The following is a 254,176-nucleotide window of genomic DNA, read 5'->3' on the forward strand; positions in this document are numbered from 1 at the left end:
GTGTCTGCGTGGGTTTCCTCCGGGTACTCCGGTTTCCTCCCACAGTCCAAAGACATGCACGTTAGGCTGATTGGAGAGTCTAAATTGCCCGTAGGTATGAGTGTGTGAGTGAATGGTGTGTGTGCCCTGCGATAGACTGGCGACCTGTCCAGGGTGTATTCCTGCCTTTCGCCCAATGTATGCTGGGATAGGCTCCAGCCCCCTGCGACCCTGATCAGGATAAGCGGGTTAAGATAATGGATGGATGGATGGATGTTCCTAGTAAGCTTCCAGGAAGATGGCACTTTTAAAAGGTGCTACCCTGAAACTAAAGATGACATGGATCTTATAATAAACAATGGCGGAGCTATGAAACGTTGCATTCATTCCATTTAAATAGGCTATGTAGCCTATGACCAAATCGGCACCTCATAATTAAGAGGATATCAAAATATAGTCCTCTAATATTTAGTTTGGTTTCTTTTCTGTGATGTTACTAACATGGTTTGCTCATTCATCTCATTGGGTTTGTTCTTGGTGGGCTGGGGCCCTGCGGTGAACTGAGTGCTTTCTGCTGCGTGGCCCGGCCGTGTGCGCGGGGATCGTGTCTGTCGTATACATTCACCCAGAGTCATCGTGTCTGTCGTATACATTCACCCAGAGTCATCGTGTCTGTCGTATACATTCACCCAGAGTCATCGTGTCTGTCGTATACATTCACCCAGAGTCATCGTGTCTGTCGTATACATTCACCCAGAGTCATCGTGTCTGTCGTATACATTCACCCAGAGTCATCGTGTCTGTCGTATACATTCACCCAGAGTCATCGTGTCTGTCGTATACATTCACCCAGAGTCATCGTGTCTGTCGTATACATTCACCCAGAGTCATCGTGTCTGTCGTATACATTCACCCAGAGTCATCGTGTCTGTCGTATACATTCACCCAGAGTCATCGTGTCTGTCGTATACATTCACCCAGAGTCATCGTGTCTGTCGTATACATTCACCCAGAGTCATCGTGTCTGTCGTATACATTCACCCAGAGTCATCGTGTCTGTCGTATACATTCACCCAGAGTCATCGTGTCTGTCATATACATTCACCCAGAGTCATCGTGTCTGTCGTATACATTCACCCAGAGTCATCGTGTCTGTCGTATACATTCACCCAGAGTCATCGTGTCTGTCGTATACATTCACCCAGAGTCATCGTGTCTGTCGTATACATTCACCCAGAGTCATTGTGTCTGTCGTATACATTCACCCAGAGTCATCGTGTCTGTCGTATACATTCACCCAGAGTCATCGTGTCTGTCGTATACATTCACCCAGAGTCATCGTGTCTGTCGTATACATTCACCCAGAGTCATCGTGTCTGTCGTATACATTCACCCAGAGTCATCGTGTCTGTCGTATACATTCACCCAGAGTCATCGTGTCTGTCGTATACATTCACCCAGAGTCGTCTCCGCTTACAGCCGTCCCAAGGGAAGCCACAAGCAGGCCACTCACATTTAGTAAATGCTGTCTGAAGGTGCCATCTCTGTCCAGTAATGTGATCCCTGCCGCACTACTGTAGGGAATGATAGCTGTTGGCCCCTCTACCTGTCTCCTGTTAGCAATGCCGTGTGATTTCAAGACTTTGCAATACTGCCAATTCTTTGCAGTACTTAATATGATTGCATACATGTTATGAGAACTCTCTCAGTGCTTCAGCTCCTTCTCCATCCTTTCTTGGCAGGCAGTTAAAATACTTTAAAGGTACAATAGGTAAGATTTTTGTGTTAAAACGTTGTTACTAGACCATTGTAAATCCCTTCCTACTATTGAAAAAGGCTCCCTGACATGTTGACTTACCCTCTGCCTGTGTTAATAGTCCTTAAAATCGGGTTACAAAATATACAGCCCAACACTCTAACAAAACATTGTATAGCTGTACAATAATTTGAGCTCATTGGTTGAAAATTGGTTCTAATTGCCACAGCCAATGGTGTTTCAACGTCAGCGCGTTCACAGAGAAGGGGGAGGGATAAACAGTTTTGTGGTTTGTTGCTGCTATTCCTCTCTTGACTGTTAGAAGTCAGAAATTAACTATTGCACCTTTAGTAAACTGGTTTTTCTTAAGTGTGATCTTAAGAAAGTAGCCTCTACAGTGTTTTTTCATTCCTTGTTTCATTCTGAGAACTGGGTTAGTCTTGGCCTTTTGTCACAAAGAATGCCTTCATTTGGACATATTCCATTAAACTCTGAATGTCGACTTTGCTAAACTATAGCGCAATGTCAACAGCTATATTTTCTTCACACATGCATCTGTTATTTTTGGCTTATTGCACACAATAAGTGAGTTTAATTTCTCTACACTGAGCCCTTCCATGCGTTTGGAAACTGTAGATTAAGATGTTGTGATCTCTGTTGTGGTCTTTATTGTGGGTGTGAACATCTCAAGGTGTGAACATTTATGGGTGTCCTCTTAGTCAAGCAAAGATTAGGTTACGCGGGTCATTATGTTCCCATTGTCTTTTGATTCCGGCACCGAAGCATCTTCTCACACAGAGAAGGTAACATGGGGTTACAGTAACACCACAAAGCAGTCGTACAATGTACGTTCAAAGTTGATGTACGGAATGCACTAAAACACGTCTTTTTTTTTTTTTTTGTATTTCTGTGGATATTGGATTTAATTGGTAGTACATTTGCAGGTAATGTTTCTCCCTCTTCCCCCCCTTAGTTTTCCCAGGTGGAATATGCTTGCATTTGGACATGGCAACCCCCCTGCCCCATACGAAGGCATCATTGCTGGCCACTTGAGGCATTGCCGGCTCCATGTCATTAAAAATGAAAAGCCATCTCATTGGTTGTTCAAATGTTTTGCTGCGAAGTGTTGGAATTCTGTGAAAAACAAATGTCAATTCACATCGGATTAAAGTTGCTCAAGGTGATTGACAAAACGGTAGGGTCCTTTGCCTAGAAAGCATGCTGGGGACATTGGGTAAAATTATTGAAAATGAAAACGGACCTGAGAAAATTGCTTGTCTCTTTTTTAAAAAAAAAACCCAAAAAAAACCTTGCAAGCCCACGTCATTCTTCCATGTCATTTTCACCCTGGAATTGGCCGCAGACAGACATTGATACGCTTACTTGGGTCAAAATGAAAAATGACTATCTGACAAGCCAAGACTGAATAGATCATTTTTGTTTCAGCAATTGTTTGCTTTCTGCCAAATGTTTGTCTGATCTTTGTCAGTCACCACTTGGTGAGTGCACTCAAAATAAATATGTCATACTAAACAATGCTAATTTACCAAATGACAAAAAGATTAAAGGCAGCTCATTGAGAATTTACTCAAAATGTATTTAAGTACTACGTTTAATTTGTAAATATCAACCTTTATCAACAAAGTGTTCTTATTCTGGATTGGTCCATCACAGAGCCGTAGCTGAGATAGCTGTACCAGTTATGACGAGCTCAACAGCAGGAATGACGAACCGTCCACAGCATCAGAGAGAAATGACTGAACCGTCCACACCATCAGAGAGAATCCGGGATGGTGTGTTAGTCAGGATTCTTCCAAGAGCATGGCTTCACATCGTCCTATGCCCAGTCTTCCAATGAAGATTTTTGATGGTTCGCTTGGACCAGTACGTTTCAAAAATGGAAACTATAGATTATTTGTTTTACATATCCTAACCTTCCCTCAGAAATCAGCTGTGAATAACATTAAGCCAGCGTGTTGGGATATGTAGCTTTGCTGCACTCAGAAGAACAGGTGCGAGAGCTAGAAGAGTGTGGCATTGTGGAGCATGTCACAGATCAGCAAGATCTGTCCAGTCAGGAATACTGAAGCTCCAGCAGTATGACTTGGGTCATATTGTCTTTATTTTATTATCATATTCTCAAGCTACAATAGTCCCATTTGCTGTGATGTCCTATTTAAGTGGTAGAGAAATGTACTGATCAGTTCTGGGCCAGTGGTTACAGCAGTGCTGCCAGAGGCTGTCTGCTGAGCTCTGAAGGTAAGAGGACTGCTTCTCTGTCCTGTCCAACACTCCACTGTCCCTGTCTGACAAATATATCATAATTAAGTTAAGATTTTCATATTAAACCTTATAATCGTTGATAGGCTGGGGGCAGTTTACATGGCCTTGAGTTTCCAACAGTGACCGACCAGGGTTAATGTTCATACTGCTGCAGCAGGGACTTTATTCACTGTTTGTGATGTAGAGGACAGTAATCATAGGAGTCATGAAAGGGGGATAAACATTTTGTTTCCTTCTAGTGATTTTTGAGCAAAAAAAAAAAAAAGAATCTACAAAGTTGCAGCGCTCTCCTCTGAAGGGCCTCAGCTTGCGTATCACAGAGGCTTTCAAACGGCCGACACAGGGCGTACACAGGGTGTACACAGGGCCAACACAGGGCGTACGCAGAGCGTACGCAGGGCGTGCACAGAGCATACACAGGGCCGACACAGGGCGTACACAGGGCGTACACAGAGTGTACACAGAGCGTGCACAGAGCGTACACAGGGCGTGCACAGGGCGTACACAGAGCGTGCACAGAGCGTGCACAGGGCGTGCACAGGGCGTACACAGGGCCGACACAGGGCCGCCGCAGGGCGTACACAGGGCGTACACAGAACGTACACAGGGCGTGCACAGGGCGTACACAGAGCGTACACAGGGCGGGCCCAGAAATAATGCCCATGAACCCACTCTACTCATTTCTTGCTTTTTCCATTTTAGCTGGATTCAGATGTCATTTGTCTTTTCTTATTTTAGTATTGACTCATCACCAGAAATTAGGCTCTACATTTTTTCCCGACCGCTCGCTTTCATTGTAGATTGTACTTTCATTAAATTAATTGTTGAGCAAACATTTTTCGCTGAAAGGTCTTAACTGCCACAAGAGAAAATGATTTCATCCCTAATGGTAACCACATTTGCACCACATACGAAATGGGAGTCTTGGCATGGTTGATATTCAGATATATAAGCACCATCAATAGGTCTCTGGTGGACCAGCCATGCAGTCTTTGTGAATATGGTGAAGACTGTGTCGCTTGTGGTCTCCCATATTGTGATCTATGACCTTTTATAAACCGCTTGCCAGGATAAGAATTGTGGCCTGTGAACTCTCAACAGGTAAATAACATGCCAGCGCCTTGCTTCATGAAAAGCTGTGAATACTTTACCTGTTTTGTTTGACTTAATGGTGTAGTAAAATAGAAATATGGTAATGCCAGTGTCCTTTTCACGGCAAGCGTCCAGCGGACCAAATGCATAATAGTTTCCATTTACTTAGTTTCTCTGGAGGAATTATCATTGCTGTCAGTTTTGCTGTTGCATAATTATCTAAATTTTGTATTGGCGTTCAATACATCATGAGCTCACGTACAAGCTTCTGTAACTTTGTTTTAGTAATATTTGGAGTAATTCTGACTCTGGGAAAACAAACCCCAAAGGGTTACCTTTCAGAAGAGACCAGGTTTATGCCTGTAGTCAAAAGGGTTCAAGAATAGTAACCATTTTATTTGGGGTATGTCAATTTCAGGCTTGTGTCAAGAAAAGGGGTGATATTTAAGGGGTAAATATCCAACATTTCTGTCATTTTTTTCCACTGTATTTTTGTGCAGGAGACTTGCATGAATAAAATGTGGTTTTCTCAATTTATTCATCTAAATCTAGATCTTTGGTTAAAGGATCAAATTCACCCCGCTTAGCTAATTCAACCTGTGTGTTTTACATAACCTATAGATTCATATTCACGTTATTGTATGTAGCTGCCATGTTTATAAAGCAATTCACCTTTTAATCTGTAATTGTTTGTGTTGTACAATAATTATTTTAATATGACTGACTGAATTCATGACTAGTTTACAGTTCTGGACATCTTCACGTTTCATTGTGGCCATTCAAAATGTTCTTGGGTTTATCACATGGTCCAAAGTATAACCTGGCTGTTGGCCTGACTGGCATCGTGCCTTGGCTGTACTGTGTGACCAGGTCATGAGATGCGTCCTGGGGAGGGTGTGGTTGTTTTAATATACACCATGTATTTTTCTACTTTGAATAAATCATAGTCTCATGCTGACGGGGCTCTCTAGGTTGAAATTCAGCACTTAAAATGCAGTGGTTCTTCTTAGTTGAAGACAGAAGGTTGCAGGACACACTATCTAATGATCCCTTTATAGATGTAGTAGAATATCTGGTATGAACTGTTGGTGAGGGCTCCTAAGTATTGTTATAATTTTTTTGTTTTTGTTTTTTCACAGAGCAAAAAGGCCCACGTGCCATACAGGGACAGCAAGCTGACTCGGCTGCTGAAAGATTCGCTGGGAGGAAACTGCCGAACCATCATGATTGCCAACGTTAGCCCGTCGTCCCTGTCTTACGACGACACCTACAACACCCTGAAATATGCAAACCGGGCCAAAGAGATCAAGTCTGCTGTAAGCACAACTAAAAAAATCTATATATATACATATAATGTTTTAATTCATGTTCATCTCTTGCCTCTTGCATTGACTAAGTGGCTGTTTCCTTCATATGTGTATCAATAATTGTGGCAAATTTAAGTTCAGGTTTAATTTAACAGTATTTAACATAATTATTTTTTTCTCTAGCTGAAGAGCAATGTGGTCAGTCTCGACAGTCACATCAGTCAGTATGCGGTGATATGTGAGAAGCAACGAGCAGAGGTAATGTTTCAAGGTCTTCATTTCATTTTTCATATAATATGCACTCCTCAGACAATGATGAGTGGTGGTTTATGATGAGTGGTGGTTTATGATGCAAGTTTCTGATTCGGGGCATTGTGCTTTTTCAAGAGGTTATTGGAATTTCGGGAACACTCAAATTAATTTCTTGTTTATACATTTATTTGTTCACGACAGGATGTGAACAAATGAGTGTAACCATTACATTTGACGTATGAAATGAGAAATTCTAATATAATGGGGAGTGCTTCCTTTTCCAATGAAATGGGCAATTTTGAATTTAATCATTAATTCCCAACAGACCTCTTCATTATGATTTTCGACTTCCTGTTCACATAAGATTTCCAGAGTCCAGGAGTGATATGATTGGATTTCTTTACTGTTGGCACATTCACTACCCACGGGATGGAGATTTTATATTTAACATAATTTTGCTTCTTGTCACGATCGATGCAAGTGAGACTTTCACCCGCTTTGTAAAATGCTTTGTGTGAAAGGGAATATCGGTCCTGTGCCACTGATGTGAAGTGATACGTTTCAGTCTTAGATTCGTAGCTCCATCAGTGGTTTTAGAAAAGCCCACTCTGCTGCAGTCTCTGAATGTTGCTCTTTACTATCGTCTGGCTGAACATTCACTCAGTGAATTACATGAAAGTGGTCACTCTCATTTGTTGCTCAGTTTTTAGAGCGACTGCTGGTTTTCAGCAGTCCTGCCCATGTAAAGATGATTACAACTTGAGCACTGAGCTCCACTCCTCTGTACCGATCCTGTCTGTGATGCTCCGCTTTGTGCCGATCCTGTCTGTGATGCTCCGCTTTGTACCGATCCTGTCTGTGATGCTCCGCTTTGTACCGATCCTGTCTGTGATGCTCCGCTTTGTACCGATCCTGTCTGTGATGCTCCGCTTTGTACCGATCCTGTCTGTGATGCTCCGCTCTGTACCGATCCTGTCTGTGATGCCCCGCTCTGTACCGATCCTGTCTGTGATGCTCATGCAAGTTGCATGGCTATGTGTTTGACTTATTTCAGTAAGTATGGCAGAATTGAAATTATGACTTGATGCTGTTTAATAAAAACATCCATACTGTTGCCATGTTCTAATTCGGTTTCACACCGGTTTCCAGTCGTGTGCACTAGTGGAGAATGACAAGGACAGATTCCCCCCCGCCTCGCCCAAAACACCTCTTCTAGGGGCCCCCAGGACCGGCTCATGCCTGGGAACGCCTTCCTTGTTATACCCCCTCAGTCGCACCCCAAATGTGAACAGGACTTTTAGCTTTTAGTCATGTCAACACCCACAGCGGCAGCTGTGTTGCTCAAGGACATGGTAATCATGTATTTTTCTGTATGGACAATGTGAGTCAGGCCAAATGATGATTGTGTTTAAATAGATACTTGTGGTCCTGAATAAAATATCTTCTGGATCCCTTAAATCCCTTAAGGCGTGTTAAGCTGGGGACAGGCGTGTTAAGGCGTGTTGAGCTGGGGGCAGGCGTGTTGAGCTGGGGGCAGGCGTGTTAAGGCGTGTTGAGCTGGGGGCAGGCGTGTTGAGCTGGGGGCAGGCGTGTTGAGCTGGGGGCAGGCGTGTTGAGCTGGGGGCAGGCGTGTTGAGCTGGGGGCAGGCGTGTTAAGCTGGGGACAGGTGTGTTAAGGTGTGTTAAGCTGGGGACAGGCGTGTTAAGGCGTGTTGAGCTGGGGACAGACGTGTTAAGCTGGGGACAGGCGTGTTAAGGCGTGTTGAACTGGGGACAGGCGTGTTAAGCTGGGGACAGGCGTGTTGAGCTGGGGACATGCGTGTTAAGGCGTGTTGAGCTGGGGACAGGCGTGTCGAGCTGGGGATAGGCGTGTTAAGGCGTGTTGAGCTGGGGGCAGGCGTGGTAAGGCGTGTTGAGCTGGGGACAGGCGTGTTAAGGCGTGTTGAGCTTGGGACAGGCATGTTAAGGCGTGTTAAACTGGGGACAGGCGTGTTGAGCTGGGGACAGGCGTGTTAAGGTGTGTTAAACGGGGGACAGGCGTGTTAAGCTGGGGACAGGCGTGTCGAGCTGGGGATAGGCGTGTTAAGGCGTGTTGAGCTGGGGACAGGTGTGTTAAGGCGTGTTGAGCTGGGGACAGGCGTGTTAAGGCATGTTGAGCTGGGGACCGGCATGTTAAACTGGGGACAGGCGTGTTAAGCTGGGGACAGGCTTGTTGAGCTGGGGACAGGCGTGTTGAGCTGGGGACAGGCGTGTTAAAGTGGGGTCAGGCGTATTGAGCTGGGGACAGGCGTGTTAAGGTGTGTTAAGGTGGGGACAGGCGTGTTGGGCTGGGGACAGGCGTGTTAAGGTATGTTAAACGGGGGACAGGCGTGTTAAACTGAGGACAGGCGTGTTAAGGTGTGTTGAGCTGGGGACAGGCGTGTCGAGCTGGGGATAGGCGTGTTAAGGCGTGTTGAGCTGGGGGCAGGCGTGTTAAGGCGTGTTGAGCTGGGGACAGGCGTGTTAAGGCGTGTTGAGCTTGGGACAGGCATGTTAAGGCGTGTTAAACTGGGGACAGGCGTGTTGAGCTGGGGACAGGCGTGTTAAGGTGTGTTAAACTGGGGACAGGCGTGTTAAGCTGGGGACAGGCGTGTTAAGGCGTGTTGAGCTGGGGACAGGTGTGTTAAGGCATGTTGAGCTGGGGACCGGCATGTTAAACTGGGGACAGGCGTGTTAAGCTGGGGACAGGCGTGTTAAGGCGTGTTGAGCTGGGGACAGGCGTGTTAAGGCATGTTGAGCTGGGGACCGGCATGTTAAACTGGGGACAGGCGTGTTAAGCTGGGGTCAGGCGTGTTGAGCTGGGGACAGGCGTGTTGAGCTGGGGACAGGCGTGTTGAGCTGGGGACAGGCGTATTAAAGTGGGGACAGGCGTGTTAAAGTGGGGACAGGCGTGTTGAGCTGGGGACAGGTGTGTTAAGGTGTTAAACGGGGGACAGGCGTGTTAAGGTGGGGACAGGCGTGTTAAACTGGGGACAGGTGTGTTAAGGCGTGTTGAGCTGGGGACAGGCGTGTGCTACATTTTAGGCTGAGCCCTTTTTATCCTCCACAGTAAAAATATTTGATCAGCTTTTTTTCCCCCATTTTTTTTCAATCTTGGAGTTAAATCACTGCTTTTGTTCAAATATTCTGCCTTGTAATACAATACCGTGATCATCATGTTTCAGACCTATTGATGAGATTATGGTGATTTTTGTTTTGTTCAGATAATGGCTCTGAAACAGAAGTTGAAAGGGTATGAGGACAGAGAGACTGAAGCTCCAGACACGCACGCAAAGCCTGCTTCTGCTTCCGCCAAGACGCAAGCTGACTTTGAGAGGTGAGTCATCCCGCTCCCTTGCCAGAATGGCAGAAGGGTGATTCGTAATGTGGCCATTAAAACGCACATAGCTGTAATTAACATACTGGTCAATGCAGTTTTATTGCAATTATAATCATATAGATATTTCTTAGCTCACATAAAATGCAAAATAAACAATGATTTTGTCACCACTGGTCCTTTGAGACCAGTGTGTTTAAATAAGGAAGACTCCAATCCAGTCTCGTTTTAGGCACTAGAAAATAAAGGTAAGGGGGAGGGCATTAAAAGCACATTAAAAATCCTTCCAACAACCATGATGAAGAAGCAGGAATTGTCTAAGCCTGTGATCAAAGTAGTCTTGGAGTGTGACTTCACGCTGTGAGGGGGCCTGGTTACGCTGCTCTCAGCTTTACAGGACCGGATTTGATTTTGAGCAAAAATGAGATGATTGCAGGTCTGGAATGTTGAAATATTCACCTCTCCTTTAAAGCCATTACAGGTCACAACTTTAAATGTAAAAGATATTATATATATATATATATATATATATATATATATATATATATATATATGAAGTCTAGCCGAGTCGGTTTCCATGCTGGTGTGGGGCGTTCTTCCTTTCGGCCATTACGGCTCTGCCATGACGTTCAGACGTGTGAAACTGTAAGTTATTGCAGCACTGAGTGCAATACCCTCCACCTTCCACTTTACTTAAATATCTTACCTTAAAATAACCGTGTTCTTAAAAACCTACAAAATTGACACCTGTAAAGAAATATAGGCAGTTTGTGCCATTTTCAAGTGAGAATGAGTAGGTTACGCTATTCGGCAACCAAATGACCAACACATAGAAACCAGTTGTGTGCTAAAAGCATGTGATTGAGTTGATGAGGTGGGTAGCCTACACAGCTTCATAAGATATCAGGAGCAGAAATACAGCGGCTGTTTTGAAGCAGGGACGAGGACATACCGGTGACACAGGCTGCTGCTACAGTTGAGGGCACTGAGTGGTTCCCTGCTGCTGCACTCTTTGGGGAGAACCCTGTAAAACGTTTAGATTCAGAAAATGTGCACAGCTCCACAGAACCACAGTGGCCCTCCAGGTCCTGAGGCCTGAACGTGCCCTAGCGCACTGTGTCTTGTGCCATTACCTTGTGCCAAACCAAAAACCAAGTTGAGCTGGATTAATAGGAATGCATCTCAAGTCAGCATTCTGCTGTTGAATTGGTGTGTATTGTTTTGTTTCTGTCTGAAGTATGGCAAGATGAACTGTGGAATGAATGGCTTTTTCTTTGTCTCCTTTTTTATTTTTTTAATCTGACCATTTTCATTCACTGGTAATCCCCAATTTATCTGAAACAGCATCCCCAAAAGCTTCCCACCATTATCATTAGTCAAAATAGTCCAATAAAAATGTACATTTTAAAGATGGTAAAAGCTTAACTGGTCTGGTGCGCACACAGCTTTGTGTGGCTCATCTCATTCTGAATAGGTTGGTGCTCAGTTAATATTTGGAAGTGGGTGGACGCTGAAAGAGAACTCGCTTCCACTTGAACGGGGAGTCAATCCTCTTGCCTGTTGACTTGAAATAGAATTTGATCTCAGTCCCTGTTGAAAGGATGTTCTCGTGAAGCTGCTTATTTTATCAATATATTTGCACGTCTGTCACATTTCTTCCCATGCCCAAAGTTCAAAGGTCAGATTCATTGCAGTCGTAGCCTTTGTCGTATTGTAAGGAGCTAAACCTTTCATTTAAAAATTTTTTTTAAATGCTGCTTACCTGACTGAAGAGATTTTGAAAAGCTGCATTTATGGAGAATAACAGGAGGCGAGCGCTCTAGTCAGCTTTCATTGGGAATGAAATGGCACTTGTTCTGGACAGATCTGCAAGGGCAGCTGTGACTCTGTGCAGCTGAATGGCTCTTCCTCCCACGCCATTCATTCACCCACCTCAGAATTCACAACTCGGGCGGGCGGGTGGGGGCCGGGGGCTCCTCCCATTGCTAAAACCTCAGACACCTGCCACTGCCGCGGCCTCTAGGAGCACGTCTCCCGCCCGCGTGACTGAGCCGGCCGCTAGCACGATAGCACGATTTACAGGCTGCGTGCTGTGCGTCATTCATCATAATTACACCCGTGCACTTTCCTTTCACTGAATTACAGGCTACATGATACGTTGACCAGGGTGGAAATATGACAGTGATTAAGAAATAATAATCTTGTGTGCAGTGTCCAAATAACCTAAGACAAAAAAAAAAAAAAAAGGCCATTAGCATTTCTGCTTGTAAAGGTGTCAATTTGGATGTTTGCATTAATTTGGTTGTAATAGCCTGTGTCTATAATGACTTCAGTGCTGTACACAATGGCAATTGCCCATTAAATGGCTCTATTAAAATGCCTGCGTGAGCCGCGGTGGCGCAACAGGCTAAGACACAGTGGACTTGCGGTTGCAGTTTGCTGCAGTTGCACACCGGGGACCGGGGTTCGATTCTCGGTCCTGCCAAAAGCCAAGTTTGGCCGGCTCACGTGGGGCAGCAATAATTGGCTCGCTGCTCCAGAGGGAGGGACTTGGCAGGGTTATTAGATCGCCGCACAATAAGCACCTTGGGCGCCTCGGAATCACGGCAACGGGCACGAGACGAGACGGCTTGAAGAAGGTGTGTCGCTCTCATTCGGGCCGCCGAGGGACGGGGTACGGGCGGTACATCTAATACGACTACCTCCAATTGAATCAGACGAGGTACAATTGGCTACCAAATTGGGAGAAAAAGGGAAAAATCTGGAAAAAATTTAAAAGAAAAAAATGCCTGCCCATTGCTTAACAAGTGTATGTCTTCGGTTTATCATGGGTTTAAAGAAAATGGATCTGGTGTTGTCGATGCATGATCTACATATCTACCTGTACGTGATATTCCCGGTCTCAAACTGAGGCTGAAAAGGAACATCTTTTGAATTGAAAATACAATTACAAAATTTAAGATGCAATTGTATTGTCAATAAAAATACAATAAAAAAATGTATAATTGAAATTAAGTGACCAGCTGTCCAACTGTGTCCTGACAAATGTGTCTGGGACTTATTACCAGTGACAGTCAGATTTTTGGTATGATTTCAAAACCTTAAAGAGCTGTAGCTGCCAGTCAGGATGAAGTTTTGCACCGGTTCATGTTTCGCGTGGTTACCGTAGGTTACCGTACCGGTTGAGTGCTGATGGTTAATTTTGAGAGTGACCAGCAGCCCTTTGTGTATAACCGAATGTGGATAACTCAGTGGAAGCATCTCCACGTTGACAGGATGGAAGAGGTCCTCCAGCGCTTGTTTGCGAGCCGGGCGCAGATCCGGAAGGAGCAGCTGATTCTGGAGCGGCAGCTGAAGGAGAACGCCCTGCGGCAGGCCCACAGGGAGGAGTGCCACCGTCAGATCCAGCTGCTCTGCGCCCAAGACAAGGCCGTGAAGGTGGGGTGCGGCAGCACCGCAGAGCGGGGAGTTCATCTTTCCGCAACCTAGCTAAACCAGTAAAATCCGGCTTCGACCTGCGCTTTTCACCATACTTCAGTTCCACTGGGAATGACACTGAAGTGCGTGTACATGCATTCAAAATAAAACCCTTGACTGAGAAGTTACATTAAAGAATCTTTTTGGCCCACTAGCTGACTTAAGTAACTAGCTACCATGCATTAAGCATTTATGATTTAAAAGTATAGTAAGTTATCGTCATTGTTTTCCATATCAACAGTAATTCCGCTTTCTGAAATGCATTTCTTCAGTAAAATCTTCAGGAGACGCCAGTTGTCTACCATCAACACGTCATTGGCATATATTATCTTGCTCGTAAGATTCCACATTCTCTCATGCCGAAATATAAATATTAATATCCCTTGTCAGCCAGTCAGCTAACTAGCAAGGTACCTCACAAAAACTACTTTGAAAAGCCTAACTATAGGCTAGCTAGTTAACTAGCTGGTATTAATACTGCCTTTTTTGTTCAGTGAGTATCTGTGTGCTATGTAATGTCATCTAGCTACTACCTACACGCATTAACGTCGCTGACTGTGATAGTCTCTTGTTTATTGAGAATTTAGATTAGCCTCATTCATGTTAGCCTTGTTAATCTATGGACAATTCATTGTCGAAATCTTGATTTTTGAGGTCCAATGAAATTAAACAGTCATGAAATTATAAAAGGCACCTATATATCTGAATTCCCGACAGAATGAGTGGTCTTTGGTTGGGATCAGTTTAAATTGAGTTATTTTTTAGAAGTTGTGATTGTAGTTAGTGATTTTTCACTAATCAGTCGTTGGTGACCCCATTGCCATTGTAGTCGCTGCCATCACAATGGCATTGAGATTGGATTGGTGTAGAACAAGTGGGATATTGAGGTTAAACTGTTGCTATTTTCAATGGAAGACCAACGCAAACATGGTGCTTTCAGGTTTGAGCCAGAGGACCATGGATCGGAGTCGTTGGCTTCACAGACCTGAAGATAAATGAACCTTTCTGTGAATCTGCTTGTGTTGCTCATTCATTACCCTATTTTCACTCCAGTGCTTTTTACTGCATTACAGCATTGCGCTCAGTTGAATGAAGGCAGCTTTGCTTCTATTTATAGGCTACGACTAGCTGTAGGCTAGCTATGCTGGCAGTCTACCTAGATGTCTTGTTTGGCGCACATTGGGGGTTATCTCACTAAGCAGGGTTACTGAGTTAGCTGGATACGTTTACAGAGTAATCAGTCCATGTTCCAGTTCTGGACGGGTTCTTCTGCACTTCTCCCGCTGACTCAATAACACTGCTTTGTGATATACCCCCAGGTGGTTCTCTCTTTCCACATTCATTATGTATTATGCGTTTGTTTAAGCGTCATTACGCAATGGCTGCTACCTACTGTACTTGGTGCGGTATTGGTTTTGGCAAGTTGCATTAGCTGACAGCTCTAGACAACATAAGAAACATTAACTTGATCAGTGCAGCTTACTACAATTTTTCATTTGAACGAGGTGACCTATTCTGATTTTTAAAATTCCCTCGCTGCCAGGATGCTGTTGGGAATATTTTCCCATTAGACCCGGTGAAGCGACAGACTGACCTTCACTGCTCAGTTGAGCGGCTTTATTATATTATTTATTATAACGCGCAGGAAGTTTCACGAGCGGCAGGTCCAACGAGCCTTCAGTACGAATCTCACACTTGTGGTCAGCTTATTAAGGGTTTAAGTAGCCAGTTCAGAACAGTCGTGAGTAAACTTTCCCAGGAAGGAATATGCATCCCAGACTTCCAGGGGCCCTCTGCTGGTGTGAACCCCTTTGATCTGTGGCTCCTGTAAAAACAGTAAGCGATTGCATATTTTAGGGCTTATTTCTTGCCTTTATGTCAATGAAATTATACTTAAACATTGAGAATCATAAACTTAGTCCATTTGGTGGGTGTAGTTCAATGTTTAGAAAATATCTGCTGACCATTTCACGTGTTTGTATGCATGTTATTTTTGCTTCGAAAGCAAAAGTGGGTCTGACGGCTCCGTGTGTGTGTGTGTCAGCAGGCCACCTGCAAACGCGAGCGGAGACTGGCCTCCCTGCTCGCCCACAAGCAGCACCTCCGGAGAAGGCTGTCGGAAGTGGGGCAGCACTTCCTGGAGAACGAGGGCTGGCTGCACCGCGTGGAGAACGAGATGAGGCTCCTGTGTCAGGATGGGAAGGTGCCGCAGGTAGGGGAGCGCGGGAGGGACACGGGCTGGCTCAGAGCGCGGGAGGGACACGGGGCTCAGAGTGCAGGAGGGACACGGGGCTCAGAGCACAGGAGGGACACGGGGCTCAGAGCGCGGGAGGGACACAGGGCTCAGAGCGCGGGAGGGACACAGGGCTCAGAGCGCGGGAGGGATACGGGGCTCAGAGCGCAGGAGAGACACAGGGCTCAGAGCATGGGAGGGACACAGGGCTCAGAGCATGGGAGGGACACGGGGCTCAGAGTGCGGGAGGGACACGGGGCTCAGAGTGCGGGAGGGACACAGGGCTCAGAGCGCGGGAGGGACACGGGGCTCAGAGCGCGGGAGGGACACAGGGCTCAGAGCGCGGGAGGGACACAGGCTGGCTCAGAGCACGGGAGGGATACGGGGCTCAGAGCGCAGGAGAGACACGGGGCTCAGAGCACAGGAGGGACACGGGGCTCAGAGCATGGGAGGGACACGGGGCTCAGAGCATGGGAGGGACACGGGGCTCAGAGCGCGGGAGGGACACGGGGCTCAGAGCGCGGGAGGGACACAGGGCTCAGAGTGCGGGAGGGACACGGGGCTCAGAGTGCGGGAGAGACACGGGGCTCAGAGTGCGGGAGGGACACAGGGCTCAGAGCGCGGGAGGGACACAGGCTGGCTCAGAGCACGGGAGGGATACGGGGCTCAGAGCGCAGGAGAGACACGGGGCTCAGAGCGCGGGAGGGACACAGGGCTCAGAGCGCGGGAGGGACACGGGGCTCAGAGTGCGGGAGGGACACAGGGCTCAGAGCGCGGGAGGGACACAGGCTGGCTCAGAGCGCGGGAGGGACACGGGGCTCAGAGCGCAGGAGGGACACGGGGCTCAGAGCGCGGGAGGGACACAGGGCTCAGAGTGCGGGAGGGACACGGGGCTCAGAGTGCGGGAGAGACACGGGGCTCAGAGTGCGGGAGGGACACAGGGCTCAGAGTGCGGGAGGGACACGGGGCTCAGAGTGCGGGAGAGACACGGGGCTCAGAGTGCGGGAGGGACACGGGGCTCAGAGCGCGGGAGGGACACGGGGCTCAGAGCGCGGGAGGGACACGGGGCTCAGAGCGCGGGAGGGACACGGGGCTCAGAGTGCGGGAGGGACACAGGGCTCAGAGCGCGGGAGGGACACAGGGCTCAGAGCATGGGAGGGACACGGGGCTCAGAGTGCGGGAGGGACACGGGGCTCAGAGTGCGGGAGGGACACAGGCTGGCTCAGAGCGCGGGAGGGACACGGGGCTCAGAGCGCAGGAGGGACACAGGGCTCAGAGCGCGGGAGGGACACGGGGCTCAGAGTGCGGGAGGGACACAGGGCTCAGAGCGCGGGAGGGACACGGGCTGGCTCAGAGCGCGGGAGGGACACAGGGCTCAGAGCACGGGAGGGACACGGGGCTCAGAGCGCAGGAGGGACACAGGGCTCAGAGCGCAGGAGGGACACGGGGCTCAGAGCGCGGGAGGGACACGGGGCTCAGAGTGCGGGAGGGACACAGGGCTCAGAGCGCGGGAGGGACACGGGCTGGCTCAGAGCGCGGGAGGGACACAGGGCTCAGAGCACGGGAGGGACACGGGGCTCAGAGCGCAGGAGGGACACAGGCTGGCTCAGAGCGCGGGAGGGACACGGGGCTCAGAGCGCAGGAGGGACACAGGGCTCAGAGCGCGGGAGGGACACGGGGCTCAGAGCGCGGGAGGGACACAGGCTGGCTCAGAGCGCGGGAGGGACACGGGGCTCAGAGTGCGGGAGGGACACGGGGCTCAGAGCGCGGGAGGGACACGGGCTGGCTCAGAGCGCGGGAGGGACACAGGGCTCAGAGCGCGGGAGGGACACGGGGCTCAGAGCGCGGGAGGGACACAGGGCTCAGAGCGCGGGAGGGACACAGGGCTCAGAGCGCGGGAGGGACACGGGGCTCAGAGCGCGGGAGGGACACAGGGCTCAGAGTGCAGGAGGGACACAGGGCTCAGAGTGCGGGAGGGACACGGGGCTCAGAGCGCCGGACGCTTCTCCCCGGCCGCTTCTCCTTTAATTGGCGTCACACTCCTTTCTTTTCTCCTTTTTGTTTTCCTTTTCCCTTCTGTGGATGACTTAAGGGAAATCAATGGTCTTTACTCATCTCTCACACAGCGAGTTACCTGAAGCAATGTCGATTTTCTGTTCTAGGAAGTCACACAGAACAGTGACGCACTCGCGTCAGATGTTCCCAGCTCTGTTGTTCTGGGCTCCTGCGTCAGACAGGCTATGCTTTTCATTACAGAGTGGTACATAGTAAGTCTGAAGGGGCTGGTCTCTCATACTTGTTTCCACTTGTCTCTCCTTAGGTTCTGGAGAGAGAGCTGCAGTGCCACAAACTACAGACACACGTAGAGGATCTTAAACAACACATCCAGCATATGACTCATCTCATTATTCTGCAGGACCAGGATAATAAACACACTCAGAAGTAGGCAGTTTCCCATTTGCATTATTAAATGTATCGTCTTGATTATATCTTATAGCATAAATCTTTGTGTTTTTTTTTGTTTTTTGTGTGTGTGTCTGTGTGTTTGTAATAATTAATGGGCAAAAAATCTATGAAAAATGAAAGTGGTTTGGCAGGATTGCATTTATCTTATTAAACAACTGCAGTAAAAATCCTCCAAGAAAATAACCAAATTAATAATTAAAAACTTCAATATAGTTAACAATGAAATAAGACCACTGCATTAAATTCGTTTGTATTTCAATATCTGTCTGGGCACACCCATGTAGTCAATACAACCTACATTTTCAGCCAGTAATTGCGGGTTTTGTAAATTGAGCTTTTCTCTGAAAGTGCATTGAGCTAATACAGGTTTTTTCCTGCATAGAGTATTCCGAGGCGGACGCCTCAATCAAATTTTCTGCTGCCTCCACAAAATTGTGACCGATGTCGGCACGAAAAAAAACATTAGAAATGCAAGCTTTGTACTCGGTGTATTCCTATCATTTGTAACTGCGATGGCAGCAGGGCGTTCTGTCAGGTAGCCTAACACCTCTTTTCTTTTGCACTGAAGGTTGTCCAATATTTTCCTAAATTACTGTTAGTATCATTTTAATGTTTTCAGCTTTGCAGATATGGCCTGTCATTCACGAGAAGGAGCTGGGGTAAAGAACATCATTTGATCATTACTTTCGATCATTATACAAAAAGTAGAATTTTACAAAAATCACATGTAATATTTACAAGATTGGTGCAGTGATACCAAGGCCCAGACTGTAATGTTGGATGCAGCCTGCAAAGGCTGTGTGTGTCTGCTGTGTGAACGTATCCTGAAGAGGGAAAAAAATCTTACCAAGAAGGTGGAATATTGCACTTAATGAAGACCTTCTGTCCGTATCCATCGTATTTAAGTATTTATGCAATAGTTTTAAACGTGACAGTTCTCATGTTTGTTAGTTATAAAATGCCGTGGTAGAATTTATGTGTTTTGACACTATTATGGAAAACACCATGAACATTAAATGGTCTGCCAACTGTTGAGCTAACATGCATTGAATTCAGTTCAGAGTTTGATCACGCTGGCCGCCAAGTTATCCGTCTGACCTTGCTAGCTTGCCATGTCATGAAATACCTGAGAGCAGTGCCCAACACAAAAAAACACCATGTTCAATATGCAGCTGAATCTTCCTGCATTGCATAGTGTGAGCTAATGGGAACTGCAATTATTAGGGCAGTCTAGTTCTTTCAGGGGAAGTTCTGATCTGGCTAAAGAGGACGATGATCTTGCTATTCTCTTAAAAACTTTGTCAACTCATGTCAACTAAAGAAACCATGATAGAATGGTGTCTAACATGTTTTTGTCAATACATTAAAACAAACATTGTTGTCTGTGTTTATGTGATGGATGGAGCGATGGTGATGAAAGTGGTCCCCTCAAATGTATATATTTTTTATTACCTCATGTAGTCACACCCATCAGCGTATGACATTTACTGAGCACTTTATTAGGAACACTGTACTAATACTGGGTAAGGCCTCCCTTTGCTCTCAAAACCTCAGTTCTTTGAGATTCTGTTCCATATTGTCATGATTGCATCACAATATTTCTGCAGATTTGTCCGCTGCACATTCATGCTGCAAATCCCAAAGGTGTTGGATTCAGATCTGGTGACCTCAAAGGCCACTGAAGAACATTGAACTCATTGTCATGTTCACCAAACCAGTTTGTGATAACTTTTGCTTTGTGACATGGTGCATTGTCGTGCTGGAAGTAGCCATTAGAAGATGGGTACATTCTGGCCATGAAGGGATGCAGTTGGTCTGCAACAATACTCAATTAGCCTGTGGCATTCAGGCAATGGTTGTTATTAATGATTGGTATTAAAGGGCCTACAGTGTGGCAAGAAAGCACTCCATTACACCACCACCACCAGCCTGGACTGTTGACAGAAGGCTGGTTGGGTCCATGGATTCATGCTGTTGGCGCCAAATTCTGACCCTACCATTGGTATGCCTCAGCAGAAATCAAGATTCAACAGACCAGGCTACATTTTTCCAGTCTTCAACTGTCCAGTTTTGAGCCTGTGCCCACTGCAGCCTCAGCTTTCTGTTCTTGGCAGACAGAAGTGGAACCCGACGTGGTCTTCTGTTGTTGTGGCCCATTTGCCCGAAGGCTTGACGTGTTGTGCATTCTGAGATGCTTTTCTGTTCACCACAATTGTACAAAGTGGTTATCGGAATTACCATAGCCTTTCTGTCAGCTCGAACCAGTCTGGCCATTCTCTGTTGACCTCTCTCATTAACCAGGTGTTTCTGTCCACTCACTGGATGTTTTTTGTTTTTCGCACCATTCTGAGTAAACTATAGACTGTTGTGTGTGAAAATCCCAGGAGATCAGCAGTTACAGAAATACTCAGACCAGCCCATCTGACAACAACAATCATGCTACAGTCTAAATCACTTGGATAACATTTTTTCTCCATTTTGATGGTTGATGTGAACATTAACCGAAGCTCCTTACCCATGTCTGCATTATTTTAACACAATTGGTTGATTAGGTAATCCCATGAATAAGTAGGTGTCCTGGTGTCCCTAATAAAATGCTCAGTGAGTGTATATTGATTAGTGAATGAGTGAGTCATTACACCGTTTTTTATTTTTATTATTCAGGTATGGTAGCTGCATTTTAAGGAACCCTTATTTGTGAAGGAAACCATACAGATGAAATAATCATAGAGAGAGCACTCCTGAGCGAATGGCCTGAGAGTTTCTCACATGTGATGGTGTAGTCATTTACTGTTGGGTCTCATAATAATTTGTTTTTTGGTGCTGCCTGTCTGAAACGGTGCGGGTGTAAAGGTGCCTGGAATTGAGGGTTTTTATTTCAGTTAAGAATTCATTGTTACATTATATTCAGGTGTATCAAATGATATGCAAAACAGCTTTTGTAAGGGCATAAATAAATGAGCAGTGGGGATGAGGTATCGTGGGGGGTGGGGCGGCGGGTTTGGGACTCGGGGTGGTGAGGTCAGAACGCTTGGGTCACCATGGTCTCCGCGGTGCGTGCCGCTTGGTTTCAGGATGGTGAGCGCCATGCTAACGACGCTACGCAGCCAGTACAGCGCGCTGAAGAGCTCCGGCCTGGCCACCTCCTCCCAGGACTCCCAGTACCATGACCTGGAGCAGCTGGTTCTGCGGGAGCGGGGCGTGGTGTGGGCCGACCAGCGCCAGGCAGAGGGCTGCACGGACACACAGCCCAGCCAGTCAGAACTTGCGTCCATCCTGAGTTTCTCACACCTCGTCTCCCACAAGAGCACTCCCTGCAGTAAGTGATATCACCTGAGCCGCCTGCACCCTCCCCTCCCCTCCCCTCCCCTCCCCTCCCCACCCAGCCCTTTCATCACAACCGAGAGCCAGCGAGACAATGCCGCTTGAGTCTCAAACTGTCCATCACTTGTCAACTACCTGCACCTTGCACCTGTTATAGTGAGCTTGTATCCTTGTTATGTCTTTGTGTTGTCTCTGTTAAACCTGCACTTGTAGTTCTATGATACCCTGTAATTTGAAGATACACCTCCCCGCACCCTCCCCCAAATGCAGAGGCACTCATTCACCTCCCAGAATCTTTAACTTTCCACCTTCAAAAGGTTCCTCACTCCCAGGTGTTTTATTTCCCCTTTCATAAATTTTACTTCAGGGTGAAATATGTCAGCGGTCTTCCCCTTTCCAGTTGCGTGTACTTCTCAGAAAGTTAATGCTGACGAGGGATTTTCTCCCATATTGTTGCTTAAATTCAACATGTCATTGCAGTCGCATGGGGGGGATCTAATTTTTATATATTGTGACTTCTGGGTTTTATGCGTTGTCTCTCGGTTTTCTTTTGCCTCAGTTTTTCGACGAGCCAAATTGTTCTTGTTGATGTCTCTTGTGAATGTCCAGTTTTAATGGTTTATGATGTCTGTTGCGCAGGTGCTGATAAATTAAGGAAGAAATCTGCCCAGAGCAAACAACTGTCTTCATTAACAGGAGGTAAACTTTCCATCCTTCCATGTATGGTTCAGGCAGCTACCAAAATTACATTTGTTCAATTAATTGTAACATTTCAATCCAGTGTCAAGAAATGGACTAATGTTCATTTTTTCAAGAGTAAATTTATTTTGCATATATATATATAATTGTGACTTATATTTTCTGGAACAATTTCTTACTGCGAAATGGAACTTATGATTGACCAATTTCACATTTTTACAGTGGTTTCGTGTTTCATTTGACGTTTTGCCTCTGTGGCAAGAATGGCGCTACTTGGTAGCAATGCGAGGTTCTGCCAGTAGGGGGCAGCTGCACTGCATTTCCGCCTGTAACAGGCAGAGCAGCCGTGATAACCCGTAACCGATTGCGGTTGAGTGTTTGTTTTTCACACGACCACCACTAGGTGGCACATGTGAGCACTCTACTCCTCAGCTGTTGTGAGCCCACCCTTGCCGGTGTGATGGACTTAATTTGCCTGAGCCTACTATCTCTATCCTTTTCTTGAAATATCTTGTTTTCGGTTAAATTATCATCAGTTTATAAGCACAGTAGCTAACCTACAATGTGACTTGAGTGTTAACCATATTTTTTATGCACAGATTTGCGAAATCGGAAAATACACGACAGCTGCGTTCTGTTCAGAGTCGTCAGAGTTTCCCAGTTTAAACTTCAAACTTCCGACCTCCGAGCGTTCCAGGTGCACGACACAAAAAGCAAACAGTGTGGCAATTGCAGCTATAACCACTGGAGCTGTCCGCATTCTGCACTGACCCAGTGACAAGTATGCCAGTAACATTACTGCTCCCGTCTAGGTCTTTAAAGTGTAATAAAGGTCTCGCCAAATCGGTAGCTAATCTGCAAAATTCAGTAACTGTTGGTTGGCTATATTTCCGAATGTTTTCATGTTTTTTGGGGGTTTTTAACCTTCCCAAATAACTTTTGTGCAGCACCTTATACCTACTGTTGAATATGGAGATGTTTTGCGGTCAGTGGTCCAGGGGCACTGTTTAAGATCACTGGCATTACGGTTTCAGAAAAGTACTGTGACATGGTTGCCTCTGCTAGGAAGCTGAGACTTGGTCATAGGTAGATTCTACCTGTCTGTCTCCAAACATTCATCAACATCCACGTGGTTAAGTAAAAACACCATGAATGATTCTGAGAGGTGGTGCTTGGAGGAACAGCAGGCAAGCGGCCTCTCACCAGCAGGATCAGCTCTCTCGCAGGAACAGAGCCTATCCTTTTGAGGTTGGAAATTTCTGATAACTGCTCATAAACAGTGCATTTGTCTGTTTTTACCAAGGACTTTAGTCCATCTCTACTATTGCTTGTGGGTTCTACCTCATACTTAATAACAGTATTTATCTTGTACCAAATAATAGATTCATCCCTATTATTGTTGCATGTTATTGTATAACATGTGTAGATGTTTTCCCATGTTAGATTAGTGTGGAGTTTTAGTGTGGAGTTGCCAAGTAGTTGCTGCCAAGTCCCAAAATAATGTTGGTAAAACTGTTTATTGGCATTTCAAAAGCTAATATTGGCAACAGTGGAAATTTTGCCCATGATTTTATAATAAATTGCAAAACAATTGACTAAAAACAATTCCTAGAAACAATTGACATTGAAATAAGATGTGTTGTCTTTATTTTTTCATTTGAGTGGACTGAACTGCCAGTGGACCAGTGCAGTTACAGATGCAAGTAAAATTGTTTCACTGTCCAGTAGATGACTTGTATATTTAATTAAATGCTTAGCATAAAATACATGGTTGAATAAACATGCCTGTATTTTAAGAATACACCATCCTTTTTCTGTTCAGTTGAATGCACTCTGCTTCTATGATTATTGCTTGCAGAATCGAGCCCTTGCTCCCTATGCTAGCTTCACAGCAGGTTGTGCCATGCTTCAGTTCTGCTCATTTTGTTCAGCTAGCTACCTTCAAGGTAACAGGCACCTTTATTTATTTTTAATGAATTTGCGTCAAATGTCCATGCTGTGCAACCTGGCTGCTTGTTCCGGCAGCTCGACGCCAATCAGGAGCATTTTACTTCAGCCACACGATGATCTAACCCCCAGACATAATTAAGACTAAACTGTCTGAGCATTTTTACCTAGCACACGCATTCCCACCCTTCCACTGAACGAGCATGTTTTTCTTGCTCAGTGCATATGTAATTTATGACATTCAGATGCCGGTCCACCCGTACGTCTGGCCTGGTTGGGCCTCACACACTCCAGCAGGGAGCAGAGAGTGCAGGTTTTGTTTTTCTCTTGGCTCGGTGAAGTTTGAAAATTGGTTGAGCGGCTAAAAATCTTTAAGATTGTGTTAATGTTTAAAAAAAAAAAAAAAAAATGTAATACTATATTGCAGTGCAAGTGTGTGTGTAGTCATCGTTGCTTATGTGGTTGCGGTCCAGTTCATACATTTTCATTGATTCCTAGCAAATGTAGATTTTCCGCCATGGGGTAAAATGAAATGCAGACCACCTGTGCAGCTGTTCATTACTCCTAGTTATAAGTTCCATATTTCATATGACTGCCTTTTTGGTTCCTGTCCCAAAAGATTTTTCCTCCCCAACTTTTCCCGTTTCCCTTCTTGTTCAGGGAATACATTGATTCATGCATTGTTTAGTGGTCTTCCTGGGTAAATGTTCCCTGCCCAGGAAAACCTTGTGTTAGTCCTCTGACACGTTTGTCTTTTTTGACTGCCTAAAAAAAATTATAAAACATTACCGCAAAAGAGAGGTTAATTAGACTACTGTATCTATTCATGTGTACAATTACTATTAAGCTCCAACACTTGGCACTAAAATAAAGTCCTAAGAGAACACATTTTTCATAGAGAAGGTAATATTTTCCCAGTTTTTCTTGGCAGCAATGAATTGGCAGTTTCTCCTCTCTCAAGAGTCGCCACTCGGCCACCTGTATCCATGTGTGGCAGCCTGCACTGACCCCCACACGCCTGCAGGTGGCGCTGTGGCAACCTGCACTCACCCCCACACGCCCACAGGGGGCCTGTTCCTGCTCTCACACGCCTGCTACAGGCCTCCTACAGGGGGCGTGTTCCTGCTCTCACACGCCTCCTACAGGCCTCCTACAGGCCTCCTACAGGGGGCGTGTTCCTGCTCTCACACGCCTCCTACAGGCCTCCTACAGGGGGCCTGTTCCTGCTCTCACACGCCTCCTACAGGCCTCCTACAGGCCTCCTACAGGGGGCGTGTTCCTGCTCTCACACACCTCCTACAGGCCTCCTACTGTTCCTGCTCTCACACGCCTCCTACAGGCCTCCTACAGGGGGCCTGTACCTGCTCTCACACGCCTCCTACAGGCCTCCTACAGGCCTCCTACAGGGGGCCTGTTCCTGCTCTCACACGCCTGCTACAGGCCTCCTACAGGGGGCCTGTTCCTGCTCTCACACGCCTGCTACAGGCCTCCTACAGGGGGCCTGTTCCTGCTCTCACACGCCTGCTACAGGCCTCCTACAGGGGGCCTGTTCCTGCTCTCACACGCCTGCTACAGGCCTCCTACAGGCCTCCTACAGGGGGCCTGTTCCTGCTCTCACACGCCTGCTACAGGCCTCCTACAGGGGGTCTGTTCCTGCTCTCACACGCCTGCTACAGGCCTCCTACAGGCCTCCTACAGGGGGCCTGTTCCTGCTCTCACACGCCTGCTACAGGCCTCCTACAGGGGGCCTGTTCCTGCTCTCACACGCCTGCTACAGGCCTCCTACAGGCCTCCTACAGGGGCCGTGTTCCTGCTCTCACACGCCTCCTACAGGCCTCCTACTGTTCCTGCTCTCACACGCCTCCTACAGGCCTCCTACAGGGGGCGTGTTCCTGCTCTCACACGCCTGCTACAGGCCTCCTACAGGGGGCCTGTTCCTGCTCTCACACGCCTCCTACAGGCCTCCTACAGGGGGCCTGTTCCTGCTCTCACACGCCTCCTACAGGCCTCCTACAGGGGGCCTGTTCCTGCTCTCACACGCCTCCTACAGGCCTCCTACAGGGGGCCTGTTCCTGCTCTCACACGCCTCCTACAGGCCTCCTACAGGGGGCCTGTTCCTGCTCTCACACGCCTCCTACAGGCCTCCTACAGGGGGCGTGTTCCTGCTCTCACACGCCTCCTACAGGCCTCCTACAGGGGGCGTGTTCCTGCTCTCACACGCCTCCTACAGGCTGCATAGCAGCGGGTCGTCTCACTGGTGCCTCTCTTACAGGCAATCTTAACCCTACTAACTGGCAGACATGAACCCACCCCCGCCCCTGATGAGACAAAGCAAACTCAAACGCCATGTCCAGCTGTCCATTTCGCCTGGAAGACGACCTGTAAACAAACATGCACGTCTTTAGAGTCGTTTTGTGGATCTGCCGGCTTTTTGCCTTTAAAAAGCACTTAAAAATGTTGCTAGTTTCTTCAGTAGAAAGAAGAGGCTAACTACAAACCTGATGAAAGTGCATCTTTCTTACTGTTGTCTGGTGCTTCTGACGTATTGACATGATTACAGGTTGACATTGGACCACTCGTCGCAAATTTGGCAAAGTCTCTCCAACATTTTTTGTAATTTAAATAGCTGCAGTAGCTTACACCAGCTTGGGCTAAATGGCCTGACGTGGGTAAGCCCACCACATTGCGACAATGTCAATTTTACAGAAGAAAACAAACGCTGGGGATCTGTTCATAGCCAACAATGGGATAGCGGTGGATTCTAATTCCTGAAGTGCTTCTCTATCATACCCATATTGTTGAACGGAAAGTAATAAAATATGAAACAAATCACAAAATACCACTAAATTTATGTTGAACATTTATTTCACATTTACTATAAATTTATGAATTTTTTTTTTATTGCAACACTTTACGGCCCCAATGTTAAGGCCAAAGAGTTTGGTCAATCTTGTTAAGGACACCTAATTTTGCAGCTCTGAATCTGGACTTTAGTTTCATGTGATAAAATAAAAAATGCTAATTTTGCGAATGTGCTCCTCAAACGTGAACATTTTAAAATTCTTGGTTTGTTTGCCAAAAACACACTATACATATTGCACTCTAAACTTGCCAATCGAGGTCAAAGGCAAAATGGATATACCTCATAATCTCCCGTAATAGGCTGTGTCAGCTTGCTGCAATAGGCTGGACCACAGCATGACACTGGCAAGGGGTGATTTCATGAAAACGTTTCATAAACACCAATACCAAGATATTCAGCAATAGGCTATGAAAATGTAACTCCTAGCCACGGTCCGCAATCGCAAAATCCTATCCGGTTGTTTGGACTTGAAGCTAACAATACCACTTGTCGAACTGAACTTGTCGAACACTTGAAGTGTCATTTCTCATTGTCATTTTTCTGTTAAAACCTGTCTCATGCTGTTTTTCCATTTCATTTTGGCAATAAAAATGTACCGTTTCTGATTCTAATCTGATCTTAGAAGAGCAAGTGACAAGAAAGTAACGGTCCAGGCAGCAGGAAGGTGGGATTTTATCTTCCCAACTTTATTTTAGTCTGTTCATCTCAACCTGTGCTGTAATGCTCTGGTGCAATGGTATATTCTAGCTGTAACAATTCCATGAGGTCAAGAAAGCCTTTATTTAGCTTAACAAAAGGCTACATGTCCTTAGTAATTCTACAATTGTGGCATGCTTCCTTGTTGAATCGCTCTTCGTTGAACTTATGTTTAGTGGATCGCTATGGTTTTCCTTCATCTAGGAAGTCATAGATGTGTCTTGGTGCTTTTGGTTGCACATTATATCACACAGTTGTTGAACCAAAATTTGATGCAACGTATTTACACTGATTACCCTCTTCAAAAGGATAAACCTACTCTGCTGCGTTTTCAAGTCGGTGGTGCTGCTATCCACGGTGGTGGCTACCCACAGCTCCAATCAAAATATAGTAACGTCTTAAAAACTTTTTTATAAACTTTGGAAAAATATATAATTATAATAATTATAGCTACGCTTCTAATGCAGGATTTAAAGAAAGTTAACTGGTTAGGACATGGCTGTTTCGGTAAGGGCGGATGTAGCATAGTGGTCAAGGTAAATGACTGGGACACGCAAGGTCGGGGACGATTGTCTCCTGCTTAGTCTAATCAACTGTACGTCGCTCTGGATAAGAGTGTCTGCCAATAATGTAATGTAATGGTTAACCAGTTAAGACATTGGCCATTTTGTTCAAGTAATCAACAAAATGGCCCATCCTTAACCATTGCTTAACATTCCTGCCTGGTTGGGCTGTTGGGCGCCTGTTAAGTCCCACTGCCTCTGATCGAATCCAGACTGGCGCGTTGTGGCTGTGGCCGGTAGCTCCATAGGTTGTTGTGGCTGTGGCCGGTAGCTCCTTACAGCTTTGTGGCTATGACTGTGGCTAGTAGCTCCATACGGCATTGTTACTGTGACTAGCCGGTAGCTCAATACGGCGTTGTGGTTGTGGCTGTGGCTGTGGCTGTGGCCGGTAGCTCCATACAGCGTTGTAGCTATTACTGTCGCCGGTAGCTCCGTACGGCGTTGTGGCTGTGGCCGGTAGCTCCATAAGGCGTTGTGGCTATTACTGTGGCCGGTAGCTCCATACGGCGTTGTGGCTGTGCCTGTGGCTGTGGCCGGTAGCTCCATAAGGCGTTGTGGCTATTACTGTCGCCGGTAGCTCCATACGGTGTTGTGGCTGTGGCTGTGGCTGTGGCCAGTAGCTCCATACAGCGTTGTGGCTATTACTGTCGCCGGTAGCTCCATACAGCGTTGTGGCTATTACTGTCGCCGGTAGCTCCATAGGCGTTGTGGCTGTGGCCGGTAGCTCCATAAGGCGTTGTGGCTGTGACTGTAGCCGGTAGCTCCATACAGTGTTGTGGCTGTGACTGTAGCCGGTAGCTCCATATGGTGTTGTGGCTATGGCTGTGACTGTAGCTGGTAGCTCCATACGGCGTTGTGGCTGTGACTGTAGCCGGTAGCTCCACTCTGTGAAAGCCGCACGTGACAGGTCTTCCTCCAAGTCCAAAACAAATACAAATAAAGTTTAAATGTTCAATTAAAGTAAAAAATCATTCCTGTCTGATAATTGTTATTTTCACTGCATTGTAATGGAAAAACATTAGAATGCTAACTGCACACTCCACAAATGTGTTCATGACAAAGGCATGGGTTTATTTAAGCTCACTTACTGACAAGTACAAAATAAAGAAAGTTGAGGCGCCCACCTTTTACATTACATTAATGGCATTTGGCAGACGCTCTTATCCAGAGCGACATACAACAAAGTGCATACCCATAACCAGGGATAAGTGCGCTGAAAGACCCTAGAGGGAAGTACAATTTCAACTGCTACCAGTACAACAAAGATAAGGACCAGGGCCAATTTGAATTTTCTTTTTTACAGAAAAACAAACGAACAACGCAAAAATATGACCAAACCCCTTCTCTGCTTTGTGCTCCTGAGCACTTTGTTTTTGTATTGTTTGCCACTAAAGCCGTCTGTGCAGTGAAGACTGGTGTGTGTGCGTGCGCGCAGTGAAGCCTTGTGTGTGTGTGTGTGTGTGTGTGTGTGTGTGTGTGTGTGCGCAGTGAAGCCTCGTGTGTGTGTGTGTGTGTGTGTGTGTGTGTGTGTGTGTGCGCGCGTGTGCGCGCGTGTGTGCTCGTGTGCGCGCGTGTGCGTGCTCGTGCGTGCTCGTGCGTGCTCGTGTGTGCTCGTGTGTGTGCGCGTGTGTGTGCAGTGAAGCCTCGTGTCTGTGTGTGCGCGTGCAGTGAAGCCTTGTGTGTGTGTGTGTGTGTGTGTGTGTGTGTGTGTGTGTGTGTGTGTGTGTGCTGTTGGCATTCTGATTTTTTTTCTTTATTATTGCCTCTGCCCAGCTGCAGTGTACCTTTCTGACTGAGTGCATTGTAATAAACGCCACTTGCTCGTCAGCGATCTGTGCCGAGTTGTGAACGGTACTTTCTATGCTGCACCATTTCACAAGCTCCCTGAAGGCGTAGGCAGGGCAGATGGAGATGCGGCTCCATGTTTGCACCAGGATCCGGGCTGACCTTTTCAGCAGGTGGTGCGCCGTGGCAGTAAGACGCCTCCTGGATGGAGAATCGCACCCTGCCTTTTGCTCGCAACTCATTCATAAAATTCCGATAAGAACGTCACAGCCGGGTTTGTCATAAGCGTTCCCTCTTCTCTCAGGCCTCAGCGGAACAGGAGAGGCATCACCCAGGGGACCTATTTTTAATTCTGCGTAGTCTCCAGAAATAGCACTTCATGCATATATTAATACACTGCCAAAAATATGTGATTGAAACAACTTTATGCCATTTATTCCTCGTCTAGTTCTTGGTTAGAAGCAGTGACATTCATCACTGTCTCCTTGTCATGGAGGCTGCTTCTGAGCTATGACTCAGATTTGCTAAATATTGCATTCTGCCTTTCACATTAATATATAGATCCATAAATCTAGTTTCTCCGCATGCCCTAAGCCTTGCCTTTTGACAAATTTGGTTCTGTGACTAAAGTGTAGGTCCACTGCAATTTGCTGTAAGTACTAGAACGTTCCACCAGTGCATTTGAATGATGTACAGTGCTGTGAAAAGCACATTTCCTGCATATGTTTCACACGGAATGGTTTCAGATCTTATGACAAAATGTAATTTTAGACTGATGGAGCCCGAGTAAATGCTAAACTCTTAACTTATTTTTGCTAATAATAAGAAATCAAGCATCCCTGTGAAAAAGCCCTCTTAAGCTGAATAACTGGTTTCACCACCTTCAGCAGCAATAATTGCAACTAAACACTTATTTTAATTTGATATCAGTCTTTCACATCGCTGTGGAAGACATGTAACCCTTCTGCATGAAGTGCTTTTTCCAGATTCTGCCACAGCATCTGTCAAATCAGGACTTTGACAAGACCACTCCTGAACTTTTTTTTTCAGTCAGTTAGATGTGGACATGCTTTTGTGTTGCTGTATTGTTACGTAACTTTTAATTATTACAATTTCATTTTCAATTATTCTTCAGCTTCAGCTCACAGGCAGACATTGCAAAGGATCCACACAGCATCAAACTAACTTCACCATGTTTCACATAATCTGCCCATAGAACACTATCTCAGCAAGCTCAGGTCGCCCAGGTGCTTTTCTACAATCGGCAGATGAGCATTCATGTTTCTCCTGGTCAGCAGGGCTTCAGCCTCACCACTCTCTCATGGATCCCTGCATCGCCCAGAGTCTCTTTCTCACTGTAGAGTCATGAACACTGATATACGTAGCTGAGGCTACGGAGGCCTGCAGGTCTCTGGATGTTCTGCGATCGTGTGTGACTCTGGATCAGCTGTAACTGTGCCCTTGGTGGGATTTCAGCAGCCTGGCTCTGCAGGGAGTAGTCACTGCTGAATATTCACCGCTGTTCCAGTCTCAGACTGAGCTGTTCATGGCATACCAAACCTATTAATTTGTCTGAATTACCAGGAGTGATTTTGGTGTTTTTCATAATAGAAATTGTGGGAAAAAAAGTTTACTCTAATGTTCCGTTTCTCTAATGTTCCGTTTCTCTAATGTTCAGTTTCTCTAATGTTCAGTTTCTCTAACGTTCCGTTTCTCTAATGTTCCGTTTCTCTAGTGTTCAGTTTCTCTAATGTTCAGTTTCTCTAACGTTCCGTTTCTCTAACGTTCCGTTTCTCTAATATTCCGTTTCTCATGGCTTTTTTTGTCACATTTTCGGTGATGTTTTAAATGTATTTTTCACCACTGGCTGATTTTATTCCACTATTTTATGTATTGGTTTGTGTATTATGTATAACTTGTATAACATAACCTCTTGCCTTTGTATGTCTTTATCCTACATTTTCGTCATTGTGTGGAAAGTAGGGCCAATGGTAACGTCCACCATGTAGGCATTTATAGATTTAGTGTGTTTCTCAGCTGAAGATTTTTTATGAGAGCGTGATTGAAAGGATAAAAGCCTTGTTGATTGTCATGAGATAAGAGCTGTAAACTATAGCTGCTGTGTTCCCGACAGTAATAACAGTGCTGGTGAGTCATGCTTGTATGCTGTTTGTATTCAACAGATTCAACAGTTTCCCACCATTTTGAAATGTAAACTACATTTAGTGTACTGGAATGAGGTTCAGATGGAAACCTACAGGCTGTGCTTAAACTGGAATACAAAGGAAAGTGGGAGGAAATGTTTCCTAATTTATGTGGCTTTGGGGGTGGTAGTTCAGTTTAACTATAGTTTTAGATTGGCACAGTCCGTTATATGCAGTGAAGAAGATCTTTGATGCGAGCAGAGATGTGTGATGATGTGCTGACTGGCTGCTTTGGGGGCATTGTGGGGTTTGTGGTCTAATGCAGTAGAATACTCAGTGACTCCTGAGCGTCTTGCACAGCAGTGTGTTTTCAGCGGCTGAATGTATGAGCCCATTATATTTATTCATTCACAATTGTAAACACACGTACAAGCGTATATCTTGTGCTGGCTCTTTCCTTGAGTGTAATATTTAAGACATTTTTGGAGGAGTAACCGGGTGATATATGCGTTGCAGCCTCTGGAGACATCACACCGCTGTGCTCGCTGCTCTGTAATAACCTGGAATGCATTTTCTTGCTGTAGACCACAAGTATGTGGGTGCCCCTGCAGCGATTGTAAAGCTGGCACATCATCAGAAACTCCTGTAAATATCTGAAATATCCATTGCACTCAAAGAGCAGTCTGGGCCAATTGAAAACACACTGAAACCAAAATCATAGTGAAAAGCCTCTACTGTCACCGCGGGACTGTCAGATTTGTGCTCCTGTGTTGGTACGCAATGAGCTGAAGCCCTGCCAGTCCGCACTGAACGGACCTTCAGCCACTGTCTGCCTGACGCTGCTTAGAGAGGGGTGCCGTATACACTCACTGAGCACTTTATTAGGTAGCCCTGTACACCAGCTTGTTCATGCAAATGTTTAATCAGCCAATCATGTAGCAGCAACTAAATTACGTGGTCAAGAGGTTCAGCTGTTTTTCAGACCAAATGTCAGGATGTGGAAGAAATGTGATCTAAGTGCCATTGACCGTGGAATGATTGTTGGTGGCAGGCAGGGTGGTTTGAAACACTCAACAGTCTTTAGAGTTTGTAGAGAGTGGTGTGAAAAACAAAAAACATTCAGTGAGCAGCAGTTCTGCTAAGTCTAATAAATATCTAATAAAGTGTTCACTGAGTGTACAGCGTCTAACAGCAGTGTATCTGGCCGTGGAAAAGACCTGGTGCTGCGGCAGGTTTAGAGGAGTGGGTGGTGGGAACGCCGTGGTTTTCCTTCAGTTTATGAATATCTGCAGTGAGACGCGCGCAGAGAGATGGTCAGACGCACAGAAAGGGTGGTTGTCCCAGTGTGAGACACAGAGAGAGACGCAGAGACAGAGAGACGCAGAGAGAGACGCAGAGAGAGACGCAGAGAGAGACGCAGAGAGAGACGCAGAGAGAGACGCAGTGTGACACGCAGTGACACGCAGTGTGAGGCGCAGTGAGAGACGCAGTGAGGCGCAGTGTGAGACGCAGTGACAGACGCAGTGACAGACGCAGTGACAGACGCAGAGTGAGACGCAGTGTGAGACGCGCAGAGAGACGCAGGTTGTCCCTCCTGGTGCAGCACTCACTAGGCCTGTCCTGTGGAGAGTTCAGCGGTTCATGCCCCCCCCTCGCCACACCGTCCCCCCCTCCCCCCTCGCCACACCGCCCCCCCCTCCCCCCTCGCCACACCGTCCCCCCCTCCCCCCTCGCCACACCGTCCCCCCCTCACCACAACCGTCCCCCCCTCCCCCCTCGCCACACCGTCCCCCCCTCACCACACCGTCCCCCCCTCCCCCCTCACCACACCGTCCCCCCCTCGCCACACCGTCCCCCCCCTCACCACACTGTCCCCCCCTCCCCCCTCATCACACCGTCCCCCCCTCCCCCCTCACCACACTGTCCCCCCTTCACCACACTGTCCCCCCTCAGCGAGGCTCACGGCTGGGCTACCAATGGCTGTTGAAACTCAATTTAGAAACACAATGGTGTCCACGTCCTCGTAAGTTTCACTTTTCTGATTGGCAGTGGCAGTGGCAAAAGGTTGTGGGGTTTGGCGTCTGTAGCGCACTTTGGCTGTACATCTGCACCTTTTCTTCTTCTGTTCTGCAGTCCTTGTGTTGCCAATCGATGAGTAATGAAATTGCTTGGGACATGAGCGTCTTCCTGTGTCTTTAATGAAATTCATCTCTACTCGAATGTGGGTTTCTGATTGTGGCTGCAATATCGAGTATAATTCTTGCAGAAAGGTCCACAATGACGCAGGCTATTGAAATGCATCAATGCGCAAATAAATAATTTATCTTGCAAAAAGTACATTAAATATTTAACCTGATGTCACAGAAGTCTATAAGAATGAATTTCTCCAACCACTAGCAGAATGGTAAGGAGTTATGTGAGACTGACAAGTTTGCATCCCCTTTTCTGTAAACGATGATTATTGTTTGAGTAAATTGCAAGACTCAAGCGGCTCTCTGTGTCACTGCTGCAGAATTTGTGCAGAAATTAACAATGTTGTGAATAAATATTTGTTATGGTGGATACCTTGTCTTTGAAAATATGACAAATGTAAGACAGAGAAGGTTTGTTTTGGTACCGTTTATTTTATGGTCTGTACGATGTCAGATTGTTATAAAGTGGCCTGTTCTCAGTGCCTGTTTCTGTACTCCCTCTCCAAACATCCAAGGAGATCTCAGCTCTTTAGTTCCAGGCCCCTGCACCCCATTATACAGTAGCTTTATTGGTTTGAGGTTAAAATGCACAGTCTGTGACAATCACTTCCAGAAGGTATTTAAGGCCTGACAGATTTACATTTATATTTCCAGGCCATAGCCAGGGAAGAGAGGAGGTCCTGTGGCTGGCCCTACACACATTAGCAAAATGATGCCCGAGAGTGTAGATTTCATAACTTCGTTGACTAAATGATCAATTTCAAATATCAACTCAACTGTTGACTGTATTTCCCATTTTGTTAGAGGCAATCAACTGCTTTGCTGAATGACCGCCTAACCAATTAATGTTTGGTCTTAAAAAGGGCCTAACACAACACATCTTTGGATAATAATATTATGGAGTTTTGCTTTGCTTTCAACTTGGGGTTACCTGTACTAATTTTTTAGATAACCCAGTCCTTGCCAAGAATGAATCCAAACAACCCCACCGCATGGCCCAATCAGGCTCCACATCCTCGGCCCCTGCAGGGCCACGTATTTATGACTGCTGAGGGGAAGGTCAGGCGGTGTTATCTTGTTCCATTCTGCTGCTCAGCCGGTGATGACGTTTGTGGCTTTTGCAGGGTTAGCAGACCAGGAAAACAAGGAGAAACCCCAGGCGTTGCCTGCGGAAGTCCAGCCCAGGAAGCCCACCAGGAGGAAGCTGACGGTGTCCCCCCCGCATCCCGATGCACCCGGCCTGGCCCTGCCTCTGTGTCCGCAAGGCCTCCAGGACGCTTTCAGACAAGAGGGCATCTTCCCTCTGCAGTATACCCCCGAGGCCTGCCACACCCTGTCCCCCAAACTCGCCCCAGACTCTCAGGCCTTTCCCATCGACCTCAATGCCACCTTTGATGTAGTGAACAGCGCGGAGGCCGGCTCGGGCGACTCCACCATCATCATCTCTACAGGCACCAGCAAACACCACACAACGGGAAGTGACAGCAGGAACACATCCCTCAACAGGTACACTGCGTTTATCCTTCTCCTGGCCTCTGTTATCTGTGTCTTTCTTTAACGTCTCCGTTTGCCGATGCCCAGGAGTTTTCATTGCGTATCGAGCTGCCTGGTGTCATTCGGTTAAGTTGTAAATCAATCCTTTCTGGAGAGAGTGCCGACCTATTACTCCAGATTAGTCTGTCCTCAGCTGTGATGTATGCATTTTTCTTCAGTCAATCCCCCCTCCTTATAGACATGAAATAATATTGGGGAAATTAAAGCACGCTGTGTAATCAAATCTGTCGAGCGTTACCCAGCTCTTTGGAAATGTGAGTTTATGGCAAGAAGCACAAAAATGTCTGCCACCCCGCCTACAGAGAAGCATTACAAAAACTGCTAAATAGATTATTTATGACACGGCTGTCACAGTAATTAATAGTGAAATGCCGGCAGTTCGCTACTTCTACGTGTGCATTTCCCATTTTCAAATGGCATGAATGAGTTCTGCAGGCCGTGTTCTCTGATCCTGTGTTTCACCCGTTCTCCGTGTTTCACCCGTTCTCCGTGTTTCACCCGTTCTCCGTGTGTCACCCGTTCTCCGTGTTTCTGGCGCTGCTGTTAAAACAGGCATGGCACGTCATTTGGCATGTGATGGTGTCAAATATTGAATAACATTACTTATCCTTAATATGCAACTTAAAAGCGGGGAAAATATCATTGCAAATGCAATATCAAGGGAGTCGTGCTGTATATTCATACTCACTGTCATTGGTATCCTGCATTGTGCTTAAATTATGCTGCTCTCAGAATCAACACACATGTTTTTTATTTGCTATAAATTGAATCATTGTACACACATGTAAAGTAACATACAGGAATTTCATTTAAAAAAACTTAAGCTATTTTACATGCAAACATTTGTCTTTGTTTTCTATGACATGTCCAAGCAGAAGATACTATTTTTGTTTTGGTGCATATTGCTTGGAGTAATTAATCAATTTACCATTTAATGACACTCTTTAGCATGCAAACACATGGGCACCACTTGTCCAATAACCCGTGTCCCTTCCCCGGTTCTGATGTTGTGTTCAGGTCAGTGATCCCGTCTCTGCTGGACGACAAGCGTGCCAAACCCTCATACATGGCCATGACCTCCGCCGCCCAGAGGAAGCGTAAACACACAGGGTGCGTACAAGCGCCATTTCCTCACCGCGACAGTGAGAACACGTCTTAAGTCTGTTAATGTTGATTGAGCGTCTGCCTTTTAGCACTGTAGTAGCAACACTGAGTGCCATTCCTTGTGGATTTTCAGTGTTTAACATTGGATGGATGCGATGTATACACCTTGAAGTAATTGATTTTATTCATACATTTTTTAATGAAGGGAATTTCTTCCGATTGAAATCCTCCTGGAATTATATCCTTTCATTCCAATTAAAAAGTCTTATAACAGATCACAGCTGAGTCGAAATGTCTCGTCAACAAACAGAGAGGACATGGAAGGTAACAGGTTGTCATATCCTTGTCATCTAGGTACCAATTCCACAGTGGTAAAGACTGCACACAAGTCCCGATTGGGCCCAAGCGCGTGAAACAGGACACAGCACCGATGATCAGACCCATAAGAGTGAGGCGGTACGGAGGTACGCTGAACACTTCTCTCACCTGAGGTGCACTGAACACTTCTCTCACCTGAGGTGCGCTGAACACTTCTCTCACCTGAGGTGCTCTTCATATCGGCAGGCATGTGCATCTGCACCATCAAGGCCCTTTAGCAATGCTGTGAAACGGTTAATACACTGCAGTTTGGCAAGAACATGTCGCACTATGTAGAGCAGCCAACTCCACCCTTATACAAGTCTCCCCTCTGTGCGGGTTATTCCCTCCTCTGACACATTCTGTACTATGCCTCTTTTATTTCACCTGCCTGAATAAAGTGGAAAAAACTGTCCTCAAAAACACAGCTGACCTTAATCACTGGGCTTATGATGGAGCAGAACTCCACGTGTCCGTGTCTGAGCTCTGTCATGCAGAGGGAATGTAACGCACGTCTTGTTCCAGGGTCTGAGGAGGGCGTTCCTGACCGGAGGCTGGCGAGAAGTGTTTCCGAGGGCAACCTTGAGCTCATCAGTGTTCAGAAGCCCAAGTCCACGTTTCTGAGAACACAGCAACTGTTTAAGAGAGTGACCAAGAGGCTGTGATTGCTTTTCATCGCTGAGAAACTATTGGTCTTCTCTATTTTAATTTTTTAACATTTTATATTGTAAAGTACATTAAGTCTTAAGTTTGTGTACTGAGAATCATTTGAAAAGACCTCTTTCCTTGTTCCTCTATTGTCATTAAAATTATCTAATTAAAATGTTAATCCTATGCATTGTCCTTTCTTGTCAACATGGCATATGTATATAAATTCTGATTCATCTTCACTTTCCCGTTGTAAAATTTTTTTGTTCATTTTATTTTATTTTAAGTATTAGATAAACATTTTTAGCTATAGCAAGCAATTTGCCTCGTTAATATGTCTCTACCTTTATTCGAATGATGGCACATCCTGGTACCAAGGAGGGGAGAACAAAAAAAAAAACTGTTCTATGATTATGTATGTTTTTTTTGTTTGTTTTTTAAGGGATGAAAAACAATCGAGTATGAGTGGGGGAATAAACTTGTACATGTTATTAACAAAATGTACTGGTGGTTAGCTTTACTGCAGTACATGGTGTGCATATCTCCAACTTTTTTGGGGAGGGTTTCTGTAGCTAGCTAGCCATTTCGCTACAAAAAAGCCTTTGGCTTCGTTTATGAAGGTGAATGTTTTACTGTATCAGTAAGCTACAACTGATATCAAAGCTACTTATCTACCCCCCACCCCTTTAAGTTTTATGATATATTATGATATGTTATTGATCCTTCCTCCATTGGATGTTTTCTATGAGTTGTGGTTATCTGTATATCTTGTTATGTCTGAAACACGCCTGTTTGACGATGCTGTTGTCAGTTCATTGGCACTCGACTCCTTGCACTCATCAGTTTGTGTGGATGGGACGTGGGCGTCCCAGGGCATATCATAAATCATCTGAGTAATAAATGATACCTTCACCTTGCTTTTCTCATTGCATTTGTCTTATTTGATTAAAACAATGGAAGAAATTGACCAGTGATTTGGCTGGTAACTTGCTTGCTAACAAAATATGTCATCAAAATGTTACCATTGACTTGCTTTGAAAGGGGTGGCTGGCACACCTATATTTGAGCCTACCGCAGTGGCGAATGAAGCGAATGGCGAATGAAGAGCGTGGCCACAGCTGGAGAGACCATGAAGAGCGTGGCCACAGCTGGAGAGACCATGAGGGTGGCCACAGCTGGAGAGACCATGAAGACCGTGGCCACAGCTGGAGAGACCATGAAGAGCATGGCCACAGCTGGAGAGACCATGAAGAGCGTGGCCACAGCTGGAGAGACCATGAAGAGCATGGCCACAGCTGGAGAGACCATGAAGAGCATGGCCACAGCTGGAGAGACCATGAAGAGCATGGCCACAGCTGGAGAGACCATGAAGAGCATGGCCACAGCTGGAGAGACCATGAAGACCGTGGCCACAGCTGGAGAGACCATGAAGAGCATGGCCACAGCTGGAGAGACCATGAAGAGCGTGGCCACAGCTGGAGAGACCATGAAGAGCGTGGCCACAGCTGGAGAGACCATGAAGAGCGTGGCCACAGCTGGAGACCGGATGGAGGAGGCATTTGAGAGGAAGAGGGCCAAGTATGAGGAGCTGGCAGGCAAATGCCGAAGCAGGGGGTGGAAGATCCGATGTAACCCCATGGAGGTCGGGTGCAGAGGCTTGCGGGCCAGTCCCTCTTCAGGGCACTCAAGATGCTGAGGATCAAGGGACTGCACAGCAGCAGAGCCATCATAAGATCACTGATGCCGCCGAGAAGGCATCAAGATGGCTGTGGATCAAGCGGGCCGATCCGTGGACCACACCAGCTACTGAGCCTGGGGCCTGATCACCCCCGGGGTCGCCTGGGCGAGGGTGTCTGACGTAGAAACACCTGAAACACCGGATGACGCAAGATTACATCACTGATGATGTTGCATCATGAGGTGTGTGTTAAAACCAGAAATACCTTACAATAGAAAGTCTATGGGACCATGTCTCCAATTTCTTCTCTGAGGCCTGGAAGAATAAAATGTGTAATGAAAAGAGTTGCACGCTGCCAAATTAACAAACACAATTTCATCTTAGCTTTATAACGATTTAGCTGATTTGCCAAGATAGACTGCATTCACTGCACAGCCTATAGCTTGTTAGCTAAAAAGCTACATTATCGATCAACTGCCACTTATATATAACAAAATATTTTTGTTCTGCTCAGTTAGTTTATGCAGTTAGTTATTCAGTTGTACGTGGTATACAAATGCATTGTTGTTAGCTGGCTAACACTCCCATCTACTCCCCCTTTCGCAGAGGTACCTATATAGCCAGTGCCTTTCACAAAGGTACCTATAGAGCCAGTGCCTTTCGCAAAGGTACCTATATAGCCAATGCCTTTCACACAGATACCTATAGAGCGAGTGCCTTTCACACAGGTACCTATATAGCCAATGCCTTTCACACAGGTACCTATAGAGCCAGTGCCTTTCACAAAGGTACCTATAGAGCGAGTGCCTTTCACACAGGTACCTATAGAGCCAATGCCTTTCACACAGGTACCTATAGAGCCAATGCCTTTCACACAGGTACCTATAGAGCCAGTGCCTTTCACACAGGTACCTATAGAGCCAGTGCCTTTCACAAAGGTACCTATAGAGCCAATGCCTTTCACACAGGTACCTATAGAGCCAATGCCTTTCACACAGGTACCTATATAGACAATGCCTTTCACACAGGTACCTATAGAGCCAATGCCTTTCACACAGGTACCTATATAGCCAATGCCTTTCACACAGGTACCTATAGAGCCAATGCAATGAAATAGGCCTATCACGTGAAGAGTGAAAAATCTATGTCAATGTATGCAAGTGAACACCCCATCTCCACCCCTCTTCTTGATTGATGGGTCAGTATTGCAGTGGCTTCAGAAAATATTCAGACCTCTTCACTTGTAGATGTAATTCTAAATGCATTGTTGCCCATCAATCTGCACTCAATAACGCATAATGACAAAGTGAAAATCTAAAATGTTAATCTCTCATTTAAAGAAGTATTCAGATCCTTTGCTGTGGCACTCCAAATTGCTGTGGCACTTTTAATATCCTTGAGTTGTGTCTAGAACTTGATTGGGGCCCACTTGTAGCAAATTGAATTGATTGGATATAGCTTAGAAAGGCACACGTGTTTATAAGGTCCCGCAATTCACATTGCGTGTCAGGATAAAAACAAACCATGAAGTCCCAGGAACTCTGTAGTCCTCTGCAATAAAATTGTGGCGAGGCATAGATCAGGTCAAGGGTATGAAACCATTTCTAAAGCTTTGAGTATTTCCAGAGCCTCAATAATTATGAAATGGAAAAAGCTTGGAACCACCAGGACTCTTCCAAGAGTTGGCCAAACTGAGTAATCAAGCAAGAAGGGCCTTGGTCAGGTGGTCAGTAGCACTCTAGCACTCCATCAGTCAGGCCTTCATGGTAGAGTGGCTGGACAGAAGCCACTCAAGTAAAACACATATGACAGCCCACTTGGAGTTTGCCAAGTATTTAAAGGACTCTTGAGAGGATGAGGAAAAAGATTATCTGGTCTGATGAGACAAAAACTCTTCGGGTAGAACACCAAGCACTATGTCTGGTGAACACCAGGCACTGCTCATCACCTGGCTCATACCGTCCCTGCAGTGAAGCGGGTAGTAGCAGCATCATGCTATGGGGGTGCTTCTCAGTGGCAGGGACAGGGAGACTGATCAGAATTGAGGGAAGGATGAATGCAACCAAATTCAGAGGTCCTTGAAGAAAACCTGCACATGACCTCAGACTGGGGCAACGGTTCACCTTTCAGCATGACAATGACCCGAAGCATACAGCCAGGACAATGCTGGAGTGGGTTTTGGACAAGTCTCGGACTGTTCTTGAGTGGCCCAGCCAAAGCCCAGACTTAAACCCCACAGAACATCTGCGGAGAGACCTGAAGATGGCAATTCACTGACATTCCCCATCCAATCTGATGGAGCTTGAGAGGATCTGCCAGGAAGAATGCAGGAGTGCAAAGCTTGTAGAGACTTAACTAAGGAGACTAAAAGAATGAATACTTACATCTTTAAATGAGAGATTTCAGTTTTTGATTTGTAATAAATTTGCTAAAATTAAAAATAAAAATAAAAGGTTTTCACTGATCATTACGGGTTATTATGTCTTGATTGATCAACAAAAATTGCAATTTTATCTATTTCAAATTAAATCAATAAATTGTGTCTGCTTGTGACTCGTTTTTGTAACCGTGATATTAGTCTTATAATTCTAGTCCTTTCCAATTTTACCCAAATTCTCAATCTGTCAACCCTAATCTCCCATCCTAGTTGTAATGTCGCATCTCCCTGATATCTTCCTGTCCCTCAAATCTCCCTGAACTCAGTTCTGCAAACTTGAGATGTCTGTATTTTTTTCAATTTGGGCAAGTATGACAAGTCCGAGTGTTTTCTCATTTTTGCCGAGATAGCGAGCGTTGCGCATGTTGTGTCCAGTCCATGGCTGTCAGATGGCCTGTTATCAAAGAGTGATGCTGCTACCATCGTGTCTCAGAGCTGGATGTTCAAAGCACCCTCAAGGCCTCCTGAACCTCCCCTCACTCTTACCTCCATCTCTATCCTGGCTTCCATCACCTCCTCTTCAGACTCCTCTTCAGGTCTCTCGATGCTATGACTTGCACATCTTTCCCTCTCCTCCATCACCTACTCTCTTTGCTCTCTCATATTTCTCCTTCCAAGCTGCTATTATATCTGTCTCACAGCAGGAGCAGTTATGATCGTGATCCAAAGAACTTTGTTCTCTCAGTTCACTCAGTTGTTGAAAGCTACATTTTACAAAGATACTTAACATCAATCTTGTATGAAGGGGAGTGGCTTTTAAATGTCTCCAATTTTCAGTTGTAAAATTTTCATGATTTTATGCATCTTTGAATTGCTTAATATTCAGCTAATATTCTAAATTTTAAAAAATGGAAACGGCCTCGGTTTCCATGTTAGCATACCATGTTAGCTTAGCATAAAGACTTGAAGCCTATAGGAGTCAGTTGCCTACCTCCTTCAAAGTGAAGAAATTCTCCTTACAGCCACTCTGAAGCTGTCTTACATGTGGTATTGTGTGTATTTGAAATACACATGCTGGGAAAAAAAATTGTATTGTGTAAAACTAGAGACATTGTTTTCGGAGAAGTTAGACAGTTGGAACTATAACCACTGAACACACATGTATCCTTCTGTCTTCTGCTGGTTGAGCGCAGTGATCCGCGCACCTTCTGAAGGTATGGTAAAGACAAAAGGATACATGTGTTTAAAAAAAAAAAAAAATCCCACACGTGTATTTCAAATTCACGATACCTTGTGTAAAAAAGACTGCTTTGGAGTTGCTGTAAGGTGTATTTCTTCACTTCAAAGGAGGTAGGCTACTGACTCCTAAGCTAAGCTAACACGTAATGCTAACATGGAAACCCAGCCAGTGGATGCATGAAAATGAGAATTGAACATCTCGTCTAAGTCTGGGTAAGTCAGAAAAAAGGTATATTTCCCAAAATATTAGTGTATTTATTTAACTTTCATAGGAGTAGGCCTAGGAACAGGGTCTCCATGCTTGCTGTTGGAGAGGCAATGCCAGAAGGGCCTGAAGGCAGTGGTGTTGGCAGTTCCTCTACAAGATCAACATGAAGGGAGGGTATGGCATTGTCTGCATCATCTGCATTACTGGACAACATGAGCCTACATTTAATTTGGTTAAGTTTGTCTTAACCAAACCAAAGTTTTGCCCAGTTTCCTCCTCTTTGTGATTCACAGTGGTGGACAGTAAACAGGCTCAAAACCGCAATGGCACCCTGAGACTGGAGGAATCCCTCGCCCACCACCTCCTTCCACTTGATCCTTGCTCGGCTAACAAAGATGGCCATTGCAGAACATGGATGTTTTTACTTAATTTTATTTATGTGTAGATTTTGATGTATATTTGGAGTCATTGTCCTGCTGGACAATCTACCTACGACCAAGACTCAGCCTCCTAGCAGAGGCGACCAGATTTTCTGACAAAATTTTAATTGTTGAAATAATTGTGCCATTGATCTGAAATAGTGCCTGTGGACCACTGGCAGCAAAACATCAATGACCCACCTCAGTAGGTATGAGGTTAATTCATTAATGAACTAATTTGTTATTTAGCAGACACTTTTATCAAAAGCGACTTACAGTTCATTAAGCTAGGCAGGGGACAATATCCCTTGGAGAAATGTGGGGTTAAGGGCCAGCAGTGCGGATGTTTTCATGGCTACACCGGGAATTGAACCACCAACTTTGCAGGTCCTTGTCATGTACACTAACCACTATGCTTTTTCTCATCTGGCCACAGCAGTCTCTTCTAGTCATAATTCCAATGAGGTTTGGCAAACTCCAGATTCTTGGTTTTGTTTATTGTGCTCAGTCTTCCTGCCAGCCATCCAAAGAGTTTATTGGTATGGAGGTGCCATTTTATGGTTCTTTTCGAGACTTGGTGATCCCAAAATGCAACCGATCTCTGCAATTCTTAAACTGTGACCCTTGGGTTACTTATGGTCTCCTTCACCATCTTCCTCACTGTGTTTGGGGATAATATATTTTTATGTCCTCTTCCTGGCAAGCTTGCACCCATTCCATACCTTTTATGCTTTTATTATTGCCCTTACAGTGCTAAGGGGTATGTTTAACTGTTTATTTATGTTTCTATACCCATTAGCAGACTTGTGATGGTCAATTACCATCTATGTCTTTTAAATTATTTGGCTTTTCCCATGCTGATGGTTGACAAGGGGATTTTGCATGCTTGTTACTTCATTGTTATACTCTTGTAAGTAAAATTGTATTGCCAATTTCAGTTTGTTTGAAATGATTTACAATAATCATTAGGGGTGCTAATCATTTTTACATTTCAGAAATAAAATTTAAAAAATACTCAATAAAAAACATTGAAACATGAGAGTAAATGGGTTGAAATAAAAGTATATAGTTTTCCCATACGTTTGAACATAACATAGTATAGATCATTATCCACGTTGTTCTATGCAGCCTTTTTTCTACATTTTTTTAAGGGTGCCAATAATTCTAGAGCCCCCTGTAGGCTCATGTTTTCTTCTCATGTAGCCAATAACTTGCACAGTATTTTCAGAACTGTTTAATTTGCACATGCCAGCAATATTTTTATTAATCACAGAACTGTATATGGATACATGCACAAGTGTGATCAGAAGACTCATGGTGTTGTGCAGGTATGAACAGTCAATAAAACATTTTGAATTTTAATCAGGGGTCTTTGCTATTTTACCTTTGACCCTTCATGAAGGATGTTAAAAACCTGTCTGTGACATAGTTTATGCCCTTGGGAAACAGTCGAGAAAACATTTACTGTATGTCAAAAGATTTAAAGTGAGGAGCCGCGGTGGCGCAACAGGCTAAGACGCAGCAGACTTGCGGTTGCAGTTTGCTGCAGTTGCACACTGGGGACCGGGGTTCGATTCTTGGTCCTGCCGGCTGGCCGGCCAGCTCACGTGGGGCAGCAATAATTGGCTCGCTGCTCCAGAGGGAGGGACTTGGCAGGGTTATTAGATCGCCGCACAATAAGCACCTCGGGCGCCTCGGGCACCTCGGAATCACGGCAACGGGCACGAGACGAGACAGCTTGAAGAAGGCGTGTCGCTCTCATTTGGGCCGCCGAGGGACGGGGTACGGGCGGTACATCTAAAACGACTACCTCCAATAGAATCAGACGAGGTACAATTGGCTACCAAATTGGGAGAAAAAGGGAAAAATCTGAAAAAAATTTATAGAAAAAAAAAAAAAGATTTAAAGTGACCTTGAACTGCACCTTCAAAAATCAATACTGTTCTAGAGTACAGTGAGGATAACATTAATCAATTCTGAAGGTTTATTCACAGTCCTCATGTGAAGGTCCTGTACCAGGATGTGGATGTGATCCAGTCCAGACCATGGCAAGGCTGACTGAGTTCACAGTCCTCATGTGAAGGTCCTGTACCAGGATGTGGATGTGATCCAGTCCAGACCATGGCAAGGCTGACTGAGTTCACAGTCCTCATGTGAAGGTCCTGTACCAGGATGTGGATGTGATCCAGTCCAGACCATGGCGAGGCTGACTGTATTCACAGTCCTCATGTGAAGGTCCTGTACCAGGATGTGGATGTGATCCAGTCCAGACCACAGCAAGACTGACTGTGCCCAACACCTCGGGCTGTCGCATTGCGCTCAAATATCTAATTTGCAACAGTAGTTTCAAACATGAATGGGGAAATTTGAATGTAAAAAAAAAAGGACATTGTCATTACGATTTAGATTTATTTACCCAGTTGTATGAAGCAGAAGTAAAGAAACGTAAAAGCATTTTGGAAATGGAGGGTGCTGCAGCCAGCAATCCTGACCATCAAAAGCCCTGCAATGAGAAACAGCCCTGACTGCAACAGGACTGCAACAGGAGAAACATACATGAACAAGGGAGGAATCTGTAAAATGTTAATAAATATAACACTTTCTTTGTGTATATTTGTGTGTATTTGTGTATATTTGTGTATATTTGTGTGTATTTGTGTGTATTTGTGTATATTTGTGTGTATTTGTGTATATTTGTGTGTATTTGTATTTGATGGGTGAGAGACTTTGTGGGACGTGATCAGCCCTTCATAATGTTAGAGAAACTGCCCCCTGCCCCTTCTCCCCCAAACTGCCCCCTGCCCCTTCTGCCCCAAACTGCCCCCTGCCCCTTCTCCCCCAAACTGCCTTCTGCCCCAAACTGCCCCCTGCCCCTTCTGCCCCAAACTACCCCTGCCCCTTCTGCCCCAAACTGCCCCCTGCCCCATCTCCCCCAAACTGCCCCCTGCCCCTTCTCCCCTAAACTGCCCCCTGCCCCAAACTGCCTTCTGCCCCAAACTGCCCCCTGCCCCTTCTCCCCCAAACTGCCTTCTACCCCAAACTGCCCCCTGCCCCTTCTCCCCCAAACTGCCTTCTACCCCAAACTGCCCCCTGCCCCTTCTGCCCCAAATTGCTGAAATATTGAAGACAAACTCTCATCACTTTTACTTTCCGACAACCAAATCTGAACACAAGAAAAGTAAGAATTAATATCCAAGCCGTTAATTAAGTATATACCATAAATTCAACAAACATTTCAGCTTCATGGTTACTCACTTTAAAAAAAAATGTACAGCAGCCTCTGAACAAATAGACGATATCAAACAGGCAGAGAGTGTATTGCCAGCACCATTGATGACAATATGTGGTGCTTTCTTTGAAAGCAGTATTGTCTTTTGTTCTGTAAATATTGTTGGGGAACATTCCTGTTTAGGCTACACTACCATTCAAAAGCTTGGAATCATTTTTTGTTGCTGGAAGAAATTGATATTTCTATTCACCAAAGTAACATTCAGTTGATCAAAAATATAGCCACAGCATTGATACAAATCACTACAAGTCAATGTTACAAATCACAATTATTGTTTGAAAGAACTGTTTTTACTTTACCACTTTACACATGATTGCAAAGGGCAATTTTCAGCAGCCATTAGTACAGTGTACTAATAACATGCTGTGTTCCCTAATCCTTAAATAAACATCTCTCAAAACAATCATTTACTGACCAGTTTCTATAGAAAGCTGTTTAAAAACTATACTAAATAGTTTAGCAACTGAAATAACAAATCACAAAACAATTGTTTTCCGCTGTGGGTAACATTCAGTGGGCTCCAGAATTATTGGCACCCTTAATAGAAATTTAGAAAAAAGATTTTTAAAACTTTATAAACGACATGGATAATGATCTATATTTTATGTACAAACATAAATATACATAAATAGTAATCAATTTTTTCCTGAAAACCACAGGTGCCAAAATTATTGCCACCCCTAATAATTTACTTAATCTCAGTCTAAAGGAACTATATTGTGTCATTCCATCAATTCCATCACCACATAAAAATGAGGTAACAAGCATGCAAAATCACTTTGTCAACCATCAGCATGGGAAAAGCCACAGAACTGTCAATTTAGAAGACACACGTGGTAATTGACCATCACAAGTTGGGTAATGGGTATACAAAATACTTAAATGGTTAATTATAAAATGGGAAGGACAAATCTTTTAATCTGATTGGTCTGAGTTTGCCAAACAACATTTAAAGGACTCTGAGAGCATGAGGAAAAAGATTGTCTGGTTGGGTAGAATGCCAAGCACTTTGTACTTTGTCTGGTGAACACCAGGCACTGATCATGGGGGTGCTTCTCGGTGGCAGGGACAGGTCGGCTGGTCAGAATTGAGGGAAGGGTGAATGCAGATGCAGGTCCTTGAAGAAAGCCTGCTCCAGAGTGCACACTACATCAAACTGGAGAAACCCAAAGCATACAGCCAAAACAGTGCTGGAGTGGCTTCTGGACTGGAGTGGCCTGGTCTAAGCCCAGACTTAAACCTCATAGAACATCTGTGGAGGGACCTGAAGATGGCAGTTCACTGATGCTTCCCATCCAATCTGATGGAGCTTGAGAGGATCTGCCAGGAAGAATGGGGTAAACTGCCCAAATCCAGGAGTGCAAAGCTTGTGGAGACTTACCCAAGAAGACTCAAAGCTGTAATTGCTGCTGAAGGGGCTTCTACTGAATTAAGGGTTTGAATACTTTATTAGGTATTTATTAAACTTTTTTTTTTGACTTATTAAGTCTTATGCTGCTGTAGCCTATCCACTAAGAGGTTTGACGCGTTGTGTGTTCAGAGATGCTCTTCTTCATACCACTGTTGTAATGTGTGGTTATTTGCGTTACTGTCAGCTTCAACCAGTCTGGCCCTTCTCCACTGACCTCTCTCATTAACAAGGCGTTTCTGTCTGCAGAACTGCTGCTCACTGAATGTTCTCTGCAAACTCTAGAGACTGTTGTGCTTGAAAATCTCAGGAGATGAGCAGTTTCTGAGATACTCAAACCTCCCTGTAAGGCACCAACAATCATTCCACATTCTGAGACCACATTTCTTCCCCCTTTGGTCTGAAAAACAGCTGAACCTCTTGACCATGTCTGCTTGCTTTTATACATTTAGTTGCTGCCACATGATTGGCTGATTAAATATTTACATTAACAAGCTGGTGTACAGGTCTACCTCATAAAGTGCTCGTTGAGTGTATATCACATATAATTTTGGGCTTGATGTTATTATTTTATCCTTGTTCTAAGACAGGCAGCAGAACTGACTCACACAGCAAGGTTTCAAATAAAAATAGATTGTTCAGGGCCGGCACTCTGGGGTGAAAGACGGTGACGGTTCTGAGGCCCACAGCTTGAGGGGGTCCACAAAAATTCTGTTTGTTTTATTAAAAAAGTGGGGCCCAGACCAATATTCTTTCAGGGGGCCAGAGTTACTAGCTACACCCTTGTGTGGTGTTGATCAGGCATCCTCTGAGTCTGCAGACAATCTGCATACAGTGGGCTATGGGAGAATGTGGCTGATTTTTTACTCTGGTGGGACAAGACCAGAATTAATCCTCTGCTTGATTTGTTCTCTGAGTTCACCTATTTTTAGACTGTTCCCAAGGAATTTTGTCTGAATAGTAACCAAAGCATGTTTTAGCATGGTGTATTTTCCAAATAATAGATTGAGGATAAATGTACACATAATTTGCATCATTCTTTCCTTTGTCACCCTTAATTTAAGCTGAAGAGGGAATAAAAGACAGCAGTACAGTCTGTGTCTTCCTTGCTGCTTCACATTTAGTCTTCCAGCTTCCAGATGAACTCTTTTCAATGTGATCTTTATTTTTAGTAAAGCTGCTATATTCATAAATCAAATTCTACTGTGCTAGCAGAGTCCAACACCCTCTCCATCTCATTCACAACAATCATTTCATTGTGTTTTTTTTTCCTCCTGAGAGGCAGGCCTTGACTAAAGTTTAATAACTTCACTTTAGCCAATAAGGTTACCCCTTTGCTGTGCCCGCCAACCAATGAGGTGTGGAGGGAGGTTGGAAGAGGATGTTACTTAGCAACTGCAGGTAGAAACTCACATCACGGTGAAGTCATTTTTTATTTTACCTCCCAAAGAGACCTTGCACGTGTTGTTTTGCGATTTATGAAATAAATCTTTCAGTGTAGATGCCCTAAAGGGATGTTAAGCTTTTTTTGTCTCTTTTCATCGGTATACAAAACTAAATCTTTCCTTTTTCTCACACATACCTATTTTATACCAAGGAATCCTAATCAATTATGTCACACAAACAGATTGTGTTTTTGGCACATGCATTATTTCTCTGATCAGCAACCAAACCAAATATAAATGAATCACAAAAAAAAAAATGTTTTAAGTGAATTGTTCGCATTTGCTCAAAGCCTCAAAAGACAGGAAATAAAATGTATCAGCTCGAACGTTCACATCAGCCTGTTCTTCAAGGTATTAGCACAGATCTGGTACAGCCATGCATAATGCCTACTCTATGTCAAACAACATGTGCTCACCACTGGGCAGATTGTGAATTCTTTGGGAGGGTTGAATCTTGAACAATCTTTTGCAGTGTCGCTCTAGATAAAAGCATAGAATCAGATATACAGCCTACAGTATGTATGTATATGGGCTTATACATAATTATTAATATTTTTGCAAAAGTAATTGACCAATTAAACAAAGTCATGGCTAAGTATTGTGCATTCACAGTCACTCAATGACAGTGTCACCCACAAATCACTTTTACTCTCACTGGAGGAATAAATGTTACAATGTTGTTGTATTACAATTAATTTTGTATCTGTTGCATTGATAAAAATAATAACATGCTCTCATATTAATGCTATGCAATTAATTTGGTACTTGTGCAAAATTTCTGTCTATAGAGCATGTTGTAGCATGTTGTCAAATATCTGTGCTGATACCTTTATTGAGAGCAGGCTGATGTCAGTGTTAGGGCTGTGAGACGGGTGCGTGGGGGTTGGACCCAAAATGCACGACTCAGAAACAATAATAATATAAAGACCCCTCAGGGCTTTATTCGGGACGAATCCCAGGAGAGTAGTCAACACAAGCAAAGTCCATACACGTAGATCCAGCCAAACAAATACAAAACAAACAAAAAGCACGGTGCCGAGGGAAGAGGCAATCTCGTAGTCGGTAGGCGTGCAGGGAGGTCCGGTAGCAGGAGAGCAGTCAGCGGGGCAGATGAACAGGCGGACAGCAGGCAGAGGCGTAGTCGTGGGCGAAGCGGGAGTCGAAACCATGAAACAATCAGCGGGGCAAAAGTACATAAACGGTAGGCGGGGACGTAGTCGAAAAACAAAACGAAGGTCACAAAACAGAAATCAATGGTCGATGGTCAGTAACAGGCGTGGATCGTAACGTGTAATCAAGACAGTAGTAATGCTCAAGAGTTGCGTGAAAAGACAGAGGCAGACAATTTCGCAGTGAACAGTTGCGCGACTGGGCTATAAATGCAGGTGTAGACAGGTGTAGACAATTAGTAAGAGCGTAGCAAGGAAATGGAAAACAGGTGCGATGGATGACAAGTTTAACAAGGAGATTAGTAATCGTTAGTAATAAACCTATCCTGCCCTAGCATTAGTAAATTAGTAAATGACATGCACGAGAAACGTAAGGTAACATGAACACATGATTAGTCTTGTTAGTTTCTACCCAATCCTGATCTAGCGTTAGTAGTTTTAGTAAATAGACAAATAGAACATAAGGGGAGTGAAGGACAGAACGAGAGAGAGAGAGAGAGAGAGAAGGCGGAACGCAAGGTTAGCGGAAAAACATGTAAAAGTGTATGCATAACAATGACCAGTTAACTAAACAATAAACATGCATCGAAACATAACACAACGCGAAACTAAGACGATAATCACTCAACATAACCAGGTAATAAAATCGTACGATAACATAACTAAACATGACAAGAAAATAAATCGTAACGAAACATAACTAAACAACATGACGAACCTAGACAACATAATACATGATAAAACACTACGTGACTAAGACAACATGAATAAACATAAATCAACATAAAACATGGTGAGACAGACCTGAAACGTGACAGGCTGATCAATATCATTTTCTGTCTTTTGAAGATTTCCGCAAATGCAAACATTTCACTTAAAATGTTGTTTTTTGTGATTAATTTCCTTCGCTTTTACACCCGGAGTTGTGAAAATTCAGTCTCCCAAGATGAGCGTGTGTCATGGAGATAGCTATGGTAACAAATAACAATCTGTGGAAAGTGGGGGCATGGTCTGTGAATCATAGCTAATTGACTTGAATTAGTTCTAATTATCTATAGTGGGGAATTCAGAATTGAGAAAATATGAATTTACTGAATAATATGCACATTTGTTTTGTTGTTGCCCAAAGACGACTGGCAAGTATCACATTCAATCACCATGTTACTCCATAAGGTTGTGCAGTATGCATGAAATGGACCAAAGTGATCAAAGTGACCAAAGTGATCAAAGTGAACATCTAGTCCTGCAAGCCCTTCCTCCCCATTCATTGAATGATTAATTCTTGGCTGAATTCAGAGTTCTCAACCAAAGGTTTTGTTTTTCTAGCTAGCATGCATAACGATGCATGATTTAAAAGTATAGCTAGTTAGTGTCATTCTTTTCCATTTCAACAATTTCTTCAGTCAAATCTTAAGGAGATACTAACTGCATGCAATCAACACGGTATTTGCATATTAAGTTCCATCTCTTACCAGATTGCATATTCTCTCATTTTTAATGAGAAATATTCAATTTCAGCTAGTCAGCAAGCTAGCTAGCAAGGTATAGCTACTTTTAAAAGCCTAACTATAGACCAGCCTAATAAACTAGCTAAAATAGCTGGCGATTTAGCTGTAAGTTGTCTGTTGATGTACACCGACCAGGCTGGTCTCTTTTTGGCCAGCATTGCTTAATATATCTCACACGTTTTCACAAACTCAGTGCTTTAGACGACAGTGAAACTGGCTGCTGTGTGTCATCTAGCCCTGGCCAGCATGCAGTGCCGCTGCTGAACAGAACATTAGCATCATGAAGTTAGCATTGCCTCACTGCGCTCGCTCGGGCAGACAGTGAACGGAGCGGGCGAGAGGAAGCATGTTTGGTGATGATGATGATGATGATGATGATGGGTGAGTGGTTATACATGAACAGACTCCCCAATACAAGCGTGAACAAATATATGCAGTTACTCCCACTGCACAGCAGTCTCCCAGAGCCTAACGCATCACAGATGTGCTTCATTTATTCCACTGCTAATTACAGGAACTGTAACTATAAGACTTATCTTTATTTTCTGTGCTTCACCTTTTGTGTTGCCAAATGTTCTTGTCCTTGTCATTCTGTTCTTTTCATTACAAGCTGGGCTATTGTCTTCATGGGCTTTGAAATGTTTCTTAACTTCAGGTCCCTGGCAACTTGATTATCACTTGGCACTTCATGTGACTTTCCATGGTTATACGTCAAACTTTTGTTTGTTCTGACATTCATCTAATTTATGAATTCATATGGAAATCAGAGTTACATAAGGCAATTAATTTAGATTTAAGGAAATGTTTTTGTTTTTTTATCAACATTTTAAATGTTTTGACCGTACAATCACAGTTTATATATGTATGTATTTTTACATTCTGTGATTATGAAAAACTGTTGAATATAAAACCATTTCCTCAGCATTTACTAAAAAAAAAAAAAAAAAAGATTATCTCATTTGCTTGCATCTCATCAAATATCAAGAAAATCCAAAACATATGCAAAGAGGTGTTTCTGGGGAAACACATTCTTCCTCGTTCACAAAATCTTTCTTAAATTCTTCTTACTTTTGCTCCCACAAAAATCCAATGTGGGATTGATGAAACATGCACAGACCTTAGTTTCCATGAATATCCCAGGTGTATCAGATGATGATTGCTGATTGTTTAATAACTTCACTTTAACCATTTGCCCATTTGCTGTACCAGCCAACCAATCAGATGTGGAGGGAGGTTGGTAGAGTATGTTACTTAGCAACTGCACATCACTGTAGAAACTCACATCACGGTGTAGTCATTTTTTTAAAGATTTTGAGTGAGGTATGTGCTTTTAAATGTGAACCATAAGGTTGTGCAGTATGCATGAAATGGGCCAAAGTGATCAAAGTGATTGATTGAGTGATTGAGAACATCTAGTCCTGCAAGCCCTTCCTCCTCATTTCTTATATGCAAATGCCATCTACTGCAAAAAGTGGTATTTGTCATTCATTGAATGATACATTTTTGGCTGAATTCAGAGTTCTCAACCAAAGGTTTTGGTTTTCTAACTATCATGCATAATGATGCATGATTTAAAATGATAGCTAGTCAAACGTGAAGGAGATGCCAACTGTATGCCATCAACACGATAACACTTAGTTTCTGTGAATACCGGGTGTATCAGATGATGATTGCTGACGTCTGTAATGTACCTGTTCATGTGAGGAGCCTAAGGATGGAGGAACACTACAGCAAAACCACAAGTGTTACAATTTACGAGCAGGTGTTGAATAGCCAGTGTTGATGTTGCTTAGCTTGTCGTGCATTAGTGTGCAAAAATTTGGGCACCCCTGGTCAAAAAGCCTTTTACAATTAAAATCTAAGTGAACAGAAGCGAACCTGACCTCTAAATGATACAATGTAACTCCTCTTTGGGCGACTATAACAGCTTGTAAACGTTTCTGTAGCTAGCTAAGAGTCTTTCAATTTAATTCCAAAACCATCTGTCTGGAGGCTCCCCCTCTATAGACAGCACTGTCTGTCTGGAGGCTCCCCCTCTATAGACAGCACTGTCTGCCTGGAGGCTCCCCCTCTATAGACAGCACTGTCTGGAGGCTCCCCCTCTATAGACAGCACTGTCTGTCTGGAGGCTCCCCCTCTATAGACAGCCCTGTCTGTCTGGAGGCTCCCCCTCTATAGACAGCACTGTCTGTCTGGAGGCTCCCCCTCTATAGACAGCCCTGTCTGGAGGCTCCCCCTCTATAGACAGCACTGTCTGCCTGGAGGCTCCCCCTCTATAGACAGCCCTGTCTGGAGGCTCCCCCTCTATAGACAGCACTGTCTGCCTGGAGGCTCCCCCTCTATAGACAGCACTGTCTGTCTGGAGGCTCCCCCTCTATAGACAGCACTGTCTGTCTGGAGGCTCCCCCTCTATAGACAGCACTGTCTGTCTGGAGGCTCCCCCTCTATAGACAGCACTGTCTGCCTGGAGGCTCCCCCTCTATTGACAGCACTGTCTGTCTGGAGGCTCCCCCTCTATAGACAGCCCTGTCTGGAGGCTCCCCCTCTATAGACAGCACTGTCTGTCTGGAGGCTCCCCCTCTATAGACAGCACTGTCTGTCTGGAGGCTCCCCCTCTATAGACAGCACTGTCTGCCTGGAGGCTCCCCCTCTATAGACAGCCCTGTCTGGAGGCTCCCCCTCTATAGACAGCACTGTCTGGAGGCTCCCCCTCTATAGACAGCACTGTCTGTCTGGAGGCTCCCCCTCTATAGACAGCACTGTCTGTCTGGAGGCTCCCCCTCTATAGACAGCACTGTCTGTCTGGAGGCTCCCCCTCTATAGACAGCACTGTCTGCCTGGAGGCTCCCCCTCTATAGACAGCCCTGTCTGGAGGCTCCCCCTCTATAGACAGCACTGTCTGTCTGGAGGCTCCCCCTCTATAGACAGCCCTGTCTGGAGGCTCCCCCTCTATAGACAGCACTGTCTGGAGGCTCCCCCTCTATAGACAGCACTGTCTGCCTGGAGGCTCCCCCTCTATAGACAGCACTGTCTGGAGGCTCCCCCTCTATAGACAGCACTGTCTGTCTGGAGGCTCCCCCTCTATAGACAGCACTGTCTGCCTGGAGGCTCCCCCTCTATAGACAGCCCTGTCTGGAGGCTCCCCCTCTATAGACAGCACTGTCTGGAGGCTCCCCCTCTATAGACAGCACTGTCTGCCTGGAGGCTCCCCCTCTATAGACAGCACTGTCTGTCTGGAGGCTCCCCCTCTATAGACAGCACTGTCTGCCTGGAGGCTCCCCCTCTATAGACAGCCCTGTCTGGAGGCTCCCCCTCTATAGACAGCACTGTCTGCCTGGAGGCTCCCCCTCTATAGACAGCACTGCCTGGAGGCTCCCCCTCTATAGACAGCACTGTCTGTCTGGAGGCTCCCCCTCTATAGACAACACTGTCTGTCTGGAGGCTCCCCCTCTATAGACAGCACTGTCTGTCTGGAGGCTCCCCCTCTATAGACAACACTGTCTGTCTGGAGGCTCCCCCTCTATAGACAGCACTGTCTGTCTGGAGGCTCCCCCTCTATATACAGCACTGTCTGCCTGGAGGCTCCCCCTCTATAGACAGCACTGTCTGCCTGGAGGCTCCCCCTCTATAGACAGCACTGTCTGCCTGGAGGCTCCCCCTCTATAGACAGCACTGTCTGGAGGCTCCCCCTCTATAGACAGCACTGTCTGTCTGGAGGCTCCCCCTCTATAGACAGCACTGTCTGGAGGCTCCCCCTCTATAGACAGCACTGTCTGGAGGCTCCCCCTCTATAGACAGCACTGTCTGCCTGGAGGCTCCCCCTCTATAGACAGCACTGTCTGCCTGGAGGCTCCCCCTCTGTAGCAGGTATCTATTGGGGTGTTTTTTCCCGGCCCGGTGGTTATGGGCCAGCTATGTCATGGTTCTTGACTGGACTCAAAATTATTTTCCAGACACTACCTTTGTCGCATTCCTGCGTATTTGGTAATTAATTCCACTTTGGCAATGATTGGCGATTAGGTAATCAAGGCCCTCGTGCTGACGACTGATTCCAATTGTCTGCCCTGTGTGGGTTGATTGCATCAAGATCAGCTGCGTGCCTCTCTATTTAAGCCCTGTTTCTCTTTGAATCAGGGCTAGTTTGTTGCATTCCCCATAGTATGTTATTTTATTTTTCATTTGTGCATTATGTGAGGTGTGACTGGCGACTCTTAATGACCTGTTATGACGCAGTCTATGGGAGCTGAACACAGCCATTCTCCGTCACCTTAGGGTATGAGGACAGTCTGACACTCCTTCACTATCACGTTCTGTTTTGGTGCACGAATGTTAAACACCGTGGGAAGATGAGACCCTGTTCGCAGCTTCTTATGGTCTAGGCCAAGTGTCAGAGTTTGTAGTTTATTGCCCCCTTGTTCCGCACACTTTCTCTCATTGGCTGTTCATCCACATAGTTTCTGTAAAAGCTTCCTTTAGGAAGGAAGGAGCTTTAGGCTGAGTTAGTGGACTGTACAGGGTACTGGAGGGTACTGAGACCCTCTGCTAATTAAGACTGGCTCAGACTCCCTCCCTACAGAGGGTAATGAACTCACAGAATAAATCAGCCAAAGCGGTACAAACGTACAAACAAGCGTACAAACAATATATAAAAAATAAGAAATACATTGAAAATCTACCAATTACAGATGGTGCAGGAGGGAAAAAAATCGAGGGTCACAGTTGGAATAAGCACCAGCTCCAATAAAAGTTCTGTCTTTTAGCAAATGCTAAAACGCTTTAGCAAACGCTAAAAGACAGAACTGTTATTGGAACTGGATGTTATTGTCAGATGGCCCGGCACAGCTTTTCTGACCAACTGTGGTGGGTTTGTTAGGGAGAAGCACGGTTATGTTGAAAAGAACATTCCTACTTACATGGTGGTGGACTGTTGTTGTTATTTGGGTTATTTGCAAAAGCTGGTCTGGAGGCTCTTCTTAAGGTCAATGAACACCAGCAAATACCAGTACACACTAAACCTGCTATCCCCCCGCCAGGCCTCACAGCATGTTTACTGTAGGTGACGATGTAATGCCTGTACCTGCTACTCCCTTGGCACACTGTCCCAGGTGCACAGGGTAATCTCAGATCACTGTTGTTAATTAATTCATTAATTGGAAATAGGGGAGTAATTTTGAATACTACAAAACTCAACAAAATCAAAGAAATACATTTCATTTTAAAATTTAATTTGCAGGATTGACTGAAAAACATCAAAGTAACAAAGCAAACATTCTCCAGGAGGTGTAAAAGCAGAGAATTGATTGTGAAACACTGAAAAGTTCAAACAGACACAGAACGCTGAGTCGGATTATATCCACACTTTGAGGCTCACAGCACATTTGGACCTCAGCCTACCTGTGCCACGGGATTGTTTTGCAAGGAGTTGTAACATTTAGTCGCACAAAAGAAAACACACAACAGCCAACCCTTTCATGTGTTTCTTGCACTTTTCAGCGTACTTTGAAGCTGCAAAGTCAACAGTTCTGTACAAGCAGGTGGCAATCCTATACACGCATCAATTCAGCACCATCCCAGTCTATTGTTCCATAACATCTTGATGGTATTCATGTCTCTGTAATGTCTTTCAACACTGTGGTTATCTGGGCTAAATGTTAAAAGGAAAATGATAAGAATACTCCCGTCCTTATATTTTTGACTGCTCTCAAACAGATGCACCACAACTTTGATATGGCAATTGCTGCACCTGCCAAACAAGCAAAGCCTTCTCCACAACATCTGATATACATTTAAGAGTTTAAAATGCTCAGCAAGGTTCTACTTTACATTTTATTTGACATCTTTTTTAATTCAGAGGGCATATCTCAGATCACATTTGTCAGAAGGCACTCTTCATATAGGCATGTAAGAACTGATAATGTAACAATGACCCATAATGGAGTAACCCGTCGACAATCTAATAAAACTGCTCAGCAAATAACATAATGACTTTTTGCGCATATTAACTTATTACATTATAAAGTTGGAAAATTTTGTTTTAGTTAATAGTGTAATATTGTTATTACATTATAAAGCACATAAATAAATTATTGATTAAAAGAGTAACTGCTTGTAATAATGCAATTTTAATGGTTTTGAATCTAGAGGAGGCTGGGGCTGATTGGTACATGGCTACTTTCTTGTCCTTTCATGATCATAGACATAAAAATGTATCAAAAATATTTCTCATCTATTATGTTAAAACAAATGAAAAATCACTCACTTTTTTGCAAGGTGAACATTTTAATTTTGTAAAAACAAATCAATAAAAAAAAAGAAGGTCTTCACACTAAACGTATCATAAAACTATTATATTAGAAATGCATTACTTCCATCCATATTTATTGAGGTTTAATGTAAATGCAAATTTTGGCATCAAGGCTTTGCCCTGTTGCAAGCCAGCCAAAACAGGGCTTGACAACAACCAGGCTGTCAAGCTTAGCTTGGTTGCATCAAAACTGACGTATTCTCACCCATACCAGGAAGAACCAACCTTATAGAACAGCAATCATCAAATCTGGACCTCAAATCCAATTTCTTTTCTCCCTGGTAATTAGCTAAACAATTAGTCCTACTGATTGGCAAGACTGTCTTCACACCTGACTCCTGGGTAAAGGGTTCTCGGAGGGTCGTGATTTGATGATCCCTGTTATGGAACACCACATACATGCCCCTGTTAAATGTGTGCTCTTGTCCGCAGTAGGTGGCTGAGATCGGGGACCATGAACAAGAGAGCAGTGTTCGAGAGAGACAGAACAAAGCAAGTTCCGGTTTGATTTCTTTTGCCTTTATAATTTTATTTTATTGTTTTTACCCAGATCCTGTGAGGGTGACAGGCAAAGATTTTGTGATTCTCGTCATTCAAAACAACCAATTAGAACTAATTCCACCATGCTCCAACTGCAAACTCCCTATCACAGTGGAAAAACTCAATGATAGAGTTTTTAAAGAATAATTAAAGATTAACTACAGTAATTTTCTTTTTTTTCCTGTATTGTGAACATATCCTATGAAAATGCCAAAACCAATAATGTTTCTGTCCAACTCTCAATTAATTTATCTGAGAAACAATTGTTGTCCATCTAGCCAAAGCTTGAGAAATATTTAAACAAGTCAAAAAAACACAGGGCTACATTCGTCGAATAACCTGCAGTACTTCCATGTTCAAGCAATAGTCAATATCACCCACTCAGCGTTAAACTAAAGTTAATCCGGCTTTGCATCTTGGTAAATTAAACCAATGACATTTTTGTCTTTGGCAAGTAAGATGTGATTGAAAATTTCACTCTGTTCTCCAGCAACTTTGCATCCTGCAGTGTAGCCTCCATAGATCCTTTGGTGAGGTCTTCTGCTGAGAGTAGTCCCTGACACATCTCTGCACTGAGAGTAGTCCTGACACATCTCTGCACTGAGAGTAGTCCTGACACATCCCTGCACTGAGAGTAGTCCCTGACACATCTCTGCATGCTTCCTGAAGAATGTTTCTGATATGTGACACACAGGTGTTTGAGGTATTTTCTTCTTTATTGTGAGAATTATTTGGTCATCAACTGTAAACTGTAGAGGTCTTTGTTGGCCTACAATTTACTTGCAATTACTGAGCTCACCAGTGCTTAATTATGTTCCAAACAGTTATTTTGGTAAGCCTATGGTTTAGCTGATGTTTTTTAAAATTATTTATCAGCATCATAATGGCTTCCTTGACTGTCACTGGCATCACATTGACAAACAACAATAACAATAACAGACTCCAAAGGCAATCAAAAGTTGAAAATAGAGATTAGATACTGAACACTTCCTTACACTTATACTTCTTACATTATATAATTCCTACTCTGATCAACCAATATGGATGTAAATATCATTTATGTGACTGTAAATTGGCTGGATAAAGTTGAAATAACCATAAATTATCACAGAGGGATGTATCCACTACACATCCACCATATATCTATTAAAAGTAATGTAGATAACTATAATAACACACATTTCAATAGTTTAGTCATAAATTGAAGTTAACCAATTTCATCCCCACATAGGAATAAATGTTTATATAATTAAACCTGCAAGCAGGGTTGAAGGGGGCCAAGTAGTCCAGCAAGGCAGGATCTTTCTGCACATCCTCAGGAAGGAGTCCTGAGTCAATATACCAAGTTACCACATCAAAGCGTTGCTGAGATATGCCCTCAATTCCTGTTTGGCCACCGATTTCGATTGGCTGTATTGAACAAATCAATCTGATAACTTATATGAGGCCTGGTCCGAATATCCTCTGTGCCAAATTTGGGGAAGATTAGGCACATTGTGTGGCCTGTGAATTAAAAAGAACTTTTCAATGAAATCCAATATGGCGGCCACATAAATAGGTTAACGGTATTACCAGACATTTTTATTCACAGAGGTTTTTTTTTGGTTTTTTTTAACCAAATACATCACCAGTTATTACCCATTTTCGCTTACTGCAGTGGCCACCCAGTGGTCAAATGATGGAATCTTTGGTACTTCGGAAAATCGGGTCCAGAGTCCATGTAACAAGTTTGGTTTTGATAGATCAAAGCATTGCCAGCATTTTTGATTGACTGTAATGTGATTGGCTGTGACAGACTAACGCTTTCAAAATCAGAGGCTTGGTCTGAACATAATCCTTGACAAATTTGGTGAAGATTGGACAAAAGTTGTGGCCTGTGGAAATGTTTTAAACTTTTTCAGAAAATCCAATATGGCAGAAAATCCAATATCAAATTTGGTAGAAATTGACGTCAATGGGTTGAACTCGGCTTGATCCAAGGAATTCAACGGTACCTTCTTGAAAATCGGTCTTACCAATTTTCGGTTCATGCGTAAACATACCTCCTTTGACCCGTTCGTGGCAATACAGCGCTCGAGGTGGAAACATGAATCTTGGTGCAAATCAACGGATTATCCCCAATTAGTGCGCAAAATTTCAAAACTTCAAAAATGTATTTGATTTCTCTAATTCTGCTGATGCTTAATACATGCCATAATAACCCCACACAATAGTAGTCTGAATACATTCACAGATTTACCTTTACAATCACTTTAAATGAAAGGAAACTAACCTCATATGCATCGTTTCATTTCAAATCCAATGTGCTGGGTTTCAGAGCCAAAAGAACAGAAATTGCATTGTATGTCAAAAATACTGGACAAATAAATCCACATTCAAGATGATTATAACATTTCCAACAATAATACACATTTGATTTGTAGGTATGTAAAAATGCCTGGCAAGAAGTAGTCCAAGTACCTGTGAGGGCTCTGGACAGCCTGACAGAGAAACCGGTTATCAGTGTTCTCAAAACTGTTCTGGAAAAATACAACATTCAAACATGCATAGCTCCAAATATTTACTCAGTCTCATATTTACTCTTTTTACATTAATATGTCCCAAACATTATGGCGCCCTCAGATGGGGTGGAGTATGTGTGTGTGTGTGTGTGTGTGAGAGAGGAGGGGATTTAAATGTGCTGTTAGTTCTACATAGAGAAACCAAAGTGTTTTAAAATTATCCTTAAATACAAGCTAAGGATGTGCACTTTGGCCATAATTGCTTGATCTAAAAGTGTTGATTTAAAATATTATGGAGCTCACTGTATATCTGCATTGCCTCCAACCTTCACTATCGATTCTGGAAAGTGCAAACAAGTATGTGCCAGTCATCACATTGCTGTTTGCATGTAGGGCTAGATACTTTGCATGTAGAAATAGCTACCTTCATTTTCAGTTGTATGGCTAACTGGCATATAGGTCCCAGACTGCATCCGGTTTTATATTGACAGTATTTTTATCGACTGGCCACTTATGGTGGGGCATACTATCACACTATATGTATATAATGGAGGAAATTATTATAATTTCCTTGTGGCCCGAAGGTTTGGGACCGCAGGTTTACAGTGTCAGGGCAATCCTGTCTTTAAAGTTGGAATTTTACTGCCTCCAGTCCTTAAAAATATGGTTAATAATGTTTAAATATGTTCACCTAGTTTTTCAAATACCACCTGCTGACCTAATTTGTCTCCATAAGTTTTCATCATATTTCCTCATTGGAAATGTTGAATGCCATCTCATAGCTGCCATCTCATACCTCTTCCCTATTTTAATTCATCTATTTCCTTTCCATCCTGTACTGAAAAATACTTAAAAAATACGTACTATTCAAACATACACTTTTCCCCTGCTTTCCACTACAACGTGACATACATGCAACTGTAAATGGTGCCCTGTTTTGATATTATGATGATGTTTTTAAAATACATCCAGATTCATATTGGGATTGTGCGGACAGGAAAGGGTTGTGGCGGCCCTGCTTCTCCATCCCGTGCGAACTAATGGAAATATTCAAATGGCAAATATGAAAATCTCAGGATGTGCTTGACTTTGGTTTTGTAATGTAAAGCAGAACGATCGAGTTGTGATTCATAGCTGCTGAGCTTCTCTGGTCTGCACAGATTTATATTTTTAACGGGAAATCATTCGGGCCATCGACACGCATCATCTTTCTGGACTGGGTGCTGTGTAGAGGAGCCCGCCCCGCAGTTATTTACACTGCACCTTGAATGTTAAGGTAAGATTCCTGTTAAATCATACAATTCAAAAAGGATTTGACTACTTTAATGTTAGCTTTATGCCAACATAATATCTCAGATCAGAAAAATGAACCAATGCTCACAAAAGGTCAAAAAGGTAAATGTGGCCTTCAAACAATGTACTTATAGCTCATTTTCTAAAGTTGTACTACACAGTGACTGTGAGCTATACTTTTAGCTGGATCCTGACGGACTACAGAGGTTTGATTTGCCTTCTCTACCATACACTATCATGGCTGAACACCTGTGAGTGTGAAGTTTAGTTGAGATAATGTGAGGACAATCCAAACAGAGCGATGGTTTGAGGAGCCCTGTCATTTTCTGATCACACCAAACTACTCATTATCTAAAGATAATAGGGATGATTCCATATGTTGAATTATTATTTCCTACGGAATAAACTCAAATCAAATTTCTACATTGACACATAAAATTCAATTTGAAAGCATAAAATAGCTTGAAATAGTCTTATCTTTTGTTGAAAAGTCTGCTGTTAATTAAGCATAAGATTCACATAGTCATAGGTACTATAGAATACAGGTATACATAGTCATAGGTACTATAGTATACAGGTATACATAGTCATAGGTACTATAGTATACAGGTACACATAGTCATAGGTACTATAGTATACAGGATTTTATTTAATTTGTTGAATAACAATGGCAGGAAAGAAAAACAAACAATTATTAATTTTAATTTTAATTAATTATTAATTTTCAGCCTTTTCTGAACAGAAGGATATATTTTTTTAACAATTAAAAAATGTATATAACATTATACATATATGCTACTCCTCAACTACTATTATTTCAACTGGTAAATTATTTTGATATTTGTAAACCTCTGATGTGTATGTCTTGATGGGTGTACAATGTAGTGGAATTTTATTACATTGTAAGCATTGCTGCTTCCCTCTTTACTATTCAGCCATGCTGCCAATGTACTCTCCAAACGTATAGGAGTTCTGCATGACTCACCAGTGGTCTGACTCTTATTATGAAGGTGCTGAATGCTGGTTGGTGTGTTACCATGGTATTGAAGCAAAGGCTTAACTACACTCTGATACAGGGGATGAACCTCAAGTTGTCACTGCCTTTTGCGACAAGCTGCAGGTTAAAAAAGAACATGAATGTCAGTGAATGACCCCAGTGAGGGTGATTGTTCAAGCAAAAATGTCATATGAAAGCCCTCTTTATGCACCACAGTATAATAGCTTTAGCAGTTTTTGCTTTCGGTATTAATAAATTATCTCCATCACCAGAATCTGTCATTTGCGGTGATTCAACTTTTAACTCACAACATTGGCATCTTTGTCATTGAAACACGATAGGGGGAAACATACTCTTCGCATCTCATACATTTTTTCTAGTTTTCCTAAAATAGCTTTTGAATAATAAGAACAATATCTAGTTTATATCTGAAAGTTAGTGAGACACCCACACTCATTTGCAGTGAAAGGAAAATGACCCCACAGATGACTCATAGCATTTCTTAAAGACTCCTTTAAAACACAGTGAATCCTGTCGCATTTCTGTATCTAAACACTTACGTTGAAAATACAAGGAAATGTCTGCTGCTATTCAGTTCAGATTGCCCCTACTGCTCTCCATTTTGCCCTCTGAATAAAAGCCCTTCCGTTCGGTTATTGTAGTTAAAAGCACAGATATGCTGTGAGGGGTAACCAGAATCTCTTCTGCTTAAGAATCTCTGTGGCTCATGAATCCACCCTCCACTTTGTAGCTGAAGACTGCAAAGGCCATGAATATTTATACAGCCTCTGTTGCTAAGCCAGGGCAGCAAAGCTGTCATTCATCGCCATCGAGGCACAGATTTGGACTTAAGTCATTCAGATTCACACTAGTGGACCAGAGCAGCACATACCTGCATCTTTTTCTCCAGAGACAAATGTTTTGTATTTGTTTTGCTGTTTTAAAGTTAGGTGGAGGTCTATATTGTCTACATTGAGCCAATTGCTACCTTTTTTGATTCTCAAAAGGTTGCAAAGCAATGTAAGCGAAAGCACCCAGAAGATAAGAAGGAGTGATGCGCTGAAGATTAAAACCTGTGAAAATAAGTGCATTCCAACTCACCTGCCGAAAGATCTAGGTGGACAAATGATTTCCATGCCGCTGGGTGTATATGTTGCATTGTTTCTTGTGTGTTGTGATATGTGTGTTGTGATATGGTGCCGTAACACAGCCTTGTGCCCTTCTCTTCCCTGCATTGTGAGTATCAGGGACTGCTCCTCTGCCATGCCATGCAACACATGGATTGTGAGCTGAGCTAGTCAGTAACCTTTCATGTTTCTGTGGAGGGTTAGCCTTGCTGTGTTTTATCTCAGCCTGCACATTAAATATTTGTCAGACGTGTATGTCCTGGGTTTGTCTCAGCATTCATACCAACATGAACCAGGTTGAGTCTTAGAGACCAGTCATTACCGTAATTAGAGAAGTCCATCCCCCTCTGTATCCTACCTGACACATCTGTGAACCTTAGGTTTCACCAAGCTATCTATCTTCATTGTGCCTCGGTGTCTATCCTGCCTGTGGCGTAGTGATCATCAGTTTCCCACTCTGTGGTTTTGTGTGGCTAAGCCCCAATGAGTCCCCCATTATTTAATAATTATATAATGTATATAAAGTCCAGAATTATTAGCTCCATTAATAAAAAGGAAGAAAAAAGGCTGCACATAACACACAATGCAGTGTTATGTTCAAACCTGTGAAACTATATACTTTTATTTCAAAACATTTACTCTCTTTTTTTACTCTTTTTATTAACCCTTAAGTTTTTTTATCATCACCGCTTTTCTTAACACCAGCTTGGAAATGACAACCCCAAAAAGAAATGCCTCCTATTCTTGAACCCTTTTGACTACATTGACATAATCTGTAAGGTCTTCTGTAAGGTGAACCTTTGTTTGTTTTCCAATAGTCGGAATTAGTCTAAGTATTAATAAATCCTAAAGTTACAGAAGCTCAAACACAGTGGAAGTGTAGGATTTTTTTTTCTCACTGAAACGATTTTCTGTTTTTGAGTGGATGCAGATTATTGTGGTGGTGCCTGGCACGCTTAGAAACACAATGGAGCCACAGCCAAAACACAGGACAAATCCCCTTTCAAATATGATGACAATATCACCAAAAATTAGCATTCTTCATCGTTTTTTCTAAGCAGTTTTCCAAAAATGACATTTGGAGACTCCAGAAGGACACATGGAAATGAAATGAAATTATATTATGTGTCTTATGACATGTAAAATACTGTATTTTGCTTACTAAAGTAAACAACACTTTTTATTCTGCCTGTCACCCTTCCCCTACCTCTCCCTCTCCTTGCTCTCTCCTCAGATAGCAACAGGTCGAGAAGATGAAAAATAAAGTTCAGTAATCACAATAATAACATCTTATATACTGCTTATATACTTTATTCATTGAGGTCCATTGATTGACATTTTTGCCAAAAACGCAACCCCCATCAGCAACAGCAAGTTCACATGCTATTTATTATTCAAATGCAGCCTTGCTAGTTATAAGCAAGCTGAATAATACTACAGTATTTTCAGAATATATTTAGATGATCACTGAAATAAAATGGGGTCACGACGATGAAAATGCAGGCAAAAGCTGTTTTCACGTCTTCCTCATAAATATTCACTCAACAATACTCGAGAGGCTAGAAAGACAGGGATTCCTTGGAAGTTCCCCAAAGGAAGTCCCCTATTTAGACGTAGGAATCGCGAATTGTGTTGTGAAACGTCAGCCATAAAATCTGAAGAACAGTTTTGCCGAAGCGTAACAGTCTCAGCATGCGTATTGAAAATGCTACTCTTTCGTTACGCAGGCAGAAACTACTGTCATAATGGCTAAAATGCTTCTCAGTCATTACTTCAATACCATACCACTAGCTGGTTCTAAGTTCAGCTGAAGTTATACTGTATTTGTTATACTTGTATCCATTAGTGCAAACCCAAAGATATCAATGATTCTGAAAAGTTCTGCCAGGAGGAATGGTCAAAAATCCCTCCAAATGTGTTCTCTAGCCTTATCTAGCCAAATTATAGGAAAAGGCCCATAGCTGTCATTTTTGCCTGGGGTGCACAAAGTATTTAACCAGGGGTGCCAATAATTGTGAATCCAGTTTTTTTGGGGAAGCTATTGCTGATTCCATTGAATCAATAATAAAACATGTTAGAGAATGTTAGAGAATAAAGCTTGTCATTCACCCTTATAATTTATGCATTTTGTGCATATTTATCTATAATTCTGCAGCTCACTGTATAACCATATGGAATGATATGTTAGGTATGTATTTGTCCTTTTCATATGTAAGAGGAACAATGTGGATTTAATCAGTGGGTCCTGAAATTAGATTAATAGACAATGTTAAACAATACCTCAAACAATATTGTCGCTTTCTTAGTGGATTACCTTATTGTCCTTAGTTAGTCACCTGTGATTATGAGTATGACAACTTTGTTATTGTTAACATGAATCAGCTACTTAGATGGTCTCAGTCATTTATTCTGAGAATTTGACACTGACTTTTGGGCATTATGGCTGTGCCTGAGTCTATAGCAAGTGTTAACAGACTCTCCCTCCCATCTGGCTGCATCAGCTCTGCTTTGTAAAAAAGTGGGGCTAGAAGTTGTAATTGGATCCTACAACTGGGAGGAAAAGCCTGTGAATGAGTGTAATATTATACGTCTGGTTTGGAACGGCAGACAAAGCAGCACATCTAACCGTCAGAGTGAGGCATGTCATCTAAATTGTAAAGTCTTTTTTGCAGCGTATTACATCCAAAGGCTTTGTATCTCTGAATTTAGATGGTAGAATACACAAAGAAAGCAGTTTGTTCACTCCTGACAAGCCTTTGATGTACAGAGAACTTGGCTAGATTTCCCTCACAGACAAACATAGGAGAAATCCCACTCCCATTCATTATCCTATACAATTCCCCAGCATTCATGGGCAAAGCTTTTATTCACTTTAAAAACATAACTTTATAGCTGCCTTCTGTTACAAGGGTCCGGCGAAGAATTTGAATCCTGTTTGTAAGTTGGGGGTAGGCTGAGAAAGCGTGTTCGGAATCGTTTGAAATAGCAACAGAAAAAAACGGCATCAATTGAGGGCTTAAATATACATTTTCTCTTGTTTGCTAAACCTTACATTCTTTATTCTTGTTGAAAGGGAATGTCTGTGTAGTTACTGTTTTAAATTCAGTGTTTGTTAGTCTGCCAAGACTGCACCTGTTAGATTTAATGGTTGTTCCAAATTCTGGGGGACATCAATAAGTTATTGCCAGTACTGATGAAACAAGCATAAAAGTATTCAACATTAAAATACAAAAATGTTGAGCTATATGTTCATATATTTCTTGCTTGAAAGGTACAGAAGACAGAATTTGGAAATAAATGTTAACAATTTGGGAGCTGTCAGTTAATATGCAACATCAAGCCATTCAGGGAGCATTAGATCAAGAGTCACACAATAATTCTACAATAGCATTAATATTACTTACAAGCTCAATGCCACAAACAACATTGGAATTTTTATTTTTCTCACTTACCCGTACACTTTTCACTTAAAGGTGCATTCCAGATTAGTCCCAGCTTGATGGACAGGACTGACAGCATGGCAGAAGGCATTGGTGCAATTGGATGCATGACTGGACCAGCACATGAGAGTCAGATATCCAACAGATAATAGCTGTTACTCATGATAAGAGACACTTTCTATTACCAGGTAGTGTCATATGAGTAGTCATGTAGCTGGGAGGTGGTGGAGACTGGCACTGACTGCGCACACCAGAGACCAGCCCCTCCCCAGGATAATCCATTAGATTCAGAGCTGTTGATTCATGGTGCATTGGTGCCAAGACTGCCCACTGACCTCAGAGATCAGACCACGACCTCAGCCGCGATGTCGTCAGTTACACCATGACACCACACTGAGCCTGGCTCTCTGCTTCAGCTGTAATGCTGTCAGTTACACTGTGACACCACACTGAGCCTGGCTCTCTGCTTCAGCTGTAATGCTGTCAGTTACACTGTGACACCACACTGAGCCTGGCTCTCTGCTTCAGCCGCGATGTCGTCAGTTACACTGTGACACCACGCTGAGCCTGGCTCTCTGCTTCAGCTGTAATGCTGTCAGTTACACTGTGACACCACGCTGAGCCTGACTCTCTGCTTCAGCTGTAATGCTGTCAGTTACACTGTGACACCACACTGAGCCTGGCTCTCTGCTTCAGCTGTAATGCTGTCAGTTACACTGTGACACCACACTGAGCCTGGCTCTCTGCTTCAGCTGTAATGCTGTCAGTTACACTGTGACACCACACTGAGCCTGGCTCTCTGCTTCAGCTGTAATGCTGTCAGTTACACTGTGACACCACGCTGAGCCTGGCTCTCTGCTTCAGCTGTAATGCTGTCAGTTACACTGTGACACCACGCTGAGCCTGGCTCTCTGCTTCAGCTGTAATGCTGTCAGTTACACTGTGACACCACACTGAGCCTGGCTCTCTGCTTCAGCTGTAATGCTGTCAGTTACACTGTGACACCACGCTGAGCCTGGCTCTCTGCTTCAGCTGTAATGCTGTCAGTTACACTGTGACACCACGCTGAGCCTGGCTCTCTGCTTCAGCTGTAATGCTGTCAGTTACACTGTGACACCACGCTGAGCCTGGCTCTCTGCTTCAGCTGTAATGTCATCAGTTACTGTGGGTGTCGCAGCCAGGGCTGTGGGTGGGGCTGTGGGTGGGATTATCGGGCTGCGGGTGGGGCAGTGGGTGGGGCAGTGGGCTGTGGGTGGTGCTGTGGGTGGGGCTGTGGGCTGTGGGTGGTGCTGTGGGTGGGGCTGTGGGCTGTGGGTGGGGCTGTGGGTGGGGCTGTGGGCTGTGGGTGGTGCTATGGGCTGTGGGCTGTGGGTGGGGCTGTGGGCTGTGGTTGGTGCTGTGGGTGGGGCTGTGGGCTGCGGGTGGGGCTGTGGGCTGTGGTTGGTGCTGTGGGTGGGGCTGTGGGCTGTGGTTGGTGCTGTGGGTGGGGCTGTGGGCTGCGGGTGGGGCTGTGGGCTGTGGTTGGTGCTGTGGGTGGGGCTGTGGGATGCGGGTGGGGCTGTGGGCTGTGGGTGGGGCTGCGTGCTCTTCCAGGACGGCTCGCGGTTTCTACAGGCCAGATTGTGAGTGTGGTACTGGGGGACCCGTCTCAGAGACTGCAGGGAGGAGAGGCAGCTGTAATTCTTGGACAGCATATTTACAAACAGCAGGCCATGCATCCGTGTATGACAATACGGCGGAACAGTAAATCAAGTCTTCTGGAGCAAGTGATACCAAATTCATTTCCAACGACTGTTTACAACGTGTCCAGGGAATCAGAAGCACAGCAGGGCTGGACAAGAAATAGAAAGGGTAGGAGTGAAAATTAAGCAATTCCTATAAACCACGTTCTGTTTTAGAAAAATGCAATATCTCTTAATTAAACAACCAACCACCATATTACTGAATCCTATAGGCTTTGCATTTACACAGTGAGAGCAGCGCATAACCTCCTATAAAGCTGTGTCGTCACAGCATGAAACCCAGTGACGTTGCCTAGCAACTATTCCCTTACTCAAAAACAGCAGCACACTGCCGTGCCTCCCTGTACCTCTCTATTTAAACATTTTCTTGGAAATAATTGATATTGTAGCAAAATCACTTGTCCAGGAGAGTGAGGTACTACATCATTAAGATGTGGAATGTTGAACCAGCTCACAGCGATGCCCAGCAAAACTGGCACCTTCCCCCTTTAATCCTTACAGCACGTTAATCCTGTACTTCCACACCTAAAGCAATCAAATTCATCAGCTGGATCTCTGTCGTGAGCATCTGAATGGAGAGATTATGATCAATTTCTCTTGAAATGCACTGTCCCTTGGACAATGGAGTCTGCAAAATAAATAAATCATAAAATAAATAAATCATGAAATGATAAGAAGAATAATAAAACCCACTTTGCAATTAAATCTGCAGTTTTGCAGCTACAGCCTACACAAGAAACCCTGGTTCAATGGCTTGAGAAGTGGGAAAGAGGTATTTACCAATCGTGAATCAGCCAGAAGTTTTGGGGGTGTGAGGAGGAGAGACAGTCTGTGAGTCAAAGAGACTTTTTCTCTGAGGAGGAGTTGGGGCTCCCGCGTTCTCAGAAACTTATTTAGTGAATTGGTATTTTTTCCAAATGAATAAGGCAGAATGTTAGCTGGACTAATAGCAGCGTATTTCAGTGGGTAGCATTCCTGATAAATGTCCCTTGCTTCAGAAAGGAGCACCTAATCTTTACATTAGCGAACTAATATTGTGTGGTAAAATATTGTTTATTTAATCATTATTAAATCATGTTGCTCAAGGCTATGTACAAATGAGCATGTTTGTCATGTGTCTCCAGTTCCGTTTCCATTCAAGACAACTTCAGACAGCTTCCCATCGCAGGCCTCCAGTACTGCTGGGAAACGCCCTCAGTGGGAGGAGCCTATTTAATGAGGATTACTTGGAAATCTTAGGAATCTTACTCCTCTTTCTCCAGTTTCTGATTCATCAAGTGTATTCAATTGCGTCCTTATTGCAAGTATACAAATTGGGATTTGTCAACATGAGGACCAGAGTTGTGCTAATGACAGTCGAGGAAGCCGTTATGAGGCTGAGAAATAAAAAAAAACTGCCTGAGATATAGGCTAAACAATAGGCTTACCAAAACAAACTGTTTGGAAGATCATTAAGAAGAAAGATCGAACTTGTGAGCTCAGTCATTGCAAAGAGGCTGGTAAGCCAAAGAAGACCTCAACAGTTGATGACCAAAGAATTCTCACCAAAATGAAGAAAAACCCCCAAACACCTGTCCAACTGGTCAGAAACAGGCCTACTTCATTTCAAATGACTGTTTATCACAGAATGTCATTACCACCCCTGGCCAAGAAGAAGTCAATTTGGGCAGTGGTACAATTTCTGTTATTTTGCCTCTCTACTCCAGCACATTGGATTTAAAATTAAACAATCAATATAAGGTTAAAGTGCCCTTTAATTTGAGGGTATTTACATATTGAGTGATCTGTGTAGGAATATCATCCCTTTTTATGTGTAATCCCTTAATTTTAGGGGACCAAAAGTAATTGGACAGTTAATTTATCAAATGTTTCGGATTAGTCTGGTGTATTCAATCGCTTCCATAGTTCAGGTATAAGAAATCTTTCAATATCTATCAAACAATTTGCTTGCCAATACAAATAATTTGAATTTAGTCTGTCCATCAACATAGTGAATATGAGAGAACATGCAAATTAAATTAGACAAAAGTTAATCTGTTCAACTTCATAAATCAGGTGGTGGCTTAAAAAATTTGCCCCACATATTAGGATAGTTTGAGGAACGGGGAGTGTCAGCCCCCCCACTGTGAGGAACAGGGAGTGTACTTAATTTAAGAGAACCTCCTTAGGACACATGCTATTTTGGATTCTATCAAGTACCACATGATTTTAGACCAAAATCTGTCAGTCTCTGCCAGGAAGTTAAAATCCTATGATCTAAAAAAAACAAAAACGACAATGGCAATAATTGTGGAGTTACAGTGTTTTATCTCAATAACTAGTGAATGCAGGATAAGAGTCTCTACATTCGTACTTGCAAATATAAAGGCAATACTGCACATTCACACAGATTACAGACGCACAAAACAACATCCTGTGCTAGAGTATGTGCAATTACTATGTAAGACATTCCATTTCTCCTTTTTTCATTGTGAGAGTATTTATTATTCCTGATAAAACTAAAACAGAAAGTCTCAGTATCCCCTGAGATGAGGACTTTTGTAAAAGCTTTTTCTTGATTCAGTATTTGATGAGCAGTATTTGCAGTATTTGCAGTATTTGCAGTATTTGCTGTATTTGCTGTATTTGCAGTATTTGCAGTATTTGCTGATCAATATTTAGTTTTCATGAACCAGATTTAATTACATGCATTTTTACTGAAATGTTGAGCCAGAGGAAAAATGCATGTGATTAATCTGGTCTGGTCTCGGGTTATTTTGGTTATTTTTAAGAGGAAACAACATGGAACATCATACAATGACACTTGAGCAGACATAATGCCAATTTAGTGTACAATAAATACAGAAATATCTTGGGATAGGGGGCTACAACTAGCAAATTAGCTGATGTGACTGTTTTAAAAACACTGCGACTTCTCCCATTTGCAGTGCCCACTCACTGGAAATTCTCAGTAATAAAATGGCCTGCTGTAACATTTTGAGAGCGATTTGTTTATTCCAGTTTATCTAAATCCTTATGATTGGGCAACCTTAATTTAAGACTTGAAAACACTGTAGTCCCATATGCAAATGCACACCATAGTTCAGACTGTACTCTGCTTCTGGGCAAGCCAAAGAACAGAATGCAAATGTGTTTATTCAAATACAGTGCTCTCTACACAAAGACTGCATGGGCCATTTCTGTGCCGCCTATATAGCTCCTGATCATTTATTATTGCACTCAGTCAAGAAATGTAAACAATATAGCATGTAGAGACGTGTAACCAACCGGTGCTTTAATCCTTAGTCTCACGTTGTTACTGTTACTTCTGTTACTTCTGTTACTTCTCCACTCTCTATAGAAACTATTAGACAGCACAGGTGCATCAACATTTACACTATCATTAAGGACTACATAGAAACAGCTTGTCAGCAAAAGTTGCAAAACATGGATACACCAAGCATATTTATACAAATAATATTAGAAAGAGAGTCAAACAGTGTCAATATGATTCATTACATGCCACACCTAAAAGTCCAAATCTAAAATATGGAGTTTCACAAAGGTTTGCCCATTTGCCCATTATTGCCCATGAAGGAAAAGTTAAGGAAAATGTTATTTACTATTATTATTTCTTTGGCACACAGAACATCTGTTAAGCTGCCTTTTTAAAAAGAGGATTGCCATGCTAAATGATCATGGATTAGTATGACTGTACAGTCCCCTCCAAAAGTATTGGAACAGCAAGGTCAAAAGATGTTCATGAGATGACAGATCTGAATTTCAGCTTTTATATCCTGGTATTTTTATCTAGATTTGTTAAACAACTTTGAACATATCACTTTGTACCAGACCACCCAATATTTAGGTGAGAAAAAGTATTCGAACATATGACAGGTGTTTCTTTTTGGAAATGGAAACTGGACTGGATGCGACCCAGGTTGTAAATGATAGCTATGATTGAAGTGAAGGTGCTGTGGCTAGCGTAAAACCATTTGTTGACATTTAATTTCAATTGAGTGACATTATGGCGAAAAGATTAACTCACTCAGTCCTCACTATGCATATTAGAGGAAGGATAAGTTATTTGAAACCCCATCTAGCGCCCACAAGAAGAAAGGCAATCCCAACCGAAATACCAATTCACCAACCGAGAGCACGAGGCTGCCTCTCTAGCTTCTCTCGATTTAGCCTCCACCTCCATGAGTGGATGCCATGTTCACTCACAACCTGTGTCTTTCTGCAAGTAGTGTGATGAGCGTCTGGAGACGCCGTGGTGAACGTTATGCTGCCTGTAACATCATCCAGCATGACCGGTTTGGCGGTGGGTCAGTGATGGTCTGAGGAGGCAGATCCTTGGAGGGTTGCACAGATCTCCATGTCATAGCCAATGGTACCCTGACTGCTGTTAGGTACTGGAATGAAATCCTCCAGACCGATTGTCAGACCTTAAGCTGGTGCAGTGGGCCCTGGGTTCCTCCTGGTGCAGGACAATGCCCGGCTGCATGTGGCCATAGTGTGTAGGCAGTTCTTGGATGAGGAAGGCATTGATGCCATTGACTGGCCCTCACGTTCCCCTGACCTAAATCCAATTGAGCACCTATGGGGTATCGGTGCATCCGACTCCACCAAGTACTGCCACAGACTGTCCAGGAGTTCACTGATGCCCTGATCCAGGTCTGGGAGGAGATCCCCCAGGACACCATCCACCGACTCATCAGGAGCATGCCCAGACATTATCAGGAGTGCGTACAGGCACACGGGGGCCATACACACTACTGAGTCACATTATGAGTTGCTGTGATAAAATTCACACAAGTTGGATCAGCTTTTGATTAAAATTTTTTACTTGTGATTTTGAATCCAGCCCTCAATGGGTTGATGATTTTGGTTTCCTTTGACCGTTGTTACGTCATTTTGTTTTCAACAAATGATACAATGTACATCAGTAAAGATTTTCAACTTGAATAAATCGTTCATCAAAATCTGATGTGTCCCTTAAGCGTTCCCTTCATTTTTTTGAGCAGTGTATGTTCATACATACACATATACCCTAAAATATTAACGAGTGGCAGGTTGTAATGGATGCAGCCCTCCGTATGGGTGCGTGAGGATCACAGCACTAATTACAGGTAGAAGTTGTAGTAAAACTAAGTGATAGAGAATTCCTAAGCCATGTCCCTGTTGTATTGATACACAATCTTTACATATGCAAATGCATTTCTGAGATCTTTGCAGAAAAAGGGACTTGTGGTTCATTACCTATTCTCACTGATTCACAAGAAAAGCTGCCATTCATTTATCAAATAGCTAGTGGCTTACATAAAACCAGCGCAATTTGGAGAGAAATCTTTCACCACGGCAGTGGAACTGGTGAAAATGAGCTGCGGTCTTGTGTACATGAGGGTAATCTGCCAGTGCAGCCAGTGCATGAGAAGCGGTGGAGGAGACCTGCTCTGCACTCTCCTGGATCCTTGCAGGATGTTCCAGTCTAACTGGATATCCCAAATTCAGATGAAGTGAAAGGGGAGAGGAGGGGGAAAGGTTTCTCTGAAGTTCCACTCTACCGCAGCGAGAAGAGAAGTAATTCAGTGTTTCGGGTGTGTCCATTGCCAGCGCTGGTCTTCAGTGTTCATCTTCTCTTTCAGGGGTCAGGAATGTGGAACAAAGGATGCTATCTCTGATATTTATAAGGTAGTCTTTTTGTTAATTGCTAGCAGCACTAATCATGTAGGTTGACATACAGATGCAAAAATTAAGGCAAAAGGCAGTGTAAATCCATCATCATTCCAGCCAAGGGCTTTGTGAAAGGGTAAAGAGTTAATTGGAGTACTCTTGAAATGGTGAAATGGTTTGCTTGTGTGTTGTACAATCGTAACATGTTGAGGAAGAAAAGAATTAAGCTGCCTGTTGCATTTATTTGTTTATGTGTAATATATAATAAACCAATTACATGAATTACTTCATTTATTGACATAAATAACAATAAATGTTAATAAATGTTTCGACACAAATAATCCTCTTTTTAAAGAATATCAGGCAGCACATTCAATTCAGAATTTTATATTGTGTATTTTTATATTGTATAAATGGGAGGTTTTACCTGACAGTCTCAGCTATTTATTGAGCATCAGTACGAGAATAAATAATTTTATTTTTGAAATTTTCTCTGATGCTTTCAAGTCACAATTTATTAGGGACATATTAAATTTAATTAACTATTTTGCCTGGAAAATAGGAGAGGGATGTTGTCCAATCTATTTTCAGGTGATGTATGATAGGAATGGAGATTTGGCGTAAAGCCTGAGGCTGATGACCTGGCTCTGCTCGTGAGCGTGCCCACCACCTGCAGGGCGGAGGAGCGGGGGCTGGGATACAGAGCGGCAGCACAAAGAATAGACAACTTCATGTTTTTTTCATATTTCGAGCGCTGTCTCTCCCTCCCGTATCCTGTACGCTCGTACATTCTGTGCTATCGGATGCGCTGGCGAGCCGGTGATTTGATTGACTTCCCCGACGTGCTCACATCGGAGATGTTTAAGAGATGGAGTATCTGAGGGAATGACAAATGGAACCAACTGGAGCAAAGAGGCTTTGAAACCATTAGCATGGAGACTATTTTTAGTTGTAGGTACTAGTAATTCATGACGTGGGAACCTCATTACTGGTATTTATGGAACGGGGATTGAAATAGAAAGAGGATCCTGGCTCCCTGTGGACCCATTCACCCCTTCAGTAGTTGTGGGTAAAGCGAGCCCAGGAAAGGGAAATATGCTGACTGATGGATTTTTTGTTGTAGTGCTTTACATCTAATAATGATTTTGGAGACTAAGCTAACCCCAAATGTAATTAGGCATAAGCTAGGAAGCTCGAGTGGACAACAAATCCTGGTGATCTTGTCTGTTAGTAAACAATCATACATCTCGATTACTAATTATTTCACATAATTATTTATAGCCTGTCTGTGCCCTGGGCCCTAGCCCAGCAGGTATGTGTAAAATACGGTGATGTTTTGATGCAAGTCTCACATTTCTCACAAAGCTGTGGTACATCCAAAGGAAGACTTGTCCATGTGGCAGGTTCCTTCTTTCACAGTTGTATCAGTCATTTAGGAGGCTGCCAGCTAATTGTACAAGCTCCTACCGGCAGAATGTATGTACTCTAGCAATCAATTGCTGGCCAGTTCAACCCAGAATGGATTAAAGTGCTTGTACTAATGGGAAGCATATGATTAAGTTTGAAATATCATTGTCTAGTAATCTGTAGTGGAGTGCGCATTTCAGACCAAGGCATTCTGTGTGTCTGCAAAACCACCTCAAAATCATACACAACCACATCACCATTATGCAACAAAAAACCAACCAAACCAACCCCCAGACCAACCCCCAAACCAGCCACCACACCAGCCCCCGAACCAGCCACCAATCCAACCCCCAGACCAACCCCCAGACCAACCCCCAAACCAGCCACCAAACCAGCCCCCAAACCAGCCCCCAGACCAACCCCCAAACCAGCCACTAAACCAGCCCCCAAACCAGCCCCCAGACCAACCCCCAGACCAACCCCCAAACCAACCACCAAACCAGCCCCCAAACCAGCCCCCAGACCAACCCCCAAACCAGCCACTAAACCAGCCCCCAAACCAGCCCCCAGACCAACCCCCAGACCAACCCCCAAACCAACCACCAAACCAGTCTCCAAACCAGCCTCCAAACCAACCCCCAAACCAGCCTCCAAACCAGCCTCCAAACCAACCACCAAACCAGCCTTCAAACCAGCCACCAAGCACACAAAGGAAAGCTCTTTGGATGCTATCAGCACCATGTGTCCAACACAAGCAATAGCATGTAGTAGCACGTAGCAGCACGTAGTAGCATCATCCTGTGTCTTTACTTCATTACGAATATTCATTGTAACCACCAGCTATGCAAACACACCCCAGCTGGGTCTATTACTCATTTGTTCTCTCAACAAAAAGCAATAAAGCAAGCAGGCTGCAGTGGAAAAAATACAATGAACTCACCAGTGCTGTTCATCCAAACATCCATCAAAATCCATCCTGGTTTTCCGTGTTCATGCGCTGGGCAGTGATGTGGTCGTACAGAGTCTGCTCGGGTACTCCCCTCTGGGCCTCCGCCTTTAGCTGTCTTCACTTACGGCCGCTAGCTAGCTACAGCTACGTACAGTTCAAGTCTGCGCCACCAACCCACTGCCTTCACTCTGTCGCTCACACAGGCCGAATTCGGCCCCTACGCCGCCGCAGAAAGCCAATGCATGTGGCGTTGAAGCTACGAAACTGTGTTAGGGCTGGATTGGGCTTCTGTATTTGTTTCATTTTTTAAAAAGCTGCATCTAAAACCTTTTCGGCATTTCAAGAGAGATAATATGTGCATAAGAGGGCCAACCTGATATGAACTTTTGAACAATCAAATATTATTATCAATTGAGCTTAATATATCAGCAACAGGTTAGAATACAAATGCAACAAATGGCTCTCTGTAGCCGCTGTCAAGGGCAGGTAAGTTATATCTATATGCAGTGCTGTGATTGGCATTTGTGTGGTATATTTTAACTCAAGTGCCCAAGTGCTGAAAATGCCTGTAATTCATCCAGGTCAATTCACATGTCATGATCAGCGGTTAAGAGGCAGCAGTAGCTGTGCTTTCGTTCCCAGCGCGGTGACTCAAAGCAGCCATAGTATGGGATCTTTCTCCTTCACTCTGAAGTGAAACTGGCCCAGCGTCTGTTCCCACGGTATGATACAAATTGTTTTTGCATTAACACCACTATTTCAGGTGCATTTTGAGATCATTAAGATACTAAAATATCCTACATTTTCACTTGTCCACAACCCCAGCAACCCCCCGTCACACCCACCCAGCTGAAAGGCAAGGAAAAAGCATTTATGAAAACAGAAAGAGAAATTACTTTTTTCCATTGTAAAACCAGTGTTGCAAATGAAATAATATCCAGAAGTGTGATTGTTTTAGAGTTTGGAGGCTGAATGGTACAGGGTCCCACTCCGCGTCTTCTTCTGGGCTGCAAGCTCGCTAGAGCCCGAGCTAGTTAGCCAATCAAGTCTATTATGCCTGCAGTTTTGCTTTAGTTTTCTGCTAATTAATAAAATAATAATGTTATTACAATTGCCTAATTTATTGATAATGATCTGATAATGATATTCTGAACTTCATGCAGCTTCACGCTGAATGTTTGCTGGTTTTTTTATTTATATGGTGGACCTTAAATATCTTGGGCATCTGTATAATTCAATAAGACCATGAAATTCTTCTTGCAAGTGGAACTTGCAGTTATTCATAACACATGGGTTGTATTTCACTGCACCACCCAATCTGTCTAAACATGTGAAAGCATTTTTAAAAGGATAAAAATAGCCAGCCTTGTCACAAATAGCATTGTTTGCAGTAGCTGTTTGTGCAAAATAGGTCCCTGATTGTTTCCAGCTGTTATATTATGTGAATGACATAAAAACATACAACAAATACATTATTATAAATACATATTATAATGACTATTATTATTAGAAATACTAGTAGTAGCAGTAGTAATAGTAGCTTTATATTTGCTCATTTGATATTATGTGCAAAAGTTCAAGTCATTTATTTGGTTGTATTTAATGTTTTCATTGGGTTTTTTTTCATTGCTCTCTTGTTTTTAAATACTTTCCACGTGGGTTTCCTCTCAAGAATATACCTACCCATATATATTTGAATGTTCAATGAGCACTTTTTTGTATGCATGCTTATGTGCTAGTGTGTGTGTGTGTGCGTGTGTGTGTGTGTATGTTTGTGTGTGTGTGTGTGTGTGGGGTGGGGGGTGGGGGGGGGGGGTGGAATTAGTGTGTGAATGTGGAGTACGTGTGATGCAGGTGAAAAAGTGGTCTGCACCTCCCACTGAAAGGATCTGCTATTCATAAGACTGTAACTATTATTTACTGTCCAATGTAATAAATAGAATGCTGACACGCTTTGACTGTTTTCCTCAGAGCATGGTCAAGATAATGCTCTGTCTGATGTTTCACCAGTGACGACAACAGTCCACTTCAAACTGCATACAATGCAGGATTTTTACCTTGAGAACATAAAATAACCATGCTCAGTCACATCTGTGAGGCTCTGGCAGGCTTTGTCTTTGCACACATTTGCAAAATGAATCTGTGCTGCTCTGGCCCATTCTTCTCAGATGTGTCCGGGTTAGTTCTTCTCAGATGTGTCCGGGTTAGTTCTTCTCAGATGTGTCCGGGTTGGTTCTTCTCAGATGTGTCCGGGTTGGTTCTTCTCAGATGTGTCCGGGTTGGTTCTTCTCAGATGTGTCCGGGTTGGTTCTTCTCAGATGTGTCCGGGTTGGTTCTTCTCAGATGTGTCCGGGTTAGTTCTTCTCAGATGTGTCCGGGTTGGTTCTTCTCAGATGTGTCCGGGTTAGTTCTTCTCAGATGTGTCCGGGTTGGTTCTTCTCAGATGTGTCCGGGTTGGTTCTTCTCAGATGTGTCCAGGTTAGTTCTTCTCAGATGTATCCGGGTTGGTTCTTCTCAGATGTGTCCGGGTTAGTTCTTCTCAGATGTGTCCGGGTTAGTTCTTCTCAGATGTGTCCGGGTTAGTTCTTCTCAGATGTGTCCGGGTTAGTTCTTCTCAGATGTGTCCAAGTTAGTTCTTCTCAGATGTGTCCGGGTTAGTTCTTCGCAGATGTGTCTGGGTTGGTTCTTCTCAGATGTGTCCGTGTTGGTTCTTCTCAGATGTGTCCGGGTTAGTTCTTCTCAGATGTGTCCGGGTTGGTTCTTCTCAGATGTGTCCGGGTTAGTTCTTCTCAGATGTGTCCGGGTTGGTTCTTCTCAGATGTGTCTGGGTTAGTTCTTCTCAGATGTGTCCGGGTTGGTTCTTCTCAGATGTGTCCAGGTTAGTTCTTCTCAGATGTGTCCGGGACATTTCTGCGCATCACTCTTTTCTTTGGGGGGTTTCTGGGGTGGGATCACGTTTCAGCGGAGCGCCTCCTGCTAATGGAGGAGTGCCTGTACCTCCTGCTAATGGAGGAGCGTACAGCAATGCTAACCTCCAGTCGTACAGTCGTGGAGAATGTTGGCATAGCGTCCCTGGTGGACAGACTGATTTAGCTTTTTTAAATGTATTCTCTCCACATAAGAGGCACCAAAACGACAAGCAGACAAAATCAGATGTGTCCTACAGGATGATCGGCCGTACCCTCATCCAGGAATAGAGGTGCCATCTGGGCATGAAGTGTAGTCGACCTGACTGCTGAGCAGCTCAAGTGAACCACCAGAGTGAGACTAGGTGGTGGCTGAAGGCAAGTGCTTCAGAAGACGTGTGTCAGTGTACATGCAGTGTACATGCAGTGTGCATGCAGTTCACAGAGACCACTGCAATGATTTGACAGGCCCACAAATGAGGAAGAAGTGAAACATAGGGCGCGGGGCCACCACCAGGGATTTTGGGGCCCATGAAAAGATCATGCAATGTACCCCATCACCCCAGAAAACACTTTTAGTGGGCCCCTGTCATCCTCTTCCCACACCAAAATACTTATTTTGAGGTAGTTAACTCCTTCATACAAGCTCCATAGTGGCTATGCTGCTCCTCAACTCAAAGATCCAGTGTTCCTGCATCCAGACTCAGAGTGGAAGCAACACTCTGTATAGTAGCATTATTACCAGACAATACAGAGTTTCTACATAAGTGCCATAATACCACCCACGCATTTAAAGCCATTTTAACTCTGTTGGTGTAATTCTGGTTTGATGGATACATGTTTTATCCAGTAGAGAACAGTATACACTGTTCAGTGGTGTATGTATGATTTTAAGCCAGTAATGAGGATTGAAAGCCCAGTGTAGCAGAGGGAATGTTTTCTTCATTAGTTTTGCACGGTCAACTATTAGTTGTGCAGTATTATCCCTTGTTGAGACATTATTGTGGTTTTCCTCCAGCTATTGGAAGATTTTACTTATTTTGTCAAGACAGAACAAAACAGAACGTTTGAACAAAACAGACCGTATGAACAAAACAGAACGTATGAACAACACAGACCGTATGAACAAAACAGGCCGTATGAACAAAACAGAACGTATGAACAAAACAGACCGTATGAACAAAACAGAATGTATGAACAAAACAGACCGTATGAACAAAACAGAACGTATGAACAACACAGACCGTATGAACAAAACAGACCGTATGAACAAAACAGAACTTATGAACATGGCAACGATGTGCGCATTTTGTGCAGATATTACTGCTTGTAACAAAGCTATTTATGTTGTGATTGTTATATTACATTAGTCATTATAGACTACTTTTAGTCTTTGCTAATAATCCCCAGCATATTATTGTGGGCTACTAGCTAGCTGTTATGTTCATATGGGAGCATTGTTAATGTACTCGTGTGCTGATATGTGCTTGGTGAATGGAAAATTTCCCTTGGATTGATTGGAAATGTAACATTTGTAAAATCTCATCTCATCCCTATGCAACAAAAGACTACATACGTTTGAGTTCCAGAGTGAATCAGTACAGGTATGTGCATCGCAGTGTGTCACCCTGAGTTTCATTAGTCAAAACAGTTGATTTATAGTAAACATATGTGAATATTATTATGATTCACAGCAATGTACAATTCAGCCATTTTGGAGACATTAGGGGACACTAATGCTATTGTAAATGAGACAAGTGTCTTGCTTCATTTCAGGCATTTTCCATGCATCGTTGATGCTTCCATCTGGAGCTACGTATAAGGCCTTAACACTACATTAATGGGGGAGAATTGGCAGAATTGGCATCTGTGAGACAGGGCTAAGACAGAGGTAAAGTGTGAACAACCTCAAAGAGAGAATCCATTACAGCTCGCCTTGATTGAGAGGAACTAAGGATCTGAAAGTTTAAAGATATACTGACCTGAAGAGGCAGTTGTGTTTTACAGTTTTATCTTCAGACCAGCTGTAATACAAGGTTGTAAACAGCCAGATTTAGTGAATGGGATAATATAAGTGTAAAATAATTAGTCATTAGAGATAATTCAGTTGAAATAAAGGAGTCCCAAGTTGCAGATGCATTTGGGGAAGGAGCAAGTTGAAATGCAAAATATCTAAATCTCCCAAGATATTGAGAAGGGTTTTCCTGTCTTTCAATGGGCTCAATACAAACTCCTTGCTAGGTAGCCTGGTAAATTCATGCCTATAGTGAGAGACTCCATACTTCATTAGTATATCTGAGTCAGGCGATTCATATCACAATTCAAGGTTAATGTTAGCAATTACATTATATGCATCACCAATGCTATTATCAAGCTATTGCCGAATATTAACTAGTGTGAATTTTCCACCCTGATGGTAAATTCAAGCAGTGACAGCCATAGCCTATCCGATCAAAATGTCATGGAAAACTAAAATGAGATTTTTCTATAAGTTGGAAATGGCCACATCTTTCTTACGCAAAAAGTTTTTCAATGTACCTATTCTCTCAAATTCAAAGTGAACTGTATCCAACCCTGTCGCCACCTAACACACCAATTTGCATTCCCTCTAAATTTGAGTGAAATACAGACCTCGTGTATTCTAGTTGCTGCACGAAACACGGATGTGTGTGTGTGCAATAGAAATTATAAATAATTGTTGCATTGTGTGTACAATTTTACAATTTTCTGGTGAAAAAGGCTATCAACAGCACAAAGGGACATAGAGTAGATTTGAGTAAGTGTCCATTTTAAGAAGGACAGAACAGCTTAAATGGATCCTGGCATCATACTGTATACTGTAAAACATTAAGATTAAATTTCTGTGGATTACCAGGTGAGACACATCACTTTCTCTCAGGAAAGCTCAGTGTTTTTGCTAAAGTACTGACGGGTAATAGACTAAACTCCCTTTCGAATAAAAATAAAAGAAAATAGGGTCCAGAAACAGCCTCTTGTGTTGGTTGGCTGTGCTTGGATTTGCATGGGTTCCACACTCTTTCAGCCTTATGCTCACCTGTTTGCTGTTTGCTGTTTCTAAAAAACAGCCGCAGCAGTATAATTGAAGATAGTGGAACCTCGGCCACTTAGTTATTTCTCTCATGATGGTATCTGCTTTTCGTCCTGCTGGTCTGCGAGCTTTCATGCTATGTGAGACCTGACCTCTGCTTTTTTATCCAACAACTTTTTTGTGCTCAGTATTTTGTTTTTATTTATTTATTTTTGATCCCTTCTAACCATTGAGACATTCGATTGCTCAGTGACCATGATTCTGGTCTGTAAAGATCATGATTCTGGTCTTTAAAGAGGTTCACAGCAGTGAGATTATCAGCCTCTGCCATTGCAGGAATGCTTTCAATGTATACAGTGAAAGGCAGCCAGTTCAGAGCAGTGAGATTCATGACCCAGTCTCTGACACTTAAGTCAGTTTAGCTGGTCCACTGTGTGTTGTGTGTATTTTTTACTTTGCTTTAATATCTTTTTTGTGCTTGATATTAAGGTTAATGATATTTACAGTCATATATTCAATAATAGTCAAGCTATTGGGGGGGGGGGGTATCCAGGTAATGCTGTTAATGGAAATGTATCTATTCCAGTTTTATTTGTTCAAGTACTGCTGTTTGAAGTAGACTTATTTTATTCCAGCTAAGGGGGTCTGGGTCTGTGAGTGCAGTTGTATTATTAGTCAGAAGTCATCGTGATCATGTGGTGTATTCTAGTTGGGCTACGAATGTAAAGTGCAACCTTGCGCATCACGTTGAGCAGTCTTTGCAAGCTTTCAAAGCAACGTAAAATAGTGCATCTTAAAAACCTTCGTAGAAAGTTGAATGTGCAGCAAAAAGAAATCACAAGATCACCAGAGGACCATAAAAAATATCATCATCAAAAATCATTCTGTTCTAAAGTATCTAAATCAGCATGACACACTGCATTGTGACAACTTTAAAAGAGCTTCATTTTTTTCTTATTTGAGATGAGTGAATGTTTGCACACAGGAAACATAAGCCTGCAAGCGATCAATACAATATTTGAATTACAGTCGATTGCAACATTTTCCAAGGATGACATTGCTTCTCTCATTTCAATGACTACTGCAATTAATTTAAGCCCATAATATATTTTATGTTTTTTACAATAAAGTGCAGTATATGTCAAATACCCTTTTCACTACAATGTGAGACTTAATGCTTGGGAGTTAGAAGTCTTCCAGCAGCTAGCAATATTATTAAGGTATATAAATTAAAGTGAATGACGCAACATGCATTTAACATTTATGTTTAATCCATTGCTAGGATTATTACAAAAATGCTATATTATATTAGTTATATTGTTATATTGTCTTGAAAGTACAGTCGGCAGTCTGAAGAAGATGGGCCCTGATGTGAAAACATGCATGATAAAAATGCAGGTCATATGTTGTTACTCGCTACGTTCAATATGGGGCTTTTTTCACAGAAGGAGAAAAATAATCATTCAACACCATCGCTATCTAGTTATTGATATAACTGTAGAAAGGGGAAACATTAGTTACTTTTACCAAGATAACCTTTAGCAAAAAACTACGTATTATTACGTATTACATTGTGCACATCAGTCCTGGGTCAAATACATAATTATTTTGGATTCAAATATCTTTCTGTGCTCAATTGATCTTGCCTGGTGCAATTGATCCAACCAGAAGGGAGCAGAAGGCAGAGCTGCACTTTCTGAGAGTATTTATGTTCCAATACACCAACAAGCTCAGTAAAACAAATAAAAGTATTTGAATGCAAAACAATAAGGTCTGGTGTACATATAGAAATGAATGTAAAGTATGAGTTGCATGTTTGTTGCTGGATGTAAAACTCGGACAGGAACCACCTCTTCCGAGCTGATCTTTTGGGAGCTAAACACGTTTGTATAACATTTTCATAAAGTGTACATTTCACTGGGGTACAGAAAATCATCAAGAAAACACATTTTGGAAATGTTCAAATTCACCCAAAAAAAATCAGGAAAACATTTGGAATATTCTTGTGTTCATTTACCCAGCATCGTTACATTTCATTTCAAGAAAATGTTTCTTTAATCCTCCCAATTTGACCCCATTTTGCGTTTGACATGTCTTAAAAATCAGTTAACCTTGTTTCATATTGATGCTGTACGATTTTTCTAATTTTCTAATCTGGTGGGATTAAATGGTAAACATGCTATAAATATACTGCTATGCTAAATCCTGTACCAACTTTGCATAAAAATGTGGGTTTCTTTCGACCCTGAACTGTATAAAATGTCAGAAAATATACAGCCATTTTTATCTACAAAATATACAATGATTTTCTTGGGAATGATACTGGTGGCACTTTCACTTACTGTACCTTAGGTTCTAAAATGATTGTTTCTCACAGATTTTTCATATTTATGGATAAAAGCCTTGTAATTTGGGAGACAATAAAATGGCTACAACCAAAGTGTCAAAATATTTCAATTACAATAATTGTGTGTTTATTTAAACTGGTGGGCTCAATTAGACTCCATATAAAAACATGCAAGTGGTCATAAAAGCTTAGCATAATCGGAGGGTTAAAAGAAAAGGATCAAACTCTTTCCTTCCATTCATGCACATGTAAACAAGAGGTCCACAGAAGCTCCAGGAGATGAACATTATCTGCAGAGACACATTTGATGGGTTCAGTAACAACACTGTTCACTGGGACCAAACTTCAGAATAAATATCTGAAAACCAGACAATACTTCCATCCCAAATCAGTCCCCGAACATAATGGAATACTATGCATATTCCAGGATTTCCAGGACAGCTCACAGATTTGCATGTTTTCCAGCACTGGTCTGGAAAATGTAAATGAAGAAATGAAGTGCCCTGTGATCCTTTCAGCATCCTCAGTGTTACTGTAGAAGACTGCTGTTACACTCCTCTGTGTACTAAGCTAGGCTAACTCAGTGTTACTGTAGAAGACTGCTGTTACACTCCACTGTGTACTAAGCTAGGCTAACTCAGTGTTACTGTAGAAGACTGCTGTTACACTCCACTGTGTACTAAGCTAGGCTAACTCAGTGTTACTGTAGAAGACTGCTGTTACACTCCACTGTGTACTAAGCTAGGCTAACTCAGTGTTACTGTAGAAGACTGCTGTTACACTCCACTGTGTACTAAGCTAGGCTAACTCAGTGTTACTGTAGAAGACTGCTGTTACACTCCATTGTGTACTAAGCTAGGCTAACTCAGTTTTGGCTTCCTTATTCTCTTCCACTGTGTCTGCCAAGTCAAATACTTTGCAACACTTTTACATTGTATTAGTATTATATATGCACAGTATAGACCGCATCGTGATGCTCATTTAAAAATATCTCACTGTATTTATATTTTCCTTACTCTCTCTGCCTCTCTTCCTACATTTTATATATTCATAAGACAGGCATGTATACATGTGGGAGTCTTTATGAATGTGTGTGCATGGTGTGCGTGTATGTGTGTCTGTATATATGCGTGTACTGTATGTGTTTGTGTGTGTGGGGGGGTGGGGGGTTGGGGGGGGCTTGCTGTGAGCTGTGAGTTATTAATACCATACTGTTTCACTTCTTTTACAACCTCCCAGATAGAGCGAATCCAAGCCATGAGACTGGTAAATATCATCTATTACTCATGTTACTTACCAGTACATTTGTAGCACACATGCATTTATAGCGCTTCGTCACTGAATAACAATTAGATGGCTGAGTGTTCAGCAAGCAACTGATGGAATTTTACAGAAAACAGACACTGCGGTTGTACTTGGAATTTGTGATTCTATGTTTACTATAGACCTGCTTCCAAATATCAGGCGCAAAACAGAAACATCGTCTTTAGAAGTTAAGGGTTTACTTGAAGATAAACGCGGAGTCGTCAGTGGGTTTTCATCTAGGCACATATTTTCAAACGAAGCACTAAAACTGTGTTTTAAAAATGTAAGTATTGCTATTTAAATCATTTTATTTTGTTTGAAAACATTGCAGTTTGCCTTTAAACCAGCAACAAGTCCCTTGAGAACTTCATATTACTTCAAAATGGCCAGAAAAAAGAGATATCTGTGAAATCTGTTTTCTTACCTGATATTGGGCTGTTGGTGTAAAGTTCAAACCTAAGTTCCCGCTTAGCTTAATTAAAAACAGATATACACATAAGCACTCCGTGGAGAAATATTCCTTATCTTAACTTTTCTTCAAGCTTTAAAATTTTAATAAACGTTACCAAATGATGGTGATGTAGTCTACTGAATGGTCAATTTTGATCCTTCTTTAACTTGGCTCACATCGTTTATTACAATCACGTAAGAACCCACAAAAAGCGCTCGCTAGAGCGGAGGCAGTGCGTAAATCTATAGGTTTAAATCGCAGCTGGTTGCTGTCTATCCTGTCACCAGAGCCACCAAGGTGTTGGCGAGTTTAAGCACGAGGATATTGCAAAGGGTTATTAGATTCATAAGTCACCGAAGTGGTGGGCGATATACTGAGCACAGCAGAAGTTCTCATATGATGACTTCAAACAAGACACATTACCTACCAGCATCTGTTGGAGTGAGTGGATTTTAAGACACTTCTATCTCCAGGACTGCTTAGGGGAAAATGGTGAGTATCTTGGGAACAAAGCAAGAATAACTAACAAAAATGATCACGATTAAAAACAAGAATGAAAATACATTTTTTTGGACGGTGGACTATAACCTTTTCGAGCTCTTTAAGGTCTGCGTTTAGTGTGGGAAATAATGTTGCCATGTAAAACTTTACATTTGAGCATTTTGGATCAAAATTAAGCGGTGAATAGAATACAGGTACATTCATGGATCTGAAGGAACGTTGTAATTGTGATAAGGTTCTTCGGGGTGCATTGAGTATTGTGTTTCTGTGAGGTTTATGTCATATACTGAATATTTTTTCAAGTGCGATGCCAATGAAATGCAACATGTGTAGACATGTTGGTCTCTGCCCTAAATGACTCTAACAGCGCAACAAAACAGAATAGCAGTGGAACTGTTTCGGTGTTATTTAGGAGCTGTGGCGCCTTAGTGGATGTCCCATTTAGAGGAATATGACGGCCTTTTTAGTAAATGTTGCCTTTGTTAGGAAACGGTCCGGCCAACATGTGATCAAATATTAACAGGACGGGCTTGGCAAGGAAATATTCACGTGACAAGGCGTGGGGAAGCAATAGAGTAAAGCAATATCAAGTGGCACTTAACGAAAGTATAGATTTTTTTGCCCCCCTGTAACCCTAGCTGTGGTATGTTTTCAGCACGCTGGACAGAGGCATCGGAGTCGTTGAACGCAGCGGACTAAATCGCCAAGTGGACATCAACTTTTAAGTCTTGCAGTTCTTTGCCAAAGCTAGGGATTTTTTTAATTTTTAATTTTTTGGCTCTTTTTGGTAAGCACTTTCTGTGGAAGCCCGGTGATGTAAAAAGACTAAGAATAAGAATAGAGAACAAAGCCTGGTTGCTTTGCACGTGGAGTTTTGTCGCCGCTTAGAGCATGTGAAAGTTGAAATCTTAGAGGCACTGTGCGTTGTGCGTTCTTTGTAAGCTCCACTTGATATACAGCGTTAACTTTGGGAAATGCAAGTGTTGGTCTTGGAGATCTAACCACTGATAGTGGTTGTCAGCTGTTAAAAAGGTAAGACAATTCAATATTTTAATCAATCGCTGCCGCTGTTTCAGACATTCATCATGTCTTCCTTATCATGGTTTTGGCTGTGTATTTTTAGTATTCTCACAGTATGCTAGTTTGATTTCTGCTTTTTAAAATGCCATCCTGCTTTTAAGAATAGGTAAACGAGCCATGCACTATATGGCCACTGCAAGTAAGCGAGATAAGAAGACTACGTGAATTCTAAAACAAATCGTAAACTTGACATTTGTTTTCTGCATCTATATAACTAGGCCCGCAATAGTACGGTTTTATATTAGTCATCAGAATAGATCGGTTACTTGGCCTAACTATAAGAAGTATTTAAATGCCTGTAAAGTTATATTGTATTTATAGATCTGTAGGCTGTGATTCATTATGCAAACAATTAGCCCATAATACGGAGAATACATTTGTTCGTGTATGTAATATTTCGCTATTCAGATGGAACGCGTTCATTCATCGTGTCTAGTGGGTTAACTGCGAAAGGGATTCCTGTAGCCTGGTTGTAAATGGAACTTTCGTATGCGCAATAGCAATTCCTCTTCCCTGGCAGCATAATATGGTGCACGTCTTTAATAAAATATAAGCCTTAGCAACACAAGCTACAGCCCCTGCTACTTCGTGCGGCACATAGTGAGCATAAAGAAAAGGTGGAAACTTAAATATATTTCGAATTAAATGAATCATGGATTTCAGCAGTAAATTCATCCATGTCTATCTATCTATCTATCTATCTATCTATCTATCTATCTATCTATCTATCCAGCTATCTATCTATCTATCTATCTATCTATCTATCTATCTATCTATCTATCTATCTATCTATCTATCTATCTATCTATCTATCTATCTGTCTGTCTGTCTGTCTGTCTGTCTGCCTGCCTGTCTATTTATATATCAATCTTTGCATTGTATTGTCGACATTACTTAAACTTAAAATATTCCATTCCATAATCGCTGCATCGATCCGCTGTGTGTTAAGTGATGCAAACACTCAAATCTGTTTAACCGTGGCTGTGGCGTCTCCCCACCCTCTGTCATCCCGTTGATGTCTCTCTTGTGTTTTACTACGGGCGCTTCTGGGTTTCATTCATACTGCGCTTTTACTCGAGCGCTGGTATCACCTGCTCCGCTTCTTTGTCCCCGTGCTGTGCTACACACGAAAAAAAAACTCGCAGGGCACTTCCAGTGAAATGCATGCCCCAGAACAACATTTCACACTGTAATAGCCTATATATTGCCTATATGACCCACACAATTATTGCGGAAAAACTACTTGTTCTCCCACAGCCTATTTGGACATATGGGTAAAGGTAGATAGGCGTGGCCAGACACTGACAGCTCTATGGCGGGGTTAGATGGAGGCTGCGATAAGAATGCAGGATAAGGCATAGGCTCAGAACAGATGGGCATTGGAGATGGAGAACCGGGTGTGCAAGCAAAACAAGCAAAACAGGCAAATGCTAAATTCGGCCGCATTTTGATAAGACCCCATGATTATTTTCTGACTTCAAAGCCGGCAGAAATCCGCCTTGGAAGTCTGGAAGAAACGGTGGATATTGCCGGTGTCCGCTTTTCCTTTGTGTTCCGCGTCTGCTACAAGAATCTGATTTCAGGGCAAACTGATTAAATGTCAAACATACAGCTGCAAGAAAACCCCAAGATATCAACGCCTACAGGCACTCGGCAATGTTTTAATCCAGAACCTGTCGTGCGGAATTCATTTCAGGCTGCTCTTTGCTCATTATTTAAAATAAACTTGCCGATTCATTAAGTTCGATTTCATTAAGTTCGACTCGTTTTACGAGTTCTTAATGATTACTTATTTGGATTTTAATAAAAATTGTTAAGTATTTAAATAACGTCTTCGGAAGAACAACTGTAATAATGGTAATAATAGGCAATATTTATCTTTACATTTTGGGGTCGTGAGAACTGATCAGACAAATAATAGTATTAACTAACCAAAACTATCTCTCATTTCATTTTAAGAGGTTTATGGCAGATCTGTGTAAACTTGGAATCATGTGTAAAAATCTTGCACGTCGTTGTTAATTGCACGTCTACGCTATTATCCACATTAGTAATGTAGTCGTTTTTTATTTTCCCTTTTTTTGCCTGGGATATCATATTTTGTCACAGGAGAGTCAGAGCGAGACGTGGGTTGATGGTGTGGGTGTGGGCGTGTGGGGGGAGGGGAGAACGGGGGCGGGTGGGGGGAGGGGGGGTAGGGGGGTGGCACGACACACTTTGTATGTATGAAGGGTTTTTTATAGAACTTTCTGCAATGTACGTCATCGGATCAGTCCATAAATGGGGTTGTGTTATCTTACCGAGAATCTCCCTCGCCGCCCCCCCCTTCCCCACTCTTAGCGCTGCAGAGTTGGGGTGGGCGTCAATAACAAATCTGAAAATGGTAGGTTTCATTCCAGATAACATGATATGTTATATTGATATAGAAATGTACAGTTAATACGTTTTTTTTATTCTTGAGGAATTATTCAGGAGGTGGAAAATGATGAAAATCATTAAACAATCGCTCCGTTTACCGGTCAAGTCTTTAGCTTTCTTTCATGAAGTTTTGAAAGAGGTTGACTTATCGTTACGTATTTCAGTTGCAGTCGCATTTTATTATCCGCAATGGTGTGCAGTATGATTTAAGTCATAATTCACCAAACTCCCGTGGGAAATGTGGATGTCTGTACTATCGCTACTGTCATGCAGCCTACGTGTGTGTTTTCCATAAAATATTCGTGATAGTGGCAATATCCTTTGGTTGCGTAAATTGAAAGTACTTAATTGTTCAGCCTATTAATAACCAACAGCAATAATGGTGATACTGAAATTATAAAAAATATCTAGAAGTGTAACCAGTATAAATGGATCACGAATCATTTTCATCTGGTTTATATTTCCGATTTAGAAAAATCCAGTGAGTCTTTTAAAACGCGCAGAAATTAATGAACTAACGTAGATCTACCGGTAAAAGAGGCGATAAGTTTATTATATAGAATTTTCAAGAAACGCGATTTGCTGTTGGGATGCGGGCAGTTTGAGATTTCTCACAACATAGCAACTTGATTGAATATCATTATGACTCACTCTCTCTTTGTTGAAGTATGTACATAGAATTACTCGGGGACGCAGTAGCAGGTAACAAATGATGCCAGACCGGAAAGTGCGACACTGTTCGTTGTTGTTTTTCGCTTTACATGTATGTACTGGTTTATAAATTGCTAATCAAATTATTGGAATATGTTGAAAATGCTGTGTGAATTGTTTGTGTTTGTTTGTGTATGTGTCTGTAAGTGTGTGTGTGTGTGTGTGTGTGTGTGTGTGCGCGCGCGCGCGTGTGTCTGCCTGTGTGTGCATGCGTGCGTGCGCGTGTACCGGTTGTGTGTGCATGCCTTCATCTGTCTGCATATCTCACTCTCACCCACTACCTTTGACCCTCACGGTCTGGGCAGGGTCTCCGGAGGAGGTGTAATGCTCAGCTCAGCTTTGTTAGCTGTCCGCCCACTTGCAGGTGTTTTGCATAGCATATAAAAACAAGCAGTGTTCTCAGAAATGTGGGAAAACCACCGGTCCCCACATCCTGAATGACGAAGAGTTTGCAGAACCAAGCATCTCTGGCGGTGCTTGGCAACAAGAGCTCTGCCAAGACTCCTTTCAGTCCTTTTGCATGACACTTTGGTATGTATGTGCAACCTTGTGTCCTAAGTGTGTCCTAAGTGTGTTTGTCAGCACATGGAATGTTTGTATTATTTCTGCCTGTGGGTTTTCTAAAGATAGTTCATCCTTAACCCATCATTGTACATAGAGTATTGTTCTTACTATATACACTGCAAATAATGCAGGGGAAATGCATCAATATTTGCCAATACATTCAGTGTATTATGTCCATATGCAATGTATTGCTCAACTAAACAAAATTATTTTTTGGATTTATAACAAGGTACACAGCCCTGTCAGTCTGGTTTTCTATATGGAGTCCACGTATGTGTATGTAAGCATGGTTCCGTCTTTTTGCTGGGTGTTTTTGCCTACGAGCTGATGGAAATTTACTGTTTTTACTGTCATCTTGATTGGTTGGTAGCACATTTTGATGAAATGAAAAATCAATGATTAAATCGTGGGAAAAGAGCAGGTTGTTCAAGGGTACTAGATCTTCATCATCAGCATAGCCAGCAATGGAGCAATGCTAGGTCTAATTAAGACATCTCTGTATGAGCTGTCCAGAGCAACTGAGAATGTGCTTAAACTACAATAACTCATAATATCCAGACCCCAGTGTACATGTTCTCTTGAATAAGCAACTTGGTCAACTTTGGCCTTTGCCAGTGGATGATGCACTTTAAGGCAGTCAATAAGCAGGGCTGTTACAAGACTAGGGTCTAGACCAACTGGTGAATGGAAGAAGAGAGCATGCGATTGTTGGACTTGTAGTGACAGGTGGTGACAGACAGAATACCCTGGACATGTTTGTGGTAATGGTTGTATTCTGTAACTGAACTTGATTAAGTGTGTTATTCTGAACTGTTTGTCAGGTCATCAATCCATTTGGCATTTGACCTAACATAAAAAAACCTTGATTCCTATTCAGGTATAGCATTTTACATTCTGAAGCAATGGGATTTGCTTTCAGCTGTATGTTTGAAGTATGCCTCTCATATATATATATGTATATATATATATATATATATATATATATATATATATATATATATATATATATATATATATATATATATATCCATGAATTTGTACTTTTCTCACTATTTGATTCATGAACATATGGTCTAGTGTTCTTCACTGGGCACCCACATCGTGTCACAGGCTTTGGCTAAAGGGTACTTTTCAGCCATCGAGTAGAAAGAATAATGCACATTGTTGGATAATGAGCTACCATTTCCATTTAGGCATGTTTACTAAAATTCTAATAATCATACACATGTAACATTCTTTATGCATCCTTAAAGGTGAGACGACTGATTTGAGGCATGGCTGTGAATTATGATTCAATTGCAGAGCATTCAGTGAAGGGACAGTGAGCAGTGAGCAGTGAGCAGTGAAGGGGCAGTGAGAGCAGTGAGAGCAGTGAGAGCAGTGAGCAGTGAGCAGTGAGCAGTGAGAGCAGTGAAGGGACAGTGAGAGCAGTGAGCAGTGAGCAGTGAGAGCAGTGAAGGGACAGTGAGAGCAGTGAGAGCAGTGAGAGCAGTGAAGGGACAGTGAGAGCAGTGAGAGCAGTGAGCAGTGAGCAGTGAGAGCAGTGAAGGGACAGTGAGAGCAGTGAGCAGTGAGCAGTGAAGGGACAGTGAGCAGTGAGAGCAGTGAGAGCAGTGAGAGCAGTGAAGGGACAGTGAGAGCAGTGAGTAGTGAGAGCAGTGAAGGGACAGTGAGCAGTGAGAGCAGTGAGAGCAGTGAAGGGACAGTGAGAGCAGTGAGCAGAGAGCAGTGAGAGCAGTGAAGGGACAGTGAGCAGTGAGAGCAGTGAGAGCAGTGTGAGCAGTGAAGGGACAGTGAGAGCAGTGAGAGCAGTGAAGGGGCAGTGAGAGCAGTGAAGGAGCAGTGAGCAGTGAGAGCAGTGAAGGAGCAGTGAGCAGTGAGCAGTGTGAGCAGTGAAGGAGCAGTGAAGGAGCAGTGAAGGAGCAGTGAGCAGTGAGAGCAGTGAAGGGACAGTGAGAGCAGTGAAGGAGCAGTGAGCATTGTGAGCAGTGAAGGAGCAGTGAGCAGTTAGCAGTAAGAGCAGTGAAGGGGTGTTAGAGCCGCTGCTCACTGTTCCAGAGACTTTTCAGCACACGAGACGGAAGTGCGATAATTTGCACCCGTTATTTTTTAATGGCAAGTATATGGCTCACGGATATGAATTTGACACAGGACCTACATTGTTATGAGTCACACAACTGCCTTCTGTGTGACTGCAGATGTTCAGAGGGCTGAGACTTGTTCAGAACTCTAACAATAGATGCGCTGCAGATTCCCAGAAGGCATGCAGATGGCAAGCATCATCTTCTCTGTGACCTCTGTTAATCCCCTCGTTCTCCCTCAATCAGATAATTTGCATGGAATGAACAACTCATATCTAGAATCAGCACTAAACCCTCACATCCGCCTTATAACCACCAATATCACCCCCCCCCCCCCCACCTCCACCATCATCACCACCACTACCACCATCACCAGTGGGGCGAGCGTCATGCATCCAGGATTGAACTTGGTTTATAAATACATAGACCCACTCACAGACTGTGAGGGAGATTCTCACAAGGCAAACATGACAAGAAGAGGGGGCATGCTTGGAACCTGGACGGCTGACAGATTTCTACATCACTGTATAAACCTGATATGGCATGCAGAGCCCAAGATCTAAGCAAAAAATACCAGCAGAAGACAACCGTGCAGGACAACCTCTAAAAATAGGACCATTCAGTAATCAGCCGTTATTAATGTTACACCAGCCACAGATTCAAATCAAATTGATAGACCTGAACTAATATGAAATCACTCATTGGAGGTAAAATGAAATGTTTAAATCACAGCACTGAAGAATAGGTTGGATGATTATTATTCCAATACGAACTGCAACAGTGCGGTACAGCAGAATGCCACCAGGTAATGCCACCAGGTGAGTGAGCAGAATGCCACCAGGTGAGTGCAGCTCACTGGCTGTATGGCCAGTGGCAGTGCCTTCCTGTCAGGCGTTCTTGGTGCCGTCCCTTTGAACAGCCTTGTGGTCGCATGAATAATGATTATGTAACGCTCAGATCTTTTAACTTCTGATGTTGCACTAGCACATTCTAAGCCACAGGAAGCTTCCATTTCACCTTTGCTCCGGGACATGTGTATTTTGGGTGATTTGAGAACTAAGAAGTGATCACAATCAGACAGCCAGTCTTTCGTACAGATGGGCCTTTAGCCCACTATGCCAAAAGATCCTGATCTGGAGTACATTAGCTGACTTCAGCACTCAGGCACAGACTAAAATAGCCATCCTATACATAAATGAACACTTTTACAGCTGAGTGTTATCAGATCTCAGACATCAGGACTCCGCGAGACTCACTACCGGCACTGATGTCCTCAGTGACGTGGGTGCCAGATCGGACATGGCCACTACCCGTCTGATGGAGAGCTTTAAAATACAGATCAACCCCAAGGTAATCCACCAGCGATGGGGAATTTGAGAGTTTCTGGTGAAACGGAGGAAGACAGCGATGAAATCTGTCAGCTGGTCTGGTGCTAATGCAGGCCGGGGCTGGTCATCAGCGCAGGGGTGGCTCCCCCTCCTCTCGCTGGGCTGGTCACTGAGCAGAGCGCCTGGAGGAAGGGGCAGCTCCAGGCTTTGATAAATGTCATTGTCGTTTGTGCGAGGGAGACGCGCGACTACAGTAGATCTGAACGCCAGCCAGATGACACACTCATAAAAGAATGCTCGTGATCCTAGCAATTACGTGCCGCCGTTTCCAAGTTCTCTGGAATCTCATTTGTCTTGTGTCTACAGAGGATGTACAGGAAGTGATGCGGAATTGGTAAGACCAGAACTCATAGGGCTGCCGGAGACACTCATTTGCATGTTCATGGATAATTTATGAGAAGCCTAGATTAGGAAACTGCAGAAATGATACAGGATATTAAAACAAGTAGACCACACCCATTCACAGAGAGTTACACATTCCCATCTGGTCACGGCGGGTGATAGGAATGTTTTAAGGTTTCAGCTGAAGTTCTATAATATGTCAATAGATAATGAGGCAAGATATTATTTGTTTCATACAAATGTCAATGTTTATTTAATAATTTATCAGATGTACGCAGCGATAGAGGCATGCAAATATCAATATTCCACATCCCATATAAATTTTATGTATACATTTGAGATAATTTGTCTTCAAAGTATAGTCAGATGCTGTCATATAAAAGTATCATTCATGTGTACATAAACTTATAACTAGCAAAAATACAGATTAGAGCACATCCAAATCTAATAAAGCATAAGCCTGAGATAGGATACATCCACCAGTTGGCATTGCCAGTCTTAAGTAGCTATATAATTTGCTCGCATCAGAAATCATGTCAATTTCGATTTTAAACAGTTAAAGCTAAATCAAGTTATTAAGTAAAGTTCATCAGGCATGTAATCCTTTTAATGGTTGGCTGCTACATGCCCTCAAATATTTGAATATATATTTAATTATGTCAACTTAAAACATGCGAGTAGTTATAAGCAAACATTAGCATCACATTGAGTGCTGAAGTCACTGCTTGCTATGCATTATTGATTGTAATATAAATGCTATATATGGTATATTTACGTACTTCATATAAAATGTTATGAATAATTTAGTGCATACTAATTTGCTAAAAATCTTCATAAACACAAACATAAACACAGATCTAGTATCCGCCCCACAGTATCTGCATGCCTTTCACAACAAGTTTGTCCTTCTGACCAGCATGCAGCTCATTTTAAATCTCCAATTTTGTTAATTTCTTAATGGGGTGCAAAATGATATATTTCTGAATTACCTGGCTGGGACAGCAGAGTGTGTTGTCTGCAGGTTTCTGGGAGTCATGTCGTTCAGTATTTGCTGATCCAGAGTCTCCCCTCCCCTCCTGTGATCCTGTGGGAGAGCTGCTTTCATTTCAGCACATCCCATGGCTGGGTCTGACTCACTGAGCAGGTGTGAGCAGAGGCACCATCAAGCTGAGATCAGCCCAGTCCAGCCTCTCCACTTCATTAGCTCTGCAAAAGAAAAATTATAATAGCTACAACAAATACGGCACAATAAATCTTTAATTACGGGGGTTCTGAGATTGGAACTGAGCCAGATTACTACATTAGCCCCTCCCCCTCCCAACCAAACCCCTCCCCTCCCCATCTGCATTGCTGACAACATGGAAGCACAATCATGAGCACAATCATGAGCACAATCATGAGTGTCATTGCCACCATTGGAGATTACGCTGTCCAGCTAAATTGAGCATGAGCTACAGGCTGTTTTTTTGTGAATGGGCACCAGATGGGGATTGCCTACACTCATCTACCCCATAAAAGCATATATATAGCTAATGTTGGTTTCTAAAATGTCAACATATGTAAGTATTGTGGCAAGGTATTTTGGGTAATCTGCCCAACAGAAATGTAATTATTTGATAATTATATATTATCTTCCTTATTTAAACAAATTAAACTGAAATAAAATAATTTGACGATGAAGCTTTGATGGGCGAAACGGAATCTTAGGAAGGTCATTAAAAAGCCATGAAGCCCACCTTTAATATGCTTCACACTTCAACACTTCAAATGGCAGCAGCCATTCTGTAAATATGAATCAATCTTTGATTGTTTCCACTTTCAACCTTCTTTAAGCATCACAGTTCTGAAAAATCATCCCATTGGGGATATAATTATATAGTTTGGTTCCAGTTAAATTGGGCTGTACTCTATCATATTCTACAGCTATTCTAGCACCTGAGGCAGAAGTTAAACCTGGAGGCAGGGCTGTGCACAGCACAGTTAAAGCTCATTCTTAAAACACAGCTGAATCTTACAGACCTGGACATACAGGAGCACTGGAGGAGCTGAAGCTAAGCCTCTGTGGTGGGTTCACTGCTGGTTTAAACCAGGAGTGGATAAATCTGTGCTTCCTGTAGTCTTTATTCAATTAGATGCACTGGAAATTATACAACCACCTTGGATTGGATGTTAATTTATCCTGCCCAGTTTCTTTATTAGGGGTCAATTCCCAAAGGAGCCTTCTCTTCTTGTAATTGCTCAGATCATTTCCTGCTCATATTTTAGTGCAATTTACTCATAAACTAATCCTTAAAAGGGAATAAAACTATGATATATAACAGCAATCCCAGATTCCTAACCAAAATGGAAAAAAAGTCAAAATTCTTAATATAACATTGTGGCATTTTGGAATACATACTAGTATAGAATGAGATATATGTGCATTTTAGCATGCGATTTGGCTACGCAGTTGGTTTAGATTGTAAAATGCCCCACACTTCTAATCTGCCTGTTCCAAACCCTGGCCTGAAACCGTAGATATGTCACATGCTTTCAAATGAATGTCAACATGATCACACCGAGCTGCACGTCTGGCTGAATGAAGTGTAACTGTTTTTACAACAATATTATTCCTTTATGATTAACTTATTCAGCAACATAATTTCTATAAATGTTTATAGTAAATCAATTATGGGGCACGGTCAAACCTTTAGATCATTCAGAAGAGTTAAACAGTAGAGTGAAGAAAGTTTTTTCTTGCCAAGTTCTTCCGAAAAAGAACTCGTTAAAACAGCTGAGCTCAATTTTCAAGAATTTTATAATCCTGATTATCCAAATGTGCTGCCATTGGCCAAAGCAAAGATAACTTCACCCACTGGATAACTTTGCCAATCGGAGATTTGGCTGTTTTTGGTTCACTTTACAGTGTGGGTATGAACAGTATGGGTATGAACAGTGTGGGGTATTTGGCTGTTTTTGGGTATGAACTTGAAACTGTGAAATGGGAAAATAAGCCACTGTCTTCAAGTGATATTTTAGGTTTTGCCATTGTTCCATTGTTTATCACGGCAAAATAATGAAGACGAGAAAGTTCTAGATTCTGGAACCTTACAGGCACTGGCTGTGCGAAGTCAGAGCCCCCAGTTGCACAGGAATATGTTTTGTTAAATCAATATGAACTGCTTGTGAAATTACGCATACTATATGTGCACGGTGCCTTCCAAATACATTAAAACTGAACGTTAACATTTCGCTTTTGTTTCAAATTAACCGGTGTTCATTTGAAATGTTATGGCTCCAGGAGAGTGAGGAACGATGTTGGGCTGCGGCGGAGCAGTTCCACAATTCTTTGGAACCAGCCAGGAGCTGGAATCACGTGAAAACCACGGTGGATCGGCAGTCAAAAAAACACGGAGCACTGTCATGCTTAGATCCAATGTCAGCGTCTGCTTTACAAACTTGCGTGTGCGGTGTTTTCCCTTTTGTAAATTGCCTGATTTTGTTCGGTCTTTTGCATCTCTGGCCAAGAGGCCAGTTGTGATACATTAAGCTACTTCTCTCGACGATTCAATGTGCTTGTGGTCAGTCAGCCAGTGGCGGAGTCACATGCTGCAACGTCATGATGTAGTTAGTTACTGTAGTTGCGAGGAATGAAACCTTCATTCAAAGCTACCGAAGTCTCTCAACGCGCAATACCGTATGTGCTAGCATCCAATCTTCTTGTCTCTACCGATCTCCAATGGAACCGCTCAGTCATGGGAGTCCATTACCTCAACCATGCAATTTCCACCATCAATAATTTAATCTATTTGCTCCAAAGCTGAAAAGACAACTTCAAATTCCCGGAGAGGAGAAGGAAAATATAGCTTTAAAATTACATAGGGAGTATTCCAAATCCTTCCAAATGAAACTGTCCTTTTGATGGTCTCCTTTACGACTAGGCAGTAAAAGGTAGGTTTACACTTCTTTGTTTAAAGACTTTATGGGGTTTTTTTTTTTCAGCACTCGTAGGGGGAAAGTCTACAAAAGTAATCAAGTGCGGGATCCTACAAATTCAGCCCCTAGCCTACGTTGCTTGCTTGAAAGGCGGTAGTGTAATCCTATCGCCTAGTTCATTAATAAGAAACGGTGTTATTATCTTGATTGAATTTCTAATAGGGAACGAGAAGGGAGAGGGGTCATCGTTTTTTTGTGTTTTCTAATTCAAAGCAGTGTTTTCTAAATTGGCACTTTCTGACCCATTTTCTAAATTGTGGGAAGAACAATTTTGTAAACAGTGAATGTTCATGTAGAAAAAAAAGAATGGAGTATCTCATGTTGTATTGGAGTATCTTTATTGTGTTATAGGCGACATAGTTATTTGTTTACATAAATGTGTTTATGGGAAAAGACATGACAGGTGAAATACATCACATCAATAATAACTCATTTTAAGAGCTCCCTCGTTTCCTCTTACAGTTGTCATGATGGAAGGAATAAGCTGTAGTTGCAATACTGTTATTAAATGTGTTTTTGGGTATATTGACAGTACTGGGTTTCCAGCCTAATGTGAGAACAGTCAAAATACCAAGTGATTTTAGAATAGGTCTTAAAACAGACAGGCTGCTTGGCAAATACAAAGTTTGATGCGCTCATTAAGACTTTATAAGAAACTTGAGACCTTATGCTTAGGTTTACCCTGGTGTAAAGGCTAGCTCTCCCTCAAACCGGTTAACCTCACAAGTCGAGGATGAATTTACGGATTAAAAACGTTCCACAATTGGTGCCTTCGTGCAGCTAGAGGAAATTACTTGAAATGCCTTGGAAGAAATAATATTTTATGCTTTAAAACAAGGATCAAGGTGTGATCTGCTGATCTTGCTGCCACTTACCAAGTAAAGCTGAACAAGGTTAGATATTTTTCCGCAATACATTTCATGCCATACAACTTAAGCTCTGTCGCTCGAGAAAGCGATTGCTCTGTGATGGTTATAGACTACGTATCTGCTGAACTTTCCCTAAGAACGAAGATCATTCAAGATTACTCTGAAAGTTTGATAGATTTAGACTATGTCAAATCAACGTTAGAACAATATGTACCGTTAAAGCTCTCTAGCATTTATTTCGCTAGAAAACAGTGTACAGTTAATCACTTTATGTTTGAAATATTGTATATTGTGTATCTTAGTTCGTTGACGTGAGAGGCTAAACTTGATGCGCTCTGCCTGTCTGTCTGTCTGTCTATTCAGATTGTATTACCGTTCTTGGGATTTCAGATATATCAGTGGACAAATGCACCATCTAGCGTTCATATTAGGGAAGTACTTGTATGACTCATTCTGATGAAAGTATCGTTAAATCCTAGCACTGGAAGATGTTATTCCACTTGACTGCTTGGCTATTTAAAAAGAGAATCTCAAGAATTTCAAATATTTAGGCAATGTTGGCATATTGGCCTACATAACGACTTTAGTGAAATGCAGGAACGCCGGTTGTTTATTAATACTGTCTATTCATATATCACAGTAACGCAACACAAATTGTTGATGTTCCCTATAATTCTTTACATGTAGACAATGCGGAAGCAATGTATCCCAGCGAGAAAAGGCATGTAATGTGCAGATTCTCTCCGTGTAACCCTTAACTAAACTGTGGTTTCGGACGTAAAATTAGACAATAATGGAAATATCACATCCTGTTCTCATTAACGGGAGAATTGAAACCTATACATTAATAATCAGAACATAAGTAGTTAATCTGTGGAGTGCCTTCCTCTTTACTGCATCCACTGAGCGCTGACAGATTAAGTGGTGTGTTCTGGCTACAGTGCGCACAATTTACAGTAAACGTAATTAAATCTGTAACTGCCGGATTTGATTGAGGTTTACAATTGTTTTTACAACAGTACCGAGCTGTAATTGACTGCGCAGACGTGCTGGGTGGAATGTTCATAGAGAATGTTTCGCGTGTTTGTGTGAGCACTTTCTTGGAAAAATGCCTTTACTTAATTTTCCTAAAAAAGCTATTGTGCCTAATGGATTCAGACAAGGCTTGATATAAGGCAGAATCTGGACTGTGAAGAGCAAAATTAAATAAATGGAAAAAATTAAAATATATAAAGTTTTCCAGCTAGGTTGCCAGCTATGTGTCATTGCATCATAGCTCATCACTTCATTAGATTGACTGTTAACAAGATATGCAATCCTCTAAATGACAGTAGAATCTGACAACAATGCATTTAAGTATTCCCATTTTTCTATTTAAGGGATTTCTGTGGAGGTGATGATGTTTCATCCCTGACAGTGGGATATATACGAGCTGTTCTGAAAGTGCTTGGGTTTCTATGAAGCACATTTTGTACCAAATAGAAACCAAAGTGGGATAGATCGACTAAAAGAACAGGCACTATGCCAGATATGGAAACATTCTAATTGCTCATGGCTAATATTTCACACGGATTAATTCAACCCATAATGTGGAATTTTGAGGATATACCAGTAAAAATCTTAATTAATTATTCTCACAGGAGTCCAGACTGGTTGGCTGGTTATAGCATAAAGTATTTATCTTGGATTTATTCTTTGATTGGCCTTGGTTTGTGCATGTTGTCTAAACATCAACTGTTTACCAGGCAGACAGTGACAGCAGCTCAGTGTATATCACACTCTTTGTTTGTGGTGAGGTTCATGGCCTTTGCCTCTGCTGTGACTGAAATAAAACACCTCTCTAAATGGCTTAAAATATCAATACCAGGGTCTTAAGTAGCATGTCTCAGATGTAATTGTGTTTTTTGGCAAATTGGCTTTTTAGTGATTTCTAGGTTAGGAGCCTTTAGGAAAGTCCATGTTTTGAACAGGAAGGATTGAGAATAAGTCATATGGAGTTTCAGTATGGAATCACATGGGTCTGTCGTTATTCATTCTTTCATTTTTCAGTTGATTTTGATATTATAAACATTTACTTAATTACTCTACCACCTTTTTATGTTACACGTTGAGGAAACAATAACTCACAAGTCTTGTTGAAGTTTGATCTTGTTGTTTTTGCTCAATAGGCTCCAGCAGACGGGGTCCCTGAGTGTTTGGTAGCTGGATCGACTCCAGTGGAGCTCCAGAACGTTCTGTGTGCGATATGCCTGGACAATAAAGCACCTGGCACAGTTAAGCCACTAATGACGGGTGGGGTCTAAATCCCAAAAACAGTGCTGTACAAATTTGGCAATAAACTATTATACATCAGATCCCTATCTTTGACAAGGCTACATATGGGAGAACATTAAATTGGATTCAATGTACAGTGGCATCAAATAATAATTATATATAATACTATCTTAATGAGAATAAATAATACTACTCACATATACCGCCCCGCTTATGTGTAATGGAGGGAAGAAAAAGGCCAAGAATACACTTTCAACATCCATAACGCATTTTTATTGCAGGCCCAACCTGTTTTTGTCTGCGTCAAGTCCTTTTAAAGATGACAAGGAACAGGAATGCACTCAAGCATACCATTTAAGACATGTAGCTCTTAAGGGGTCAGCCCGTGAATGTCTGCATTGGCAAGAGGGGAAACAGAAGTCTTATTTAACCGCACTCCAGCTGGCAACAGTGTCTGCACCAGCATGGAATGTAAACAACTGGAGTGTCATATCCAGACGTTTACAACAGTGTAACCGTACCTAAGGCAGGATGGAGGGCCCGGGTTCTCTTCGATGGGATCAGAAGTATAAGGTAATGATAATAGATATTTGTCGTTGATGCATGGCCCATCGTGCCCATGTCTGAAGGGCGTGTAGGCCGCGGTCGCTCCCGCTGCGTTCGCTTCAGAACAGAAAAGGGTCTGCTGTGATCCTCGCACTGCGTTGGATGAGTGGAGGATTTGCCTCAGATTTGGTTTTGGCAAAAGACCGCAGAGAACACAGGAGAGGAAAACCCACTCTCCCGGCTGCTCTCAGAACAGTACCCTGAGCAGCTGCTGTCTCTCAGAGCTGCTGCTGTCTCTCAGAGCTGCTGCTGTCTCTCAGAGCTGCTGCTGTCTCTCAGAGCTGCTGCTGTCTCTCAGAGCTGCTGCTGTCTCTCAGAGCTGCTGCTGTCTCTCAGAGCTGCTGCTGTCTCTCAGAGCTGCTGCTGTCTCTCAGAGCTGCTGCTGTCTCTCAGAGCTGCTGCTGTCTCTCAGAGCTGCTGCTGTCTCTCAGAGCTGCTGCTGTCTCTCAGAGCTGCTGCTGTCTCTCAGAGCTGCTGCTCTCCATTCCTCTGTCTCCAGCCCCACTCAGCGCAACAGGTCTGTGTGCCAGGGCCGCCATCGCAGTGCGCTCACCATGCACTTCTGAATGCAGATGCATTCACTGTATGAGAGTATTTTATATATGACCTCATTGGCCTTAATACACACATTCCTGAAAGACTGGCAAGAAGCTATCAATTGGTGTTGAATCATGACAGTGAATAGAAATGAATGTAACTCACTCAGTGTGTAACTTCAGGCTCCTGAACTGCATGTGGTACACACTGCAGCAAAAATAAACCTCTCCAATATCTTCATTAAACTGCACACATTTTGCACAAAGATTGGAGTCCCACTCGCTAGTGCCAAATCCATAAGGAGCTAAACTTAAATACATCAAAGAAACCACGGTGTTGTTATACAAATAACTTTATGCAACAAATAATCATTGGTTCACTTAAATGGGCACTTAAAGTGATAACTTGTGTGACTGCCAGTGTAATACAACTGTCTGTGTAATTTCCTGCGCTAATCCAATGCATCTGTACACAGAATTTACAGTGTTTGCACAATAAGGGATTATTATATGCATAGTTGACAAAGATATGAAAACCAAAGAAGCAGAATAATTTGCACAGCCATTTATGGATATAGTAAATAGTCGTATAGTATGCTTGATTTAAAAATGTAGCTTTTAAAAATGTAGCTTTAAAATGTTTCAGCTTATTGTTCTGTATAATTTTATATACTGAGATATTAATAAACATACAGACATTATGTTAAATACTCCTTTCTCTCTCTACCCTTTCATTCACACACAGATACGTATATAATTGTACACATTTACCAGGAAAGCGTTATTGTGCCTTTGAAATCCAATTCAGAGCTGAAGATGCACTTATTTTTAATATATTAAATGAGAGGAAATTCAGTCGCTGTGGGAGATTGTTTTCCTTTGTTCTGAATTAGATTGGAGGCTGCGATTATTCCGAGCAGTCCCACAGCAATAAAATGATTCATTGGTTTGATTGTTGTTTAACAGGATGCTGATTGGGAGTATGAGCCATATTGATTCTCCTGATGGAAACCGGAAATTGCCGAGTTAGAAAAAAAAGAAGTCGTTCCCGTAGAGAAAAAGCTCAGAGGAACGGAGAGAAATTGTGCAGCGCTGAGTAACAGCAATTCCCTTTCTGTCTTCACCAAGAGACCTGGGGCTGTGACGTCCGTCCTCTGGCTTGTGTTTGTTGTGAAATGGTGCCTCATCCCTGCTGCTCTCACTGTGGCTTGGCCCTCAAAGTCTGTCAGGAGAGAAAAAAGAAAAAGAAAACGGTGGCTATCTCTGCCTAAACATTAAGGGAACGTCAACGATTCAAGCCCCGGCAGTGTCTGAGCCAGCGCCCTCTAGTGACGGATGCTGTGTACTGCGTCCTGCTCCTCTCCATTTAAAGAGACATGTCTCATGCATCTGCGCTGTCTTTCCAAACAAATGAGATATGCTGCAGAGTTTTCCGTGTGAATAAAACTTTTACTGCGGTTCAGTTGGTTTGTGTATCTTGAAAAATTATTCTTGCCGTTTTATAGAAATTCCCTGCCAGTATGCCCAATATGACTTATATGTTTATCTAGTATGATGAAATAGAATAAATAGCATTTTGAAAAGCTAATGCGCTGCCGTTATTTATATATTAGTACAGATACCGCACTGCAAGGTTGAAAAGGAGTTAAAGTGTGCGTCTCTGCGTGTTTAAATGCATGTGTGTACGCCCGTACGTGTGTGTTTGGAAAGGCATGTCATTGAGCGGGATGCAGACGGCTCGGCAGCTCATTAAGGGGAAGGATGGAATAGTCTGAATTGAGACTATGGGACTCCCAACCCGCCTATTTATAGCCAGAGTATCTCCATGGTAGTCCTTGCAGCACCGGCAAATCATAACTACAGCCCCTGACACCAATTAAGAATGAAACAAATGCTTTTAAATGGGCGTTTTCTTTCCTCGCCTTTCCGTGATGTTCCTGCGCTGCCTTTCCGTGTTCCGTGCTGCCCGTTCATACTCAATGCATTCGGGTTCAGCCAGGTGGAGGACCTGCCAGAACTACACCATCCCGGCTATTTTTAAATGGCTCCACTAAAAACGAGAGCGGGAGCGGTGTGAGCTTCTGAGATGTCCACAAATTCACCAGAATTTCAGAATTTTTGTGACTCAGAGGACTGTGCAAGGTAAGAAACAGTTTCTGTGTCTGCTTAAGGTTGCGCGTGGGGAACGAGCATATTTATACCCTGTTCAAGACTTCACTTCTGCAACAGGAAGTCATATTACATCGAAGTCATATTACGTGGTAAAACACGTTTAATTATGAAGTATAAGTATATTATAGAAGTATAGTTATGAGTGTAGTGCACATATTACAGTATGGGATATTTTGATGTTGTTATTTTTATATAATATAAAAATTAGATTATATGTTACGATGTACTTTTTTAAATCAGAGTTATGCCTTTATAATATTTGCATAATATTTGTTATAATATTGGTTTCCCAATATTTGTGTCAGTTGCCACAATATACTAGCAACAAGATAAAAATGTATCAGTACATTGTGAGTGTGACAAACTGGAAAAGCCACCTTTAGGCTGATAAATCATGTGGAAAAACATTATAATGCAGAAGAAACAATTATTGAACATCAACAACTGTGGCTGATATTGTGGCCCAAAGTGCAAAGCAGATGATTGCATGTCAACTGATGCAGACGTATCAGGTATCACATTCATTCACTGGTTTAATCCTGAAAGTTATTGCAGAAAGCAAATAAGCTTTTATCAAGTGATTTTAACCAACCAATATTTAGGGAAAAAAATTATTTACTTAGCACACACCATTAGTATCAGTGTTCACATGCAATATAAAGTACCAAGTGACCCATTTAAATAATTTGTTTTTGCTGAATCAATTGGTGTGGAATTACTTGGCCCAAGGGCACGGCATTGGTCTTGTACCAGGAACTTGAACCCATAATTCTCAGGCGTAGAGTCCTGAATTATATCTGATCCACTGTATAAAATTTTGGACACTACAATAAGTTAACAAATTGGGTTGCACTTATGCATTTAGAAAACTGTGTGCTTCATGTACCGTGCTGGAGACACATTAACACAAGAAATACCTTTTTTCATGCCTTGGGCTGCCAAGGTGCTCGTCCAGCATTGCAGCATTCGTTTCTGCATGTGACCCAATTTAGCAGAGCATCTGAAACCAACTATTTTCTTGAAACAGTGGACACAACTGAATCAATTTGAACATTTTGATTTGTAAATGACAGCAGTTTTGTTATATAGGCTAAGGGGAGAAATGTGAGAAGGCAGAGGCTACTACAGGCATGCAGAGAAAGCACTCGGCTGCTGAACAGTTTGTTGGTGGAGAGCGACACGTTCACACAGGGGCACCAGGACCTGCCTGTAGGCTGAAAATGGAACAAACTGCCTATATTTCTTTATGGATTTTTTTATTTATTTCAAAAAGTTATTTTGAGCTGAAACATTGAGGAAAAGACATGGAAGGTGGAGCATATTGAATTTACAGTGTTGGAGTAATCTTAAAGTCCAAATTCCAGATTCCATGGGCCTTTCTAGTGTTAAAGAGCAACTCTAGAGCAACTGACTCAAGGGCACGACCAAATCAGGTCTGTTCCCATTCTGTGTGTGAAACATTAGACAGCAAAGTCAAATGCAATCTAATATGAATTTATTCAATGTATCATTCATTGATTCAAAAACTGACTGTTTAATGACACGAGGTGTTTCAAGTGTAACATAGGCGTGAAATAATACCCATTCTGTGAAACGTTATATCTATAATCGTATAATTAAGTTATTTAACACCAGACCAGGAATAACAGGATCAAAGTGATGCTTTGGTCAGGACAGTGTGAATTTCTATACCTGGCCAGGTTAATTTTGAGTTAGCTATGAAGCAAGTTTAAGATCTTGGATATATGCTTGTGATAATGAGCCTGGATCAAATTTGGCCTGAATTAATGAAGTCAAGCACATTGTAGATATTCTTTATATGGAAAGATAAAGTTAGTTTTTACCTTTTCAGAAAAAAAAAAAAAACATTATGTCAATCTCCAGTTTGGAACCTGACGAAATTATAATAATGGTTGATAATAAGGATCATTCTTCATTGCTACTCTCTTGAAGCAACCATTTTGTCTTTTTCTTTTCAACATGTTTTTCTTTTTTGCTAATGCCAAAGAAATAGACCATTTCAGAAGTGTTACAGGTGAAAAGAAGGCTTTTAAGCGTTGCTTGTTGGCCACACCTTGCACAGGTTGCCTGGAGAGAACGTTAATCCCTCCCTCGTGCGTAAATCAGACCGAGTTCTACGAGCACAGCGGTGTGGCCAATGGGATGTGAGGGGGGGTGAATGTTAATGAGGAGGCGGGGCTGTGTTGGACTGGCGGGTCAATGGCCTAGTTTGAGCTGCAGGGGGGACTGCCACACACATCCTCTAATGAAGCCTCAGGTGCTTCTGTATTTAGCTTCTTGTGGGGAAGTGACAGACATGCTGCATGACTAATGACATCCCAAAGGTAGCTCTGAGAAAACAGCTCAGAGACCTGATCCAGGAACAGTGCGATGGCAGGACTGTGCGTCCTTATGAAACAGTGTAACCTGATCCAGGAACAGTGAGATGGCAGAACTGTGCATTCATATGAAACAGTGTAACCTGATCCAGGAACAGTGAGATGGCAGAACTGTGCGTCCGTATGAAACAGTGTAACCTGATCCAGGAACAGTGCGATGGCAGGACTGTGCGTCCGTATGAAACAGTGTAACCTGATCCAGGAACAGTGCGATGGCAGGACTGTGCGTCCGTATGAAACAGTGTAACCTGATCCAGGAACAGTGTAACCTGATCCAGGAACAGTGCGATGGCAGGACTGTGCGTCCGTATGAAACAGTGTAACCTGATCCAGGAACAGTGCGATGGCAGGACTGTGCGTCCTTATGAAACAGTGAAAGGAACAAAGCTGTCGCAGAGCTTGTGCCAGACACGGTCCGCTGAATTCCAGACCTCCTTATTTGACGTTGCGGCTCTTAAATGAATTCTAACGGTTCCTCTTTTCTCTCCCTTCCCCTCTGCTCAGTTCCACCAGGTGAGAAGAGTGATGACCATCCTGTTCCTGACTATGGTAATTTCGTACTTCAGTTGCATGAAAGCTGCTCCCATGCGCGATGCGGGCGGGATGCGGGGGCACCGGGCGGAGGGCTACCTGGGCGCCACGGCGGCGCAGACCCACGGGACTCTGGAGAGCGGGGGCGGGGCGCAGCGCCGGGGGCTGGCCTCCCTGTCGGACACGTTCGAGCAGGTGATCGAGGAGCTGCTGGAGGTGGAGGGCGAGGCGCAGCTGGCCGGCAGCGGGCCCGGAGACCAGAGCCAGGGGGACGTCGTGGCCGAGTCCAAAGACGTGGACCTGTACGCGTCGCGCGTGATGATCAGCAACCAAGTGCCTTTGGAGCCCCCACTTCTCTTTCTCTTGGAGGAATACAAAAACTACCTGGATGCGGCGAACATGTCCATGAGGGTGCGGCGGCACTCCGACCCGTCGCGGCGCGGGGAGCTGAGCGTGTGCGACAGTATTAGCCAGTGGGTCACGGCCGTGGATAAAAAGACGGCTATAGACATGTCTGGGCAGACTGTCACGGTTCTGGAGAAAGTCCCGGTGCCCAATGGCCAACTGAAGCAATACTTTTATGAGACCAAATGCAACCCCATGGGATACACAAAAGATGGCTGCCGGGGAATAGACAAGCGTCACTACAACTCGCAATGTCGGACAACCCAGTCGTTTGTGCGGGCACTCACCATGGATAGCAAAAAGAAGATCGGTTGGAGATTTATAAGGATAGACACTTCCTGTGTATGCACATTGACCATTAAAAGGGGAAGATAGTGAATGAAATGTATAGATTTTATTGAGAGTAAGAAAAAAAGAAAAGAGAAAATATCTATTTGTATATATACTTAACAGGGTAAATTATTCCGTCAAATGAAAAATTTTATGGACTGCATGTAAAAAAGATGAAGTTTATACAGTAAAAGTGATACTACAGTCTATTTATTGAACATATTCATGACCTTGTAAACAATTAAAAAAAGATCTAATCAGTCATTTGCGCACAACTTAAATTACTATATTACATTCCTCAAGACATTGTGGTTCGTTTACGTTGCCAAGAATTTGAGAAAAAAGGAAATGGAAGGTGAGGAAATAAAAAAACCTGCATGCTGCTTCAGTGGTGAATGAGAAACTGTCCACTTTGGGAAAAAAAGGATACAGTTCTGACCAAAACATTCCGTTTACATTTTCAACAGGTCTTTCCTCCTCTTAGTACTTATCTGTTTACTGCTCTAAACTTCTCAAGGTAATGTCGGAATTACATACTATGTCAAGGTGCTGTTGTCAAAGCTTTGCTGTTTATTTTTTTATCCCCACAAGTTGAAAAAAAAGATAAAGATATAAAATTGAATCATTGACATATGTTCTGGATTAATATAATTCATTTTGTATGTTGTGAAGTTGTTTGCAATATTAAATTGAAATATTTGAAGAAATAAAATGACTATAGGCAACTGAAAACAAACCAATAAAGTTTCAGCTCTCCCTTTCCAGGTATATGTTTAGCAAACGGAACCAGTAGAGGTGCACTCTGCTGTGTTTTCTCCTGGCTCGTTATGTGCTAATACAAATGGTGGGCAAAGAGTCCCACTCCATTAGCGTGTCCCATTAGCGTGTTCCATTAGCGTGTCCTATTGTAAGGGTCTCAAGATAACCTTGAAAGCGGCAAAAACAAGAATTTGCCTCTATTAATAGACAAATAAGTATATAAACGGAATCACTTCCCATCTTTTCAATCTTATTCACATCTTATTCAATAGCCAATTTAATTATTGAAAATAATATATAAAAATACCAGTGCTAATTTCAGCACAATTTTCTTCTTTTCTAGTAATGTCTGAACATCTTAGTTTTTCTGTTTTACCAAGATCAGGTAATGATGGCTCCCAAACCCACACATTTCTGGGAAATGTAGTTTGCATTCCACAAAGCTCTTTTGATTGCTTTTGTGAAATGTAAGAAAACTTAAGTCTCATTCAGTCAGTGAATGATAAACAAAAGGACCTATTCTAAATTAGAAAGCATTTTATAGTCCACTGTCAGGAGTCATGTATGTTATCTTCACATGTATTATTTTACTGTATGTTATCTTCACATGTATTATCACAACATGACAATGTGGCTAACTCAAGGACCAAATTTAAAAAAGGATTAATAGTCAGGTGAGTTCATTGACATCCATAAATAAATCCACACAAATATAAATCCAAACACAGCATTTGCTTCCAATGTACATGTAATCCTTCAATAAAGTCCTTATTTAATTGAACAATGGCAATGCACTCAACAACTCGACGCCTGTACATAGCATGAATCAACCATTGAGCAGGTCCTGAGCCCAGCTCCTGAGCGCCCATTCATCGACAGGGTCCCATGTTTCTACATCATTAATCCCAGTGTTTTCTGCAGCTTCACACTGTTTTCATTTGTTGACACACTTCATTTTCAGATAATTAGTACACATTTGCAAATGAAACAGGTTGTTTTGCAGAGCAGATAAACATCAAGTAAAAATAATTTCCCTTTATCTGGAGAATTCAGATAAACATACCTTGGTTTCCATGGGTGGAGGCTAATACATGTTTAATGATCAGTCCTAGTATTCTGTGACCATTCTCTCAGAGTTTAGACTTATTTAGACAGCTATACATGCCATCAACACACTGAAGAATACAATGATGAGAACAATCGCAGCTCAGTCTACCCAGGCTGACCAGCACTGTCTACCCACTCTCACATTCCTCAAACAGAAAACGAGGGTTTCCATTCTGACAGAACTCCACATTGTCCAATGAAAAATGTGCTTATTAGGGGAAAGGCCATACACCAGGCATAAAGAACCAACAAATGGCGTATTTGTCGATGGCAACCAGACAATTCCTACTCGTGCAGAGAAAAATGCTTTAAAATAGTGTGCTTTGATTTGTTATTTGCAAGGCTGTAGTCTGAAATTAAACTTCAAATCAAGCAACAAGGTGGGAAATCAGTGGCCTGAAGATATCGATCATGGATATATAGCAAACAGTAAATTCAACAAAAACATTGACACCAAACTGGACTAACGCATGCTTATCCACAGTGCAAGATTCAAATATGGGATATTCTGCGACAATTATACTGCCTTTATAAACTAGTCTGACTCTGGTCAGGTCAGATGGTTTTGCACACATTTTGACATAAACTGCATTTTAAAGTATACAGCATGAGAAGATTACATTACATTAATTGCATTTGGCAGATGCTCTTATCTAGAGTGACATACAGTTAATTAGACTAAGAGGAGACAATCCTCCCCTGGGGCAATGCAGGGTTAAGGGCCTTGCTCAAGGGCCCAACAGCTGTGCAGATCTTATTGTGGCTACACCAGGGATCGAACCGCCGACCTTGTGGGTCCCAGTCATGTACCTCAACCACTACACCGCAGGCTGCCCTTGTCACAGTTTGAAGACACGTTATAAAAAATTCCTATCGTAAAAGGAATAGTAAATCCATGTGTCTTTAGATTCGTCCTCAATCTACAACCACATCCACATCACGATCCACATGTGTTTTCTACAATCATCATGGCTATGACTATTTTTTTGGAGAACTCTGTTGTATGAACATTCCAAAGAAAATAGAATAATTGAGGAAAAAACACCTGCAATTCCATTTAACGTGATAGTGCTACTGCCAGTCAATCAAATAATCAGCAAAAGAGTACATATCTAGATCTGCTTCCACTGCCTTACATAATGTATAATTCTTCAAACACACACACACAGACACACACACACACACAAACCCACACACACGCACACACACAAACCCACACACACGCGCACACACACACACACACACACACACAAACCCACACACACGCACACACACACACACAAACCCACACACATGCACACACACACAAACCCACACACACGTCAGTGATACACTGGTTAGTTGATTGTCTCACTGCCTCTCACCTTGTCATCAAGCCCTTGTCAGCTACAGTTTTTTTCTCTGTACGTAAAACCTCCATTGGAAACTGGGTCCCAAATAGTGGCCAGATCTCTAATTAAAATCAGGGAGCACTGTGTGTGAATGCAAATACAATCTGGTGTCCAATTAATGCTGGGTAGCAGTTACCACATACAGATCTATGATGCCATAATCTCCTAAAACCTGGCCATTCATTGTAGTCCCCTGCAGGAGACATGAGTCTCTGATCTTAATCTCAAGAACCACTTGTTTTCCAATGCTGAAACGAAATCACTCATCGAGCGCTTTATTAGGTATTTATTTTTTGGACTGTAGCCTATCCACTTAGAGTTATGGTGTGTTGTGTGTTCAGAGATGCTTTTCTGGATACCACTGTTTTAATGTGTGGTTATTTGCATTACTGTCACCTTCCTGTCTCCTGGTGACATGGCTCAGGCAGTAAGAGCAGTAGTCTGGCAGTCGGTGGGTTGCTGGTTCGATCCCCCGCCCGGGCTGTGTCAAAGTGTCCCTGAGCAAGACACCTAACCCCCAAATGCTCCTGATGAGCTGGTCAGCGCCCTGCATGCCAGCCAATCACCGTCAGTGTGTGAGTGTGTGTATGAATGGGTGAATGAGAAGCATCAATTGTACAGCGCTTTGGATAAAGGTGTGATATAAATGCCAACCATTTACCATTTGACCAGTCTGGCCATTCTCTTCTAATGTTGTTTATGTAACAAGGTGTTTCTGTCTGCAGAACAGCTACTCACTGGATTTATTTTTGTTTTTGCACCATTCCTTGCAAACTCTAGATACTAGTGTATGTGAAAATCCCAGGAGATCAGCAGTTTCTGAGATACTGAAACCACCCTGTCTGCCACCAACAATCATTCCATGGTCAAAGTCACTTAGATCAAATTTTTTCCCCCTTGATTGATGTAATGATTAACTGAAGCTCCTAACCCATATCTTTATGATTGTATGCATTGCACTGCTGCCACACAATTGGCTAATTAGATAATCACATGAATAAATAGGTGTAATGAAGTAAAAATGTTCCTAATAAAGTGCTCGGTGAGTGTATAAATGGTAAATGGTAGCAATTTATCCAAAAGCGCTGTAAAATTGATGCCTCTCATTCACTCATGCATACACACACACCGTCCCCGGACCAACAGCGCTTGGCTGCCATGCAAGACCAACCAGCTCATCAGGAGCTTTTGGGGGTTAGGTATCTTGCTCAGGGACACTTCGACACACCCAGGGCGGGATAGAACCGGCAACCCTCCGACTGCCAGACCACTGCTCTTACTGCCTGAGCCAGTGCCGCCAAGTATACTCATTGTGCACTTTATTAGGAACACCATACTAATACTGGGTCGGGTCTTTTTTTGCTCTCAAAACAGCCTCAATTCTTTGTGGCATGGATTCCACAAGATGTTGAAAACATTCCTTTGAGATTCTGTTTCATGTTGACATGATTGCATCACGCAATTTCTGCAGATCTCCTGCTCTACCACATCCCAAAGGTGTGGGAGGTGAGGTGTGGGCAGTGTGGGAGGTGTGGGTGGTGTTGGAGGTGAGGTGTCGGAGGTGTGGGCAGTGTGGGAGGGGTGGGAGGTGTGGGCGGTGTGGGAGGTGAGGTATGGGAGGTGAGGTGTGGGCAGTGTGGGAGGTGTGGGTGGTGTGGGAGGTGTGGGTGGTGTTGGAGGTGAGGTGTGGGTGGTGTGGGAGGGGTGGGAAGTGTGGGCGGTGTGGGAGGTGAGGTATGGGAGGTGAGGTGTGGGAAGTGTGGGCAGTGTGGGAGGTGTGGGCGGTGTGGGAGGTGAGGTGTGGGAGGTGTGGGCAGTGTGGGAGGTGAGGTATGGGAGGTGTGGGAGATATGGGAGGTGTGGGAGGTGAGGTATGGGAGGTGTGGGAGATATGGGAGGTGTGGGAGGTGAGGTATGGGCAGTGTGGGAGGTGTGGGTGGTGTAGGAGATGAGGTGTGGGTTGTGTGGGCAGTGTGGGAGGTGAGGTATGGGAGGTGTGGGCAGTGTGGGAGGTGAGGTGTGGGAGGTGTGGGTGGTGTAGGAGGTGAGATATGGGAGGTGTGGGCAGTGTGGGAGGTGAGGTGTGGGAGGTGAGGTTTGGGCAGTATGTGAGGTGTGGGAGCTGTGGGAGGTGAGGTGTGGGAGGTGTGGGCAGTGTGGGAGGTGTAGGAGGTGAAGAAGGTGTGGGAGGGGAGGTGTGGGAGGAGTGGGAAGGTGTAGGAGGTGAAGGAGGTGTTGGAGGTGAGGTGTGGGCAGTGTAGGAGGTGTGGGAGGTGAGGTGTGGGAGGTATGGGAAGTGTGGGCGGTGAGGTGTGGGCGGTGTGGGAGGTGAGGTGTGGGCGGTGTGGGAGGAGTGGGGAGGTATAGGAGGTGAAGGAGGTATGGGAGGTGAGGTGTGGGAGGAGTGGGGAGGTGTAGGAGGTGTGGGAGGTGAGGTGTGGGCAGTGTGGGAGGAGTGGGCAGTGTGGGAGGAGTGGGCAGTGTAGGAGGTGTGGGCGGTGAGGTGTGGGCGGTGTAGGAGGTGTGGGCGGTGTGGGAGGTGAGGTGAGGAGTGGGAGGTGTGGGAGGAGTGGGAGGTGTGGGCGGTATGGGGAGGTGTGGGAGGAGTGGGGAGGTGTAGGAGGTGTGGGAGGTGTGGGAGGAGTGGGGAGGTGTGGGAGGTATAGGAGGTGTGGGAGGTGTGGGCGGTGAGGTGTGGGAGGTGTAGGAGGTGTGGGAGGAGTGGGAGATGTAGGAGGTGTGGGAGGAGTGGGGAGGTGTGGGAGGTGTAGGAGGTGTAGGAGGTGTGGGCGGTGTGGGAGGTGTGGGAGGAGTGGGGAGGTGTGGGAGGTGTAGGAGGTGTGGGAGGAGTGGGGAGGTGTGGGAGGTATAGGAGGTGTGGGCGGTGAGGTGTGGGAGGTGTGGGCGGTGTGGGAGGTGTGGGGAGGTGTGGGAGGTGTAGGAGGTGTGGGCGGTAAGGTGTGGGAGGTGTGGGAGGAGTGGGGAGGTGTGGGAGGTGTAGGAGGTGTAGGAGGTGTGGGCGGTGAGGTGTGGGAGGTGTGGGCGGTGTGGGAGGTGTGGGAGGAGTGGGGAGGTGTGGGAGGTGTAGGAGGTGTAGGAGATGTAGGAGGAGTGGGGAGGTGTGGGAGGTATAGGAGGTGTGGGCGGTGAGGTGTGGGAGGTGTGGGCGGTGTGGGAGGTGTGGGGAGGTGTGGGAGGTGTAGGAGGTGTGGGCGGTAAGGTGTGGGAGGTGTGGGAGGAGTGGGGAGGTGTGGGAGGTGTAGGAGGTGTAGGAGGTGTGGGCGGTGAGGTGTGGGAGGTGTGGGCGGTGTGGGAGGTATGGGAGGAGTGGGGAGGTGTGGGAGCTGTGGGAGGTGTGGGAGGTTTTTCTCCATACTTTCCTCTTTCCATCGCTCTGTTACATGTTAATCTATGTCTTGTCTGTGCACAATACTTTGTTCCGGAACTCTTGGGGCTCTTTTAGGTGCTTTTTAGCAAAGCCTTTCTATTCTACAGGCTTATCAGTAGTTTGCATCTTGTAGTGTGCCCTCTGTAGTCCTGCTGGTGTCTTCTACACATGGTAGACTTTGACACATCTACACCTGCATCCATCAGAGTGTTTTTGATCTGCTGGGCTGGTGGCATGGAGGCTTTCTTCACCATAGAGAGTATTCTTCGGCCGTCCACTACGGTGGTCTTCCTCTGTCTACCAGGCGTTTTAAGATAATTTAGTTCACTAGTTGTTTTTTTTCTTGTTAATAACAAACCAAACTGTTGACTTGGGCATGCCCAGGATTTTTGCAGTGTTCCTGATTGATTAATTTTCATTTCTGAGCCTTATGACAGCCAGCTTAATTTGCATCAACACTGCTGTCTTCTTCAAGTTGTCACACCCCAACAGCAATCTCAAAGGCAATTGCAAAGTCTAGAATGAAGACTAGACATCAACATCTCTTATGCATCCACTCATGACACAAATTAATACACCTGCCTAATGAAACACATCTGTGAAGCCAATTCAACAAATACTTGTCGTACCTCAAAATGGGAGGACTGTAATTTCTAAACGGTTCATCCGATATGGATGGAAATACCCTGAAATTAAAGCTGACAGTCTGCACTTCAACCTCACTGTCATTATGTCTTTTCAAAGTGTTAGAGTACAGAACCAACATAACAAAAGTATTGTCACTGTCCAGTGAATTATGGTGCTTATTGTATTTCTATTGGCCACATAAAGATAACACAGTCATGTGTTATGGTGAATAGTACACAATATCTGCATTTGCAGGATATACATTGCACGCCAACCTATATTGGATTTGTGTACATAGTTACACGATTCTTTTAAAAATATAGTAAAAATAATAATAATAATAGTAATAATAATAGTAATAATAATAATAATAATAATAATAATAATAATAATAATAACTTCCTTGGATTGGTGTAAACAGCTAGCTAGCTGTCTTTTTGACACATTGGCTAGCCAGCGCGTTGCTTGTTAACTGCACTGCATTACATTACTTCTGCCTGCAAAGTAGTATGTGGACATAATCTGTGGGTGGCTGAGCTGAGCCTGCTGCCTGCTAAGCATCACAGAGGGAAGGACCGTACCACGGGCTCATCAGCCAGGCTGTTCTTCATGACATAGCAACAGCACCTGATGGAGAGTATTTAGAATTAGCGCTCATTATGCATATTGCCTACTTGACTTCATTTTATTGTGCACAGCAGGTTATATACATTTTCCCTTTCTTCTTCTGAGACATTCACTACTGTAGTGTTAAGCTGACCTGTTTCTGCCATGTCCCAAGGGGTGATCACCTGACAAGCATGATTGTTTCAATGTGCCGTTTTAGTCTGATGGACAGCCAAAATTGTTTAAAAAAACAAAAACAAATTCTACTGACACATCAGTCACACTGTGGATCAAACACAATGTTGACTCATCCTTCCAGTCTGCTGTTTGGCACCTAAGATATCTATGTTCCACATTTTCACACTTTCATTCGGTGATCAATTATATTAGTGATTGCTTATAGATGCCTTCATGAACAAAATAATTCCAAAATGTTGAGGAAATTCTGAAATGTTCTCTCTCATGTGCCAAGGTTTCTCAAATTCGACAAGCAAAATGCCTGCCAACCCACCCCGTTGCTGCAATTTCTAATTCCTCGGGCAATTGGCACTCCAACCAGTAGAGGGAAGTACGCTGTAAAAGCAGAATCCGTCGTCGACATACGATGAGGTGTGAACGCCGTGGGAACAAAATAACGTTAGCCTATCTTTAGTTGGAGGCAGGGTGGATTTCACTAGAAAAAGATTTCTGTTTTGAGCTTTTCCCAGGCGGAGATAGTGGACATTACGGTGAAAATGGCTTCGTTGGCTGAACCTGTCAGACTGGAAAGAGGTAATTTAAAACACATAAATATCAACTTTACCATGGGAGAATAAGCTCTATGTTAGCATTCCGGTCTCACAATCCTAACATTTTTTTGTGGCTGAATATCTAGCTATGTTATCATTTTCCAAATAAAGTGTCGGGTCAGCTTCATAACTTCGGTTGCCGTTTTGTGATTTTTAAAAAAATCTATATTTTTAGTCTGCCCCAGTCTAACATTAGCTAACCTTAGTAATGTTGATATAGCGTTAACTTGCCCAACGAGTTGTTGTAGTTGTTAGGCTCGCAAGATATCAAGTTAGTTAGCCTAACCTTATTCTACCTAGCTAACGTGGGATAATGCTGGGTAGGCTGTCTTGCACTTGCAGAAATATGTCAGTTGTGTCTAAAAAAACAACTAACGTAACGTCGGCTGTGTTGCGAACAGAACACAGGGAAGTGGCCGCTTCCACCAGAAGTTAACGTGAATTCAGCGGTAGTATTTCTACTGAGGAATGTGATTTGTATTTATGGTTGATTATTGCCTATCACAGACATTAACAAACTTTGATTGATATGAATTGGACCAATGATTATAGACAAAACGACAAACTACACAACTTCCATGTGTTCGGAAGACAGTGTTGGCTTATGATGTTCCGATCAGCTCCAGTTAACAAACTTTATAATATATTGGTAATAAATCATTTGTGCATCAGGCACTCATGAGAAGAAATTTTAGGAGGGCACAACACTGCTTGTCGAAAGTAATGCGAAAAGCGATAGATTCCACATGTCGAGGCAGAATGTAAACCAGTTGCTAGCTAGGGATTCTTCACGGTCAGAATTTTACCTAACAACAACGTTACCTAACCGTGTCTTTTGTGCAAATCCCTGCTAGCTGTGTACGTAATTTATGCGTTAGCTAGTGATAATGGGTCGCAGAGGAGGGGAGTCGCCTCGTCTATGGTCTTAGTTGCGTATCCAATTTCCCAGAGAATGAACTGCTATTTAAATGTACAAAAAAACTGATCTAAAGAGAACAAAAACAAGGAACGTAATCTTACCCATTTAGATGGTTGCTTTAGTCTGAATTCGAGACACGTACAGTGCAAAGTCATGGAGCAAAGTCCCATTATTTATTGGATTTGCCTCTGTACTCCAAAATCTGAGATTTGTAATAAAAATAATAATAATAATCACATGTGGTTAAAGTGCACATTGACTTTAATACATTTTTGTTTCACCATGTAGAAATTACAGCAGTGTTTATACATAGTCCCTGCAGTTCAGGGCACCATAATGTTTGGGATTCGGTAATGTTATGTAAAATCCTTTGCATGCAATGCCTGCTTGAAGTCTGTGACTCATGGTCATCATGACTTTGGAGTCTTTTATTGCCATTTGTCAACATGAGGAGAGAGAGGGAGAGAGAGAGAGCCACAGAAGCCATCAGGCCGAGAAATGACAGAAAGCAAAGGCCATACAGCAGGCTTACCAAAATGAAAGCCATGTGAAAGGATCTTTGTTTTATATTTTGAAGCCATTGGTCAATGGCTAATGTGTTGTTCATCTCATTGGGTCATGCTGTTCTGCCTGTTGCGGTGTCTGGCTCCACTGACGTGCGCCATGATGAGTATGCCGAGGGAAAGGCGGATCAGGCAGGGCCGTTTGGTGGTGAAGTCATGGTGAAAAGTCCATATTATAAATGGCTGAGTTTCTACCCAGTAACACACAACATATCATTTCCAGAAGAAAGCGCGACTACTGTAAAATCCCTGCAACAGACAGACAGATGGACAAGTGGGTAGATGGGCAGGATTGTTGACTGGAAGCCTTGACTGGGTAGCATGGAAAAGGGGAGAGAAGAAAAAAGAAATAAAATAAAGAGAGGGAAATATCGATAATACTAAATACAGAAAAAAAGAACAATAATAAAAGGAAAATGTGCATGATTGTGGATGGGCTGGATTTGGATCTGGTATTGCCCAACTGCCCTTCAAAACATCAGTGTTTCAAAGAGTTTGCCAGAAAGTAAGCAGTGATCTGGCCTAGAGACCCACCCAACAAACGCTCAACAATGCTCAACAGATGCTCAGTCTATGTGGGGTAGGATGTGTAGCTGTGTGTCTGAATGTCAGAGGATCTGCTGATAGGCAGAACGTTGGCTGATACAGTCCTCATCAATCGCTCTGCGGGCTGGACGAACTGGGCTGGAAGGACTGGGCTGGAAGGACCAGGCTGGAAGGACCAGGCTGGAAGGACCGGGCTGGAAGGACTGGGCTGGAAGGACTGGGCTGGAAGGACCAGGCTGGAAGGACCGGGCTGGAAGGACCGGGCTGGAAGGACTGGGCTGGAAGGACTGGGCTGGAAGAACTGGGCTGGAAGAACTGGGCTGAGCTGTAAAATCACAACACGTCCATGGTGCATCCTCCATTGGGGCTCCTTGGGAGGCACGTCCTCTGTTTCGGCTGAATTTGGGGACAAGGTCTTCCGGAAAAACTGTCGCACTTCTGCCCTCCCATATTCGTCCCTGTTGCATGAGTGATGTGCATCGGCTTGCATGTAACACTTCATTTTGACTTGAACGACTGCTTCGCCATGGAGTGATAATTTGAAATAGAACTGTAAACAATCAGTCATAGCAGAGGTATATCATTGTTTTATCACTGCTATGAACTGATCAGATTCCCAGAGTTCTCCTGCCCGTTTCATAATACTGTATCAAATAGACTGTGCGTTTCCCTGAAGTGTACCATTTGTAAAGCAGAGTGCTGATCTTTAGTGATGTGGGGCTTTGTGTCGTTTTGCAGACATCTCCCGGGCCATCGAGCTGCTGGACAAGCTCCAGAGGACAGGGGAGGTCCCGCCCCAGAAGCTGCAGGCCCTGCAGAGGGTCCTCCAGAGCGAGTTCTGCAACGCTGTGCGAGAGGTGGGCCAGGCAGCCATGCCAACGCACGCTTCTACACTTCACTGTGTGCTTCTATACTTCACTGCGTGCTTCTACACTTCACTGTGTGTCTCTATACTTCACTGTGTGTTTCTATACTTCACTGCATGCTTCTACACTTCACTGTGTGTCTCTATACTTCACTGTGTGTTTCTATACTTCACTGCATGCTTCTACACTTCACTGTGTGTCTCTATACTTCACTGTGTGCTTCTGTACTTCACTGTGTGTCTCTACATTTCATTGCGTGCTTCTATACTTCACTGTGTGTCTCTATACTTCACTGTGTGCTTCTACACTTCACTGTGTGTCTCTATACTTCACTGTGTGCTTCTACACTTCACTGTGTGTCTCTACACTTCACTGTGTGCTTCTATACTTCACTGCATGCTTCTACACTTCACTGTGTGTCTCTATACTTCACTGTGTGCTTCTATACTTCACTGCATGCTTCTACACTTCACTGTGCTTCTGGTGCACATAGCTCATTTCAGATATTTCTGTAAAATAATAATAACAATAGATTTATATTTCTCTATTTGTGGCATTTTTATGATGCCAAGGGTAATGTTACAATGTGATCACATGTTTTTCATATGGATTCATTTGGGCAAAACATCTCGGCTATGTTGACAATAGGCATTACAGTAAATGTTGTCTATTCAAAACAGGCCCTAAACCTTGCTCATCATTCTCACAGATAAGCTACAGAACCAACCGTGTCTGTGTGAATGAATAGGCTAGCTAGGTAGAACGTGTCTTTTACTTTAAAAATACAACTAGCTTCTGTACAGTCATTCATGGACAACGCGATATTGTTAAAATGTGATATAGCTAAAATGCATATGCCTATAGAAATAACCCACAGCACCCCGCAAATTTGGCTTCTGTCCCTTAATTAGCCCATAACAAAAACACAATACTTTAGAAATGAGAATGTAGCATACGATTTCATAATCTTTGTCATTATGGGTGCTGCATTTAAAGCACTTTCAGCTATATTGTATGTATAAAATGTGCTATATAAATAAATCTTATAATTATTAGATTAAAAAACCGCCAGTGTTGTGCTGTATTCAATGGAAAAGGAATCGCTGGTTTAACTCACACTCAGTATATAAACAAAAACATTACCTTGTGTTCTTTATTGTAGCTTCTTTATCTTCCTTGTGTAATTGCTTGTTGAGTGCACGATCTGGCATTCTAGCATTTAAATGTAGAAATGTATATATATTTTTTTATTACTTTGTGTGCGCCTTGATACACAGCTCCAGGGTGACGTTGCCCTTACGTGCAGATCTAGCATCAGATTCCCGACCCCAAACTTTAACCATTGTAGCTTAATGCTAGCTGATCCAAACATCATTATTTGTGAAATGACAGTTATCGCACAGAACAAAGTTATGAATATTTTTAGTTTGCTTTATCTTTAGATAGTTTTGGAGGAGTTTGTGGACTCGTATTGATGCATAGGCCTATATTAGAAATAGGACACTGCTGCCCCCTACTGTCATTGCAAGTTTTTCAGACGGCTCTGAATTAGAGTGCTCACATTTGCCACCTGGTGGTGGCTGTGCAAATGACAAGTAGTTACTGTGGGAAAAAAACAACAACAAAAAAAAGCACATTCCCAGCAGATTTCCCGAGGCAGAAGCGTCAAATGACGCCACTGTAGTTCAGTTGTATCTCTTTAAACTCAAGAGGTAATGGATCCATCCCTACTGGCTTTTTTAGTCCCTCTGTAGATCAGTTTGAGAAGTCCAGAAATCTATGTCTGCCTCTCGAAGAGTGTTTCTGATCTGGACAGGCATTTGGGGGCTTTTCTTCCTTATTCAGTATTTCACTCCTGTTCTAATACTTACAGACCTCACCGCATGTATAAAAAGGGTTGTAATTCCAACACTGATCAGCAGATATAGCTGTAAATACACTTAAATTAAAGGTGATGGTCTGTACTTTTTATTTTTACATTTCAAATGAAACCGAGACAAACGAACAGACTGACAAATCGACAACTGTACCACTGTCCAAATATTAACAGACTGCACTGTATCTCCGACAAAATATAGAAGGCAGATTTTCTGAAAACCACATCCGTCAGGTGGTAATTGCACAAGCCATTAGGTCCAAAACCACATTCATTCAGACGCTAATTGAAAGAGCCATTGGGTCCAAAACCACATCCGTCAGACACTAATTTAACGAGCCATTAGGTCCAAAACCACATCCGTCAGACGCAAATTTAACGAGCCATTAGGTCCAAAACCACATCCGTCAGACGCTAATTTAACGAGCCATTGGGTCCAAAACCACATCCGTCAGACGCTAATTTAACGAGCCATTAGGTCCAAAACCACATCCGTCAGACGCTAATTTAACGAGCCATTAGGTCCAAAACCACATCCATCAGACGCTAATTGAACGAGCCATTGGGTCCAAAACCACATCCGTCAGATACTAATTTAACGAACCATTAGGTCCAAAACCACATCCGTCAGATGCTAATTTAACGAGTCATTGGGTCCAAAGTGGATCAGTCAGTCACAACAAGTGATGGCTCATTTTGGAGCTCTGGTCAAATTAACTCGTCAACTTTACCACATTCTGTCACAAATACCCTTTGTAGTCCTGCTTCAATGGCAGGGAAGCGCTCTTCCTCACTTCATAGGGCTGAGAATGAGCCTTGAGTCATGAGCGAGCACACATTTGTTCATGAAAATCTAAGTGCAGGTGTGTTGGGGGATGGCGCTTCCATACAGGGGCCTATTTCAGTGACCCAAAAAGAGCCTCATTAGCACAATCGCAGCTACAGCAGCACAAAGGCAAACGCTTATTTTGCCACAGAACATAGTTGTGCAGTTTTGTTTGTGCCAGGGTTTGTTTTTTGGGAGGGCTGGGAATTTTGTACCAACACATTTCAAGGGTCTGATAATTCCACCGCTAAAGACCTGGGGCCTCATTTATAAAACTGTGCTTAGGATTCACGTCAAAAGGTTGCGTAAGCATGAAACCTAGGACGTGCGTACGCAAAACAATATTCTGATTTATAAAACAGTGCATACGCGCACGTCCCACGCCAATTTTCCTTTATAAATCACAATCAACTCTAAATGTGGCGCAGCTTTGCCGGCTTCATGTCCCGCCCACAGTTGCCTATAAATAGGCAGTGAAACGCCCCTAATGAATATGCATTTCACGAAGACGACAATGGCAAACGCTGAAAAGAAGGCCAAGAAAAGGGATTTCAGCCATTTGATTACCTCTGAAAAGCTACAGGTGTGGGAATTATCCTGTAAATGACGAACAGTTCTGCACAACGAATGTGATGATGACGATGATAATAATAATAATAATACACGTCATTTGTCTAGCACCATTGAAAACACAGTTACAAAATTAAGAGATAAAACGAACAAAAATTTATAACAATAAACACATTATAAAACGTAATGTATGAATATGGTAACAATATATGAAACTATGCTCGTATCTGCCCGACTGACACATTGTAAACGGCATCAGTGCAGCGCAATTTGTCCGACTGTTCACCATATTATTTATGAGAATACATTTAATAACATGAAGTATTGTTTAACAATTCGTCTACATATTTGAGGGATTATTTTACAACAACATCTCCGTTTATATTTATCATCCTAAATCATATTTTTTGGGCACTCCAGGGAGCATCAATCAAACAGCTCTTCGTATATGATACGTGAGAGGTAATACGTGAGAGGTAATATTTCATTACATTACATTACATTACATTACATTACATTACATTGCCTGGCATTTAGCAGACGCTCTTATCCAGAGCGACGTACAACAAAGTGCAAATTAAACACAAGAACAAGTGCAAATAGGACCTGAGAGGGCAGTATAGTTCCGAGTCCTAGTGTAAACATGCAGAAAATCAGAATCCTTTAAGAGTACAATCAATAACAATCAATTTCGATTTATTTTACACAGTGGTATCTGTTGTATATCATTTTCGACTTCTCTCGTTGTGTTGCACTTAGGAAGGAAGATAACCCGTATAGCGAGATTCAACAACACAACACTTTAATAAGTATAACAGGGACGAAGCACGTCCTTACAGCAGCCATACCCAGCCACAACTCCCGGCAAATCTTTATACCTTTTTAAATCCTGTTTCACTTCCCGTTTTCCTGGCATAACGTCACAAGCATTAAAGGAACAGTTTCTCATTTCTCCAGTTAATGTGCGTACGCATGGGTCAGAGTGTCCATGGAGGACCGCACATTCTTTTGTGCCTACGCAACGTTTATAAATGAGGCCCCTGGTTTTAAGCACAACCGTAAACACACCCTGTTTATACCCCTGTCCTGAGGCGTCCACACACAGATGCAACTGCTGTAACAAAATTCATGTTGTAATTTTATGTTTTTCATTCACTCAAGTGAACAGGCATCCTACCTATGCAAGAATTGCAAGATTTCATATGCCTTGCATTTTGAGATAATAATGCTGAGATAATTGAGGTTGAAGTTGAAAAGTGAAGTTCTCCACACAATGTTGCACTTTGTTTCTCCAATTCTAATTCTTATTTCGTTATGACAAACTAATAGGATTTTGTTGCTGATATTACTGCTTCTGCTTTTAGTTGCAATAATCAGTGATCTTATTCAGTAATCTTATTGTTCCAGGTATATGAACATGTCTATGAGACGGTGGACATTAATAGCAGCCCAGAGGTCAGAGCCAATGCTACTGCCAAGGTAAAAACATATTTTATATTTCATTTATTTAATTGTATTTTTTGTTTGCTCTCCTTTGCCACATTTTATTGTGTAGCATGCATGGCATTCTAGCCTAGTATTGGGCAGAGAGAATGTAGAAGTTACACCAAGGTATCTACATGTTCTTTAGACTGGCCAGTCTATGTATGGGGTTAATGTTAGTATCTGGCCAGTCTAAACGATAAGGGGTTAATGTTCGTATCTGGCCAGTCAAAACGATAAGGGGTTAATGTGCGTATCTTGCCAGTCTAAACGATTAGGGGTTGATGTTCGTATCTGGCCAGTCTAAACGATAAGGGGTTAATGTTTGCATCTGGCCAGTCTAAACGATAAGGGGTTAATGTTCGTATCTGGCCAGTCTAAACGATAAGGGGTTAATGTTCGTATCTGGCCAGTCTAAACGATAAGGGGTTAATGTTCGTATCTGGCCAGTCTAAACGATAAGGGGTTAATGATGAGGGGTTAATGTTCGTATCTGGTCAGTCTAAAGAACATGTTAGATACCAAAGTTCACCCCTTATTGGCAGATGCTTCCTGCGCATTACAGATGGATGTGACGTCAACGTTGTATTTGATCATATGACCGTTTTTCAGGACACATGACTGAAATGCGTTGTGATTCCTAGGCCTTACTATAGGTTTTCTATAGAGCACCTCCATTTGTCCATAATGGGTGAAGAACATTATGAAACTGCTATTCACTCGTATAAATCGAGCTTATTAGACCTAATTTCTGATTTCTAGCTAAACCATTAATGGTGTATTGACTGTGCAGTACATGAAGGTAGGCACTCATCTCCATGGCAGCATCTCCACCTGTGTCCAATATCTCTGAGTTTGAGTTAATCTCTGTCTAGGCTCTCAGCAGCTAGCTAAAGTCGTTAGCCTAGACCTGCCTCGCTAAATAACGGAAGTCCGATGAAGAGCTTGTTTCAATTGCGACATTTGCGACATCACTCCATGTGTTTTCCATTGCACTAAATGGAATTAGATCTGAACATGTGAAATTAACCTGTTTTCCATTAGCGTTGTTGCTATGTGGCCTCCCGAGTAAATTCTTGATAATGAAGTTGCTAAACAAGCTGCCTCCAGCTACATCGTCCTGTTGGACAAGGACGCTTTTTAGAGTGCAGGATATGAAATGCTCGTCAAACAAAGATCAGAGCCCCGGACTGGTAAAGGGCAAATCATAAATAAATAAATGGGAAAAGCTCACCAAATATACCAAAGTTAATTCGCTGGTTAAACATGTCAGAACCAAACGATTATACCTCCCAAACACTGTGAAGTCCACAGAACCGATACCCCATACAATATCATCCATACAAGTACACTCACTGACCACTATAATAGGAACACTACTAATACTAGGTAGGGCCTCCCTTTGCTCTCAAAACAGCCTCAATTCTTCGTGGCATGGATTCCACAAGATGTTGAAAACATTCCTTTGAGATTCTGTTCCATGTTGTCATGATTGTATCATACAATTTCTACAGATTTGTCCGCTGCACATTCATGCTGTGAATCTCCCGTTCTACCACATCCCAAAGGTGTCATTTTGGATTCAGATCCGGTGACTGGGAAGGCCATTGAAGAACATTGAACTCATTGTCATGTTCATGAACCCAGTGTGAGATGACATGGTGCATTATCATGCTGGAAGTAGCCATTAGAATATGGGTGCATTCTGGCCATGAAGGGATGCACATGGTCTGCAACCATACTCAGATGTGGCATTCAAGGCGATCATTGATTTTTTTTTTTTTTTTTTTACGTGCCCAAACTGTGCCAAGAAAACATTCCCCACACCATTACACCACCGCCACCAGCCTGGACTGTTGACAGAAGGCAGGTCGGGTCCATGGATCCATGCTGTTGGCGCCAAATTCTGACCCTACCATCTGTATGCCTCACCAGAAATTGAGATTCATCAGACCAGGTCTCTAGTCTTCAACTGTCTCTAGTCTTCAGCTGTCCAGTTTTTGGGAGTCTGTGCTCTCTGCTGCCTCAGATTTCTGTTTTTGACTGACAGAAATGTAACCTGATGTGGTTCTGCTGTTCTAGGCGTTCCCATATGTAACCTGACGTGGTTCTGCTGTTGTAGGCGTTCCCATATGTAACCTGATGTGGTTCTGCTGTTGTAGGCGTTCCCATATGTAACCTGACGTGGTTCTGCTGTTCTAGGCGTTCCCATCCGCAGAACTGCCGCTCACTGGATCTTTTTTCAATGTTTTTTACTTTTATTTGTTTCATTTTTTTTTGCACAATTCTGAATAAACTCTAGAGACTGTTGTGTGTGCATTTACAGAAATATTCAAACCAGCCCACCTGGCACCAACAATCATGCCACGGTCAAAATTGCTGAGATCACATTTTCCCCCATTCTGATGGTTGATATGAACATGAACTAAAGGTCTTGACCCATATCTACATTATTTAATGGATAGCACTGCTTCCACATGATTGGCTGATTAGATAATCGCATGAATAAGTAGGTGTAGGTGTTCTAATAAAGTGCTCAATGAGTGTATGTACACAAGACTGAATGGGAACAAGCTCACTGGCTCGATGATCACATTCACGCTGTGTTTGTGAAATGGCCCTCACCCTCACAAATCTTTTATTTTTTTAACCCCTGAAGAAATGTCCTCTTTTTTCCATTAGGTCTCTTTCTACCTGCATTGCAGAAAAAAGTAACATATTTCTCACAGCTTTTAAGCGTTCAGTTCACATTTTCTCATTTCAGTTTTGACCATGTAAGGTACCAAACCAAAAGCAGGTGAGATTTTAAAGACTGAGCCTCTTGTTTCATGCACCTTCACGGCGCTCCCATCTGCTTTAACGTGGGGAGCATCTGTTGCCCGTGCGGGGGCCTGGTGGGCGGACAGCCGGCTGTGTCCTCGCGTCAGAATGACAGCACATTTCACCTTTATAAGCCGCGGCTCCCCCCCCCACCCTGTTCCTGCAGTTTGGCCCAAAGCCGTATGGACTGGGTTTCTGTGACCACCCCCGCAGGCCCATTACAGTGATGGAGAGGGGATGCTCTGGGAGGGAAGAATGATGGACCCATCTGCCTGGCCCCTGTGGGGTGGCCCTGCCGTGTCAGCTGAAAGTGTGAAGCTTTGAGGCGATGTATGAGAGCGTAGAGATTCGTGCTGGTTCCTCCCCACGACCCTGTGGCACAGCCCCATATCCTTCATTAACGCGAAGCCCAATGAGATAAAAATCTCTTTTGCATGGATCCCTGTCCAAGTGATTTCAGCACACAGCATAGTACAATTCAAATAATGAAACGGGCTTGATGTGTAGTCAGCAAAGCACACAGTCAGCTTGGTGGGAATGAAACCTGTCATTGATCAGTTTTTTTTGATGCACCCGAAATGATAAAAAATATATATACATAAATTAACATAATGTAATGGCGAGCACAGGCCATTCAGCCCAGCAATGCTCTGCTTTTCCTACCCCTAAGTGTACCTACTGCTTAGTTTGCCTGAAAGTGTATCTAGCACCGTATCAACCCTGGTCTTGAAAACCCCCATTGTTTCTGCCTCCTTCTGACCTGAAAAGCTATTCCACACAGTGACCACTAGCTGTGTGAAAAAATATTTCCAAATATTTGTACGGAATTTATCCTCTGCCAATTTCCATTTGTGCCCCCTCGTTCTGCTAACCAAACTGACCCTGAAGAATCGCCTATAGTTCACTTTGAGGCTTTTAACTTCATCAAAGGGATTAACAATCAAATCCCCCCCAATTCCCCCCAAAGAGATTAAGCATTTTAAGTCTATCCTCATAACTCTTATCTTTTTTACATGGGATCAGTCTGGTTGCCCTTTTCTGAACCTTTTCCAACCTTTTTCCAACCTTATCTATCTCATAGTGTGGGCCCCACCCTACAAAAAAAGTGTATGTTAAGGCATAACGTGCCTCTTATCTAATCTTTTTATACAGTAGTGTGAAAAAGTGGTTGCCCCCTTCCTGATTTCTTAATTTTTTTGCATGTTTGTCACACTTAAATGTTTCAGATCAAACAAATTTAAATATTAGTCAAAGACAACACAAGTAAACACAAAATGCAGTTTTTATGAAAAATCCAAACCTACATGACCCTGTGTGAAAAAGTGATTGCCCCCTAAACCTAATAACTGGTTGGGCCACCCGTAGCAGCAACAACTGCAATCAAGCGTTTGCGATAACTTGCAATGAGTCTCTTACAGCGCTGTGGAGGAATTTTGGCCCACTCATCTTTGCAGAATTGTTGTAATTCAGCCACATTGGAGGGTTTTCGAGCATGAACCGCCTTTTTAAGGTCATGCCACAGCATCTTAATAGGATTCAGGTCAGGACTTTGACTAGGACACTCCAAAGTCTTCATTTTGTTTTTCTTCAGCCATTCAGAGGTGGACTTGCTGGTGTGTTTTGGATCATTGTCTTGCTGCAGAACCCAAGTTCGTTTCAGCTTGAGGTCACAAACAGATGGCCGGACATTCTCCTTCAGGATTTTTTGGTAGACAGCAGAATTCATGGTTCCATTTATCACAGCAAGTCTTCCAGGTCCTGAAGCAGCAAAACAGCCCCAGACCATCACACTACCACCACCATATTTTACTGTTGGTATGATGTTCTTTTTCTGAAATGCGGTGTTACTTTTACGCCAGATGTAATGGCACACACCTTCCAAAAAGTTCAACTTTTGTCTCGTCAGACCACAGAGTATTTTCCCAAAAGTCTTGGGGATCATCAAGATGTTTTCTGGCAAAATTGAGACGAGCCTTAATGTTCTTTTTGCTCAGCAGTGGTTTTTGTCTTGGAACTCTGCCAGGCAGGCCATTTTTGCCCAGTCTCTTTCTTATGGTGGAGTCATGAACACTGACCTTAACTGAGGCAAGTGAGGCCTGCAGTTCTTTGGATGTTGTTGTGGGGTCTTTTGTGACCTCTTGGATGAGTCGTCGCTGAGCTCTTGGGGTAATTTTAGTAGGCCGGCCACTCCTGGGAAGGTTCATCACTGTTCCATGTTTTCACCATTTGTAGATAATGGCTCTCACTGTGGTTCGCTGGAGTCCCAAAGCTTTAGAAATGGCTTTATAACCTTTTCCAGACTGATAGATCTCAATTACTTTCTTTCTCATTTGTTCCTGAATTTCTTTAGATCTCGGCATGATGTCTAGCTTTTGAGGATCATTTGGTCTACTTCACTTTGTCAGGCAGGTCCTATTTAAGTGATTTCTTGATTGAGAACAGGTGTGGCAGTAATCAGGCCTGGGTGGGGCTAGAGAAGTTGGACTCAGGTTTGATAAACCACAGTTAAGTTATGTTTTAACAGGGGGGGCAATCGCTTTTTCACACAGGGCCATGTAGGTTTGGATTTTTTTTCTCCCTTAATAATAAAAACCTTCATTTAAAAACTGCATTTTGTGTTTACTTGTGTTGTCTTTGACTAATATTTAAATTTGTTTGATGATCTGAAACATTTAAGTGTGACAAACATGCAAAAAAATAAGAAATCAGGAAGGGGGCAAACACTTTTTCACACCACTGTATATCAGCTCAATATCCTTCAGTACGCTCACCAAGTTTCATGATGTTTGGGCAAAGCCGGTCAGGTGGCTTCTGATTGGCTGATGTTTTTTAAAGTTATCATTCATTCATTGGATACAGGTAGGGTCTTTCACAGAGTTGTAATATACAAAATCTCAACCTGATTTGGTGACAACTGGTGAAAAGAATTCACCAATTTTCAATACGGGTGCGGAGACTGTTGTGTATGGTAGTGTGCATATCCACTGCATGAACCTTGAAATGGCTCCGGCCATATTGGGTTGTTGTGGAATAACTGAATTCTCAGGTGAGTGACCCTTTGGGAAACTTGGATGCCTTCACTGCAGTAATAAAAATAAAGTATATATTATGTATAATACGGAATATACATATGCAATAGATGGGGAGTGTAGACACTATAAAAACATTTAAAATATATTATACAGGTAGAGTTCAGGTGGGGGTAGGGGGGGCAGGTTAATGTTCTAGTGTCATACCGTCAGTAGTTGGTACTGATTCCTATTGTCCCTGCTATGATGCAAATGCAGACAGTTTTATTTTGCTTACATTTCAGCTCTTTTGAGACTTCACATTTCATCCCACTAGCCACCTGTAGAATGTTTTCCCATTTCCCCGATGCCTCCTCTGTCTTCCTGTGCTTAAAAGCGATCTCCCTGATGCCTCCTCTGTCTTCCTGAGCTTAAAAGCGATCTCGTGTCTTACATGGGCTGCACTGCGGCTTGCTTTAGAGCCGTGTCCTGTGAGAGAGACTCAGGTCAGCCATCTTTAAACAACTGCAAGTTTCCTCCAACAATTTAATGCAATATGATTAGATCTGTAGAAATTTTAAACGCTTGATGACTACATGTTAATTACAGCACTGTAGATGGCCTTTCTCTATGCAAAATTGTTTGACATTTGAAATGGAATTGTAGATCTACTTTTTTGTGTTTAAAATGCCCATCAGAACAGCAGGTTTGAATATAATGCCCATCAGAACAGCAGGTTTAACTGTGACCCCATCAGAACAGCAGGTTTAACTGAGACCCCCATCAGAAGGCAGGTTTAACTGTGACCCCCATCAGAACGGCAGGTTTAACTGTGACCCCCATCAGAACGGCAGGTTTAACTGTGACCCCATCAGAGCGGCAGGGTTAACTGTGACCCCATCAGAGCGGCAGGTTTAACTGTGACCCCATCAGAGCGGCAGGTTTAACTGTGACCCCATCAGAACGGCAAGTTTAACTGTGACCCCCATCGGAGCGGCAGGTTTAACTGTGACCCCCATCAGAACGGCAGGTTTAACTGTGACCCCATCAGAGCGGCAGGTTTAACTGTGACCCCATCAGAGCGGCAGGTTTAACTGTGACCCCCATCAGAGCGGCAGGTTTAACTGTGACCCCATCAGAACGGCAGGTTTAACTGTGACCCCCATCAGAACGGCAGGTTTAACTGTGACCCCCATCGGAGCGGCAGGTTTAACTGTGACCCCCATCAGAACGGCAGGTTTAACTGTGACCCCATCAGAGCGGCAAGTTTAACTGTGACCCCCATCAGAGCGGCAGGTTTAACTGTGACCCCCATCAGAGCGGCAGGTTTAACTGTGACCCCATCAGAGCGGCAGGGTTAACTGTGACCCCATCAGAACGGCAGGTTTAACTGTGACCCCATCAGAGCGACAGGGTTAACTGTGACCCCATCAGAACGGCAGGTTTAACTGTGACCCCATCAGAACGGCAGGTTTAACTGTGACCCCCATCAGAAGGCAGGTTTAACTGTGACCCCCATCAGAGCGACAGGGTTAACTGTGACCCCATCAGAGCGACAGGTTTAACTGTGACCCCATCAGAGCGGCAGGTTTAACTGTGACCCCCATCAGAGCGACAGGGTTAACTGTGACCCCATCAGAACGGCAGGTTTAACTGTGACCCCATCAGAGCGACAGGTTTAACTGTGACCCCATCAGAGCGGCAGGTTTAACTGTGACCCCATCAGAATGGCAGGTTTAACTGTGACCCCATCAGGGCGGCAGGTTTAACTGTGACCCCCATCAGAAAGGCAGGTTTAACTGTGACCCCCATCAGAGCGACATGGTTAACTGTGACCCCCATCAGAGCGACAGGTTTAACTGTGACCCCCATCAGAAAGGCAGGTTTAACTGTGACCCCCATCAGAAAGGCAGGTTTAACTGTGACCCCATCAGAACGGCAGGTTTAACTGTGACCCCCATCAGAGCGGCAGGTTTAACTGTGACCCCTCCCCAGGCCACGGTGGCGGCGTTTGCGGCCAGTGAGGGTCACTCCCACCCCCGGGTCGTGGAGCTGCCCAAGACCGAGGAGGGCCTGGGCTTCAACATCATGGGCGGAAAGGAGCAGAACTCACCCATCTACATCTCCCGCATCATCCCCGGGGGCATCGCCGACCGACACGGAGGCCTCAAGAGGGGCGACCAGCTGCTGTCCGTCAACGGCGTGGTGAGTCTCTGATTCAGTGTCTCCATAATGCTCACTCAGAGCGGGTTCAATTCCCTAAAACCTTAAAGGAGTAACACAGTGGTTGGTCACACTATCTGGGTTTTTATTTGCCATTATATTGTTTTTTAAATTTATCGTCATATTTTCAACCGGTTGTGAATGCAAATTTCTATCCATGGGGAAATGAGCTAAGCGGCCCATGTGAGGCGGTAGTGACACCAGCCCGTCTCTCCCTCAGAGTGTGGAGGGTGAGCATCATGAGAAGGCTGTGGAGCTCCTGAAGGCTGCCCAGGGCACCGTCAAACTGGTGGTGAGGTACACCCCCAAAGTGCTGGAGGAGATGGAGTCCCGCTTCGAGAAGATGAGGTCCGCCAAACGCCGGCAACAGAATAACTATCCGCAGTAGCGTCCTGGCTCCTACTGAGGGTCCCCCCACCCTTCCCCCTCACATTCCTCCTCAGCCTTCACTCCCTCTGCCCCCCTCCACACTTTCGCATGTTATTATGTGCATTATAGTTATCTGATGCCAATGCCTCTGCCTTGGAATATGTACTTGGGAATTTAACAAGAATTTTTCTGATAATTGTTTCTTGGAAATGTATAAATCTTTTAAATTTAGGCTCAGCACAGCATTTGCTAGACACTTAAGGGGAAAGGGTTTTTTTTAAATCAACGGATACTGTATAACTTTGCTCTGAAATGTATTCGAACAACAATAACGAGAAAGAAAGCTCAGATTTAGCACTTTGTACAATCTAAAAAAAAGAATAATAATTCAGAGTATATAAATTGTCACCTGGCAGCAAGCAGAATTTCACTGAATGTTACTAGGGAAAGTAAGATTGGTCTGAATTTTTATCTGTTTTTTCTAGTCTTTTTAATGATTGTTGAGCTTTTTAACCTTGAAGATTTCAGCTGTCCCTTTCTGGATAGATATTGTTGAAATAGGCCTGTACAGTTTGTGTTGTAATTGTACACTGTAGAATGTCTTCATGGTCAGTTTTATTTTCCACAAATGTTTAATTTATTTTCCACAAATGTGCTGTTTTTGGTGTTTCATTTTCATCCACTGTAAACTGTAGATGTTTCTTACTTCCCAAAAATGACACTAAAAGGATGAGGCAAAATGGATGCAATTAGGTAATTTCCTGAGAAGGCACTAACTGCCATGCTGTGCAGAGATTCATGAGAGCAGATGAATCATGGAATGGTATTCAGTGAATTACGCACATCCTCCTGTAGATGCCTTCTTCACTTCGTATGCACGCACTCAGTGTTCCATTAGTCTACACAGTCAGTCTGCTGGAAGGGAGCACTGAACTTATGCGAGGGAACAAACACTCAGTAACCACTTCATTAGGTATTAGACTTAGTGGGTGGTCTTCTGCTGCTGTAGCCCATCCTCTTCAAGGTTCTTTGAGATGCCCTTCTGCATACCACTGTTGTAATGTGTGGTTATTTGCGTTACTGTCGCCTTCCTGCCAGCTTGAACCAGTCTGGCCTCTCTCATGAACAAGGCTTTTTCACCCACACAACTGTCACTTTGTTTTTCGCATTATTCTCTATCAACTCGATAGACTAGTGTGCATGAAAATTCCAAAAGCACAGCAGTTCCTGAGACACCCAAACCAGCCCGTCTGGCACCAACCATCATTCCACAGTCAAAGTCACTTGGATCACAATTCTTCTCTCATTCTGATGTTTGGTCGGAACAACTGAACCTCTTGACCATGTCTGCATGCTTTTTTTCCATTGAGTTGCTGCCACATGATTGGCTGAGTAGATCTTTTTATTAACAAGTTGGCCTACAGGTCTAGTAAAGTGGTCACTGAGTGTAATTGTAATCAACATCTGCATTCAGGAACTACCACAAATAACTCTGTGATGCTCATTATGTTGCATTTTGAATGAACTATTTGGATCAGGTTGGCTATTGGCTCCTGGACATTTAGCAGCCATCACAACAAAGCTACATTTAAAAGAGAATGAAGAAACTCATAAATGTATCATACGTTTATCGAGATGCAGATTACAAGGTATAACTGAGTACCTGCTCTCGACCACTCGCAGATTATATAAGTTTGCTTTCATAAAATGGAAGTATCCATTTTTGTGTTTAAACTAAAACTGGATATGCATTCGATGTGAAATCCTGAATCTGATGACACTATATGTCTGGGCATTTAAAGGTTTCATTTTAGTGTTGAAGAATGGCTTTTTGGTTGAGAACTGCTGCCAGTATGAAGTTCAGGTTAAACTCTTATCTGACAAAAAGCTGCTGAGTTGCAGAAAAGTTTTTAAATTGTGTTTATTCTTGCAACCAAGACATAACTGATAAAGCCATTTATTCAGCTTATGCTGCATTGTATACATGGTGTTTTCTGATTGATATAAACTGTAGAACAGATGGAAAGAAAAGCCTTAGTGTCAGTTACCAGTACTTTGGTTCCCGCTTCAAGATTTTATCAGTTTTGTGGAATGACTGTTCCCAGGATGCTTGGAGGTGAAAGCAGCTGTGTACTATAATGGTTAGGGAAATGGGCAGCGCAGCTATGTACTATAATGGTTAGGGAAATGGGTTTGGGTTTGATGCTGGTGTAGTAAGGAGCTTAATCTGAATTGCTTCAGTAAAATATCTGACTGTATGTAACAATTGTGGTCTGTGTAATTCACTCTGGATAAGAGGATTTGCTAATTGCCAAAATGTTGTGTAATGTACTTTGTCAACTGAGCATACATGCTTGGATTTATATGCAGTTGTTGTAATTAGTGATTTACTCTTTACATATCAGATGCATGTACTTTTCCTTTGTGACCTATTGTACATGGATCAATGGATTTTATCTGTTGATCATGATCAAACGATGATCTCCTCAACCACTGAAACATGACTGTTAAACTTCATATCCAGGACATTTCCTGGACAACTGAAATAATTGTGCAGTCTTCTCTGGAAGCTTTTCAGTGACTTAATTAAATGCAATCGCTACAGCAACACATAGTGAAATGTAATGAGGGTTTTTGACAGAACACGCAAAGGAATGCAATGTAATATGCCTTCTGTTTTTAAATATTGTGTGATAACCCTTGTTTAAAATGATTCTCCCAAAATTCTCCCAAAGACTTCAATCCATCCAGCTTTGGGGGGGGGAAGGAATAAATAATTGCCTCCAAGATTTGAAGAATGGGTTGCTTTAGAAATGTTTTGAGGCATCAGATGTTTTATAGCTAGGTATATGTGCCGACTGGCATTAAACAATGTGAGTGACCTTGTAGCTTGTGTTGTTGTAACTGCTCGAATTAGTGATCTGTAGCCTGACCCATATTACATTACATGATAGTCATTTAGCAGACGCTCTTATTCAGAGCAGTGTACAATAAAGTGCAAATCATAACCAGGGACAAGTGTGCTGAAAACCCTAGAGGGAAGTCCTGGTGTGATCATATAGATTAACTTGAACCCTTGTAGAATAATCAGATGACTATCCAAGTAGCAATACCATAGTTGGCAGCTAGAATACCAAGAATAGTAAAATAATTAAATGCGAGAGCAATTATTACATATAGCAGACACAAAGCGTACATGGCTAATTATAGCATTGAGGTAGGGAGGGAAAGGTGCAGCCTGACAAGGTGAGATTTAAGACTGCACTTGAAAGTGGACAAAGACTCTGTTCTGACATCCACAGGAAGGTCATTCCACCACCGTGGGGCCAGAACAGACAGCAGTCATGACCGGGAAGTGCAGGTGGGGCGAGGGGGAGGTGCCAGGCATCCCGAGGTAGCGGAACAGAGAGGTCAGGCAGCCGTGTAGGGTTTGATGAGCTTTTGGATGTATGCAGGGGCTGATCTCTTAACTGCCTGGTATGCAAGCATCAAAGTTTAAAATTTAACAGGCAGTCAGTGGAGGTTTCTGAGCAGGGGGGTGAGAGTGTCTGGGGACATTGAATACCAGACAAGCCGCAGTGGTCGGGATCACTTGTAGGGGTCTGATGGCGGATGCTGGAAGGCCAGCCAGCAGAGAATTGCAGTAGTCCAGGCGGGACAGGACCATTGCTTGGACAAGGAGCTGGGTCGAGTAGGTGGTGAGGAAGGGACGGATTTTGGACTCTAACAGTCAAGAGAGGAACTGCAGCCACAAAGGGCCTCATCACAACACTGACTTTCCACAGTCTATGAATATAACTAATATAAAGCGTTATTATTCAGTTCAGTGTTCTCAGTGTTTTTGAAAGCAGACAGTGAACAATGTGACAGAGCCTGCCGTCTATTCATAGTGTTCTAGTAAGAAAATGTTCGCCGAACAGGTGACTTTATGAAATGTTGACTTTAGTGTGCTACACAACACTATATTTTTTGTCTTTTTGAGGTTTTCACTTTAGCTAACCAACTATATTATGAGCAACGTATTTGGCTATGTAACTAGCTGGATATATAACTAAGATAATCTACCACAAACGATGCAACTGTAACTTACAGTTTGAGACACATAAAGGTTTAGCTAAACATGCATGATTGGATGCGTAAAGAGATAAAATGAACGTGTAGCTGCCCAAATTGCACTCCAGACAAGCGATCACTGAAACCCTGTAGACTATTGCTTATCTAGTTAGAAAAAAATACCAGTTCGCTATCAGTAACAACAACCAAATTGGCTATTACTAGTTAGCTTCCTGAATTTACAAATATCCATCTGAAGCACAAAGCTTGTGCAATTGCTACTATGTTCATATTGCCTATATTTTATCGTGAGTGGATATTTGTAAATTCGTCAGGCTAACTGTAGCTAATGTGCTTATTGCTACCGATAACAAACTGGTATTTTATAAAATGTGTATTCTTCGCTTGGATAATAAACGATAGTATACACTTTCAGTGATTGCTTGTCTGGATTGCAATTTGGGCAGCTACATGAACATTCAGAATAAGCCCCCATGCCATTGGCTGTGGAAATTAGAACCCATGTTCAACCAATGAGCTTGTTGTACAGCTGTACAATGTTTTGGTACAGAGTGACGGCCTATCAACTGTATATTTTGAAACGATAGGAAGGGATTTACAATGTTCTTGTAACAATGTTTTAACACAAAAATCTTACCTAGTGTACCTTTAAGACAGACAATGATTGACCACAATGATGCAAAGCTTCCAGTTGGCACTAAAGCTAGCTGATAAGCCTGTTCTGATCATTACAAACATTACACTTTGATTATTCCTTTATTTGCATTGTTTGTTGCAGCTCTGCAGAAACATTTATAAATGAAGGTGCATTTTGCGTTTTAAAAATAAACGTGAAATACGGCTGTTAATTTGCTTCTTGAGCAGCATAAAAACCAGAGGCTTTTCTTTGTGCCATTGTTGTCAATCGTTAATCATTATTTATTTCCAGTTGTGCTGTATGGGGTTGTTATTTCAGCGATCCGGCTCCATCAGGTTCACGCTTCAGATTGGGCGACAGTTGGTCCGGTTGGTTCGGTTCTGGCTTCTGATTGGGCGAGAGCTGGTTGGGTTGGTTTGGTTCAGGCTTCTGATTGGGCGAGATGTGGTCTGGTTGGTTTGGTTCAGGCTTCTGATTGGGCGAGATGTGGTCTGGTTGGTTTGGTTCAGGCTTTTGATTGGGCGATATGTGGTCTGGTTGGTTTGGTTCAGGCTTCTGATTGGGCAAGATGTGGTCTGGTTGGTTTGGTTCAGGCTTCTGATTGGGCGAGATGTGGTCTGGTTGGTTTGGTTCAGGCTTCTGATTTGGCGAGATGTGGTCTGGTTGGTTTGGTTCAGGCTTCTGATTGGGCGAGATGTGGTCTGGTTGGTTTGGTTCAGGCTTCTGATTGGGCGAGATGTGGTCTGGTTGGTTTGGTTCAGGCTTCTGATTGGGCGAGATGTGGTCTGGTTGGTTTGGTTCAGGCTTCTGATTGGGCGAGATGTGGTCTGGTTGGTTTGGTTCAGGCTTCTGATTGGGCGAGATGTGGTCTGGTTGGTTTGGTTCGCCTGAAAGACGCAGGCTTAGGCGGATCGGCCCTCGTTTCTAGCCTGATGCGGAACTCAATCAAATCATTCAAAATATATTACGATTAGTTTTGTCTGTATTCACGTTTCCATTGTGTCCATTTTGTCTTTTTTTTAGCTGAAGAGAAAATTAAATGTTGACTGGAAGCTGTAGTCATCTTTGTTTAGGGTAAAAGAATATGAAGTTATTCAGAAGGGATCAGATGGAGTGTGTTGGTATTTGTTTTCTAAATGTGTCAGGTGAAAATTCTGTTAGATAGTGTATATAAAAACGAATTGCATTATATGTACTGCCTTTTTAAATGTTTTTACAACAAGACAATGAACTTAAAAAAATGTTGTCCTTGCCTGGAATGTTTTTTGACAAATAATGTTAAGCTGTTAGTAATGAACAAGATTAATTGCTTAACTGACCAATCCTATGCAAGACGCATCACATGAGAATGAACTACTTTTTATGTAGATTTCGTTCATATTGCCTATTTTCCTCATCCTGACTTTCTCGAATCTAGAAAAATATAAAATGATAAAATTAAAATTAAGCAATGCAGTGCATCTATTTTTAGTTGGAGAGTCAGGTGTTTTAATGTCTGGCAAGCTCAGAAAAGCCTGTCTGGATTTTCCCTCATGTTCATAAAACATTTAGTACTGTTCTAAATTTAACATGTCCCATAAATCTTTCACAGTGCTCACTTAAAAGTATACTTGGGTTGGTTTTTGCGATGAACTGAAAAGGCGCTGACATGTTGAGAAGCAGTGATGGGCATGTCCTTCACAGAGCAGGTTTTCCCAATGCCACACAAAAGAGCAATAAAGGTCCAGCTTTCATTTGTAAAACAACCATTTGTTTTTCTTGTATAATCTCTTATTGACATTGGGCCTCCTTCACTTTCTTAAATTCTTATTACTTTTATTCTTAATAAAAGAAACATGCCTAGACCTTCGATTTTGTGCGTATCCCAGGTGTATCAGGGGATGAATGCCAGTTGTTTGTGAATGGAATTTGCATAAGGAAGCACCCTAGAAATCCCATAATGCATGGCACTGCAGGCTTGTGTGCACACATGGGCCATGCAGTGGATGTGCCCTGTATGTGCGGCCCCTAGACACGCTCTCTCCCCAAGGCACAATTGGCCAAGTCATGCAAAAGAAACAAATATGTCATTGCCCAAGTGTTGGGTTTGGCAATTGGTACACATTTGTGGGTCTTTATTTATATGAACCACTTTTATCAATAAACAAAATGAATTGCGTTGCCAACAAGGGTATTATGGTAAAATATAAAAATAGTGTGTCGGGGGGGGGGGGGGGGGGGGCATTGTAAACCGAAAAAATAAAAACAAGAGTTTTTGGAAAAAACTGAACTAAACTAAAACTGTCACACTCGCGCTTATATCTAAACAAAGCTATACTGAAATTTCAAATCAAAAGCTACTGATTTTAGGGAAAAGGGTTGGTTAATCAGATTAATTAATGTAGTAAAAATAAATTGCATATCATTGCATATGCCTTTACACATATTTCCAAACACAAAGATTTTGATCTTTCCAAAGAACAAATTTGCATAAAAGAATTTGCGGAAATGCTCATGAGCACAGTTCAGAGTTCATAATCAGATCTGTTTGTGCCCATTATGTGTTTTCATGTCCAAAATGCATTATCCATTTTGAGTAACAAGAGCAAACTTTAAATGATCTATTTTGTGTTCAGTCTGTTCATTTGGACTGTTATTTAAACCATTGCTGTAATCTCTTTACATTTCTCTTTCATATTTTCTGTGTAACACTCAAGTAAATGTATGAATTACTTAAAATGCTAAAATGATTCGTTTGCATGATTCACACAATAAATGATCCTATTGTAGAAATGTGTATTCTGTGCGATTCTATTCCAGAAGCATACTGGTGCATTGATATTGTGGCCAATACTGATGGCACACACATTATTAACATTATTAACATTGATATTGTGGCTCATGTTAATAATGTGTGTGCCATCAGTATTGGCATGAGAACCTCTAGATTCAGTGTTTTCAGAAAAGTTTGTTCCAAATCATTGTGGGTGGTTTTTGAAGTCTATGGTTTGTTTCTGTACACCACCACTGCAGATTAGTACAGGAAACACTAGACTGACTCAATTTTAGTGGGAACAGGGGCAACAATTTCTTCAACCACTGCACATTTCAACCTGTGCCAGATTCCTAATATCAGCATGTACAGTGCTATCCATAATGTTTGGGACAAAGGCCAATTTATTTATTGATTTGGCTTGACAATTTCAGATGCAATTCACATGTGGTTAAAATGCAGTTTCTCAGCTTTTATCAAAGGGTATTTTTCATACATTACAGACATAGCATCTCATTTTAGGGCATCGTAACGTTTGGGACATATCAATCTCATGTAAATATAAGTAGTTTATGTTTATGCGTAGTATTTTGTTGCATATCCTCTGAATCCAATGGTTCCTTGAAGTCTGTGACCCACATCGCCAGGTGCTGCTTATCTTCTCTGGTGATACTCTGCCAGGCCAGAATTGCCTCCTGTCCAATGAGTATGGAGGCTTCTGTACACTTCTGAATTTATTGTGCTGCTGCTATCAATAGTTACATCATCAATGAATACAAATGAGTCAGTACATGTGCACAAACCATAACACCCCCATCTCCATGTTTCACAGATTACTTAGATCTTGGGCAGTTCCTTCTCATTCTGGCTCTTTTAGGTACTCCCATAGCTGGGTCAGAGAGGTTTTTGTTTTGCATTCATTCCTTTTTTTGTGGTGCAATTCTCAATCACTATGGTAACATACCGTTAGCATTGAAACTCATGGTTCTATGTGTGAACCGTATTTTAAGATGCCATTGCAGTTCCTTATTTTGTGGGTGGCAAAACAAGCCTGGGGGAAATCCACAGACTACAAGAAATATGGTAATGTCAGTGTTTTAGAACGCGTTGATTGAATGTCCATAGCTTACTTGGAATATCATTGTTGTCCGTATTGCCATTGCATAATTCCACAAAAGTATTTGTACATTGCTATTATCTACGTTTTTATCGACTCTCTGGAACATGATGAGTCCACATAGGAGCTTCTCTGACCAGTTCTTGTCCAAGTGGATTTCTTTTCAAGAGAAATGTCCAAGGGACAGTTCCTCCAATTTCAAAAGGCTTTTTAACCATTTATTTGCCTTAAACGTTGCCTGTTGCCAAAGTGAGACTGGAATCTCCGATATGTGTTTTGTTTATGTCACCGGGGTGGTGTGACTTCTGGTTATAGAAAGCTGATATATTCCCTGGAGCAAGTTTTCCAGGCAACTCCCAGGATGGCTAATTTGTAAGACCTGCAAACCTTAAATATAAAGTAGCCGTTTATGAACTCATTAACAAAGGCCACATGGTGGCTCTTTGAAGGGGAAACATGGAGTGCATGAGAGGTATACACTTTAGATTATATAAACTATGTTTTATATAACTATAATTACTATAATTACTATAATTCTACCGCTAATGGCACATACATTAATATGAATAAATATCTGGGAATATGTTAAACCAGCTTTTGTGAAAGCCAGAGATTTTTTTATTTATTAGATAAGATATATTTGTCTGTTTTCACATTTTCTTTGTGTACAAAAAGTGCATTGCTAAAAAAGAAGGCCATAATGTAAGGAGTATTAAGCACAAACGCAAACGTATTACGCACAAATGCATACGTATTACGCACAAACACATACGTATTACATACAAACACATACGTATTACGCACAAATGCATACGTATTATGCACAAACGCAAACGTATTACGCACAAACGCAAACGTATTACGCACAAACGCATACATATTACGCACAAACCCAAACGTATTACGCACAAACGCATACGTATTACACACAAACGCATACGTATTACACACAAACGCATACGTATTACGCACAAACGCACACGTATTACGCACAAACGCATACGTATTACGCACAAACGCAAACGTATTACGCACAAACGCAAACGTATTACACACAAACGCATACATATTACGCACAAACGCGTATGTATTACGCACAAACCCAAACATATTACGCACAAACGCATACGTATTACACACAAACGCATACGTATTATGCACAAACGCACACGTATTACGCACAAACGCATACGTATTACGCACAAACGCACACGTATTACGCACAAACGCATACACGGTTACACCATTAATAAAAACACACAAAGCACAGTACACTGTTACCCACAGGAAGACTGACAGGAATAAATACTCATGAGGCGCAGTGTAAACACCCAGCCCTCCCTGGATGCCTCCATCTCATTTATTTATTCCCGTCACTCTTCCTGCGGGTGAACTGTTGTTGCTTAGAAGGCAAAAAAAAAGATGTGTTTAGAATGCACTTTAAAATGGAATATCCAGAGGTAGCAACTGTGCTTAGCCTTTTGAAAATAGGAAACTGAGAGTGAATGGTTGATTTTTAGGTAGCACACAACCTCATTGTCAGAAATTATTGACTGCATGAACAGCCCAGAAGCACCATAAAGAAAGGAAAAAGGTTCCAAAGTGTCAAAATACAGCCACTGCTAGGAAAACAACTACAGCCATTTTTACAGTTTTTTTCTGACATAAATGCTTGTCATATCTACATCCTACGTACGTATGTTCATGTACAGGAGGAATGTGTTCCTGTCAGGAACTACAGCGTAAACATCTGCTGTTTTAAGTGACAGACTCCCATTACAAGCAAAGTCAAAATTAATACATTTGATGTTTTAAACTGAATTAACTACAGTGCAACTTTGTGTGAATTCATGAAAAAGTATTAACTATGATGTGATTTGGTTTTATTATATGCAAGGTAATGTGAAACTGTGTTTTCACTAATATTGCCACCAGATGGCATTGCGGCTCCATTGTATAACTGAATATCATATTTTACATTCGGGAGTGAACTGACATTCCGACAGGATTCAAATTTTTCACAGAACTGCCCAATAACACAGGTATGATTCATTCATGTTTTCCTTTTATGGTGGATGTCAGCATTGAATCCCAATGTGTCACAAATGCCTGTTACTGATAGATTTTATATTACCTAAGATTTTATCACTTCAACATAATTATTATCAACATAACATAATTATTTTACGCATTTTACGCTACCATATTTTAAACTTATGTTTTAAATAAAATTAAGCCTGTAAGTAATTGGACTGTGGTAAATAATTTCTGTTCTTTTGGCTCTGTACTCCAGCACATTGGATTTGAAATAAAACAAGGAATATGAGGTTAAAGTGCAGACTGGCACCTTTAATTTGCGGGTATTTACATCCACATTACATCCCCCCCATTTTAGGGGACCAAAAGTAATTAGTTTGCTTCTCAGCTATTCCTGATTAGGTTTCTCATACCTGCACTAGAGAATCTAACTGTACAATTACTTTTGTTCCCCTAAAATGGGGGGGTCTATGTATACATTTTACTGTAGGCCTGTGTTATGCGTGTATTTAGTACACAAATGTTTCAAATTCACATCATTGGTCTTCTAAATACACCAATACACTTTTAATTTTATCCAAATAAAATAGCATTGTTTCATAGGTTTTTACAGACAACATTTTTCCATTTGTTATTTTAGTGGAATTTTGGAAACCATGTCACCATTATCAGGCTACAACATTTCTGACAAAGGCTTTGATTAGACAGGCAATTGGAAGAGACCCGTATACAGTAGAATTGGATATTTTCACTATGCACATATCCAATATCTGGAGTTTTTATTTTTTGCTCTCAACTATTCTGTCCATCCCCGTGTGGCATTTTTCGCTTATGTCATCATTTTCTGACAGAAATATGAAAGATTGTCCAAACCCATTAATCCTATCTGGATTAATACTCATTAATGCCTTTGGGGAAACTTCAGAAGCAAGCTTAGTTGTACCATTGACCTCATTGGATTTTGCAAGTGTAGATTAATTCACAAATGACTAAACTCTGCTTCCTCTTCCATTTTGTAACTTTTTAGATCTTAGCTGTTACACATTAACATAATCACACTTATATTATTATAATATTATTTATATTATTCCTAATAGCAAATGAAACACATTTGTGTGCTGTCAACCAGTTCAACAACATTCTTCTTTAATCCATCATCCCATACTCCCATCATCCCAAACAATCCTTCATTTTTACCAAGTGTATTTACTAAGATTTATGAAACAATTTATGAAACAGTTTTCCTCCCCCTCTCCCTCTCTCCATGCCTCTCCCTCTCCCCTCCCTCTCTCCCCCTCTCTCTCTCTCCCCCTCCCTCTCTCCCCCTCTCCCTCCCTCTCCCCCTCCCTCTCTCTCCCTTTCCCCCTCCCTCTCCCTCTCTCTCTCTCCCCCTCCCTCTCTCCCCCTCTCCCTCCCTCTCTCCCCCTCCCTCTCCCTCCCTTTCCCCCTCCCTCTCTCTCCCTCTCCCTCTCCCTCCCTCTCCCTCCCTCTCCCTCTCCCTCTCCCCCTCCCCCTCCCTCTCCCCCTCCCTCTCTCCATGCCCCTCACACAAACACACACACTTCCACACACACACACACACACCCGGCCATCCACACACACACACACACACACACACACTTCCACACACACACACACACACACACATACACACGCACACACGGGGCCATCCACGATGTAAAAGAAAACATGATTCGTCAGACCAGGCCACCTTCTTCCATTTTTTACATTTTTTACATTTTAGTCATTTGGCAGACGCTTTTAATCCAAAGCGACTTACAAGTGCATAGGTTCATCCACAAGTCAAAGCATCACATCCATAACTAGGAAAATACATAGGAAGTGCTGTTCTAAACATATAGTCATCATAAGTGCATAAGTGGTTAGGGATAGACAAGAGGGATAGGGATATCAGAAAGGGGGATGGGGGAAATCAGGAGGGAGGACTAAGGTAGAGTTTTAAAAAGGTGTGTTTTTAGTCTGCGTCGAAATAGGGGGAGGGATTCTGCTGTCATGACAGTGGTAGACAAGTCATTCCACCACTGAGGAACCAGAACGGAAAACAGGCGTGAATGTGCAGCTCGACCGCCAGGTGCTCGTAGTGAGGGAACCATAAGGCGACCAGAGCTGGCAGACCGGAGTGGTCTAGCTGGGGAGTAGGAAGTGATCAAGGATTGTATGTAAGGTGGGGCAGTCCCCTTAGCAGCCTGAAATGCCAACACTAGGGCCTTGAATCGGATGCGTGTGGCAATAGGAAGCCAGTGGAGGCCAATGAGAAGCGGGGTGACATGAGCCGACCTGGGCTGACTGGTGATCAGGCGGGCCGGTAGTTGAGAGACAGGCCGGTAGTTGCTCAGAGCAGAGGGGTCAAGAGTAGGTTTTTTGAGCAGGGGAGTGACTCTGGCCCTCTTCAGGGAAGAGGGCATGGTGCTGGAAGAAAGGGAGGTGTTGATTAGAGAGGAGAGAAAAGGGAGAATGTCATTAGATATAGATATAGATTGTAGAAGGGGAGAGGGGATGGGGTCAAGAGGACAGGTGGTCGGGCGGTGGGATGTAGGGAGTTTCAATGTGTCGGAGTCAGAGAGGGGAGAAAAGGAGGTTAGGGAGTTGGGGAAGGTAGGAGGGTCAGCAGGGGGAGAGGGTTGGGAGAAAGAATTGCAGAGGAGAAGGTTGAAAACAGTTTGCGGGGATTAGAGGCGGCCGCGTTAATTTTCGAGTGAAAGAAGGAAGATTTAGCTAGAGAGACAGAGGAGTGAAAAGATGATAGGAGAGCATGGAAGGAAGCTATATCACTGGGGAGACAGGACCTTTTCCATTTTCTCTCCGCTGCCCGCAGTTGGGTTTGGACAGCTCGTAGAGCATCAGAAAGCCAAGGACTGGGGGGGGGAGGCCCGAGCTAATTTGGTGGTATGGGGACACAGAGAGTCAAAGGAAGATGAGAGGGAGGACATGAGGGTTGTAGCAGCATCATCGGGAGACATTCGAGAGAAAAACTCCGCGGATGGTAGGGAGGAGAGGATTGTAGATGAGAGGGTGGAGGTAGACAGGTGGCGTAGGTTCCGCCGACAGGTGACAGTGGATGGTGGGAGAGATGGATGGGTGTTAGAGGAGAGTGGAAGAGAAAAAGAGATGAAGGAGTGGTCAGATATATGGAGTGGTGTTACAGAGAGGTTGGTTGTTGTGCAGCTCCTTGTGAAGATAAGGTCAAGAAGGTTGCCTGCTTTGTGGGTGGGAGGGGAAAGTGTGAGGGTAAGGTCAAAAGAAGAAAGGAGGGAGAGAAAGGTAGACTGGGTGGACTCTGAGTTGAGATTGAAGTCACCCAGGAGGATGAGGGGAGTGTCATTGACTGGTGAGGAGCTAAGGAGGATGTCCATCTCATCCAAGAAGCTCCCCAGAGGACCCGGGGGGCGATAAACAACAATAATAAACAGTTTATTATTCCAAGGCGAAGGATGAGGAGAAGACACTAGATCTCCATGAGGATGAGATTAGGAGACCTGTGCCACCTCCTCTGCCAGAGGTTCTGGGTGTGTGGGAAAAAGAGAAGGCGGAGGAAAGGGCAGCTGGGGTGGCTGTGTTCTCTGGTGAGAGCCACGTTTCGGTTAAAGCAAGAAAGTCAAGGTTGAGGTGAGAGGCATAGGCTGATATGAATCTGCTTTCTGGACGGCGGACTGGCGGTTCCAGAGGCCACCAGCCACACAGAGATCAATACCAGCAGATCTGGGAGGGAAGATGAGGTTTGAAATATTCTGCCCACGTTGGCGGGAAGTGAACCTCCTACCTGACTGGGACCTGGGGAGAGGAGAGAGGACAGGGATGGGAAGGAAACACATGGAGGGAATTAGGGAGGATAAGAGGAATCCTACGCAGTGAAATGAGGGCTGGCAGCAAAAACAAAAACAATCATCAGGCTATCAGACAGCCTGGATGGACACCCATAGATAGACACCTTTGTACACCTGCGACTTCGTATGCCGAGGCAAGTAGCCGAGGCTGCCGCACACAGCTGCCGCTGGTGCGCTACAACAGCACGCGCATCAACAGCAGCTCTTCTGTGGGATCAGACCAGATGGGCTAGCCTTCACTCTCCACGCTCATCAATAGCAGCTCTTCTGTGGGATCGGACCAGACGGGCTAGCCTTCACTCCCCACGCACATCAATGAGCCTTGAGCGCCCATGACCCTGTCGCCAGTTCACCGGTTGTCCTTCCTGGCAGGCCACAACTTGTGGTACTAACCACTGCATACTGGGAACACCCCACAAGACCTTCCTTTTTAGCCATCAGTTTGGCCCTTGTCACAGTCGCTCAGATCCTTCCGCTAGCCAATTTTTCCTGCTTCCAACACATCAAATTCAAGAACTGACTGTTCACTTACTGCCTACTAATATATCCCACCCCTTGACAGGTGCCATTATAACGAGATGATCAATGTTATTCACTTCACCTGTCAATGGTTTTAATGCTGTTGCTGATTGGTGTATGTACTGATATTTCATTTCTTATGTATACAATATAGGCGGTGTGTATGCTACGGTGAAACAGACAACAACGATCATTCTGGAGAATTGCAACTATCGATATTCTATCAATGATTCTCTGAGTTGGCATGAGTAAAAACTGCTATGCACTTTGTTCACTGGACCATTTTCACTGGTTACGATCAACCCCCAAGCCTGTTTTACCTCCCCACATTGCAAAATAAGGAACAATTCTCTGTAAAATATTGGCTTCGTCAGGCTAGGTTTATGCAAATCAATTTTACTATGGTCAGAAAACAATGTTCACACTGTATCCAAATCTAACAGAGACATCAAACTTTGTGACAAACTGCCTTTGTATTACAAATTGCACATTGTATAGAAAAGTATGAAAATGCCATAGAAATTGTGAAAAAGCATTCATTACTTTTGAATTGTCTTTAAATCAGCTGAATAAGTAATGAAAATGTTAATAATGAATAAATAAGAATGAAATATTATATTGCAGTATATCTATAAGTGTAATTCTGTGTATGAAACAGTCTGCTGTCTGTGAACGTTAATACAATAATACATAAATATATGAATTGTGAACATAAATGAATTGTGAACATTCAGCAGTGAATATTTATGCATCCAAAGACGCTGATACGCTCATAAAGAAAGAACAGGAAGTCAAATTTAATGCAAATTTGCTAAAGTTGCTTTAGTCTCTCTTGGGTGAAAATAGACTTGTTATGATAGATCATTTAGAAAGAAACTGCAGGAGATGAATTATATTTACATTAAATATTGAGATCGGTGCATAAATACAGTAAATAGTGTCGATCCAAAAGCATTTATCAGTGCCAAAGGGACCTATGAAAGGAAACCATTCAATCTAATTTATTCATCCCACAATGCAGTGTGGCATTTGTGGATTTATAGGAACATGCCTTTGGCTTGTTCTCAATATTTTAATAAATGAGGGGAAATGTTCACTCTTTCCATGCCTTATGAAAATAAAAATCAGACAGAAGCACAATTCCTTAGCAAATCAATATCATATGAGATGCAGTCAATGGACAGACCATGATTTTGGTCGTTTGATTTGACTTTGATCATGTTAGCAGAATGGTGACCGATGAAAGAAAAATAAAAAAAATCAAAGATGGTGGAGATTATTTCATGTCAGTTTAAAAATTTAAATAAATGCTTGATTAGGTTCCAATCTGGTGACTGAGAAGGCGCTGGATAGCAGGTGTCATGCCCCTCTACCTTATGTGTGGTGTTGATAGGGGCACGGCCACCCTGAAAAACAACTCTTTCTACATGAATATGAATATGAATATGATTTGAATATGAATATGATCACTCTGCACCATTAATGTTCTAAGGCTATAAGTGCTCCCAAACCATGCAAGGGAAATGTGCCCCACTCCATTATGGGAACACCAGAAACCAGGTTGGAACTCTTGGAAGGAGTTTTCCTATTTTTTGTTCAGTACATACACCTATGATAGAATAAGCTATACATATTTTTGGAAGGAGGGTGGCATGGATGGAGGGCGGATGGAGGGCGCCTCACAGCAAGGAGGTCCTGGGTTCGAATCCCGGTTGGCTGGGGCCCCCGTGTCTGCGTGGGTTTCCTCCCACAGTCCAAAGACATGCAGGTTAGGCTGATTGGAGAGTCTTAATTGCCTGTGGGTATGAGTGTGTGAGTGAATGGTGTGTATGCCCAGGATGTATTCCTGTCTTTCGCCCAATTTATGCTGGGATAGGCTCCAGTACCCTGCGACCCTATTCAGGATAAGCGGGTTAGGATAATGGATGGATATTTCAGGAAGGTCTCTGGTGTTTGTATACATGTACATGTGCATCACAGTTTGACCCAGGTCTGATTATTTATTTGATTTATAATTAGTTTTACCTAAAAAATGGTTGGATGGATGGTTACAGTTGCGCCACCATCACCTGCAAGGTAATGGAGAGAGAATGGTTAGAACGGTTAAAATGGTTAGAATGCTTAGAATGGTTAGGACAGTTTATATATCCATACTGTGAGCTCCAGAATTATTGGCACATAATGAAGAAAATCCCCAAACACCTCTCCGACAGAACAGAAACACTCTTCAGGAGGCAGGCGTGGATTTGTCAGTGACCACTGTGCACAGCAGACTGCAATGCAAACCAATAGTTAGCTGCAATAACATTAGCAGGTTACAATTTCCTAAGAAGTACCTAAAGGAGCCTGCAAAGTTCTGGGAAACCAAGATCCAAAGCAGGCCCCCTCCCCTCATCTATAAAATATGGTAGTGGGGCTGTCATTGTTTGGGCATGTATGGAGGTCGGCAACAGGTTCTGGCTCGCTTGTCTTCGTTGAAGATGTATTGAGGGCGAGGCCAGGCAGAGCAGAGCATCAGCAGAGAAGAGCATCAGCAGAGCAGAGCATCAGCAGAGAAGAGCAGAGCATCAGCAGAGAAGAGCATCAGCAGAGCAGAGCATCAGCAGAGAAGAGCATCAGCAGAGAAGAGCAGAGCATCAGCAGAGCAGAGCATCAGCAGAGCAGAGCATCAGCAGAGAAGAGCAGAGCATCAGCAGAGAAGAGCATCAGCAGAGCAGATGCTGAGCACCTGATGATGTCTATGGGTCACCAACATCAAGCAGTCATTGCATGCAAAGAATATGTGTACTAAACATCTACTTTCAGTTGCATAACATTAATATGTCTGAAATATTATGGTGGCCTGAAATCGAGGGGGCTATGTGTTAAAAAGTGCTGTAATTTTCACAAGGTGGAGTAAGGTTAAATAAAAGAGAATCTGAACTTTATCAACATGTGAATACACATATTAAATTGTGGAATACAGAGCCAAATCAAGAAAAAAAGTCCTTGTCCCAAACATTATGGAGTTAACTGTAAATGACTTGTCGTAAATTCTTTGTTAAACTGAATGATACTTAATTTGACACACATTATTTTACACTTTGCTTCAAGTGTTTTTTTTTTCAATATTCAAGTGATAAGTCATTCTGAATATGGGTTATTCATGCCAAACATATAATGTGGAAGTTGCAGATATAAACATATTCACCTGCTCTAGAAATACATTGTCTAAATGTATTCCAATTAATCAACATATCTAATTTTGTGTTTTCCCCAACAACATTTTAATTTCAATCTTAATGCAATTTGTAAGAGCAACCAAAATCACAGTAGTACGTACAGGACTGCGTATCGAGGAACATTAATGATAAATGTCTATTAGATACTTAAAATGTTCAGGGTTGCTCAAATTCTATATTTCAGGTCAAAGTAAAATAGTAGGCTATAGCACTGATCAAGGAACCAACAACTCACTGCTTTTCAAGCAAGTAGGCTAAATAAATAAATAAAAAATTTGGACAACGAAAACAGTGCAGGAGGGTTTTATGGTTGAAATTTAAATAGAAATAAGAATGTATCCAGGTTGGAATAAGTGTACAGTGCATCAATGGATGAATCCTGTATTGGGCCGTGAGCTGTAGCCTACTTCTCTGACTTCTCGTGAACTGCAGCCTACTTGGGATGTCAACATGGATGGGTATGAGCCACCTACGTACGGCATACTGCTCTCATTTAATGATCCCTGCACTAACTGTGGACTAACTCGTTTGCCAATGAGTGACGTCAAGAATTCATTAATATGTAGGAATAATTTACATATTCAGCAGGTCGTGTTGCTGAGTGTCCCGCAGGCGTTCCAGCGAGTGAGCGAGAACTAGACTAGCGGGGTTGTGAGGCTGGTACCGAAGGAGCGAGGAGAGGGAACGTGAAGAATGGCTGAAAGCTGACTGTTTTCACAGGAAACAAATCACAAGAAGGAAACAAGGCGCAAATACGCGGCACCTATTATTATTTTGTCGCAATTCAAATCTTTGTACGGGTTTTTGAATTCAGGAGAACTCCAAGAAGCCCGTTTCCAGCTTTAATGGGACACCGAAAACGTAAAAAAGCGAAAGGTGTTGATCTGTTTACCGTGGTGCTGCTTGGTCTTACGGACCCTCCACTCAGCGAGGATTTAACATAGCCCAGCTAAACGCACACATTTCGAATATTCTGGGCTGAGATTCTGTTTATAACAACGCCCGGAGAGGAGTGCAACGGGATTATGTGTTTCTTTTTGCACAGACTGGATCGTGAACATGGATTTTCATTTTTAACGATTTACGAGTTGCTAGCTAGCTGAAGGAACTCATGAATTTTGCTGACCAACATTAATAGAAATGAATTAAGCTGTTTGGGAGGTCATACAGTAACGTTAGCTATATTTTATGGACTTCTTTAGCCTAATTCAACAGAAACCAAATCTACGGGTTTTCAACTGATAAAGAAGAGACTCGCTTTGTTTTATCCAAAGCCAAATACGAAAATGCGCTTGTTGATCATTCGGATATTACTGTCGGTCTGGTCTTTAATATGTGGCAGTGCTGGTGGACAAGGGCAACCTAACGTTACTCCAGCTCTTTGCTCGACTTCGTGTCGCTGCGACGGAGACGGGGGTGCAGATTGCTCCGGTAAAGGACTCGCCGCCGTGCCGACGGGACTAAGCGCTTTCACGTACTATCTGTAAGTAACTCCTGTAATCTGAAATGCTACTTTTGTATAGTTTGCTTTGCAGATTTGCTTGTTATGTCACCAGAGGCCTCTTATTTTAGGGTTTTACATGGGTTTGCCAATATCTTGGAAGGCTACTAATCGAGAAGCAGTTCAAGCGCAGTCTTGTAGCCAAGCGTTGTCATAAAATCTCTTATTACCGTGAAGAATCCCTGAGTTGTTTACATTCTGGGCAGATGTGCCTGCAAAGCGAATCTACCACTGTTTTCGTCGCAGCACTTTCGACACAAGCAATGCTGGTTGCTGAAACCGCGATCCTAAAATCTCTTCTTACCGTGAAGAGTGCCTGACCCGCAAGAGTAGAAATGTTGCCACAGTTATATGGAGAAACACCATTTTGGAGGGAAAAAAAAGCTATAGGATATGCCGTTACTGCATTTAGACCGAACCTACCATGCATAAAAAACACTTGTCAATCGCTCTCTGGATCTGTTTAATGCCATCATAGCGCGGAGCTTTTAAAACCTAAATGGATTGACTAATGAATCCCTTTACGAAACCAAAAACTGCAGGCTACACGTGAAGTTCAAGCAGTAGGCCCTAGTGCGACTTTAACAACTTAAAAACTGGCACACTTTTCGCTAATGAAACTCAAACGCAACTTAAACATGAACACTAGTTCAGTGGTTTACTACTACTTAAGCATTCTAGTATCAGTTATGTACTTGCCAAGAAGTTCAGGTATAAGCCTCAGTATACTTTCCTGAAGTGCGTAATAGAAAACAAGTACAAGTACACTTTCTCATTATGCGATATTAGTGTGCTTACACACACCTTGTGAAAGTTCCCTTCAGTCAAAAACTAGATATCCCAGCAGAAGTTCAGCTCAAAATTCAGGGAAGAATCCGTCCTTGTACATAACAGAACTAAAGTGAGCTTCGTCCGTGATATTGGGTTAATGATACTGGCTGCACAGGCAAAGCTGCTATGACAGAAATAATTGAATGAAAATGCATGGTAATAAGACACCTTTATTCCTGAATTCCCCTCCTCAGTGAGAATTCAAACCCAAACCTACAGAAATATTCATCAGTGCATTGTGCTACATTCACTGCTTGCTTAGACTTTAGTGGCTGTGCCTCTGTCCAGTCTGTTTTGTAGTCGATCATGAAGCATGTTGCATCAGTTTCCGCACAAGGCCCGTCCTGACCAGTTCAAATGGATCACACCTCTGAGCAGTTCCAAAAGATTGACGTGGACAATTGAATATCAGTAACTTTAAACAAAGGGGTATGAATGCATTAGGCATGTTTAAACTGAGGTGTATTCTTTGTATTCTTTGTGTTGATCGATGAGGTGCTGTACTATTTCCATGGATTTTCAACACTTCCTGTGCAGTCAGTTTCATTAACCCAAAAAACATGGCAGTGGTTCACTTCAGTTTTCCTATGTATGGATGGAATCCTATGGATTCTTCTCTGCATTTCATGGTGGGGTGGTGCTGGATGTCTTTCAGGTTGAATAACTAGTTTTAGGCTGAAGGGAACTTTGACAAGGTGGACCCTACATAGTTTTATAAGCACACTAATGTAGTATACTTACTTTAAATAAGAACATGTACCTGGTTCACTTTTTAACTTCCTGAAAGCATGTGTAGGCTTATACTTGAACTCCTTTGAAACTTCTCTTTTTAACCTCAAGTACTATGCTGAAAATACAGAAATTGATTAATAAAAAGCCACGAGTGCTTATTAGATGTTTGTTACCTTTCAGTTTTATTAACTAGAGTGGGCAAGTTCAGTCCTGAAGTTAAAATCAGACTTGTGTGCCGAAACATAAACTTCACATGTAGCCAACAGCTTTTGTTTTTGTAAAGGTGTTCGTTATCTATTAAACGCTCTATGCTATGATGGCATTATCAACAGAAAGAGCGGGTGATTGAGAAGTGTTTTTATACATGGGTAGGTTGGTCCATACGCAGCATAGAGCCTTGTTCTACAGATGGCATTTCTCAGTGTAATTCTGCTGTGGTGGTGACACATTTCTACGCTTGCGGGTCAGACCCTCTTCACGATAAGAAGAAATATTAGGACAGTGCTTCCAGCGTTGCTTGTGTCGACAGTGCTGCGATGAAAACTGATAGATTTGGTTTGCAGGCACATCTGCCTAGAATGTAAACAAGTCGGGGATTCTTCACGGTAAGAAGAAATTTTACAACAATGATCCTTAAGCTACACAGGACTTCAGGATGGGGGGGGTTGGGTAGACTTTTTGCAACATTGACTGTGAACAGTAGATTGCAGTAGATTGCAAAAGAATTTAAGGTATTTTCATTGTTGAATAATTGAATCTTTTCTGTTAAACGTAAATGATTTCATTAGATTTCTCGGTAATTAGGGTGAAACATTGCATATGCATCGTGTCATGATCTTCAGCTGCACTGAAGAGATAACATTAGTCCTCCGGTTGATGTAACTTACATGAAATATGAAGAAGTTGCAGCGGATATAAGCTACGTTAATTATTTCCTTTAGGTTCTGGTTAATGTTTGGTAGATTGTTTTGCGTGCACACTTCACAGCCACCAAAATTAAGTGTGTAGTCTATTCTACAGTATCATCTGGACTTTCCTCCAAAAAGCATAAAAACCAAATGGCAACATTATTTTGTTGGCATCAATCGCAATAGACACTCGTTAACTAGCCAGCAACTGGCAGCATTTACAACTCATAAAGGACTTATGTTAGAACATTCTGAAAATGTTCTGTAGTTGTCTGGAAGTAATTTGTATGGTCATGTTTTTATTAAATGAATGACATTTTGATCCTGAAATGAGTCTCAGGGAGCCGCCTGCATGCGTAGAGAAGCCTGCTCCTCACTCCTGTTTACATTTATCACACTCAACTGTGTCAAGGTCGTCCGTGAAAATTTAGTTACTTTCTCGAAACATAACTAGCCATTACATGGTATTTTCTGTTAGGCTACTCTTCTGAGTAATGATTGAAAAACAGTAGTGGCTATATTATAATGGCAGTGTTAAATTGAACTATGTAGTATTTAGTAAAAGAGTTGATCTCTGCAGACTGTATCCCATTCAGTTCATCCATACCCAGAGGAGTTCTCTGCCTACTCCACCTGCACACTGATAGAAATCTCTGTTGTGTTTAGATAAAGCTGACATGGCTGAATGTAGCTGATATTAGGTGAATATGCAATCGTTATTTTTCCTGATAATAGTGAAGATCATATTCGGAAACTTCCAGGATGAGTCCGTATTCAAATTGTAGTCTTCATACGTTTCGCCCAGAAGCACCTGATAATAAATTATGATTCGGCAAACCCACTATTATGGCACTTTGTCCTGCCTTGTGCATTTGGATTACAAATATTATACAAATATAATATTTGGATTACTTCAATTACAAGGATTAAGAAGGATGTGCAATTCCCATAATTGTATTAATATTAGCCTGTGCTGTTTTTCTTCATTTAAAGTGTACTGGTTCTGCTGCTCACTTACATTTAGTTCACAAGCATTGTATGCATGAAAAGCTTGCAGCTATTTATGTAGATGATAACAAAAGACCACCCACTCACTGTTTTGCTTTCATGTTCCTTGTGCAGTGTCAACATTGTGTCTGCGCTTGCCCAACTGGTAAGCTAAGCGTTTGGGTCATGCCATACCAATACTTTGTGTACTAGTCTCATTAATCATTACTTTCCAATGGGAAAAAAACTGGCATGCGGGTTTCATAGGTTTGAACCAGTAAACTGACTGAAAGGTTTCACAATGCTGTGGTTAATGATATACTTGGGAGGCATTCAAGGCTTCAAATATGACTTCTGGCATATGTTAAAGGCAAAGGAAGCAAGAGAGTGAAGTTAAATATGAACTCCAGTGGAGCTTTACAATGAAGGTTTAATGCTAATGAACATAGATGCAAAACATTTAAGTTGGATTAACATTATTCTTGAATATAAAGAGCTTCCCACTTTGCACTTTCTGGTATTTAAATATTAATAGTGTTACAACACCATAGCATGCATGCAGTGTATCCCTGGCGTTCTCCGTTTGCACAACTTTGCACTGCTCAAAGTATAAGGATTCCGTTAGTGTTGTGTAGGCCTGCGTTCTACAGTTAAGTGCACTGATATTACTCATGACTGATTTTCGTCAATCCTCAAGCTGTTGATATTGGGTCAGTTATGCCCAGTCCTGCATTTCAGAACCTTTGTTCGATTAATTAAACCAAAAGACTAGAGCATTGATGAGGGGCATAGTTCACTGGCTCGTTTAGTCCCAATTAGTTTGATATTTCATTTGTTTTCTTCAACGCTGCTATTAGCCTATTTTATCTGAGCCACAGCACGAATGAAACCTGACAAAACAAAAGAAGTCTGAAGACACCAGAAAATGTTTTATATTGTATTTGCTACTGTTGTAACATTCACTTCTGCGAATCTTGTGTTGGTTGCGCTGTATGTCGTAGTGGTGAGACCTGTGAGAAGCTGTTTACGGACCCGCGTTGTGACGGACTTGCGTTCTGTTCAGTGATTGCAGGAAAGACTGTCAGGAAAGCAGTGTGGTTTGTGGTTAACAGCTTAGTGTCTATTAACAAAGGAGCATCAGTTCAGACCACAGGAAGGGCATTGCTTTTTTTACCCTAAGCCACAAGCTGCCGTCTGCATGAATAGTTTCAGGACAGATGTAGGTTTTTTTTTTTCCCTGTATTTATAATGTAAACACTGCAAAAATACACTTTTAGTTAGGACTTCATATTCTCAAAATATTTCCACACATGGCTGAATATGTGTCATAACACTCTGTCTTTCAATGATGCTTTTCTCAAAGTCCTCTCTACGCTTGCATTGATTATAAAGTTACATGGCTGTGCCAACAGGCTGCATTCCAACTCAATAATTTCAACCTGATATTCAACAAAAAGTGCCACACCTTTATCTTACGCTGATCTGTCACGCATAACATTAACTACACATACATGCAGATACACAATGTATATTTTTCCCGTTTGTGATCTAGCCTCATGTAAACGAGGCAGGTGGTAAAGATTAGGGCTCTAATGGAACTCTATAGTGGTGTGCAAAAATTTTGGCACCCCTGGTCAAAAAGCCTTTTACAATTAATATCTAAGTGAACGAATATCTAAATGATAAACATGACACATTTCTACAAAAGTAAAAAGATGACTTTTCATACATTTTTTTTACAGATTCAAAATAATAAAATATAAAAAAAAGAAGGAAAAAAGCTGTGTGCAAACCCTGTCAGTTAGTACTCTGTAGCTCCTCTTCAGGCAACTATAACCGCTTGTAAACACTTCCTTTATCAAACTAAGAGTCTTTCAATTCTCACTTTTGGAATTCTTCTGGCAGAATACCTCTAGCTCAGAAATGTTTTTCGGCCTCCTTGCATGTACGGCATGTTTGAGAATCAACAGATTTAATATTCAAGTCTGGGGACTTTGGTGGCCATTCCAAAACCTTCATCTGTCTTTCCTGGAGGTACTTCATGGTTGATTTTGAGCTATGCTTTGGATCATTGTCTTGCTGGAATTCCCCAACCTCTTCAACTTCAACTTGGTGATGCTCAAAATGTTCCATTTTGGTTTCATCAGTCCAAAGCACATTGTACCAAAAGGCTTCAGGCTTCTCAATGTTTTCTTTTGCATAATTCAGACGCTTCATTTTGTATTAGGGCCATTCTTTCTGGCGGCTCTGCCATGTAGGTCTTTATTGTTTAAAGTACGTTGTATTGTTGTCCTGTGAACAGCTACACCTGTTTACTACAATTACAACTGTTCCATTATCTTTCATTTTCTAATAATGTGTCTGAAATGGGTTTGAAACAAAGGGAGTTTTTGGAGCCTTTTCCTTCTTGGTGGAAATGAACAATCTTCATTCTGACATCCTTGGACAACAGTTTAGAGGAACCTGTGGTTGTTAACACCAGAGAGAACGGCCACTACAGTTGGATACTTTAGAAGGCATGGAGTTACTTCAGAATACAAATTTCAGCCCTGGAATTATACTCTGGCCTAACGAGTAAATCACCTTAGTCTGGGCCTTAGTAATCATCTTTTTAAAAAGTAACACAGAAAAATCCAAAAGGGTTCCCAAAGTTTTTTGCACAGGGCCTTTTTTCATATCATTTATAAACATTAAAAGAAAAATAAAAAAAAAGCAATTTTGCTTTAGAATTTGCAGAAAGGCATGTTTAACTCTGTACCATTTGGAGTTCAGGCTTGCTTTTGATCATGTACAGACTCATTGTCACAGACATTTAAAGGGGTGCCCAAACTGTTACACCCCACTGTAGCTACTGCGACCACTGGGTTGTTTTATTTCCGTAGATTGGTGACATAGATTTTGCTTTGAAATGGCAGTTGTTGGACTGCTGTAACCAATTTTATCGTAAGTAAATGTATGGGAAATGATAGGTTTGTATATGCAGTACAGTGCATAGGTTTTTGGACAGTGATATAATTTGTTATTTTGGCTCGACTCCACTCGACTCCAACCCATTTCATTTGAAAGTAACAAGTCCGTAATTAGGTTAAAAGGCAGACTGTCACCTTTATTATGATGATGATGTCATCTACATCACCTTCATTATGATGACATCTACATCCATCTTCGGTGATCTGTATAGGAATTGTGACTTGAATGGAGTTGGTAGCCATAGGACATAGGAAAAAAGAACCCTGCATCCTTGTCTTTTGTGAAGATATCTAGGTCTGGTAAGAATGCCAGCCTCTCCAATGCTTGCTTATGTACATCTCTTAGAACCTGGTTACTTGTGAATTGTAGATAACAGTTTTTTTGCAGTTCAGACTCCACACCCTAAAAGTTAAAAATGAGCAGAACAAAGGTCAAGGTGTGGCATGAGATGAGTTAAATCGTGTGGCCTGCAGCAGTACTGCAGCTATGGCAGGGACAATGTTCAGGTCAGGCAGAGGCTGCCGGGTCTCAGGGCTTTGTGGTAAACGCAGTCCAGGGACAGGCCCGAAAACTGTTTACTAAAACTGGCCAACTGAGGGATCACACCAAACAAGAATCCAACTTGGTGGTGAGGCCTGGTCAGTGTGACTGCTGTCCAGCTGAAACCACGGCAGATTTAGTGGCTGAAATGGTGAGGAAAGGCAGGCTTCCTGTGAGCATGGTAGAGGACAAAGCCACTGGCATTGGCTGAGCCCATACTGAGGCTGCCCTGTGTGATGTTCATATAAAACCATCTCCGCTCCACTCGTATGTAGTGAAACAGCCACGCCTGTCCATGCCAGTCCATCCAAGGCCAACAATGTTGTGATAACCACCTATGCGTGGACAGTACTAACTACTGAGCCTTACTTGAATGTGACTTGCCACTTAATTTAAGATTGGGTAATGTGTTACCCTGTGCAGTGAGCAAAGAAGCATACATTAATTCTGGAAAAAATATTATTTTTGTTTGTTTTAACCTTGTCATCTGCACTGTGTCTCAATGGTGTTTGTATTGGCCTAACCTACATAAAGTGTAAAAAACTAAATAAGAGGTGATTAGTCGGTAATTGCCCTCTTCATACGTCAACTAGTTGAAGGTCAGAAATGTGTCGTTCACATCCCTTGACTGAACATGTGCAACTCACCCTCTCATTCTTCCAGAAGATGTTTTATGTATTAGTGTGGCTTCATTCTTATAGTACATCAGATCTGTTCACCCTCTGACACTGCCTTTTAGGACAGGAGAAGGGTGGCCGGGGTGATTAAAGGTCCAGCCATGGTAGATTGCGACGGTGGCCCTAAGGCCTGCAGTGCGTTAAGCGCATAGAGCGACACTGTGGCGTTAAGCGCATAGAGCATAGAGCGACACTGTGGCGTTAAGCGCATAGAGCATAGAGCGACACTGTGGCGTTAAGCGCATAGAGCGACACTGTGACGTTAAGGGCGCAGAGCGACACTGTGGCGTTCAGCGCATAGAGCGACACTGTGGCGTTAAGCGCATAGAGCGACACTGTGGCGTTCAGCGCATAGAGCGACACTGTGGCGTTCAGCGCATAGAGCGACACTGTGGCGTTCAGCGCATAGAGCGACACTGGCGTTCAGCGCATAGAGCGACACTGTGGCGTTCAGCGCATAGAGCGACACTGTGGCGTTCAGCGCATAGAGCGACACTGTGGCGTTCAGCGCATAGAGCGACACTGTGGCGTTCAGCGCATAGAGCGACACTGTGGCGTTCAGCGCATAGAGCGACACTGTGGCGTTCAGCGCATAGAGCGACACTGTGGCGTTCAGCGCATAGAGCGACACTGTGGCGTTCAGCGCATAGAGCGACACTGGCGTTCAGCGCATAGAGCGACACTGTGGCGTTCAGCGCATAGAGCGACACTGTGGCGTTAAGCGCATAGAGCGACACTGTGGCGTTAAGCGCATAGAGCGACACTGTGGCGTTAAGCGCATAGAGCGACACTGTGGCGTTCAGCGCATAGAGCGACACTGTGGCGTTAAGCGCATAGAGCGACACTGTGGCGTTAAGCGCATAGAGCGACACTGTGGCGTTAAGCGCATAGAGCGACACTGTGGCGTTAAGCGCATAGAGCGACACTGTGGCGTTAAGCGCATAGAGCGACACTGTGGCGTTAAGCGCATAGAGCGACACTGTGGCGTTCAGCGCATAGAGCGACACTGTGGCGTTAAGCGCATAGAGCGACACTGTGGCGTTAAGCGCATAGAGCGACACTGTGGCGTTAAGCGCATAGAGCGACACTGTGGCGTTCAGCGCATAGAGCGACACTGTGGCGTTCAGCGCATAGAGCGACACTGTGGCGTTAAGCGCATAGAGCGACACTGTGGCGTTCAGCGCATAGAGCGACACTGTGGCGTTCAGCGCATAGAGCGACACTGTGGCGTTAAGCGCATAGAGCGACACTGGCGTTAAGCGCATAGAGCATAGAGCGACACTGTGGCGTTAAGCGCATAGAGCGACGCTGTGGCGTTAAGTGCATAGAGCGACACTGTGGCGTTAAGCGCATAGAGCGACACTGTGGCGTTCAGCGCATAGAGCGACACTGTGGCGTTCAGCGCATAGAGCGACACTGGCGTTAAGCGCATAGAGCGACACTGGCGTTAAGCGCATAGAGCGACACTGGCGTTAAGCGCATAGAGCGACACTGTGGCGTTCAGCGCATAGAGCGACACTGTGGCGTTCAGCGCATAGAGCGACACTGTGGCGTTAAGCGCATAGAGCGACACTGTGGCGTTCAGCGCATAGAGCGACACTGTGGCGTTCAGCGCATAGAGCGACACTGTGGCGTTAAGCGCATAGAGCGACACTGGCGTTAAGCGCATAGAGCATAGAGCGACACTGTGGCGTTAAGCGCATAGAGCGACACTGTGGCGTTCAGCGCATAGAGCGACACTGTGGCGTTCAGCGCATAGAGCGACACTGTGGCGTTCAGCGCATAGAGCGACACTGTGGCGTTAAGCGCATAGAGCATAGAGCGACACTGGCGTTAAGCGCATAGAGCGACACTGTGGCGTTAAGCGCATAGAGCGACACTGTGGCGTTAAGCGCATAGAGCGACACTGTGGCGTTAAGCGCATAGAGCGACACTGTGGCGTTAAGCGCATAGAGCGACACTGTGGCGTTCAGCGCATAGAGCGACACTGTGGCGTTCAGCGCATAGAGCGACACTGTGGCGTTCAGCACATAGAGCGACACTGTGGCATTAAGCGCATAGAGCGTAGAGCGACACTGTGGAGTTAAGCGCATAGAGCGTAGAGCGACACTGTGGCGTTAAGCGCATAGAGCGACACTGTGGCCTACGGCGGCTCTTCCCCTGGCTGCAGGGTCACACCAGCCTCTCCACTCTCTCTGATGCCCAGTTTAATGGAGAAGGAGCCCACAGAGAGAAGGTCCACAGAAGGCTGAATTTTGGTTTTACCGCGACAAGCTGGTTGGCAGAAGGCAGCATAACAGGCTTGTGGGGTGGGCAGTCACAGCTGAGCCAGGGAAGGGGGAAAGGCCACAGGCGGGTTAGGGGTTAGGGGTTAGGGTTAGGCGGGTGTGCATGGATGTGTAAGTGTTGCTGTAAGTGAAGGTTTAGAACTCTGAACAGCAACAGACGAGAACGGTTGAAGGAACATGAACTTCATTCCAAAAACAATGGGCAGTATACCATACCAGTCTAAGAAAACAATATATGTATATATCAGGATTGATGTAAATGGATGTGAGCAGGAATGAACTCCATGACGTGGGGAGGTCTAAACTGTTTAAAATTAGTTTGTGTAATTACACTATGTTATTATGTGGGCAATCAAGGCTTCCCATAATGTACAAGTGATCTGCCAGAAAATAACTCAGAACCACTGACATAAATAATTAACTTTTTTCTGTAATCTCTCCCAACTGCAAATTTGCACCAGCCACTTGTTTTTCATTATCTGTACAATGTGGATTTTTGTGTCACGTGTAATACCACTGTGAGCAAGAGCCAATTATGTGCTTACAGTGGCACGGCATTCAAAACATAACCCACACATTTACCAATGATTAGTACCAGAATATGTTAGAAAGCAGAAGTTGCAACATTTGATGGAAGTGGAGCATTTGATGGAAGTGGAACTCCTTGCTCCATTGTGTCCGTGTAAGTTGGGCTGCAGACCGGAAGGTTTAAAAATGCACAAGAGAAGATGCTTCCCTCTCGTTTGGTGTTCTGCAGAGAGCAAATATAACATGAACACTGGTACTAAACTTCTCCAACATATACCAGTAAAGTATTGTGATTCATACTATTATCAGGATTCCTTTTATTTAAAAAAGAATGTAAAAATTAAAATATTAAATAACTGAGACATTTAATATGTCATATTAAATGTCTCAGTTGGTCCATTGATATTTCAAAGTAAAATAAAGTTGTCACCTTGAGCATTTTAAAGGATTTTGTTTTTACTGAAGTTACTGGCCTTTTGATTTGCTTTTGGATCAGCAATGAAATGTTTTACTGCTTTATTGAGGTGTAAAGGTGTAGTAATACTATGAATAATGTAATATGCCTGCATTTTATCCAACATGAGTCAGTGCCTCACTTGACTTGAATTGACATCTCCAGTTAGAGTTCCTAAATAAGACCAGGGCAGACCTCTCTCGTCAGTGTGAGCCTGGTCAGGCTCGTAGTTCTGTGAGTCTGCTCTCTCGTCAGTGTGAGCCTGGTCAGGCTCGTAGTTCTGTGAGTCTGCTCTCTCGTCAGTGTGAGCCTGGTCAGGCTCGTAGTTCTGTGAGTCTGCTCTCTCGTCAGTGTGAGCCTGGTCAGGCTCGTAGTTCTGTGAGTCTGCTCTCTCGTCAGTGTGAGCCTGGTCAGGCTCGTAGTTCTGTGAGTCTGCTCTCTCGTCAGTGTGAGCCTGGTCAGGCTTGTAGTTCTGTGAGTCTGCTCTCTCGTCAGTGTGAGCCTGGTCAGGCTCGTAGTTCTGTGAGTCTGCTCTCTCATCAGTGTGAGCCTGGTCAGGCTCGTAGTTCTGTGAGGTCAGGCTCGTAGTTCTGTGAGTGCCAAGTAGGGGTGGGAGATATGTGAGGGATAACACCCTGTGAACGAGTCAGTTATGAGGAAATAACTGCCTGACAGGGTGGTGCTTCAGCCCAATGTGAAGTGAAGGGCCATTTACCCCCCTGAAGGGCAGTTATTTCTGCATAGCTGACTCATTCATAGGGGATTATTCCGCTTATACCATGGCTAACTCGCCAAAGTAATGTGGCTATGGACAAGTTATTTTTAGTTTCGTAACAAATGTATTAATTGGTGGAAAAAATAGTCCATGTTGTTGATTTAAAAAAATTATTCACCCAGCCTAAAATTGCCTGCTGCAAGTAAAAGCCAACTGCATCATCGCCGAAGAAAAGTTTACTAGCTCACCATCACCGAAAGGAAATAAAATGTTAGGCTATTGACTAATGTTCGCTCGAAAAATAATAGTAAGCAATTTATAGAAATTTGATGCTGTATTATTTCTTGGATATTTTAGCTGTGAATAATTCTACACATCGACTCTCGTTAGCAAGGTCATACAAAATGAATGCACGCCCACATGACGTGTCAGCCAATTGGAATACCTTATTTTGCCCTAGGTTGTTGGTTATTTTTTTATAAATCATTATAAACGATAAGTTGTTACAAATATGAAATAATAGGCTACAGTATGAATTTGGCTGTGTCATCGACAGCAGTAGAGAATGGATTTTGAGCGGTGGATTATTTTTACCATCCTGGTGGCATTGAAAGAGCCATAGCCAGATTCAAAGAGAAAGTGCTTAATTTTAATGAAAAGCGGAAACAATATGTCACGCTCTATCAAGCATGCTCAACATGAGTTAATGAAAACAGAAATCAATCCTTGGTTGTGTTTTTAAATATTATTTATTGTGTGATAAGAATTCATTTTGATCAAAATGCCAAACCATTAGGCTATTTATATCTTTTCATTCTGCTGTTTCATTCTACTCCTGTTTGCTACAAGTGGCACAATAAACTAACCGTACACCTTTATCATTTGTTAATATTTGTACCGACTAACATCCCACTCAATTTGGCTACTTGTTAGACAAATGCCAATAAAAGGCAATCAAAAGCCTAGAGTCAAGAATAGATACTGAAAGGGTTCTTCTACTTGCACTGAGGAAGCAAATGACTACTCCAATTACTTATGGTTCCCTAAAATGGGAACTATGTATAAAAGGAATGTCATTAATACACTGATCACCCAATATAGATGTAAATCTTCAAATTAAAGTTGGCAGTCTGCACTTTAACCTCATTTTCATTGTTTTATTTCAAATCCTATGTGCTGGAGCACAGAGCCTAAGGAACAGAAACTGTATGACTGTCCAAATATTTATGGACTGCACTGTACATTGCAAGTAATCGTGTCATTCTTGTGTTCGATAGAAAACACAGTTTTCATTATAGAAAAGCTACCCCCTTTATATAAAAGTAACCCCACTGATAAAATGTAAGTGTACAATTTTATAACCTAAAACAGTTTTTATGTTATGGAAAATTGATTAAAATCCATAGATCGGTAATTTTTCCCCCAATCCCAAAAACCTACATTACAAGAATTTTTCTATACAAAAAATTGACCCCACTCAGATACTAGATCATTATTACCTGAGGGTAATTGTTCATGTTATTAATTGACTTTTGGGTAGTTTACTTTCCATGGGTTCAGATTTCTAGATATGACGCCTGTGTTAAGGTCACTGAAATTCAAACATTAATTTTGTTGAAGAATATGAGCACCAGAGCCCCAGAATGAAGGAACTGCAGGCAGGTCACATGTTCCAGTGCCTGTGGGCCGCTCAGCTATGTCACACTTAAAGGTGCTGAGCTCTAAACATCTGTAACTTTACGGTAGATGACTCAATCATGTGCAGTTGCAAACATGCATGTCCTATCTTTATAATGTGATATGAAAAAACTTTCTGGTGATTTGGTCTTCAAACACTGAAGCTTTGTAGTTTGTTGTAGCTGAAAGGTAATCTGATATGAGCACAACCCACCCCGGGAATGAGCCAGTGCACTGTGGTATCAGCACACTCTGTTTATGAGGGTGGCCATCCCTGCCTCAGTGTGTTATGACTGCACGGGGGGCAGAGGCATTCAGACACAGGCACAGGGAGGGGCTCCTGGCAGGGTCTAAAAGAGGTGTTAATTACCTTTCAGAGTCTCTGTATGAGCAGGGGTTGGAGGGGTGGGGGGGGGGTGGAGGGGGGTGGAGGGGGTTTGGAGGTGGTGTAGAGGTGGGGGGGTGGAGGTAGTGTTGAGGGGGGTGGAGGGGGGTGGATCTGAAGTATGAGGCTGGAGTAAGAGCTGCATTTTTCTGGGCCTCCTGGTGATTTATCGCTTTGCTCAAGTCTCAAGGCCAGCAGTTCCCCTGCTTTTACTCCAGTGGGAAAATCAGACCAGCACAGTGACATACACACACATGTACACACACACACACATACACACTCATACACATACACGCATGCACATACACACACACATATACACGCATGCACATGCACATGGACATACACACATACGCACATGCACGCATACATATCCATACACATGCATACACAGACAGACATACACACATATACACACATGCATACACACATACATGCACACACACATAAACACACAGACACATATACACATGCGCACACAGACATACACACACACACACTCACACATACACGCACACATATACACACATGCATACACACATACATGCACACACACATAAACACACAGACACAGACACATACACACATACACACACATATACACATATACACAGAGACATATACACACACACACACACACACATACACACATGCATACACACATGCACATACACACATATACAGTCTTAGGCACCCTTGTGGGTTACACATCACAAAGTTAAAAATATACATACACCTACTTAGATTATTAATTTAGTGGTGCTGAATGTTCCAAAATATCTTTTAACTTAGTGCCAAGGCCTCTTAACTTCCTGGTAGTGATCATGATTGACTACAGCTGGTAGCTGTTAGCCGACATAACAGTTTGACAGCACTCATTGGATTAACCAACACACTTTACAATGGGATAGTCCAGCCATCTCTAAACAACTTCAGATTCCAAGATCATCAGTTCAAACAATTAGTTTGAGTACAAGTTATTTGGAGCTGTAGTGACTTTGCCTATGTCTGGAAGAAGACTCAAACTGTCACCCTCAGCTGAGGGGAAGTTTGTTTGGCTGGTCAGCTGCAATCCAGGAACCACCAAGGAACAGGTCTGCCCTGAACTGGAAGCTACTGGAACACCAGTGTGACTGTCCACAGTCGGGCAAGTTTTACAATGCCATGGGCTGAGAGGCTGCCGTCCAAGAAAGAAGCCCCTGCTCCAAAATCGACACCTTCAAGCTCCACTAAAGTTTGTGGCTGATCACATGGACAAAGAAAAGGCCTTCTGGAGGAAAGTTTTATGGCCAGATGAGACAAAGATTTAGTTGTTTGGCCACCATGACCAGAGGTATATTTGATGGGGAAAAGGCGAGGTATTCAACCCCAAAGAACACTGTACCAACTGTTAAGCTTGGTGGTGATAGCATCATGCTCTGGGTTTTGCTGCCAGTGGAACTGGTGCATTGAAAGTGGACAGAATCATGAAGAAGGTTGAATTATTCAGCATAACCTCAAACCATCAGCTAGATGGTTGAATCTTGGACACAATTGGGTGTTTTGACAAGGACAATAATAAACACACACATAAATAAATACACACATAACAAAGCTGGTTTTGGAATCCCTAAATCAGGCTAACATTAAGGGTTTGGAATGGCCTTCTCAAAGTCCTGACCTTAACTCTATCAACATACATATGTGGACTGTGTCCGTGCCAGGAAACCAAGACGTTTACCGATTCTGTCAAGAAGAGTGTCAAATATCCAACCAGAATTCTGCCAGAAGCTTGTTGATGGCTACATCAGGGTGAAATGTGCTAAGGGAAGTTAAACAAAATATTAGGAGTGCTGTATGTATAATTTTTACCCTGTGTTGGTTTCAGAAAAGCCACAACGAATTCAAATCAAGTTTGTGATTTCTTTTTTAAAGATGGATGGTGTAGAATCATTCCGCCACAGAAAAATAACAATTGTAGAAATAAGTGAAAGTGCAATACTGCCATGACATACATGTCTGTGATAACATTCACACACACACAGCACATCTACACGACTATTCAAATCAGTTTCCTCGTACTAATAGTTCCTATAATGGACATAATCATTGATCATTTGTGTCAATGAAAAATCTATAGCTCAGCAGTTCCAGGTGAACGTGATCACAACCACAGCCAAAGACTATTAGCTCTTATTTTAAAATGTTTTAACATCTGTACCATCAACATCGTGACATTGAAAATGATATTTCCATCGATATACCGTGGAGTGTGCCTCCCTTAGTTGAACAGTAGATACAGAGAGACAGAGGGAGCGGCTCACATAGAGCCAGTGACGGGAACAGGAGAGCAGGCCCCCGCCTCTTCCCAGGAGCGGGAGAGCAGGCCCCCGCACAGTTAGTGATTTTACGCATAATGTGCTAAATGAATGTATTGTAATGAAATGAATTAGAAAATTGATAGGTGAGCACTTGTGTTGGAAGTTAGAGGGGATTTGACTGAAAATTAGAAGCTGAGGTCAAATCGGCAATTGAGTGAATGATTGACTGAGGGGCGCAGTAACTGGTGTGTACGTCTGAAGCCTGAGTGCTGTTCTGCCCACCTGTGGAAACCTGTCATCATCTGCAGAATGTTTTTCTGAATTAAAATCGGTTAAATACATCTTACGGGGATTGCATAATTTCAGTAACTTGAAATTGAGAAATTTCTGTCGACAACAGCCTCGTTAGAGCAGCAGGGAGCAGAGGCAGTTCTGATTCATGAATCCAAGGAGGGGTACAGGCCTGGCATATTAGGTGTATTCCTGTGAATAAAAAAAAAAGAAGAAAAAAAAAGAAAAAAGTTAGCCAGACAAAATGGGCACAGACGCCTCAAACGGTCGAAAGAAAAAAAGAGAAAAAAAGTCCCGTTGGCAAGAAGGGTGCATGGATTTGGAAGAGTAACCAACAGCTGACTAACTTCATTTCTGCATTATGTTCCTGTTGCAGTTGCATTACAGCTCAGGGGTAGTGTCAGCCATCTTAATGAAGCCCTTGTCATGGCTCACACAAGCACAGACACAGAAGCAGCAGCAGCACTATTGTGATTCCACTCCGCTGGTTCAGTTAGTGGACCATCATCTGCCGTATTCTGTCCATTTGAAGCTGAAAGACACTTTTGTTCGTGGTTAGTAACCCAGTTACTGGCTCTGCTTCTCCACCAGGGCAGCTGCTGGGGGGGTGAATGTGAACTCTCCCTCTGAAACCCGCTCTCACCCCCCCGCTCGCTCTCACATGATTAAACGTGTAGACCAGAGGTTTCTGTGTCTGAAAAGCTTGGGTAATGGTTATTGCTAAAGGCAGTGCAGGTCTTCTGGGGTGTTTTCAAGGGTTTTCTTCCCCTGCTCAGAGAAATGCATGAGCTAGGGTTTTTTTCAGAGCTGTGTTTCCTCTTCTCAGTCCTGGGGAGTGAGCGCTTGGCCCCTCTGCTGTGCGCTCCTGTTGAGGGCCGATGTGAACAAAGAGCTTTTGTGCTCTCCTGGCCATCGAACGGAGCTGTGTCACTTCCCTTAGCTGTCAGTTATGCACATTGTTTTCAGAAGTTAGCTTCCCCCATTTTATTTCATCACGGCATCGTTTCCTATTAAATACGAGCAAGAACTTTGCTGAAGTTGGGCTAACAGGGTAACAATACCTGATTGTGTTGGGAATCACTAGGGTTGGGTATCATTTGGATTTTATCGATTCCGGTTCCAGTTCCGGTTCTGCTTATCGGCTCCGATTCTTAGCGGTTCCCGGTTCCGATTCCAATATGATAAAAAAAAAAGATTACATTTTTTATAAATACTCAAGTGTTGACCCTACAACCAATGATATTGTTTTTTTTAAATAACTAAACTCAATAACTTTTGAGTACATAGCCTACAATAACAATAAATAAACTCAAGTGAACTCAAGAAATATTCAAAAGTCAGAAAATGAGGACAGACTTATTGCCACGAGCACGGCTTCCTTCCACTTGCACAATATTTGTGTATATCTGTGTCGCCAGCTGCCACACAACCCCCAACGCATAATGGATCCACCTCCATGCTTAACAGTTGGCAAGGTGTTCCTCTGTACAAAATCTTCACCCTTCTTCTCCAAAAGATGGCTGGTGGCCAAAAAGTTCAATTTTGGTTTTGTCAGTCTGAAGCACATCAAGCTCTCAGTGTTTTCTTGCCTTGCTGTTCCAAAACTTTTGGAGGGGACTATATATAGAACACAACACTTGGATAGTGATTGTACCATGTTAGACTCAATCAAAAAAATTTTGGTTGGATTTAATACAATTATAACAACATAACATTAGGTAATAGCGAGAACAGGCCATTCAGCCCATCAATACTCACCTTTTCCTACCCCTATGTGTACCTACTACCTAAATTGCCTAAAAGCTAAATAAAATCTAACACCGTATCAAGCCTGGTCTTGAAAACCCCCAGTGTTTCTGCCTCCACTACATGCGCTGGCAAGCTATTCCACACATTGACCACTTGCTATGTGAAAAAATACTTCCGAATATCTGTACGGAATTTCTCCTTTGCCATTTGTGTCCTCTCGTTCTGCTAACCGAACTCAACCTGAAGAATCCCCTATACTTCACTTTGTTAATCCCTATAATGAATTTAAAAACCTCAATCAAATCCCCCTTAGCCTCCTTTTACTAAGCTTAAAGAGATTAAGCATCTTAAGTCTATCCTCGTAACTCTTATCTTTTATACCTCGAATCAATCTGGTTGCCCTTCTCTGAACCTTTTCTAGTGCCTCTATGTCCTTATAGTGCGGTCTCCAGAACTGCACACAGTACTCCAAGTGTGGTCTAACAAGAGTATTGTATAAGGTGAGCATAACTTCCTTGGACATATAATCAATACTCCTGGCTATGTATCCTAGCATCCTATTGGCCTTTTTTACTGCTACCGCACATTGACTAGAACCCGAAAGGCTTCTGAACAGTGACACCTAATTATAGCCTTTATAGACTTACCTACTTAGTAATGTTGCATGCCAGATTTGTACAATGATGTATTGCTTTATTTGTTTGAATATATACAGCAAAGTTGAAAGCTACATTCATTTTGCTGGTAGTTTGAATAAGCAGGGAGTCCACCTTAAACGGCATACAATATGCTATATGTGAACCAACAGCTACAGATTTAAAAGATACAGAATTTCTTTGATAACTATTTTACTACAGAATTCAATTTGCATTCTTAACACCCTGAAATAACCAAAGACTGCTTGCTAGGACTAGCCTGGCGGAAGTTATTAGGCTACGTGACCAGAATCTTTCTTTCAATTGTCCGACCACTTTGTGGATTTTGCCACTGGTTGTGAAAGCGCATTTATTTCATTGCACTAGGCTTACCATTTCAGCTTCAGAAAAAAAGAATGGTTTAGCAGTTGTGGGTAAACGTGTAGGACTCGGTCTCAGTGAATGGTTGAGCAGTTGTGGGTAAAGGTGTAGGACTCGGTCTCGGTGAATGGTTTAGCAGTTGTGGGTAAAGGTGTAGGACTCGGTCTCGGTGAATGGTTGAGCAGTTGTGGGTAAAGGTGTAGGACTCGGTCTCGGTGAATGGTTGAGCAGTTGTGGGTAAAGGTGTAGGACTCGGTCTCGGTGAATGGTTGAGCAGTTGTGGGTAAAGGTGTAGGACTCGGTCTCGGTGAATGGTTGAGCAGTTGTGGGTAAAGGTGTAGGACTCGGTCTCGGTGAATGGTTGAGCAGTTGTGGGTAAAGGTGTAGGACTCGGTCTCGGTGAATGGTTGAGCAGTTGTGGGTAAAGGTGTAGGACTCGGTCTCGGTGAATGGTTGAGCAGTTGTGGGTAAAGGTGTAGGACTCGGTCTCGGTGAATGGTTTAGCAGTTGTGGGTAAAGGTGTAGGACTCGGTCTCGGTGAATGGTTTAGCAGTTGTGGGTAAAGGTGTAGGACTCGGTCTTGGTGAATGGTTGAGCAGTTGTGGGTAAAGGTGTAGGACTCGGTCTCAGTGAATGGTTTAGCAGTTGTGGGTAAAGGTGTAGGACTCGGTCTTGGTGAATGGTTGAGCAGTTGTGGGTAAAGGTGTAGGACTCGGTCTCGGTGAATGGTTGAGCAGTTGTGGGTAAAGGTGTAGGACTCGGTCTCGGTGAATGGTTGAGCAGTTGTGGGTAAAGGTGTAGGACTCGGTCTCAGTGAATGGTTTAGCAGTTGTGGGTAAAGGTGTAGGACTCGGTCTCGGTGAATGGTTGAGCAGTTGTGGGTAAAGGTGTAGGACTCGGTCTCGGTGAATGGTTGAGCAGTTGTGGGTAAAGGTGTAGGACTCGGTCTCGGTGAATGGTTGAGCAGTTGTGGGTAAAGGTGTAGGACTCGGTCTCGGTGAATGGTTGAGCAGTTGTGGGTAAAGGTGTAGGACTCGGTCTCGGTGAATGGTTTAGCAGTTGTGGGTAAAGGTGTAGGACTCGGTCTCGGTGAATGGTTGAGCAGTTGTGGGTAAAGGTGTACGGCTCGGTCTCGGTGAATGGTTTAGCAGTTGTGGGTAAAGGTGTAGGACTCGGTCTTGGTGAATGGTTGAGCAGTTGTGGGTAAAGGTGTAGGACTCGGTCTCGGTGAACGGTTTAAGCGTTTAACCGTTCCCGCCGCTGGTACTCGGCCACTTGCCATCTGGCGGATCGCGCCGGTCCTCAGACCATCGGGCTGTGAGAACCTGCACTCGGTGCGCTGATTGCGATAACAGACCTTCTTCCGCCCGTTTGTGGTCTCGCTGTCCAGGCCAGCAGCAGGTAAAGAGCAGAGATGGCATTAGCAGTGCAGGGCCACCGTGAGCGCGGTCTGAATGCAGCTCCAGAGCAGCAGCAGGTAAAGGCATTCGATGCCCCATTGAAACAGCCTGCAGGGTAATTTGATAGATAACCAGGGGGGATCGTAAATAAAGATAGCAGGCAGATGGCCAAGGCCTGCAACTGTATGGGAGAAGGTAATGTGATCCTCCTGTCAACTGCAGCCCATATGTGCACTTGTTACAGTTGGAAGCACTTGGCAACGAAATCTAAGATGGGCTATTTAAAATGTTTTTTCTTCATTAACCAATACTGTTTTATCTCACTCCCTTTCACTGTCTGTTGTATATGGGTTCTCCTTTGAAACGAGAAAATGTTCAAATGAATGATTTCAGTCCAAAAAAATATTGAAAGGGCTAGTTCATAATGAAAAACAATTCCAGGGTAATATTGTGAAGGCTAGTAGTGGAGCCACCAGCCATACGTTCATATCCTGGACTGCCGTTGGCGATGAGTGGCTCTTGTTAAACCATATAAATAGCAATTCAGTGCAGGCTGATTCCTTTGCTGGTCTATGCAGTCTGGTCTCTAAACTCTGTATGGACAGATCTAAACATACATACCTCACGCTCCCCCCTGAGGATCTCTGTTAAAAACTCTGCCCACATTCTGTAGATGAGCCTCTGCACTCTTTGGGCCTGGCCTGCATATTTGGCATGCAGAAACATGCCTGGCCCTTTCTTTAGCATGTTTAAAAACCAGAACGCTATCGTCTCTGCTGTGGGTCTCTCAGGGGGCTTAGAGGGGGGCCTCCAGCTCATGGCCCACACCGGCTACCCCCCCCCAAAGCCTGACAGGACACACACAGAAATGACATTTATTGTTGCTTGTGTTATCATAGATTCATCTTTTGTATCTTTTGTTACCCTTTGAATCTGCAAAATGTACTTTAGTACCTACAGGGAACAGTTTGATGTTTAGTTTATCTGGCTGAATAGGATTCATTTAAATTTTTTGTTCTCTTTAGGGACATCAGCATGAACAACATCACGGAACTGCCTGCAAATGTCTTCAAAAATTTCCCATATTTGGAGGAATTGTAAGTAATTGGCTGTTTTGTCATATCTTTCTGGACTATATATTTTTAGTCATTGTCTGGCTCATTTACAGTATGACAACGCAAAAAGAATTTGCAAAGTACAATTGTTTTATTAGGCTATACTGTTGTTGCATTTGGAATCCAGGAATTCAAAAGTCCTGATTCCGTGACCTGTTTCCATTGGGCATTTTAACGGCTGTAGTGAGTCCATTGGGCATTTTAAAGGCTGTAGTGACTCCATTGGGCATTTTAAAGGCTGTAGTGTATAATGAGTGACTCCATTGGGCATTTTAAAGGTTGTAGTGTATAGTGAGTGACTCCATTGGGCATTTTAAAGGCTTTAGTTAACTCCATTGGACATTTTAAAGGCTGTAGTGACTCCATTGGGCATTTTAAAGGCTGTAGTGTATAGTGAGTGACTCCATTGGGCATTTTAAAGGCTGTGGTGTATAGTGAGTGACTCCATTGGGCATTTTAAAGGCTTTAGTTAACTCCATTGGACATTTTAAAGGCTGTAGTGTATAGTGACTCCATTGGACATTTTAAAGGCTGTAGTGACTCCATTGGATATTTTAAAGGCTGTAGTATATAGTGACTCCATTGGACATTTTAAAGGCTGTGGTGTATAGTGAGTGACTCCATTGGACATTTTAAAGGCTGTGGTGTATAGTGAGTGACTCCATTGGACATTTTAAAGGCTGTAGTTACTCCATTGGACATTTTAAAGGCTTTAGTAACTCCATTGGACATTTTAAAGGCTGTAGTAACTCCATTGGATATTTTAAAGGCTGTAGTGTATAGTGACTCCATTGGGCATTTTAAAGGCTGTGGTGTATAGTGAGTGACTGCATTGGACATTTCAAAGGCTGTAGTGTATAGTGACTCCATTGGGCATTTTAAAGGATGTAGTGACTCCATTGGACATTTTAAAGGCTTTAGTAACTCCATTGGATATTTTAAAGGCTGTAGTGTATAGTGACTCCATTGGGCATTTTAAAGGCTGTGGTGTTTAGTGAGTGACTCCATTGGACATTTTAAAGGCTGTAGTTACTCCATTGGACATTTTAAAGGCTTTAGTAACTCCATTGGATATTTTAAAGGCTGTAGTGTCTAGTGAGTGTCTCCATTTGGGCATTTTACAGGTTGTAGTGTATAGTGACTCCATTGGGCATTTTAAAGGTTGTGGTGTATAGTGACTCCATTGGACATTTTAAAGGCTGTAGTGTATAATGAGTGACTCCGTTGGGCATTTTAAAGGCTGTAGTGTATAGTGAGTGACTCCATTGGGCATTTTAAAGGTTGTAGTGTATAGTGAGTGACTCCATTGGGCATTTTAAAGGTTGTGGTGTATAGTGACTCCATTGGGCATTTTAAAGGCTGTAGTGTATAGTGACTCCATTTGGGCATTTTAAAGGCTGTAGTGTATAGTGAGTGACTCCATTGGGCATTTTAAAGGCTGTAGTGTATAGTGACTCCATTGGGAATTTTAAAGGTTGTAGTGTATAGTGACTCCATTTGACATTTTATAGGCTGTAGTGTATAGTGACTCCATTGGGCATTTTAAAGGCTGTAGTGACTCCATTGGGCATTTTAAAGGTTGTAGTGTATCTTGACTCCATTGGACATTTTAAAGGCTGTAGTGTATAGTGAGTGACTCCATTTGGGCATTTTAAAGGCTGTAGTGTATAGTGAGTGACTCCATTTGGGCATTTTAAAGGCTGTAGTGTATAGTGACTCCATTGGGCATTTTAAAGGCTGTAGTGACTCCATTGGGCATTTTAAAGGCTGTAGTGACTCCATTGGGCATTTTAAAGGCTGTAGTGACTCCATTGGGCATTTTAAAGGGTGTAGTGTATCGTGACTCCATTGGACATTTTAAAGGCTGTAGTGTATAATGAGTGACTCCATTGGGCATTTTAAAGGTTGTCGTGTATAGTGACTCCATTTGGCCATTTTAAAGGCTGTAGTGACTCCATTGGGCATTTTAAAGGCTGTAGTGTATAGTGAGTGACTCCATTGGGCATTTTAAAGGTTGTAGTGTAAAGTGACTCCATTTGACATCTTAAAGGCTGTAGTGTATAGTGACTCCATTGGGCATTTTAAAGGCTGTAGTGACTCCATTGGGCATTTTAAAGGCTGTAGTGACTCCATTGGGCATTTTAAAGGCTGTAGTGTATAATGAGTGACTCCATTGGGCATTTTAAAGGTTGTAGTGTATAGTGACTCCATTTGACATTTTAAAGGCTGTAGTGTATAGTGACTCCATTGGGCATTTTAAAGGCTGTGGTGTATAGTGAGTGACTCCATTGGGCATTTTAAAGGCTGTAGTGACTCCATTGGGCATTTTAAAGGCTGTGGTGTATAGTGAGTGACTCCATTTGACATTTTAAAGGCTGTAGTGTATAGTGACTCCATTGGGCATTTTAAAGGCTGTAGTGACTCCATTGGGCATTTTAAAGGTTGTAGTGTATAGTGAGTGTCTCCATTTGGGCATTTTAAAGGCTGTAGTGTATAGTGAGTGACTCCATTGGGCATTTTAAAGGTTGTAGTGTATAGTGACTCCATTGGGAATTTTAAAGGTTGTAGTGTATAGTGACTCCATTTGACATTTTAAAGGCTGTAGTGACTCCATTGGGCATTGTAAAGGCTGTAGTGACTCCATTGGGCATTTTAAAGGTTGTAGTGTATCTTGACTCCATTGGACATTTTAAAGGCTGTAGTGTATAGTGACTCCATTGGGCATTTTAAAGGCTGTAGTGACTCCATTGGGCATTTTAAAGGCTGTAGTGACTCCATTGGGCATTTTAAAGGCTCTAGTGACTCCATTGGGCATTTTAAAGGCTGTAGTGACTCCATTGGGCATTTTAAAGGGTGTAGTGTATCGTGACTCCATTGGACATTTTAAAGGCTGTAGTGTATAATGAGTGACTCCATTGGGCATTTTAAAGGTTGTCGTGTATAGTGACTCCATTTGGCCATTTTAAAGGCTGTAGTGACTCCATTGGGCATTTTAAAGGCTGTAGTGTATAGTGAGTGACTCCATTGGGCATTTTAAAGGTTGTAGTGTAAAGTGACTCCATTTGACATCTTAAAGGCTGTAGTGTATAGTGACTCCATTGGGCATTTTAAAGGCTGTAGTGACTCCATTGGGCATTTTAAAGGCTGTAGTGACTCCATTGGGCATTTTAAAGGCTGTAGTGTATAATGAGTGACTCCATTGGGCATTTTAAAGGTTGTAGTGTATAGTGACTCCATTTGACATTTTAAAGGCTGTAGTGTATAGTGACTCCATTGGGCATTTTAAAGGCTGTGGTGTATAGTGAGTGACTCCATTGGGCATTTTAAAGGCTGTAGTGACTCCATTGGGCATTTTAAAGGCTGTGGTGTATAGTGAGTGACTCCATTTGACATTTTAAAGGCTGTAGTGTATAGTGACTCCATTGGGCATTTTAAAGGCTGTAGTGACTCCATTGGGCATTTTAAAGGTTGTAGTGTATCTTGACTCCATTGGACATTTTAAAGGCTGTAGTGTATAGTGAGTGACTCCATTGGGCATTTTAAAGGTTGTAGTGTATAGTGACTCCATTTGGGCATTTTAAAGGCTGTAGTGTATAGTGACTCCATTGGGCATTTTAAAGGCTGTAGTGACTCCATTGGGCATTTTAAAGGCTGTAGTGACTCCATTGGGCATTTTAAAGGTTGTAGTGTGTAATGAGTGACTCCATTGGGCATTTTAAATGTTGTAGTGTAAAGTGACTCCATTTGACATCTTAAAGGCTGTAGTGTATAGTGACTCCATTGGGCATTTTAAAGGCTGTAGTGACTCCATTGGGCATTTTAAAGGCTGTAGTGACTCCATTGGGCATTTTAAAGGTTGTAGTGTATCGTGACTCCATTGGACATTTTAAAGGCTGTAGTGTATAGTGAGTGACTCCATTGGGCATTTTAAAGGTTGTAGTGTATAGTGAGTGACTCCATTGGGCATTTTAAATGTTGTAGTGTAAAGTGACTCCATTTGACATCTTAAAGGCTGTAGTGTATAGTGACTCCATTGGGCATTTTAAAGGCTGTAGTGACTCCATTGGGCATTTTAAAGGCTGTAGTGTATAGTGACTCCATTTGGGCATTTTAAAGGCTGTAGTGTATAGTGACTCCATTGGGCATTTTAAAGGCTGTAGTGACTCCATTGGGCATTTTAAAGGCTGTAGTGACTCCATTGGGCATTTTAAAGGTTGTAGTGTATCGTGACTCCATTGGGCATTTTAAATGTTGTAGTGTAAAGTGACTCCATTTGACATCTTAAAGGCTGTAGTGTATAGTGACTCCATTGGGCATTTTAAAGGCTGTAGTGACTCCATTGGGCATTTTAAAGGCTGTAGTGACTCCATTGGGCATTTTAAAGGCTGTAGTGTATAATGAGTGACTCCATTGGGCATTTTAAAGGCTGTAGTGTATAGTGAGTGACTCCATTGGGCATTTTAAAGGTTGTAGTGTAAAGTGACTCCATTTGACATCTTAAAGGCTGTAGTGTATAGTGACTCTATTGGGCATTTTAAAGGCTGTAGTGACTCCATTGGGCATTTTAAAGGCTGTAGTGTATAATGAGTGACTCCATTGGGCATTTTAAAGGTTGTAGTGTATAGTGACTCCATTTGACATTTTAAAGGCTGTAGTGTATAGTGACTCCATTGGGCATTTTAAAGGCTGTAGTGTATAGTGAGTGACGCCATTGGGCATTTTAAAGGCTGTAGTGTATAGTGACTCCATTTGGCATTTTAAAGGCTGTAGTGTATAGTGACTCCATTGGGCATTTTAAAGGCTGTAGTGACTCCATTGGGCATTTTAAAGGTTGTAGTGTATAGTGAGTGACTCCATTTGGGCATTTTAAAGGCTGTAGTGTATAGTGAGTGACTCCATTGGGCATTTTAAAGGTTGTAGTGTATAGTGACTCCATTTGGGCATTTTAAAGGCTGTAGTGTATAGTGACTCCATTGGGCATTTTAAAGGCTGTAGTGACTCCATTGGGCATTTTAAAGGCTGTAGTGACTCCATTGGGCATTTTAAAGGTTGTAGTGTATCGTGACTCCATTGGGCATTTTAAAGGCTGTAGTGACTCCATTGGGCATTTTAAAGGTTGTAGTGTAAAGTGACTCCATTTGACATCTTAAAGGCTGTAGTGTATAGTGACTCCATTGGGCATTTTAAAGGCTGTAGTGACTCCATTGGGCATTTTAAAGGCTGTAGTGACTCCATTGGGCATTTTAAAGGCTGTAGTGTATAATGAGTGACTCCATTGGGCATTTTAAAGGCTGTAGTGTATAGTGAGTGACTCCATTGGGCATTTTAAAGGTTGTAGTGTAAAGTGACTCCATTTGACATCTTAAAGGCTGTAGTGTATAGTGACTCTATTGGGCATTTTAAAGGCTGTAGTGACTCCATTGGGCATTTTAAAGGCTGTAGTGTATAATGAGTGACTCCATTGGGCATTTTAAAGGTTGTAGTGTATAGTGACTCCATTTGACATTTTAAAGGCTGTAGTGTATAGTGACTCCATTGGGCATTTTAAAGGCTGTAGTGTATAGTGAGTGACGCCATTGGGCATTTTAAAGGCTGTAGTGTATAGTGACTCCATTTGGCATTTTAAAGGCTGTAGTGTATAGTGACTCCATTGGGCATTTTAAAGGCTGTAGTGACTCCATTGGGCATTTTAAAGGCTGTAGTGTATAGTGACTCCATTTGGCATTTTAAAGGCTGTAGTGTATAGTGACTCCATTGGGCATTTTAAAGGCTGTAGTGACTCCATTGGGCATTTTAAAGGTTGTAGTGTATAGTGAGTGACTCCATTTGGGCATTTTAAAGGCTGTAGTGTATAGTGAGTGACTCCATTGGGCATTTTAAAGGCTGTAGTGTATAGTGACTCCATTGGGCATTTTAAAGGCTGTAGTGACTCCATTGGGCATTTTAAAGGTTGTAGTGTATAGTGAGTGACTCCATTTGGGCATTTTAAAGGCTGTAGTGTATAGTGAGTGACTCCATTGGGCATTTTAAAGGTTGTAGTGTATAGTGACTCCATTTGACATTTTAAAGGCTGTAGTGTATAGTGACTCCATTGGGCATTTTAAAGGCTGTAGTGTATAGTGAGTGACGCCATTGGGCATTTTAAAGGCTGTAGTGTATAGTGACTCCATTTGGCATTTTAAAGGCTGTAGTGTATAGTGACTCCATTGGGCATTTTAAAGGCTGTAGTGTATAGTGACTCCATTTGGCATTTTAAAGGCTGTAGTGTATAGTGACTCCATTGGGCATTTTAAAGGCTGTAGTGACTCCATTGGGCATTTTAAAGGTTGTAGTGTATAGTGAGTGACTCCATTTGGGCATTTTAAAGGCTGTAGTGTATAGTGAGTGACTCCATTTGGCATTTTAAAGGTTGTAGTGTATAGTGACTCCATTTGGGCATTTTAAAGGCTGTAGTGTATAGTGACTCCATTGGGCATTTTAAAGGCTGTAGTGACTCCATTGGGCATTTTAAAGGCTGTAGTGACTCCATTGGGCATTTTAAAGGCTGTAGTGACTCCATTGGGCATTTTAAAGGTTGTAGTGTATCGTGACTCCATTGGGCATTTTAAAGGCTGTAGTGACTCCATTGGGCATTTTAAAGGTTGTAGTGTAAAGTGACTCCATTTGACATCTTAAAGGCTGTAGTGTATAGTGACTCTATTGGGCATTTTAAAGGCTGTAGTGACTCCATTGGGCATTTTAAAGGCTGTAGTGACTCCATTGGGAATTTTAAAGGCTGTAGTGTATAATGAGTGACTCCATTGGGCATTTTAAAGGCTGTAGTGTAAAGTGACTCCATTTGACATCTTAAAGGCTGTAGTGTATAGTGACTCTATTGGGCATTTTAAAGGCTGTAGTGACTCCATTGGGCATTTTAAAGGCTGTAGTGACTCCATTGGGCATTTTAAAGGCTGTAGTGTATAGTGACTCCATTGGGCATTTTAAAGGTTGTACTGTATAGTGACTCCATTTGACATTTTAAAGGCTGTAGTGTATAGTGACTCCATTGGGCATTTTAAAGGCTGTAGTGACTCCAATGGGCATTTTAAAGGCTGTAGTGTATAGTGACTCCATTGGGCATTTTAAAGGCTGTGGTGTTTAGTGAGTGACTCCATTGGACATTTTAAAGGTTGTAGTGTATAGTGACTCCATTGGGCATTTTAAAGGCTGTAGTGACTCCATTGGGCATTTTAAAAGCTGTGGTGACTCCATTGGGCATTGTAAAGGCTGTAGTGACTCCATTGGGCATTTTAAAGGTTGTAGTGTATCGTGACTCCATTGGGCATTTTAAAGGCTGTAGTGACTCCATTGGGCATTTTAAAGGCTGTAGTGACTCCATTGGGCATTTTAAAGGCTGTAGTGACTCCATTGGGCATTTTAAAGGTTGTAGTGTATCGTGACTCCATTGGGCATTTTAAAGGCTGTAGTGACTCCATTGGGCATTTTAAAGGTTGTAGTGTAAAGTGACTCCATTTGACATCTTAAAGGCTGTAGTGTATAGTGACTCTATTGGGCATTTTAAAGGCTTTAGTGACTCCATTGGGCATTTTAAAGGCTGTAGTGACTCCATTGGGAATTTTAAAGGCTGTAGTGTATAATGAGTGACTCCATTGGGCATTTTAAAGGCTGTAGTGTAAAGTGACTCCATTTGACATCTTAAAGGCTGTAGTGTATAGTGACTCTATTGGGCATTTTAAAGGCTGTAGTGTATAGTGAGTGACGCCATTGGGCATTTTAAAGGCTGTAGTGTATAGTGACTCCATTGGGCATTTTAAAGGCTGTGGTGTATAGTGAGTGACTCCATTGGACATTTTAAAGGTTGTAGTGTATAGTGACTCCATTGGGCATTTTAAAGGCTGTAGTGACTCCATTGGGCATTTTAAAAGCTGTGGTGACTCCATTGGGCATTGTAAAGGCTGTAGTGACTCCATTGGGCATTTTAAAGGCTGTAGTGTATAGTGACTCCATTGGACATTTTAAAGGCTGTAGTGTATAGTGACTCCATTGGGCATTTTAAAGGCTGTGGTGTATAGTGAGTGACTCCATTGGACATTTTAAAGGCTGTAGTGACTCCATTGGATATTTTAAAGGTTGTAGTGTAGAGTGACTCCATTGGGCATTTTAAAGGCTGTCGTGACTCCATTGGGCATTTCAAAGGCTTTAGTGTAGAGTGACTCCATTGGGCATTTTAAAGGCTGTAGTGACTCCATTGGACATTTTAAAGTCTGTGGTGTATAGTGAGTGACTCCATTGGGCATTTTAAAGGCTGTGGTCTATAGTGACTCCATTGGATATTTTAAAGGCTGTAGTGTATAGTGACTCCATTGGGCATTTTAAAGGCTGTAGTAACTCCATTGGACATTTTAAAGGCTGTGGTGACTCCATTGGGCATCTTAAAGGCTGTAGTGTATAGTGACTCCATTGGGCATTTTAAAGGCTGTAGTGTATAGTGAGAAATGGGCTCTAAGAAACCTGTGGGCGGCCTCTCGAAGTAACACCCATTGCCTGCAAGTCTCTTCATTTTTTGGAAAATAAAAATGCATTCAAAAACGAATACAACAAATAATTCATAGATTTCAGTTTTCTCGACCGTAATGCTGAAGGAATTGTTTGTAGAATTTTAGAAATAGCATTTTCAGTTTACTTAGCATGATATTGGAGAAGCTTATATGTCATCAACAAAGATAGTCTTTGCAGTTTTTTTGGGTGGGGAGGGGAGTTGTTAAAAATTACATATTAGTGCTGTTTTTTGTATAATAGTAAATAGTGACTTCATTCTATTAGCAAGTGCTTAACACCTGCACTTATTCAGAACCACTGCCAAGGGCAATGTGCAAGTCTTCACCCAAGAACCCATTTGTTACTGTTAGAATTCTGGAAAAAAATAGCATATGGCTCTACACTGAAGACAGCTGAGTTTGAGGTCAAAAGATGTACATGAGATGACCGATCTGAATTTCAGCTTTTATTTTCTGGCATTTTTATCTAGATTTATCTTCCAGACCTGCTCCTGCCAGGGGGAAGAGGGTGACAGGCAGGCAACATTTTTCATGGCAATTCTTCCAGTAGCATTTATTATACACTATAGTATTTTACACCTCATACAACCTATAATAACATTTGGTTATCATGTGCTCTTTTGGAGTCTCCAAACTTGCCTGGACGTAGCTTGGATTAAAGCAATGCAGAATGCTAATTTTTTGGAGCACTGTCATCAAATGTGTCTAATGCTTCATTTCGACCGGGAGTTCCTGGGAATTTAACTCCCAGGAACAAGTACGCAATTAACAAAAGGTTCCTTCAGCCTGCATTTCCACCAAGTTTACGCAAATTAGTCTGAAGACTAGCCCACCGCAGTTAAGCAGGAGTTGCAAATACTGATTTCGAAAAGAGATAGACTCAGAATTGAAAAAATGTTGCATTTATTCACTTGTTATGGTTTCACATTGCACTTAAGTAAAGCCACAGTCCAAATCAAAAAAACAACAGTCACACTACAATGTGTTGAGAAACACCATTAGACCTGTACGTGCGTCTACATCGTTGCAAAACGCCGGTCTTTTAGCTATCGTTAAATAGCTATCGCTACATAATCGCTTGCTAGCGGGCAGACCGGCGTAAGCATTATGTGCTCGTACAGTAAATTGAGGAACTAAGGTGTTGTGATACAACAAACAAAACAAGCTCTGTAGCAGGCATTTAAAAATGCCGCCTGGAATACAATGCACGTAAACTCGCCCAATCAGAAATTACCTGCGCTGCTAGCCACACCCACGCTAGTTCCTGGCCATCAGAAAGCTCTACCTCCTGAGCAGGGGCTTTTTTAGGGCTGAATAACGGCCCCGGAACGATGAGATTTGCCAAGCACGTGGTATGAAAACGCGCCGACTTCCGGCGAAATACCTTAGTTCCGGGGTAAAGTTCCACTGGTGGAAATGCGCCATAACGTTGTGGCTGTGGCCCCATTGCATTTCCAGGCCCACCAGGTACAGCCACACACATCTATATTCATCTATACTCTTAAAAACAAAAACAAAAAATGATGTGGGGAAAGAAAAGGTTTGAGCTTCAACCCTCACGGGCGACAGAACCTTTCAGACGAGACCAGGGTGATGCCTGCCGTCAAAAGAATAGGAACCATTATTTTTTGGGTATGTCATTTTTCAGGCTTGTGTTTAAAAAGGGGGCACTACCTAAGGGATTAAAAAAAAAGTGGATAAAAAATGCATGTTTTGCCCTGTGCTCAGAAGCGGGTAATATGAGAAGAAACTGCTATACTTGCAGGGATAAGTGCAGTCATATGTATGTTTTCTTACATTTGCTGAAAGCTTTTGCTCAGTTTTTTTGTGACGAGGCAGATTTAGCAAGGCACTGGCACATTTGCTTTTTTGCTCCTTTCACTGGAGGTGAAGAGACAATGTGTGCGTGTGCTCTACGACAGGAGCGCAGGAGAGCAGAATGAAGCTGATTTAAGGAGAGCAGAATGAAGCTGTGTTAAGGAGAGCAGAATGAAGCTCATCTAAGGAGAGCAGAATGAAGCTCATCTAAGGAGAGCAGAATGAAGCAGATCTAAGGAGAGCAGAATGCAGCTGCTTTAAGGAGAGCAGAATGAAGCTGATCTAAGGAGAGCAGAATGAAGCTGCTTTAAGGAGAGCAGAATGAAGCTGATCTAAGGAGAGCAGAATGAAGCTGCTTTAAGGAGAGCAGAATGAAGCTGATCTAAGGAGAGCAGAATGAAGCTGATCTAAGGAGAGCAGAATGCAGCTGATCTAAGGAGAGCAGAATGAAGCTGATCTAAGGAGAGCAGAATGCAAGTTTTCTGTTTCAGTGTTTTCCTGTAGTTTCTGAGGGGTGTGTTGTGGTTGGTATCTTTTTGCCTATTTGAATGTAGGTCCTGTATGCAGGGATGTAGTCGGGACGGTAGTTGGATTGACTGTGTTGAAAATGCAGATTGCTGCAAATGTAGGTTCAGCAGCGCCTGCGATCATAGCAGTCAGGGCGTGCGTTGCGGTTTGGGAAACTCCGGATGCCCCCATTTGATGGCTCTCTTGGGGGAAATTGCTTAGGGTGGGCAGCCTCTCCCACTGGTGGGCCAATCAGAGAGCGAGACCTTGACGCAAGGCGAACGGGGGACGAGGGCAAAGGTCACATTGGTGTTACTTTCACTGTGTGGTAATGGCATTGCCAGAGAGGAATGTGCCAAAAACTTAACTGCAAACTACGTTATTCTGGCATACAACATACCAAAATCATTTGCCGTTAAATCAACTGTCAGTGAGTTGGTATCGTATACATGCCACAATCGATGCCGGCTAAACCCTTCTTTGTTTATCATTTATATTTACAGTGGGCTCCAGAAAAATAGTAACATAGAAAGATTTTGCTGGGTAATTTTGATGCATACATTTGACCTAAATATCCATGTGTTCTTCATCTATTGTATGAGCCAGTCCAATCCAGGAAGAATGTGTTGATCCTGAAAGAGAAGGTAGTTGAGTTTAAATGGCAGTGCTGCCAGCATGTTGGCGGTTTCCCATCACTGAGACGCCTCCCGCAGTGTGTTCATGACCTCCACAGCCACGGCCGGGTACAGTGGTGTATGGAGACCTGCAGTAGGGTACAGTGGTGTATGGAGACCTGCAGTACGGTACAGTATGGAGACCTCCAGTAGGGTACAGTGGTGTATGGAGACCTGCAGTAGGGTACAGTATGGAGACCTGCAGTAGGGTACAGGGCGTATGGAGACCTGCAGTAGGGTACAGTGGTGTATGGAGACCTGCAGTAGGGTACAGTATGGAGACCTGCTGTAGGGTACAGTGTGGAGACCTGCAGTAGGGTACAGTATGGAGACCTGCAGTAGGGTACAGGGTGTCTGGAGACCTGCAGTAGGGTACAGGGCATATGGAGACCTGCAGTAGGGTACAGGGTGTATGGAGACCGGCAGTAGGGTACAGGGCGTATGGAGACCTGCAGTAGGGTACAGGGCATATGGAGACCTGCAGTAGGGTACAGGGCGTATGGAGACCAGCAGTAGGGTACAGTATGGAGACATGCAGTAGGGTACATTATGGAGACCTGCAGTAGGGTACAGGGCATATGGAGACCTGCAGTAGGGTACAGCGCATATGGAGACCTGCAGTAGGGTACAGTATGGAGACCTGCAGTAGGGTACAGTATGGAGACCCGCGGTAGGGTACAGTGGTGTATGGAGACCTGCAGTAGGGTACAGTATGGAGACCTGCAGTAGGGTACAGTATGGAGACCTGCAGTAAGGTACAGTATGGAGACCTGCAGTAAGGTACAGTATGGAGACCTGCAGTAGGGTACACGGTGTATGGAGACCTGCAGTAGGGTACAGGGCATATGGAGACCTGCAGTAGGGTACAGCACATATGGAGACCTGCAGTAGGGTACAGTGGTGTATGGAGACCTGCAGTAGGGTACAGTGGTGTATGGAGACCTGCAGTAGGGTACAGTGGTGTATGGAGACCCGCAGTAGGGTACAGTATGGAGACATGCAGTATGGTACAGTATGGAGACCTGCAGTAGGGTACAGGGCGTATAGAGACCTGCTGTAGGGTACAGGGCGTATGGAGACCTGCAGTAGGGTACAGTATGGAGACATGCAGTAGGGTACAGTATGGAGACCTGCAGTAGGGTACAGGGTGTATAGAGACCTGCAGTAGGGTACAGGGCATATGGAGATCTGCAGTAGGGTACAGTGGTGTATGGAGACCTGCAGTAGGGTACAGTGGTGTATGGAGACCTGCAGTAGGGTACAGTGGTGTATGGAGACCCGCAGTTGGGTACAGTATGGAGACATGCAGTATGGTACAGTATGGAGACCTGCAGTAGGGTACAGGGCGTATAGAGACCTGCTGTAGGGTACAGGGCGTATGGAGACCTGCAGTAGGGTACAGTATGGAGACATGCAGTAGGGTACAGTATGGAGACCTGCAGTAGGGTACAGGGTGTATAGAGACCTGCAGTAGGGTACAGTATGGAGACCTGCAGTGCACACATCCTGGCTCAGCTGAATGAATGCAGGCTGAGGCAGACGGTAGGGTCCCTTCCCCGGAGTCGTGCAAGCCAGTAGCCCTCTCCCCTCCCACCCTGTTTGCTGAAAGAGTTTGGCTCTGCAGCGGCAGTGGCAGTTACACAGAAAGCACAGAAAGCACAGAAAGCACAGAAAGCACAGTGATCCAGGTTCCGGTGTGGGACAAGAGCATGTAAGGAGTGGTGTTTTCTTGGAGGTGGGTGGGTTCAGAACAAGGCTGGGCACATTCCTCTCTGCTCTCAGCCTTGGGAGACATGTCCCGACTTTGTTAGAAGGGGGAGGGGGGGCTTTGAAATAAGAACAAAACTTGAGTGGATGTTTTGGGAATTCATTTGCCGGGAACAGGTCTCATTGTCCTGTTGCAGATCCAGGCTCCCAAAGCTGGAATTCTCTTATGTCTCTATCGTCTTTTGGGGTTTTAATCAATTAAAATATCACACTCGTTTGGGGAAAGAAAATTCATGTTTTTAACACTGCTGGGCCTATCCCTTTGTTAATGACACCTTTTACTGCACATTGTGTACCAAGCTAAGACTGCTAATGTTCACCATGAATAAAACTCGTAGACAGGCTGGACCTGGTTTTTATAAAAACAAAGCCCTCTTTCCTACGGTAGATAATATTTTGTCACAGAGGGGTGTGATGTGGAGAAATGTACTGAAGAATGAGAGACATTATTTCCCTGTATTGGCCCCTGTCGTGTGGAGCCAGTGGCTTTCATAACCATGACCATAACCAATCTGCACAGTGCTGTCATACTTTCAGCCAATTAATGCTCCTGATTTTGCTGTTTGTTGTCCTTTTTCAAAAAAAGGAGAATACCAAGAAGGCTACTGCACCGTCTCTTAGATTGTTGGGAAAGCTGATATCTGGAGATAAGAAATGAAAACATTTTGTGAAGACGCACGCACATGCATATAAATGAACGTGCAAGGTATCCGTGTGCACACTACGCAAGACATTCCTGCTGTTTCTGCTTGTTTAATTCCGGTAGCTAAATGTTTTTTTCAGGACGCCGGCATCAGTGTTGAATTGGGAGGGTGGTTAGGAGGGGGCCAGCTGCATCCTCTCTGCGATGAGCCCCTGAAATGGAGGGACTGCGTATGAAAACGGATATCGTTCCTACACAGTTCACCCGATATACCCTCAAATTAAAAGTGACCTCATTAACCTCATATTCATGGTTTCATTTCAAATCCAATATGCAGGAGTGCAGACCCAAAAGAGCAGAAATTGTACAAATTCATACAGACTGCACTGTAATATTGAATTCCAGTTGATGCACTTACTATACTCATTGTGAGGTCCTTGTCTTTGGCTTTTTAGGCGGCTGGCTGGAAATGACCTGACTTACATCCACCCAGAAGCCCTCTCCGGCCTCCACCAGCTCAAAGTGCTGTGAGTATATATACATATTGTTTTTTTTTTTTGTGTTTTTCTTTTAACCAAGACTCCATGATTTTCCCCCTGCTGCCCCCTTCCCTTGCCCTGGCAGAGTTCTGCATTGTGTGCAACTTCCTCCAGCACTCAGATACAGCACACACTCTCAAACAGCTGGACAAGCAGTACAGGAGTGTACGAAAATGGGGGGAAATGAATGTGACACACCCAGCTTCTGTACACCATGTTCAACAAGTGAGAATATATATGTAGGCTATATGGCAGCACAGCAATCTGAATTGTGCTGGAATTCCAGACAAAGGCTGTTTAGAAGTTCTCGCCTTATCTCTTATAGGACCAGTGCAGCAGAATTGCAATTCCCAGGGCTGGGCAACTTAAAAGTCCTTGAATACTTTAGTGTCAGGGTGTTTCTGATAACCTGTCAAAATATTTGACAAGCTGATATCATTAATGTAACCCTTTTTTTAGCTGAGACATACAACCAGAGGAGCTGGAGAAATTAAACAAAGACCTTTTGCATGCATATCATAATATTGTGTTTTTTAACAATGTAAAAATGCTGAGGACTGTAGCACGTGAGACAATGTGGGATTGTGACTTATATAAGACATGTGACATTGCTGTTCACTGTTTGAAAAAAGAAAACATTTGGATTTCTGAAAACGAATTATCGTGACGTTCAGCCAGATTTCGTCGCTCAGTGAATGGTCAGGTTGTTGACAAAACGGGTCCTTGTGGTGAACTCTGGTTCCATCCATTCCACAAGGTGATGTGGACATCATAAACTGTTTTGTAATTGCCTACTATTAAAACACATTTTTATTTTTAAATTACATTGGTTTGGTTTTATCTTGAAAAGGGAAAACTACTTCTTGTGGAGGACTAAGGAAAGATTCCCCTTACTATCTTGTCTTTAATTTGTTCAGTGGGGTCCAAAGGTCTGAGACCACATTGACAATCTGAGGGTTTTTTTTTTCCATGTAATAAACAGAAAGTTTTAGGATTTTACATTTTTTTAATCAAATTAAATTCAGTAACATCACAAAATGCTCTTTGGACAAATTTTCAGGGATAACATGGATCATCAAGCTTTGCACAAATTTGTGGAGTCCATGTGCACATTGCCATTAAAGCAAAAGGGGGACATTCCAAATACTAAGAAATTCAGCTTTACACTGAAATTGTTATGGTGATGATATCATTTGTAATTAAAAAGTTTGTATTAAATACAAAATAGAAGCATTTTCACTGGTGGCCTCAGTCCTTTGGACCCTACTGTATATACTGTGTTGTGAAAATGTATTTACCCCCTTTCTGATTTCTTAGTACATTTTTGTCACACCCTTTATTTCATTCCCCAAGCCGAAGGCAAACTTGGAAAACTGTTTGTTGTGGATAAAACACAGCATAGCCACTCTCACAGTGTAATGTCCATACAGTAGATGGACAGAAATCGGCTTTAGTAAGGCAAGTGATTAGCACAATGGAAAATCTGGCAACCTCATTTTTGTTCTATTTTAAGGCTTTACAACTCCATAGGTAAGCATCACAAACACTTTAAAATGTCTTAAATGAAGCAAATAACTTTTTTAAATAACTCATTTACAATTTACAAGTGTTTACTCTTTTGTAGCGTGGGAATTTCAACACTCAATGTCATTGTGAGTGGTATGAATTCTCACACAGCATGCCATGATGATCCCACACTGCCCTGTGCATGATGAACCCACACTGCCCTGTGCATGCCATGATGAGCCCACACTGCCCTGTGCATGATGATCCCACACTGCCCTGTGTATGATGATCCCACACTGCCCTGTGCATGATGATCCCACACTGCCCTGTGTATGATGATCCCACACTGCCCTGTGCATGATGATCCCACACTGCCCTGTGTATGATGATCCCACACTGCCCTGTGCATGATGATCCCACACTGCCCTGTGTATGATGATCCCACACTGCCCTGTGCATGATGATCCCACACTGCCCTGTGCATGATGATCCCACACTGCCCTGTGCATGCCATGATGAGCCTACACTGCCCTGTGCATGCCATGATGATCCCACGCTGCCCTGTGCATGATGATCCCACACTGCCCTGTGTATGATGATCCCACACTGCCCTGTGCATGCCATGATGAGCCTACACTGCCCTGTGCATGATGATCCCACACTGCCCTGTGCATGATGATCCCACACTGCCCTGTGCATGATGAACCCACACTGCCCTGTGCATGCCATGATGAGCCTACACTGCCCTGTGCATGATGAACCCACACTGCCCTGTGCATGCCATGATGAGCCCACACTGCCCTGTGCATGCCATGATGAGCCCACACTGCCCTGTGCATGATGATCCCACACTGCCCTGTGCATGATGATCCCACACTGCCCTGTGCATGATGATCCCACACTGCCCTGTGCATGATGATCCCACACTGCCCTGTGCATGATGATCCCACACTGCCCTGTGCATGATGATCCCACACTGCCCTGTGCATGATGATCCCACACTGCCCTGTGTATGATGATCCCACACTGCCCTGTGCATGATGATCCCACACTGCCCTGTGCATGATGAGCCCACACTGCCCTGTGCATGATGATCCCACACTGCCCTGGGCATGCCAGCATTCCCCTGCCCTGTGCCCTGGGCATACCAAGATCAGCGAATGTCATGCCTCTCAAAAAATAGTGACGTTGACTTTGACGGTAGTGAATTCAGCGAAAATGCCTTTTAGTTATTTATTTTGGCTTTTGTGAATGGGGTTCAGTGTTTTCCACAGAATTTCAAGAAAATGTGGTGAGGGGAATTTTTTAATTAAAATTGTAAATGAACAATTAGATGCATCAATCCGGCGCTCTTAGGGAGGAAATTAAGAAGTTAGATCCAGGGCATTTTATCAACATAAGGCTAAAATATCACAGTTGGGATATAGCTTTGGCAACTAGATGCTGGATATAATGTAGCCTACTAGTAGAGTAGGTCTATAGCCTTCAGGTGTGTAGCTGATGTTAGTTCTTTTAACCACCACTTGGTTACATATCAGTGCCAGTATCCACACTATGTCCATATATCCACATATCCACAGTATCGTGCGTCACATGACTCACATCAGGGTTTCATTCTCGGGATACAGGCAGCTTTACTAACTTGATGCGGGAAATAATGTGTAACCAGTGAAACCACACTGAAGATGATGTAACCAGTGAAACCACACTGAAGATGATGTAACCAGTGAAACCACACTGAAGATGATGTAACCAGTGAAACCACACTGAAGATGATGTAACCAGTGAAACCACACTGAAGATGATGTAACCAGTGAAACCACACTGAAGATGATGTAACCAGTGAAACCACACTGAAGATGTTGTAACCAGTGAAACCACACTGAAGATGATGTAACCAGTGAAACCACACTGAAGATGATGTAACCAGTGAAACCACACTGAAGATGATGTAACCAGTGAAACCACACTGAAGATGATGTAACCAGTGAAACCACACTGAAGATGTTGTAACCAGTGAAACCACACTGAAGATGATGTAACCAGTGAAACCACACTGAAGATGTTGTAACCAGTGAAACCACACTGAAGATGATGTAACCAGTGAAACCACACTGAAGATGTTGTAACCAGTGAAACCACACTGAAGATGTTGTAACCAGTGAAACCACACTGAAGATGATGTAACCAGTGAAACCACACTGAAGATGTTGTAACCAGTGAAACCACACTGAAGATGTTGTAACCAGTGAAACCACACTGAAGATGTTGTAACCAGTGAAACCACACTGAAGATGTTGTAACCAGTGAAACCACACTGAAGATGATGTAACCAGTGAAACCACACTGAAGATGATGTAACCAGTGAAACCACACTGAAGATGATGTAACCAGTGAAACCACACTGAAGATGATGTAACCAGTGAAACCACACTGAAGATGATGTAGCCAGTGAAACCACGCTGAAGATGATGTAACCAGTGAAACCACACTGAAGATGTTGTAGCCAGTGAAACCACACTGAAGATGATGTAACCAGTGAAACCACACTGAAGATGATGTAACCAGTGAAACCACACTGAAGATGATCTAGCCAGTGAGTAGATGATTAACTATCTTGTCTCCTCATAATAAGTTCTGGGCCGATGGCTTGCGGAAGTTGAGATGAAACGATGGTGTGTGTATCGAAGGCCCGCTGTCGTCTCCTGCACTCATACTGGGGATGCTGCAAAGCACTCAGCCATCTTTATGCTGATTATGAGAGTACAAATATTTGATTTAGTTTATTTTATATTTAGTTAAGTAATGGGAAACACTGGGATTTTTTTAAAAAGGCACAACTGAGCTCACCTGAGCTCACCTGGCATCACATTAGTTGGGAAACGCTGGTGTAGACAGTGCTCCTATACTAACATCTACTCAGCCTCCCAATACAAAGATTAGCATTATTAGCATAGGATTGTCTATTATGGTCAATGCGAATATAACAATATTTAAAAAAAATCATACTTCTACTTCTACTTCTAATCCTACTCGCTCCCAAAATCCAATGGTGGGCTGAATTTCCTTTCACCATTGGGATGAGTCAGAATTTGTAAAATCTTGAAAAAGTCAGAGAAAATCACTATTACCACTGTTGTGCGTGTATATTAAAGTGTAATGTTATGCTCAAATGTGCAATGCTGTGTTACAACAGGCATTCCGGCCACAGAAGCTGTTCTATGGCGTGCCATACACCATTAGACAGCTTGTACTGTCCTCTACTGGATAAAATACTTCTCAATCAAGCCAGGATGGAATGAACAGTTAAGGCAGCTTAAACAGGTTTAAGGTATTGCGCAGTGTAAATGCTGCTATTTCTCTGTTGGATTGTTCAAGACAATAAATGATCACTGAATCTTGAAAGGGAGTTAAATATGATGTCTCGCAAATTCACAAGACTGCAGAACGAACGAGTACAGACATCGAAAAACTCCCCAAAACTGGAAGCAATACTCGTCATTGTACATACCCATATCACAATTACTGTTCCTCAGAAAGGAAAACAAAAGCTCTCCGTGAACACTGTAATGACGCCTGAAAGAGCTGATAAGGTGGAGGAAGAGAGATACGCCGGCCTGATTATGTCTGAGCACAATGATGCGATACTGTTGGCCAGGTAACCTTTTTCTCAAAAAACATCCTGAGATTAACAGACAAGAGGCCATACATACTTGGCATGGGCTCAGGTGGTAAGAGCAGTCGTCTGGCAGTTGGAGGGTTGCTGGTTCGATCCCACCCTGGGTGTGTCGAAGTGTCCCTGAGCAAGACACCTAACCCCTGGTTCATGGAGCTGGTTGGTGCCTTCCATGGCAGTCAGTCACCATGCGTGCGTGCGTTTGTGTGCGAGTGTGCGTATGAATGGGTGAATGAGAAGCATGACTTGTACAGTGATTTGGATAAAGGCGCTCTATAAATTCCAACCATTTACCATTTACTATTTGCTTGCCCTCACATTCTGGCGGACCGCGGAGGAACAGTTAAAGTCATTCACTTTCACACTGCCCAGAGAAGAACGGCACACTCAAAACTTCTGTTACAGATTACAGATAGAATGTTACATCCACTCTCTCGTCTGATTCCTGTTTGCTCATTACGTAGTTGCACTGAAGGGTTGTGTTATGACATGTGAATATGATTTATGACGAGGGATGCATTTTTTAATTTTTTTTCAGGATGTTGCAGAATAACCAGCTGAAGACTGTGCCCAGCCTGGCTCTGAAGAACCTCCTCTCCCTCCAGTCTCTGTGAGTCAGACCGTGTTCTTACTGACACTGCCTTCCCCTCCGTCACATGCACAAATTAACTGGCTTATTGGAGCCATTTCTGTTCGAGTACTGTGCCATGTTGTTGCTGCCTGCGGGAAACATGAAGGTGCAGTTGTAATAGGTTTGCAGTCTGCCCGTGTTGGTATGTTTGAGCACCAGATAGGAAGTGATCGATCACCTTTATTGAAAGCAACACATGGACTTGGCACAACTGTCATTTTCAGTAAATGTTAGGTTGGGATATTCTCATTGGAAGGATGTGAGATCTGCCTCTTAAGGTATTACATTACATTACATTAAGGCATGCTGTAGTAATGGACAGGGGAGGCCAGTGTGTGGCCTGAGAAACATTGAGTGCTGCTGTGATGCCAATCTAAAGAAAAACCAGTCAATTGCTTTCCATGAACTTGTTTTTCCTCTGGCCTTGCTTCTACTTGGCTTAAAACAACACAGGAACAAACCCCTCCACTAAAAACAAGGTGGAAAAACGTGAATGTGATTAGCCTTGTTTTTCCAGGTGAAGTTTCCTTTTTGGCTCCCCAGAGCTGTGTGCACCATATTGAGAAGAATTTCTGCAAACCACTGCAACTCATGGTGCTTATCATATCATGCTAAGCATTGAACCGTTAACATTGAATTGAAACTTCATCACAGCAGTAATTGTGAAGTTAAAAAGATGAAAGGAGAATGCTAAGTAATTTTAGACATAATAACAAAATTATGGCTGAATGGTAGGATAATGGAGGTACAAAAGCATTTCAAGTTTGTTTAAATTCAAATGATTTAACAAATCAGATGAAATATCTACCAAGCCCCTAAAGGAACATGGGTGAGAAACATTGTCACAGGAACATTGTAAATCCCGTCCTGTCATTGAAACAGGCTCACTGACGTGTTGACTCACCCTCTGTGTTTATAGTCCTTAAATTTGGGTTTCAAACTATACAGGTGACGCACCGACAAACATTGTACAGCTGTACAATATGTCGAGTTCATTGGTTGAAAATTGGTTCTAATTGCCACAGCCAATGGCGTTTCAATGTCAGCGCATTCCCAGTGAATGGGGATAAACAGTGTTGTGATTTGAGGGTGTTTGTTGCTGCAATTCCTTTCTTGACTGTCTACCTATTATATCTTTAAATTTAAAGATGTTTGCTACACTATTGTTCATAGGCTATATAGGCTATAGCATGCACTCCGACACACAGGAATAAGCAAATACATTTATTTACTGCTTGGTATGTACTAGTTAGAAAGAGATATAGCTAGACTATTGTGAATTCGTAGCTATAATTAGCACTCAGTGGCTCATCTGTCACAAACAGTCGTATTAAACAGTGGAAGATGCTAGCCTGCTAACGTTGTCTCTATCTCATGCCTGTTTGAGATCTAACTACATATTCCTATATTTTGAGCTGATTAGCAGGATTGATGCTCGGGGAACGTCATTTATTAATTTAAGAAGCAATTGTGACATTACCCAACACACTAACTAGATAATATTTGCTTGTGAAGAACATCTTTGATTAAAAACTTAAATGCGTCTCAGCACTCAATGTCAATGCACCAGCTAGACAGCCATAGTCCAAGTGTTAGTCAGGAGGACTGGTTTATTTACTCCTGTGTATAGCCTATAGCTAGCAAAAGATAAAAGATAAAAGATAAAAAATAGATATCTAACGTTAGCACTGCCGATCTGTCCCGCTAGATAGATGGAGTTCAAGCTGCAGTATACCTGTGTGGCATCCCTCCAGCAGTAAATAAATACACATTAGTGTTGGCAGGCTGGTAGGCAGCTCTTTGCAGCTATTTTTATATTTCATCTACCTTAATGCATGCACTTCCGTGTTTACGTACAGCTAGTCCATCAACATGTCTGTAAGATTGCCCCTCGTCCTAGTGGGCAGCACTTGGCTGTCACTCTGCGCACAGAGGATTAGTTCAGACTCGTTCAATAGGGATGTAAGGAACTGGGTGCCCATAAAAATCAACCGGCATGTATAAAACACAAACTTTTATTCCAGAGGAATCCATAAAGGGGGTTCACATTGCAGCTGTTTCATAAAAATTTGCTCTCAGAAGAATCACTAGCGCTCAGCTGAGCTCACTCACTCAGCGGACGTTTGTCTTCATCGTCTTAATTCACCAGTGGAGCCCCAGAGGGGTTCTGGATGTGTTCGTCATGCGAGGCTGGATTCCTGAACTCCTCTTGGCACCGGCAAGGTTGTCCTCTCAAAGTTTCATGAGGGCAAGAGGGGACACTGGTTTTGAGAGCCTGCACTCTTACCATTATTGCTACTCCAGATATTTCCAAAATGAGACTGTGTGTTCCTCTTTCTTTGTTGTCTCGTACACATGTCTCTTTCTGTCCCCAAGGGGTTAAAGCGTTGTAGCTTAAGTAATATATTTTGGCAGAGCAAAGCTGGTTTTGTAACACACCTCATAGACTAAGCTGTCAGTCAACACGCCTTTTGCCTTCTAGCACTGAGACTATAAAGAAATTTGAGAGAGAGCGAGAGAAGGAGAGGCAGAGAGAGAGACACAAATGGAGAGAATTTCCGCAAAGTATTTGCACTTATTGTGCACAACCCTGTTTGACCTGCAGGCTGAACAGAGATGCAATGAATAAACAAACAACAATGAAGTTGAAAACCTTTTGAGAACTGGTGGTGCTCTATTCAAAAGCACATTGCGGTTTCATTTTGCTCAGCCTGTAATTTTCAACATTTCTCAGGTGACAGTTTAAAGTAAGCACTGGTAAATAATCATGGCAATGTTCTCTCCTTGAATGTTACAAAAGATTTTAATCTGGCTTTTGACAAAGCTGTGATCTGTTCTTGTATGTATGTCTAAGTCTATTTGTCCTTAACCTTTTATATGACTGAAAAAAACAGACCAGCGCTATTCCAGTCCATCAGGTTGACAGCTCTGCAGCCATTAGTGGGGTTGAGGAAAATCTGATATGTATGTGCAAAACGTGGGCAAATACATGACATCTAATGTACTGCATAGATGGAGTCTGTGTGAACCCTGTTTCCAGACAGACATTCTTCCTAATGTTTCTGTAACTAAGTCAGTATTCACAAATTACTATAAGTGCACAGTTATTGTTTGTTCAAGTTAAGAGCTACTCATTTGAGTTCTGAAGTGCTGAAAAAAGCATGCACCTTCATTTATCAAGCTTACAGATCATGTACAATTGTTTAAATTGGGAAGATAATTAGGTGATTTGTCATCCTAGCAGTTGTATGTAGCATTTGTAGATTCATAATCTTGTACGGACCATACAGTATAAACAAATTTCCTGCTGACTAAAAACAGGCTCTGCAATTCTGAAATAACAGTAACTGTAATTTTTTTTGTCAGTAACTTCTTTTCTACAATGTGTGGGATTGATTTCCTGCAATCTGTTTGGTTACTGCCACTAACTAGTGCCTAGCTCTGATGATTAAAGTTTGTGTTCAATATCTGTTTATGACACAATATTAGGAAGTCGGTTCCAGTGCAGTTCATGTGTGTGACAACAGCAATAGATAAGACTTTCATGGAGTACAATCAAAGAAAATGAAAGACTTAGCAGATCCTTTAATGTGAGCGGCGGTGTTATGAAGACAGTACATGAAGTATGCACCTGGGCAGCCCTGCCCACTGTCAAAACCTCTTCAGGCCAATGGCCAGGAGAGCAAGTCTTAAATATCTCTGCTCTGAAATACATCAGACCCTCTCTGTCTCAGGGCGTTAGATCAGACCCTCTGTCTCAGGGCGTTAGATCAGACCATCTCTGTCTTAGGGCGTTAGATCAGACCCTCTCTGTCTCAGGGCGTTAGATCAGACCCTCTCTGTCTCAGGGCGTTAGATCAGACCCTCTCTGTCTCAGGGCGTTAGATCAGACCCTCTCTGTCTCCTGGTGTTAGATCAGACCCTCTCTGTCTCAGGGCGTTAGATCAGACCCTCTCTGTCTCAGGGTGTTAGATCAGACCCTCTCTGTCTCAGGGCGTTAGATCAGACCCTCTCTGTCTCAGGGCGTTAGATCAGACCCTCTCTGTCTCAGGTCGTTAGATCAGAACCTCTCTGTCTCAGGGCGTTAGATCAGACCCTCTCTGTCTCAGGTCGTTAGATCAGACCCTCTCTGTCTCCTGGTGTTAGATCAGACCCTCTCTGTCTCAGGGCGTTAGATCAGACCCTCTCTGTCTCAGGGCGATCAGACCCAGAGAAAGGATCTTTCAGATCTCTGAGTTGTGTCTAGCAAGCATTGATTGAATGTGTCCTACATTTAAATTGTGTTCTGGTTCAGTTACTTGCGAAGCCAAGCTCTTCAGAGTAGTTATTCAGAGAACCAGAGTCTCAGGCTCTGAACAGACCCAGCTCTTCCGTTAGTGCCTGCGTTAATGGACAATCAAGTTTTCAATCCATTATTCACTCCTGTATTTCACTTGCTTGAGTGATAGTATTGCATTAGAGTTTTGAGCCTCATGAAATGATCTTGGCCCCCTGGCACACGCCCCCTAGTGGCCAATGGCGCCAGCACCGTGTGACTGCTCCTGCAAGCAAATTGCGCTCGAGACTAATACTTTAACTGGATACTCCACCCAACCACCTCCATTTTTCTTATAATCCTAATTGGTACCTGTGCTTCTCATCAAGATCCTGGGAAAAAAAGATTATGCCCACATATTTTAATGTCTTGGTGTGTTACCTTGATTGGTAGGTTGATAAAAACTAAAAGATTAGAGAGATGGTTCCAGGTGTGCTTCTTAATCCAGTAATATATGATTACTCCTGAGTCCCCCGCCATTGCCAAATTCAACACAATAATTAAGTTGCATGGAGTCATGGATATATGCATAGAGATGCAGCAGTAGCAGGTTCTGCATGGATATATATATAGAGATGCAGCAGTAGCAGGTTCTGTACACACGTGGCATGAGGCTCCTGCATGTGGCAGATTGGTGCAGGTCCTCACACGGCTGGCTTGTGCGTTAGCTGGATTTGTCCTCACACGGCTGGCTTGTGGCTCATATCCCTGCTCAACCCTGCTATGGGCTCATATCCCTGCTCAACCCTGCTGTGGGCTCATATCCCTGATCAACCCTGCTATGGGCTCATATCCCTGATCAACCCTGCTATGGGCTCATATCCCTGCTCAACCCTGCTGTGGGCTCATATCCCTGATCAACCCTGCTATGGTCTCATATCCCTGCTCAACCCTGCTGTGGGCTCATATCCCTGATCAACCCTGCTATGGGCTCATATCCCTGATCAACCCTGCTATGGGCTCATATCCCTGCTCAACCCTGCTATGGGCTCATATCCCTGCTGAACCCTGCTGTGGGCTCATATCCCTGCTCAACCCTGCTATGGGCTCATATCCCTGATGAACCCTGCTATGGGCTCATATCCCTGATCAACCCTGCTGTGGGCTCATATCCCTGCTCAACCCTGCTATGGGCTCATATCCCTGATCAACCCTGCTGTGGGCTCATATCCCTGCTCAACCCTGCTGTGGGCTCATATCCCTGCTCAACCCTGCTATGGGCTCATATCCCTGCTCAACCCTGCTATGGGCTCATATCCCTGATCAACCCTGCTATGGGCTCATATCCCTGATCAACCCTGCTATGGGCTCATATCCCTGATCAACCCTGCTGTGGGCTCATATCCCTGCTCAACCCTGCTATAGGCTCATATCCCTGCTCAACCCTGCTGTGGGCTCATTATGCAGTCAGGGGACGAGGAGGTTTTCCATTCACAAACGGGAAATAATTTAGCTTGGGTTATCTGGCCAGCATTGTGGTCAGACAGCAGTAAGCCCTCGAGGCAGATTATTGTCTGTGAGGAGAAGCCAGTACCCTTGGGTTGGGGCAAGAAGGCGGAAGAAGGCGGTGCCTGTGGGCTGGGGCAAGAAGGCGGTGCCTGTGGGCTGGGGCAAGAAGGCGGTGCCTGTGGGCTGGGGCAAGTAGGCGGTGCCCTTGGGCTGGGGCAAGAAGGCGGTGCCCTTGGGCTGGGGTAAGAGCAACCTGGCTCCGTGTTCGTGTGGCGTGCTTCACTGCGGAAGAGCGACCGGGTGGTCAGGCCCAGGCTTGTCTGGTGCTCCTGCCTGGCTCGCTGACGGAGGGATGTGCTCCCAGGAGGCCTCATGAGATCATGGAAAGCAGAGTTTGCAGGGACTGTGTAAACGCTTCCTGTGCTGAGTGACATTCTGGCACCGACCTGGCAGCTGTCCTCTCCCGCCACCTTATTTAAAAGCCTTCTCACGCGCAGCCCAGTGCAGCTGGAAATACTGCCTTATTACAGTTTTTACACAGAAGTGATTCCTATCATCACCACTGGCAGGGTCAGGATTCATGGCCCTTTGTAACTGAATTCAACACCATTCAGGAGTCTGACCATTGATAGTGAAGACGTCATTTGCTGTTTGGCAATGCGAATTAACTGAAAGGTACAATAGGTCATTTCGGACTTCTAACGGTCAAGAGAGGAATAGCAGCAACAAACACCTTCAGACCACAACACTGTTCATCCCACCCCTTCTCTATGAATGCGCTGACATTGAAACACCATTGGCTATGGCAGTTAGAACCAATTTTCAACCAATGAGCTTGAATTATTGTACAGTTATACAATGTTTTGTTAGAGTGTATATTTTGAATGCCTTTTTCAATGACATGAATGGTCTTGTAACCATGTGTAAAGACACACATAAGTGGGCGTCCGTGTCATGTGGGCGCTTGCGTGTTTGCAGAGCTTCAGGTCTCTGGGTGTTGGTCGCTCTCTCTGCGTGTTTGCAGAGCTTCAGGTCTCTGGGTGTTGGTCGCTCTCTCTGCGTGTTTACAGAGCTTCAGGTCTCTGGGTGTTGGTCGCTCTCTCTGCGTGTTTGCAGAGCTTCAGGTCTCTGGGTGTTGGTCGCTCTCTCTGCGTGTTTGCAGAGCTTCAGGTCTCTGGGTGTTGGTCGCTCTCTCTGCGTGTTTGCAGAGCTTCAGGTCTCTGGGTGTTGGTCGCTCTCTCTGCGTGTTTGCAGAGCTTCAGGTCTCTGGGTGTTGGTCGCTCTCTCTGCGTGTTTGCAGAGCTTCAGGTCTCTGGGTGTTGGTCGCTCTCTCTGCGTGTTTGCAGAGCTTCAGGTCTCTGGGTGTGGGTCGCTCTCTCTGCGTGTTTGCAAAGCTTCACGTCTCTGGGTGTTGGTCGCTCTCTCTGCGTGTTTGCAGAGCTTCACGTCTCTGGGTGTTGGTCGCTCTCTCTGCGTGTTTGCAGAGCTTCAGGTCTCTGGGTGTTGGTCGCTCTCTCTGCGTGTTTGCAGAGCTTCAGGTCTCTGGGTGTTGGTCGCTCTCTCTGCGTGTTTGCAGAGCTTCAGGTCTCTGGGTGTGGGTCGCTCTCTCTGCGTGTTTGCAAAGCTTCACGTCTCTGGGTGTTGGTCGCTCTCTCTGCGTGTTTGCAGAGCTTCACGTCTCTGGGTGTTGGTCGCTCTCTCTGCGTGTTTGCAGAGCTTCACGTCTCTGGGTGTTGGTCGCTCTCTCTGCGTGTTTGCAGAGCTTCACGTCTCTGGGTGTGGGTCGCTCTCTCTGCAGGCGGCTGGATGCAAACCACATTGCGGCCGTGCCGGAGGACAGCTTCCAGGGCCTGCAGCAGCTGCGCCACCTGTGGCTGGACGACAACGGCCTGACCGAGGTCCCCGTGGGGCCCCTCAGCCACCTGGGCAACCTGCAGGCCCTGACACTGGCCCTCAACCGCATCACCCTCATCCCTGACCACGCCTTCACCAACCTCTCCAGCCTCGTGGTGCTGTGAGTAGCCATGCTCTGCACCTGTGATTCCTGTGCTCATAATATTACACTGATTATATGTGATTCCTGTGCTCATAATATTACACTGATCATATGTGATTCCTGTGCTCATAATATTACACTGATCATATGTGTTTATGTGCCGAGCTGAAACTTCAAATCTGGAGTGAGTCTATTTGCTGAATATTTATTGAAGCAATTCAGGCTGAAGAAATGCATTCAGTTGGCTTGCCCAGGGTGCGATTAGAGTGTCCACATGGGAATCAAATTTGCAGCTATGAGCTAGACCAGCTGTAGGGCAGCTCCCTCAGCCTTACACCCACACACCTACTACTCCAGCACAGCCTCTTGTCCTGTTGTCCAAGCTCAACTCCTCTATATCCGTTGTTACAGTGATGTAGTCACTGTGTATGTTAACCACAGAAGTATGTACTGTATTGGTAAATAGCATCTCACTTCGGTTATCGTTTCTTGTAATGCATTTTGCTCCTAGCTGTTACCTGGGTGCTACACATATCCACATGTATACCATTTACCGCAGGCTGAATGTGTGAAATGTGGTCATTATTTTTTCAGACATCTACACAACAACAAAATCAAGGAGATTGGCCAGAATTGCTTTGCAGGCCTGGACAACCTAGAAACACTGTAAGTATGTCACTATAATTTGGGGTTTCAGTGGTAGGTGTCAAATAGAGAGCTTCATAATAGTGAAATTACTGTTCTTTGGAAAGGCAGGGCTCAGTGATGGCTTGTGGACAAATCAACAAACACTCTGTAAACTGTTTCAGTTTCTGTTCGTATGAAATCCATCTCGCTGCATTAACATGTTAGGATTTAATTTGCTTGTACCTTGCCAATTGAAATATTTTCAAATGATTTGTTTTCAGTGAGAAAAAAGACCATAGTATGAAGCTGTGGAAATTGTAGCACTCCAGACTTAAATATGAAAAAGGATTCATAACCTCATAGACACAGGAGACACCACGGCCATGTGTTTGGAGACAAATCTTTTACTGTTTTCATTTGTAGTAATTCAAAGTTACAACAGCTTTAATAACCAAAATGTTCTTCAGTGAAAAGCTATACATGGTTGCATCTGCTGTCCTAACAGTGCTTGGCAGGTTAAGGTGGACTTGATACATTATTTGTATTTTTACATTTAATAAAGCATATTTGTAAAGATCCAAATAGGCAATGTTTCATAGCTGTGGAAAATAGCAGTTTGACTGTGGATGTCATATGATTGACGGCCTGGGCAATTCCAGTGTTAAAAATATATCTGAATTAGTGAGCATGGGTGGAACGCATGTCCCACTTCTTCTCAGCCAGACAGGGCTCCTTCCTGCTGTTCTCCCAATTAGTTACCCATCTGTACAGTTACAGTTATAGAGTTCACCTTTCTTCAACTGATTTCATGACAACCGAGGCATTACGATATTTAAAACTCATCAGTGCTACAAAAACGGAAACTTATTTTTGTTAAAACTCACAGGCAAGCTAGCTAAATAAACAAACTAATCAGCCAGTACCTTTTCATCAGCCTGTCAACACTAGCCATTGCCAGCCATGAAGTAGTAGCTTGTAACATATTTTTATCTCAATAAGCTTTAGTTATTTTGTCAGGTAGTGGCCTCCATTGGTGAGCTACCTTATTTAATTCTGTGCTGCACCCAGTGCATTATGCAGTTGTTAGTTTGCTGGTTATCCTGTCTTTGCGTGTCTTCAATTCTTATGAAATGAAGGAACAGCAATGTAGCCCCAGGGTTCCATAAAGCTGCCTTTAAAGACAGAGCAGGTTTTCTTTCTCTCCGTCTCCCATTATAGTCTTCATGGCAGGCACTCTCTGCAGTGTCTAGAAAGGGAAGTTTAACATTGTTATGTTAGATTCACACAGACTGACAAGTTGTGCCAGGTTTTGGCCAGTGCTCGATCAATGATTTAATTAATGTTTGATCACATTATGTAATTGGCTATTGAGTTATTAGCAAAGCTCTCCCCCGGATCTCAGGGTGGTCTTATCTCCTGTCACTGCAGTAGAGTATTTCCTTTCTTGGTCCTGATTACAACAGGACCTCTCTGGTGATGGACATTTGAGTAGCTTTGTGTAGATCTGGAGCCAAACACTTTATTTTGGTAAGCCAATTGTTTGGCTAATATCTCTGTGAATATTTTTTCTTATAATGGCTTCTTTGACTGTCAATTACAATTTGAAGTCATCACAGTCAGCATTGTAGAGGCAGATAGAAGCAGAGCAGCAGTATGAAGCAGTGCTTTGTGAAGTATGACCACAGTCAGTGTTGTAGAAGCAGAGCTGCAGTATGAAGCAGTGCTTTGTGAAGTATGACCACAGTAAGTGTTGTAGAAGCAGAGCTGCAGTATGAAGCAGTGCTTTGTGAAGTATGACCACAGTCAGTGTTGTAGAAGCAGAGCTGCAGTATGAAGCAGTGCTTTGTGAAGTATGACCACAGTAAGTGTTGTAGAAGCAGTGCTTTGTGAAGTATGACCACAGTAAGTGTTGTAGAAGCAGAGCAGCAGTATGAAGCAGTGCTTTGTGAAGTATGACCACAGTAAGTGTTGTAGAAGCAGTGCTTTGTGAAGTATGACCACAGTAAGTGTTGTAGAAGCAGAGCAGCAGTATGAAGCAGTGCTTTGTGAAGTATGACCACAGTCAGTGATGTAGAAGCAGAGCAGCAGTACGAAGCAGTGCTTTGTGAAGTATGACCACAGTCAGTGTTGTAGAAGCAGAGCAGCAGTATGAAGCAGTGCTTTGTGAAGTATGACCACAGTCAGTGTTGTAGAAGCAGAGCAGCAGTATGAAGCAGTGCTTTGTGAAGTATGACCACAGTCAGTGTTGTAGAAGCAGAGCAGTAGTATGAAGCAGTGCTTTCTGAAGTATGACCACAGTAAGTGTTGTAGAAGCAGAGCAGCAGTATGAAGCAGTGCTTTGTGAAGTATGACCACAGGAAGTGTTGTAGAAGCAGAGCAGCAGTATGAAGCAGTGCTTTGTGAAGTATGACCACAGTCAGTGTTATAGAAGCAGAGCAGCAGTATGAAGCAGTGCTTTGTGAAGTATGACCACAGTCAGTGTTGTAGAAGCAGAGCAGCAGTATGAAGCAGAGCAGCAGTATGAAGCAGTGCTTTGTGAAGTATGACCACAGTCAGTGTTGTAGAAGCAGAGCAGCAGTATGAAGCAGTGCTTTGTGAAGTCTGACCACAGTCAATGTTGTAGAAGCAGAGCAGCAGTATGAAGCAGTGCTTTGTGAAGTATGACCACAGTCAGTGTTGTAGAAGCAGAGCTGCAGTATGAAGCAGTGCTTTGTGAAGTATGACCACAGTAAGTGTTGTAGAAGCAGTGCTTTGTGAAGTATGACCACAGTAAGTGTTGTAGAAGCAGAGCAGCAGTATGAAGCAGTGCTTTGTGAAGTATGACCACAGTCAGTGTTGTAGAAGCAGAGCTGCAGTATGAAGCAGTGCTTTGTGAAGTATGACCACAGTCAGTGTTGTAGAAGCAGAGCTGCAGTATGAAGCAGTGCTTTGTGAAGTATGACCACAGTAAGTGTTGTAGAAGCAGTGCTTTGTGAAGTATGACCACAGTAAGTGTTGTAGAAGCAGAGCAGCAGTATGAAGCAGTGCTTTGTGAAGTATGACCACAGTCAGTGTTGTAGAAGCAGAGCAACAGTATGAAGCAGTGCTTTGTGAAGTATGACCACAGTCAGTGTTGTAGAAGCAGAGCAGCAGTATGAAGCAGTGCTTTGTGAAGTATGACCACAGTCAGTGATGTAGAAGCAGAGCAGCAGTATGAAGCAGTGCTTTGTGAAGTATGACCACAGTAAGTGTTGTAGAAGCAGAGCTGCAGTATGAAGCAGTGCTTTGTGAAGTATGACCACAGTAAGTGTTGTAGAAGCAGTGCTTTGTGAAGTATGACCACAGTAAGTGTTGTAGAAGCAGAGCAGCAGTATGAAGCAGTGCTTTGTGAAGTATGACCACAGTCAGTGTTGTAGAAGCAGAGCTGCAGTATGAAGCAGTGCTTTGTGAAGTATGACCACAGTCAGTGTTGTAGAAGCAGAGCTGCAGTATGAAGCAGTGCTTTGTGAAGTATGACCACAGTAAGTGTTGTAGAAGCAGTGCTTTGTGAAGTATGACCACAGTAAGTGTTGTAGAAGCAGAGCAGCAGTATGAAGCAGTGCTTTGTGAAGTATGACCACAGTCAGTGTTGTAGAAGCAGAGCAGCAGTATGAAGCAGTGCTTTGTGAAGTATGACCACAGTCAGTGTTGTAGAAGCAGAGCAGCAGTATGAAGCAGTGCTTTGTGAAGTATGACCACAGTCAGTGTTGTAGAAGCAGAGCAGCAGTATGAAGCAGTGCTTTGTGAAGTATGACCACAGTCAGTGTTGTAGAAGCAGAGCAGCAGTATGAAGCAGTGCTTTGTGAAGTATGACCACAGTCAGTGTTGTAGAAGCAGAGCAGCAGTATGAAGCAGTGCTTTGTGAAGTATGACCACAGTCAGTGATGTAGAAGCAGAGCAGCAGTATGAAGCAGTGCTTTGTGAAGTATGACCACAGTCAGTGTTGTAGAAGCAGAGCAGCAGTATGAAGCAGTGCCTTGTGAAGTATGACCACAGTCAGTGTTGTAGAAGCAGAGCAGCAGTATGAAGCAGTGCTTTGTGAAGTATGACCACAGTAAGTGTGGTAGAAGCAGAGCAGCAGTATGAAGCAGTGCTTTGTGAAGTATGACCACAGTCAGTGTTGTAGAAGCAGAGCAGCAGTATGAAGCAGTGCTTTCTGAAGTATGACCACAGTAAGTGTTGTAGAAGCAGAGCAGCAGTATGAAGCAGTGCTTTGTGATGTATGACCACAGTCAGTGTTGTAGAAGCAGAGCAGCAGTATGAAGCAGTGCTTTGTGGAAGCAGTGCTTTGTGAAGTATGACCACAGTAAGTCTTGTAGAAGCAGAGCAGCAGTATGAAGCAGTGCTTTGTGAAGTATGACCACAGTCAGTGTTGTAGAAGCAGAGCTGCAGTATGAAGCAGTGCTTTGTGAAGTATGACCACAGTCAGTGTTGTAGAAGCAGAGCTGCAGTATGAAGCAGTGCTTTGTGAAGTATGACCACAGTAAGTGTTGTAGAAGCAGTGCTTTGTGAAGTATGACCACAGTAAGTGTTGAAGAAGCAGAGCAGCAGTATGAAGCAGTGCTTTGTGAAGTATGACCACAGTCAGTGTTGTAGAAGCAGAGCAACAGTATGAAGCAGTGCTTTGTGAAGTATGACCACAGTCAGTGTTGTAGAAGCAGAGCAGCAGTATGAAGCAGTGCTTTGTGAAGTATGACCACAGTCAGTGTTGTAGAAGCAGAGCTGCAGTATGAAGCAGTGCTTTGTGAAGTATGACCACAGTCAGTGTTGTAGAAGCAGAGCTGCAGTATGAAGCAGTGCTTTGTGAAGTATGACCACAGTAAGTGTTGTAGAAGCAGTGCTTTGTGAAGTATGACCACAGTAAGTGTTGTAGAAGCAGAGCAGCAGTATGAAGCAGTGCTTTGTGAAGTATGACCACAGTCAGTGTTGTAGAAGCAGAGCTGCAGTATGAAGCAGTGCTTTGTGAAGTATGACCACAGTCAGTGTTGTAGAAGCAGAGCTGCAGTATGAAGCAGTGCTTTGTGAAGTATGACCACAGTAAGTGTTGTAGAAGCAGTGCTTTGTGAAGTATGACCACAGTCAGTGTTGTAGAAGCAGAGCAGCAGTATGAAGCAGTGCTTTGTGAAGTCTGACCACAGTCAATGTTGTAGAAGCAGAGCAGCAGTATGAAGCAGTGCTTTGTGAAGTATGACCACAGTAAGTGTTGTAGAAGCAGAGCAGCAGTATGAAGCAGTGCTTTGTGAAGTATGACCACAGTCAGTGTTGTAGAAGCAGAGCAGCAGTATGAAGCAGTGCTTTCTGAAGTATGACCACAGTAAGTGTTGTAGAAGCAGAGCAGCAGTATGAAGCAGTGCTTTGTGATGTATGACCACAGTCAGTGTTGTAGAAGCAGAGCTGCAGTAGGAAGCAGTGCTTTGTGAAGTATGACCACGGTAAGTGTTGTAGAAGCAGTGCTGCAGTAGGAAGCAGTGCTTTGTGAAGTATGACCACAGTCAGTGTTGTAGAAGCAGAGCTGCAGTAGGAAGCAGTGCTTTGTGAAGTATGACCACAGTCAGTGTTGTAGAAGCAGAGCAGCAGTATGAAGCAGTGCTTTGTGAAGTATGACCACAGGACGTGTTGTAGAAGCAGAGCAGCAGTATGAAGCAGTGCTTTGTGAAGTATGACCACAGTCAGTGTTGTAGAAGCAGAGCAGCAGTATGAAGCAGTGCTTTGTGAAGTATGACCACAGTAAGTGTTGTAGAAGCAGAGCAGCAGTATGAAGCAGTGCTTTGTTATGTATGACCACAGTAAGTGTTGTAGAAGCAGAGCAGCAGTATGAAGCAGTGCTTTGTGAAGTATGACCACAGTCAGTGTTGTAGAAGCAGAGCTGCAGTATGAAGCAGTGCTTTGTGAAGTATGACCACAGTCAGTGTTGTAGAAGCAGAGCAGCAGTATGAAGCAGTGCTTTGTGAAGTATGACCACAGTAAGTGTTGTAGAAGCAGAGCAGCAGTATGAAGTAGTGCTTTGTGAAGTATGACCACAGTCAGTGTTGTAGAAGCAGAGCAGCAGTATGAAGCAGTGCTTTGTGAAGTCTGACCACAGTCAATGTTGTAGAAGCAGAGCTGCAGTAGGAAGCAGTGCTTTGTGAAGTATGACCACAGTCAGTGTTGTAGAAGCAGAGCAGCAGTATGAAGCAGTGCTTTGTGAAGTATGACCACAGTCAGTGTTGTAGAAGCAGAGCAGCAGTATGAAGCAGTACTTTGTGAAGTATGACCACAGTCAGTGTTGTAGAAGCAGAGCAGCAGTAGGAAGCAGTGCTTTGTGAAGTATGACCACAGTCAGTGTTGTAGAAGCAGAGCAGCAGTATGAAGCAGTGCTTTGTGAAGTATGACCACAGTCAGTGTTGTAGAAGCAGAGCAGCAGTATGAAACAGAGCAGCAGTATGAAGCAGTGCTTTGTGAAGTATGACCACAGGCTTTTCCATTGCTCCCAGGGCATGGCTGCCCGATTTCACTGTTTTGTTCCAAAGATGATGACCGCGGGCAAACGTAATGACCGCGGGCAAACGTCATTTCTCCCCACTTGAGGAGGATGTTGGTTTATCAACTTCCTCTTGTAATTGCTGCCAAGAAAAATAATGTATAAATGTATCGTCCAAGATTGTTATCTTGTTTCCCCTTTCATTGTTCATTTCCTTCTGTGCTGCTGGGGATGAGAGCGCTTTGACGTCTTCAGCCTGGAGGAACCCAGGACATTTTTAGGCCCTTGATTTTGTTTTGGGTTTTTTTTAAAGGGCCAAACTGCGTTTGTATTGCAAGTGACACAAATGTATACATGTACAAAAAGTATTGTTCTCAAATATTGTAGGCCTGTTGTGCTTCTTGTCAGTTTCTCATCAGTTTAATATATCAGTCATGTGACCATTCATGTGCATAGAAATGCCTGCAATTCCTTTGTGAAATCAGTGCATTAAAATCTCTGTATTGAGGAATTGTGTTTTGAGTTATGAGTGAATTATTTTAAGAAATAATTCAAAGGAAAGGTAGTTCAGCAAAAAGACAATAATAAAAAAAGTAAACATTGCAAGACAGTTAAAATGTTACAATTGAGCTTTATGCCTCAATCGATGCCATGGGTTTGCATGGAGTGCCAAGCCAATATGGCTGCCCAACATTCTACATGCTCAAATGCAGTTTCTGACTGTGCACTTTTTTATGGTTTCTAACTTTAGATAAGAGCACGGATCTTTTTGTAATACTTACTCCTGCAACAGGACACAATAAATATAAATTATTATGCAATAATATTATTGGCTGGCTGGTTCAAGATAAAGACTGTTAATGGTAAACTGTGCCTTGAAAATTAACACCTGTGATCAAATATTAGATAAAACATTTATTTTCTGGCACAGGGACATAAATTATTATTAAGAATTAAATCCCCCAGATAAAATGGATACCTTTCCAAAAAATAAAAACAGATAAAATTCCATTTAGCAATAGTGTATGTTGTACATAGATAACATGGAAAAACATAAGCTATAAACTAAAAACAAGCTAAAATGCATAAGCCAAGTGGCCAAAACCAGACTTCTTCTCTGAAGCTTGTTTCCTGGTGATGCTGAGAGACGGTGCTCACTAGCGCCACTGTGGTCGGCTCCAGTGAAGGTCATTCAGCCCTGTTTTCAATGTAAAGTCAATGGTAAAATGGTCAAAATACAAAGTCAATCATTTTTTCTGACAAGAAAAGGTAGTCACAATCGCTATTTTTTCTTCATCTAATGCCTCTCCATGTGCTGATTTTCTTCAAGTTATTCTGTTATTCGGACCATAAAGCGATACTTTGTGGATGAGTCAGGGACAGATTACGTCTCTCTCTCACACTTAGTGGAGGAGCCACATCGACTGCACAGTCTCTGGATCCAAATATTACAACATGGCGCAGCCGGTCAACTTGACTTCCTGGGCTTTGAAACGCTTTTCACAAGCCCATGGATAGTTCATGGGTGATGTAATGGCCATGTAGTCCACACTTCTACAGTCTATGGCATAAACTTGCAGAAACCAGCGGCCAGTCGTGCATCTCAGGAAGGCAGTAAGGACCGCTGTTGAACAAGATGAGGGCATCACCAAGCTGGAAGGACTTCATTTGCTCATGTTAAGGTGGAGCGCTAGGCAATAGGCTATTAGATGGTATAAAGTTACAGTGTATAAAACAAACTCTGACCTCTGTTCTGAACTCAACAAGTATCCCCTTTCTACTCCTAAATTTTAAGTTTTAGCTTTTGTCTGATTGCTGGATAAAGTCCCTGCCGTTTCCTTGGCTGTTTCCCAAGCAGTGGAGGTGCTCTGGCTGTACAGAAATGCTATTTGCAGCTATGCGTCTCAAGGGAGTGGTGTTTGCTCAGCAAGGTATTCGCAAGGAAGAGTCAACACTGAGGCCTGAAAAGGGATGGTTTGCAGAGTGCATAGCAGCAGAGTGACTCTGCTGAAGCAGTTATGAAGGGGGTGAGGTACAGCATGTGTTCTGAACGCCCTCCCTGTGTGGACCGTGGTGCTGAAGCTTCTGTTGGTCCGTTATTCCATCAACCATCAGAATGGGCAAAAAATGTGATCTAATGTGATCAATGATTGTTGGTGGCAGACAAGGGTGGTTTGAGTATCTCAGAAACTGCTGATCTCCTGGGATTTTCATGCACACTAGTCTCTAGAGTTTGCAAAGAATTGTGCAAAAAATCCAGTGAGCAGCAGTTCTGCAGACAGAAGTGCCTTGTTAATGAGATGAGAAGGGCCAGACTGGTCAAAGCTGACAGGAAGGTGACAATAACGCAAATAACCACCACAAGTGCTCACTGACTGTGTTTCCAGAAATTCTGAAATGCATATCATAACATTTGGAGTGAAAGTCCTGCCTTTGACCCGTTGCGGTTGTTCCATGTGGCCTAGGTACCGCCCATCTGTCTGTGCTGCTCTTTCCGTATCTCTCTGGCAGTATTCAGACGGGTTCCAGTGCACAGGAGACGTAATGACTGTTTTGTTTTCTTTGCCAGGGAACTGAACTTCAACAACCTGATGATGTTCCCTGAGGCCATCCAGGCACTTCCTAAACTGAAAGAACTGTGAGTTCAGAGCAGCAGGTTCACACACACACACTCACACTCACACTCACACACACACACTCATACACACACACACACACGCTCGCACATGCATGCACACGCACGCACACTCACGCACACACACACACATACACATGCAGGCACACACACACTCACACACACTCACACACACACACACACTCACATACACACACACACACACACACACACACACACATAAACACGCATACACACACACGCACACACTCACACACACACACACACGCGCATACAGACACACACTTTCATACTTATGCATGCATACACACAACCACACGCATGTGCGATCCAGAACCTTCTTTGCTCCAGTGCTCACGTTCACATGGTCACATAGTCGTGCTGTAACTGAGAGGACTGCTGGCACCCAGTACCAGTTCAACACCCGCTCACATCCATAGAAGTGCATGTGTGGTCCTGCAGGCATCTAGAGCAGAAACATGCAGAAAAATAAACCTTTATATGGTCTGCTGTGATTATGGAGAGCAGGGCTTTACCAACTGGAGTAGACCCTGTTCCAAAACGTCTTCAGCACAAACTTACTGGCTATTTCCGCTTGGCGGGGACCTGTTTGGGAATCACTGCTACTGAGTGTTATTCAGCACTGGTAATAGAAACATTTGCAGCTCAATGTTATTTTTGCCATTAGCGCGTTTCCAGCCAGGCTGAAGTTGCTAAATAGAATGAATCTTCCCTCCTTTGTCCTCTGCTGATGAAGTGTGAGATTCAGCATGGGGCTGAGAGATTGATGAATTGTCCAGATGAGGCCCAAAGATTAGAGCCCTCACGTGTTGTTATTCTTTGCCTCTGTCTCCATTAGACCTCCAGGTTGGAAAGGCTTTTAGCAGGAGGAAGAAAAATGAGGGTGGTGTTCGCAGACAATGGCCCCGTGATCTTCCGACTTGGGAGAGACGGAAAAGAGACACGCAGGGGAGAGACAGGCCCTAAGCCCTGAGTGAGAGACAGACTCAAAGAGGAGGGCTGTATATAATGCAGCCTCTCGACATTGAGACGAATGGCCTGTGTCAGCTCACAGCTCTGAAGCCGTTGTCTCCAGCTTCCTGTTGCAGCTATGTTGACTTCGTGTTCTCGTATAGGCGTTGCTTTCAGTTCAGGTCAGAAAGGGAATGAAATTCGAGCGATTAACCACGCTTACACTCCCTTCCCTCTCTCTAGCGGATTTCACAGCAACAACATCGCCATCATCCCAGAGCGGGCCTTCCATAGCAACCCTCTGCTCCGTGCCATGTAAGTGCAATTTACATTACATTCCACTACATTACACAACACTACATTACATTACATTACACTACTCTACACTACACTGCATCACACTACATTACACTACACTACACTACATTACTTTATATTACATTACATTATATTACATTGCATTGCATTGTGAATTGCTCTTGACTATATTGCCTTCCACTATTTTTGCATAAATTTGGACCACGGTTGGCAGGTATAAAAAGGCGCATTGAGGTGAGACGTGTGGCCCAGTCTGTGTTGTAGATGACTCTCACGCTCTGTGTGGCAGGGGGTCGGCAGGGTAATGCCTTCTGTCTGTGGCCCGCTCTGCTCTGATCCCTTTCTGAATAAGAGAAGGCAGGTGGGCCTTCCAGTGAGATCTGCTGTATGTGTTAATGTGTTCAAGGGTTTACATTCATTTATTTCAGTAAAAACTGTTCCACACTGATGTGGGATTATTTTTATTTTTTCAAAAAGCAATTGATTAACTGCTGCTAATTTCACAGTCAATGTAATATTAACCAAGTGAAAACACCCAGATATCGACCGACTGTTAATTGCTTGCTTTGTCTTATTTATTTAGCTGAATAATGGCATATGTCTTGATGTTTTGTGATTGAAGCTTTCAGTAATTGCCCATCATCTCATTTCTTTCACTTTGCAGCCACTTGTATGACAACCCCATCTCCTTCATTGGGAACACCGCTTTCCAGAACCTGTCCGACTTGCATTCTCTGTAAGTGTTCAGATACAATCGCACTGTAGTCATGTGATGTCTTTTTATGTAAAAATTAACTCTCTTTGCATCCAACCACAGTTGCACAATAAAAGGGAAGTTATACTGATATAGTATTTACTTGGAATACCTGTCCCCATGCATTGTCTACCATACTGCCACTACTTAATTGTCATGAACTTTGTCTTCATTAACATTGACTGATTTACCATCATGCTGTTTGTCATCACTATTAAGTATGTACAGTGAAAGGCTTTTCAAATGGGTATACATTGTTATCCAGTAATACATACATACTGTACCAAAACCTAAACCTTTAAGGCATTATTGTCAATTCAGTATCTACATCCACATCCATCTCCTTCACTGGAAACTGAGCCAGCATGTGTCTGTTTGGTCACGTCATGACCTGCCACTGTCCTCATTTCCTGTGGCTTAAGGTAGTGAGGGCAAAGTGGAGCTTTAGTAGGGAGGGCAAAGTGGAGCTTTAGTAGGGAGGGCAAAGTGGAGCTTTAGAATGTTGTCCTTCCTACTTAAGGGTAGTTTTGACACATTTTATCACAAATTAACATTTAGGGCTCTATGTTCTTTGAGGCTGAATTAATTAAGTGTGCCTAGGGCATAAACAACCATCCATTAATTTGTACTTTGATATTGTCTAGATTGTATAGTGTAGTACACATTGTTTCTGTGGTACACATTTTTTCAAATGTATTATTCTTCTTAATTTGGTTCTCTTTTTCTGAATTGGTTCTGTTCAATTATGGAGTCAATTATTAAGAACTAAGAATAGGGTTAAAAATGTGAGCTAAAATGGAATGAATCCTGTTTTTAAATTGCATCCAAATTTTAAAAATAATTATGCACAATGAATCCCCAGGGCTATTTGAAAAACATTGTAATGTATTGAGTTTATTTAACTGGCGAATAAAAGCAATTACAAAATAAACCAATTCCGTCTGCTTACCAGTCACTAGATGAAGCTACTCTTTTGTGAGTTCAATAGTTGGCATGCAATTCACTAGGACTTCTGAAGTCCTGTAATGGGTCATCATGTATGTGACATATCCGTGCCCTTTGAGAAGGTCATGTAGTGCACATCACACCACAGAGAATATCCCGGCCATTTGAGGGCTTGGTCCTACTGACCTGAGAGCATGGTCAGTAGCCTACGACTAAACTCTTCTCTAATTGGCTTCAGTGCATGTTTTCATGGGTTTTCCCATATATTCCTGTATTTCCAATATATTCAAGACATATATTGTCCAAAATTTGGCCAGTTTTCTTCGTACCATAGCTTGTTGTAAGATGCACTGTCCACAGAAAGGTATCCCATGAAAAAGCACTTACGAAAAATATAGATAGGTAAATGCTTTTCATAGGGCCCCATTTGTGTATCTGGATTAGTTCTTTTGATACTGTGACTGATGTTGTTACTGAAAGATTTCTTTGAAGCTCAGGTTAGCTAAAAATATGCCCCAACTTGATAGCACTTTCTTGAGAAAAACAGAATCATACTAAAGTTGAGGTATACATAAAGCTGTCATAGATGGGCATCTGAACTCCCAGTGGTAGATGAGGAGCACCCCCAGGTTTTTGGCAAAGTTGCTGAATATCTGTCTTTTGCAAGATGAGTTGAATCTCTAGCACAATTCCAGTTACCCCAAAATGAAGCACTTATTTTTAAATAACAGAAATTGATGCTCCAGTTTGAAGTATCCAAAATGTTTGTTGCTCGGCATAGCTTGTTGGAAGATGCACAGCCCACTGAAATATACCCCATGAAAACACACAAACTAAAAATGTACGTAGGGCCACATTTGTGTATGTTGATTATTTCTCATTAAACGGTGGCTGTGGTTGTTACGGAGAAGATTTCTTTAATGTTTTCCAAAATATGCCCAACTTGATAGCACTTTCCTCAGAAAAACTGAATTATGCTAAAGTTGAGGTACATTTAAAGCCGGTGCCATTGTAACACAGAGGTGACACTGGTATATATGTACATATATACACACACACACACACACTCTCTGATTATGATGACAGTGACTCACCCCCTGGAGCCACAAGTCCAGGGTCCAGTGTTAAGTCCATGTTTCAGGGAGCTCTGAGGGACAGCACTCTTACAGTGTTAAGTCCATGTTTCAGGGAGCTCTGAGGGACAGCACTCTTACAGTGTTAAGTCCATGTTTCAGGGAGCTCTGAGGGACAGCACTCTTACAGTGTTAAGTCCATGTTTCAGGGAGCTCTGAGGGACAGCACTCTTACAGTGTTAAGTCCATGTTTCAGGGAGCTCTGAGGGACAGCACTCTTACAGTGTTAAGTCCATGTTTCAGGGAGCTCTGAGGGACAGCACTCTTACAGTGTTAAGTCCATGTTTCAGGGAGCTCTGAGGGACAGCACTCTTACAGTGTTAAGTCCATGTTTCAGGGAGCTCTGAGGGACAGCACTCTTACTTTTCTTACTGTTTGTTTTAGGATGCTCCGTGGAGCCAGCTTGATGCAAGATTTCCCCAATCTCGCTGGGACAGTCAACCTGGAGAGTCTGTGAGTAACCCAACCTACGATGGGGGAAAAAACCCATTATGACTCACACCATTCATGTACACAAAGTGCCAATCCAATAATCACAAACCTCTGTTCAGTATGAAATGTGCAATGCTAATCTGGGTTCTGCATTGTTCTTTACAGTAGTCTTCAGATAGATTTACCTTTTAGGGACTAAACTGTACAAAATTTACAGTTGATGGCCCGACACTCTGTAACAAAACATTGTACAACTGTACAATAATTCAAGCTCATTGGTTGAAAATTGGTTATAATTGCCATAGCCAATTGCGTTTCAACATCAGCACGTTCACAGAGAAGGGTAAACAGTGTTGTGGTTTGAAGGTGTTTGTTGCGGCTAATCCTCTCTTGACCATTAGAAGTCTGAAATTACCTATTGTAACTTTTAAACATTCAAACTTATATATTCAAGAAATGGTGTATATTTAAAATATAAATAAATATGTGTGTATAAATAAATCAAAATTATATTCAAGAATTGTATGTGTGTGTCTGAATGATTTCCAAACCTACTTCCATAACTGTTAAACACACATGCTTTGTATGTATTATGTATGTTTTTTTTAATTTTGCTTTTCACAGAACCCTGACTGGGACAAAGATCAGTGCCATCCCAGCTGGAGTTTGTGAGGATCTAAAGTTTCTGCGAACCTTGTATGTTCCACCCTGTTAAACTCCAAACATTCCCCCATCCTACCCTTAGAAAAGCCATTTCCAAGTCATTAGTCTGCCTGTGAATCATGCCAAAACCCTTTTCTGTCAGTGTAGCAACAATAAAGTTAAACCAATAGTCAGACAGCTTTGAAGCTATGAATATCTCTTCATACACTATAGTATGAAGTACAATAGTCATAACAATAATTGAATCATGATAACACAGCATTAAACATTTTCTGATTTACACACTGCTTGTATAGTCACTACACATGAAGCATACCTGAGCCAGTGTCACAGGCCTTTTGCTCCATATTGTTTTGCACTGTTGTACATAACACCACAGCACTATTACAGCTCTCTCTTGTTCAAACTTCAAGGTGAATTGCTGCAGGTCGAGGACAGTAACCAACACAGATGTGTCGTTTGAACAAGTGGTGTTGTTTAACATGTCAGACTGATATACTGTATAGGCCTTGGAAGTCTGACGTAACACAGAGCAAAACCTTAGCCCATACAGTATATAGATTTCCAGATCAAAGCAGAATTTCTCTATGGAAAAAAATGAATGGAGTTTCAGTCTGTGATTGAAGCTGGTGTTTTAAAAATGGGACGTTTTTATCTGCACATATTTCTCTCATAAATGGCACTGGATCCACAGAATTACAATGCTACTTTCCAACCGAAATGTGTATTGCTGCTGCCCATGTTATAATACAACGTCATTATTGGTTATGTCACAAGGATTCCCTGGCTAGACGAAGCTACTGTTAGCCAGCAAAGAAATTTAAAGCAACCACTATTATAATTTAAGGAAATTACTAACGAGTCCACAAACAGTAACAAGATTAAAGATATTTACAGCAATATATACAACTGCTAGTAGACAAATGTATAATTTATTATAATCCTGGGTAACCGCCATCAGCAACAAGCATGAATGGGAGCTGACAATATAGCCTGATACAGCATGTGTGCATGTTGTTATTGTAATGGGTTGCTACCCACTAAGTTGTTAGCAATTAGATTTTTTTAATGTACACAATTTGTTTTATACAAACAAACACTCCAATGGCAGCTTCCCTGTTGCAGCCTCATTTTTGGTTTGTGTTGCCCCAGTTGTGTTGCCCCAGTCTGGGGTGAGCTCTGTAACTTCTTGCTTGTTCATGTCTGCATGTTCTGAATAGATTAGAAGTCATTGTATTCCATTTGTCATCCATTCTTTAGAATGCTCAGAATAGCTGGTATTTTGTTGGTTGGGTTTGTTCTGCGAATGATGTTTTTTCCTTCACCTGAGCAATGAAAATCTTAAATACTGGGACAATTCCAATTCTGTTAGCAGCAAGAGTGGGTGAGATGCGAGGAAATTTGACACCAAAATACTAAATCTTTGGTTGAATAGATAGGAGAACTTGAAACTGATGCCGGTGAAATTAGTTAAAGGTACCTTTTTAATTTTTAAATCAAAAGAGTAATCATCATTGTAAAACTGACCCTGAACAGCTACCTGGACCTGCACTATAATGAAATAAGTTTCATTACACAGATGGTATCCATTACATTTACATTTGGGTCATTTGGTTCTGAATTGATGCACTACTTGACGTGCTCTTAGAAGCTGATATAAATTGTTAACCTTGTCATTTTATTTGCTTTTGTCCTCAGAGATCTTTCCTACAATGAAATAAAGGAGCTCCCAGTCTTTCAGGGCTGTTTCAAGCTTGAGGAAATGTAAGTTTGAAAACCAGTCCATGTTGTTCTTTACATATGTTTTTTTTTTTTTTTGGGCCAGTGCATGCACTAGTTACTAGCAACTGTCCATTTAGAACTTCAGATCTTAGCATTGTGTCTCCCCATGTCTAACTCAAAAAATTTTGAATGTACAGTCGTGAAATTAGAAAAGGGATGTATATTTCTGAATTACCCACAGAATGAGTGAGTGGTCTTGTGTTATGATCCATTGGATTTAAGTCTCCACCATAGTTCACACCATGCAAGTAATATCAAAGTATCATATATTATAATCAGTATAGCATTATTTAGATGGCCAGTACCTACTACAATCATATTCATCAAATATGATTAGTTGACTCGTTGGTCACATCATCGCATGTGTTTTTCGTGCTGACTTGCTCGCTTACTCGAGTGAAGTGAACGCGCAATGGCATCACCTTCACGACCAAAAACCATATACCGCAGTTATTTTAAATTCCTATTTTACTATTTTGAGAAAAGAGTATTAGTTATATATGTGCACATCCGCAGAATTATAGCTTGACCCTTGCTAACTAAATGGAATTTAGCTCATAGCTATTTGTAATGTGTTTCGTGATCACTCTGCACAGTCTGCATCAATCATTGAAATAACACGGTTTTAAAATGTTGTCCATTCATTTGAAAGAAACGTAGCTATGTAACTATACACATCCACTTACACTGGTACAACTTAACCCCCTGTCACTAACTAGTTTAGCTGATGTTAACCATGCAGTTTCCATCTTAGTTAATGTTAATTTACCTAATGTAAACACCAATGTTAGCGACACTGTCCGTCGTCTTTAACGTAGCCTACGTATGTGGAAACTGACTTCATTTGTTGAAACCAAACCGTTTCTATATCGATATGGAAAAAACGGATCTTAAACCGTTTACATCTTAAACAAGGGATACGGGAGACCGGCCGTTTACATTTTTGTTCACGTTGTGGTGGGCGAGAATTTCTTTAAAGGGAGAACATTATCCAGGCATAGTGCTTGGTCTCGTCAAGACCGCCGTTTTGACAGACAGACCGCTTTGTATTGGGCTGTCCGGCAGGTTATCTGTCATAATGATTATAGTATCCATACGTGCTAAAAAGGCAAAAGGTTTTGGAGATGGCAATATAATATATTTTGTTGATGGCTAACGCGTTATGTTGTTGTTGCTAGATAACATTGACTGAATTGATGTCATTATGTTCAGTTTGGAATGGAATCTTCAATAGTGTTGAATGACTCCGGACTTCATAGCCGTGGATTATTACCGTGCATTTACTGGGAAATAATGCACACCTCTCCAGTATTTTACCAAGCCTTGGTATAATAACCTATTACTCCCAACAATCCTGTTCACACAAAAAAACAAAACAAAAATATTGGAGTTTTAATTTATCTTTTGTATCAGAGGGAATTGAGTAATTGTGTGATTCATAATCCGAATAATTGATTCAATAATCAATGGATCAAAATAGTCACAGCCCTACCTGTGACATAATTGAATCTAGTTGCACAAAAGAAAAAGGTTGTTATGCCATAGAGCATATCTCTAGCATGGGACTATCTGAGCTGTCAACATTAATTTTATGATATTGGTTATACTCCAGCTATCACTGTAGGCAGTTCTGTGATTGTTTACCAACTAGGGCAAACCATTCATTCATTCTTTACTTTGTCGCTAGACCAGTCTGGCGTAGACAGAGGTGAGGGTGAATTTGTTATCAAAAAGCATAAGCGGGGTCGAGAAATACTTGTTTACAGTCTGGATGTAGAAAACCTCTATTTCTGGCTTTGATGAGGACTGTTACACTTCAAAATTACAAATGGCATGTGAAGGAAAACACCCAAATATCTTTGAATGAAAGTAATACAGATGAAGAAATTTCCCACTGAAGGCCATATGCTACTTGTCAGGTGTTAGGAATCTTGTTGTTGAATAGAGAACCATGTCTTCTTATGGGAGGGTTTTCTCACATCAATGTCAATATGTGACACATGGTAAATCACCTGACAATGATGATTAAATTTAACGTCAAAATGTATAGCGCTTTTGGAAATTCACAGCCTAGTTTTATTCTCATGCCCCTGCTGCAAACAGCTTGATTTATTTTTTTTCCCTTACAATATTTTCTAGGACTCTAGAGCAGCTTGCCTATTTCAAATCAACATATAACATGTCTTCAAATAAAATAATATTTTAGATGTTCTTGGTGGACATTAAACTTAATTCCTGCAATATCTAATACACTCGACTGAGTCTGAAACAAGTGTCATCAACCATTGACGTCACATTCTTCTCATGTGCCTGAGGGCTAGTGAATGATTCATTCAGATGACTCAAGGTTGTCACACTTGGCTTGAAATAGAAGCTCCATTAACACCTTAAGCACGGAGGACTAAAATACAAGCAAGATGACAACCTGACATTTTCTCTGGTTCCTTGCTGTGGTGAATTATATTACGTTACATTAATTGCATTTGGCAGACACGCTTATCCAGAGCGACGTACAACAAAGTGCAAAGTGCATAGCCATCACCAGGGATAAGTGCGCTGAAAGACCCTAGAGGGAAGTACAATTTCAACTGCTACCTGCACAATGAAGATAAGGACCAGGGCCTATTTGATCATCGGATTTTTTTTATTTTTTATCAACAACACACAAATGCATGAACAATGTATGAACCGCTTACCTAGCCAAATAAAGATATCCTAATACACAAGTAAATATAACAGGTAAAGACAACAATTAAGGTTTACAGGGAGGTAGGGAGGGAGAGGAAAAGGTGCAGCTTGAAGAGGTGCGTCTTCAGTCTGCGCTTGAATGGTACAATCTTTAGATGATACAAATTCATCTAAAGGAATGGTACAATCTTTAGATGATACAAATTATAAATTGATGTTGCAGTCCTCTGGGGTTCCAAGCTGCAAATTTCAGATGGGGAGCCCACGTTTTGGCATGCCAGACGTATGCTGATGTACTGGTGCATGGTTAATACACCCCTTCATGGGAACGGACAAATCTGAGTGCATCAGCAGTAAGCTTGATTGGAGCTATGTGAAATTCTCTTCAGGCTACCTAATTAAATTTATATTTTATCAAATAGGCAGCTTTTCTTATTCTGATAATTAAAAGCTAGTTTTTGATTTACTATTTCCATCATATGACGAACAACATACATAGGGTTCTGATTTTCTGTATGTTTACACTAGGACTCGGAACTGTACTGTCCTCTCAGGTCCTCTTTGCACTTGTTCTTGTGTTTAATTTGCACTTTGTTGTACGTCGCTCTGGATAAGACTGTCTGCTAAATGCCATGTAATGTAATGTAATGTAACAGGACAGAAAAAAAGATACAGAAGATAGAAATTTCTGTTATTGGTGATTGTCAACATGAGGACCAGAACTGTGCAAATGACAGTCAAGGAAGCCATTATGTGGCTGAGAAATGAGAAAATACTGGCATATAAATAGGCTAAACAATAGGCTTATCAAAATGAACGGTGTGGAACATCAATCAGAAGACGGAGGGTATGTTGGCAAATGCCAATAACACCAGAGGCTATCGAAAGCCTAGAATGAAAACTAGATATTGAAAGCTTTCTTACACAGTACCTGCACTAAGTGGAGTGTTAGAATGTCGTGTTTCAAGTACTGGATTTGGAAAGAAAAGTATCATATCACAAGCAACATGGAAAAATGAAGTAAAAAATGAAATAATGAGGCTGAAGTTCCTCTTAAATCAGACTTGTCTTCCCCTGCTGTTGCAGTTTGGCTCTGCCCCATAACCGGAGAGTTGCAGAGCAGAGGGCTCTTACCTTGAAATTGAAGTTTGTGAAGAATTGCTCATTCCATGCTTATTACAGTAAATTCATGTATTTCCAAAGGTCAGACTGTGTGGCTGAAGAGGACCTCAGTACTGATGGCAGTGTTTGGTACACATAAGCAACACCCTAGCAACCACCTAGCAACTCCCTTGCAGCCACTTCATAACACCTGGAAACTACTGAGTACATTACGTTATAAGGCATTACAAGGAGTAACATCCTAGCAACCACCTGCAAACCAGCAGGTGCACCCAAGCATTAGCAACAATAGTCCCCTGATCACAATCCACATTTTCTTTAGGTGGTTGCTAGGGTGTTGCTAGATGGTTGGAAAGGTGTTATTAGGTGGTTGCTAATGTATTTCTAGTTAATAGTGCACCAACAGTCAAGATCTGGCTTGATGGAAATAAAGGGAGCCTTCCCTGTTGATGCATACATCAGTGCATGAATCGAATATGCGTTATACCTGGTCGGTTTAAGGTGAACGTTAATTACATCCAGCATCCTAAGTCTGGTATTTGTGCACAAGACAGAATGTGGAGCACGGGATGTCATGTGGCTTATACAGCTATAACATGAAGCAATTGCCCCCAGTTTTTGGGAATCAAATTCTGATCATACCAGCACATGATTTCTATTCCTCAATATGTCAGCCCTTATTTAAGGCGTCTGACCTGTGTGGTAGGCGGGAATGGAACTGGTGGCACTTACTTGTACTAATTTCTAGAAATGCTGTTGAAAGACGCTGCCATGTTTTCTTCAGCCTTTGTCTCGTGTCTGGAATGAGCATTTCCAATACGTTGTTTTCTTTGGACGTGGTGTTTGCTTTTCTATGACATGAACTGGGTTTCCTGGCGGGTGGAGGGATGGCATGAGGGCGTTTTGATGCCAGGCCACTTGCCAAACCGCCTCTCATTAAAAATGTGTAGCACTGGTCCAACCCACAGAAACAGAGCCAGAGAGCACAACTCTGCGCTGTCCCACCCTGCTGTCCGTGCTGCGCTCACAAAGCCAGGGTGCAGTGTTTACACAGAGAATGACATGTACTTATGCTGTAAATTTAGATATGTGACAGCGTAACCCATTTTCACTTTTAATCCATCATATAAAGGCTGAATGAAAAGTATTGAAAAGTGATATACAGTGCAGACCATAAGGTATTTGGACATTGCTACAATTTCTGTTCTTTTGGCTATGTACTCGAGCACATTGGATTTGAAATGAAACCATGAATATGAGGATAAAGGGCAAACTGTCAGCAACAAGGGTGTGTTTTCACTGGGCCCCCTGTCCCCTGTGAGACACCGTACACATACACATTAGGGCATGTCCCTGAAGTCACTGAATCGCCACTTCACATTCTGAGCTGGTCAAGCTTGGAAATTGGACTTTTAATCTTTCCCTGCTACCTTGAGAAAGGCTTTGGCATAATATGAGGCTTATCCATGAACTGTATATTTTATTCCTTACTTACTGGTTGGTTTTTGCTGCAGCAGCATGATAGGTACACAAAAAATACTGTAAACTAACAAATAATAATAGTTTTTGAAATCAACTTTATTTTCCAACATGTGTAATGGATTCAAGTTTTTTCTCATGTCACACGCCGTGACAAAAGAAGAGCAGAAGAGCAGCTCACAGGGAGATATGGAAAGTCCGGATTGCACCAGCGTTTTATTTTCTGATTTTATGGAGCAGAGAGAGAAAGAGCAAGAGTGTTCACTTAAAAATAAACACAAAGTCTTGCTCTTCCCCCTCACAATTTCTGCGTAAAAATAATAAAGGCAAAATAACAATGGCGAAATAAATCAAACCGAACTGTAGATTTTCAGCTCCTTCCTCTGTCTCCACAAACACCTCTCTCTCTCTCACAGTGGTTCCTCAGCTGCTTACTGTGGAAAGAAGCACACATTTCAAATCCTGCACTGATTGCAACGTAGTCCAGGTGTGTGTCTAGTAGGCGTGGCCCTAGGATTGTCCTGCTTCCTTCCCGTAAAACGAGCCAGCTTGCCATGCCGCCAACAACAGGTTTCACAATTTCACAATTATTGGCACCCCTCATTTAATATTTTGTACAGATGATAGATGAGTCTTTTCCTATGATTTGTGTTAGAGAACACATTTGGAGGGATTGTTGACCATTCCTCCATGCATAACTTTTCAGAATCTTTGGTATCCTTTGGTTATGCCTCTTCAGTTCATACCACAGGTATTGATAGGATTTAAGTCTGACTGAGATGAGCCATTGCGGAACCTGGATGTTGTTTTCATTAACCATTTCTGTGTGGATGGGACTGCCTACGAACCACATTGTGCAAATCGGGCAGATCTTAAACGCCACAGTTTAAACTCATGTTTAGTGACAGAATGCATAGATTTTCCAGATGTGACGGGAATTATCCTTTGAGTTAATCCAAATGCCAGATCCTAATGTGGCAAGGAGCTTAACAATTGCCGGGATAGAATGGGGACATTGTGTTGGAGGTTTCAGGACATATAAAAAAGAAGTCTAATAAATGCCCAATAATGCTCGGTGAGGGTATATTATTATCTGTGTTGTTTATTATATGCAGCCTTTTTTCTTTATTTTTACCAATAATTCTGGAGCCCCTGTATGTCACTCAGTGGGTCTCACTGTATGTCACTCAGTGCGTCTCATTGTATGTCACTCAGTGGGTCTCACTCTATGTCACTCAGTGGGTCTCACTCTATGTCACTCAGTGGGTCTCACTCTATGTCACTCAGTGGGTCTCACTGTATGTCACTCAGTGGGTCTCACTGTATGTCACTCAGTGGGTCTCACTGTATGTCACTCAGTGGGTCTCACTGTATGTCACTCAGTGGGTCTCACTCTATGTCACTCAGTGGGTCTCACTCTATGTCACTCAGTGGGTCTCACTCTATGTCACTCAGTGGGTCTCACTCTATGTCACTCAGTGGGTCTCACTGTATGTCACTCAGTGGGTCTCACTGTATGTCACTCAGTGGGTCTCACTGTATGTCACTCAGTGGGTCTCACTGTATGTCACTCAGTGGGTCTCACTCTATGTCACTCAGTGGGTCTCTCTCTATGTCACTCAGTGGGTCTCACTGTATGTCACTCAGTGGGTCTCACTCTATGTCACTCAGTGGGTCTCACTGTATGTCACTCAGTGGGTCTCACCGTATGTCACTCAGTGGGTCTCACTCTGTCACTCAGTGCGTCTCATTAGCTGTTGAATAACATGAACCATTAGCGTGAGGGATAAAAGATTCTGGTTAGATGTGCTTGCTTCTGACTCCGATCTGTTCCCTTCTGAATGCTGGCAAGTGCCCATTACGCCACCCCTTCTGAAAATGGACTTAAAAGTATGTGTTTTTGAAGACTTGGAATTGAAAAGGCACTTTCTGTTTCTGTGAATTATGTTAAAAAGAACAGATTTTTTTGCTTTGAAGGAAAAAAAGGCAGTTATTTAATTAGTCTTTGAACATAGGGTGCCTGGCCTAAGCTAGTTTCCATTAACACTCAATTATTAAAGCTTGTGGTGAAGCAAGATCTAGCTAACAGAATCTTACACCCATCTTACCCTGCCCCTCTAAATCTGCTCACTATACTTTCCCTCATTTGGAATTCCTACTTTTCTGGCTAGTTTTCTGCTTTAACTTGAAATGTTCATCCAATTTGAATTGCTGTAATAGATTTCTTGGTATATTTCTGCTTTATCCATCCTACATTTACACCTTGGCAGCCAGCTATGTTTTTTCCCCTCATGTTTGAGGGCTTTTCTTCTGACTGGGGGATCTCATGTATTTCGTATGTAGAGGCTCCCGCATGGTGTCCTTGCCGTTCTGCTGCTCTGTGAAGAGTCTTCTGTTAAAACCATACAAATAAAAATTAATTGAATTGAATCTTTGTATGTAGCCAAATTAAAATGACTTTTTTAGAGATGCTGTGGGAGGACCTAGAAATAGCAGTTCACGCTCAAAAACCACCCAATTTCTCTTTATTAAAGCAGTTAGTTAAAAAGAGCAATGTGAAAGGTTGATATCAATTTATAGGAAGTGATTGCAGTTATTGCTGCTTTCGATGGTGCAGCAGTTAAGATTAAGGGGGCAATTACTTTTTCACGTGGATGTTTGAAATAAATTAAATGGTAATGTGTTTACTCATGTTCCCTTTGTCTTAGATTACTTTTTGTCTAAAGATCTGAAAGCATTCAGTGTGACAATAATGGAGGAGATCAGGAAGGGGGCAAATACTTTTTCACGGCTCCGTATATCGCTAAGTACTAACGACTAATATTCTGATGTCAGTGCAAAAAATATATATTGTTCAATGCTGCCAAATGCACATCATGTTGGTCATAATGCAAAAATAAATGCATAAGCATCACACAATAGTCACAGTTGATTAAGTGACCAAGTGAGCAGATTATTGAGTGTGTCAGCCCCCTGTCTGTGAAGGCCGGAGCTGAAAGTGTGAGTTCTTCAGCCCCCTGTCTGTGAAGGCTGGAGCTGAAAGTGTGAGTCAGGCTTTGGGCAGGCCACGCGGAGACACCGCCTGTTTACAGTGGATGAAGAAAACTCAAATATCACTTCCTGAGACCTTTTTCAAAGATAGGCCCAAACTTCAAACCCCATTGTTGCCGTGCTTTCCCAAAGTAACTGTTCTTAATGAAGTAACTGTTCTTTCTGCAGATGCCTGCAGCACAATCGAATCCAGGAAATCCATGGAGACGCGTTCCAAGGGCTGGCCTCTCTGCGCATCCTGTGAGTTACCATCGCACATGAAACACTGATCTCTGAAAACGCTCGTTTCGCCCGGTCAGACTCGTGTAAGACTGTAAGCACGGTCTCCATCCCAGGTCTCTGAGCTCGTCATGGAGAATGGCATGCCTCCGATCAGGGGCACCATTGGGGGGGGGTGATGATTCCAGGGGCCGCCTGCAGATAGGGGCCCCTCCAGTGTGCTGCTCCGTTGTTCAGCCCCGCCATGCTCTGTAACGTAGCTAGCTATCTTTGACTCACATAATCAAACTGAAGATTGCCACCAAATTGCTGGTGTTTAAGTAGGTAGCTAGGATGACAGGAAATAGATTGTAACATATTAGCTAGCTATTTTTTCCTTGCTTTTTCTAACATTTGCTAGCTTGCTCATTTGTATCCCAAATATTAATTTCATATTGTGTTTGTTAATCATAATCAGCTTTGTATTTAGTTTGGATTTCATATCTAGCCTTTTCTGTCAATTGATAGCAGCAAAACGGCACTAACAGCCTCGGTGGCAGTTAGAGCCGCTGCTAAAACAGGTGTTGATGACAGATGCGCAGTCAAAGTAAAATGGCGGGAAACCATTGGACTCACCAGGTGCTTTAAATCTTTTAACGTGCTCTTACTAATGTTAGCTGACACTTCTATCAGAAGCTGACGTCTGATGCCAATCAAAGTAAATCACTATGCTTGCAGTTTACTAAGCAAAGTAAAACTTATGCCTACAGAGGAGACGTATACATTATTATCAATATGAAAACGTGCTCATATGATCACATCTAATCTAGTGAAAGTAAGGGTTATAATTATGGAGCTTTAATTAAATGAGAGTAGGGTTGTGAGAATATTTATTGGTTTTAATGTTGTGACAGGCTGTGAGCCAAGAGGCCCAGGGAGGGCATTGACCTTCCAGGGGGTCCAACATTCTTACTGCTGGCCCTGCTCGATAGTGTGACTACTGGACTAAAGTGGATGAAGGCTGGTTTCAAGTGAAAATATCAGTTCCTTTCTTCTCTTTGAACTGGTTTTCTGTTTCTTTCCATAGAGACCTGAGTCGAAATGAGATCACATCAATTCACAAAGATTCATTTTTCTCTCTGACGGCTCTAACAAACCTGTGAGTAGATCCCTCCCTTGTGTCCTGAATCCCGCCATCGGTCCAGTGTTTAAGAAATGACCGGAAATACACTACTCATCAAAAGATTTAGTACCCTTTATTCATGTTTTCTACTTGGTTTTTTATTTTCTTTTACGAAGAAAAGGGGCTTATTTATTGTTTTACTCTGATTGCTTGAACATCTGCATGTTGTATAGATGTTGTGTTTTATGTATATATGATCTGCATGTTATATAGATGTTGTGTTATATAGATGTTGTGTTTTATGTATATATGATCTGCATGTTATATAGATGTTGTGTTATATAGATGTTGTGTTTTATGTATATATGATCTGCATGTTATATAGATGTTGTGTTATATAGATGTTGTGTTTTATGTATATATGATCTGCATGTTATATAGATGTTGTGTTATATAGATGTTGTGTTTTGTGTATATATGATCTGCATGTTATATAGATGTTGTGTTGTATAGATGATGTGTTATATAGATGTTGTGTTATATAGATGTTGTGTTGTATATAAAACATGGTCATGTTATATAAATGTTGTGTTATATAGGTGCTGTGTTATATAGATGTTGTTATATATAAAACATGGTCATGCTATATAGATGTTGTGTTATATAGGTGTTGTGTTATATATAAAACATGGTCATGTTATATAGATGTTGTGTTATATATAAAACATGGTCATGTTATATAGATGTTGTGTTATAGATGTTGTGATGTTGTGTTATATAGATGTTATATAGATGTTGTGTTATATAGATGTGTTGTATAGATGTTGTGTTATATAGATGTTGTGTTTTATGTATATATGATCTGCATGTTATATAGATGTTGTGTTATGTATAAAACATGTTCATGTTATATAGATGTTGTGTTATATAGATGTTGTGCTATATATAAAACATGGTCATGTTATATAGATGTTGTGCTATATATAAAACATGGTCATGTTATATAGATGTTGTGTTATATATAAAACATGTTCATGTTATATAGATGTTGTGTTATATATAAAACATGGTCATGTTATATAGATGTTGTGTTATATGGATGTTTTTTTATATATAAAACATGGTCATGTTATATAGATGTTGTGTTATATAGATGTTATATAGATGTTGTGTTATATAGATGTTGTGTTGTATAGATGTTGTGTTTTATGTATATATGATCTGCATGTTATATAGATGTTGTGTTATGTATAAAACATGTTCATGTTATATAGATGTTGTGTTATATATAACACATGGTCATGTTATATAGATGTTGTGTTATATAGATGTTGTGTTATATAGATGTTGTGTTGTATATAAAACATGGTCATGTTATATAGATGTCGTGTTATATAGGTGTTGTGTTATATAGATGTTGTGTTATATATAAAACATGGTCATGTTATATAGATGTTGTGTTGTATAGATGTTGTGTTATATAGATGTTGTGTTGTATATAAAACATGGTCATGTTATATTAATGTTGTGTTATATAGGTGTTGTGTTATATAGATGTTGTGTTGTATATAAAACATGGTCATGTTATATAGATGTTGTGTTATATAGATGTTGTGTTTTATGTATATATGATCTGCATGTTATATAGATGTTGTGTTATGTATAAAACATATTCATGTTATATGGATGTTGTGGTATATATAAAACATGGTCATGTTATATAGATGTTGTGTTATATAGATGTTATATAGATGTTGTGTTATATAGATGTTGTTTTTTATTTATATATGATCTGCATGTTATATAGATGTTGTGTTATGTATAAAACGTGGTCATGTTATATAGATGTTGTGTTATATAGATGTTGTTATATATAAAATATGGTCATGTTATATAGATGTTGTGTTATATATAAAACATGGTCATGTTACATAGATGTTGTGTTATATAGATGTTATATAGATGTTGTGTTGTATAGATGTTGTGTTATATAGATGTTATATAGATGTTGTGTTGTATAGATGTTGTGTTATATAGATGTTGTGTTTTATGTATATATGATCTGCATGTTATAGATGTTGTGTTATGTATAAAACATGTTCATGTTATATAGATGTTGTGTTATATAGGTGTTGTGTTATATAGATGTTGTGTTATATATAAAACATGGTCATGTTATATAGATGTTGTGTTATATGTAAAACATGGTCCTGTTATATAGATGTTGTGTTGTATAGATGTTGTGTTATATATAAAACATGGTCATGTTATATAGATGTTGTGTTATATAGATGTGTTATATAGATGTTGTGTTATATAGATGTGTTATATAGATGTTGTGTTATATAGATGTTGTGTTGTATACATGTTGTGTTATATAGATGTTGTGTTGTCTGTTCCAGGGACCTGAGTGTGAATTCTCTGAGCTCCATGCCCACAGCGGGGCTCAAAGACCTCAATCATCTCAAACTATCGGGGAATCTGGAGATGAAAGGTGCTCTGGCAGCCAAGAACCTGCCTAAACTCAGGTCAGAGGAACAGCTGTCTGGAAGTAGGACTGTGTAGGAGTAGGAACTATCTCAGACCCCACAGATACTGACCGGAGGTACCGTTTGGTAGCAGGAATTGTGAGGGCATTGTCAGAGTACGTAATATCTATTTCCAATTTTCAAAAGATACATCCTCTTGGAATTATTATTATTTTGCTTCAATGTATAGAGGCAGATCTTTCAATAAGAATGTAGTGCTGGGGATCTGGTCAGTCGAATCTGGCATGTTACCTTGTGGATGGTGCACGTCATCCTGCCTCTCCATGTATAGCCAAGCAAATGGCAGCCATTCACGTGCCTGTGAACCAGAAACAATTCTGAGTTATCTTCGTGCTCAATCCGCAAAGCTGTGTAGCAAAGACTATCAAATGTGCACAAGTTGTGATGAGTTGCGCTGAGCTAGCAGGTGCGTTCAGAGGACTGACTTAGCCTGTGACTGGTCTTGCTGCTTGCTGGGAGTCAGCTTTACCATTAGCGTCACAGAACCCAGATCACATGTCTTCCCTTTGTCTCGGCAGGTCGATATCTGTCCCCTACGCTTACCAATGCTGTGCTTTCTCCGGATGTGACTCCACTGAGAGGCCGTCTGAGGAGGATGATGGAGAAAAAGCCATGAGCACCCAAGCTACTGGTAAGGAGAAGACGTATTTCTATCTTGTCATGAGTCATCATGTTACGTGTGTTAGTGGTGAGTTGCTTGTTGAAAGAATCGGTCTCATAAATATGTCAAAATATATATGCCAGGAGGTTATCACTGAAGAACAAGTATTGCAGGATTAACAGTAACGTACCAAGGCAGTAAAAACACCACAAATCAGAATACAGCTGGTTTTACTGTTAACATATTCTCCATACTACAGGATTAACCATGACTGAAAGGGTTAAGTATGGTGGCCAGTCCCAGTTCCATTTCAGTGTTTAATGGGGGGGATTTTATCACCCAAATATACAGGGTTTCCAGAATTACTCTTGTCATCCATCAGCATGGGAAAAGCCAAAGTACTCTCAATTCCAAAGAGACATATTGTAATTGACCATCACAAGTGGGTACAAAAACAACATAAATGGTTAAACATACCATTTAGTACTGTAAGGGCAATTGTAAAAACATTTAAAACATGGAATGGCTGCAAACTTGCCAGGAAAATGGAAAAAGTGCACGTTGCTCCCTCAAATGCAAACAAGGAGAAGCATCTCATACCTCCTGTGAAATATGATGGTGGGTCATTGATGTTTTTGAGATATTTTGCTGCCAGTGGCCAGGGGCACCATTTATGATCAATGGCACAATGAATTCAACAAAGTACGGGGAAATTTTGGGAGAACATCTGGTTTTCTCTGCTAGGATGCTGAGACTTGGTCATAGGTAGATTGTCCTGCTGGACAATGACTCCAAACATACATTAAAATCCACACAGAAATGGTGAAAATAACATCCATGTTCTGCAATGGTCTCCAGACTTATATCCAGAATAAGGCTTATATTAATGACTGTATTATTTTTTAGTTGACATATTTTTTGCACATTTTTATCTTATATTTTTATTCTGGAGCTCACTGTATATTGCTGTGTATGTTAGTTCGAGGGACATTATGACTGAGACTATTGGCCTGAGGACTGCCTGCGTGACCTCATCCAAATCCAGCCTCCATGCATTACCCACCCTGGGGTGAAAACATGCACAGCTTTCCTGCAGTTAAATATGGACCAGAAGATTGTTTATGCATATCTATTTTACACAATCTGCCATTCCCCCCCCCCCCCCAAGTAAAATGTTGTTTGTGTTGCAGTCAGAGAAGAAGAGGATGAGAGAGTCCATCTCAACATGCACTGTACGCCTTCTCCAGGTCTGTGAAACTACCTTTCCCTGGTGTTGCCATTGCCATTTTCCACAGAAAGTGTGAATGAAGTGCTGGGAATTGTGGGAAAATTCTTTAAATGATGTTGAGTCAGGAGCCTAGAACACAAGCTTGTGAACATGGTCTCACTGGATGAGTAACCTGTGATGTTGCTCTGTGCAGGTGCCTTCAAGCCCTGCACGCATTTGCTGGGCAGCTGGATGATCCGGCTGACGGTGTGGTTCATCTGCCTGGCGGCGCTCGTCTTCAACGCCTTGGTGCTGGCAGCCACCTTCTGCCCCGGGCGGGTGCTGTCTCCGGCCCAGCTGCTGGTGGGGCTGCTCGCTGCCTCCAACCTGCTGATGGGTGTGTACGTGGGCCTGCTGAGTGCCCTGGACGCGGTCACGTGGGGCGCCTTCGCGGAGTTTGGGGTGTGGTGGGAGACCGGGCCTGGCTGCCGGGCCGTGGGCGTCCTGGCCGTGTTCTCGTCGGAGTCGTCCGTCCTGTTCCTGGCGCTGGCGGCGGTGGAGCGGAGCGGCGCGGTGCAGGAGCTGCTGGGCAAGGGGCCCCGGGGCCCGAGGGGCCGGCGCGCGCGTTTCGGGGGGGCCGCGGCCCTGCTGGCGCTGCTGGCCGGGGCGGCGGCCTGCCTGCCCCTCTTCCACGTGGGCGAGTTCTCCACCTCCCCGCTCTGCCTGCCTTTCTCCACCGGGGAGACCCCGTCCCTGGGCTTCACCGCCTCCCTGGTGCTCCTCAACTCCCTGGCCTATCTGCTGATGGTGGTGGTCTACACGCACCTGTACTGCAGCCTGGGCAAAGCAGACCTGGCCGAGCCCCTCCAGGCCGGCATGGTGCGGCACGTGGCCTGGCTCATCTTCACCGACTGCATGTTCTTCTGCCCCGTGGCCGCCTTCCTGTTCGCACCGCTGTTCACGGGCGTGGCCAACAGCCCGGAGATCACCAAGTCAGTCACGCTCATCTTCTTCCCCCTGCCGGCCTGCCTGAACCCCGTGCTCTACGTCTTCTTCAGCTCGCTCTTCCGGGAGGACTGGCGGAGGCTGCGGAGGCTGGGGTGGGCGGGGCGGCAGGCGGAGGCCGGGGCGGGGCCGGGGGGCGGGGGGTCCGCCCCGCCGGGCGGGCGGGCCGCTCAGGAGCTGGTGTACGACTGCGGGGCCTACTCGCAGCTCCAGGCCGACCCCACCCTGTGCAGCTGCTGTGAGTCGGTGCTGCTGGCCCGGCCCTTGGCCTGCAGACACTTGGTGAAGTGGCACAGCTGCCCCGCGCTGGCCCCGCCCTGTGGGCAGCCGGGGGGGTACTGGTCCGACTGCGCCACGCCCTCTGCCCAGTCGGAGTACGCCGACGAGGGGGACTCCTTCATCTCCGACAGCTCTGAGCAGGTCCAGGCCTGCGGGCGCGCCTGCTTCTACCACAGCCGGGGGCTGCCACTGGGGCCCTACTCCTACAACATCCCCCGCATCAGAGACTGACACAGCCAATGGGCCTGTTTGGGCGTATGTGTGTGTGCGTGCGTGTGTGTGCATGTGTGTGCGTGTATGTGCGTGTGTGTGCATGTGTGTGTGTGTGTGTGTGGGAGTGTGTACATGGGTGTGTGTGTGCGTGGGTGTGTGTGCGCGGGTGCGTGTGTGTGTGTGTGGGTGGGTACGTGTCTGCCTGTGTGTGTGTGTGTGTGTGCGTGGGTGCGTGCGTGTTTGTGGGTGCGGGTGTGTGTGTGTGTGTGTGTGTGTGTGCGTCTGGGTTTGTGCACGCACAAAGCTAACTGTAAGTAAATCACTATGAATGTGTGCAGGGTACCTGTATCACTATGAACGTGTGCAGGGTACCTGTACAAACATCCATTCGGGAAGCACTTTTCGTATCACTGTGTGACTAGAGACTTGCCTATCAAGAAGGGAATCTGGCAATATGTAAAACTTTTTTGAGCCATGAATCTTTTTTTTTTTTTTTTCAAGTACTTCTTTGTTTGCTTTTGTGAATGCTTCAGCGTCATTATACCAGGTTCACTGTAAAAATCAAGATAAAAAGTACCAGCGGTACCTGGTTCAGTAGGAGAAATTAATGATCAGAATGCCTCCTTTAACTCACCTAATCACTTTTCACATGAAAGCAGAAATTCAAGTGTCACAAATATAGAGGAGCTTGTCATACAAAAGTTAAACTGTTTTGCTGATACAGTTTCTGGCTGTAATTGATTGCCACTAATTGTCATCATTCTGCTTCGCAGATGCAATCACTTACCAGCCATTAAGTGTACAGTCTTAAATGAAACGGAGGTACTGCACTCTAGTGTCATCATTAGACTGATTGTACTGTTTTAGGTTCATCAATGTGCACAAGGAGAAGACTGGCTTATCTTCACCATTTGTAATCTGGCTACCAACTCTTGTAAAGCAACTTTGAGTTTGCGGCTTCCGTTGAGCTTCATGTATGTTATGTGCAGTTTTACGGAAAGTTAAACCCCTGTTTAAACTGTGGGACCCACTGTTGCTGTAGCTTTGAGAGTAGGATCTCACTCTCCTGGTATTAGAAACCATATTCACCTTTCCATGGTATATGAAAAAATTCAAGATTATAGCATTAGATTCAAAAGAAGTGTACATAGAGTATGTGCACATAACATTTGCAGCTTGTGTTGTTAATTGCAGCCATTTCAATATTTTTTGATTTACAGTTATTTTCCAAGCTACCTATTTGGGTTTACATCACTGATATACAGTGGGCTCCAGAACTATTGGCACCCTTGATAAATATGCACAAAATATATGAAAACAAAATGCAAAGCAAAAAATGAATAGTTATTGACATGGGCTTTATTTCCCAACACATGAAGTGTGCTTTATTAATAATTCATAAAATTATTATCATAAAAAACAGTTTCACAATTGTTCGCACCCTTGGCAAAGGAGTCTTGACCTATTTACATTTACATTTTAGTCATTTGGCAGACGCTTTTAATCCAAAGCGACTTACAAGGTTCTACCATAAGTCAGAGCATCACATCCAGAAACTAGCAAAATACACATATAATTTGTGAGAAAGTGAAACAACACATTTGGAGGGATTTTTGACCATTCCTCCAGGCAGAACTTGATATCATTGATATCCTAGGGATACCCCCCAGACAAGAGGCTTTTGATGGGATGTAAGTCTGGAGACTGAGGTGGCCACTGCAGAACATGGAGGTTTTTACTTAACCGTTTCTATGTGGATTTTGATGTATGGTTGGAGTCATTATCCTGCTTGGACTATCTACCTATGACCAAGTCTCAGATACAACCAGATGTTCTGCCAAAATGTCCTGGTACTAGAATGTATTGTGCCACTGATCTTAAATAGTGACCCTGGACCACTGGCAGCAAAATATCTCACTCTCTTCCAGTCATAATTTCAGACTCCAGATGCTTGGTTTTGTTTAAATTTTTACATTGTACAATTTTATTGCCAATTTCACCTTTTTATTCACAATACTTTTTGTTGGGGTGCCCATAATAATCTCAGATTTTGAGAAACAAACGACATCACCTAATGAAAATAATTAAAACATGAGAGTAAATGTATTGAAATAAAAGTATATGTTAAATAACATATAGATTATTATCTGTTGTTTATTTTATGCAGGTTTTTTTCTTCATTTTTATTAAGGGTGCCAATAATCCAATCATTCTGGACCCCACTGCAGATACTGCCAAACTAGAGGAAACCAGGCAGAAAAAAAGAGGATTTTGTTCAAGTGACATTTTACTGTGAAATTTGTTTAACAATAACATAACATTGAGTTAACATTGTTTTTATGTTAACTCAATGTTATGACTGAGTGTGAACATAGGAAAATGGAAAGCAAATGGTAAATCATTTTATTGATTCCCTACTGAGACTGCTGTGAAGGTCTGCAACTGCCAACTGTCTGCTCAGGTAGTGATGAATATTTCCCCACATACTTTGTACAGCTAGTTATCGAAATATCATCTTGTCACCATTAGTTTGCTAAAGACAGCGCCATTTTGTGATGATGGGAATTTGTGTGCTATCTTGCTCACAGTCTTTTCTCTTATTTTTGTCTCTTTGTTTAAGATGTTTTTTTGAATTTTTAATGTTATAAAAGATACGGTTGGGTGTGTGTTCACGGGCCGAGCCACATGCAGTACACAGCACATAAAGAATGCTCACCAGTTAGAGGGCAAAAGAGCCAACTGACATGACTAATACGACCATTGGTATTTCACAAGGTAATGCCAAAGATAGCAGGCCAATTAAAGGATGTGAGTTGGGTGAGAAGGTGGGTGTAATGAACGTGGATAGCTAAGGGTCGATAAGAGAGGCCCTGAGGGCTCTCGCTTATGAAGCCTTAACTAAATAAAGGAAAGACAAGGATACGCGTGCGTACGTGCGTGCATGCGCATGCATGCCAGTAGTGCAGAATCCTTAGAGATAACATACTGAACTTTGCGGGCCAATATTTCTTTGTCTCGGTGAAGTACAAGTTGGCATAAAACAACAATAATACATATTGTGGTGAGAGATCACACAAGTGTTGACACAGGAAATAGTTTATTTGTTTTCTGCTGTTCATCCCTGTGCGTCCTTTTCTTTTTCATTGACCGTGAGTTTTATGACAATCAGTGAAATGTTATCAGAACGATTGTGAGAAAATACCAGTACCAGCAAGAGAAAATGCTTTCTAACTCATGGCTTAATAATAAAAATGACAATAACACAAGCATGAGGAATAGGCTTCCAACTAGTATTGAGTCTAGCGATACATCTTACATCAGGCATTCTGGATGTGTTTGAATTTGTGAAACATCAGCATGCAGAACTGTGTGTTTTAGCACTGATGGGTTAATTTGCTGAACATTTTTCCTGCCGGAAAGCCAAGGATAATGAGGATGACTTTTTTCTAATTTCATTTCCCCTCCCAAAATCATTTAATGAAAGGTTTAGCAGGGCGGACATCCTGTAAAATCCATTCCTTTAGTGCCAAGTTATCTTGTTCCCCGTCTTTTTTTAAGAAAAGTGAAAGACTTGTGACAGAAAGCTGCTGTACGGGCACACTGATTAGTTTGTTGTGTATTTTGTAGACTGTCAGTTTTTGCCCCTTACCCCCTCCTTTCACGTGTAAAATACTTCCGTATTCATTTGGTTTTGTGTGAACAGGGTTTAATCAGGTATCGTGATTGGGTCTGTTCATCATCTGATGATGCAAATCCATTGAGAGTTTGTTTTTAAATGAACCGTTCCGTCAGGTGGCTGTGACTAAACCATTCTCACCGTAAAAAATTAGCAACGTATACACCAAACATTGAGCCTTCAGCCTTTCAAATGGGCTTGTCTTCATTTTGACCTGTTGCCGTTTGGCCCAGTTCTTACCTTCCTGTAGCTGCAGTCGCAGTAGTATGGGTGGCTGGTGTTCTGTGCATCGTGGTGGAGTCTCATAGTATTGCATGTTAAAAAATAATAACATACAGGGACATAGGGATTCATTCTCTGGTGCCAGTGAGGTTGCATAGAGGTCTGAGTGCATTTGTTTGTGAAGGAGAATACACTCTGCACTGTAGCTTGTGTATGCTGGTGTGCAGTTTGGGGCTGTGGATTGATGTGGGTATAACCTATCAGGGATTTAAGTCCAGTGACAAAACCTAATTTGTCTGTGATGCACCTTTTCCATGCCAATATTTTACAGATGTGGTATAATTGGATCGTACTGCCTACATTTGCGGTCTTTTATACGACACCAGGGCCTGCAAAATGAAGATGCTGTACAGAAAGCGTGGATTAAATAACATTTTTTCTGAGCACAAACTTTTCCACTACAGCAAATAATAATGCACAATACGAATTTTTTATTTTTTGGGGGAAACCTTTAACTTTGACTATTTTAATGGATATGGGTTTTGTGTTTGTCATTGACCAGTTACACCAGGTTATCAGTTTTGCTCTTCCTTAATCATTCTAGAATCAAATATAATTGGTTGTATGTCAGTTTCATATCACCACTCCTTGAAAAATAGTTTTAATATCGACTAAATCTACAGTGTGATCCAGAAGCCAACTGCATCGCAAACACTGCTCGATGTATGAGCTGCATGACATGCTGGAGAAAAATTCATAAAATGTGTCTGTGCATTGTAAATTCTTTTACAGAATATAATTAATCGATAAATGGATGATTTAGCCAACCATGGAAGCTACCTCTTTAAATGTAGTGGCTACCAGTAGTATATGTGAGAAATTATGGTTTTAAATAAAATGTTTTCTGTTTTGCATTTTTGCTTGCTTTGTAAATAAGTCTGGTTGTACATCGTCACTGAATGAAATTCACACATCAAGTTTATACCAATTGTGGGAGGGATTTATGTACTGTATACTGTAATTTTTGTAAACCAAACCCTTATATAAACAATTGCTTTAAGATTTTTTCTTGGATTCTGTCTGCTTAATCGCAATCAAGAGAAATATACATTTTTAAATATACAAGCGTTTATATATACAGGCTTTTAAATATACAGGCTTTATATATGCAGGCTTTTGAGAAATGAACGATGCGCATGAAAATACTTTGGTCAGGAACCGCCGGGATGGTTAGGGTAGGCATATCACACACACACACAAACAAGCACATCACGGGTAGGGCTAGGGTAGGCTTCAACCCCTCATACTCAACCAGTCACTCACACACACATCACTGGTAGGCTTCAACCCCTCATACTCAACCAGTCACACACACACACATCACTGGTAGGCTTCAACCCCTCATACTCAACCAGTCACTCACACACACATCACTGGTAGGCTTCAACCCCTCATACTCAACCAGTCACACACACACACACACACACACACACACACACAATTAATTGAGAAAGTTACAATGCACAATAGAGACTAGCCATAAAAATATAACAACCCTATAATTTTTTTCCCTCTCACATCCTGAATATCAACAATAATCTGACTGGAGTTGTGCAATCTCTGTTGACATATTTATGTATAAGATAGTTTATTACATTGTGCTTGGAGCAAAATATTTCCTCACCGACACCATGCATATCACAATTCTTAGCTGCTTATCGGGAATCATGTGACATGTTGCTTGCCACCTGCCAATACTTTAAGACAACAACTGTAACTACCCAAACACCAGCTAGATCCTGCACAAAGGCACTCCACTTTGTAGATTAAAAAACAAGGGTTGCCAATAATAATAACCATGGCAAAGAAGACAGCCGTGAGTATTTTACTTTAGTTTGTGATAAGGTTAGAAAACACATTTGGAAGAATTTTGACATTTTAGTCTGGACACTTGGCTCTTGCAGAACATGGTTGTTGTTTTTGTTTGGATTTTAAATCATTTTTAAAATCATTTTGATTTAAATAAATCCACCATACAACTTCCTAGAAGAAACAACCAGATTTTCTTCTTTTTTTGTGCCAGTGGTGACATTTTATGTTTTTTTTTTTTTTAGACTTGGTAACCCCAAGACAACCAATGTCTGAAACTGTGACCCTTGGGCTACTAAAGGTCTTTGTCACCATTTTCCTTACCACCCGTTGGGATAATATGCACATCATCTTCCTGGCAGGTTTGCAACCATTCCTTTTTTTAATGTTTTTTATTTATTACTGTTACAGTGCTAAGTGGCATGTTTAACTGTCCATGCATTTTTTTTGTATCCTTAACCCAACTCGTGATGGTCAATTATCTGTGTCTGTGTTAAGGCCCGGACACACCAAACCGACGGTCGGCCATGGAGCGCCGACAAAGATCGCCTCGTGTCGATACGCGTCGTTAATGTTGGCTGTGCCGAACACACCGCAACGACGGTCCGCCGACGGCCGAGTTGCACGTACGTTCTGCGCCTGCGTGAGAGGTAATAACTCTCCACACCAGCAGGTGGTGGTAGTCTGTATTTGTCTTTCAAAAAATGGAAACCGGAAGACCGGGGAATGCGTTTGCATTGCGTTGGACCTAGAAGCAGCCATTGTCTCGCTCACAACAAACAGTTTGCAGCAATTTCCTTGTTCTCTCGCTATTTAGTAATACTAATCGAAAATTATGTCTGGTAGTGATAGTAACTTTGGAATGGCTTGCTTTCGTCGCTTCCGTTTCTCTTCTCGTGCACTGATTCGCTAGCTGGACAGCCAATCAGAGAGCTCTCTCTCATCGACGGCTCTGGGGGCTCCGACGCCGATTCAACATGTTGAAGCCCTCCAAAACATGCCGACGGAGTGTCGGCGTGCGGGACACACCGGAAAGACTCGCCCGACAGGGCGCCACCGACGTCCGACGGCCGACCGTCGGTTTGGTGTGTCCGGGCCTTTAAATTGGCAGTTCTTTGGATTTTCTCATGCTGATGGTTGACAAAGGGATTTTGCATGCTTGTTACCTCATCTTTATACACTAGTGAAACAGGAAGTGAGGGAATGACACAATATAATTCCTTTTAACTAAATTAAGCAAAATGTTAAAAACTTAAGCCATAATTGTTAGGGGTGTCAATAATTTTGACACCTATGATTTTCAGAAATAGTGAGATTCCTGAATAAAAACTATGAAACATAAAAGTAAATGTGTTGAAATAAAAGCATATAGCTGTCCTAAACATAACATACAGACTGTTGCAGCCTATATGGAGCCTTTTTTCTTATTTTTTATCAAGCATGCCAATAATTCTGGGGCCCACTGTATATTTATAAAAAATTACGTGAAAATAGTGTATGGCTTTTAATCGTCCTGGAACTTTGTGTGCTTAACCTTATTTCACCCAATGTTCTTATAGGAGACCTTGGTTTCTTGATCTGTGTCTCCCTCCTGTGTCAAAAGGAGGCATGGCCAGCCTCCCCCACTGAAAATTCATATGCATATTGCATATTCTGACAAGCCTGCACTCCTGTCGGTTCGACACAATTTTTTTTAGATTGTAGACATGTTATGCATCGATATGTGACATCACAGAGATATAATTTACACTCGGTTATTAGGTATTTATTCTTCTGCATACCACTATTGTAATGTGTGGTTATTTGCATTAATGTCACCTTCCTGTCAGCTTCGACCAGTCTGGCCCTTCTCCTCTGACCTGTCATTAACAATGCGGTTCTGCCAACAGAAGTGCTGCTCAGTGGATGTTTTTTGTTTTTGCAAAATTCTCTGAAAATGAGACTGTTGTGTGTGAAAATCCCAGGAGATCAGCAGTTTCTGACATACTCAAACCACCCTGTCTGCCACCAACAATCATTGCACAGTCAAAGTCACTTACATCACAGTTCTTCCCCATTCTGACATTTGGTCTGAAAAACAGCTGATCCTATTGACCTGCATTGGCCTGCATTCTTTTATGCATTTAGTCGTTGCCACATAATTGGCGGACTAAATATTTGCATTAACAAGCTGGTGTACAGGCATTCCTAATAAAGTGGTCACGGCATATAATTTGACCTAGAAGGGAAACTAGGGTGGCACGGATGGTGCAGTGGGTAGCACTGCCGCCTCACAGCAAGGAGGTCCTGGGTTTGAATCCCAGTCAGCTGGTGCCTCTCTGTGGAATTTGCATGTTCTCCCTGTGTTCGCATGGGTTTCCTCCGGGTACTCTGGTTTCCTCCCACAGTCCAAAGACATGCAGGTTAGGCTGATTGGATTGCCCATCATAAATTGCCTGTGGGTATGAGTGTGTGAGTGAATGGTGTGTGTGTCCAGGGTGTATTCCTGCCTTTCGCCCAATGTATGCTGGGATAGGCTCCAGCCCCCTGCGACCTTGTTCAGGATAAGTGGGTTAAGATAATGAATGAATGAATGAATGAATTAATGAATAGAAGGAAAACTGCCTTCCAGTGTTGCCATGTCTAGATAAAAATTCCATCAAAACGAAAAACGCGAACATGGCAACCCTGCTGCCTTCGCAAAACCATAGACTGTAGATACTTTTTTCTGTGATTGGCCAACGTGATATGTCACGTGAACGTGGTCATTTTGTCCCGTTTGTTCAGCGTAATGGCTGCCACATAATTGACAACGGCTCTCATTTCATTTTGCTCGCTAAATTAGCAACCCGGTGTGTATAGACAGCGCGTACTACTGGTGGTGATACCAGTAGCTCGATGCATATATTAAAGAAAATAAGACTAACACATCTATATTTCAGAAAATAATATTAATCCCAGATAACAAGTGACTCCGAGTATCGAGTATGAATCGATACAGATTCTGAATGCCGTAAAGTTCTATATTGGGAGATTCCAGCTTCAATAGCTCAGGAACGAAAAGTAAAATACTAAATAAATAAGATAACAATCTACAACATTAGTATTTAGATTCTTCGAAATGGATGTTTCGAAAATTTCGAGCTAATGTTCAGCTTCTCGTCCTCCCCACACATAAGGCACCGTCTACAAACTTTATGAACAGAAATCTATTTCTTTTAAAAACCAATAATACTTACAAACATTTACGGAACTAAGCCCGGTACCTAAAATTTTAGACGGTCCCTAAAATGTCATGATTGCATAGAGATCAATGTAATTTCCCATTTTGAAAACAAGAAATTCGGAGGAAAAGTAGTTATGAGTTCAAAATCTAGTGTTATCTTATTTGGACGTTTCGTTCGTGAGCCATTGAATTCGGAATCGAATTCGCTTGTCTGGTACGTAACCTCTGGTGTAGTTAGCCGCATTTCAGTGAGCAGTTTCTGCAATCGATATATTATTAACGTTCCTATTGTGTAGCTAATTCAGTTTTATTATCAATGTTGAATGGCATCTTTGATGGGAGGCAGTTACAATCAACATACATTTTAGTGCCGTGAGTTTGAAGCTGCAGGTATAGCTTTTTGCACTGAATGTAGACAGCTAGTTATGTGACGTGAACGCAGCATTACTCTCCGGTTAGCTACGTGCTGATGATTCTTTGCCTTCATTTTACGACTTTTAAGACGTCACGCTGCGTGCGTAGCGTACAGTTTCGTTTACGGCAGTCGATGTGCTTTTCCCCCCTGAAGATCCACATGTTCAAAGCGATATAGTTTTGTAGTTCGGTTGGCTACTGTAATATCATAATTTAAATGCTTTAATGTCGCGCTGTTTTTAAACGCGACGCTGACCGCAAACTGACATTGCATGCGCTAAAAGAGTTAGGCTACATTATGGGTAAAAGTAAGAACAAGAAATTTAGACGTCCCCAGTTTTCTGCCGAGGGATTGCCAGTATCGGCTGTAAAGAATGTAGAGGACGAGGAAGAAGTTGAGTCTCCTGCCGACGAGTTGCTTGAAAAAGTAGGTTTTAATATGATAATGACTTACTTTTGTATTGCTGAAAAATTAACTATCCATTAACGTGATAAGGCAGATGTCACGTGTCTTCTCTCTGCCACTCGAAGATAAATGGCCAGACATGTCATTTTCAGCCACTGGGAGCGAGGCTCTCCTCGTGTTATATCCTCATGTTGTCAAGTCAAATCTTAGTAATTGTTGCTTTAGTTGGTCTTGGTAATAATTCACAACACAATACTTAACGTGAACGAATTAAGAATGTACTCGGAGCAGAATATCGTGGCATTTGGTTACAGATTTAAAATTGGAACAGATTGGGAGAGTAATTTGTGTATATTTCCGTTGTCTGAAGCAGGTTTCTGTAATGTGCCGAGTATAGATTGTAGAGACCTAGTTTAGTTCGGGATGAGACCGAGTCTGTGATTAAAGAAGTGTCGCACCATACTATTATTCCATTGCTTGGATTGGTATTTGAATGCTTGCCTGTTAACAGCAAATATGAAAGAATATTCACCAAAGACAGCATATGAACCCTGAATTATATGGCTACTTCAGTTTATGAATTTCTTGAAAGTGTGATTGAATACTGGGCTCTTGAGTCATTGGATTTCTTGCATTTATAAAGTGCTTTTCTCATACTTAAAGCACTTTATAGTGATGAGGGGGATACTCCCACCTGGGTGATGCACGGCTGCCATTTAGGCACCAGAACACTCCCCACACAACAGTTTAGGTGGAGAGGGAGAGAACAATTATATAACAATTAGATCAGGAGATGCTTCGGCGGCAGATTGAAATCGCTAGAATGAGTGCCATGGCATCTTTAATGACCACAGTGAGTCAGGACCTCAGCTTAACGTCTCATACTCCAACTTACTGCACAGTGGATGCTCCAAAAAGCTGATCCTAATAAGTCCCCAGGTTAGATGGGCATAGACAAACCCCAATACAGGGTAGTGTCTTTGCCAGTTTTTTCACAGTAAACTATCAATATCCAATACTATGGGCAAAACACACCAAGACAATTTGCATGTTTATAAACTATTTTTTATAAATAACTTGAGATTATAACTTGAACATTTGCAACCAACGATGTGTAGACTACTATGTGTATCCTACTTAAGCTTTATTGTAGAGGTGAATGTCACTCAGGCCAGAGACCTGTTGTTTTGCTTTGGTTTTTCAGGCCTGGTAGCTCTCCGTGAGGGATTGGTTTAGTGCATTAAACATGGCCACTGAGAAAATGAGTAGAAGTCAAAATGTGAGATCACAGCATTTTCTGCCACTTTCCCGATTCATCAATACATGTTGTGATATTTAATGTTTAGCTACTACTGCAATTGCAGAACTTAGTGAATTGGCGCCACACAACTAATCAATCAGTAGCCTACTCAATCGACAACCTTTGAACAACAACAAAAAAACATGAAAAGCCGAATGTCGAATTGGAGATTTAATGAAACCTAAAAGGTTCATTGTACCCTGTTTTTATTTAATCTTTTCTGCATATTTTGTAAATGGGCCTAACAGTGGTTTTGGGAACTGTGATTAAAAAGAAATGGAGCCTCAGTTGAGGAAAAACTAGCAAACTTAGTTAATTATCAATAGTATGATGTGGCACCATATTTTTGGGAAATATAATATTCTGGTGCCGAGGCATGCGACACATCATTATTTAATTGAAAAATCTGTTTCCATCACCCTTTCACATCTTCTCTTTATTGATAAGCCCAATTATTATTTATTATGTATGGCGTTTCCACTCAAAATTAGCATTACAAAGTTTCAGTGGAAACCCCGGGTGTGTGTCCCTGTATACAGGCTTTTTTCTTGCGTTTTCCACTGGATAAATAGTCCTGCTTTTCATAGGAAAATGGCGGAACTACTATCGATTCTTTGGCATACGGGTATTCATTTTGGGAAATGAATATTTTTGACAAGCCTAATACAGGGCTACTAAATCTTGGTCCTGGACGCCACAAGGATGCACTGGTATGCTCAGCACGTTAATTGTTAGATTGGTTATGATTTGAACTTTAATGTATTTCGCACTGGATAAGTGCTAAATGACTATAATGTAGATTAAAGCAGTTCATTAACTCACCTCACCTGCTAAAACTGTAATATATTATCAGTAAAAACAATAACGGACATTTAACATCCGTAGTTTTCTGCCAAGGGACTGCCCGCTTCTGCTGTGAAGGATGATGAGGTTGAGGAGGAATTTAATTCTTTGTGGGCCACATCCAGAAGCTGTTAACAGGATGAGTCATGCAGCATTCCTGGACACGTGTGCGATATTTCGGTGGCTTTCGTGAGGCGCGTCTGACAGAGGAACGCGGCTGATGAAATGTGTGTGATGTGGGTGTGTTTGCAGCTGCAGACGTGTGACGTGGGTGTGTTTGCAGCTGCAGACGTGTGACGTGGGTGTGTTTGCAGCTGCAGACGTGTGACGTGGGTGTGTTTGCAGCTGCAGACGTGTGACGTGGGTGTGTTTGCAGCTGCAGACGTGTGACGTGGGTGTGCTTGCAGCTGCAGACGTGTGACGTGGGTGTGTTTGCAGCTGCAGACGTGTGACGTGGGTGTGTTTGCAGCTGCAGACGTGTGACGTGGGTGTGTTTGCAGCTGCAGACGTGTGACGTGGGTGTGTTTGCAGCTGCAGACGTGTGACGTGGGTGTGCTTGCAGCTGCAGACGTGTGACGTGGGTGTGTTTGCAGCTGCAGACGTGTGACGTGGGTGTGCTTGCAGCTGCAGACGTGTGACGTGGGTGTGTTTGCAGCTGCAGAGTCCCTGTGCGGACATACGAGAGTACGCCTGCGCGAGCATCTCCCAGATCGTGAAGCAGAGCCGTGCCATCCCCGCCTTCGTGCAGCGCGACGCCCTGCGCTGCCTCGGGCCCCTGCTGCTGGACCGCAGCCTGACCGTGAGGGAGACCGCTGCAGGGGCGCTGAGGTCGGGCACGCCGCCAGCTTATAACACAGCGCCATTTTATAACACAGCGCCATTTTATAACACACCGTATCTATGTTACACAGCACACCGCCATTTTATAACACAGTGCAGCTATATCACACGGCACGCCGCCATTTTATAACACGCCGCCATTTTATAACAGCGCCATTTTATAACACACCGTATCTATGTTACACAGCACACCGCCATTTTATAACACATCGCAGCTATATCACACAGTACGCCGCCATTTTATAACACGCCGCCATTTTATAACACCGCCATTTTATAACAGTGCAGCTATATCACACGGCACGCCGCCATTTTATAACACCGCCATTTTATAACATGCCGCCATTTTATAACACAGCGCCATTTTATAACACACCGTATCTATGTTACACAGCACACCGCCATTTTATAACACAGCGCAGCTATATCACACAGCACGCCGCCATTTTATAACACAGCTCCATTTTATAACACACCGTATCTATTTTACACAGCACGCCGCCATTTTATAACACCGCCATTTTATAACACAGTGCAGCTATATCACACGGCACACCACCATTTTATAACATGCTGTAGCCATATCACACGGCACGCCGCCATTTTATAACACACCTAGATAAGATAATAGCTTCTATGAAACCATTTTAATCAGGTAATTCAGTGAGATTCCATTTTAATCAGGTAATTCAGTGAGATTCCATTTTAATCAGGTAATTCAGTCAGATTCCATTTTCATCAGGTAATTCAGTCAGATTCCATTTTCATCAGGTAATTCAGTCAGATTCCATTTTAATCAAGTAATTCAGTCAGATTCCATTTTAATCAGGTAATTCAGTCAGATTCCATTTTAATCAAGTAATTCAGTCAGATTCCATTTTAATCAGGTAATTCAGTCAGATTCCATTTTAATCAGGTAATTCAGTCAGATTCCATTTTAATCAGGTAATTCAGTCAGATTTCATTTTAATCAGGTAATTCAGTCAGATTTCATTTTAATCAGATAATTCAGTCAGATTTCTTGTCATTTTAAGTGGAATGTACCATATAGACACCTGCCAGGGGATTCCCTCATTCTTTTAGGTCCAAAATGAAACCGGCTGTAATGACACTGATACACTGTTGAATATCTAAGTTTGTGGTGAATCCCCTTTTTATTTGTGGTGGTAGGAACCTCAGTGCCTGTGGAGGGGTTGATGTTTGTGAAGACATGGTGAAGCAGGATATTCTAACGCCGCTGACTGCTTTGCTCAGAGAGGTGACTGCATGACACTGTTAAGCTTTTCGCTTGAGACACATCTGCAGTTGAGTTTTGTGTGAATTTTCTATCATTCAGTCATCCTCCCACTGGGATTTAGTATTCTGCACAAAATGGATGCATATTTGAGGGCCCAAGCACCAAGGGTGCGCAGAACCTATTGCTTTTGTAAGGATTCTTTTTTTTTAGATTCATTTTGGATTTTCTCTGTTTTTACATGTACCAAACTTTTACATTTACACATGTTTATCTCATGCACATAGAAATAGAGGCTTACTGGATGGCAACAGGAAGTGGGGGTTATATAATAGTTATTGATTCTCCTTTGAGAGGATTCATAAAAAGCATACCAAATTAATTTGGCATAATGTTTAAGTGTGTATTCCACCAAGTATCAGGCAGTTTTATTTGACAATCTGATTGCCTCTACCACAAGGCTGAGACTTGGCTGTAGGTGGACATTCCAGCAAGACAATTTACCAAAGTGTACCTCAGAATCCACACAGAAATGGTTCTGTGACAACAAAAGCAATGCTCTGCAATGGCCTTCTCAGGTGTCAGACCTCCGATCAAAAACCTGTGTGTTGAACTGAAGAGGGTTGGTCATTTACACGAACAGGAATGCAAAGGATCTTGCCAGGAGGAATAGTCCATTCCAGAATGGAATGATTGTATACCTTTGCAGATTAGCAGTCCTGATCACTGCCAAAACAACCGATACGGTCAAAGAAAAATGCTTTGGTTGCATGAATCGCAACGGCAATCTGGCACCAATAACCAAGAATGCAGCCAAACCCCCAAAACAGAAATATTACACGTTTGTGATTTCCATCTAACAACAAATAGTGATTGTACAGGTTTTGATACAATTAAAAGCCTTGCCTTTCAGGAGCTTCTCTGATAGTCTGAAGACTGGTAGGTCTGGTGTTAAATTTTAATGCTTGCTGGTTTTTGCTCTTTTTCCCACATTTGTTCCACCCAAGTGCTGCACAGGCTTTGACTCGAGCTCTGGCATCTTACCGAAATCCCCGAAGGACCAGAAGAACCTGCTGGAGGCCGTGGCCAATGAGGCGGTGAACTTGCTCTGGAACCTTTGGTACGTGTGCCCTGCAGGAGACCGATGGAGTGACTGGAGCAGTCGCATATTTAATGCATCTCTAACTCTCCTTTCATACTTCCTTGCAGTGAGTGCTCTAGCCAGGCACTATCAGTGTTCAATAAAGCTGGCCTTTTGAACGTGCTGATTCAATGCATCGAGCGTCACCCACACAACATGGAGCTGGCCTTGTCAGCTGGTTAGTTTTGTTCTTCTGTCGGCACAAACACGCATTTGTTTTTGTACTAAGGGATATGATATTTCCCGTTGGCAAGATGTCTGGTAATCATTTGAGTGTGTGTGTGTGTGTGTGTGTGTGTGTGTGTGTGTGTGTGTGTGGGGGTACAGCTCGCTGCCTACACACAGTTACAGAGGAGAATGCGGAGCTCCTGGGCTCTCTGAATATGGCGGTGCTCGGAGGACTGGAGGCGGTGCTGCTGTCCTCACACCCAGGGATGGGACTCACTCTGCTGCGCATACTCGCTGCCGGTCTGACTCTCCTCATCACTTCAGTTCTCTTTATTTCATCCCCCCCTCATTTTATTCATTTGGTACTGCTCTTTGTCTTCATCTTGGGCTCTTTGTGACTGCTGATTGCCCCTCCCACTTGGCTGTCTGGAGAAATATTAGTATTAAAGGATAGGGGTCTTTTGATTGTGAAGTGGCTGAGCCCTGCTCTGGCCCTCAGGTGCCCTGTAAACAG

At 42.8% G+C, this 254,176-nt stretch overlaps 6 protein-coding genes across 17 annotated transcripts in view; 5 read left to right on the forward strand and 1 right to left on the reverse strand.

The window, feature by feature from the left end:
• kif18a (kinesin family member 18A) overlaps positions 1 to 38,993 on the forward strand; it is a 70,193-nt gene extending 31,200 nt beyond the window's left edge. The window contains exons 7-18 of one of the 3 annotated variants that reach the window (XM_061245717.1): positions 6,250 to 6,426; positions 6,601 to 6,675; positions 9,912 to 10,024; positions 13,300 to 13,462; positions 15,546 to 15,713; positions 18,055 to 18,176; positions 21,275 to 21,519; positions 22,164 to 22,223; positions 35,538 to 35,919; positions 36,985 to 37,077; positions 37,426 to 37,535; positions 37,954 to 38,993. In XM_061245717.1, the coding sequence (XP_061101701.1) occupies positions 6,250 to 6,426; positions 6,601 to 6,675; positions 9,912 to 10,024; positions 13,300 to 13,462; positions 15,546 to 15,713; positions 18,055 to 18,176; positions 21,275 to 21,519; positions 22,164 to 22,223; positions 35,538 to 35,919; positions 36,985 to 37,077; positions 37,426 to 37,535; positions 37,954 to 38,093 (1,848 nt within the window). In that variant the 3' untranslated portion in view covers positions 38,094 to 38,993. Of the gene's footprint in view, positions 1 to 6,249; positions 6,427 to 6,600; positions 6,676 to 9,911; positions 10,025 to 13,299; positions 13,463 to 15,545; positions 15,714 to 18,054; positions 18,177 to 21,274; positions 21,520 to 22,163; positions 22,224 to 35,537; positions 35,920 to 36,984; positions 37,078 to 37,425; positions 37,590 to 37,953 lie in introns of all 3 variants that reach the window. The other 2 variants (XM_061245718.1, XM_061245719.1) reach the window with 2 other exon arrangements.
• A 49,467-nt stretch (positions 38,994 to 88,460) lies between these two features.
• Positions 88,461 to 112,755, forward strand: bdnf (brain-derived neurotrophic factor). Of its 7 annotated transcripts, none has more exons than XM_061246509.1 (2): positions 88,461 to 88,661; positions 111,250 to 112,755. In XM_061246509.1, exons 1-2 carry the CDS (start codon positions 88,506 to 88,508, stop codon positions 112,054 to 112,056), a joined length of 963 nt encoding a protein of 320 aa, XP_061102493.1. In that variant the 5' UTR covers positions 88,461 to 88,505; the 3' UTR covers positions 112,057 to 112,755. The 7 variants fall into 7 exon arrangements, with proteins under 7 accessions (XP_061102493.1, XP_061102494.1, XP_061102496.1 ...); XM_061246510.1 differs by lacking the exon at positions 88,461 to 88,661 and adding an exon at positions 89,102 to 89,321; XM_061246512.1 differs by lacking the exon at positions 88,461 to 88,661 and adding an exon at positions 89,984 to 90,362.
• A 3,967-nt stretch (positions 112,756 to 116,722) lies between these two features.
• Positions 116,723 to 118,658, reverse strand: LOC133131628 (uncharacterized). The gene is made up of 2 exons (XM_061246999.1): positions 116,988 to 118,658; positions 116,723 to 116,749 (listed from the first exon to the last, which is right to left on the reverse strand). Exons 1-2 carry the CDS (start codon positions 118,656 to 118,658, stop codon positions 116,723 to 116,725), a joined length of 1,698 nt encoding a protein of 565 aa, XP_061102983.1.
• Positions 118,659 to 120,491: 1,833 nt separating this feature from the next.
• lin7c (lin-7 homolog C (C. elegans)) lies at positions 120,492 to 143,305 on the forward strand. The gene is made up of 5 exons (XM_061245092.1): positions 120,492 to 120,660; positions 123,444 to 123,562; positions 128,251 to 128,322; positions 136,149 to 136,358; positions 136,597 to 143,305. Exons 1-5 carry the CDS (start codon positions 120,624 to 120,626, stop codon positions 136,762 to 136,764), a joined length of 606 nt encoding a protein of 201 aa, XP_061101076.1. The 5' UTR covers positions 120,492 to 120,623; the 3' UTR covers positions 136,765 to 143,305.
• Positions 143,306 to 155,610: 12,305 nt separating this feature from the next.
• Positions 155,611 to 243,308, forward strand: lgr4 (leucine-rich repeat containing G protein-coupled receptor 4). Of its 3 annotated transcripts, none has more exons than XM_061246353.1 (18): positions 155,611 to 156,430; positions 177,922 to 177,993; positions 192,434 to 192,505; positions 198,238 to 198,309; positions 205,893 to 206,108; positions 206,685 to 206,756; positions 215,765 to 215,833; positions 217,046 to 217,117; positions 217,785 to 217,856; positions 220,337 to 220,405; positions 221,009 to 221,080; positions 222,746 to 222,811; positions 231,338 to 231,409; positions 232,455 to 232,526; positions 234,893 to 235,018; positions 235,558 to 235,670; positions 236,831 to 236,887; positions 237,062 to 243,308. In XM_061246353.1, exons 1-18 carry the CDS (start codon positions 156,234 to 156,236, stop codon positions 238,360 to 238,362), a joined length of 2,862 nt encoding a protein of 953 aa, XP_061102337.1. In that variant the 5' UTR covers positions 155,611 to 156,233; the 3' UTR covers positions 238,363 to 243,308. The 3 variants fall into 3 exon arrangements, with proteins under 3 accessions (XP_061102337.1, XP_061102338.1, XP_061102339.1); XM_061246354.1 differs by having other exon boundaries at positions 236,843 to 236,887; XM_061246355.1 differs by having other exon boundaries at positions 235,558 to 235,655.
• A 4,514-nt stretch (positions 243,309 to 247,822) lies between these two features.
• heatr3 (HEAT repeat containing 3) overlaps positions 247,823 to 254,176 on the forward strand; it is a 22,881-nt gene continuing 16,527 nt past the window's right edge. The window contains exons 1-6 of one of the 2 annotated variants that reach the window (XM_061245872.1): positions 247,823 to 248,157; positions 250,935 to 251,107; positions 252,290 to 252,377; positions 253,361 to 253,473; positions 253,563 to 253,672; positions 253,822 to 253,962. In XM_061245872.1, coding sequence (XP_061101856.1) covers positions 248,029 to 248,157; positions 250,935 to 251,107; positions 252,290 to 252,377; positions 253,361 to 253,473; positions 253,563 to 253,672; positions 253,822 to 253,962 — 754 coding nt within the window. In that variant the 5' untranslated portion in view covers positions 247,823 to 248,028. The remainder of the gene's footprint in view (positions 248,158 to 250,934; positions 251,108 to 252,289; positions 252,378 to 253,360; positions 253,474 to 253,562; positions 253,673 to 253,821; positions 253,963 to 254,176) is intronic. The other variant, XM_061245873.1, reaches the window with a different exon arrangement.

The sequence above is a fragment of the Conger conger genome, chromosome 6 (genome assembly GCF_963514075.1).
Source record: "Conger conger chromosome 6, fConCon1.1, whole genome shotgun sequence".
Taxonomy (NCBI): Eukaryota; Metazoa; Chordata; class Actinopteri; order Anguilliformes; family Congridae; genus Conger; species Conger conger.

Bases quoted from the DNA above. Each gene is read 5' to 3' on its own strand.
- lin7c (XM_061245092.1), top strand. From the start codon at position 120,624: ATGGCTTCGTTGGCTGAACCTGTCAGACTGGAAAGAG. The intron at 123,563-128,250 runs GTGGGCCAGGCA...TTATTGTTCCAG, and splicing joins TCTGCAACGCTGTGCGAGAG to GTATATGAACATGTCTATGA. The intron at 136,359-136,596 runs GTGAGTCTCTGA...TCTCTCCCTCAG, and splicing joins TGCTGTCCGTCAACGGCGTG to AGTGTGGAGGGTGAGCATCA.
- LOC133131628 (XM_061246999.1), bottom strand. From the start codon at position 118,658: ATGGAAAGAGGAAAGTATGGAGAAAAACCTCCCACACCTCCCACAGCT. The intron at 116,750-116,987 runs GCCCACACTTCC...GGGATGTGGTAG, and splicing joins CATACCTCACCTCCCACACC to AGCAGGAGATCTGCAGAAAT.
- lgr4 (XM_061246353.1), top strand. From the start codon at position 156,234: ATGCGCTTGTTGATCATTCGGATATTACTGTCGGTCTGGTCTTTAATA. The intron at 177,994-192,433 runs GTAAGTAATTGG...TTGGCTTTTTAG, and splicing joins TTCCCATATTTGGAGGAATT to GCGGCTGGCTGGAAATGACC. The intron at 206,109-206,684 runs GTGAGTAGCCAT...TTATTTTTTCAG, and splicing joins CTCTCCAGCCTCGTGGTGCT to ACATCTACACAACAACAAAA.
- bdnf (XM_061246509.1), top strand. From the start codon at position 88,506: ATGTTTACTATAGACCTGCTTCCAAATATCAGGCGCAAAACAGAAACA. The intron at 88,662-111,249 runs GTAAGTATTGCT...CCCTCTGCTCAG, and splicing joins TAAAACTGTGTTTTAAAAAT to TTCCACCAGGTGAGAAGAGT.